Below are 288,358 nucleotides of genomic sequence, written 5' to 3' on the forward strand. Positions count from 1 at the left end.
GTTTTCATTCTTTCTTTTTAACCACTTTCTTCTCTTACCACTTGTTAGTCTTTTTTTCTAACCTGATACACAAAGGTGAATACTGTTCAATGTGGCCATTTAGAAACCATGTCAATTATCTTCCTGCCCTCTCTTCTGCCCCTGAATATGGGGAAGAAAGAGGTTCTGACGGTTTGCTGTCCTGGGTATAAATATATGGACTTTCCTTTGTGAGAAGCTGTAGCCATGAAAGACAGAAGCTGCCTTCCACCCAAGGTGGTTCCCTGGGGCCATGATTACTGGGGCCATGATTGCCTTTCTACATGGATGCTTTATACCTATGTGGAAAACAAGGCCATCTGACATTTACCCCAGTGGTGGTAAAATATATAGGTGAGGAAGACCTCTGCCCTATACAGCCTTCCCTCACCTGAACTTTCTGTGAATTCTGAAGTCTGGATGAGGTCCTGATAGAAAAAAAAAGAAAAAGGTTGAGTGCGGTAGCTCACGCCTGTAATCCCACCACTTTGGGAGGCCCAGGCAGGTGGATCACGAGGTCAAGAGATTGAGACCATCCTGGCCATCATGGTGAAACCCTGTCTCTATTAAAAATATAAAAATTAGCTGGGTGTGGTGGCGTGCGCCTATAGTCCCAGCTACTCGGGAGGCTGAGGCAGGAGAATCACTTGAACTTGGGAGGTGGACATTGCAGTGAGCCAAGATCGCGACACTGCACTCCAGCCTGGTGACAGAGCAAGACTCCATCTAAAAAAAAGAAAAAGAAAAAAAAAAAAACCAGAAAAAAAAAAACTTTCTCAAAATAAAAAGGTAACAAAGGTGCATTTGAGAAGAGGGAGAATTTGGAGATGGATCAGGATTTAAACTGTTGACTTAATGAACAGAGGGGAAAAAGTATTATGATGCTAGCGGCCTTTTCTGGAATTTCCAGACCTTTGGTAAAAATCCTAAGCCTTTTTTCTGTGTATGAGAGATAGGAGTAGCAGGGAGGTACAGGGGAGTTACAGGTGGGTGCAGCCAGGAGAGAAGAGGGAAAGGACGCATATTTACGTCAGAGAGATTCCTTGTGAAGAAACAACCCTGTGACTTCTTCCTTTCACATCCATTTTTTTGGTTTTGTTTTTTTGTTTGTTTGTTTGTTTGTTTTGAGACAGAGTTTCGCTCTTGTGGCCCAGGATGGAGTGCAATGGCGCGATCTTGGCTCACTACAGCCTCCGCCTCCTGGGTTCAAGCAGTTCTGCCTCAGCCTCCCGAGTAGCTGGGATTACAGGCATGCACCACCATGCCTGACTAATTTTGTATTTTTAGTAGAGATGGGGTTTCTCCATGTTGGTCAGGCTAGTCTCGAACTCCCGACCTCAGGTGATCTGCCCACTTTGGCCTCCCAAAGTGCTGGGATTACAGGCACGAGTCACTATGCCTGGCCTCACGCCCAGTTTTAAAATATAGTCAATCTTCTGCTTGGAGGGTGGAGGAGCTGTGATAGTACTAAGGGGCTAGTAAAACCAAATCAGGCTAAACAGGGGTACAGCATGGATTTAAAATGAACTCCCTTAGTAACAATTACAATCTACACATGGAAAGATAATAATCATTCTCAAAAGTCATTCAAAAGTATAAAAACAATACATTAATGATTGTTTAGGAATACCATACCTTACATAAATTAGTAGGAGAAAAACTAATTATTGGTTAAAAAAAACCAGTCCATTATAATTATGTTTTTTAAGCTGAGCTCTCATTTCTGGGATCAAAAAGAAACACAATAGCCCCATTGCCTGCACAGTTCCTTCCTGCACTCAACGGCAGGGTTAGAATCTACAACCGACTCTCAGGCTCCTTCCCCACGGCAGTCAGAGACAGTGTCCCCGGGGGAAGGGACATCACACATCTGATTGTCAATGCAGAGGTGGCCCCACTGTACAGTCTGGTTCAACTTTGCCAGTAACAAAATAATGAGTGGTTTCTCAGTTGCAATGGACTCCGAGGTTGCAAGTCATGTAACCTAAGCATGGCCAGATAAACCAAGTGTGCCCGATTTGTGCCCTGGAGTCAGGCAGAATGAAAAAGTCAACCACGTGCAGAATGTAGATACCAGGATGAAGAAATGGGGACCAAATTAAGAAGCAAGGGGTAACCTATTTTGTTGCAGTAGGAACTTAAAAACCAAGGACCCAACACCGTTTTGCTGCATGACCCAATCTGATCATGCCTCCTTGCATTTTCCTATCTCCCTCATAGTTACACTCTGCCTATGAAACCTGCCCCTAGAACCAGCTCGGGGAGACAGATTTGACTGAGCATTGCTTCCTGTCTCCTTGGTGGTCAAACTTGCAATAAAGCTTTTTCTTTTCTTAAAAATTGGTGCCATAGTACTTGCTTCTATGTGTATCAGGAAGCAAGCCTATTGCTCAGTAACAGTACTTTGCAGTAAGCACGGTGTGGCTAATCCACAGCTGCACTGTCCAGTTAAACGAGACAACTTCCTATGTGTTTACAGATTTTTAAGGCCAGACGTGGTGGCTCACGCCTATAATCCCAGCACTGTGGGAGACCGAGGCAGGCGGATCACTTGAGGTCAGGAGTTCAAGACCAGCCTGGCCAACATGGCAAAACCCCATCTCTACTGAAAATACAAAAATTAGTTGGGTGTGGTGGCATGTGCCTGTAATCCCAGCTACTCAGGAGGCTGAGGCATGAGAATTGCTTGAACCTGGCAGGTGGAGGTTGCAGTGAACCAAGATTATGTCACTGTACTCCAGAGTGAGACTGTCTCAAAAAAAAAAAAAAAAGGTTAAAAAAATTTTTTTACATATATATATACACTGTAGGGTGTTTTTGCCTCTATTATCGAACATGGATGTTAGAAAGATCCTAGCATAGCATTTAATATTTCATATTCTGAAATCAAATGGAAAGAGAATTCCATGTTCAAATAAATTTAAGAAATGCTTTGTTAAATTCAGGAAAACAGGATTCACTACAGGAGGGTTTCTGAGAGGCTGTGTGAATCCCAAAGAGAGGATATGGTGTGGGGCATTTCCCAGTTATATTTAGCCACACATCTATTTCCTTCTCTCTCTTTCTTTTGGTTGTTGTTGTTTTCTTTTAATCAGGTCATGTCAAAGGACTAGAATTCCAAGGAGCAAACTAAAAGCCTTCTTTAGAAGCTTAATATTTCATTAGTTCCACAAATGTTTCTGAAGCCATCTAGATAGCTTTTTTTTTTGGACGGAGTTTCACTGTTGTAGCCCAAGTTGGAATGCAATGGCACGATCTCACCACAACCTGTGCCTCCTGGGTTCAAGCGATTCTCCTGCCTCAGCCTCCTGAGTAGCTGGGATTACAGGCATGTGCCACCACGCTGGCTAATTTTTTGTATTTTTAGTATAGACAGGGTTTCTCCATGTTGGTTAGGCTGGTCTTGAACTCCCAACCTCAGGTAATCCACCTGCCTCAGGCTCCAAAAGTGCTGGGATTACAGGTATGAGACACCACGCTCAGTCAACAGCATTTCTTATTAAGCCCTATTATGCCCCAGGCACTGTTCTAGCTGTTTGGGATGCTGGGTGGAAGACACAAAGTCCTTGCCTTCAGTGAGCTTGCTTAGATTTACGCAACAAAGATAGACAACAAACAGGTAAACAAATAAGTCTCACCATGCAGTAGAAAAAAATGAAAAAGCCTAAGGTGACCCATTTGAGTCAACAGCTGAATGAGAAGGAATGAGAGCTCGTGAAGACGAGGAGGAACGTTTTGAGGAGCCAGGAATGGTGAATGCCAAATCTGTGAGATGGAAACCCATTTGGCATGCTCCTAGAAGCAAAAGATGATGGTGGCTGGAGAGGTAAGAGCAAGAGAAGAGTGAAAAGAGATGAAGGCAGGAACCAGCAGGGACAAGTGGAGTGTGCTTATCAAGCTCAATGCGGCAGTAATCCACAGGAGCCGTTTCTTTTGGGTTTACTTGTTTTTACTTTTTATTTTAAGGTACATTCCAAATTACAGAGAAGATGCAAGAAAATACAAGGTTCCCTAATTGTTCCCATGTTCACCTACAAATCCACAGGATAGCCATCTAAACTAAGAAATTAATACTGATATAACCCTGTCATCTAAGATATCCCATTTAATTTCTACAATTATCTTAATAATGTCCTGATAGGAAGTTTTTTTCTCCTTTTTGTCCAGGAGCCAATCTAGAATCATGGATTGCATTTAATTGTCATCTCTCTTTAATCTACTTCAGTCTGGAATAATTTCTCAGTCTTTCTCTGTCTTCTGCAACCTAGACTTTTTTGGGTTTTTTTTTTCCCAAGAAAGCATGCTAATTATTTCGTAGAATGTCCCTCAGTTTGGGTTTCTCTGTTTCCTTATGATTAGATTCAGGTTATGCCTTTATAATAGGAATTTGACAGAGTTATGTTGTATTCTTCTCAGTATGACATATCAGACAGTATGCGTTGTTACTTTGTCTCATTTCTAGTGATGTTACTTTGACTAATATCAGATCTGTTGTTTCTCAGATTCTTCCACTATAAAGTTATTACTTTTACCTTTGTAATGCATTATTTTGTGGGGGAAAAGCTTTGACACTATGTAAATGTCCCATTCCTCAATAAACTTTCACCTACTTGTTTTAGCATCCATTGGTGTTCTGTGTCTGAATCCATTATCATCATGAGAGTTGCCAAGTGGTGATATTTATTACTAACATTCTAGTGCAATAAAGACTTTTCCCTTTTTCCCTATTCATCATTCATTAATTCATATATATCTGTGTGGACTCATGGGTTTCTATTATATTATACTCAAGCAATCCTCCTGCCTCAGCCTCCCAACGAGCCAGGACTACAGGTATATGCCACCACACCCAGCTAATTTATTTTTTATTTTTTGTAGAGATGGGGCATCTTGCTCTGTTATCCACACTAGTCTAAAACTCCTGGCCTCAGACGATCCTCCTGCCTCATTCTTCCATCTTCATCATTTTTTAAGCTCTTCCTTATTGTCTGGCCTATGAAAATGTTGCAGGCTCCTCTTGCGCATTTTCTGCCCAGTCCTGGAACCAGCCATTTCTCCTAGTAGCCCTGTTCCTTTTAGCGACAAATGGTATTTAGAAACCAAGATCTGGGTGCTAAATATGGCCATAGCTACAAGGTTTTTATTTCCACTACACCTTCTCATTGGACTGAAGTAGGAAATGCACAGATATAAACAACATATATATAAAACATATAATGCACAAACATATGTACATGTATCTCTGTATCTACCTAGCTAGGTATATATTTTAAAGTACCATGACTTTACCCTAATATCTCCAGTTCCAATCAAAAGCACAAAATTCATTCTGGCCTTCTGCCTTCCCATATTTGCAGCTTATTTATGTACTTGCTCATAACTCCTCTCTGTAATCAATCTTCTAACCTTACTGCCGCTTCCTCAACCTTGGAAGCTGGCTCCATCCCCTCCTCAGCCACAGCCACTTGCTCAGCTCCGACTGCCCTCTTGGTCCCAGCTCTTTAGGCCCTGTCAGGCAAGGTTGTCTCAAAGGAAGAAGGCCAATTTTTTTTTTTAAAGAAAAAAATAAGGGAACAGAAGGGAACAAAAGATGAAGAGAAAGAGACACTGGAGAATTTGTTTCCCCTCTTTACCCTCTTTATTTTGTATAATTTCAAACATAAAGAAAATAGAGGCTGGGCCCATTGGCTCACACCTGTAATTCCAGCACTTTGGGATTTATAACATAATAAATAAATAATAGCAAAAGATAGAATAGAGGACTAGAGATCTGGTAGAGGAGAACTGGCCATTGAGCATGTAAGAAGTCAGATAAGTGAGATGCTCTGGAAGCTCAGAGAAGAAGGGTTTCAAAGAGGAAATAGGATCACTTTTAAAATGTACCTACTATTTGCTAGGATTTTAATATTAAAAAACAAAAAACAAAACACCACCAGACTAGGTGTGGTGGCTCATGCCTATAATCCCAGTGCTTTGGGAGGTCAAGACAGGAGGATCACTTGAGGCCAGGAGTTCAAGACCAGCCTGGGCAATATCACAAGACCCCATCTGTACAAAAAAAAAAAAAAAAAAAAAAAAAAATTAGCCAGGCATGGTGGCTCATACCTATAGTCTTAGCTACTTGGGAGGAGTTCAAGGCTACAGCAAGCTATGATTGCATCATTGCACTCTAGCCTGGGTGACAGAGTGAGACCTTGTCTCAGAAAACCAAACAAAACCAAACACTGAAAACTCTCAAATGCTTCATATATTGGGCAAGAAATTCATACAGGGTCACTTTCCTCAACAGAAAATACAGAGAATTAAAATGTAAGTAAGTAGGCATTAATGCTAAAGTGTATTAAATACTAGCATGGAAAAATACAGGATGTGCTGCAAGTATGTATTAGGGGTATTCAATATAGACTGGGGAAGAATGAGGAAAGCTTCCAGGATGTAGTAAAATTTATAAGCTGAGACCTAATGGCTAAGTGAAAGTCAGGTTCAAAGATGGAGATAAGTCGTCCACGCAGATATAAAAGCATGCTCAAAGTCTTGGAGGTGTGATAGGGGAAGAAGTTGTTAAATAGCTGAAGATGCGGAAGAACGGTTGAGAATGAAGCTTGGGATATAGACAGGGGCTCAAGTCACGAGAAGGTCTGGCCACTATCTACTGTGCAATGGAAGCTCTTGAGAGAGTTTAAAAGGAGCGATTCCATCAATTTCGTGTCAGGAGGATCATTCTGACCACAGCAGGGAGAATGTATTGGAAAAGGAAAAAAAAAACTGTTAAAGAGGTTTTAGCAGTAATCCAGGTGATAAATAACTCCAGCAATTTCAATAGTTCCACACCACCAGAATATGCAGTTTACTGGTCTTTTTCACTTGTATTCTCACTTTTCTACTTTTGGAACCCATAATACATCAGCAAAAGCATTCCCGTGCTTATGCCTTCAACTTCCTCCCACTCTTTCCCTCTGTTGAACTCTCCTGGCCAAACTCAACCTTAGTTATATACAACTGTCTACCTACTTGACAAGTGCAGAGTGTGTCTGGAAAAAAATACATGACTACACTGACAGGTTTCACTTTACATTTTTGGTACAATCCTTGGCTATTTCCCTAGTCCATTTGCTTTCACGCTGTCCTAGATAGATATTCCACATCTTTCTGCTTAAACCTTCTTCCATGTGCTCACTTCTGCTAATGACCTTATTTTCCATTCTACTGAGAAAATCAGAGATGTCTGCGTGGAGTTACTGCCCCCAATAAAACCCCAAGGCAGAGAGGTGGATGTGTCCACTATGAAGAGTCTCAAAGCTCCTAAAGATCACAGCCCAGAACTGCAGCAGCAGGTTCCAAGTAAGACCGTCATGGAGGAAAACAAGTTTGTGGAAGATACAGAGAATGGAACACATGGAAGGAAGGCTGGCCCAATACAGCACACAGAGGCAGGCAAATCAGCATCACTGACCAGAGTCTACACCAGGAAGTGAGTCGAGGAAAGGTTGACAAGATCCTCCTGAATGCACACTGCCCAGGTGGGTGAGAACAAACTTGAGGGGTGCCCAAGGCCACCAAAGAAGCAGAGACACCCAAGTATTTGGCCTATTTGCTCCCAGATATTGAGGGGCCCTACAGACACTTTGGGAAGAAAAAGTAAATGTTGACTCACATCTCCATTCTTGAGCATGATTTTGTTCACTTTCCTGATTCAACCAAAAAGGACATTTAATTCTTGTCCAAAACAATCTTCACTTTGACTTGCCTGCTAAGTCTATGAAGTCTTTGTGACTTCTTCCATGATAATCTATAGGGAAAAAAATGTGTAATTTCTGAAAATAATGAGTGAAAATCAACACATAAAGTGATTCTTTGTAAGTATTAATTTCACAGATTGTTTACGAGCTGAAACAGCTCCATCTCCAATGTATAATATATCATCTAAAAATTAAGCCAAGGGAAGGTAGAGTATAACCCAGTGGCTGGCAAACCTTTTCTGGAAAGAGTCAGATAGTAGATATATTCAGATTTGCAGGCCATACAATCTCAGTAAATAAGATATAAAAGGTGCCAAGAGGGCTTAGGTAATTCTGAGTTAAATACGGTCATGAAAACATGCTCCTTTGTCAAGTATAAAAAGTACCTAGCAATGCTCTAGAAAAGGAGATACGTGAATTAAATACTAGTGAAAATGAAGACTAGATGGCAAGTCGGTAAAGTGCCATGGGAAGTCCAGCCATGATGTGGTTTGCCCACATGTTGAAACCACTGCTCTAATCATTGCAGAGGTTATTTCTTTATTCTTTTCTTTTTTCTTTCTTTTTTTTTTTTTTTTTTGAGACAGAGTCTTGTTCTGTCACCAGGCAAGCTGGAGTGCAGTGGCATGATCTCGGCTTACTGCAATCTCCACCTCCCGGGTTCAAGCAATTCTCCTGCCTCAGCCTTCTGAGTAGCTGGGACTACAGGCGCGCGCCACTATGCCCAGCTAATATTTTTTTGTATTTTTAGTAGAGATTGGGTTTCACCATGGCCAGGATGGTCTCGATCTCTCGACCTCGTGATCCGCCTACCTCGACCTCCCAAAGTGCTGGGATTACAGGCATGAGCCACTGCGCCTAGCCTGCAGGGGTTATTTCCAATCTCTTTGTAAGTGTGAGATTCTCATGTCATATTTTCCCTGATACCTTGCTTTTTAAAGTATCACATATTTTAAAAATGGAATTAAAATCAAAATAACTTTGAGGTTGTGTTATAAATCCCCTCCCCACCTGTCCTTACCTCTCACCCCCAACCCCAGCAATGACTCAGATTCCATAATACTGAACTTAGCATGTGGATATTTTGTAGATCTGTGATGTTTTCCATCCTGTATGGCAATTGAGGACAAACTACGGGCAAAGCTGCGGCCTCTACTCAAGTTCATAAGCCCAAAGAATCAAGTTTTTTTTTTTTTTAAGAAAAGTATCCTGCCCACTAACACAGTTGCCCTCATGCTGTGGTTCTAATCTAATCCAGCAATGTGGGTAGCTCTAATCCTAATTTTTGCAATGATCCTTGTACCACAGCAAGAAGGTACACATCAGGACTCGGGAGATTGCCATAGAAAAGGGCACTTTATTCAATTTTTTTTTCCTAAAATCTTCAAGTGGATTTGTTTGCCAGTCTTCCCTAACAAAACAAAAACAAGAACACCTAACTCAGCAAATTATCTGTATTAGTTCATTTTTGAGCAGGGCTACAGGTAATCTGGCCTAATTCCCCACCTCCTTCAACAAAAGAATTCTAATTTCAAGTTTCTGCTTTCCCAACATTAGAACCCTCTCTCCTCAGAACGCAGGTTATCATAGAATCAGAGATTACAGCCCACATCAAAGCCCACTTTCCCATTTCATTTACTCATTGTTCTGTGCATAAGCAAGATGGATCTTGGGGAATGATAATGAATCAAAATAGAAACAAAAATCAGCTGCAATCTGAGTTATCTCTTTACTGGAGCAAATCAGCCCAGTCCTTGGTATTTGATACCCAGCTTTTAAGCTGATATATTTTTCTCCTTCCCAATAAATATAGAATTTTAGAAGTAGGAGTTTGCTTTCACTGGGAAAGTATAGCAAGTTCCAAAAGTCCTTTCTTAAGACCCTAAACTGACAAGACATTTTTAGGTAGTAAGAGGAACAACCAGCTTTTTGCGGTGGGGGGTAAGCTCCCGCATTTGAATTCTAGCTTTGTAGCTTGTATGTGTGCTCTTGGTTCTTGACCCCTGTGCTCTTACACAGAGAAGCAGAAGCAATATAGCAAAGTGGTTAGAGGCACAGATCCTGGAGTCAGACTGCCCAGATTGGAGTCTCAACCCAGTGGAAAGATCTGGCATTCCCCATGTAACCTAGTTATCAAGCTGAGCAACAATGATGGTGGGACAACCAGACAGTGTACACCTCTTACATAATGCAACATGAAGTACACAGCATCTTCTGTGACAGTCTCTTGCCAAAAATGTTTTACTTGAATCTAATTAAGCCTTTGCCTAATGCCCAGATTACAGGAAATACTGGACATTGCATACCACCATTAGAGGAAAAACATCATCCACAGCTATCTTGTTCTCTTGAAAAAGTCAAAGTCATTGGGAACAAAGTTCAGGAGCATAACCAACTGCAGTGTGTGAAATGTGATTGGGTGCTTGTATGAAGAACTTAGCCATACAAGACTAAGACAATTGGGGAGAATTGAATATGAATTGATATTAGTCGATTTCAGGGAAATATTGTCAAATATCCTCTGAATGAATATATTATTTATGTAGGGATGAAGTATTATGATGTCTGCAACATTGACATGGTTCAGTGAAATATCCACAGAAAGACAAACAGATAAATCTCATATAGGAAAATATTCACAATTGTTGAAGCTTAGTGATAGATCTATAGGTATCTGTTATATTATTGTTTCAACTTTTCTATATGTTTTAAAGCTTTCAAAATAAATATACCTACATCTGTATCCACATGTTCTACCTTCCCTGTGGTTCTTGTGATGCAAGTTTTGGCCTGATTTTCATAGCCCACATCTCCAGGGTGTGCTGGAACTCATCAGGTTCACTTACCCAAAGACATCAGAACAGCAACGTCTCCTTCTCTCTCCTACATTATAAATCTTTCCATCTCTTGACCCCCATTTATTTCTCTATCTACCACTGCATTTCTCCACTACTCTACAGAAAAACTCAATTCAAATATTTATTGAGTATCTACTATGTGCCAGGCACTGTTTTAGATGCTGGAGACATGGTAATGAATAACAGACAAAAGCACTGCTCTCATGGAGCTTATCTTTTAGTTGGTGAAAACAGACAAGAAACAGAATAAGGAACCAAATTCTATAGTATGTAAAAGGGAGCTACGAATTAAGGAAAAAAGAAAGCAAAGTAAGAGGGATAAGGAATACAGATTTAGAGGTGCTCAGGGTGGCTGACAACCTGTTTGCGAAATTTATACAGACAGAGCCTCATACCAAGTGACGTGGCTTGGCAAGCAGAGCCTGAGCTAGCCCTCATTTGATCCCCCTGGACCAGGCATTTTGCAGAATAAACATCTTGCACAACCAAACAGAGTGACTCTGGAGATTTTGCAATTTAAATAGGATGGCTTTGTGAAGGCTTTAGCTAGAGTGGGGAGCTGTTGGTAGTTAGAGAAGAGAGATATGATCTGCTTTATGGTTTAAAAGCATTACTTTGCCAAAAAAAACCAAAATAAAAGCATTACTTTGGCTGCTATGTCATGGGTGGACTGTAGGGGACAGAGGTGGAAGCAGGAAAACCAGATAGGAATATAATCCAAGTGACAGAGGATGATGTCACAGATGACACAATGGTAGTGAAGGATGGGCACAGTGATCTAATTCTGGATATATTTCTGATTAGACTAAAAAGGCTTTGCTGATAGAGTGGATATGGGGTATACAAGAAATAGAGGAGTTAATGCTGACTCCAGAGTTTTGGGCCTGAGCAATTAGAAGGATGGAGTTTTGATGACCTGAGATGGAGGTTATGGGTAGACTGGGGTCTGGGAGGAAAATCAGGAGATCAATTTTCAATCTGTTAAATTTTAGTTGCCTATTAGCATTCAAGTGGAGATGGAGAGAAGTCTAGCATTCATGAGTCTCAAGGAGTTTCAAGTGGCATCAAAGAGTTGTCTATAGTCACTATGACCACTTCCTCTTCTTTCATTCTCCTGTGAAGCCATTCCAGACTTTCATTCCCTACTCTGAAACTATTGTGGTCACCAATAAATTCAATGGTTGATTCTCTTCTATCTGAAATAAAACTGTTCTAGCCAGGTGTAGTGGCTCATGCCTGTAATTCCAGCTCTTTGGGAGTCCGAGGCAGGTGGATCACCTGAGGTCAGGAGTTTGAGACCAGTCTGGCCAACATGGTGAAACTCCGTCTCTACTAAAAATACAAAAGTTAGCCAGGTGTGGTGGCATGCACCTGTAATCCCAGCTACTCGGGAGGCTGAGGCACGAGAATCGCTTGAACCCGGGAGGCAGAGGTTGCAGTGAGCTGAGCCCACGCCACTGCACTCCAGCCTGGGCAACAAGAGTGAGACTCCGTATCAAAAAAAAAAAAAAAAAAAAAAAAAAAAAAAAAAAAAAAGCTAGTTTTTACAAAGCCACCCAATCAGATTCATTTGGCCCAGGAGATCATTTCCTCCTTTTGTGAAAAAAAAATTTCAACTTGGCCTCTACAACCTCACCCTTTCCTGTTGTTCCCCATTGCTGACTGACCACTCCTTTTTAGTCTCCTTTGCTGACTATTACTCATTTTCCCCATGCGTATGTTGAAGAGAAGTATCCTAGGGCTCAATCCTCAGACATCATCCCTTTGTAGAAACTCATTTTCCAAGTTATCTTATTCAGTCCTAACTTTATATCTCTAGTGCAAAGCTCTCCTCGCAATTTCAGATTCATGCCTACTGGACATCTCCACATAGATGTCTAATATTACATTCAAACTTATAGGTCCAAAAAAATACACCTACTTCCCCACCCCCTTGCTTTCCTGTAGTCTTTCACATCTCAGACACAGCAACTCCATTCTCATAATAACTTAGGTTAAAATCTGAGAATCATCCTTGACTTTCTTTTTTCCCTCATACCCAAATTCACTACATCAGAAACTCTTTTCAGATCTACCTCAAAACATATAATCCACATGCACCATTACCACCCAGTTCACTGCAATCATCTCTTCACTATATATATATTCATTCTGGATATATTTCTGAATAGACTATATATATATATATATTCACTACATATATATTCTGGATATATTTTTGTCTGTGTGTGTGTGTGTGTGTGTATATATATGTGTGTATATATATATATTTTTTTGAGACGAAGTCTTGCTCTGTTGCCCAGGCTGGCGTGCAATAGCACGATCTTGGCTCACTGCAACCTCTGCCTCCTGGGTTCAAGCCATTCTCCCATCTCATCCTCCCAAGTAGCTGGGATTACAGGCATGCGCCACCACACCCAGCTGATTTTTGTATTTTTAGCAGAGACAGGGTTTCGCCATGTTGGCCAGGCTGGTCTCGAACTCCTGACCTCAGGTGATGTGCCCACCTTGGCCTCCCAAAGTGTTGGGATTACAGGCGTGAGTCACTGTGCCCAGCCAATCTCTTCACTATATTATAGTCTATAGACTAGTCTCCCAACTGGTCTCCCTGTGACATTTGCTATTCTACAGTCCATTTTTCATAAAGCAGTCAGAAAGATCCTTTTAAAATATAAGTTAAATGCCACGCATCTATTTCAAATATGATTTCCATATGATTTAGAGTAAAAGCACAAGTCCTTCTGTTGCCCCACATGGCCCAAAGTGATTTGTAGCACTCCCTCTCTCTCACCAACCTTGACCCCATCTCCTACCACTCTCCTCCTCCACCAGTATGTACTATGGTTTGAATGTGTCCTCCAAAGTCACATGTTGAAATCTTGGTCCACAATGCAGTAGTGTCAGGACCTTGATGAGAGGTGTCTGAGTCATGGACACCACCCTCATTAATGGGTTAATGCCATTATCTTAAGAGTGAGTTTATTATAAAAAGATGAGTTTAATATCATCTCAAGCTTTAGAACCAAATCATGTCCTTTGCAGCAACATGGATGCAGCTGGAGGCCATTATCCTAAGCAGATTAATGCAGGGACAGAAAAACCAAATACTGCACGTTCCCACTTATAAGTAGGAGCTAAACATTTAATACACATGGATACAAAGATGGTAGACACTAGAGACTGCTTAGGGGGGATAGCGGGAGTGGGGTGTTTGGAAAGCTATCTACTGGGTACTATGCTCAATACCTGGCTGCCAGGATCTTCATACACCAAACCTCAGCAACATACAATTTACCTATAACAAAACTGTACGTGTACCCCCAGAACCTAAAATAAAACTAGAAGAAAAGAATTTCAGGATGGCAACCACAGAACCTTTTTTAAAAAAATTATTTTAAGTTCTGGGATACATGTGCAGGATGAGCAGGTTTGTTACATAGGTAAATGTGTGCCATGGTGGTGTGCTGCACCTATCAAACCATCACCTAGGTATTAAGCCTTACATGAATTTGCTATTTATCCTGAAGCTTTCCCTTCCCCAACCCCACTCCCCAACAGTGTGTGTTGTTCCCCTCCCTGTGTCCATGTGTTCTCATTGTTCAGCTCCTGCTTATGAGTGAGAACATGTGGTGTTTGGTTTTCTGTTCCTGCATGAGTTTGCTGAGGATAACGGTTTCCAGCCCCATCCATGTCCCTACGAAGGACATGATCTCATTCCTTTTTGTGGCTGCACAGTATTACATGGTGTATATGTACCACATTTTCTTTCTTTTTTTTTTTTTGAGACGGAGTCTCGCTCTGTCGCCCAGGCTGGAGTGCAGTGGCGCGATCTCGGCTCACTGCAAGCTCCGCCTCCCGGGTTCACGCCATTCTCCTGCCTCAGCCTCCCGAGTAGCTGGGACTACAGGCGCCCACAACCGCGCCCGGCTAATTTTTTGTATTTTTAGTAGAGACGGGGTTTCACCGTGGTCTCGATCTCCTGACCTTGTGATCCGCCCGCCTCGGCCTCCCAAAGTGCTGGGATTACAGGCGTGAGCCACCGCGCCCGGCCACCACATTTTCTTTATCTAATCTGTCATTGATGAGCATTAACCACAGAACATTTAAATCCCAAGTGTTAGGCCCATGAGGGTGTAGGGTTCTGTGTGAATAGACTGTTTGAATGCCCATGAAGCTGACCCTGCCTGGACTAGATAGTAAAGTTATAGGACTGAATGAGTTCTATGGGGAAACATGAGAAGAAAAGAGATCCGGGCCGAAGCTAGAAAAGCAACAACCTTTACAGGATGGGCAGAGAAAGAATATCCTGGTGGCCAAAAATTGTAGTTAATCAGACGAATGAATGAGAAAATAATTGTTCTGTGATCCCTGACTTGAAAAACCTTTGCAAATACAAATAACCTGGCTATATATTAAGAATATTTTATTTCACAAATTATTATTGTATGGGTGATAATTCTTCAGGGGTAAGTGCGTGGTTCTTACATAGGCCTATTATCTTATTTTTGAGGCATATATTGCTCAATTGAAAAAAAATGCACATGTGGTAGGAAATAAAATGGATTAGAGGAAAGAATGTAATTTACTAATAATAGACTCACAGCTAAGGTAAGTAAACAATTCAGTTCTCTTCTAGCAACAGCTACCTTTACATATAAGGCCAACAATGTTTCACTACAACATTTATCAAGGAAGAAAAATGTAAACTCTTAAAAATCTGTGAAGAATTCTGAATGACTAATTAAAACTTGTTGCAAAATCAACTACGATAATTTTCTAACTACAAAGTAACTTTGAGCAAAGTCTTAGTCCATAAAAATGAGAACAAGGCCGGGCGCAGTAGCTCATGCTTGTAATCCCAGCATTTTGGGAGGCAGAGGCGGGCGGATCACGAGGTCAGGAGATCCAGAGGATCCAGGCTAACACGGTGAAACCTCGCCTCTACTAAAAATACAAGAAATTAGTCGGGTTTGGTGGCGGGCGCCTGTAGTCCCAGCTACTCAGCAGGCTGAGGCAGGAGAATGGCGTGAACCCGTAAGGCGTAAGGCGGAGCTTGCAGAGAGCCGGGATCGCGCCACTGCACTCCAGCCTGGGCGACAGCGAGACTTTGTCACAAAAAAAAAAAAAAAAAAAAAAAAAAAGGCCGGTCGCAGTGGCTCAAGCCTGTAATCCCAGCACTTTGGGAGGCCGAGACGGGCGGATCACGAGGTCAGGAAATCGAGACCATCCTGGCTAATACGGTGAAATCCCGTCTCTACTAAAAAAATACAAAAAAACTAGCAGGGGAAGGTGGCGGGTGCCTGTAGTCCCAGCTACTCGGGAGGCTGAGGCAGGAGAATGGCGTAAACCCGGGAGGCGGAACTTGCAGTGGGCCGAGATCCGGCCACTGCACTCCAGCCTGGGCGACAGAGCGAGACTCCCCAAAAAAAAAAAAAAAAAAAAAAAAAAAAAAAAAAAAAAAAAAAAAGAACATTTGGTGAAAGAACTACGGCAGGGAGTTGATAAGACTTTGAATTTAGAATTGTTGGGGGGAAAAGTGATCTGAAAAAAAAAAAATGGATTGGGACATGTCTCTGGAGGTGGTTTATGAAGTGGCTTTGAGCACTGATTCTAAAACAAGCTGTTCGGGTTTTAATCCTGGCTCCGCTATTTATTTCCTGTGTGATTTTGGACAAGTTGCTCAAGTTGCCTCACACCTGAAGAAAAATGATAACAATTTCTAGGGTTGTTATGAGGGTTGAATGACTGGATGCTTATAAAACATGTAAAACTTTTCCTAGTACATAAAAATGACTACACAAAAATTTGTTAAAGGAAAATTGTAAAAATTGATCATGTAACCAAAACACTTTTGAAGTTTCTACTTTTAGTGAGTTTCATAAGCTCAGGGGAGAGGGTTCAGTGAAAGAAAACAATCTCTTCTCATCTTTCTTCTCCCATCATTTTTTTATCCTAACTTCAGAGTACTACATTGTTGTCTCTTTATACTAAAAACAATTCTCTTTATTCAAAAAAAGTACCTCAAGAAACAAGTATAGTGTTTCCCAGATATTTTCTTAAAAGTAATTTCATCATGTCTTTTCATGTATATATTCATGGCTATTTTCCCAGTGAAGATTGGTCTCAATATTTTATTTCTTTCAGAGAGAACATTAAAAATAAGTTAGGAAACTGAGGTGCAAGGATTGCTGGAGGCCAGGAGTTCAAAATCAGCCTGGGCAACATAGTGAGACACCCATTCTACAAAAAATTTAAGAATAAGCCCCACATGGTGGTGTGCTCCGCTTGTAGCACGGAGTTACTGAACTCCCACCTCAGCAACAGAGCGAGACCGTCTCAAAAAAAGCATATGGAAGAAAAAACATGCACAGCAGATTTCGTGTTATTGTGATAACCCTAGCACTTCAGTGGAAAAAAATATAAAAAAAAAATTCAATGAGGAGTAGACAATAACACATATAACCAAGATTTCAAATATACCTTCTAGCCCTTTTGAGAAGTCAAAATTGAACCACCTGAATGCACCAGCTTTTTTGAAAAAAGTTTTGTAGACACGCGATCCCCAAAACCTGCCGTTCAAACAACTCCAAGGGTCTTTAAAGTACTAAATCCCTTTGTATTTGTCGTATTGGTCCCTTTGGTTTCCAGGAAAGCACTAAAAATAAAGATAAAAACTATCTGCCTTAATTTTATTTCACTACTTTCTTTTCTCTTATTATAGCTTTCCACATGGTTTTAGAGGAGTTTACATCTAACTCTAGTGGTCTTCGGCTTCTTCTGCCTCTTTGACACAGACGACTAGTTTCCATTGTACAAATAGGCTGGACGCTTCAGCGATTACCTTCCGACCACTCCCTGTGTGCTCGTGCGGGCGGGGTAGGGGGCGCTTCTCCACTCTCCGCGACCGCTATGTATGCGGAAATCCTCCTGCCTTTGTGCACACGTTTATTTAGAAAATTCTCTCCACCGCCACTCCCTTCCGTCCCGCCCCTTCTTCTTTTGCTTATTCTCTGAGTTTTGCCTCTCCTCCCACCCCCACTCCCCCGTAATCTTACCCTACCCGTATAAGATTCCACTTTCCCACTTCGGAGTAATTTAAGATTCCCCCATTACTAGCTCCACGTCTCCTTTAAAAGCCATTCAAACGAGCTCGCCTTCCAGGGTTCTGCAGTTGTGCTGTAGCAGCATTTCCCCCCTCTCCAGTATCAGACGTTAAAACAAAGCAAGCCGCAGTGTGTGTTCACAGACGACCTTGGAACGAAAAGCTGCCCTGTTTGGGATCAATGTTTAGGGAACCCCGTCCACTCCCGCACTCACGTGTTCCCGCCTCTCACTCCAGCTAGTCCCCCAGCGCGCAGCACCGGACTACTCCCTCTCCAGTCTCGCCTCCCGACTTCCTTCTGCAAGCCTCATAAAACCGGGGAAGTTCAATCATTCCGCAGCGAGCCGCGGCGGCCGCACTGGGCATGCTCAGTCTCCGGGCTCCGCTCGGCAGGCGAGAGGCTTCCTCCGGCTCTGGGCTCCGGTCAGTGGGCGCCTCGGCTCGGCTTTCCCAGGCGCAGGTTGGGCAGACCGGCCCCTGAGCCCAAGTGACAAGGGCCCCGCGGTCCCCGATCCGGCCCCTGGGAGAGCCGCGCCGTTCCGGAACCCGGGAGCCCCCAACTTCGCGCCAAGTTCGGAGCCGCCTTCTGAAGGAGACATGAAAAAGATGAGCAGGAATGTTTTGCTACAAATGGAGGAGGAGGACGACGACGACGATGGGGATATCGGTGAGCGAGGGGTCCCCGCGTCCCCACCCGAGAGCCCTAGCCGACGCGGGAAGAAGTTCGGGGACTGCGCGGGGGCGCTGCGCTCTCGGCGGGGGAGGTTGGCCGGGACACTCGGCTGCTCCGGGCAGGGGAGGAAGCCCGCTGTCCCCGGCTTCCTGCAGACTGAGGCCCCGGTGCGGCCCCGGCGGGGCGGAGGCGCGGGGTGCGTTGGTGCCCCGAGATCAGGCTCCGGACGGGCGGGGGATGCTGCCCCTGAAAAAGGCAGGCAGCTGCGGGGACGCCTCTGCGTGCGGAAGTCTCCACTCAGAAGCAACTTTGGGGTCACTTCCCCGCCTCCCACAGTGCTAGGGATGCCGAGGAGCCTGGGCACTGGGGCGAGCCCCTGGGCGGGGTCCGGGGAGCAGGCCCGCGTTTGGAGGACAGGGTGTGACCCACCTGAATCCTCGTTAAAGTAAAAGCCGACCGACGGCTCTGGGAGGGTTGAGGCCTGGCAGGGTGGCCCAGGGAAGTGATTTGTGGCCGCTAGGCGCGCGCTGGAAATCCTTTCCCATCTGCGGAGCCTGCCGGGGCTGTGATCAGAGGAGGAATCCCCCAGGCGGGGTGGACCGCAGGGCCTTTCCCACTCGTCCTGAGGGGCCCTGGGGCTTGGGGAGCAAACCTGGGGTGACCCATTTCTTGTTAGAGTGAAAAATGCATGGGAATGACAAGCTGAACGGAGGGAAAGCTGTTTTAAGAGCAAAAAAAGAAAAAAAGGTCAAACAAAAGGAGTGAGAGGAGGCGAGGAAGGAGAAAGGAATGGGAAGACTAGAGAGAAAATCAGGTCCCTAAAGAGAACACTGTCGGGGGATGACGATATAATGGGTCCTTCCAGAAGACTCTAATTAAATTACTAAGCCAGTCTGCTGTGGCGACTCGGCTTAGACTCCTGGATGCCAAATCAATTTTAAAACAGAACATCCTGCTGATGTTCTAAAGCCCTGTTGTTCTCTAATAACTTTAAAAGTAACTTAATTTTAGGAGTTGGGTGTGGTTTTTATTTCTGTTACAGTTTGGGCACGGATCATTTAGATCAAAAAAATTTGGTAACTTGGTTTTCCAGGGACAAATCTAATGGAGGAGATTACACTCCATGATTTAGTTTCACATTTCATTCATTCATTTAAGAACAATTTACTAGGTATTCATCCTTAAGGAGGGAGCAAATAGTAGTAGTTTTTAATGGGAGAGAAAACTGAAGCACACAGGTTGATCTGCCCAGCTTCTCACACTTTCAAACCCAGGTTTTCTGACTTGTAAGACCAGTGAAGATTAATACTCTTACCACTGGGTCGCTCTGGCTGTTACTGCTGTTTAGCAAGATTACATAGTGCCTGATGATTACACAAAAATATAGGAGCGAAGTTTAAAAAGTTACAATAAAATTGGCACAGTCTGTTTCCCAGGAAAGTATTATTGTCTCTTATGGTGAGGTGCACTGTTTATAATGAGTATTGTAAGTAAATGAGGGCAGAAGCTCAAATGGAAACTGAAGTAAGCAAGAGGCTCTGAGCTTTGTTTGTTTTACTGTGCCAGCAATAGATCTCAGTTTAGAAAGTAATTTGGTCTAGTCTGTGTTTACCTATTGAGGCGTAGTATAAATTCATCATAAGTGTGTGGCAATAAGCTCTTTTTATTTTTAATGACAGATATCATTCATGTTAGTTTTGTCAAATCAAACAGTGTAGATATATTTAAGAAAAAGTTAAATATCTCTACTCCTCACCCTCTAGAAACTACTAATATTAATACTTTAGTGTTAATATTAGTAGGGCATTTCCTACTATTCCTGTGGGGCCCTGGGGCCTCTACTGTAGGGATCATCTCAACATGTTTTATGTGTAGCAACAGGTACCATTTAAAACAGGTCTTGGCAATTTTTTTTTCTTTCAGTGAATGAAAAGATATTGTTGATGTTCTAACACCCAGTATCTATAAATGTGATTTCTTTTCTTCTCTTTTCTTTTCTTTCTTTCGAGATATGGTCTCGCTCTGTCACTCAGGCTAGAGTGCAGTGATGTGATCATGGCTTACTACAGCCTCGACCTACGGTACTCAAGCGATCCTCCCACTTCAGCCTCCCAAGTAGCTGGGACTTTAGGCACCACCATGTCCACCTAGTTGGTTGTTTTTTTGGAAGTACAAATTTAATGTGGGTTGTAGTGATTTTATATCAGAAAATATTTAACTATGCCAATGTTAAGTTTATGCTTTACAAAAGAATACGCCTTTTTAAAGATTACCGGGAGTAGGCTGATAGTGGTGGAAAACCTTTTACAAAATAATTATTACTTCCAACTGTGGGAGAGGAGACTGGTGAAATGAAAATAATTTTAACCTCTGCCTTTAATTTTGCAATGCACATCTGTATTTACGCTGTTGACTAATATATTTCTCCTAGTACTTGATTGTCACTGTCAGTAGCTGTATAATAGTTTGAAACCCACTTGGGTACGGAAGATTTCTGTGAAATCCCTCTATTAATACTACCTTTATAATTCAGAGTGGGAGAATTATTTTTAGAGACAGGGTCTTGCTCCATCACTTAGGCTAGAATGCAGTGACAAGATCATAGTTCACTGCAGCCTTGAACTCCTGGCCTGTAGCCATTCTCCTGTCTCCCAAAGCTCTGCTTCCCAAAGCTCTGGGATTACAGGCATGAGTCACTGTACCCAGCCTTAGAATTATTTTGACACGAGTTCCTGGGAATACCATCGGACATTATAATGGCCTAATTTGCAAGAGACCTCCCCCCCACCCCCGCAAAGAAAAAACTTTCTAACTGAATGAAGTCCCTGATTATATCATAGAGATGCTTTATGTATATATATGGAAATGTGCCCTCTAGTAGCTGGGATTTAGAGCCTTTTAAACAGTGGGTTCCTCCTTACTTTTGAAACACTGTACTTTTATTGTACTTTCAGTTATTCATTTGGAGACAGGGTCTCCCTCTGTCTCTCAGGCTGGAGTGCAGTGGCGCAATCACGGCTCACTGCTGCGTTAACTTCCCAGGCTAAAGGAATTCTCCAACCTTAGCCTCTCGAGTAGCTGGGGCCACAGGCCTGTGACATCCCGCCTGACTAATTTTTGGTTTTTTTCTTTTAGTAGAGACAAGGTCTCACTGTTGCCCAGACTGGTTTCAAACTCCTGAGCTTAAGTGATCCTCCTACCTCGGCCTCCCAAAGTGCTGGGATTACAGGTGTGAGCCACCATGCCTGGCTGTTCAGTACTTTATGTCAGTGTTGCCTCCTAGTTTAGAATGAACTCATCTGGAGAATCAAGGATAGTGTATCTCACTATGGGTGTCTTTTCCTTGTTTGCTTAAGTTACAGCCAGCAGAAATTATTTCCAAAGGTGTGCTTGTGTGGCAACCTGTTGGCATTAGAGCATTTTTGCAATGGGCCACTTATTTCTAAAGCGGTGCCAACAACCAACCACTGAAGCCACATCCAGGCAGTAGTGGTGGGAAATTTGTGTTTGAAGCCCCTGTTGCGCTGGTGGAGATCACATATTGTTGCAAGCCCCTGGGAGGCAGGTTGTGTGGTACCCTGCCAAATGTGCAAAAGAGTGTCCTTGGCTGCTTTTCGCCCCCTCTTTCCCCCACTAATCAGCAAATTAAATTCAGTATCTCTTCCTGTTCGTGTAGAAAGCTATAGGAACAGCTTTTATAGCCAGAATGCAGAAATCAGATTAGTATGCTGCTTTATTTTGTTTCTTCAGTTCTGTTCTCTGTGGTCAAGCTTTGCTGAAGGAGGAAAAGTGGTTCCAAAAAAGACTATCAGGAACTATTCAGACTGTTCAGATAACAAGGCTTTGTTTGTGGATGGTTGGTTGGTTGCTTTGAGTTTCTAATCTGTTTATGTAGTTTACTGTCTGATCCCCATCCCTAACGGCCATGTCACAGAGGACATGGTCCATTACCTTTGAGAGACAATGGTCAAGCTATTTGCTCCCTTTTCAACTGTCACATTTTTACATAGACTTACTTTCCCACACCCACCTCTATTTCCTAATTACCTACTTTAGGTTTAATCACCTGTAAATCTGATACTAACCCCAGTCTTCCTTCATAAACATTGATTGAGCAATCATTCTGTGCTAGTTTCAGGATTAGGTGCTGGGCCACGTGTTGGGAGACCAAAAATGAGTAAGACATACCTGTGTCTTCCAGGAGAAAAGTTCCTTAGAACCAGACTGTGATATTGTGAAATATATAAGGTATTCTTCTAGTTTCTTGGCATGCAACTCCTAAAACTTTTGGAATTTTCAAAGTGATAAGTGTCTTTTTGTATGCTAATAAGTTGACAGATGGCTGGCAGCCCCATCTCCCAAACTGGAGAGAGGTAAGAGCGAGAATGAAGGTTAAGTTGATTACCAGTGGCTAATGATTTAATCAATCATGCCTATGTAATAAAGCCTCCGTAAGAACCCCAAAATTCTGTGAGCTGCCCTGGGAAACTAATGGAACCCAAAGATGGTGTTGCGAGAACCTCAATTTGTAGCTGGTGGATCAGAAACCCAGGCAAAACAACCTGGGACCTGTGATTGTTGTCGGAAGTTGGCGGGGCAGCCTTGTAGGACTAAGCCCTCAACTGAGCTCTGAGGCTTACTGCAGGTGGATAGTATCCGAATTGACTTGATTTAGAGGATACCCAGCTGGTGTTCATTGCTGAAAGACTACTTGTTTGTCATGTGGGGAGAACTCTTCCCACATCTGGTCATAAACGTATTCTGTATTGATTGTATCGAGAGTACAGAAGAACCTGAGTTTGGTTTTCTCTGCATCATCAGACAGAGATTTGCAATAAAAGGTACATATGAAACCAAAGGAGTGACTGGGAGAGAGCTTCACAGAAGAGATTTTTGGGTCAGATGCTGAAAGACTAGGCAAATGTAGTGCAGAGATGGCCTGAGGAGAGTCTGGAGTTCCAAATAGTTGCCTGCAAGGGAAGGTGGGGAGAGGCTATGCCGTGAATTGTATACACTTTAAGGATTTTGGGTTTTACTTTGTGTATGATTTGGAGCTCCTGAAGGATGTTAATGAAAAGATAGGATTGGATTGGCTTTTGGAAAGATCTCCATGGTAGCACGTTCTAAAATGGGTTGGGAAAGGAGACAGTAGAGCTAAGCCTTTCCAGTAGTTGGGGTCAGAAATGCCTGCAGTGGTCATGGAATAGAGAAGAATGGGTCTGAGAGCTTTATGAAAGAGGCGGCATCTGTGTGTTCTCAGCTGCTGATTGTTTCCAGCAAGCAGAGAGGAGCCCAGGATGATGGTGGCAGGAGAAGAGAATTTTCTATTGTTCCAAGTCTTTCAATTTTCCCCTCTGACCATTGGCTCAGACCATTTCCGCCCACCTTTTTTTTTTTTTTTTTTTTTTTTTTTTTTTTTGGAGACGAGTCTCGTTCTGTCACTCGGGCTGGAGTGCAGTGGCACTACCTTGGCTCACTACAAGCTCTGCCTCCCGGGTTCACGCCATTCTCCTGCCTCAGCCTCCTGAGCAGCTGAGACTACAGGTGCCCACCACCACGCCTGGCTAATTTTTTTGTATTTTTAATAGAGACGGGGTTTCACCATGTTAACCAGGAAGGTCTGGATCTCCTGACCTCGTGATCCACCCGTCTCGGCCTCCCAAAGTGCTGGAATTACAGGTGTGAGCCACCACACCCAGCCCCCCCCTTTTTTTTTTTGAGACAGAGTCTCACTCTGTTGCCCAGACTGGAGTGCAATGGCCCAATCTCAGCTCACTACAACCTCTGCCTCCTGGGTTCAAGTGATTCTCCTGCCTCAGCCTCCTGAGTAGCTGGGTTTACAGGCACCCACCACCATGCCCAGCTAATTTTTGTATTTTTAATAGAAATGGGGTTTTGCCATGTTGACCAGGCTGGTTTCGAACTCCTGACCTCGGGTATCTGCCCGCCTCAGCCTCCCAAAGTGCTGAGCAGGCGTGAGCTACCATGCCAGGTGAGACCATTCCCCTTCTTAGTAATTTCAGCCTCACTTCCTCTTTTTCTCAGTGGTTCCCTGTGATATTATGACACATATGTTTTTGTCCATGGTTCCTCTCTTAAAACTACCATAACTCTTGCTGTAATGTTGGGGTGCTTTAGGCCTCAGAAGCAGGCCTTAGAAAACAGTCTCCAGCTTTGACCTGCCCTCTTTTTATCTTTGTCTCTCCAATTTTAGAAACTAAAATTGTAATCTTCCCCCACCTTTCTGTGTGAGAACTGCCCATAAAGAAATTCTCCCATCTACCTTGTCTGAATGTAGGCCATAAGACCCCCCATTTCAGAAGGGATCCTGCCCCACACCCTGGAGGAAGGAATACTGCACAGAGATGCCAGAAAAATCTGATCAGATAGGCCTTGCTGGGTTTCCCCATTCAGTCTATTAGTATTAAATCATATGCTTTTTGTCCAATCACTTTTCAACATGGTTCAGTCATGACTATCCAATGAAGTTTCCATGAAGGTCCAAGCGGACTAGTTCAGGGAATTTCTGGATAGCTGAACAGTGGAGGTACCTGGAGGTGGCTTGCCCTGGGAGGGCGTGAAAACTCTGTGCTTTTTCCCCCATACCTCACTCTATGCATCTCTTCATCTTTATCTTTTATAATAAACTGGTAAATGCAAGTGTTTCCCTGAGTTCCCCAAGCCACTCCGGCAAATTAATGGAACCCAAGGAGGGTGTCGTGGGAACCCCAGTTTATAAACGGTTCATCAGAAGCACAGGTAAAATGACCTGGGGCCTGTGATTGGCATCAGAAGTAGTGAGGGGCAGTTTTGTGGGGCTGAACCCTTAACTGGGATCTGACACCATCTCCAGGTAAATAGCATCAGAATTCACTTGGAGGATACCCAGCTGGTATCCACTGCAGAACTGATTGCTTGCTTGTTGCTGGGGAGAAATCCTTGCACATTTGGTCACTGAAGTCTTCTGTGTTGATTGTTGAGTAAGAGAATGGAAAAAACACTGTGTTTTTCTGCTCACAGACTCCCTCTCCTCCCAAGTCTGTCACAAACCCAGAAAGTTGTTAATGATCCTCCTAGCCCAAAGTGCTCACAATGAATTCTCATTTTTTATTTATTTTTTTGTTCTATGCAGTTAGCACTCATCCTGTATTTTGTCTTTGTTATTCATTACCTTTGCGTTTATTATTCCCACAACTAGCGTGTACATTTCTTGGTGACTGGCCTAGGTTATTTGAGTCTTCTAGAGATCATGCAAAATATCTTAAATGTTATACATATTCCATTGCTATAATTTTTAAGAGTTGCCTCTTTTCCTCATTCTCCTCTAAAATGTAAGCTCCCTGAAGGCTGGTACCTTGTGTGCTTTGTGTTTTAAGCTGTGTTCCTCATGGCACCTTGGTAGGAGCCTAGCAAGTAATTGTGGAAAGAATGGATGATTTATTCTTCTAAGGTAATTTGATTAACATAATGCCTAGTGGTTTCGTGGCCCTAGTAGAATTTTCTTCTTCTGTGGCACTTTGAGATACCCCCAGTTATCTGTTCTGAAAATGCTGAGTGTATGTATTTTACCAGGCACTCTGCTAGGTTCCAGGTTCACTGTTCTCCAGTACCTCACTATCTAGAAAGGAAACAGATAATTTCAGTAACTTGTGATTAATACTGTAATCAAGATCTGTACCAGGTTCAGTGGTGATACCAAGGAGAAAGTATGTGACCTTGCCTAGGGGAATCCAGGGCAACTCTACTGGGGCAGCACCTGAGCCAGCCCTGTTGGGATGAGAAGACAGGTGAGGTCATGGGGCTAGGACAGCAGAGCATCCTGAGTGTTCCTAAAGGCATGATGATTTCTCAGAAATTAAACCTTGATACTACCCTGGCCTTATTCACTATGGCAAGGGGATCATGTTATATATATATCATAAATATATACACGTATAAATATATATGTATACATTATATATACGTGTGTGTGTGTGTATGCACACCCTCTACCAAGGAGATGGCAGCTAATAAAGCAAACTATCCTCAAACTCTCTTTTAGAATAGTCTTGCTTCTTTTTATAAATCTTTTATTATTTTCAATTTCAAATCCACAGACATGATTTATCTTGCACATTCTTTCAAGTCAAATAATAGCTTTCCAAAAGGTTCTCCAGTATCCTTTTAAAATATTTTATTTGGATCTGAGACAAACACAGCTCTAAAAGAATAAGAGTTACTCTTAATTTGTGTTTTAGCTATACACACTCCTTTTTTCTCAAGGGGTTGCAGCAGTCACATATGTTGATTGTTCTACATTTATTATTTTTTCTTTTAGAAACCTAGAAATTTAGACCAAATGCTCCTATGAAGATTTCCATCAGTTATATAGGATTTTAATTCTGATATTCTTTTTTTGATACAGAATCTAGCTCTCTCGCCCAGGCTGGAGTGCAGTGGCGGGATCTCAGCTCACTGCAGGCTCCGCTTCCCGGGTTCACACCATTCTCCTGCCTCAGCCTCCCAAGTAGCTGGGAGTAGCTGGGACTGTAGGCGCCCGCCACCACGCCCAGCTAATTTTTTGTGTTTTTAGTAGATACGGGGTTTCACCGTGTCAGCCAGGATGGTTTCGATCTCCTGACCTCGTGATTCGCCTGCCTCGGCCTCCCAAAGTGCTGGGATTACAGGCGTGAGCCACCACGCCCAGCCAATTCTGATATTCTTGAAGGGAAATTATAAAGGATTAAGAATACTGGAAGTAAAGGGCCGGACATGATGGCTCATGCCTGTTATCTCAGCACTTTGGGATGCCAAGGTGGGAAGATTGCTTGAGCCAAAGAGTTTGAAACCAGCTTGGGCAACATACCAAGACACAGTCTCTACAAAAACTGTAAAAATAAGTTGGGCATGGCACACGCCCGTGGTGCCAGCTGCTTGGGAGGCTGAGGTGGAAGATTCGATTGAACCCAGGAAGCCAAGGCTGCAGTGAGCTGTCATTGTGCCACTGCACTCCAGCCTGGGCAACAGAGTGAGACCCTGTCTCAAGAAAAAAAAAAAAAAAAAAACAACTCACAATTTGGCTTTAAATTAAAGGATGATATTGATCTCTCAGTGATATCTGTAACAGATGATTAAAATGATTGTATTCTAATAAGTTTTCACTTTAATCCTTTAGGGTTTCTTCTGTTATACTTTACTTGGTGTGTATTTTGTATTTTAGCTGTATGTCTTAACCAAAAACACTCGTCTTGAAGGGAGATTTCTCTTATTCATCTTTGTATCTCACAGCCTGAATATCGTAATGTTTTTCACGTAGTAGATATTCAACAAAACATATGTTTTGGGAAATTTTTAGATTTTTTTTTTTTTTTTGAGACGGAGTCTCGCTCTGTCGCCCAGGCTGGAGTGCAGTGGCGCGATCACTGCTCACTGCAGGCTCCGCCTCCGGTGTTCACGCCATTCTCCTGCCTCAGCCTCTGGAGTAGCTGGGACTACAGGAGTCCGCCACCACGCCCAGCTAATTTTTTGTGTTTTTAGTAGAGACGGGGTTTCACCGTGTTAGCCAGGATAGTCTCGATCTCCTGACTTCTTGATCCACCCGCCTCAGCCTCCCAAAGTGCTGGGATTACAAGCGTGAGACATTTTTAGATTTTAATGGAAGCTTTGCATGCCATATGATTTAAGCTGCCTGATTATAATGAATTCAGGGCTGGGTCTGCAAGAGTGGTCAATTTTAGAACAGAAAATATTTCCAATTACCTTTAGCCAATGAAATGTACTGCTTGACTGATTGGTAAATCATATGTAAAGATACAGATTGAGGGAATTTTATTCAGCCAAATGATTGCCTTATGACATTATTTTTATTTTTCTTTAGTTTTGTCTTTTGGGCATTGCAACTAAAATTAATTAGCATCCACCCAAAAAAGCAGACAGTTTGAAGAATACTAGTAGATGAGTATGTCAACAATAGAATATTTTGGACATGGACCAAAGAGCAATTCAAATACTATTCAGCCAAAACACATCAGATGGAATGCTTGCATAGAAGACAAGTTGAAGGGTTAATAGGCAACTTTCTCTGCCATGGTAATTATTATTGCCCTGGCTACATGTTTGAATACTAATTGCAAGATCTTGCTGCAGTAAGTTATTCACCAGCCAGAAATATAAATGAAAGAAAATATATTCTTTTTTGAAGTCCAGATGTTGCTTTTATATTTAATGCTTTCATAATAGAACATTGGAATTCTACTATTTCCCGCACTATTTTAAAGTACAAATACTTGAAAAAAAAGGGACATTGGCACTTAAAGTTCTCTTTTCTAATATTTATTATAACTTTGGCAGAACTTTAGCCTTAGGTCAAAGCCATGCAAATAGATGTTCTTTTATGGAGTACAATTATGCAAATTACAGGCTTGTTTATAAAGCTTGTTTTATCTAAACCAATATTTTGTTTATATAATTGAATTTTTCATGATTTCTCTAGACATTCTATCTAGATGTTTGAAAAATAATCTTTGGCTTTGCGCAGACAAAATGATGGCTAAAGTTTTGTGGCGTCACATAGACACAGTCTTATACGTGCTTTTTTTTCTGATTTGTACTAAATTTTTAAGAAAAATGTATTTCCCACTAAATTCTAAAGAAAGATAATACATTGTCTCTGCATATGAAACTCAGTAAGATCCTTAACGTTATTTAAAAATTTTTATTATAATTATGATTTGAAACAGTTGCATTGTTTCTTCCTATTAAACAAGCCATGAATGCCTAAATTGCATAAAACATAAGATATTATTTCTTTTAAAAAACTAACAAAAATGATTGTCTTTTTTTTTTCTTTTTTTCTTTTAGTTGGAGTCTTGCTCTGTTGCCCAGACTGGAGTCCTGTGGCATGATCTCGGCTCACTGAAACCTCTGCCCCCTGGGTTCAAGCTATTCTCCTGCCTCAGGCTCCTAAGTAACTGAGATTACAGGTGCATGCCACCATGCCCGGCTAATTTTTTGTATTTTTAGTAGAGACAAGGTTTCACCATGTTGGCCAGGCTGATCTTGAACTCCTGACCTCAAGTGATCCACCCGCCTTGGCCTCCCAAAGTGATACCCATAGTAAAGAAACCGTTTACTATTCTTAGATGCTGCTTAAGAAGAAAGAAAAGTAAAATTTTAAGGAGGAAAGATGAGCTTATATAGGTAATTGGGCTGCTATTGATGTAGAGTGGTAAGGAGTGAAGAGGAAAGTCTTACGGTCAGATGACCTCAGTTTATGGTCGCCTAGCACCTTGTGCCATGTCTCCTAGAATTGATTGAATGACACACGCTTCTCAGCCTCTCTGAGCCTGTTTCTTCAGTCCTGTGTGGTTGCTGGGAGGATGCAAGGTGGTATGCACAGTGCTGGGCAGGGGCCTTTTCACTTAGACACTTAGGAGTGGCAGTTACATTATCACCCTCATAATAAATTCTTTTTTTTTTTTAGATAAAGCTGTCATGGAAACTGCTACTTTTAACTTCTGATTACTTAGTCTTTTCCCCTCAAACATTGCTGTCCATTTTTGTTGCTCTCTATCATGTTATGCATGTAGGAACTGCTGAATAGTGGTATTATGCCTGTAGGAACTGCTCAACAAGTGTAAGTGTCAGATTAAGGGTAATGACGGTGGCTGTGCTGCAGACACATGCATTTCAAGATAAAGGTAGTTGAAGAATTGCATGTGGTTTCTGCAAAGAGCAAAGAGATAATTATTGTGTGTGTGTTTTCCTATCTTGCAGATCTTTGGGCAGACTGACAATATTCTCCTGATGCCGAGAAACCTATTTCAGGGGGAATCCCTTTCAGGGAATCTTAGCAAAAGATCCTAGGGGCTGACACACAGTGACTCCCAATAAATGGCTCATGAATGTAGGGATTATAGTTCCATCAGTGGTCCCTGTGGCCTATCCTATTCTCCCAGATTTTTTTTTTTTTTTTTTTTTGACAGAGTCTCTTTCTGTTGCTGGGGCTGAAGTGCAGTGGTACAATCATGGCTCACTATAGCATTGACTCCCAGACTCAAGTGATCCTCTTACCTCAACCTCCTGAGTAGCTGGGACCACAGGTGTGCACCAGGCCTCCCTTATGTATTTATTTATTTTGTTTTTATTTTATTTTATTTTATTTATTTAGTTAGTTAGTTAGTTAGTTACTTAGTTAGTTAGTTAGTTAGTTATTTTTGTTAGAGTTTGGTCTCACTATGTTCCCCAGCTGGTCCCAAACTCTTGGGCTCAAGCAGTCTTCCCGCCTCAGCCTCTCAAAGTGCTGAGATTACAGGTGTGAGCCACTGCACCTGCCCAAGCAGTTCTAATTAAAGTATGCATGCTCCTTTGTGTCATTGTATAGTTGTATGCACAAAAAGCGCGGAAGGAAACATTTAAGAAGTTACTAGCTTTTATTACAGTTTAAGTCTTTAGAATATCACAGGAGAACAGAGGAGGGAAGATTAATGGTGAGATTCTCGTGGTTAGGGTTCTACATGATTCTGTTCTTAGGACTGGAGACGTGGAAATACGGAGGAGTCTTTCAGAGCTCACTGTTCACTAGTGGGAGGGCAGTGCTTAGTGGAAGTAGGACAGTCAGGTAGCACCTGGGGGGAAGGATCTTGTTTAAAACCTGTTTGACCTCTTCATCCTTCCCACTCACATTCCACCTTGCCAGTTTTCAACTGTTGTGTATGCAGGCAGCATCAGTTTCTGCCCCTCATTTCTCTAAGACTCTTCTAAAATTGGAGATTATCTTGAGTTTCTGAGAGGACCTTCTCAGCCACCCTAATATCCCTGCACGCTCTCAGGACTGTGGTAATGCTGTGGTAATCTATAGCCACTTGGATCTGGAGGGGAGAAGGAGAGACCAGGCCATGTACTGGAGCAGATCCACCTTCCAAGGCCCCGGCCAAGTGTGGGTATTAGAGATGAGGTGAAGGTGATCTTTTCTCAGGGTCTGGGATTTGAAGCTGAAAACCTGAATTAGATTATAAGTACTTATTATGCAGATTAAAAGAAAAGGATACTCTTCTCTGTGGTGAAAGATTATTTCTGCTCTCTGCTACAGATACAGATATCCTCACCTTAATTTGGCCAAGGGTGTGGACAGGCACCCTGCTGTACTGTGGCGAGCTATGGTGAGGAAGAAATGGGCCACCATGCTGGCCTGTGATCCTTTTAATGTTCCCATGTCAGCTTCTTTCCTTATTCTTGGGCTGCCTATCCATCTCCTCAGTTTTTTTTTATTTTTGTATTTTTAAATTCTACCTCTGTTTCATTATTTTCATCAGACAGCTTTAGCCTGACTCTGCACAGAGATGGAGACCTGCCACTACTTAAGCTTTAGTTTTAGACAGATGTGAGTTCAAATTCTGGCCTAGACATTCATCAGGCATGTGACCCTGAATAATTAACACAACCTCCCCCTCCTCTGTAAGATAGAACTAATATTAGAACCTACTTCATATGAAATGGTTGTATCAAATGAAGAATGCCATTTAAAAATCTCACTTTGCAGGATGGTGGTGCCGGATACACTAAAAGCCTTCCAATAATTATAAGTAAAGTTATTAATATTATGGGTAACTGCTTTTACCTAAGTCTTAACCCAGTCTTACCTCTTTTGTTTTTTATTAGAGATTTCGCTTTTCCCCCAAGGCTGTTCCTTCCACTCATACAGCTCATTGTCACGTTTTGTCTTTTGTGTTAAACTGGGAGTACCTTGAGGAAAACTTTCACCTCAGTGAGCAGCATAGTGCCTGACGCGTAGTAGGCAATCAGTAAGTTTTTGTTGAATCAATGGGTAAATGAATGAAAGATATTGATTATTGAAGAGCTGTGTGATATGACTGAAAAGAACCTCGTCTTGAGCAGCTTCTTACAACTTTGGGGTCTTGGTTTCCATGTCAGAAAAATGTAGGGATAATACAGAAGGGGTAGTGGTACTCTACTGGACTATTATAATATTAACATATACAAAATATTTAACATATATACAAAATATAAATGACATATGCAAAATATATAATATATATAAAATATACAAGGGATGGTTCCTTGCATAGTCATTGTAAAACAACTAAATGGAGAAATATAAGTGAGGTCATTTAAATAAAATTGTATTTTCCAGTAGATGCATTTCACAACAGAATTGTATCATCACTTTGAATATATAATTTTAGCATGAAAGGTAAGGTTCATAATAGAATATCAGATGACATTTTGATAGTCTTTCTACTAAAGAAATATCTAAGAAATAAGAGTATTTCTTAATTTAGCAAATTTAAGATTTTAAAGTGTCTTGTATTAAGGTCTAAAAAGTAGTGTTCTTGATATTGATCTTGTGAATTTTTAATAAAGGAATATTTGTAGTTTTTACTTATTTCAATGGTTATTTTTAAAGGAAAAATTTGGGGCTGGGAGCGGTGGCTTACACCTGTAGTTCCCCAGGAGTTCAAGACCAGCCTGGGCAACATGACAAAACCCCATCTCTACAAAAATAAAAAAATTAGCCAAGAGTGGTGGTGCATGCCTGTAGTCCCAGCTACTTGGGAGGTTGAGGTGGGAGGACTGCTTGATCCCAGGGGCAGAGGTTGCAGTGAACCAACATCACACCACTGCACTCCAGCCCAGGCCACAAAACAAGATTCTGTCTCAATAAAAGAAGGAAAAATTCTAAAATGTTTAATTTTCCTACAAAAGTAGAATTTCTATTCATTGAGTATTGTTAAAGTTTGATATCAAATATAACTTGTTAAAAGAGATGAATATAATACCAGGGAAAATGAAGACACAAGTTATTACCCTGGTAGTTTGAGTCATTTCAGATTTACTGATAAAAAAATGAAATAATCTCTACCTAATTTGCAAAATAGGCACATGAATTAATGCTTGTCGTTTTGTATGCTTGAAAGTTGGGGGCGACTCAACCTGTAACCAAATGTTAGAACTTAAACATGGCAGGCCCCCTTCAGCGTTATCAGACCTAAGAAAAGTTTCGACATTCTGTTTCATTTGGTTAGGTGAGAGCAAAATGAAAGGAAGAAGCCTGCTTTTATCCCCCAATGAAGTAGAGTTTAAGATTTATTTGCTTTATATTTAAGCCTTTCATAGGAGTTACTTTTACTATGAAAGCCAAAATTCCATCTTTCTCTTATTGCATTTAGAATTGCAGTTCTCATTGTCCACTGGATCTCAGGCTGTACTCTATTCAGAAGGTTGCCAGACCAGCTCATATTTTCTGCCTCCATTTAAATTTAAATAGTACTTAGTGCCCACCGGGTACATGCTTCTATAACGGGCATATCACAGCCTACAAATCATAGTGGAGACATGAACATTTCCAAACAGGCCTTTTATCTGCTCTAAGAGTAAGCAAACACAGCAAAAGGCTTTTGAGCCATGGGTAATCATGGTTTTCTTGAGAGTTACAGTTGCCTTTACTGTGGCTAGTGGCCTGTTTTATACTTCAAAATACTTATTTTGAAGAGTTCAGTCACCATCTTGACTAAGTTATTTGGCAAAGAAAAAAATCCTCTGAAAGCTGACTGGAATTTGCTAGCAATGAGTCATCTTCATAAAACAAGCCCACTACTTTTGGAAAAAGTCATGTGCATAGAGATTTCATTTAGCTTAGAGCACTGGATTTATCTTGTCTCGCAGTCTTTATTCAGTAAACATGTGCGGTATATTTAAGGTGTAGAGATAAGGAAGCAGATAGAATCCCATCCTCAGTGGAGCTTATATTCTAATAAGTGATAAAATAACTAAAAATATACACAGAAATGCATTCATTTACCTATCTGTTCAGCACCTTATTGTGCTAGGTACTAGAAACTGAGCAACAAAGAGGACTGAAGTGACCCCTGTTCTCAAAGTAGGCAGGCTAGCAGGAAGACAAACATACCAACAGAATGACAGCAGATTATATTTAAAGATTGTGAAAAAAGAGACTGAACCAGGATAGCTGAGAACAGAACTTGGACGTATCCAAAACTAGTTCAAGGGGATGGGCTCTCACTGGGAGATGGCTGACAAGTGCACCTGTTATTTTTATAATTCTAAAAATAACATGACCTTAGATTATCAACTCTTTACAAAACAGGTCTATGAGAAGGCTCAAGATATACATTAGATTAATGTGTAAAACACCACAAACGCTTTCAGCTCACAAGTCCAGTCGTACTCAGGGAATTCATCATGCAGAGGTTTTGTTTATAATGATTTCTACAACTGTTAATGCACCTTGCAAAGTAATAACGTTGCTAGTGGTTCCAGTGCCCCTTTGCTTCTTGCTGAAATAATAGCCCTGGGTTGGGAGGCAACAAAACTTGGTCAGTCACCCCAGTTCTCTTCATTCTGTCTTTGCATTGCTGTGTAGCATTATTATCTTCCTTCCTTGTGCTAAAGGAGAGGCCATGGAGAGCTTGGATCGCAGCAATTCTGTATAGCTTCTCGAAGTTTTCAAAGGAGGAAGAAAGAAAGGGAGCAGGTACATCTGTTCCCTGCACTCCGCCTTTTCCTCTCAAGGAAGGGAGAGGCAGGGAGCTAGAAGAGAACGGACCTCTGGATTCTCAGCCAGAAATGGCTCTCCAGACTTCTGCTCTGCTGGCTGAGGGATGTGACTTATTCCTGTCTGGAGGAAGAGTTTAACCTGACTTCGGCTGGGAGTCACAACCAAGCACCAAAGGCATGAATCAGAATCTGTGAGGGTGGAAAATAACTACTGATGACTCTGATATGCTTCTCTCAAGATTTGTTGCCTGTGAAAAATCTTAACATTAGGGAATCACACGGGGGAATTCCTCCCCTGTGAATAGCCAAAGCACTCTAGTAATAGAGTGATACGAAACATGTACCCTACAACTTAAAGTATAATAATAATAAATAAATTTTAAAAAAAGATGCAAATTAAAGCTTGCTTTGTTTTCGGTTCATAGGGCAAACAGAAATGGATGCAAATTCTGTTTTCATTTGCTGTTAAACAGTCCTGTGACTTATTTTTCTATGTAAGGATCTTTCATACATGATTGAAATCTAGCAGGTAATATACCTGTATCATTGTTATATCTAATACCTCGAATTCCTTTCAAATTGAGAATCTTTTCTCTATAAATGCCATTGAGATCAAATATAAGAAATACTAACATTATCTTTTGCCATGCTTTTGTCTGAACCCTCTATTCCTGGTACTGCTTATTTAGTCCAGTGATCTTTTTGGTTAACATTGTAAAAGCATATTTTACATATAGTAAAATGTACTGTTAACTGTTTAAGTTCTGACAGTTGTATAGCCACCACTCAGAACAAGAGATGGAGGACACTTCCAGCACCCTTGTACCCCTTTCATGTCAACCTCCCACCCCATGGTCCCTGCAAGCACTTAAAGACTTCCTCTATAAATTGATTTTGCCCATTCTTGAGCTTCGTTCTAAAGAAATCATGTAGAATGTAGTTTTTGTGCCTGGCTTCACTTAGCACAATATTTCTGGGGATTCATCCATGTTATAGGTTTCAGTAATAATCCAGTGTGTTGGAACTATAGGAATATCTGGAAAAAGTATTTTGAATTAAATCTTGAAGTATTCCTTTCTGATAGGCAGCGGACTAACAATCCTTAACCTTCTAATTCTGTTTTTCCTTTAAAGTCAAGTAGCTTTTGGCCTTAGTTATTTTCGTAATCTCTTTAAGCAGCTCACATAATGCCTTGCCTATTACAGGAAATTAGCAAATGTATTCTTAAGTTGGAGGAGAATGTGTGAGGAAAATTCACTCCTATCTCATTTTATAGAAATTCAGATTTTAATTGCCCTGCTGTGATTGTGAAACTGAACTGCACATTCATTCTGAGAATTATTCCACTGATGAGTTTACTGATGAGTGTGACACTGGTTCTGAGGGAACTGTTTGCAGACTCTCCCTGTGTATAAGGAGTTCACGTGTAATGATTCATTTCTCCAGAAAGTCACCTTTTTTCCTACTGATGTTTTTTTACTGGTAAAAATATTGTAAACAGATACTGTTCGTCTTGTTTGGTAACTGAAAGAGCTCTGAGAATGGAAAAGTTAGAGTGACCTATCCAAATGAAGGAGCAGTTCAGTGTTGGTGTAGGATATTAGATTCCAAAGTATTTGTTCAGGCCCCTTTTCCAAGTTCCCAGGGAAGTTACTGACACTGATGTTGGTTTCTTTTAAGAATGACTCATGATTTCTCGAGCCTGGTTTCTACTCTTAGTCATCTTCCCTGCCTGAGTTAAAACAGGCTTTAGGCTGTCCCTGAATTCCAGCCTTGACAGAACCCCCCACCCCCACCCCTGGGCTCTTGATTACCACTTCCTAACTCAGCCACATTCCAGTCTCGGGAGCCAATTCTTACTCCAGGCAGGCGAGATGAAACAATTCAGCATTTACTATCAGTCCTGCAGTAACCTTTCAGTTCTAATAATTTGACTTGTCCTTTTCCTCCTCAGTTGTTCAAACTCATTTCTCAGAAACATGCCTGGGACCTCAGTCTCTTTAGTTCTTTGGATTCTGTGTTGCTCTTGTCAGTGTTTCCTAATCACCCTGTTGCCCTGGAAATAAAGTTCTCTCCAATGTGGTGCTACTTCTACTCCTTCCTGTAGCAGACTCTGGTTGTGGCCTGTCTGTGCCCGCAGATTTAGTAACAGGAGCTGTACTTTTCTGTTCTCTTCTTTAGCTATCATACTGGTGGTATCTTACATCTTAGCCCTAAATTGTGACCAAACTGTCGTATTTTCGCAAGACTTCCTTAGTCATATTGTGCTGGCTGTCCTAAGTAGGGCTGTGAGTAAGAGTAGGGTACAGTTTCCTGCAATAAGAGATGGGAGGCTTAACTTCAGCTGGCATGTAAGAAAGATCAAGTGTTTACTGCAATGTGGGAAAACCACCTCCTGGGCATAATAGAAATCCAGGCCTGGCAGTAACTACAGTTCTATTCAAAAGCAGCTTCTCAGGGCTGAGGAATGACCTAGTTGAGTGGCATGGTATCTGAGCAGAGCTAGCAAGGAGAGCTGATGGCTTGGTGGTGTGCCGCCTTTTAACTCCAGCACCTGTGGCTCTTGAGCACTCTCCTCATTCTTCCGTGTGGAAAATGGATATTTTCTCAGTCTTGTGTAAATACAGCTTCAATAAAAGTCCCCTAGTCAAAAATTCCAGTATTTGGAAAGGTACCAGGAATCCAAAAAGTTGAGAACCACTCCTGGCTTTTTCCTTCCCCCCGCACACTGATGGCACTCCTGAACTAGCATGCCTGTCTGTCTCTACGCTTCTGGGTGACTGCGTCCTCCCAGGTGGCCTTCCTTCAGCTGTGAGCTGGGTTTGTTCCCAGGTGTTTAATTCACCCCTGGGGCAGGTCCTGGGGCAGCCTCCAGTGCCTCTTCCTGGATCCTGGCTGGGTCAGGCTGACTGTCCTTGGAAGTGAAAGAAGCTACATATGAAGGGCAGAAGGGTCCTGTCTGCCTCAGGAGAGGGAAATTAGTTACAGGCACAGGCATAGGCAAAACAACCCTAATCCTGTTGTGATATGACAGAACTTAGAAGACATCTGGCTCAAATTTTAATTTTAAAAAAGTGATAAATTCTGTGAAGAGGTAACTTGTAGAGTTTATTGTCAAACTAATGGTAGAGCTACTGTGTGTGTGTGCCACTGTCAGGTTTTTTTTTTTTTTTTAAGTTCTAGGGTATATATGCACAACATGTAGGTTTGTTACATAGATATACATGTGCCATGTTGGTTTGCTGCACCCATCAACTTGTCATTTACATAAGGTATTTCTCCTGATGCTATCCCTCCCCCAGCCTCCACCCCCCATAGGCCCCGGTGTGTGCTGTTCCCTACCCTATGTCCAAGTGTTCTCATTCTTCACTTCCCAACTATGAGTGAGAACATGTGGTGTCTGGTTTTCTGTCCTTGTGATAATTTGCTCAGAATGATGGTTTCCAGCTTCATCCATGTCCCTGCAAAGGACATGAACTTATCCTTTTTTATGGCTGCATAGTATTCCATGGTGTTTATGTGCTACATTTTCTTAATCCAGTCTATCACTGAGGGACATTTGGGTTGGTTCCAAGTCTTTGCTATTGTGAATAGTGCCGCAATAAACATACGTGTGCATGTGTCTTCATAGTAGCATGATTTATAATCCTTTGGGTATATACCCAGTGATGGAATGGCTGGGTCAAATGGTATTTCTAGTTCTAGATCCTTGATGAATCGCTACACTGTCTTCCACAATGGTTGAACTAATTTTCACTCCCACAAACAGTGTAAAAGTATTCCTATTTCTCCACATCTTCTCTAGCATCTGTTCTTTCCTGACTATGTTCGCCATTCTAACTGGCATGAGATGTCTCATTGTGGTTTTTATTTGCATTTCTCTGATGACCAGTGATGATGAGCATTTTTTCATGTGTCTGTTAGCTACATAAATGTCTTCTTTTGAGAGGTGTCTGTTCATATCCTTTGCTCACTTTTTGATGGGGTTGTTTGTTTCTTTCTTGTAAATTTGAGTTCTTTGTAGATTCTGGATACTAGCCCTTTGTCAGATGGGTAGATTGCAAAAATTTTCTCCCATTCTGTAGGTTGCCTTTTCACTCTGATAGTTTCTTTTGTTGTACAGAAGCTCTTTAGTTTAATTAGATCCCATTTGTCTATTTTGGCTTTTGTTGGTATTGCTTGTGGTGTTTTAGTCATGAAGTCCTTGCCCATGCCTATGTCCTGAATGGTATTGCCTAGGTTTTCTTCTAGAGTTTTTATGATTTTAGGTCTACATTTAAGTCTTTAATCCATCTTGAATTAATTTTTGCATAAGGTGTAAGGAAGGGATCCAGTTTCAGCTTTCTACTTATGGCTAGTCAGTTTTCCCAGCACCATTTATTAAATAGGGAATCCTTTCCCCATTTCTTGTTTTTGTCAGCTTTGTCAAAGATCGGATGGTTGTAGATGTGTGTTGTCATTTCTGAGGCATCTGTTCTGTTCCATTGGTCTGTATTTCTGTTTTGGTACCAGTACCATACTGTTTTGGTTACTGTAGCCTTGTAGTATAGTTTGAAGTCAGGTAGCGTGATGCCTCCAGCTTTGTTCTTTTGGCTTAGGATTGTCTTGGCAATGTGAGCTCTTTTTTGGTTCCATATGAACTTTAAAGTAATTTTTTCCAATTCTGTGAAGAAAGTCATTGGTAGCTTGATGGTGATGGCATTGAATCCATAAATTACTTTGGGCAGTATGGCCATTTTCACAATATTGATTCTTCCTATTCGTGAGCATGGAATGTTCTTCCATTTGTTTGTGTCCTCTTTTATTTCACTGAGCAGTGATTTGTCGTTCTCCTTGAAGAGGTCCTTCACATCTCTTGTAAGTTGGATTCCTAGGCATTTTATTCTCTTTGTAGCCATTGTGAATGGGAGATCACTCATGATTTGGTTCTCTGTTTGTCTGTTATTGGTGTATAAGAATGGTTGTGATTTTTGCATATTGATTTTGTATCCTGAGACTTTGCTGAAGTTGCTTATCAGCTTAAGGAGATTTTGGACTGAGACGATGGGGTTTTCTTCTTTTTTTCTTTTTTGAGACAGAGTCTCGCTCTGTCACTCAGGCTGGAGTGCAGTGGCGTGATCTTGGCTCACTGCAAGCTCTGCGTCCTAGGTTCAAGTGATTCTCCTGCCTCAACCTCCTGAGTAGCTGGGATTACAGGTACCCGCCAGCACTCCCGGCTAATTTTTCTGTTTTTAGTGGAGACGAGGTTTCACCATATTGGCCAGGCTGGTCTCGAACTCCCAACCTTAGGTGATCCGCATGCCTTGTCCTCCCAAAGTTCTGGGATTAGAGGCGTGAGCCACTGTCCCTGGCTGACAGTGGGATTTTTTAAATATACAATCATGTCATTTACAAACAGGGACAATTTGACTTCCTCTTTTCCTAATTTAATACTCTTTATTCCTTTCTTTTGCCTTATTGCCCTGACCAGAACTTCCAACACTGTGTTGAATAGGAGTGGTGAGAGAGGGCATCTTTGTCTTGTGCCAGTTTTCAAAGGGAATGCTTCCAGTTTTTGCCCATTCAGTATGATACTGGCTGTGGGTCTGTCATAAATAGTTCATATTATTTTGAGATACGTCCCATCAATACCTAGTTTATTGAGAGTTTTAACATGAAGGGCTGTTGAATTTTGTCAAAGGCCTTTTCTGCATCTATTGAGATAATCATGTGGTTTTGTCATTGGTTTTGTTGATGTGATGGATTACGTTTATTGATTTGCATATGTTGAACCAGCCTTGCATCCTGGGGATGAAACCCACTTGATCCTTTTGGATAAGCTTTTTGATGTGCTGCTGGATTCGGTTTGCCAGTATTTTATTGAGGATTTTTGCATCGATGTTTATCAGGGATATTGATCTAAAATTCTCTTTTTGTGTTGTGTGTCTGCCAGGCTTTGGTATCAGGATGATGCTGGCCTCATCAAATGAGTTAGGGAGGATTTCTTCTTTTTTTTTTTTTTTTTTTTTTTTTTTTTTTTGAGACGGAGTCTCGCTCCGTCGCCCAGGCTGGAGTGCAGTGGCCGGATCTCAGCTCATTGCAAGCTCCGCCTCCTGGGTTCACGCCATTCTCCTGCCTCAGCCTCCCGAGTAGCTGGGACTACAGGCGCCCGCCACCTCGCCCGGCTAGTTTTTTGTATTTTTTTAGTAGAGACGGGGTTTCACCGTGTTAGCCAGGATGGTCTCGATCTGCTGAGCTCGTGATCCGCCCGTCTCGGCCTCCCAAAGTGCTGGGATTACAGGCTTGAGCCACCGCGCCCGGCCGGATTCCTTCTTTTTCTATTGATTGGAATAGTTTCAGAAAGAATGACACAAGCTCCTCTTTGCCCCTCTGGTAGAATTTGCCTGTGAATCCATCTGGTCCTGGACTTTTTTTGGTTGGTAGCTATTAATTATTGCCTCAATTTCAGAGCTTGTTATTGGTCTACTCAGAGATTCAACTTCTTCCTAGTTTAGTCTTGGGAGGGTGTATGTGTCCAGGAATTTATGCATTTCTTCTAGGTTTTCTAGTTTATTTGTGTAGATGTGTTTGTAGTATTCTCTGATGGTAGTTTGTATTCCTGTGGGATTGGTGGTGATGTCTACTTTTATCATTTTTTATTGTGTCTATTTGATTCTTCTCCCTTTTCTTCTTTATTAGTCTTGCTAGTGGTCAATTTTGTTGCTCTTTTCAAAAAACCAGCTTCTGGATTCATTTTTGTGTTTCTGTCTCCTTCAGTTCTGCTCTGATCTTAGTTATTTCTTATGCTAGCTTTTGAATTTGTTTGCTCTTGCTTCTCTAGTTCTTTTAATTGTGATGTTAGGTGTTGATTTAAGATCTTTCCTGGTTTCTCTTGTGGGCATTTAGTGCTATAAATTTCCCTCTGCACACTACTTTAAATGTGTCCCAGAGATTCTGGTATGTTGTGTCTTTGTTCTCATTGGTATCAAAGAATATCTGTATTTCTGCCTTCATTTCATTATGTACCCAGTAGTCATTCAGGAGCAGGTTGTTCAGTTTCCATGTAGTTTGCGGTTTTGAGTGAGTTTCTTAATCCTGAGTTCTAATTTGATTGCACTGTGGTCTGAGAGACGGTTTGTTGTGATTTCTGTTTTTTTACATTTGCTGAGGAGTGCTTTACTTCCAACTATGTGGTCAATTTTAGAATAAGTGCTATGTGGTGCTGAGAAGAATATATATTCTGTTGATTTAGGATGGAGAGTTCTGTAAATGTCTATTAGGTCTGCTTAGTGCAGAGCTGAGTTCAAGTACTGGATATCCTTGTTAACCTTCCGTCTCGTTGATCTGTCTAATATTGACAGTGGAGTATTAAAGCCTCCCATTATTATTGTGTGGGAGTCTGAGTCTCTTTATAGGTGTCTAAGGACTTGCTTTATAAATCTGGGGTGCTCCTGTATTGGTGAATATATATTTAGGATAGTTAGCTCTTCTTGTTGAATTGATCCCTTTACCATTATGTAATGGCCTTCTTCGTCTCTTTTGATCTCTGTTGGTTTAAAGTCTGTTTTATCAGAGACTAGGATTGCAACCCCTGCCTTTTTTTCTTTTCCATTTGCTTGGTAGATCTTCCTCTATCCCTTTATTTTGAGCCTATGTGTGTCTCTGCACGTGAGATGGGTCTCCTGAATTCAGTACACTGATGGGTCTTGACTCTATCCAGTTTGGCAGTCTTCGTCTTTTAATTGGGACATTTAGCCCATTTACATTGAAGGGTAATATTGTTATATGTGAATTTGATCCTGTCATTATGATGTTTGCTGGTTATTTTGCCCATTAATTCATGCAGTTTCTTCATAGCATTGATGGTCTTTACAATTTGGCATGTTTTTGCATTGGCTGGTACCGGTTGTTCCTCTCCATGTTTAGTGCTTCCTTCAGGAGCTCTTGTAAGGCAGGCCTGATGATGACAGAATCTCTCAGCATTTCCTTGTCTATAAAGGATCTTATTTCTCCTTCACTTCTGAAGCTTAGTTTGGCTGGGTATGAGATTCTGGGTTGAAAATTCTTTAAGAATGTTGAATATTGGCCCCCACTCTTTTCTGGCTGTAGGGTTTCTGCCGAGAGATGCGCTGTTAGTCTGATGGGCTTCGCTTTGTGGGTAACCTGACCTTTCTCTCTGGCTGCCCTTAATATTTTTTCCTTCAACATTGGTGAATCTGACAATTATGTGTCTTGAGGTTGCTCTTCTCAAGGAGTATCTTTGTGGTGTTCTCTGTATTTCCTGAATTTGAATGTCGGCTTGTCTTACTAGGTTGGGGAAGTTCTCCTGGATAATATCCTGAAGAGTCTTTTCCAACTTGTTTCAATTCTCCCTGTCACTTTCAGGTACACCAATCAAACGTAGATTTGGTCTTTTCACATAGTCCCATATTTCTTGGAGACTGTTAGTTTCTTTTTCCTCTTTTTTCTCTAATCTTGTCTTCTTGTTTTATTTCATTAATTTCATCTTCAATCACTGATGTCATTTCTTACACTTGATCGAATCGGCTATTGAAGATTCTGCATGCGTCACGAAGTTCTCATACCGTGGTTTTCAGCTCCATCAGGTCATTTAAAGTCTTCTCTACACTGTTTATTCTAGTTAGCCATTCTTCTAACCTTTTTTCAAGGTTTTTAGCTTCCTTGAGATGGGTTAGAACATAATCTTTTAGCTCAGGGAAGTTTGTTATTACCAACCTTCTGAAGCCTACTTCTGTCAACTCATCAAAGTCATTCTCTGTCCAACTTTGTTCCTTTGGTGGTGAGGAGCTGCACTCCTTTGGAGGAGAGGAGGCGCTCTGGTTTTTAGAATTTTCAGCTTTTCTGCTCTGGTTTCTTCCCATCTTTGTGATTTTATCTACCTTTGGTCTTTGATGTTGGTGACCTACAGATAGGGTTTTTGGTGTGGATGTCCTTTTCATTGATGTTAATGCTATTCCTTTCTGTTTGTCAGTTTTCCTTCTAACAGTCAGGCCCTTCAGCTGCAGGTCTGTTGGAGTTTGCTGGAGTTCCACTCCAGACCCTGTTTGCCTGGGTATCACCAGGGGAGGCTGCAGAACTGCAGATATTACAGAACAGCAAATGTTGTTGCCTGATCCTTCCTCTGGAAGCTTCGTCCCAGAGGGGTACCTGTGTGTATGAGGTGTCTTTCTGCCCCTAATGGGAGACATCTCCCAGTTAGGCTACACGGGGGTCAGTGACTCACTTGAGGAGGCAGTCTGTCCATTCTCAGTGCTCAAATGCTGTGCTGGGAGAACCACTGCTCTCTTCAGAGTTGTCAGACATTTAAGTCTGCAGAAGTTTCTGCTGCCTTTTGTTCAGCTATGCCCTGCCCACTGAGGTGGAGTCTATTGAGGTAGTAGCCTTTGCTGTGCTGTGCTGTGGTGGGTCCCGCCCAGTTTGAGACTCCCAGCTGCTTTGTTTACCTACTCAAGCCTCAGCAATGGTGGATGCCTCTTCCCCTACCAGGCTGCAGCCTCGCAGGTGGATCTCAGGCTGCTGCACTAGCAGTGAGCAAGGCTCTGTAGGCGTGGGACCCACCAAGCCAGGTACGGAAGAGAATCTCTTGGTCTGCTGGTTGCTAAGACCATGGGAAAAGCACAGTAGTTGGGCAGGTGTGTCCCTTTTTCCAGGTACAGACTGTCGTGGCTTCCCTTGACTAGGAAAGGGAAATCCCCCAACCCCTTGTGCTTCCTGGGTGAGGCAACGCCCCATCCAGCTTCGGCTTACCTTCCATGGGCTGCACCCACTGTCCAACCAGTCCCAGTGAGATGAACCAGGTACCTCAGTTGGAAATGCAGAAATCACCTGTCTTCTGTGTTGATCACACTGGGAGCTGCAGACCGGAGCTGTTCCTATTCAGCTTTCTTGGATCGGAACCTGTCGTTGTTAATTTTTATGAACTCTCACATATAAATTTCAAAATGGATTGAGAAAAGTTCCCCTCTGAGTGTTTTTTTTTAATAGAAAAGTTTACAATTTTTCACATACCTTTGGGTAGAAAAGGTGATCATGACTACTGACTTTTAATCTGCAACTGGAATAGAAAAGTATACAATAATTAATATTTTGCAATCATGTATAGAAAATCTATCTGTGATTTCTGCTGTAACCCTTTACACTTGTTACTTTATTTTCTATGAGTAATGAGAAATTATTTGGATAATAAGATAGTAATCGTGGTCACACACAGTGGCTCACACCTGTAATCCAAGCACTTTGGGATACTGAAGTGGGAGGATTGCTTGAGCCTAGCCAAGTTCAAGACCAGCCTAGGCAATGTAGTGAGACCTCATCTCTACTAAAAATATAAAGAAATTAGCCAGGTGTGGTGGTGTGCACCTGTAGTCTCAGCCACTCGGGCAGCTGAGGCAGAAGGATCGTTTGAGCCTAGGAGGTTGAGGCTGCAGTGAGCCATGATTGTGCCATGGCACTCCAGCTTGGGCTCCAGAGTGAGACCCTCTCTGAAAAAAGTAATTGTCATAAGTTGTTTAATAGCTTTTTGAAGTCCAAATGAACTTACTTAGGAGTCACCTTGGCCATGCATTCTAGACTTTTAAAAGTACCACTTTCTTAATATTGTGCACCCATGATAACCTGGAATAAAACATTTAATTTTTCTATATATCTTTCCAGATATATAAAGCAGTGATTGAATTTACCTGTTTGTCTTCTGAGAGATGTTTTATGAATTTTTTTAAAACATTTTTTGAGATGGAGTTTTGCGCTTGTCACCCAGGCTGGAGTGCAGTGGCATAATCTCAGCTCACTGCAGCCTCACTGCAGGTTTGCTCACTGCAAACCTCCCAGGTTCAAGTGATTCTCCTGCCTCAACGTCCCCAGTAGCTGGGATTACAGGCGCCTGCCACCATGCCTGGCTAATTTTTGTATTTTTAGTAGAGACGGGGTTTTGCCATGTTGGCCCGGCTGGTCTTGAACTCCTGACCTCAGGTGATCTGCCCACCTCAGCCTCCCAAAGTGCTGGAATTATAGGCGTGAGCCTCCGTTCCCAGCCTGAATAAATTTTTAGTGTAGTTAATTACTGCAAATTAACAGATTCAGCATAGTATAGATTGCCTTCTCATTTATAGCAACTTGCCTGGTACTATGCAGTTTGAGAAAATAAATTAAAACTCATTTTCTTGTGTTAACAGTGTACAAAGGGAAATTATACTAAGGGCTGTTTACCTTGTTTTATAGAAATGATTAAGAATAAATATAAATGCTATACAAAGTTTTTCCCAATAACTTGAATTGTTGAACCAGAAAATATAGTAATAATCTAAAATCATATTTGACTTCTGGTGACAGAATATGTAAGTTTCTATTCATGTTCTTGTTATTGCCGCCTTATTTTTATTGTAACCGAAAGAAGATGAATAAGAAAGTTTTCAGTTTGGGAATCAGGCTTTTTAAAGGAGGGTATCTGTTAGGTATCTCTGAGGAGACTTGTAGAAGTCTCAGGCATAGTGGATAACCTTTTTGAGAAACTGGACAAGTAGATGCTGGTTGTCCCATTAGTGTTTTTCTTACTGCCCAAGCAGTGGTTACTACATAGGGGTTCTTAATTTGGAGGTTGGTGGATCTGCATCGGTGGGCCTGGAGGAGGGGTGTTCTTGAATCCCCTCAACTGTATGGAAGATGTGTTTATTTATGTACATGCAGGTCTCTGGTGAGAGGAATCTATAGTTTTCATTAGATTCTTAAGGGGATCCTTGATCCAAAAGGGGACTGGTTTGTCAGTTCTGTAAAATCGGGATAATTATGGTACAGAACTCGTGAGTCAAGATTTGTTAACTGCATGGTGCCATAGAAATCTTGACTGACACTGCTGCCTTTTGAGACTGAAAGGCTCAGTTTTCCTGTGCTGTCATCATCGGGTCCCATATTGAGGTTTCATAAGGTTTGCCTGCTTTAAAATGGGTGCATTACAATGGCTTCCCTTGGGTACTGGCGTTAAGACAAAAGAAGGAATAGAGAATGTGTGCGTGTTTAAACATTTCTTGACTTTTGACTTCTATTAGGAATCTTTGGTCATAGCAGGGATGGAGAGCTTACATCAAATGACCGAAACAATAAAGGGAATTAATTAATACAGTAACAAAAAGGTTCAGCGGAATCTCTAGCTTCAAGAGCCAGGATTGCTCTTAGGTGCCATGGAAAGGACCCCTTAACTTCAGCTCTCTCCTTGCAGTAGAGTGGCAGTGGTAGTTTCTCAACTAAGAACTGCCTCCTCCAGCCTTCAGGAAGAAAAAGTTCTGATAGCTTCTCTTGCCTAGAAATCTCAACAAGTGGCTCTGATGAAATTATGTATGTGCCAGTTCCTGAAACCACGCTTGTGGGCTGAAGTTGCCGGGTATGCTGATCAGCACCGGCTAGTAGTGGAGTTCTGTAAGCCACATAAATGAAAATGGGAAATGGGTACATTTTTTTCTGTTTTTCTGTCTTAAAAATCAATATTAAAACTGATTTTTTTTTTTGAGACCTTCAATAGACTCTTTCCTTTCCTTGGATTAGTAGTGTCTATGGCTCTTTATAGAAAACGTATTTGCTCACCTGAATCTGCTTTTTCACTGTTTTACTGGCATTTTTTTCCATCTATGCCCAGTACAAAGCAGTAGAAAAGGCTTATTTTCTGATATTAGAATGCCTGAATTAAAATCATTACTCCACTGCTTACTGGTTGTACAACCTTAATTGTTGATGGTCTCTGAGCGTTTTTCTCATTGTAAAGTTGAAATGCAATAATGCAATTAAAGGGCTTGGTGCAGTGTGTGGTGCTAGTAGCTGTTTATAGTGGTTAATGCAAATCTTATGATTTCAAGTAAAATTATTGTAATGTGTAAAATAACTTAATTACAGGCATTCATGAATGGTCCCATGGCTAATTACTATGTCTATAGAATGAATCTGTTAATTGTAATTTTGCATAGATTCTCTTGGGGTAGGATTCCACACATTAGATTGACATTTTAGTAAAAAAAAAACAAACAAAACCCAAGATTATTAAGTTGACAGAGATAGCATGTGGTACATTAATATTACTAATAAGCATTACTTGTGTTACTGAATTAGATTCTGAAAATATCAAGAGAGAAATTAGCTTAAAGCACTGAATTGCCAAGTCTGCCTGAGTGTAAGTACACGGTATGTCTTTAATTGATTTTATTCCTCTGGTGACTTTATTCAGTTTATACTGGGACTCACTTTTCATAATATTGTAATAGGAATGAATAAAAATGAATATATTCATTTACCTTCTACGATAAATAGTTCTGATTAGAATCATTCATCAGCCACAGTTTGGAGCCAATGAGTAAAGACTGAAACTTGGTGAAAGTTTATTTTGTGGTTTTTGGTTTTCTTGCACTTCCCAGTGTAATCCTTTTTGAGTTCTTCAGGATTTTTTTAACCTGGGTCAATAAAGTGCCGGAAATATTTCTACATTTGAGAATTAAAGTCAGAGTAAACATTGCTAACTGCAAGGAAAGAGCAATGGAGCTGAAGTTGCTGGGCTTTGAAAGAGAAAGTTGACTAGCAGCCTGTGATAATATAGGGACACCAGCTGTGGAAGTGAATGTAGAGAGAATCCTGTCAGATTTAGGGAATTCATTCCTGTAACTAACCTAATGGTATAGATTGTTAAACACTTCATGTGGTCCGAATGTAGACTTGTTTCCCTGAAAATGTTTGCAAGTAAACAAGGAGTGATCAGTGTCTGATCGTTTCGATGTGTCCCTGCTTCCAATGGGGGTAGACCAGATGACTTCACATGGGCTAGTTTCTTTCTTCTTTTCTTTTTCTCTTCTCTTCTCTTCTCTTCTCTTCTCTTCTCTTCTCTTCTCTTCTCTTCTCTTTCCTTTCTTTCTTTCTTTCTTTCTTTCTTTCTTTCTTTCTTTCTTTCTTTCTTTCTTTCTTTCTTTCTTTTTCTTTCTTTCTCTCTTTCTTTCATCCTCCCCTCCCCTCCCCTCCCCTCCCCTCCCCTTTCCTTTCCTTTCCTTTCTCTGACAGTCTCACTGTGTTCCCAGGTTGGAGCGCAGTGGTCTGTCTCTGCTCACTGCAACCTCCGCCTCCTGGGTTCCAGCGATTATCGTGCCTCAGCCTCTCGAGTAGCTGGGATTACAGGTGTGTGCCACTACGCACAGCTCATTATTTTTATTTTTTTTTTGAGACAGAGTTTTGCTCTGTTGCCCAGGCTGGAGTGCAGTGATGTGATCTCGGCTCACTGCACCCTCCGCCTCCTGGGTTCAAACGATTCTCCTGCCTCACCCTCCCGAGTAGCTGGGACTACAGACATTCGGCACCACGACTGGCTAATTTTTGTATTTTTAGTAGAGATGGAATTTCACCATGTTGGGCAGGCTGGTCTTGAACTCCTGACTTCAAGTGATCTGCCCACCTGAGCCTCCCAAAGTGCCAGAATTACAGGCGTGAGCCACCACAGCTGGCAGTTCCATCCTACTTTATAATGAAATTCATCACTTCAGAATTTATTGTCTACTCTGTGCCTATTAAAAAAACTAAGAAGGTGCATAAAGAAAGCAACATATATTAAGTGCCAGGCATAATTATAAATGTATATTAACACATTTAATAGTCATAGTAATGCTATTAGGTCAGTGCTATTATATTACCCATTTTTGGATGCTAAAATTAAGGATCAGAAAAGTTAAGTAATTTGCCTAATGTTATGTAGCAAGCAGATGGTTATGCCAGGATTGGAACTTAGGCTGAATCACTGAGGTGGTTCCTGGTCAGTCTACTGTCTTAATCAGCTATGTCTGCCATAATAATGTACCACAGTCTCCATGGCTTAAACAGAAATATTCTCATGATTCTGGAGGTTGGGAGTCTGGGATTAGAGTGCCACTGTGGTCAGTTTCTGGCGAGGGCACTCTTCCTGGCTTGCAGATGACCACTGTCTCTCTCTATTTCCACATGATGAAGAGAGAGAATGTGTGCATGACTGTGTGAACTCCCCTGTCACTTATGAGGGAACTAATCCCCTCATGAGGGCCCCACCCTCATGACCTCATCTAATCTCAATGACCTTCCAAAGGCCCCATCTCTCCATACCATCGTACTGGGGATTAGAGCTTCAACATATACATTTGGGAGGACACAGTTCAGTTCATAGCATCTAGTTATACCTGGCTCTGCTCCCCCCCCCCTTGGGCGCGCCGGGCCTGGTCTGCGGCGCTCTGCGTCCCCTGGCCCCCTGCGCGCGTGCTGCCCCCCGTTGCCCGGCCCCGTCTGCGGCTCTCGTCTCCGCCGCGCGCCGGGCTCCGCCTGCTGCCCCCTGGTTTCCCCCCTCCCCCTTCCCGTGGGCGGCTGCTCCTTCTCCGCGCGGGCCCTGCTCCTCTCCCCCCGGCGGGTTATAGATAAAAGCATGAACAGATACAATATGGATAGTATAAATATTCGATTTGCTAATGTATTGGGAGATTATGAATTTTATAATCTATATTGTCTCATTTCTGTGAGTTTTGTTTCATTCACTTGAAAATTCTGCTAATATCGCCACAGATAGAAGACTGACTTGGATATGACAATGAGTTAATGGAAGGAAAAATTTCATAAATAGTACTATAAAATTAATTTCTTTTCCTGACACGCATGTGTAACAGTAATAGCTTCATTTTGTGTAGCTGTAGCACTTTACGGTTAACAAAACACTCGTGTCTCACTTGATTCTTACAAGAGTCATATAAAAACATCCATTTTATGGATGAGGAAACTGATATGCAGAGTCAGCCTGTACTTCCATTACCCTGCCCCACTACTCAGTTAAGCTTTCTGCCAAGTAGCACAGTTGAATTTTCTTCTGAGTCCATAAGGACAACAGATGAGGTAGTAAAGAAAATGTATTTTACAAAAAGTAGACTTTTTTGGCGGGGTAGGGGAGCAGTAAGATAAGAGTTGCGCCCTGTTGCCCAGGCTGGAGTGCAGTGGTGCCATCTTGGTTCACTGCAACCTCCGCCTCCCAGGTTCAAGCAGTTCTCCTGCCTCAGCCTCCTGAGTAGCTAGGATTACAGGCGCACACCACCACGCCCAGTTAATTTTTGTATTTGTAGTAGAGACGGGGTTTCACCACGTTGGTCAGACTGGTCTCATGACCCGCCCGCCTCAGCTTCCCAAAGTGCTGGGATTACAGGTGTGAGCCTCTGCACCTGGCACAAAAAGTAGACTTTTTAGAAAAACAAAACAAAAACAAGAATTTGGAGTCAACTGGCCTGAAGAAATATGGAGGAAGATCCTGGCAGAATCATTTTAACAAAGGGTTGTGCTACTAAGTAGTAGATGTGGGTCCTCATTTAGTCAGTCTTAGAATTCTCCAATTCAGAGATACCTGGTCTGGGCCCATTTGGCCAGCCTTAGTCGAAAGTAAGACTGCCATTTATATAGTACTTTATTTTTGGATGAATCTGCTGTGGAAATGGAAGCTGCTTCCTGCGTCAGGATGGTGTAGTCTGGTGGTGTAGCACGTTACCCAGTCTCTCTGGTCCTCAGGTTGTCTTAAAATCATCATAATATATATTGGCACCACATAGGACTTTTTGTGAGGATGAAATAACACAAATGTTAAGCTGCTTTGAAAGATCTTAAATTACAAGCTGACGGAAAGCATTATCCCAACTGCTGTAATATCCTGGGCCTAGAATGCCATATAAATACAGCAACTTAGTTTGAACTGAAACTGCAGCTTCCATGTTAAAGAAACAGAATTACAAAATGCATGACTAAAAAACTATTGTCTAGGAAATAGTGTGTTACACAGGAAATTTACCTAATTGTATCATGTTCATGAAATGTTTGCAAATATTTTTAAGGTTGTGATTAGCATTTCATCTTGAGTAATTCTGAGATATTTATTCTTTAGATTACTGCCTTTTAAAATTTGGTGTATTAAATATTCTGAAAGTTTATAAAGGCTTATAAATTCAAAAAATCCTTTTGGTGTAATAGAATTCTTCTGATTCTGGAAGGTGCTGTCATGCATTTGAAAATTAGTGTTTTACTGAGAACTAATTCATTTGTAGGGCAAGGTATTCCCATTTTAAGGCATCTCATGTTCAGGATAGGAGATAGAGGATACAGGTTTATTAAGGGAAGAGAGAGCCATCAGATAGTAGGCGTGGTTTTCAAAAATAATATTTCATGTAAATATAGAGAAACAACTTCTGGATGAAAATGTTAGAGACATTGATGAATCCCCCAAAATCATTCAACCATTTATGAGCCTGTGACCTCTAGTTACTTACAATGCGCTAGTCCCTGCGTATGCCAGTATCTTGTGAACTTTTCCTTTTAAAACAGCTGCCAGAACTTGTTTATCTTTGAAATGGTCTTTTCTTTATTCATTAACAGTTTAATGAACACAGTATCCTAAAGACTAACGTGCTTAATGAGAATGCTTCTTACTGAGCAGATCATTAATCTTCAATTTCAGGTTCATACGGAGCCTAAAGATCACCTGAAACGTTTCCTGTAAACTGCTCACACAAAAGGCTGACCTTGGGAAGCTCAGTATTGCCTTTTAATAAGTATGCCAGCTGATTAAAGAAATAAAACCAAGAACTATGTTACTAGAGATAATAAATGGTCATAGGTTGTCTTAACTAGTTGGAGCAAAACATTGACTGTATAAGTACTAAAAAAGTAACAGCAATGTTTACCTGAAGATGTTTCACATGAAATGGGAATGAAGAGATGAAATGTCAGGCAGGTTTTTGAGGCTAATACTAATGTCTGCATTGCTGAAACAAACTTGGATCAGAAGTTTTATTCCATGCTCTGTAAATAGTAATTCTTTCCCAATTTCATCTAAGGAAAATGTTTAAGATAAAGACAGAAGAAACTATGTCAGAATTATTCTTAACTTTATTATTTATTTATCAAGATGGGGTCTAGCTCTGTCACCCAGACTGGAGTACAGTGGCACAATTACAGCTCATTGCAGCCTCGAACTCCTGGGCACAAGCGTTCCTCTTGCCTCAGCCTCCTGAGTAGCTAGGAGTATAGGTGTATGCCACCATGCCCAGCTAATGAAATTATTTATTTATTTATTTATTTATTTATTATTATTTTTGTCGAGGGGTTGTCTTGCTATGTTGCCTAGGCTGGTCTCAAATTTCTGACCTCAAGTGACCCTCCCACTTCTGCCTCTGAAAGCACTGGGATTGCAGGCATGAGCCACTGTGCCTGCCCAGCCTTAACTTTTAAAAAGAGGGAGGAGATACGGCCTTTATGGGCATGCTCTAGTTACTTAAAAAAAAAAAAAAAAAGAAACAGAGTCTCACTGTGTTGTCCAGACTGGTGTCAAACTCCTGGGATCAAGCAATCCTTGGTCTCCTAAGTAGCTGGAACTACAGGCATGTGTCACCACACCTGGCCCTGGTACTTTTTGAGTTCACATGATAACAAAATAGACTGGGCATGATGGCTCATGCCTATAATCTCAGCACTTTGAGAGGCTGAGGTGGGAGGATCTCTTGAACCCTGAAGGTCAAGGCCACAGTGAGCCCTGATGGCACTTCAACCTGGGCAACAGAGTGAGACCTTGTCTCAAAAAAAAGGAAAAAACCCACAAAAAAAACCAAAAGAGTAAAAGTGGAAGCGGGATATGAGGAAACCAAGATGAGCTCTTTGAAAGAACGGAGCTGAGATCCTAGAGACTTGGATTCTAGATTTAACCCGATTACTAAGTAGTGTCCTTGGATACACACTTCACCGGTCTGGGTCTTAGTTTCCTTAGAAGCAAACAATGGGACTAGCAGATCTTCAAAGTCTCTTCCAAATTCTTAATTCTCTGTTGCTACGTGGCAAACTATACTAGAGCTTAGCAAATTAAGGCAACAGCCATTTTATTATATCTCATAGTTTTTGCACAGAGATTCAGCCAGGGCGCAGCTGAGTGGTGTTTAGCTGGCAGACGGTCTGATTCAAGATGGCATCAGGCATGTTTCTCTGACCTTGGTAAGAATTTGGAAGGCTGAGTTCAGATGGGGCTGTGCATCAGCGTGCCTACTTGTGATCCCTCCATCATGGCAGCTTCTGTAGGAGGACTTACTACAGACCCAGAGACTAATATTCCAGTGGACAAGACAGAAGATGCATGGTCTTTAAAGACTTAGCGTTCCAAGTCACAAGTACCTTTCTCATCATGCACCCTTGGATGAGGCAGTCAAAAGGCTGCCTAGATTCAGGGGGGAGGGTCCATAGCCTCCATCATCTAATGAGAGGAATTTTAAAGGCTATGTTTTTAAGTTGATATAGTCCCATTCACTGTGTGTGGTAGAGTTTGTTCAATTGTGGTAAAACTTACTGTTTTAAACTTAGCCTTCTTGAACCCTTGACAAGTTGAAAAGACAGCCTTCTGCCCTCTGAGAGAATATTGATGATCAAAAATAACACCCTATACTCTATTCCTTCTTACCTGTTCATTCTCCAATATAGTATTTGCAAACAGACATTTTACTTGTTCACCTAACACCTCGTGACTCTTAGGCTTTGTTATTGTTATTTAATATAAAGAATACTGTGATCTTGAAAAGTAGACTTTGAGAACATCTTCCATGAATTTAACATAGAATGAAGGGCACAGGATGTTTTTCAGCCTTTTCATTTCCAATAAATAGTTATGTGACACAAAGAAGCTCGTGACAGTGCCAGTTTCACCTGGCAGAACACTCCGTCTCACACACACACAAAAATTTAGCAGTTGGAAAATAGCAATTTATGATTAAACAACCAAACTGCCTGATTTGATGCTTTTGTGTTTCCATAAAGTGAGATACTTTGAAGCATCTCTCCTGGAGACCTGTATTTATCCTCAGTGTAACAGCTGGTGTTGTAAAGGGTTGAAAGAAATTATTAAAGCAAATATTACAGGAAAGTGGCCAGAAAACTCCAAACGCAGACATATCTGCATCCCCAAAGAAGCATAATCATTTTTTTAAAAGTCTAGGTGTTTTTGTTGTGTTTTGTTGTGTTTTTGTTGTTGTTTTCAACTACTGTTTTTATCAGCTACTGTTGTAAGAAATGATGTATCTCCGTTGTTTCTTAGGGCACATGCTGAAATTTGGCTGACAATCAGTGTTCTCATTAAATACTCATTTCACCCCTGTAAAGGAGTTTTGTTACCCGGGGTCTGTAAAGCATTGTAGTGTTGGAGCAGAGCACCCTTCTACTGAGCCAAAACAGTTCTCACATTTTTCTAAGGCTCAAAGTTAACAGTATGAAGGTATTAGGGAGAACAGCATTTATTTTAATTTTTGTATTGCATTTCTTTACATTTTGTATACAATGGTTTTGGTCATCAACATACTTTAAGTCAAAATGTAAATGTATTGGCTCCAAGGGACAAATTATGGTAAGGATATAATCTTGTATTAATGTCTTTCTCTAAGTCAGCTTTAAAGATTTGCGGAAACCTTCACACTACAGGGAATTGTCATGGTTCCCAACTTACCTGGATGTGGATATCTTTCTTTTGAAACTTCCTTGGGGAGAAAAATCATCACTGAATTTTTCTTGCTTACTCTATGTAGATACTGGTATATCATTGTTTTATTAAAAGCTTATCATGTCTACATTTTAAACCGTCCACCCTTGTTCTCCTGAGAAATTTGTTAATAGTGAGATGTATATCACGATCATTGCAGGGAGCAGGGAACATTCTGTAATTCAGGCTATTTAATATCATGTTTGTTTAATTGCATAAGCATTACATTGTCCCTGGAAGAAAATGAGAATATATGGAGAAAATGACAGCACCTAATAATGTCTGAAGTCTGTGGGAGTCCAGAGCTTGTTTTTCTCATCTCCCTCCAAGCTCCCTGCCGCTGATCCAGTTGCAAAGAACAGAAAACAGAATTCAGAATTCTTAAATGTATAAAGTTATTCCTTGTTTTAAATAGTTTATGAGAGGCACGTTGATGCCATTAATAACAATGAAATGTGAATTCAGGGTTTATAGAAGAAGTACAGGATTTGAAATTTTTAAATATTTCTAAATCTGCACATGACTGTAAATTAAAAGATACATGCAAACATTAAGAACCTGGGTTCAAATGAACAACCTCTTACAGCAAGGATTTAAGGCCTCAAAACATGAAAATGTGTAATTGAGATGTTCCACTGACGTTACATGAATGTGCAGGTTACTTTGAGTCGGTTATTATTTTGGTTGTAGGCGATCACTAGTATTATAGTTCACTATCTATAAAATGAGGAGTTTAGGCTTAGATTACATCCAAGATTCTTCCCAGCTTGCTGATGTCATGATTGTGTATTAATAATTGCTATAACAAGGCTAGAAAGTGTTTGGTTTATGCTTTAGGTTTACAAAAGCTCCTCAGAACTCTCCATGTTATGAATCACCATTGAATTCACCATTCATCAAGAAAGTTCACCGCTGAGTGTGGTGGCTCACACCCGTAATCCCAGCACTTTGGGAGGGCAAAGTGGGCGGATCACGAGGTCAAGAGATTGAGACCATCTTGGCCAACACGGTGAAACCCCGTCTCTATTAAAAATGCAAAAATTAGCTGGGTGTGGTGGCATGTGTCTGTAGTCCCAGCTACTTGGGAGGCTGAGGCAGAAGAATCACTTGAACCCGAGAGGCGGAGGTTGCAGTGAGCCAAGATTGCGCCACTGCACTCCAGCCTAGCGACAGAGCGAGACTCCGTCTCAAAAAAAAAAAAAAAAAAAAAAGTTCGCCATTCATACGAATGAGGAGGTTGGTGGATGCTGGATTGCAGAGAGAAGGCAGTAGAGAAAGAGTATGAATTGAGTTGGAGGGCCAGGGGAAGCTTACTCCAGGATTCTGAAGCCCAACTTTATAACCCAGTTGTCCATACCTCCTGAAGGTGGGCCAAGGAATAGGGGGCGAGGAGGATGGGGATGTTGTGGGTCATCGTTGCGTGGGGAGGCAGTGTCTGCCAGATCCATAACTTTGGCCCAGTGAAGGTAATTTTTCAAAACAGAAACAGAAAGTCCTGTTTTCTGTCTCCCAGAAGATAGGACTGCAGAGCACCAGACAGTTTGTTGAAGGCTTCATAGATACTAACAATTACTTGTACTTACAGGACCAACTCTTTGTCACATTCTAAGTTTGTTTGGAAAATCAGTTAAGTGCGATTTAGTTTTGGTAATTTGGTTGGATTTTTAAAAATTTAGCTAATCAAATGTTTATCACACTTTGGAGTGAACATAAAATGGTGACAGTAAACTTTTTCATTGGATGGATACTTGTGATTAAATGGATTCTGAAAATTTCCCAAATTACAAATATATAAGATTATACCTAGTTTGTTAAAAATGAAGTAGAAATATGCATTATGGCTAAGTTCCATAAACAGATTCAACATATTTGAATGAATAAAAGAGCAGTTTCCTGGCTCTATTGTTTAATTGTATACTTTCATTTTACTGTCAAGACACGAACAAAATCACATTTTTAAATAACCCTCATCAAGCTTTGATTCAAAATTTTACCTCATATTTTATGATTGAGAATAAGCTAGTTTTTAACTTAAACTTTCCATATATCTCTTACATTATAAATGCTAAAAAATTCATAATTTTTGCATGTCTAGATTATCAAACTGAACACAACTTTATTTCTGTTTACTAGAATGTTCTTAATTTTTTAGCATCTTGTTATCATTTATTCATTTATACTCTCCCCTTTTTTCCCTTTTATTATTTTGACATTTGTTAAGTGTTTAACATGTTTGAGGCCCTTAATCTTCGTCACCTTTGAATACTTAGAATAATAGATTAGCCATCATTAGAGCATTCTCCCTCTGCCTTGGAATTTTTTTCCTCAGTAAAAGCAAGAATGTCATCCTGGCCAACATGGTGAGACCCTGTCTCTACTAAAAATACAACAAAAAATTAGCTGACCACTGTGGCGCAGACCTGTAGTCCCAGCTACTTGGGAGGCTGAGGCAGGAGAATTGCTTGAACCCGGGAGGCAGAGGTTGCAGTGAGCTGAGATTGTGCCACTGCACTCCAGCCTAGTGACAGAGTGAGACTACATCTCATAAAAATAAAAAACAAGAATGTTGCTGAAGGAGATTGTAGTGGACATTACTCCTTGGATATTATTCCTAAAGGAAGCATCATGGAATCATAGGATTCTTAATTTATCGAGAATCATCCCAAAGCCATTTTTAAACAAAACTTTTTGCTCACTGAGAACCCTGGGAGTTACAACTAGTGGACTATGACAGAGTTAATGCAATAACCCTGAAATACATATATTTAGTGGCAGTGGTTGTTAAGAGGGGAAACTGTGAATCCATCAGCTCCTCCTGGATGGATTGTACATTTCCGTCTGGCCCCAGATTTCTCCCTGTGACTTTCTTTTTTTTTTTTTTTTTTTTTTTTTTGAGACTGAATCTTGCCCATTCGCACAGGCCAGAGTGCAGTGGTGGGATCTCTGTTCACGCAACCTCTGCTTCCTCGGTTCAAGCAATTCTGCCTCAGCCTCCCTCCCGAGTAGCTGGGATTACAGGCGTGTACCACCACCCCCACCCAATTTTTGTGTTTTTAGTAGAGACAGGGTTTTGCCATGGTGGCCAGTCTGGTCTCAAACTCCTGACCTCAGGTGATCCGCCCGCCTTGGCCTCCCAAGGTGCTGGGATTACAGGCATGTGATCCACCACACCCAGCCTCTCCCTATGATCTTGAAGTAACTGCATCTCTCCTTATGATCAGGATGCCACAAAATTGAACATGCACATGTGTATACACCACACATGGGTACACACTGTTGACAAAGATGACAAAAGATGAAGAATTCACAGCATTTTTTTTTTTTCCTGGCCTTGTCAAACACTGCCACAGTAATCATTTCAGATTCTGGTGCTTTCCTGGTATTCTAAACAACATCTACATATGGCAGTGCAGGTAATTTATTTTCATATCCGTCTGTTTGTCATTGCATTTGTACTTTGGAAAGGTTAGTGTTTTCCATTTATTTGATTGTTACTACTGTTAATCATTACAAAATCTTATTATTGCTGCTCATATATAAATCAGGACAAGCAAATTTGATTTCTAGCTTTCTAATGTGGTAAAAAAAATTCATAGAGGAAACTTCTTATGCAAATTTAAGTAACTGACAGAATATATATGGACACAAACTCTTGCTATTATAATCATATTATGACCTCAGCCACCCTTTGTATAGCCCAAGTAATGACTGTTTGATATTTATTATAAAGCATATTAAATTCCTTGATTAACTGAACCTTTCATTCCTCTTTTTTGTTTCATGTAGCAGTGAAAATAGATTGTTCTATTATCATCCTTGCCAGGAAATTTATAAAATGTATAAAATTATTCATAAATGTATTTTAAACTGAAGATATATTAATGTATTATTGGGTATACTGAGCAGAAAACATTTCTTTTCACATTTGAATGGCAGGCACATGATTATACATTCACTTCCTACTGAATATTAATCATCAATTCCATATGGCTGGTGGATAAAGCTCTGAGAGGCAGCCAGGAGATGCAAATTCTTGCCCTCATCATGGACTTCTTGTGTAATTTTGTTTAATGTTTAAAATCGACTGAGTGACCTTTGAATTAAAAAAAAAAAAATCATTCTTTCCAAGAAGTCCAGGGGCAGTATGGGCTCAGGATTGGGTTATTATAACTTCTGTTCTTCTCTTGGCGTGCCTGCTTCCTCTGTTCAACTTGAAACACTGTTTTAATTCAAGCTCCAACCTTGGTTGGCTTCTGTTCTCACATTGCTTGCATGTTTTCTGAGGGCAGTCTCATTCACACTTGCAGTTTCAGATCTGTTCCTAGAGCTTCAGAGCCCCATCCAGGCCATCTCCACCAGGCTGCACCCCTCTGCCCAGCCTGGTCTCCTTGCTCATTGTTAACCCCAGTGTGCCCGTCCTTGGGCCACCCCAGTCTGATGTGCCGCAGACTCTCCAGCACTCAGCAAGGCACTCAGCATAGAGTAGGCACTTGGGATGGTTTCCGTGATTTAGTTCACAGTTGAACTTGTTACTTGCTACCCCACACCACAAATTGCATCCCTTCTGTGTCCTCTCTGTGAATGGCATCCCCAGTTCATCTACTCTCCCTGACTTCCTCTCTTTCCTCTACCACTCTGCCTCCTCTTTTTACTCCATGTCCTTTAAATTCTGCCTTCCATGTTTCCTGAGGCAGTTCCCTGCCCTTCCCACCACACATCACTGCCTTGGTTCTAGGCTCTTGTGTCTCACCTGGACTGTGGCCATCTCTTAGTTTGTGTTTCAGCCTTCCAATCTCGTCTCCTCAAATCTGTCTTCCTTCATACTGTTGCCAGATTTATCTGTTCAAAGCATATATCTGAACGTGCCACCCTCCTAAACCTACAAGCCTTCAATGAAGGAAACTGCAGACTTTGCGAAGATTATAAAAAGGTTGAAATGAATGCCAGGAGTTTTATATGCTCTCTATATGGGAAAATACTGTAGTAATGGGTTCGGGTTTTTTTTCCAGGTTTATTTTTAGGTTTATCACAATGCTTATCAAATTCCCAAAGGGATTTTTCTGAGAAAATTGGAAGAAATAATTCACTTACAAGTTAAACACGTGAGAATAAAGAAAAAAACTGAAGTATTTGAAGAAAACTTGGTGTGGAATCTCTCAGTTCTGCTATTAAATACATATTAGTCATGTGGTGTTGGACACCCTTCCCCCAACTTTGTCCTCCTTAAAATGGATTACAATGAATAACTGTGAATTACTAGGAACTATTTTGAGGATGAAATGATATAATGCATGTAGTGTATTCAGTATAGTGCCTGCTACTAGTAAATACTTAATTTTAGCAAAATCGAAGTAAAATACAAACCACAGTTACATACACATGCATACATATTAACATAACACATAAGGATGACAGAATAGCAATAATGGTTGTCTTTATATGATGGAGTTACGAGTTTGTTGTCTTCTTGCCTTTTCTCCATTTTTAACAGTAATCACATTACTTTGCTAAGTAGAAAAGGGAGAAAAAAAATCCTTCAGTGATTTCTACCTCTGGGATATATCCAAGCTCCCTGTACCTCATTTGGTGCCCTCTATCCTCATACTCCTCTTCTCTCTCCTCACCTCTTACACCTGTTTTCTGTCTCCCTATTTAGTCACCATGAATCCAGAATTACTGCCTTCTCTGTACACTGTGATTCTGCTGCATGCCTTGCTGTCCCCCTGCCAATAATGTGCCCCCAAATGCACCAATTTTGTCTAGTTTATTGCCACTCCTCCCCTAAGATTTTGCTTAAAAATCACTCATCAGGTTTGAGTATTAGGACACTCATATTAAAATTAACTGATTTTGTGTTTGTTTCCCCCAAAGGAATGTTTTCCTCTAGAATAGAGACTTTATACTAGGAGCTGAAAATAAGAGATGATTAAGTTATAGTCCATGCCCTCAGGTTGCTTACAGTCTGATAGAGAAAGGGATATGACTGCATTAAAGTAATAAATATTGTAGGATCTCTGATTCACATATCTTCAGAAAATGGTGGGACAGGAAGAGGGCAGTAATTTGCCTTTCTTGGGGGAGGGGTGGATTGGGGTGATGGGTTCATAAAGTTTCTATTTTCATTTAAGAGGTGATGCTTAAACTACTGAATAGATGTTTCCTGGGCAGAGAACATGGGGACAAGTGTTCCAGGCAGAAACTTTACGTGGAACAAAGGCAGGATGTTTGAGGGCAGTCCTACATTCAGAATGGTGAAGCATTAAGTTTGAGGTGGTGTCCCTGTGGTGCTTGGCACATAGTACAAGCTCAAGGATTTTGAACTAAACAGTATGCTTTTTCCTGGTTTCTGTGTATAGGGTTTAGGGGTTTGTGTATCCCTAGAAGTTGAATGTAATATTTTGCATTTATGTGCTTTTGAAAATTTTTCAGGGGAGTGAGTCATTGGATTTCACTAGATTCTCTCAGAGGATTTCATGAGCTATAAAAGGTTAAGAACCACGATTTTAACAAATACACCCTGGAAAGGGATGAGGTGAGATGTAGAGGATAGAAACTAATGTGAAGACAAATATCTCCAGCTGCAATTGGCAGGGATGTCCCTGGGCATTCACAGGGCAGGTACTCACCTGCTGGAGCCATGGAGGGCCTGGTTGCAATGGGTACTTATGATAATGGCTCTGCACTCGCTTTTCCAGCTCCTTTCAGCAAACAGGCTTATTCCTGCCTCTTTATTTGCTCCAGCTAAGCCATTATAGTATTCCTTCTCTGATAGTCAAAGCAACTCTCCAGGGCAGGAAACATGATGGGGTTGAAAGACTGGAGAGAGAATGGAAACACCATATGTTCTATTCTGAAAGTAAAGTAAGAGGTGAATATGTGAGAACAGGAAAGCATGTACAGCAACCAAAGCAATTCAGTGGCAATGGCATTAAATAGACTGCATTAAAAGGCTGCAACAGCACTAGCCTCCCACAGGCACTGTAGGTCAGCTCATTCATTCCTCCGTGGCGAGTAAAGAAAGAGATGTGTGAATTTTCCAACTCCTCAAATCCTGCCCAGGCAGATTCAGTGTCCTTCTTTGCCCTCTGTTAAGCTGTAATAACCTTGTATATACTTTTATTCTAGAACGTATTGCACTGTGGCAGAATTGTTGATATTCTTTTCTTCCATAAGGAAAAAATGGCTGATTTTTGAATGCCAAGCACTTGGCGCAGGGCTCAGTACATGTTTACTGGAAGAAAGAGCTTGAGTTCTGTAGCCCAAAGGTAGTGAAGTCAGTTTGTGCATTTCATCCTACACAAAGGTAACCTTAAACAGCTGAAGATTTCCATTATCCTTGCTTTGTCAGCTCCTTTCCTCCTCTGCCCAGTGAGGCACTCAAGTAAGAGCTAATCAAGGAAGTAAGCAGGCAGATCTTTTGCAAAGATACGGGCTGCTCTTTTGAAGGGAGGGATTTGGTGCAGTGTTGAATCTGATGCAATCTCAGACTCGATCAGCTTACTGAACAATGTTCGCAATTGCAAGGCAAAGCAAAGGACAAAGGTTATGGGAGCAAATTGGAGGGCACTGTGGGTCACACTTGGATTTGTTTCAGGGGCATTGCACACCCTCATCAGTCAGAGTCAAGTAACCTTCCGAAGCATAATAATTTGTTGTATTTTTCAAAGCTCTCTGGGATGCATGGATTAGGTGCTAGTCTTGTGCTATGCCAAGTCCTGCTCAGAGGGATTCAGAGGCCATCCAGCTAACAATGTAGGGAGAGCTTGCAGAGAAGACTGAGAGGAACCACTGATATGTTTAAAGGAATGAAAGATTTTATCATTTGTGTTTAGTTTTTAGTTTAGTTTTGTTTTTTTTTTTTTCTGTTAGGGAGAAGGTTTCTTGCTCTGTCACCCAGGCTGGAGTGCAGTGGTGCCATCTTGGCTGACTGCAGCCTCAAACTCTTGGGCTCAAGCAGTCCACTTGCTTCAGCTTCTTGCGTAACTAGGACTGCAGGCATGTGCTACTGCAGCCGGCTGTTTTTGTTTGTTTGTTTGTTTTTTGTAGAGATGTGGGTGTCTTGCTGTGTTGCCCAGGCTGGTCTTGAAATCCTGGCCTTCAGTGATCCCCCAGCCTTGGCCTCCCAAAATGTTATGATTACAGGTGTGAGCCACCATGCCAGGTGTGAATGAAAGGTTTGAAGAAGAAACCTAAGGGTGATAATCAGGCTTCCAGGTATGCGAAGGACACAGAGAATATTTTCCTATTATTGAGGAACAAAGAATAGGAAAATTGGTTTGCATCTGATGAGGGCTTCAGAGGACTGAAACTCGAAAAGGATTCAGAACATCTTCCCATTCTCCTATGATGTTAACTTTATTAGTTCTAGGTAGAGAGCCATTTTTATTTTTATTTTTATTTATTTATTTTTTAATTATACTTTAAGTTCTAGGGTACATGTTCACAATGTGCAGGTTTGTTACATATGTGTACCTGTGCCATGTTGGTGTGCTGCACCCATTAACTCGTCATTTACATTAGGTATATCTCCTAATGCTATCCCTCCTCCCTCCCCTCTCCCCACAACAGGCCCCGGTGTGTGATGTTCCCCTTCCTGTGTCCAAGTGATCTCATTGTTCAATTCCCACCTATGAGTGAGAACATGCAGTGTTTGGTTTTCTGTTCTTGTGATAGTTTGCTCAGAATGATGATTTCCAGCTGCATCCATGTGCCTACAAAGGACACGAACTCATCCTTTTTTATGGCTGCATAGTATTCCATGGTGTATATGTGCCACATTTTCTTAATCCAGTCTGTCACTGATGGACATTTGGGTTGATTCCAAGTCTTTGCTATTGTGAATAGTGCCGCAGTAAACATACATGTGCATGTGTCTTTATAGCAGCACGGTTTATAATCCTTTGAGTATATACCCAGTAATGGGATGGCTGGGTCAAATGGTGTTTCCAGTTCTAGATTCTTGAGGAATCGCCACACTGTCTTCCATAATGGTTGAACTAGTTTACAATCCCACCAACAGTGTAAAAGTGTTCCTATTTCTCCACATCCTCTCCAGCACCTGTTATTTCCTGACTTTTTAATGATCGCCATTCTAACTGATGTGAGATGATATCTCATTGTGGTTTTGATTTGCATTTCTCTGATGGCGAGTGATGATGAGCATTTTTCATGTGTCTGTTGGCTGTATGAATGTCTTCTTTTGAGAAGTGTCTGTTCATATCCTTTGCCCACTTTTTGATGGGGTTGTTTGTTTTTTTCTTGTAAATTTGTTTGAGTTCTTTGTAGGTTCTGGATATTAGGCCTTTGTCAGATGAGTAGATTGCAAAAATGTTCTCCCATTCTGTAGGTTGCCTGTTCACTCTGATGGTAGTTTCTTTTGCTGTGCAGAAGCTCTTTAGTTTAATTAGATCCCATTTGTTAATTTTGGCTTTTGTTGCCGTTGCTTTTGGTGTTTTAGACATGAAGTCCTTGCCCATGCCTATGTCCTGAATGGTATTACCTGGGTTTTCTTCTAGGGTTTTTATGGTTTTAGGTCTAACATTTAAGTCTCTAATCCATCTTGAATTAATTTTCATATAAGGAGTAAGGAAAGGATCCAGTTTCAGCTTTCTACTTATGGCTAGCCAATTTTCCCAGCACCATTTATTAAATAGGGAATCCTTTCCCCATTTCTTATATTTGTCAGGTTTGTCAAAGATCAGATGGCTATAGATGTGTGGTATTATTTTTGAGGGCTCTGTTTTGATCCATTGGTCTATATCTCTGTTTTGGTACCAGTACCATGCTGTTTTGGTTACTGTAGCCTTGTAGTATAGTTTGAAGTCAGGTAGCGTGATGCCTCCAGCTTTGTTCTTTTGGCTTAGGATTGTCTTGGCAATGCGTGCTCTTTTTTGGTTCCATATGAACTTTAGAGCAGTTTTTTCCAATAAGCTGATAAGCACCTGCAGCACAGTCTCAGGATACAAAATCAGTGTGCAAAAATCACAAGCATTCTTATACACCAGTAACAGACAAACAGAGAGCCAAATAATGAATGAACTCCCATTCACAATAGCTTCAAAGAGAATAAAATACCTAGAGGGCCATTTTTAGCATTTCACTTGCTATCCTGGATTGGACACTTGATCTAAAGAGGGGAAAGGAAGGAAATTAATGATATGGGTTGGACAACTGGTGTTAGCACGCTCAGGGTTTCCTCCAGCTCTGATTTACAAACATCATCTTGTTTAACCAAGAGGGAAGCGTTTTTATCCCCTGTTATTTGTGGGACAACTGAGGCCAGGAACACTCACAGTGGTATGCATGGTAAGTGGCAGTCCTGGCTCTGTTACTTCAGTCCTGAGTTTGTGTAACTCCAAAGGACTTGCTTCTAATTTGTTTGTAACTGTGTCAAGTTTAGTGTTTATTGAGGCCATTTGGATGTCGGTCTCTGAGGTGTTGCAGACTGGCTCATCACAGGTTCTGAAAGTCTTTCACCTCTGAGCACAACTGTGTATTTGATCCAGCTGGTCACTTGTATGTCTAAAACAACCATCAGTTGCTGCTTCTCAGCCTGGGCAAAGCATACTTACAGTACGTCACATCTGAAAGGCATACTTTCTGGCAGAGCAAAAGCTAAATAATACATTTCAATTTTAAAAGGTACAATTTTCACTTAAATGGCATGTTTTATGGACTATACAGTGAAGGCAAGCACAAATGATATGCACTATACAAGTATAATGCATCAAGGATCACAGCAAGGTTTAACCTGCTGATAAGGAAACCTTTCTATCCCTGGCTTCTGCTGCTTGATGTCTTTTTCTGATTATACGTATTATATGTGAGCCACTGTAGAAATTTTGGGAAATACAAAAAACTGCAAATAAACCAAAAATCACCCCAACACTACCCCTCAAAGATAAACCACCATGAATATTTTAGTATGCTGCTTTCCCACCTTTTAAAAAAATGCAAATGTAGTTTTACATGGTTTAGACATATGGTATCCTGCCTTTTCACTTAACTTGCCTCATAAGCACTCTCTGTTTATCTCCTTTATTGGAGTAAAGTATACATAACATAAAATTAACCATTTTAACCATTTTTAAGTGTACAATTCAGTGGCATTAAGTATATTCAGTGTTGTGCAATCACCACCACTATCCATTTCCAGAGCTTTTCATCATCAGCACTCCCTATGTTTAAGAAGGCTTCACAAACCACATTTAATGGCTGAATAACATTCTATCACATAAAATTTACTTAAACGCGTTTTCCAGAAGATGTTCAACAGATATTTAGTTTGTGCTTACTATAAGTTACACTTTGTGGCGAAAGTAGTGAACAAACTGTGGTGTTTGTCCTTCAGGACCTGCTGGAGGAAATGGTCAATTAGTAGGCAAGTTGAGTCCCATAGAGGGGCAAGCACATGGTCTGTGGGATCATGTAGAAAGGGAACTTAACTTGAGGTATAATTTGCATAATTTTTACTTGATTGTTGCAGGTCTAGCATGCATCAGATTTTTTGGCTGTTATAAATAATATTGAGAGAGATTTGTAGGTATGAATATTTTTCTATATTTCACATTATTTTTGTGAAGTTCTTGAGAAGTGAAATTACTGGGGAACGCATTCTAACAGGGGCCAGTACAAGATGTTCTCTTTTTATTTTTATTTTGAGAGACAGGGTCTTGCTCTGTCACCCAGGCTGGAGTGCAGTGGTGTGATCACTGCAACTTTGAATTCCTGGGCTCAAGTGGTTCTCTCCCCCTCAGCCTCCTGAATAGCTGGGACTACAACCATCATGCCTGGCCTGGCCTGGCTTGGCCTGGCCTTTTTTTTTTTTTTTTTTTTTTTGGAGAGATGGGATCTCATTTTGTTGCCTGGGTTAGTCTTAAACTCCTGGCCTCAAGCATTCTTCTCACCTTGGCCTTCCAAAATGCTGGGATTACAGTTGTGAGCCACCCTACCTGGCCTAAAATGTCCTTTTAGAACACTGGTAATTGTTACATACTGTGCTATTCTCAAGGTTAGGAGCTGCACCAAGGATTTCCATTGCCTGTTTCACCTTAAACCTCTCCTAACTTTTTATAGATGTGTGTACAACTTGCCTCTGGCAGGATTACATGAAGAATGGGGGCTGAGAAGTAAGTGTATCCAACTGGGAAGAGCCAAGGAGGGTCAGAGGCAAAGGGATTGTGACTGAGGCTGAGGTTATGTGGCAGGTAACATGCACACCATCCAGGTGTTCGTACTCATTTCAGAGGCCTTGATTTGACAAATGCTTTAGGGCTGTGTTCACTGTGTGTGCTGACAGCTTGGCTTCCTTCCGTGAAATTTCATTCTTGTGAACTTGAAGTCACTGTGAAATAAAAGTAGCCTATATTTTCCCCACTTAAAAGTATCTGTTCATCATCTAAACAAACTCCCAGTCTATTATCAGAGCTGGAGGAGACCTTTGGATATCATATCATCTTCCCTGTTCAAACTACAGCTAAAGATTCTAAGACTTAAAAAAGTTAAGGAACATTAGGAAGGAAACCTAGGAAACCAGTTTGGTAGGTGTAAAGCAGGGTTACAGCTCGTGTCTTTTGATTTAGCTGCTGGTCGCCCCATTACCTGCTGCATGTTGTCTTCAGGCTTTATTCTCTCCTTAAAGGAATTTTTTCTTCTTCCCACGTCTTGATTCCTGATTTTGTGCTCTACTCTTTCCTTTTAAGATGTTATTCAAATGTTGAATACGTGTATGTCTTCGCTAATGCCTGTCAACTGGAAATTATGCTGGCAAGTTTGCATTCCTTATCCTTCTCTGTCCTTGGCCTGTTAATTGGTTTGACAGCTGACTATTCTCTTCATCTTGTCCTCTTTGATTCTTGGAAAGTTTCTGTTGACTCTGGTAAAAGTAATAAGTTATGTCTTATTTAGTCCCTTTGTATAATTTTTTTGGGGTTGGCTTTTATTAATTTTAAGAAGTAATACACCCACCAATGATATAGTAATGGCAACCTATCATGGACCAAAGAGTAAAGTTTTAAAATAGATGTTTAATATTGAGCGTAAGACTCGCACAGACGTCTGATACATTAATTTTACCAATGGTTAGTTGGTGAAACTTTATTGTGGATACATACGTATTTATGTAAATATAAAAAAAATTATTTTGTGGTACAGTAAATCTTCTAAGATCAAATCTACAAAAAAAAGTTAGCATTGTTTTGTATTAGACAAAGTGCTATTATCTTCAGTTGAACTTCATAGCTATATCATGACGCTAAATATAAGACCTTGGGTCCCTGATAATAAGAATTAGAGAAAGGAATGTACAAAGCCAGCACACCAAATTTGGTCTGAAGCTGTGAGCTCCAATGTCAAGTGGTAATTGTGCAGTTGGAAAAATCCTGTAGCTTATATTCTCAACAATTTCTGATAATCAGTTTCAGAAACAATTCAGAGTTGTCAGGCTCTTTCATTTATGTGTGAAAGGAGCAATTCCTCACTGACTGTAAGTCTTTTATGTTGGCAATTCCATTCTTAAATTAAGGCATTGGCATTTTCATTATGAAAATGATTTTCTTGGATTTATAGCTGAGTCCATTTTGTGTTTCAAAACTGATTGGCATTAGTCTGTATAGTGACTTTTATATAAAAGCAACGTAAAGTTGATTTTGTAGTCTCAATTTTGAAGATCATTTCAGACATCTGTTCCTTCCGTGTTGGATCTACTGTATTGAAATACGAAGTTATGGAGAACTAAGGAATAAATATAGCACATTCCATTTCCAAAAAGACAGCCTTACCATTCTGTGTAAGGGACTTGAGACCCTGAGGTGACCTACATCCCCTGGCTCCACACCTCACATTTGTTCTTGCTTGTTTGCTTCTATATCTTACAGTGTGGAACAATAATAAATAATGATAATAACAATAAATAATGATAGTAAATAATAATGATAGCAATTATGTCTTGAGTGCTTACTGTCAGACCTCGTGTTATGTACCTTACCATCCTTATTCCATTTAATATGCACAGCAGCCCTATGAACAGAGGTAGTATGATGCCCATTTTATAGATTAGGAAGCTGAGACTTTACCCAGCTGATCATCCAGTTAACCTTCCCGATTCTTGTCATTTCTCTACCACCTCCAGTCCATTCTGCACAACACTGCTGGCCCCATCATGTGCTTTTCTCCTTCAGAAACATCTTCGTAGACTCTACACTGTGTAGGGATAAAGCCCAAACCTCAGTGTACCTACAGGTTGGTTCCAACATTTTAAATCTTATGTCCTGCAACTTCCTTACAAAAATCCTGCAGTATAGACCTACCCTAACATGAGCATGCTGTGTGTTCACCTGTTTCCCTGCCCCAGCTGGCAGATGCCTATTACTTGCCAGGCACTGTTAGGATTTTAGGGACACAGTTCTCGCCTTTAGAACAATATACTCGGGTAAGGCAGACCTGAACATAAATCACTTCTCCTTAACTTTTATTTCTAATCCCAGATTGACTTAGACCTTATACCGTTGGTGAAACTTCCCCCGGCCATTCAGAGGAAGTGATTCCACCTTCCTCTGAATGTCTGTAGCCTGAACTGACTGTACCACATATTATTTTTTGGGTCGTGATCTTTTCAGGTGTCTGCATCTTAACCCACTTACAAATCTTTGCAAGTTAAAGACTATAGGTTTGTAGGTAAAGCCTTTATAGCCTAAAGATTCTGTAGGCAAAGTCTGTGGTTCTGTGTCACTGATCTCTAAACTCCAGTTTTTAAAAAGATTAATAAATTTGTAAAAATCTGTAAGGTTTCATGAAGAAATTTTAGCCCTGGATTACCATACTTTTAAAACTATATTGCATTGTGGTCTGGGACCATAGGTATTAAAGCATAAAAGATTAAGTTGGCCCATAAATATGGCATATCATTTGTTTTTCCATACTTGTTTTAAACACTGGTGCCAAGTCTTTTTTAAAAAAATTGAATTAATATTACTGTGACACTTTCCCTTTCATTAGTTATCAGCCTTTTGACTATAAGCCAACCTTTTAAAAGTCACTAATAAAATACGTGAGGCTTAGCCTGGTAGTATAGTGAGACCTCATCTCTACAAAAACGTTAAAAAATTAGCTGAGCATCGTAGCATGCACCTGTAGTTTGAGCTACTTGAAAGGCTAAGGCAGGAGGATTGCTTGAGCCCAGGAAGTGAAGGTTGCCGTGACTCAAGATTGTGCTGCTGCACTCCAGCCTGGGTGACAGAGCAAGATCCTGTCTCAAAAAACAAATGTGTGTGTGTGTGTATCTGAGGCTCTAGTTCTTTGAGTTATGGAGTTTGTTAAAAATGACGAGGTGGGAAACCCATTCAAGTCCCAGCTTGAACCACTTAACAGGGTAAACATGGTTTAGTCAGAAGCTCCATCAACTCCTGTGTCTTCAAAGGCAGATTAGACCGTCAGCATCATGGTAGACTTAGTGGGCTTTTCACCTGTTGAAGACTCTTATGGTTGACTGTATCCATGTTGTGCTAGTTGAATTGAATCATCCATCTGTTTATCTGTTATATTAGTTTGCTGGGGCTGCCATGACATAATACTTTAGACTGGGTTATTAAACAACAGACATTATTTTCTCACAGTTCTGGAGGCTAGGAAGCCCAACGTCAAGGTGTCAGTACATTTGGTTTCTCCTGAGGCTTGCCTACGACTACCTTTTCTGCGTCCTCACATGGTCTTTCCCCTGCATGCATGCACTCCGGTATCTTCCTGTGTCCAAATTTATTCCTCTTTTAAGGACACCAGTCTAATTGGATTAGGGCACATGCTTAGTCTCATTTTCAACTTAATCACCTCTTTGAAGACCCTGTCTTTTCCAAATCCACATTTTGAGATACTGTGTGTTAGGGCTTTGACATCTGATTTTTGGGGAGTTACGATTCCATAACATCTATTTAAAATAGCACTTACTAGCCAGGCATGGTGGCTCACACCTGTAATCCCAGCACTTTGGGAGGCCAAGGCAGGCGGATCACTTGAGGTCAGGAGTTTGAGACCAGCCTGGCCAGTGTGGTGAAACTCCATCTCTACTAAAAATGTAAAAAGTAGCCAGGTGTGGTAGCGGGCACCTGTAATCCCAGCTACTTGGGGAGGGTGAGGCAGGAGAATCGCTTGAACCAGGGAGGCAGAGGTTGCAGTGAGCCAAGATCGTGCCACTGTGTTCCAGTCTGGGCAACAGAGCAAGACTCCTGTCTCAAAAAAATAAAATAGCACTTGTTTTAAATTATGTATGAAGAGGCTAGCATAAAGAAGAAACCAGAAATAGCCCTCCGGTTACTTAGTGCCTATTTTTAAAAGGGGAAGGGTACAGGTATATGAAAAGTCAAAACTATATTGAAGGGTATAAAAGAAAAATAACACTGTCTCCCAACCCTCTCCTATTTTAGGCAACTTCTTTAAAAACATTACACAAATGTTTACTATACAAAAGCCAGGTGCATTTTTTAATGTATTAATGTGTCATAGTACAGATATCTCTATATCTGCACACAGATTGGACTTTTAAATAACTACATAGTATTCCATTGTTTATGTACTATAATTTACCTGATCATCTATTAACGGGCATGTAGATTGTTTCCAGTTCCCCCACCACTCCATTACAAACAGCAGTGCTGGATTCCTTTTAAAAACCCTGGTCTGGGCACAGTGGCTCATGCCTGTAATCCCAGCACTTTGGGAGGCCAAGGCAGACAGATCACTTGAGGTTAGGAGTCCAAGACCAGCCTGGCCAACATGGTGAAACCCTGTCTCTACAAAAATACAACAATTAGCCAGGTGTGGTGGTACATGCCTGTAATGCCAGCTACCCGAGAGGCTGAGGCAGGAGAATTGCTTGGACCTGAGAGATGGAGGCTGCACTGAGCCGAGATTGTACCACTGCACTCCAGTCTGGGTGACAGAGTGAGACCCTGTCTCAAACATTAAATAAATAAAATATGACATATATACTTAACCAGGATGAAAAGAATAATGAAGAGCTATCTAAGAAGAATAACCAAGCCTGTGATCTTGGTGAAAACCGTCTTTGTTTTTCACCTTCCTGTTTATTGGTCTTTACTAGAGTTGTGTGAAAGACATTTCATTCTTTCCTGTCCTCCAGTACCTGACCACATGCCAATACCTCTTCTTCCTGCATAATAGGAGGGGAAGGGCTTTCCTTGGCAGCATTAGGTCATAGTCCTCCCCAGGAAGAAAGGTCTGTCTGAATCATTAACGGGTATAGACTATTTTTAGTTAAGGAAAACAGTTTTTCTTGTAAGAATTGCTATTTCCGTGCTCAGGGCAGCACATGCATCCTTTCTGGCTGCTTCCACCCATTGGCGAGGGGCCAGCTCTCTAATGGAATGTGAGCAGTCTGACTGCTCATCAAGATTTATGGTGGAGACCAGGACGCCTAGCCGCTCATTGGATTTGCAGGCCCTCCAAGCTAACAGCGGCAGCCCTGAGATTAAGTGCAATGCAGAGGCTCTGGTGCTGTTCCCAGACCCTCCCTTCTTCTCTGAGGCCAACTTCATAGCCACAGGTATCATCTGGCATTATTTTATAAGCTGTGCCATAGTGCAGATGTTCTTTTCTGAAGAATTACTTTCACTTCTGACTCATTTCAGGAAATGAGACAGTCTATCAGAGGTATTCTTCATTTCCAGACCCCAGAGAGTTCATTTTCACCTGGGATTTCCAACCGCATGCGGGCAGTGCTTTATTTACCCAGATGTGAGAAATAACAGTAATGAATAGTCTTCTTCTAAAGCAACCCTTACTTCCCTGCAGAATCCAGTGTGAAGGCCTAAAGGTAGCTTATGCCCTTATTAGTGTAAATATTTCTGAGGCTTTGGTTTTGTGATGCTTGTGGACATGCTGTGTGTATGGGCTTTGGTGCAGGAAAAACATAATTTAGCAACAGATTTAAAAGGTAGTCTGGAGTGTTTCTAATTACTGTTTGTTTAGTTCACCATTGCCTAATAAGTGGATTTAAGTAACCTCGTGGGTAGGGAATGTAATGTTCATATTACAGTCAACCATGCAAATCAAATTCTAACTAAGTATTGCGGAGAACACACCATGGAGCCATTTTATAGAAGTATTCCATTGAATCTTAAATTTAGAACTGAGAGCATTTTGGATTGGGCATTTCCCACCTGTCATGCATAAACATGAATGATGCACACATCCACGTGTGGTACAGTCTCGTTTAAGATCCTTCGGTGGCCTTTGGCTTTTAGTTTTCTTTTTAATTCGATGTAGTTTTCTTTTTAATTTTCCCATCCTTCATTGACCATAATAGGGAACTGAAGTATTAGGAGGGCCTAGAACAATGGTTGTCAACCTTGGTTGTAGCTTGGCATCAGTCTGGGAACTTTAAAATTACGGATGCCTGAGGCCACCTCCAAAGATCTGGTTTAATTATCTGGAATGCAGCCTCCAGTGGGATTTCTAAAAGCTCCCAGAAGATGTTATTGTGCCCCAGGGGTTGTGAACCACAGACCTAAGATGTCAGGGCCTTGAGAGCTCATCTCATCCAGTGGTTCTCAGCCCTGGCTGCAGATTAGCATCATCTGGAGAGCTCGTGAAAGAAACACTGATGCCCCACCACCTGAAACGACCTTTCAGAGGAAGGGGCCATTCTTTTTAGAAGGCGCTCAGGTGATTTTCATGCACAGCAAGAGTTAAGGTTAACTGACATCCTGGACAACCCGTATTATAGATAAGGAAAATGAGAGCAAAAAAGTCAAATGGCTTACACAAGGTCAGGTCCTTGTTGTTACAGAGGCAGGTCTGATGCCGCCTTCTGCTCTGTCTGCAGCCTAACACCAACCCTTATATTGGCCTATTGTATTTATTGATGCCTCCTCATCCTTCAGGTGATGTTCCTGCCTCCAGGAGGCCTTTTCTGACTCCTCACACTCACCTCCCATCCAGCCTGGGTAAGATCCCCTTCCTTCGTATTTGAACAGCATCCTTCCTTCCTTTTCCCCTCCGACTGTCAGTTCCGGGAGAACAGGCCTGTGTCTTTTTTGTTATTTCTGTTAACAGTAGTGGGGTTTCAGATATTATTTGTTGAAGTTCTGTAACTTTTTATTCCTCAGTCCACATGGATTGCTGAAAATAATCCATTCCTGTATGCATGCTTCAGAAAACAACTTCAGAAAGCAAAAGTTATTTCTTTTTTTTTTGGTTGAGGCAGTCTCACTCCATCACCCATGCTGGAGTGCAGTGGTGCAATCTCAGCTCACTGCAACCTCCGCCTCCCAAGTAGCTGGAATTACAGGTGCATGCTACCATAACCTGCTAATTTTTATATTTTTAGTAGAGATGGGGTTTCACTATGTTGGCCAGGCTGGTCTCAAACTCTTGACCTCAAGTGATCCACCCGCTTCAGCCTCCCAAAGTGTGGGGATTACAGGTATAAGCCACCATGCCCGGCTGCAAAAGTTATTTCTTACCTGTCTGTGGCTCACCGTACTGTGGGCCAGGATCTTATAAGGAAGAAGAACTTCTTACGCTGCCTTCCAGGAGAAAGAGTTTTAGCAAAAAAAGTTTGGCAAGGATATTTTGATGACAAAATAATGAAAACAAGATTTCAGTGATCTTACATGTTACTCAGGGTATGTACAACATCCAGGGGCCTTCGAATAATATACAAGTGTGTATAGCATAACAAAAGGGAGTATGTGGCATTACCTAACAACAAAAAGTTTCTGAAGTAAATGATGCTATTTTATAAAAATACATTTTAAGGACTGAATTATTATTTGGTGCAAAAGTAAATGATGCTATTTTATAAATATACATTTTAAGGTTGGATTATTTGGTGCAAAAGTAAAAGTAATTGTCATTACTTTTAATAGCAAAAAGTGCAATTTTGCACCAATCTGTAATATTTTAAAGCAGCCACATTCTGTTAGTATAGCTGAATTAAATCCTTTGGCTTCTTTGGATTAATATGTTTTGTCTTTTCAAATGATTTTTTAAAACTCTATCTTCTGTCATTGCAGTTTACTTAGGATCATCCTTGGCGAGTGTTCTGTTTTTACTGGAAAAATATTTTCAGATTTATACTGTTTACATTTACCCTTATAGCTGTTCCAGAGACTTTTCTCTAAAAGCAAGCTCACAGCTAGTATCTGCTTAGCCTACAAGTGGCCAGGAATTCACTGTTGAAATGCTGGAAAGTAATAATTTTCTTGGGTGGAAAATACAGTTAAAATTTTTTGGAACTAAAACTGCAACTGGGCCACATTGTAGAGTAGACCCCAAGATGTTAAGATGGTGCAAACAGGACAGAATAATAATTGAAATATGAAGAACCTCTTTGAAATCTTAAGTCGTCATACTTTCATGCATTCTTTTTAAGAGCCTTCATATTGGAGAGCAAGTGGTAATGTGGCAGTGTGGAAGTCAAGTCACCATATATCATGGAAAAGCTTCCTAAAACAAATATTCCTGAAATTTTCAAGAGAAAGCAAAGCAATTTAGTTGGAGGTAAATATAAAACATTTTTATATTAAATAACTTTTTTTGTTTAAAGATGCAAATTTTTTGTGACAGTAAAACATGAAGATTTGAAGAACCACCTTTTTGGGTTTTTTTCTTTTCTTTTTTTTTTTTTTGCTGCTATGTAGGTGAAAAGTTTAACAAAAACTATTAATGAGTAACCAACTTCTATTACACTAACTTCAGAGGCTCAGCAGTGCATTCTGGAAGAGAAGGGGCAGGAGAGAAAAAAGGGTTTTTTAAATATGTAAGACTCCATTTTCAGTGTTTCATCTATGTCCTGTCACAGACTTTTATAACTACCCTGCAAATTAGGATTTTTTCTCACCAGATTTTTACATTTACCCATTCACTAGAGAGAGGAGCCAAAATTTAAATCCAAGTGTGTCTGATGTCCTTGAATGTGGCCTCCACTGAATGTGGCCTCTCATGTCATAAAAGTAGAGAATTCTCCAGAAGAAACATTATTAACTATGAACGTTTACCATGCTGGTGGAAGAGGACTGGCCTTAGCTTCCCTTAGAGTTCTTAATAAACACCAATAAGTCGATGAGAAAAAGTGTTGGCAATGGTATGGAAAAAAGGGAATCATTGTAAACCGTTGGGAATATAAATCGCACAGACATTATGGAAAACAGTATGACAATTCTAAAAACAAAAAATCAAAAATAGAACTACCACATAATCCTGCAGTCCCACTTCTGAGTATATACCCAAAGGGAATGATCTTAGTATCTTGAAGAGACATTCACACTTTTGTGTTCGTTGCAGCATTATTCACAATAGCCAAGATATGGAAACAGCCTAAGTATCCATTGATGGATGAATGGATAAAGAAATTTTGGTGCATATATACAGCAGAATGTTATTCAGCCATAAAAAAGAAGGAAATCCTGCCATTTGTGACAACATGGATGAACCTGGGGGACGTTATGCTAAGTGAAATAAGCCAGACATAGAAAGAAAAATACTGTTTGATCTCACTTACATGTGAAATCTAAAAAGGTCATAAAAGCAGAGAGTAGAACAGTGATTGGCCGGGCGCCGTGGCTCACGCCTGTAATCCCAGCACTTTGGGAGGCTGAGGCGGGCGGATCACTAGGTCAGGAGATCGAGACCATCCTGGCTAACACGGTGAAACCCTGTCTCTACTAAAAATACAAAAAAATTACCTGGGTGTGGTGGCGGGCACCTGTAGTCCCAGCTACTTGGGAGGCTGAAGCAGGAGAATGGTGTGAACCCGGAAGGCAGAGCTTGCAGTGAGCCAAGATCGCACCACTGCACTCCAGCCTGAGTGACAGAGCAAGACTCCGTCTCAAAAAAAAAAAAAAAAAAGAACAGTGATTGCCGGGGAGTTGTGGGAAATGGGAGATGTTGGTCAAAGGGTAGAGAGTTTAAGTTAAAGATGACTAAGTTCTGGGGATCTAATGTACAGTATAAATGGTGATGCGGTGTGTTAATTTGATTGTGGTAATTGTTACACAGTGTATATCAAATCACATTGTACACCTTGAATATATTCAATCTTTGTCAATTAAATATTTTAAAATGGAAGAAAGGATGGCCAATTTTGATCAGAAGTCATAGTGTCAGATAGAATTTTGTGATCTGACTCCCAGAAACTACACATTTGATTTGGGGAAGGCAGCCAAGCAAAATAGTTAACAATTTGCTCTTTTCCTTTGATTCCTAGGTTTGAGAATCTTGGCTTTCCTACCTACTAGCTGTGTGATTTTGGGCAAGTCACTTAACCTCTTCGTGCCTTAGTTTCCTCATCGGTAGAATGGGAGTTATAATAACTTTATTGCTGTTGATTTTCCTCTTACATGCTGTGAGTCAGAAAAATGTAGGAATTTATAGAATGGTTCTATTCTGCCCCAACAAATTGGGTTCTTTGCTGTGAGCATTGGTCTGCTTCCTATTTATGCCTCCCCATTAGAGCCATTTCTATTTCACAGGCACAGGGATCTCTTCTGTTGCTTCCTGGGAGAATCCTGAAAGAGGCTTGCCATGGGGTGAGGCTTCCTTGGAAACAGAGGCATAGTGTTCTAAATGAACTGAGGGTGACTAAGTGGTCTGAATACACTTATGGGTAAGGAATGTTATCACAGAGCATTGTTCATTCATCATGAGTCACAGAGTCTCCCAGAATTTCTCTTGGAGCTCATGCTTATCTCAGCAGCACGGGGCACAGCTGACCATCCCTGCTTCCTGAAATTCTTTTTTTATTTGGTTTCGTGATGCTACTTTATCTTGATTCTGCTCACTGCTCATTTGTTCTTTCCCAGTCTCTCCTGCTGGATCCTTCTCTTCTTGCCCCTAAACTTTGGAGCACCCAGGGCTTAGTGCTCTGACCCTCTTTCTGGTCTCCACTCCATAGGTGATCTCATTCATTTGCAAGGTCCTGAATGACATCTGTATGTGGATGACTTCCACATACTTATGTATACTCCCTACCTCTCCCTTGCTTTACAGCTGTCTGCTTTACTTCTTCACTTAGTTGTTTAGTAGATGAGTTGAACTTAACATTTCCAAAACCAAATTCTTGATTTGTTTCATGAGCCTATACTTCCTCCATTGTTGTAACCTCTGCAGTGATACCACCTAGTCACTCAGGCCCCAAAGCTGAAGTCAGCCTTGATTCCTCTCTTTCTGTGACACCTCATATTCTCAAATTCAAGCACCCATAATCCCCTGCTCCCACACCTAAATCTGAGCCCAGGCCACTACTAAGTTTCGCAAGGCCTCCTGTAGTCGCTTCCTGCCACCATTCATGCACCTCTTGGTCTGAGTTCACAGAACAGTCACAATGATCCTTCTCTTTTACACTTTTGTACTGTCTGTAGTGGCTTCTCTACAAACAGTATAAAATCCAAACTCTTGACCATGTACTGTAAAGTCTCTACTACCTCTCCATCCTCTTCTCTTCCTGCTCTGCCTGTCTCTTACTGTGCTCTAGCCACACCTGTCCCTTGACATGTCACCCCTTGCCTGGCCACTGTTCTCATCGTCCTCTCCACCCTCTCTCACCTCCTAACTCCTTTCTCATCTAGGATGCCTGCTGCTGTACTTCATTCAGTTCTCACTTGAATGTCACCTACTCAGAGCTGTCACCCCTGACTTATCTATCTAAAATGTCACTGTTACTCTGTATCCTCTTAACCTGCTTTGTCTTCAAAACATTTATCTCCACCTGAAATTAGTATATTTGTTTGTTGTCTCTATCCCAATAGATTGTAAGCTCTGTAAGGACACTGATCTGGTGCTTGTTAAGTTGTACAACTGAAGGAGTTAGTAAATTAATACTCTGGAATCCCTGTGTTAAAAGTACTAAAGAATCAAACACCTTTCTCTAGACCTTTAGATCCCTCTCCATCTCTTAGCCTGTTTCTCTGTCTCCTTTATTTTTATTTTTTTTTAATTTTTTCTTTTTTTTCTTTCTTTTTTTTTTTTTTTTTTTTTTTGTGTGTGTGGAGACAGAGTCTTGCTCTGTCACCCAGGCTGGGGTACAGTGGCGCCATCTCGGCTCACTGCAGCTTCTGACTCCTGAGTTCAAGCAGTTCCCTGCCTAGGCCTCCCAGTAGCTGGGATTACAGGCGCCCACCCCCATGACTGGCTACTTTTTGTGTTTTTAGTAGAGATGGAGTTTCACCACATTGGCCAGGCTGGTCTTGAACTCCTGACCTTGTGATCCACCCGCCTCGGCCTCCCAAAGTACTGGGATTACAGGCATGAGCCACCATTCCCAGCCTCTGTCTCCTTTTAAAGCGAAACTTCTGAAATGTTGCCTACATGTACTACAGCCTCTTCATTACTCATTTATTTTTCAATCTGTTACAGTGTGGTGTCTTTTCCCATCACTCTTCTGAAATTGATTTTGGCAGAGTCATTCAAGATCTGTGTGTTGCTGCTTCCAATAGATACATTTCTATCTTACTGGATCTCTGAGTGGCTTTAAGCAGTTTTCTATTGCCTTCTTGAAATTACCTTCTAACTTGGCCTTCCCCTTTCGCTACTGGCCATTTCTTGATCCTTTACTGGCATTTCTTTCATTACTTGGCCACCTGGGAATGTTGAGAATTCTTCATGCTGTGGTTTAAGCAATACCTCTTCTGTCTACATGCTCATCTATTCCAGGGGCTTTAAATACCATTAATTTGTTGACTCTCCAAGGTATATATCTCCAACACTGAGCTCTTCTGAGTTCTAGACACCGTACCCTCCTCCCTCCTTGACAGCACTCCTGGATGGAGTCTCATGTTCAGGGAGGAACTCTTGATTTGCTTCCATGTCCCATCTACCCCATCCTGCCTCTCCACTCTGTGTCTTCACCATCTCAGTAAATGGTACCACCATCCTTCAATTTACAAAGTCAGAAACCTGCATATCATCCTTGGTTTCTCTTCTATTGTTCTTCCTCTCCTGCCAGTACTTCTGCCTTCAAAATGATTTTGAATATCTTCTCTGTCTCTACTACTGTCATCTTAGGCCAACTTCATCACCTGGACTTCAACATTAGTCTAATGACTGGGTCTGTTGTTTCCACTCCTGCCACAGAAGTATGCTCTGTGATGCTGTGGTGCCATCCCATTGTTTACCTGTCAGTGCATGGTATGATGGCTCCTGCCTCCTGGTCAGCCTCACTTGTTCCCCAGCCTCTCCTGTCTTCACCGCCCTGCAGTCACACTGATCTTTGATCATATCTTGGCGCACACCAGGATACTTTCTGCTTCAGAACCATTGTCTTGCTTTTTCTTTTTCCTTGCATGCTCTTTTTTTAGCCCTGCATAGCCAACTCCTTCTCATACTTCGGGTCTCAAATATCACCCCTCAGGGAGGCTCCTCTGACCCACCCTACCCGAAATACTTCCATCTCTTAATCTCTGCTATATCAACTTGTTTATTTCCTTCATATCTCCAAGCAGAGTCAGTTATTTTAAAAGTACTTATATTTAGTTTTCATTGTGGAATATAAGCTTCCTAAAAAGGGACATTTTCTGTTTTTTTGTTTTGTTTTGATTTTTTGGTTTTTTTTTTGTTTTTTGTTTTTTTTTTAATCTGCATCTAGCACGTGCCTGGCATACAGTAGGTGCCAGAACAGTGATTCTTATGTTTATATGTGTTCATGCCATGAGCTCCCCGCCTTTTTTAAGGGCAAAAAAAAAAAAAAAGTTTTTATTTTTGTCAAAGTTTTGCATAGTTAGAATGTTTACATAACTTGAAAATTAAATAATGTTGCAGGTTTTGTTATGAAAACCAGCTGCATCTCCTTTTGTGTTCTCTGTTCCCCAGAGGCCAGGACTTTTAACTGTAGCTGATTCTTTTAGTAATTACCTCTATATCTCTAGTTAACATACTTAAATTATAATTTATCTGTTTTTCAGTTTTAGGCATTATATATTGGTGCAGAAGTATTTAGCTCTTTTTCACCTACTGCAGCCCCCTTCCCTTCTCTTACAAACTTTCCCAACCCCATTCCCTCAATTGTATTGTGTTATAATTTTGGTAAGATCAATATGCAGTGTTTATTATAACTATGTAATACTTTTTCACAGATGAGCTATATAATATAGTTTGATTACTTTTCCTCTGGAGACTATACAGCAGATATTGATTTTATTAGTTTTTCATATAGTTATGAATAATTCAACCTCACACTTTTACCCAATTGTAAATCTCCTCTCAATGTAATCAGTCATGCATGGAATCCTGTCAAATTCATCCTTTGGGGCAGATTCCTCCCACAGCCTTCTGATCTCCTCCACCCTGCCCAGGTTGGTCTTTAGACCTTGGCCAAGCAAGGGATTCCTTTTCACCACCATTCTGAGGATTCTTTTTGCCTCTCTTGTATTGGAGCCCTACATTTGTGTCTTATTTTTGTTGGTTTACTCTTTTATTTTGGTGGAGCACATTTTCCAGTGTCTTACGTAGAAAGGGTTAAAGGCAGGTAATTTTTTTTGAAACTTGCAGGTCTGACAATGCTTGTATTTTTCTCTGGCTTTCAGTTGATAGCTTGACTAAGTATATAATTCAAAGGTGGAAATTATCTGCTCTCAGAATTTTGAAGCCTTCTACTTTCAATAGTTGTTCTTGAAAAGTTCCTGCTATTCTGACTTATGATTCTTTGTATGAAAAACTTTTCCACTCTGAAATTTTGTGGAATTTTTTTCTTTGAACTCAGTAGTTAGAAATTCCATAATGATTAGTATAGTGGAAACTCAGTAGACCCTTTCACTATGGCAAGCCCCACCCAATTCATTGTTTTAAAATAAAAAAAAAATTATTATATGTATTTTTTAGAGATAGGGTCTCGCTCTGTTGCCCAGGTTGGAGTAGGCGGCACAATCATAGCTCATTCCATCCTCAAACTCCTGGCTCAAGCTATCCTTCCCACTCAAACCACCCTCCACCTTGTAGCTAAGACTATATGCATGCACCACACCTGGCTAATTTTTAAATTTTTTTGTAGAGAGAGGGTCTCTTTGTTGCCCAGGCCGGTCTGGAACTCTAGGCCATAAGTGATCCTCCCCACTTAGCCCCCAGAATGCTGGAATTACAGGTGTGAGCCACCGTGCCCAGCCCCCAACTCCACTTATTTAGGGAAAAAAGTGTCCTTCAGTTTGTTTTCAGTTGTGGGAGAAAGGTGTTCTTTAATTCCTAATCCTTTTCAATTTGGGGAAATTTCTTTGACAGTTATGTGCCTTCCATTTTCTCTAATCCATGAATACATCTGTTATTTGGATATTGACTACCCTGAATTGGTTCTCCAATTTTCCATGTTTCCTATTTTCACCTCTTTTTGCTTAACTTTATTGAACATTTCCTGAATTTTATCTTTCAAGCCTTCTGTTGAGTTTTCAATTTCTGCCATCATTTTAATTTCCAAAAGCTCTTTTTTTACTCTTTGACTATTTTTCTCTTTCTCCCTCTCTCTCGCTGGTAACATCTTGTCCTTATTTCATGTATGCACTTTTCTCAGATCTCTGATGATGCAGGAGGTTTTTGTTGTTTGTTTTAAGCTTCTTTTTCATGTGATTTTTCCCTCTTCACCAAGTTGCTTTGCTGTTTCTCTGTTAGATGCCCTCTTAGTGTCTGGAAAGTCTTGTCCCTTCTGATTTTTGAGTAGCTATCTAGAAAGATAGCTGGAAGTTCTGTAGTAGTGGATGGCATTTGGCAATTATGCACTTCACTTTAGGGTGACATGTCTGGCTGTTTAGGAAACTCCGTTAGTAATTTTAGGCCATCCCTCCACCCGCCCACCCACCCCCAAGTTAATCAGACCAAGAGAAAATATATAACCAGTCAGAAAGCTAAGTAGAAGTCTGGGAGTCTCAACATTCAGCAGTAATCGTTTGTGTAATCCGTCTTTTCAGTATGGGATCCCCATCCTTAACCGTGCCTGGTATCCTCCTGTCTGAAGAGCCTCTGTTCACTCTTTCCAGAGAATACATTTCAGGTCTTTTCCTGGGTAGGATGGGGTTGGGAGGCAACCACTTGTCTTCAAGCCATGAGGAAGGGAATCTTGATAAACGGACTTTTGACCATTCTCCTGCCCTACCTTCAGCCCTTAAGAAACAGACTTTTAATAAACAGACTTTTATAAACAGACTTTTAATAAACTCCTTAATAAACAGACTTTTGACCATTTTCCTGCCCTACCTTCAGTCCCACTTTCAGAGGAGCCTGTGCTGCCAGCCTCTTGAGGGCTGATAATTTAAATGAAATTGCTTTGAGGCTTTCCTATTTTAGTACTGAGCTTTCTCCAGTTGGCTAAGTCAGTTGCCGCTTGCCTAACACAATGTCTCCCAAAACTGTGTTACTGTCTCTCCTCCTCTTTTTTCTTTGTCTTTATTGGTTTATGTTCTGGTAGTACTTGAGGAGGGGACAGAGCTAAATGCATATATTCAATCTTCCATCTTTAAATAAAGTTTCACCGACATGAGTTTTTAATTGCTTACAAGGCATTTGATCACACTTGTGAAACAAATATCCGTGTGATCTGTGAGTCCCCATTTCACCGTAATTCATTTGTTACATTGTGGGGCGAGTACGTGGAAAGCCCCTGGATCAGTGGTTAGGACACTTGGGTTCCATTCCCAGATTTGCTGCAGACTCTTTAATCCTGGGCATCCTGCCTTGTCATTATTTCCGTTCTATAAGACTAGGGAATTGAAAAATGATTTTAAGATCTCTTTTTACCCATAGATTTATTTCCAAGGGGCTGAGATAATTGCGTGTAACTGCACACCAGAATAGGAAACAGAGTTGTGGCAGCCAATTGAAGAAATGTGAAGTTAAGTTTCTCCTTGTATTTTTTTAGTCAGTCTCAGTAATTCCGACATTTTCAAAGTCAAGTAAAATTGCAACCCACATTTCCTGAACAAGAGCTGTTAAAAGGTTAAAAATTGTGAATTTTTTTCCTCTGGGCTATTTTCAGCTGATAAGAGTTCAGCTCCAAAGCACACTTGGATTCATGTTCTCAATAGCCAGATAAAATGTTAGTTTTGAACAGAAGAACAGGAAAGATTAATAGAGAAAGAGGTCTATTTTTTCCCCTTTTGCCCTCTGGCAGGGAATGGCCATCCTGGGAGCACCCTTCAGGAAATGTGTCCTTTCCATCAAAGCCATGTTTGAAGAGATAATACGCCCATCTCTGTATATTTTTTTCTCTTTTCTAAGTTGCTGCTTCTCAGCTGGATGGAAAGACAAAGTAGACATGGCTTGTCACCATGACTTTGAGTGACGAGTGTGATCACTAACCCAGTGTGCTCAGCTGTGGTCAGTACAATGACTGAGGAGAAAATGTGGTTGTGAGGTCAGTGACCCTGTGGCCTACAGACCAAAGGGCAGTGCTTCACAAATTGCCGCATACATGGGACCCAACCCCTCACCAATTCCAGCACCGAATCTCCATCAGTCAAGGTGTAGGAATCATTTTGCGTAGTTCCCCCAGTTATTGTTATACATTTGATTCTTGCACTGATTCTGGGAAACCATTGCCTTAGGGACAGAAAGCCAAAAAGAAAATTGGAGTCTTGAATATTTACAGAGCTCAGAAGAAAAACCCAGCAGAATGGAAACTGAGCCTGGCACACCGAGTCAGCGGATGCTGTCCTATCAATCGTAGAAACTGTTTCAGGCTCTCACTGCCTTCCTCTACTCCACACCCTCTTGGCCTCTCAGTAGATCATTTTCTTAAATCAGAAAGGAAAGGAAACCTGCAGGGGCTACTGCCTCAACGTCTTTTATCTCCCTCCCTCCAAAAGTACATATACATTGTGTGCGTGTAAGTTGTATTATATATGTGTTTTATATATATAATATAACAAATATATGTATTATATTTTATATGTAATGCATATATAAACGCATGTTTACATTCATCTTTGCTTCTCCCATCTGTCATCTTTCTGATAAATGTTAATGCCTTCACCTATGCCTCTCTCCATCAGTGATCCTCCTGTGTTTTTCTTTCACTCTTTTCCATTAACATGTGTGTATGTGTATGTGTGAGTGAATAGGTAATATGAATACAAGTTTAATCTTATAAAACAAGGCCCAAAAGATGAACAAAAATATACCTTCCTCAACCCTACCGTATTTATTCATTCAGTAAATATGTATTAGGGTCAACTGTGTGCAAAGAGTCTGGCTAACCACTGAGGTTCTACAGCAGACTAAATAGGTACAGCTCCTGTTCTCATGATGCTTGTAGTCTCTTTTTAACCAGTCTTCTTTAAAAATCATTGGTCTTATCTTATTTTTTCCCATGTTATTCCATTTTTGTGTTGCTATAAAGGAATACCTCTGACTGGGTAATTTATAAAGAAAATAAGGTTATTTTGGCTGACAGTTCTGCAGGCTATACAGGAAGTGCACTGTTGGCATCAGCTTCTAGGAGGGCCTCAGGGATCTTACAATCATGGCGGAAGGGGAGGCAGCGTGTCACATAGCAAAAGGGAGGAGCAAGAGAGGAGAATACCACACTCTTTTAAAACAGCCAGATCTCATGTGAACTGAGCAAGAGCTCATAAGCATGGGGATGGTGCTAAGCCATTCATGAGAGATCTACCCCCATGATCCATTACCTCCCACTAGATGCTGCATCCAACATTCGGGATTACATTTCGACATGAGATTTGAAGGAGACAAACAGCCAAACCATATCATTCCCCATTACAGAAATAACATCTGTTTGTTATCTTAAATTTGAAAGTGGTTTCCTAATGGGAAGCTATTAAAGTATTTAAAGCATTAAAGTACTGGGTCAGAATTTTATTTTCAAAGGTTACTTTGGCTGCTGAAAAGGTAAGTGATTAAAAGGGGATGAAAGTTGCTGGCAGGTGGGCGGTCAGGAGGTTGGTGCAACAGTCTCAATAACAGATGAGAGGAGCTTGGCAGGATGAGATGAAGAGAGGAAGACAGTCAAGAACTCTTCAGCACCATAGGAGAGTGAATGTTTGGCTATGGGGGATGCAGAAGGGAGGCTAGTCAAGGATGAAGGGAGGCTAGTCAAGGATGGCTTGACCATCCAAATAAGAGGGAGTGCCATTTATGCAGACAGGAAATACTGAAGAACAGCTTTGATTGTGTTTGTGGTTGAGGGGGAAGCATAAGTCCTGTGTGAATACAGAGTCTAAGATGCCTGGGACATTTCCAAGAGAAGATGTTGCATAGGCAGTTGGATACATGCATCTGTGGCTCAGAAGAGATGGCTGAAATAGAGCAATGCATTTGGAACCTTTAGTCTGCATGTGTTAACAGTTGCCAGCAGACAAATTAAAGAGGAGCAGGGCTTGGATGGAACCCTGCATAGTTTCAGAAGTCAGGGCACAGTCAGGGAGGAGGCACCAATGGAGGAAATCAGAGAAATGGAAGACCCTCTAAGAGAATGAAACCAAGAGGAGAGAGTCTTTGAAAAGAAGTCATGGACAGCCATGTCAAAGCTCATTGAGATGTCAAGTAAGGCAAAAATGTAAAGCAGGCATTAGGTTTAACAGCAGCATGCAAGTCACTATGGACCTTAGAGCCGGCTGGTGACTGATGGAGGCTGAGTCCATAGTAGAGGAGTGCCAGCGTACTTTGACTCTTACCAGTAGTAGTAAGGACTATGTTATAATGCAATAGGTGCAGTGGAAAGGCTGATTAAGGTTGTTTTAACTTTTTTGATAACCTTTTATCTTTATTGTTTTATTCTGATTACAAAGCAATATATTTTACGATGAGTCGTTATAAACGTTCTAAACATTAAAAAGTACAACTGAGAATCATCTCCATATTTGCATTCTCTCATATATAGCCACTGTTAATAGTTTGAGGTGTATCCTTCAAGATTTTTCTGTACATGTGCTATCACTCGCTCTCTCATACACACTTACATTACAAAAATTGGCTTTATTGCTATGTAGTCTGCCAAAGTTTGTGTTTTTGTTCTGTACATTATAGACATGTTACTCCCTAAAGTAAACACATACTATTCTATTGTGCTGTAGTGTTGTCTGGATATTTTAGTTTTACTTAGAAATTTTGGTGTCTCTCATAATGTTACACTCAACATCTTAATGTGCTTATGCATATTTATATCTTTCCAAATGTGTACGGGAATTAAGTAGAATTTGCAAGGTCAAATTGTAGGCACATTTAACATTTTGACAGTGCTACATTTCCTAAGGAGGGGCTTTTTACTTTTTTAAGATGGAGTAAATCTGAACATGAAAAATGTTGACAAAGGTGAAAATGAAACATAAGTTGAAGTCACAGTAAAAAGTGCTGCGTAATCTATAGCAAGAAGTCTTGTGGGAATGGGAGCCATGGCTTAGGAGGAGGCTTTGGGCTATGATCAGAGGGGATACGCCACCTCTCCCATGAAGAGGAGTGGGTAGATAGGACAGAGTGGGGAAAGGCAAGGTCCTCAGTTACTGCTATATTTCCAGAGCTTGCCCATTGCTAACGTGTTTAGCAAGAGTGCCACAAACATGTATTGGTTGAAGGAATAAATATAATTTGGTTGATTCAGTTATATAATGTTTCCATGTAATAGCATCTATTTTTTCTACTCTGTCTATATAATGGGAGCTAAGATTTCCTACTGAAACTACTGAAGGAAGAGTTAGATTTAAAAGGCCCTTCTTACTTAGTGAACCCAGCTGGTAAAGTCAGACAGGACTTACAGTCTAAGCGTTTCTCATCTTCCTTTCCAATCAGCCTGCAGGGCCTGTTGATTCTAATACCTTAATGTCACTGGAATCCATCTATTTCTGTTTGTCCCCACTCCCACCATCACTGTTATTCCAGGCTGGGTTTTCCTATCACAACAACCTTTTAGATTGTCTCTTACTTCCTCTTATGCATCTGTCAGGACGTGGTTTAGGGGTGTCAAGGCCGAAGGAAAACTTCCCCTTGGCTTTCTGAAGGTTTGCTGAAAATTACTGACAAGAGGCAGATTAATAGGAGAAAAGGCATACAAATTTATTTGATCATGGTTTTAGATGATATGGAAACCTTCAGAATGAAGACCCGAAGATACAGGGGAAATTGTCCATTTTTATGCTTAGATTCAACAAAGTATAGACAGCCATGTAGAAACACAATTGGATAAAAGGGTCTGATCTAATGTGAATAGGCAGAGTGAGGAAACCCAGCAGGGCCTCAAGATGCTGCTTGACCTCTCTGAGCAGCATTCTTTCCTTCTGGGTAAGACTTTCTGGAATGTGGATTTTATGACCTACAGTCAAACAATGGAGAACAGGTAAGTACTTTGTGGCCAGATTCTTCTGGCCAGAATTTTTTTTTTTTTTTTTTTTTTTTTTTTTTTTTTTTTTTTTTTGAGACAGAGTCTCGCTCTGTCGCCCAGGCTGGAGTGCAGTGGCCGGATCTCAGCTCACTGCAAGCTCCGCCTCCCGGGTTCACGCCCAGCTAGTTTTTTGTATTTTTTTTTTAGTAGAGACGGGGTTTCACCGTTTTAGCCAGGATGATCTCGATCTCCTGACCTCGTGATCCGCCCGTCTCGGCCTCCCAAAGTGCTGGGATTACAGGCTTGAGCCACCGTGCCCGGCTCAGAATTTCTTTATCTCTACCTTTCTGTATAATTTTGTAAAAAATCCCTCAAAAGGAATTCTGGCTTCTAGACCCACCTTCTAGTTTCTGTGGCCAGCCTCAGAGGAGAATGGAATTGAGAGACAGGCGGGCAGGAGAAGGTCAGAGAAAAACTTTTGCTTCTGAGGCTGTTGCTAAGGCCTTTATTTTAAAAGGGGTGTTGTTGCTGATGTCCAACAGCGGCTACCTCCTCCACCTCCCAGCCAGGCTGCTTTAGGAGTCTCTTCTTGGGCTTCCCCAGCCCTGTGCAGGCATCTGTTCTCCCCAGATGGTCACTGGTATGTTTTATTTACCTAAAGCCTTCACACATAAATACCTTAGTGACTGTTTTCGTGTATCTAAGACCTACTGAATGTTTAGCTCATCCTGCATGCTAAGTAAATGATAGTTATTATGTGTGAATGTCTGATGCCTGTATAAATTTGGCACATGAAAGGACAAGGACAGAAGCAGGCCTCAGATGAAACCACAAAGGACCAGTAATTTAAGACATTTAATCCTGGAACAAGCCTCAGGATTATTACTCCCTAGGGAGGGGCAATCTGAGTTATATGTCCTTTCTATTATTTCTATAATTAACATGTTAAGTGCATATTTAAGAAATTTCAAGTAGTTTGAATCTCTAAGATGATTTATCTATATTCAGATAATCTGTTTATTTTGTAAGATCTCAACTAAAGAACTAAATTGTGATATTTTCTAGAGTAAAAATGCTTGAATTTCCTTAGCTACGCCTGGCCACCTGGAGAATATAATCACATGATTGAGGTCTGCATTGGGATTCTAGAAGAAATGGCCTTCACAGACCTATTAAATACAGAACTTCCCAGTTTGGAGGCAGTGTTCCTGCCTGCCATCCATCACCACACCCCACCCCATCTACTGGGGAGAGTAGTAGGAAGTAGTTACCAACTAGCAACTGAGTATAATTTCAAGTTACAGAATCAACTATCGAAGTATAATGAAAGAAGAGACATGAGGAGTTGATTATTTGTGGAGAAAGCAGCATAGATTCAAGCCCCTTATAAAAGTTGTATATTCAGAGTTGAGAAATACTGCAGTAAAAAGGCTACCAAGGCCAGGTGCGGTGGCTCACGCCTGTAATCCCAGCACTTTGGGAGGCTGAGGCAGGCGAATCACAAGGTCAGGAGATCACCAACATGGTGAAACCCCATCTCCACTAAAATACAAAAAATTTGCCAGGCATTGTATTACGCACCTGTAGTCTCAGCTACTTGGGAGGCTGAGGAGCTACTTGGGAGGCTGAGGAGCTACTTGGGAGGCTGAGGCAGGGGAATTTCTTGAACCCAGGAGGCGTAGGTTGCAGTAAGCCAGGATCACGTCACTGCACTCCAGCCTGGCAACAGAGCAAGACTCAGTCTCAAAAAAAAAAAAAAAAAAAAAAAAAAAAAAAAAAAGCCATCACAGCTGCTACCCCTTCAGCAGTAAGAGAATGGCTGGGGGCCGATCTGGATGTCCTGCTTCTGAAAAGTTACCTGAGGCTACTGGGCTGTGGAAGGCTGAACAAGAATAAGGCTTCTACTGATAGGGTTGTTCTTGACTCCTTTCATCGTTTTACCTCTGAGCAGTGGCAGCACGGTGGGCAGTGGCTGGGTATGAATTTATTTATACTTTTTTAAAGAGAGATCTCATCGTGTTGCCTAGGCTGGACTTGAACTCCTGGGCTCAAGCAATCCTCCTCTCTCAGCCTCCTGAGTAGCTGGGACTATAGGTGCGTATCACCACACCCAACTTGAATATGAATTAAAATAATCTTAACCGTAAAGGCATTCAGTTATATTTGGTCTAAAATAATACCCTGAACTAATAAAACATCCATCCAGAAGGAATTTTTATTGTTTCAGTCCATTATTTAACCGATGACTTAAAAAATATCCATACATTCAAGATTTAAGTAGGGGGTATGATTTAGAAATATAACAGAATGCATAAAAATGGAATTTAGATAGAGCTAATGTGTTTGAGTTCTCCCCACTTTCAGTATTAGACCAAATTTACATACGGTTTTCCGTATCTTCAGTGAGACGTAATATTTAATAAACTATCATCAGCAACTTTATTTCTTAACAGCTATCTTCCTAAAGCTGTATACCCCTCTTTTAAAAATGAAAAGAATGTCAGGCAGGCTTAAGCATGACATTTTTTTCCCCTCTCATTTGCAATACAAGTAGCTAATGTTTGTCAAATGTTTATTATGTGTAAGTAACCAGACTAAACACTTTATGTGTCACAACTCATTTTATCCTCAAGACAACCCTGAGGGAGAAATACGATTCCCATTTTCCAGGTGCAGACACTGAGGGGGATGGAAGGTTGAATGATCTGAGCTCCCGTGGTTAGGAAGTGGTAGGTCTGGGATTTGCATTCAGGTCTGTCTTACTGCAGCAGCCAGCCTTATATTAGTTATGCATTCATTTGGTCAGTCATTCAACAGATTAATGGTGGAGCACCTAACATGGCCCGGAACTATCCTAGGTGGTTGGGATTCAGCCGTGAACAAGGTGAGATCTCTACTCTTATGGAGCTTACATACCTAATATGTAATTACTAATGAAGTGCTAAAGGAAAGTACAGCAGGGCAAGGTAACAGAATGGTGGCTCTACTCTGGGGCTGCTTAAATTAGGATTTCAGGGACAACCTCTCTGAGATGGGGATATTGAACAGAGAGCTGAATAATGTGGGAGAGAACGCTACCTAAGACTGAGGGGGCAGTGTAATATAGCGGTTAAAAGCATAACCTGTGAGCTCCTGGGTTCAAATTTTGATTCCACTGTTCATTAGCTGTGTGATCTTATGCAAAATACCTGACTTCTCCATGCCTCTTCATCAGTGATATGAAGGTAACTGTTGTACTTTTCTTACCTTGCAGAATTGTTGTGAGAATGAAATGCGTTCGTATATGAAAAGGACTTAGCTGTAGAATAGACACTGGAATCTATTGCACACTCTTAAATGTGAGCTGTATTATCTATAGAAGCCCTATGGGAATGGTGAAAAGTAGCTGGCTTCTGGGTAGGTTTTGAAAATTTGGCGGACAGGATTTACTGAGAAATTGGATGTGGGAGAATAAAGAAAAGGAGTCACGGATGACGTCAGTAATTTTGGTCTGGTTAATTTGGTGAATTTGGGGGCATTTACTGAGTGGGAAAGGCAAGGTATAGCAAACCTCTTTTGAGGGGAAGACACAGTGGAGGGTAGATATGTTAAAACTGGGATGCTTCTTGATGTGTTTGTCTTTTGTTGTTCATTGTAGAACATTTGGAAAACATCAAGTATTAAGATAATAAAGATCACCTGACATCCCACTACTTATCCTTTTGCTTACATTTTTTCCCCCATACAAGTCTTAGATCATATAATACATAACAGTTTTTAAAATTATATACCCTTCAGTTTATTGGAAAATGGTTCATGGCAAGGGGGAGAGTTAAAGTATAGGTAAGATGATCAAAGCCCCAGTACCACAAGAGGCCCCTCCCCCTGTCAAATGGTCATTATGGACTGAAGCCTCACAAGAGCTCTCTGTAAGGACAGAGAGCATGTAGCAGATCTCATTCCTGCTCACCCATCTAAGAAAGCACCTATCGCCTGGTACAGCCTAGCCTACAACAGCTAAAAGATTATTTTTTTAAAGCTACACTTTTTTGTGTGTGGTACTAAAATACACATAATCTAAAACTTACCATTTTAACTATTAAGTGTATAGTTCAGCTCTTAAAAGCATTAAGTACATTCACGTTTTTGTGCAACCATCACCACCATCCATCTCCAGAATCATTTTCATATTGCAAAAGGTTGTTACTGAAACTACCAATTAAACAATAACTCCCCATTTCCCCTTGTCCTGGCAGCCTCCATTCTATTTTCTGTCTCTGTGAAGATGCCTATTCTAAGTACCTCATATATGTGGAATCCTACATTCTTTGTCCTTTTGTGACTGGTTTGTTACTTAACCTGATGTCCTCAAGATTAACCTATGTTGTAGCATATGTTTGAATTTTCTTCCTTTTTAAAGCTGAATAATACTCCATTATATGTTTTGTTACCCATTCATCAGTCAGTGGACACTCGAATTGCTATTATAAATGTTGCTATGAACATGGGTGTCCAAATATCTGTTTGAACTCCTACTTTTAATTCTTTTGGGTATATATTATAATGTATAACATTTTATAATCTACTTTTTCACATAGAGATATATTGCTGAAATTTTCTGTTGTGAATAGTCTTCTATAAATTATTTTAAATAATTGTATTATATATAATCATATAGCTGTATCCTAACTGATTTAAGCAATCAAGTATTTCCTAGAAGTAGAATTATAAGATCAAAGGATATGAATTATTTTATATTATTTATTTATTTATTTATTTTTTTGAGACATGGTCTCACTCTGTCTCCCAGACTAGAGTGCAGTGGTGCAATCTCAGCTCACTGCAACCTTCACCTCCCAGGTTTTCAAGCTATGCTCCTGCCTTACCTTCCTGAGTAGCTCAGATTACAGGTGCCTGCCACCACACCCAGCTAATTTTTGTATTTTTTCCGGTAGAGACAGGGTTTCACCATGTTGGTCAGGCTGGTCTCAAACTCTTGACCTCAGGTGATCCACCCGCCTCGGCCTCCCAAAGTGCTGGGATTACAGGTGTGAGCCACCACGCCCGGCTGGGTATGAATAATTTTAAAGCTTTTGCTATACTCACCAAATTGCTACCCAGAAAGCTTATACCACCCCACACTGCCAATATGTGTTTATTCCCAGCACCTTTGCTAATATTAGCTATTAATGACTATTTTCTGTTCATTTGGATAATTAAAAGTGGTATATCAATTCTGATTTTCCTTTTATCCAAATTTAGGATTTACTTTCTGGGTTAGAGTTTATTTGTAGCTGATCACTGGGGGAAATACTGATTTGGTAAATACTCAATTTGTGAGATGATTAGAGGAAATGAGACCCTGTGGGGTCTTTCCCTTTTCCAGCCAGTTAGTTTTTCCTTCGAAGGTAATTGGCCAACCTTTTGCTCTGTGTGTATATGACAAGCAGCTATACTGAGGTTTTGTGTAATCTGTTATTGGATGCTGAATATATTCTTAGTTGTTACAGGTTCACAATTCCTTAGAATTCAAACATCCATAAAGTGCTGAAAAAAATTTTCTGGCAATTCATTTGGTTATAAAATTTGACAGAGCTGAATTCATTTGATGTAGATATGTGACCTCAGCCAGCACAAGACTATGTACATTTTTAGTGCCTTCCCCCTCATATGAATATTTATATTATCTGGCTGCAAAATATGAATGTGTTTGGGTAAGATGTGCTATTCCAGACTTCACTGGGAATGCATTAGTAGTGGAGACAATATATACATGTAAAAGTTGTTTTTTTTTTTTTTAATTCTGAAAAATTCTGAATTCTGAAACACTAGGTTTTGACATCACAGATTTTGGATAAGGTCATGTGAACCTATAGCGGTTTTTTATTTTTCTTTCATTTTCATGTTCTCGTTCCTTCTGGGCAGCAAAAACTGGTTTTGAAATCAGGCCTGCTCTGATAAGTTAAGCATGAAGTTATGACTCAAATGTGCTTTGAGCTGAAAGACAATAGGAATTTAAAAGTGGTGTCTTCTTTCATCCCCAGGACATGTGCAATCACTATAATCTGGGAACTGACAGGTCAGTGACTAGAACCAAGTTTCAGCTAAGCCATAACCAGTTGCAAACCCAGGATAATGTTGAACTGCGAGCCCTGAGGGTCTTAGGAGAGCTGAACCAGTTAGACTGTGAAGCAACAGTAGTAGCGTTCCAAGATGTTATTGGAACATATTTCTACAGTTAATACTGTTTGTCCTTTATAGAATATTAGCTGTCTAAGCCAGGCTTTTAAAATACCAAATTGGCAAAAACATTACTCTTCAGCTATATATTTTTAATGGTAAATCTAAGTTTTAAAAAATCTGTTTATTAAATGCTAAAAGTTGCAGAAATGAAAAAGCAGATCCACAATTTCATATGAGATTGCAAGTGGTCCAGATAGCCAAAACAATTCTGAAAAAGAATAAAGTCAGAGGATTCATGCGTTCTGATTTCAAAACTTAATGACAAAGCTATACTAATCGAAATAGTGTGGTCTTGGGTACAGCTAGATATATAGACCAATGGAATAGAATCAAGAGTCCAGAAATAAACTCACATGTTTATGGCCCAACTGCTTTTTGGAAAGGATGCCAAATACACTCAATGAGGAAAGAAGAGTCACTTCAATAAATGATGCTGCGACAACTGGATTTCCACATGCGAAAAGAACAAAGTTCAATCCCACCTCACGTCATACACAGAAATTAACTCAAAATGGATTAACCCAAATACAAGAGCTAAATTCATGAAGAAAACATAAAAGAATAGCCGGGCATGGTGGTGCATGCCTGTAATCCCAGCTACTTAGGAGGCTGAGGCAGGAGAATCATTTGAACCTGGGAAGCGGAGGTTGTAGTGAGCCGAAGTCACACCATTGCACTCCAGCCTGGGCAACAAGAGTGAAACTCCATCTCAAAAATAAACAAACAAAAGAAAACGTAAAGGAAAATCTTTATGACCTTGGATTTGGCAGTGGATTCTTAGATATAACATCAAAAACATATACAAAAAATTAAAAATAGATAACAGGACTTGACAAAATTAAAAATTTGGGGGCATCAAGGGATTATTAAAGTGACGGCAGCTTCAGAATGGGAGAAATATTTGGGAATCAGGTATCTGATAAGTCTTTTTGTTTTTTTTCCTCAAAAACTGTTTATTATACAGGTGAATTTTGATAGTCATGATGGGCTTATCGGTAGGATTTCTGGTAGCGAGCACGGGCACCAGGGCCTCCAAAGTTTTTGGACTCGCAGCAACGGGGATCAGCTACCAGCAGGGTCCGGTCATACTGGATGAGGATGTCTTTGATCTCCTTCTTGGAAGCCTCATCCACATATTTCTGGTAATAGGCCACCAGGGCTTTGGAGATGGACTGACGGATAGCATAAATCTGGGCCACGTGACCACCACCCTTCACACGGACACGGATGTCCACACCAGCAAATCGCTCCTTGCCGAGAAGCAGAACTGGCTCCAGCAGCTTGTATTGTAGCGTGCGCGGCTCAATCATCTCCAGGGGCCGCCCGTTCACCTTGATGAGACCATTGCCGCGTTTGCAGTGCGCCACAGCTGTGGCTGTGTTCTTGCGTCCGAAGACAAGCACCGACTGCAGCGGTGATTTTTATAAGCAAAATTTGCAGCTCACATTGAACAGAATTCACTCGGCTGCGACCGAGGACGAGAGAACCTAACCGCGCGGCGCTGCAACCGGAAAAGGCCTGATAAGTCTTTAATGTCCAGAATATATAAATAACTCCTGAGCACAACAAAAAGACAGACTCAGTTGGAAAACGGGCAAAGGACTTGAGCATTTTTGACGTTTTTCCAAAGAATATGTACAGGTATCTAATAGCACATGAGGGAATGCCCAACAGCATTCACCATTAGGGAAGTGAAAATCAAAACCACAATACCACTTTACACCTACCAGGATGGCTGCTATTTTTTTAAAAAATCAAATAAGAACACACAAAATAATAAGTGTTGGTGAGTATGTAGAGAAATTAGAACCCTCATACATTGCTGATGGAACTGTAAAATGGTGCAGGCATTGTGAAAACAATTTGGCAATTCCTTAAAAAGCAAACATAATTATTGTATCATCCACAATTCCAAATCCTAGATATACACCCAAAAGAATTGAAAACAGGGACTCAGATACTTGTATAACAGTACCCGTTGCAGCATCATTCACAATAGCCAAAAGGTGGAAACAATCTCGGTGTCCATCTACAGATGAATGGGGTAAACACAGTGTAGTATATCTGTACAATGAAATACTATTCCGTCATAAAAAGGAACAAAGTTCTGATATATGCTACAACTTAGATATACCTTGAAAACATTATACTAAGTGAAATAAGCCAGAAACAAAAGGACAAATATTGTATAACTCTGTTTATATGAAATATATTAAATAGGCAAATTCATAGAGATAGAAAAAAGATTAGAGATAACTAGGGACGGGGGAAAAGGAGTAGGAGAAATGGGGAATTCATGCTTAATGGTTAGAGTTTCTGGGGTGATCAGAAATGTTTTAGAAATAGTGGTGATGGCTGTGCAACATTGTGAATGTAATTATTGCCACTAAATTATGTGTTTAAAATGGCTAAAGGGGCAAACTTTATGCTTATATGTTATGTTACTGCAATAAATATTTTTTAAGATGGTAAGAGAACTAATGAATTAACGGTGAATCTGGTAGGTTTGCAGTGTATGTCGAGTTTTTCTATAAAAGCATTAGGTTAAAGCATTAAGCAGTTGTGTGTGAGAATCAATAATGTGATAGTTGTTTCCAGCTCTTCCGAAGGACGCATGTTTAACTTCTAGATGTATTTTTAGAGCCGTACTGTTGGGGCAGAGGAGGCTTGTGGGAATAGGGGAAGAGTTCATAAGCTGAGCTGAAACAACACCAAACATGGAAATGTTACAAGGTGGAGAAATTGTGCTTACTGAAACTCTTCTCAGAAATATTGCTGTTTGTGGATGATAGAAATCTTCAGAGTTGTCACTAAAGGTAGAGGTAGGAGGGTGAGAAGCGTCAAGAACTCACTGAATTGTCCATTCCCCCTTTTGTTCTGCTGTGGAATGTTTTGTGCTGCTGGTAAGAACATGTTCCTATTTGGTGAGTTGCTGGAACAGTGAGCAGTGGGCAGAATGAAGGGGAGGCTCCTTTTTTATAAATATTGTCCAAATATTTGATGAGTATTTGGTCTTGAAAGGAAACTATGTTATTAGTCTGCTTTGTGTGTGTGTCACAGTATAGTGCAATGCAATATGGTTCTGGAAATAGAAGCACTCTCTTATTATCTAAGCAATTACATTTTGAGGAATTGAAGAGCACTAGTAACTGTACTGGAGTGACAAATTTATAATTAATTTCATCATTTGTTTATTTTCTCATTTATTGAGCATCTATTATATGCAAGGTATTGTTTCAGGTTCTCGGAATATAGAGTTGAATAAGACAATGGCTTGCCCTCTAGGAGCTCATGGACTAGTGGAGAAGAAAAACAATGACCATACAGTGTGATAAGAAGGATCAACACCTATCTTTTCCCAAGATTTTATCTTCTGTAGTGGTGGGCAATTGTCAAAAAGTAACCATGTGATAATTTTGAATTCTGTTCAATGTGAGCTGCAAATTTTGCTTATAAAAATCACTCTTTAAAAAAAAAAAACCTTTTTCCTATAACTGGATGTCCTGTAACTGGATGTCCAACTGAAAAAATACTATAGTTTAGTTTAGTTTAGTTTTTTGAGACAGCGTCTCTGTCGCCAGGCTGGAGTGCAGTGGCACGATCTCAGCTCACTGTAAGCTCCACCTCCTGGGTTCACACCATTCTCCTGCCTCAGCCTGCTGAGTAGCTGGGACTACAGGTGCCCACCACCATGCCTGGCTAATTTTTTTTTTTTTTTTTTTTTTTTGTATTTTTAGTAGAGATGGGGTTTCACCATGTTAGCCAGGATGGTCTCGATCTCCTGACCTTGTGATCCACCCATCTCGGCCTCCCAAAGTTCTGGAATTACAGGCGTGAGCTACTGCACCCGACCAGAATACTGTATTTTAATAGCCGATAATGCAATGCTTGAGTTTTTGGCTCCACCTATAATAATATGGCAGGTTTTACTAGACATCCAAATTAGTGCTACAGGAGCATGAAGTGGAGGCAAGTAACTTAACCTGGCACATAAGCAGTAACATTGAAATAAAAATTTGAAGAAAGAGTAACACGGGATATGGGAGTATGCATTCCAGATAGGTAGAAAATACTTAAGATGAGGTTGAAATTAAGAAGGTTATAATTTAGTGACTTACCAAAATACTGGTTTTGAAGGAAAGAGAAAGGTTAAGAATGGCTCCCCCTTTTGGATTGGGGAATTGAACTGATGATAATACATTATTCAAGAAGGGTAGCACAGCGAAGGGGAGCCTTTGAGGAAAAGCAGTTTTTACTGGAATGCAGAGAGAATATTTATTAATTTTCTGAATTGCCAAATGTATAGTACTGGACCCTGGCCATGAGTAAAAAAATGTTCTTACCCTGACAAAGTTTACATATTCATGAATGACTTTTTTTTCCTTCTTTTTTTAAGAAACAGTAGCCGAAGTGGGAATAATTGTAGAAATATCTTTGTTGAGAAGGGGGCTAGGTGCAGGGAGGGAGGGAAAACTTCTGCCTTGAGATAGATGGGAAAGACAGAGAACTGTAACAAAAACTATCAATTCGAATTTGGAATTTGCATTCTAGAAATGATTAGAAGAGACTGCCACTTTTTTGGTTAATGTAAATATTAAGTCATTGAGTTTACTTGCCAGTAACAAACTGGGGTAAGAGACTGATCTATCCAGATTCAGATATTTCCTGATTGACATTTCTTTTCATTAGAAACAAGTAACCAACATTGCCCAGAACGTTGTAGTTATTCAAAAATGTTTGCTGAATTAATGTTATCCCCTTCTATGCTTAAATTTATTTTAATATTTTAAAAGGGAATGAAGAACAGGGATTGTCAAGGTGGAAGTCAGAAGGAAAAATTGGTGCCTAATGAGGCAAAGGATGGTAAAACGTATTAAATATTGAAGTGAAAAATAGTGATAGCCAATATTTATATAGTACTTAAGAGTCTTCAAGTCAGTTTCATATATATGTCAGTTAGCTTATTCTCCACAGTGACCTTCTGATGTAGGCATTATAATCTGCATTTTATTGCTGAGGAAACAGACTTAGCGTTAAGTGATGTGCCTGAGCCTCAGGGCTAGACCATGTAGCACTCTTAGGATTCAAGTCCATTGTCCTGTGTAGCAATACACAGCCAGCATGCTCTTGAAAGCGACGCTTCTGTCTTTGTGTTTTATGTTTTATTACTAACATTCTTTGCATTAATAATGACTGAGTGGCTCTATTTTAAAATCTTGTTGTAATATCACAAGGCCTATACTCTACAAGCCTACAACCTCTTGCTAATATAGGAAGTAGAATTTCTCTCACCTCATTGTTTACCAAAATATAGCAAATCCTGTTAAACTGAGACCAGAGAGAGATTGGAACCCCTTAGAACAATTATGACTACCAGAGAATGATGCAGGAGGAGCAGGCGGGCAGGAATAGACTCAGCTGAAGTGATGTGGGGAGTGAGACTGGACAGGCCCAGCAATCTGGAAAGCACGAAGTGACGAGAAATGGTGGGCCCTGTATGTGGTTGCTTTTACTCTCTTTTTTTATTTGTTTATTTTGTTTTGTTTTTGAGATAGAGTCTTACTCGGTTGCCCAGGCTAGAGTGCAGGGGTGCAGGGGCCCAATTTTGGCTCACTGCAACCTCTGCTTCCTGGGTCAAGCAATTATCCTGCCTCAGCCTCCAGAGTAGCTAGCATTACAGGCATGTACCACCACGGCTGGCTAATTTTCTTATTTTTAATAGAAATGGGGTTTCACCACTTTAGCCAGGCTGGTGTCGAACTTCTTACCTCAAGTGATCCGTCCACCTGGCTTCCCAAAGTGCTGTGATTACAGGCGCTTTTTAAATTTATTTTTATTTTTATTTTTTGAAACAGAGTCTCTGTCACTCAGGAGGCTGGAGTGCAGTGGCGCGGTCTCAGCTCACTGCAACCTCCGCCTTCTGGTTCAAGTGATTCTTGTGCCTCAGCCTCCTGAGTAGCTGGGATTACAGGCATGCGCCACCATGCCCAGCTAATTTTTGCATTTTTTGTAGAGACAGGGTTTCACTACATTGCCCAGGCTGGTCTCGAACTCCTGGTTTCAGATGATCCAGCCATGTGGTTGCTTTTAGAATAATGACTGGTGAGTGCTGGCATTCAGGTCAAATATCAGATGTATGCTGAGATCCGGTTTTCAGAAGTAGCTATCAAATGGAAGAAGAGTTTCAGGTACAAGACAGTGTGGCAGATCTCTAGACATCCTGCCCAATCTGGATATGTGAACATATCCTCATTCACAAGGTGATACGGGCCATTCCTTTGACATTTCTTTAGTTGTATACATTGACTAGATCACAGAATTCCTGAGGTTAGATTCTGTACCCTCCTTATCTTCGTATCTGTACTTATATCATCTAGCTCAATCCCTGGCATACAAATGTCTTTAGCCACTTGCCAGAATATTCTATCTGTTTACCTTGTGGAGCTTTCCCATTAGTTCTAATTGTGAATGCTATATAAATAAGTTTCACTACATTGTTTTTTTCTTTTTTTTCTTTTTTCCAAATTGTATTAGTCTGTTATATCTCTATCTGGCTATATCGAAGCAGTTATTTGCTGATTTTTAAAATTTATATATACAATACTATTTTAATTTCTTATCAACTTATATCTAACATCAGGAGTTCCTTGGATTATTCACAGCAGCTCAGGAGACAAATTAATGTATTTTAAAGGATGTGCAATTTTGGAATCAGACAGCTTTAGATTCCCATTGTGTCACTTTGCGTGGTTAACTTCATTTAGCTAATAACCTTAATTATTCTTCATCCGTGAAAACAGGGACAAAAATAGGATTAAATAAAATAAGATATTTAGAAGTACCAGGCACAAAATACTAGGTACATTTCTGTTTACGTTTCTTCATATCATTGAGTCTGTTACATGAACTTAATTTGTATTTATATAGTGCTTTTTTTTTTTTTTTACGACATACTTGTGAATTGTCATTTGTATCTTTGCCCAACTTTGTGAGATAACCAGGGAAAGTAATGTTATCACTAGCTTTAGATAAATAAACTTGAGAATAAGCATTGCCAGGGATCATGCAGCTAAGAAATTACAGAATCAGAACTTGAACCCAATCAATCCCCTTAGTCTATACCCAGTGCCCTTTGTGCCAGGCCCTGGTATACTTTTACTTGCTCTCTATGTATATATTCACTATCTCTCTGATAATTTTAATGGCAACCAATCCCCATAACAGATGAGTTGTTGGACCCAGCCACCTGCCATGCTTAGTGCTAAGTTGGATAAATTGTGGATGCCTAATTCTGATTATCTTTATTCCTAGGATACTACATATTAGGTATTTGGGGTTTTAATCATGAGTTTCCTGAGATCATTTTGTGTTTTCTCATAGATAATGGATTGTCTAAGTTATAAAATTGTAGACAATGGCTCTTTTTATTGGCCAGTTTATATAAGTCTCAAACAACTTTGCTGTATAGATTTTCTCTTTATTTTGCAATTGGGACAATGGATGTTAGTTATTCCATTTCTAATTGGTAGACAAGTAATCATGTGAACTGCAACTTTCTGCTGAGGCTTCCAGTGTTGTGTATTAATATGACTGGGCCTCTAGAAATTTCTTTTGGGCCCTTCATTTTGGATTATCAAGTAAGTCAGAAGTGGTACCACCAAGGACTTTATTGCTTCAATTTCACTGTACTAATTGCATTGATAAAAATTTTTAAAGTATGCTCTTTATTTTTTCACTAAGTGTTAATGTAATTAATTCTATTGAATTTAGGAAAGGTAGCTATTTAGTGTGTTTTGTTTTTGACCCAAATCATCAATTATTCAATGTTTACCTATAGTAATCCAGTTGATAGTATTCTTACAGTACTTCATATATCTGTCTAGTGTGGCACTTAGAAATGACACTAAAATTAACATTAATTATGTCTCAGGTTTCTTTCTTCAAGAAAACGGAACCTTGTCTGGTTCTTTTTGGCTTCCCTAGGGCCTTACAACAGTGTCTGCAAAAATATAAAGTAGATTTTGATGTTTGTTGAACCTGATTTTGAACTGCACTTTCATTGTACATCCATGCAAAATCCCACTAACATATCAAGACCAAGGTTTTTGTCATATTAGAATAACTAGTTTTTAGTTTTCTAGTCAGCCTTTTGATGAACAGATAACATAGAGGTCCCGAATACTGTTGTTCCAAGTGCCGAAATTAAATGAACTAATCATGATGCCACTGAAGATAGTACTTGTGCTGTATAAGGCTGAGGCATAGTGACAGTACTAAAAATACATGTCAACATATTACGTTAAGAAAAACATGATTTATATAAGGAAAGAAATGAAATTAACATATTTGCCTTTTTAGACTTTTGTCCTGATTCTGCTCATTTTAATACAGGCCCTCAGAGTCACCTTGATTTTGACTATTTTATTTTTGCTGAGAAATGAACTTTTTCAGTTGTGTTAGATTACCATAAATGAGAATATCAAACAGTAACTAGAGCCCCTCAGTAGTGGGAGTATAATTATCATAGTGGCCTCATAAATCATTTGCTTCCCAGCACTCTATCGGGTCATGAGAGCAATAGCTGTGGCTTTGTTCTACCTAGATGATGTTTCAATAAAGCCATTTCTGTTTTTATTCACTCAGATTTACAGTTTTTTCTTTGTATTGACATTAACCAGTGAATCTATTTGTTTCCATTACCAGCAGAATAACTAAAACTATAAATAGTTCTAATTTCTTTCACAAATCCATAGATACCATTTATTGGGTAGAACATCTGGGTAATCTTGTTTCTCCTCTGTCTTTAGGCAAAGTGTATACTTTCTTAAGCTTGTCCTTTCATTTAGAAAAAAGAAAAAAAAATCAACTTTAGCAGCTCTGTATGTTGACCTTAGATAACAGATAAATTGGGCATCTAATCATCTAGGAATCTAGATAAGGTGCCAAGTCACTCCATCAGATTTATAATACTGGTGTAAAAAAAAAAAAAAAAACCCAACCCACAGTATTATGTTTCCTTGTTTGCTGGTTCTGCCAAAAACCAAAATATCATAAATACCATGGATATAATTTCTTTAACATCTGTCTTAATACTATAAAAAGATTAGGTCTTTTCTTCCAAATGTAAAGCAAGCTGCCCAACACCAACTTAAGAACACACTTATCATAGCCTAGCATATAAGCACATTTTAGCAAGTTTTAAAGATGGTCTGTAGGAGTGTAATTATCTTGGACAACTGTTACACTAGAATAACCAGTTTAGTATGTTACAACTCTCTTGGTGTAACAGACTATGCAGTGATTACTATAACCCTCCAGGAGTTCTCAGAGGCAAGCACCTTAATTTTGGCAATGGTTGCAGCTCTTCAAGCCTTTGCTCATCTCATCTGTTTTCTGTTTCTGCTTTGGTTCACACATAGGGTGTCCTCTAATGAACTCAGTTTTTCAGAAGAGTTAGAATCACTTGATTGTACTGTCATTTCTACTGACATTTCTTTTCAGTTCTTAAGTATACAAAGATGTGAGGTATTTTTTCCCCCAGATTCTGTGTGAACCTAAAATTGAATCCAGGCCAGGAACAGTGACTCTCATCTGTAATCCCAGCACTTTGGGAGGCCGAGGCAGGCAGATAATGAGGTCAGGAGTTCAAGACCAGCCTGGCCAATATGGTGAAACCCCTTCTCTACTAAAAATACAAAAAAAAACTAGCCAGGTGTGGTGGCACACACCTGTAGTCCCAGCTACTTGGGAGGCTAAGGCAGGAGAATTGCTTAAACCCGGGAGGTGGAGGTTGCAGTGAGCTCAGATTGTGCCACTGCACTCCAGCCTGGGCAATAGAGGAAGACTCCATCTCAAAAAAAAAAAAAAAAAAAAAAAAAAAGAATCCAAATATTAGATTTCTTAGTGAGGTGCCAAACTTAAGTGTTTGGTAACTGAATTGGCTGAATTATTGACTGATACTTTGGTTTTGTAAACAATCACGTAGAGATCTCTTTTGATTCTGCCCTATATGTATGTTGAGATTTCTTCTTTTGGGTCACTGAATTTTTCTAGATCAGTAGGAACCCAGCCTTCTCTTCTGTAAAAGCTTTTAATGGATTAAGGGAAAATATAGTATGCATTTTTAAAAGTCACTACAAAGCCAAGATAAATCACACACAATAAAATTAAAAGCATTATGTATTTTTTCTCTTTGAGACAGAATCTTACTCTGTCACCAAGGCTAGAATGCAGCAGCATGATCACAGCTCACTGCAGCCTCAACCTCCCAGGCTCAAGCAATCTTCCCACCTCAGCCTCCTGAGTAGCTGGGACTACAGGTGCAAACCAGCACGCCCGGCTAATAAAGAAGGTTTTTGTGAAGATGTCTCACCACATTGCCCAGGCTGGTCTCAAACTCCTGGGCTTAAGCACTCCTCCTGCCTTGGCATCCAAAGTGCTAGGTTTACAAGTGTGAGTCATCATGCCCAGCCAAAAGTAATTTTTTATAGTTTTATACTTATTCCATACTCAAACTCTCCAGTTTTGAAAAATAAGTCCTTTATAGCTGGTTTGTCCAAGTTAGGATCCAATTGAGGACCCTGTATTGCTAGTGGTTATGTCCTTTAGAGCTCTTTAAATTTGATCTCCCTTGTTAATGTCATTGACTTGTTAAAGAGGCTGAACCTATTGATAAATGAGAATATTTATTTAAACTTAAACATTAAATCTTTTAGTTTACTTAAATATTTAAGAATATCTCTTTACATTTATTCAGAACATTGTTACATAGCAAAAATTCTATTCAAATTTTTCCACGTTAAAAAAAAAAAAAGTTATTTACATCTTGTTGGTTTAAACCAGGATCCAGTCCTGAACCACATGCTGCAAATGATTGCTATCCTGGAACAATTTGTTTTATTCATGTCAGTAACTTGTTGACAAGATGGAACTATAGCATCTTGCAGAATGACCTCCCTTCTGGATTTGGTTCTCTATCCCTCTAACACTGCACTTGTCCAATATGGTAGCCACTAATCACAAATGGCTATTGGGCTTTTGAAATGTGCCTAGTCTGAACTGAGATGTGCTGTGAGTATAAAATAGACACCGGATTTCTAGACTTAATACAAAAAAGGTAAAATATTTTATGAATAGTTTTTTACATTAATTACATGTTCAAATGATAATTAGGATAGTATGGGTGAAATTATGTTATTAAAGTTAATTTCACCTGTTTCTTTTTTTTTTTTTTTAAATGTATCTCCAAGTAAATTCTATCTGGCTCCCATTATATTTCTATCAGATTTAAAATAGCCAGGCATGGTAGCTCATGCCTGTCATCTCAGCACTTTGAGAGGCTGAGACAGGAGGATCGCTTGAGGCCAGGAGTTCGAGACTGATTAGCCTGGGTAACATAGGGATACCCCAACTCTACCAAAAAAAAAAAAGTTTTTTAATGTTTTTAAATTAGCCAGGCATGGTAATACACACCTGTGGTCTCAGCTACTTGGGAGACTGAGGTGGGAGGATCACTTGAGCCCAGGAGGTCGAGGCTGCAGTGAGCTGTGATTGTGCCACATACTCCAGCCTGGGTGACAGAGTGAGACCTTGTCTCAAAAAAATAAGAAAGAAAAATTGCTACCCACCAAGGGACTCCACAGCAGTACCCTGACGTGTAATAGCACAAAGAACATCAGTATACTAAAGGGTTCCTTAGCTAGACTTTTGTAACATTTGGTTGCTGTGTACCAGCTAAATAATTTTCAGTGGTAGACCTTGCCTAGAGAATTTTAAGACCTAGTGTTCTACAATCCTGGCATCGTCTGGTAGATCCAATAGATGAAACAGCTGCTACAGATTTTTAAATATCTTGATAGCTGAAAGGGTTAAATAATATAAACCTGTCAATGCGCTACAAATGCTAATAACCCGGTGCTGCTGATTTAAAAGTAAAGGACTATGTGAGCCAGTGCAAGTTCGTGCTTCATTTGTTTATGTATTCATTCATTTGTTTTTAGTGTTGGAAAACCTTGGACAGACAATTATCCCCGATTTGGGATCACTGGAAAGTCAGCATGATTTTCGAACCCCGGAGTTTGTGAGTACTACTCCTTTATCTTAAATTTGTATTTGCTAGCTAAGAGATTTTTCACAAAAAATTTTACGAAAAACTTTTGCATAAAAGTTTTTTTATGAATGCATTCCTTCAGTGGCTATAGATCCTGCATAGATCTTATGGCAGGGACTGTGCGTTCAGAGCTCTGGTGTCTCTCGGGAATAGGTTGCTAAACTTGATTGTCTCAGCATCATGCTCTATAGGTTTGTTCTTCATATTGTTCATGTAATTTTAAATGGGAATTCATTTTGTAATAAAATAGCATCTTGTTTCTGAAACTCCTGTTCCATTCATTGATACCATTGCTATCAGTATCTGTTGTTAGTAACTCTGGAAAGCAGTCTCTAAGCATATACAGGTACATTGACCAGGGCCAGTCACTGGTAGCGAACATAGTCTACTTTCCCTTTCATCCTGGAGCTTTCAGTGATACAACCTACATGTATCTCGTAGGGCTAGGAATATTCTGTTGGTTGTTTCTACCAGGAAGGGAGCTAAATGCTCCCACTAAATTGGACTGATTAAAGATTAGCCATGGTTCCTACCCTTAAGGAATTAAAAATCTTATTAGATGCTACTGTGATTTTATTAATGCCTTGTTTAAAGAAAATTAAGCACATAGGATGCCTTGTGCAAAATATCCTTACTACTGAATAGATTTTTACATTAGGCTCATTTGGAGGAGGGGATGGGAACAAGTGTTTCTGTGACTCATGTACCATATTATTGCACCAGATGTGTAGGAGAAACATGCCAGGATCCACTTACATTTCCTGATTTTGTCCCTGTTGCAAATGGCCTACCACTTCGGGAATGCATAAATCTTTTTTTATTTATCTTCAAAGTGTGATATACAATCACCACTCCAGTAATTGGCAGAGCATGATTGTATTATTGATAAAGACCCGAAAAAACCTCATTATGTGCTTTTTCTGTTTTTGCTCACTCTTTATGGATTGCCTAGTCAATTCAACCAAGAGTAAAGAAACCAGAGTGCTCTGGACTGAAAAGGGATGGCACATAAAACTGTATCCACAATGCCATTTTATTTCAAAGTGTGGGACTCCTGTGGTGTACTAGCAGATTGCCTACTGTGAAAATCACCTGGATATAATAGAAAGACATAGTATTCAACAACTTTCCTATTATATTCAATAAGATTTCTGGTAAAGGGAAACTGTGAATGCCCACCAATATTCCTGCATCTTAAAGTAGCAGAGCAATTTTGTGGTTTTTCTGACTTTTGCAGTTAGAGACCGAAAGCAGAATTGACACAGACATTTCACATTTGAGTATAATACTGGTAGACACTCATGAAGCTGCCTTTTTTTGTTGTTTTGTTTTTGTCTCCTTTTGTTGATACTCTTAAAGCAACATTTCTAATCTAAAAAAAAATGTGTGCAACAAGGTGTTGGTGCGCCTGGTAAACCTATACATAGCTCACACCAATTTCCTATGTGAAAATAAAAGTATTTTCCTCAGGAACAACCTTGAGTGTATTGCAGTGTTGCAGAGCGGCAAGTCTCTGCTGTGTTGTTGCCACAGATGAGGCAGATACACCGATAATCTTCCTCCACCTTCAACATTAACTTCTTGAGTACCACATTTTCCTTTTCAAAGTGGAAGAAGACAGCTAGTCTAAGCTAGAACGACCAGGGGTGGAACTCCAGGCTCACAGAATACATTTACCTTATTGAAAGACTTGTTTTCACAGTGAATCTGAGAACACCCAAGCTGGAAGGAGATTCTTAGGCTAAATCCCCACTATTTTATTTTTCACTCTCATGCTTACAGAATTACCGTTGAGTCATATTGTTAGATTGCAGTGATGGCATTGGAAACTGTTAATCACATAGTCCTGTATGTGTGGTTGATACCAGATTTCTATATCCTGGCTATTATCTTTCTCTAGTTATGGGTTCATAACATGTTCAGGAGAGAATCTGGGATTTTCTTGTGCTTCATAGATTTTCACACATCTGATGCTCATTAAGGCCACTTCTTTGCGTAACTGCTTGTGTTTTCTCCTTAGCATCAGCTTAACCAGCATACTCCCAGTTCCACAGTAAACATAAACTGCTGTCTCCATGGTAAACAAACAGAAGGTGTAGAAGTGGTGCCTTGAGAATAGGGTGCCCAGGGGAATCAAGCATTATATTTAAGGTCAGCTCTTTTTGTAGACAGAAGCTTACAGCGTCAATGAAAATGGGTGGCTCCCATTGTATAGGCAGGCAAATGCCAGGACAAAATCAGGTAAGTTGATTCAAGCCACATTTTAAAATCAGAAATGGGCGTCACAATACACACCTTGGAGCAGAAAGAATCCAAAGGCAAAGCAAAATTGAAAAAAGACTGAAAAGAGGAATAAAGGGAGCTGAAAACTCAATATTCTATTTTTCTCCATCTGGCATTTTGGAAGGTCCAACTGCAGTTTGCGGAGTTGAACCGAAAGAAAGCAAAGCCTAGTTCATGTTTACTCGGGCCTTATCCTCAAATAGTTCAGATTTTAGAAGGATCAAGAGCCTAGTGTTTTTATACAATGGGGTGTATTTATAGAGTTTGGCTGACAGGGAGACTAAAATGCTTATCATTATTAGTTCATTTCCTTCAGAATTTATGTTTTTCTTTCCTTTGAAATGAGGCCTGAGAGAACATTGCCAGTTGAATAGTCTAGGTTGCTGGCATCATAAGCACATTCAAGTTTTCCTTCACAGCTCAGGTGTCTCTAATGTGACTATTTGGGTAAAGCCAGCACTGCTGTATATATAGTGTGCGTAAATCACAGTGAAATAAATGCTGCTGTGAACCTCCCACATGGCCTGGAGGCCACAGCCTACCTTGCTCTTGGCAGCATCTTCACTGGCTTCTTCTCTCGCTTGCTGCAGAGTTTGTCCATTGATTACCTGTCACCTGCATATTTGTGTTGTCTTCTCCAGCTCCTGCTCCACTTTGCAGACTGAGGCAAATAAGTTTAGCCAAACTATGCAAAAATGGTGAGTGGTAAACAGAGATGTGAACATAAGGTGCGTGTGTTATTGCTACCCCAAAGCTTATGAGGAGCTGGGAATGTGTTGAAACTAGAAACTGACATAGACACACTCCAAGGTAAGGTGGGTGTGTGGGTGAGAGTCCAGGTAAAAGGGACCCGGCAAATACTAGCATTAGAAAGTAACTTGATGATCTTGCTGTGGTGGGAAACTGTCTCAATCCTGGTTCAGTTTTTTGTTTAAGCACAATGAAATCTGTTTGATAACTTGTTTCATTAACATTTTATCATGAACATTTTCCCACACTGTTTTGTTTTTTCCAACATTGTTACTGTCTCTGACATTATTTGTTCAATATATTGATAAGCATAACTCATCCATTGTTACCTTGAAAGCAGTTAGTTCAAGGAGGATGTAGTCAGGAAAATGGTGGCATAGCCAGATGTTCTGGAACTATGTGAATGGTGACTATCATTTGGGTACATGGAAGAAAATAGATTAGGTACGTGATTACTCTGGGGAAGGGAATCGGTTAAAGTGAGGCTGGTAACTGAGTACCAGAGACTCAGATAACCTTGTAGAGTTCAGTCTTAAAAGTAGAGAGTGCAGAAATAGGCCATGTGATTCAAACTGAGGATGGGGAGGTGTCCACATGGTGATGGAGCAGATAAATGTTGTTCTGCAACGTAGTTGCATGCAGGATATCCCACACTTCCCCCCAGTTTGCCCAATCCCAGGTCTGGTTAAGAGCAAAGGAGATCTAAGGGGCAGTCATGGCGGGCCCGTTAGACCCCAGGTTGATTCCAAGCCCCAAGGAGTTGAAAAAAAAGAACTGGAGATGTAGGGGGAGGAGTAATGGTCAAGGCTATTTCTAGAAACCCTGACTCAGCTGACACTGACCCAGGAACTCAGATGGGCCAGTTGCCTGAGTACACATGGGCTGAGGGATGGGATGTGGGAAAAGATTCTGATCTAGCAGTGGTGAATCTGCTTGCAGCAAGCAAAGATACTGCCATGGATAGAAATCAGGTTGTGGTCAACATGAAAACACAAGGAAGAAAAGAGAAAGCCAAGGAATTATGTTTTATGATCTGAGACTGACTAGTAATACCCCCATTTTCCAGCCTTTCTAGAACTCAAGGTTTATATATAACCCTACTGACTTTTGAGAAGCTGGAAGATTCCCACTGCCTCTGATCTCTTGCCAACCGAGGATGTTTTTCATTGCTTAGTCTCTACGAAATTTGGAATAAGTAATAAGAATTTGGGATGGCAAAAGAGTATTAGGTTTATAATAGGATAAATTAGGGATGATGATGAGCAACCACAGGATTTAGAAAGGCTAAATAGAAAAATAGACTCAGGAAGATGAAGATTAAAGGAGAACAAATATATGTCCCATTAATTAAGCATCATAGATACACAGAGAGAAGGAAGTCTGAAGAGTAATTATCCCCCTTTGAGATTTTGTGTAACTGACTCCTTGAGGGAAGATACTACTTTATAGAAAAATATTTTTGATTCCCTGAAATTCAGTTTGATTATCTTCAACCATATGAAAACACATGTGATCCCAAGGAAGAGTTAAAATATTAGTTTACTAAAATATTCATTCGATATCTACTATTTTAGGTGAAGAAACAGAAAAAAAAATCCCTGCACTTGTGGAGCTAACATTTTGATGGGGGAGACATAAAACACAAAATAAACATGAGATAATCCTTTAGAGAAAAAGTAGGGATTATGTGTGTGTATGTGGAGTGGGGGGTGACAGTTTTAAGTAGGGTGTTTAGGGAATATCTCACTGAGAAGTTGCCAAGTGAAAAAACCTCAAGGTGCTGCTGGAGCAAGCGCTTTGGAAATCTGTAGGAAGAGCTTTCCCAGCAGGAGTAGCATAAGCAGAGGCCTCAAGGTAGGAGAGTTGGTTAGATACATTTAAGGAAATGGAAGAACACTGGCTGGAGTAGAAAGATCGAGAGAATAATAGATATGAGGACTTCATAGCCCATTGTAAAGACTTTGGTTTTACTCTGAGTTGGGAAGTCATTTGAGGGTGAGCCTTTGGAGAGTAAACTAGCAGATTTTGAGCAGAGGAGCAACCTGAACTGACCTGTTTTCATAGGATCCCTTGGACTGTCCTGAGAATAGATTATGGAGGAGCACAGCAGGGGCAGAGAGACCTATTAGACTATCTCAGGTATCCAAGGGAGAGATGGTGGTGGGTTGGTCCTGAGTGTTATTATGGTGGTAGAGAGACATACTCAAATTCTGAATACATTCTGAGGGTAGAAGCAATAGAATTTGTTGATAGATCAAATGTGAGAAAGAGCAATCAAGGAATGACTCCAAGGTTTTGATCCAGAAGACTGTGGAAGGAGCAGTTTAAGGATAGGATATACAGGAGAAAAATCAAAATTCTGTTTTGGATATGTAAAGTTTGAGACATTCAGGTGGAGATGTCAGTTTACAGTGGGATATATGAACCTGGAGTAAGAGTTAAAGAGGGGGACCCAACTCCCGATCTGAGAGTTGTCAGCACACAGGTGATGTTTAAAGCCATGGGACTGAATGAGAGCAGCGAGGAAAGCAGTGAGATAGAATAGAGAGGAGATACTGGACTGAGCCCGGGGGCACCAGTGTTTACAGGTCACGGAGATGAGGAAAAATCAGCAGGACAGGCTGAGCCAGGAGGAGCCAGTGAGGTGGGAGGAAAGTGAAGTGCTTTGGAAGCCAGGTGAAGAAAGTATAAAGTAGAAAGGAATGACCAAATTCTGATGGTGATGCATAATTGACCATTGTATTTAACAACAGGGAAAAGACCATGACAGGAAGGGTTTGGGTTGAGTGGTAGAATCCAAACCTTATTAGAAAGGATTCAAAACAGAATGGAAGAAGAGGAACTGGATACAGAGAATTTAGGTAACACTTTTTTGTGTGTGTGTGTGTGTGTGTGTAAATATATATATATATATATATATATATATATATATATATATATTTTTTTTTTTTTTTTTTTTTTTTTTTTTTTTGCCAAGCAAGAATACAGAGAAAGGGGGTAGTACTTGGAAGGGTGATTACTGTGAAGAGAGTTTTAAGATGGCAGGAATTACTGTTTGTCAGGTAGTGGGAGCAGTTCAGTAGGGAGAGAAAATCTGATGACACAAGAGTGAGAGGGAAGAATTACTGGAATAATGTCCCTGAGAGGGTGAGAAGGGAATCCCATCTGCAAGTGGAGGGATTGGCCATAACTGTAGGGTCTGTTCCTTCTTAGAAGGAAGAGGGAAGCCAGCATATTGAAATTAGTTCAATAGATTTGATAGTGGAAGATTGCTGAATCTTTTTCTTGATTGGTTTTCATTTACCAGTGAAATGGAAAGCAAGGCATTAGCTAAGATTGAGGGAAAGGGGATCTGAAGAGAGAAGAAAGGGATGAGACACTCATCTGGAAGAGTGGGAAAGTGAATGCACTGGGGAAATGGAATGTCATTGCTTCCAGTGATGAAAGCCTACTCAAGGGTAGTGATCATGGTCAAGGTTGGGTGGTTGTGTGTTTTTCCCATTCAAGTCCAGCTTCAGGGAGCAAGTGTAGAATAGATACAGTTTGATTTAACTAATGTGGAGAGAGAGAGAGAGCAGGCTAACTGGAGAAACCTGGAAAAAGTTCTAGGCTTTCTGAGCTGGGGCCAGGGCCTGTGTGGGGCTGACGATCCTGAATTTATAGTCCTACCGCACTGCCCTGCTGTGTGGCTTTCTCCAACATCATTCAGACAACGAGAATGCAGATAGCAGCCTTCAGCCAGAGTTGGGGCTTTGTAGATGGGCATTATGGAGAGTACAGTATTGGCAAGATGTCACTGAAACAGTGAGCTCTGGAATGTGGCCCTAAAGATGGAAGGAAGGGAAGAAAGACGAGGGTTGGCAGATTGATTAGAAGAAGTCAAGGGGCCCCTGGGGTGTTGTGAAATGAATAGGTGATAGAGTTGTGGTTAGAAAGAGGGATTCTTAAATAAGTGCTTTTTGAATATTTCTTAAATAAATGCTTCTTGAATTTTTCAGGATGGCAAGGGCCAGGGTAGGACTATGGCATTACTGCATGAAAGGGAGAAGGTGATTGGCAGTAAGAAGTGAGGCTACTGAGGGACCAGAGTGCATTGGTCATGTCGTGTCTCTGGATGCATAGGTCCTGGTCTGATGAAGGACACACAGTGAAGAAGAACATGTGAGCCCGGAATCAGAATTTCAGCGAACCAGGAGCAGCAGCTGGGAATTTGGAAATGATAGACTTGAGGAAGCTTTGGGGTTGTATTCTATTCACATGGACCTGAAATGAATTTTCTTCCAAGAACATTGAGGAGTAATGGTCTGGAAGTGGCTCTTGGTTGAAAAGAACATTAATCTTCTTTGCCCTGAGGTGTGAAAGGTATGAGAGAATCAGAGCCAGCTGCCCACAGGTCTACAAATTTTTGCTTGCAGGTTTTGTCTCAAAGTGGGTTCAAAGATCTATTTTCACCTTTTTTTTTTTTCCCCCTGAGTAGTCCAGACTTAGTTTTGGTTATTTCTGAAGCAACTGAATTGGTGTTGGGGCTACTGAGAAATATTTTGGTCTATTTTATGCTCAATCCAAGACCTGTCTGGCTAATTCCAGAAACCCAACTAAAGTCCCAAGGTCTGCCCACAGACTTCCAGATCTTCAGGATCAGAAAGTCTGGGAATAAGGCATTTTAATAAGTCAAGCATTTTTTCACTTGAACTTACACTCTTTTGCCTTCTATAAACAAAGAAATATGATGACTTTGCCTTGTGTCTTTGGCCCTAAGCTTGCCAAACTAAAAAAGAAAAGAAACTCAACCAAAAAATAAAACCAAACAAAGGAACATTAATTTGGCAAAAGGACTCTGAAAAGGGGGAAATGAGATCAGAGATAAACTGACTAGTAAGAATTGCTAAATTGGCCCATTTGCTGTGGTAGGAATTCACATGGCATTTCAAGGTTGAAAGCTTTTTGTGCATTCAAGAACAGAAGGTGATGGAATGTGCATTTTTGTCTGAATATGGAGGAATATTTATTTGCTCTATGTGGCTGATTCAAAAGCTAAATTCATGGATTTGTTAGGATTGGGGAGTATGAGCAAAAGTGAAGCAGTTCAACATGCAAAGATGTCATTTAGAAATTTTTTCAGAGTCACTTCTTTGGAATATAGAATGTTATTTTCTCAGAGAAACAGTCATAAATGGTGATTAAGTTGCTGGGCCCGGTCAGACAAGACCTGCTAAAGCCAATTTAACTCAGAAGGCTAACAAATGATCATTCTGTACTAATAATCCTCTTGAACACTCTAATCTTTTATTTTTTCCATTCTTAGCATAAAAATGTGAGTGTAAAATGAAAGTCCTCAGTGAGTCCAGACTTGTGAAAAAATGCTTAGCATGATCAGAGAGATTGATTGATTTTTGAGTTTTGTGAGATGATGAAGAAGCAGTGGTTGGCCCACAGTTTAAGGAAGTCAATTTAACTGTATGAGATGAATGAGAGCTTCTATATTACTTTTGTCTTTTCTGAAAGTGAACTTTAGATTGATAATGGTTAAAAGGTCTGGTGAAGTCTACAGAAGCTCATGCTGCCCAAGAATATTTTAGAAAGGAGTATAATTGTTCCAAATGAGTTAACCAGGGCATTAAAAGCACTTGTCGATTTGCTTTGGGAAGTGCAGCGGTCGTCTCGAGGTGATACAGGGACTGGGACAGCTGCCAGAACCTAGTGGGGCAAATGTGACAGTTCTCAAAAAGGGGTGACGTTAGGGTAGAAGTTGGGCATAGGCTAAATTCTCATAAATGGAGACACTGGAGCTGGAGCACTAATCTCCATATTCCAGAATGAGATGTTTAAGATGAATATTAGAAAAAAGGTCATTAGGAGCCAACATGATGAGTTCAATAAAATAAGTCATCCCAAAATGAATACATTACTTTTTTTTAATGGAGGTTATTAGACTGACAGAATAGGAGAGCACCACAGATATTTTTGTGTGTTTTGATTTTAGCAAGATGTGTGGAAAAAAATGTATTTAAGTACAAAATGAAGAAATGTGTGCCTGGTGACAGCATGCTTATCTGGGCAATTGTTCTTAAAACTGTGGAATAATGGATGAAAATCAATTTCTAGAGGAGACAAAAATCAATATGAATTAAAGTAAATGCCTGCCCCTAATTAATAAATATCAGCTGTTTAAGTAATCAGCTTTTTAAGTAAAGAGCATAAGAGCAGAGAATAATGATGGATCACATGAAATGACTGGGTATTTGGTTAATGAAGCTCCATGTGAATTGAGCATGTGATAACAATGTCAAAAGGTTAATGAAAATCTAGGTTGCGTTTGTACCTGTGTCCAGAATAAAGGAAATACTCGGCTTTTCCTGCTCAGTATTGGTAAAGGTACCTCCCGTTCTGAGTGCTGACTTTAAAGGGGAGCATGTTGAGAGGGAATGATCAGCATGGTGGAAGATCCTGATATTTAGGCAAGAACATGACAGCAACATTTCAATATTTATCAAGTAATTGGTGGATAGCATTGCAAAATGTAGCATTAAGACCCATGAGGTATATATGAGCAACTAGATTTCATTTCAGTAGAAGGACGTTCTCATAATTAAAATACCTCACACCTTGGAGGAGATGAAAACAGATGAAATGGATAACAATCTAGCATGGAGATGATGAATGCCTGAACCAGGCCATGTCAGTGGGACATGGCAATTGGCAATTTCTAATTGATTGACTTGGTAACTGATAGAAAGTGGGGAATGAGGGAAAAGGAGGTTTCTGTGACGTCTGACCCCACTGAGTTTTATGCAGTTCGTTCATGTATCTGCATTGCTCCTTTTTTGTTTTTTTCCTCATGTAACATATTATCAGCAGCCAAATGATGTAATTCCTTTCTCCATATAACAGTATTTATCCTACCTGGTTTTATTCCAGTATTTCCAGAAATCCTTAGCTGTAAAATGTCTTGTGAATTCCCACCCCACAAAGTATCACATTTGAAATTCAGCAAGCTATCTGTTATCTGGGGAATGTCAAAATTAATTTGACAAAAACATGGGTGAGGAAAGCAGGGAGGTCTGGGCATTCTGAACAAAGATGTAATATCAGTATTTACCATGGAACTCATTTGATTATAAGTCATCTAGAAGCATAATCACAATAATGGCCAGGAAAGCCACAGAAGCAAAATAATTGAGTTAAAGTTGAGAGTTTGCTGGCAAATAACCTCATTGTCTCATGACCTAAAAAGCAGCATGGATGTAAAATGTTGTAATAAAAATTTAAAGAGAAAGACAGAACTTGGTGGGAATGTACACACGATGTGAATTCACAAGAATCCCAGAATATTGAAAAGGAGAGACCAGTGGGATTTCAGCCTCTGCCATCCCTCCCGTATTTTGAACTCTTGATTAATTTGGAAGACTGAAGGGCTTTGGAAAGATGATTTGAAATCTTTTTATTTCTGAGGTCTCATTAGTTAACTGTAGCTTTCCTTATTTTAATAAATAATAATAAAGTGCATTTTTACTATGAGTCTCAAATGTATTCCTCAAGTCTGTCTCTGGTAAGAAACTATAAATATGCTTTTACCCAGAAAACTCTTAGTGGCTCCTTGAAAAGGAAAAAGCATTTACAGCTCCTTCTTCCGAGTCACTCTTCGAAATGTGGAATAATATGACCGGACGGATTATAATAACTCCCGAACAGCATCTTCATTAATTATAATGGGCAAACCAATAATATGGATCTTTAGGATATTAGCATGTATTATAATATATCAAGTCAAGACCATACTTGTAGCTGGAATAAAATTTGATTGCAGATTTGTGTGTTTTGATTTTAGCAGGATGTGTGGAAAAAAATTGTAGATTTTTTCCCTGACTTCCTTAAAATAAAAACAAATAATGAAAATTTTGACAGATCATTCAGTGATGCTAATGGTGTCACTACCATTTCATGTACTTTCGTCTGCCTTAAGTTTTTTTAAAAAGCAAATATACTATCTGTGAAATATGAAGGAAGAAGGTTAAAAAGAGGTGAATTAGATGAGGGACTTCTGAGACTTTGGAAGTGTTTTTACTTATTTTGAATTTTCCTTTTTTGTAGGTGAAAGCCATTGTAAAGGTTCCCCTCCTAGGAAGTTGAACATAAGATGGACTTCAGGGAATTAGAAGCCCTATCTTTCCATGCAACCCTGCTCTCAGGCACCTGTGGACAAGTCACTTTTCCTTTTAGAACCTGTTTCCTCATATATAAAAAGCAGAAAGATCAGCAGTAGATGTCCTCACTGGGGTGTTGTTCAGCGACTGCATGGTGACTGAGAAACATTTTAGCTATCTTAAAATGATGTTCATAATAATATACTGAATAGTCTTATCTAACACTTATGGATGCTTGTAGTTGGCTAAGCACATTACAGGGAAAGGGCTAGCTAGGATTGAAAAGGCCACAGCCCTACGTTACTCAGCCCTGCCATACCCTGTGTCATTGCCTTTCAAATGAAATCAGAGTGTTTTGGCATCAGGAATTAGTTCTATTCTTCTTAGAAGATCAGGCAAGAGCCTTGATGACTTGTGCCCCTGAGAAAGTACAGTTACAGACACTTCAGTACCTACCAAATTATCAACAGGTTGAGAATTAATCATACCCAGCAATATTATAAAATACCGACAGCACAACCTATCAATAAATATGTTGAGCACTTACACATGTTATATAATTTTCAGTGAACTAGAAATAGACTATTTAAGTTATGTACTATTCTGAATAAGCCACTATTAGCTTCACTAAATTTTGGAGTAAAATTTTCATTCAGTATATATTAATCAATACGCTTAGAGAAATACAAAGCAGTCTATCTCAGCATTTACCCACAGGGCCAAGAGTGGGCATACTGTTCACCTCAGTCTCCTGCATTGTCTTATTGTCTGACAAATGTTAGTTGTGCAGTTGATGCTGGTTGGTTGATTGAATGAAAGACTATAAGGCAGTGTGTAGTGTTTGATGAGCTCTGTTAGGCACTTAGGAAGTGCTAGAGGAATTCAGTTAGGGCTGTAGTTCTCAACCCTGGCTGTGCATCAGAATTACCTAGATCGTGCTTTTGAGATATGAAGGCCCAAGCTCCACTTTCATGTGCTTATCTTGGTCTTAGTAGAACCTGACTGTATTTATATAACATTTAAAAGATGATTATAATGTACACCCGGGTTTAAGAATCATTGCCTTAGAAAAATCAGGTCTGGGCTGGATGCCTATAATCCTAGCATTTTGGGAGGGCTAGATAAGAGAATTGCTTGAGCTCAGGAGTTCAAAACCAGCCTGGGCAACATAATGAGACCTTATCTCTACCAAAAAAAAAAAATTATAAATACATGTATACACACACACACCACACACATATATACATATACACACACATATACGTGTACATATATTTATCTACAAAAAAATACATATGTGTGTACATATACATATATGTGTGTGTGTGTATATATATAAAATCAGGTTTGTATTTTTGAAGGAAATGGTATGTAGCTCAACCTTGAAGACTACATTTTGGTAGATACTGAAATCTGTGCCAGAATCTAGATCAATCGGGATTTTACCAGTTCTTTTGACTGACCTCTGGATAACGCCCACACAGATAATGGAGAATAATCTCCTTTACTTGAAAGTCACCTGATTCTGGATGTTAACCACATCTACAAAATACCTTTACAGCAACACCTCGATTAGTGTTTCACTGAATAATAAATGAGTACGATAGCCTAGCCAAGCTGATACATAACTATCACAGTGGATGTATTACAGGAGGGTGTCCAAATAGCATTACATGAACATATCAATGAAGATGGAAATGAGTGGGGTGTACCCAGTTTGCATTGAGCCTAGAGCTGATCTTGGGAAGTGAGAGGAGAGGATGTTGGAAAGATAATGTGGAATGTAGAGATGTTGGACTAAAGAGTTTGGGCTTTTGAGCTGAAGAGAGAAAGCAGCGCTGTAGCAGTGCTGTCCAACAGAACTTTATCTCACGGTGGAAATGTTCTGTCTCTGTGCTAACACGATAGCCACTGACCACCCTTGGGTATGGAGACAACTTGTGATGCAGCTATTGAGGCCAAAGAACTGAATTCTATTAATTCTTATTCATATAATTTCAGTAGCCATGTGTGGCTCATGACTACTGTGTTGGAAAGCACCACTGCAGAGAGAGTATTCTGGTGGGAGGACGTATGATGAACTGGGGGAGAAGCAACGTGCAGGCAGTCCAGTTAGGAGATGACCATAATAGTCCCAGTGGGGACTGGGCAGAAGCAGGGAATATGGAAAGGAGAGTTGGAGGTGAGGGAGAAGCGAATCAAAGATAATCTTACATTGCCCGTGTCTCTTTCTGGCCACTTCTCTGCTGTTTCACTTCCTGCCCTATGTCACCCAAGCACTTCCTATCCCTTAGATTCCTCAGAGCTGAGTCCCACTCATCTTTTCTCACTCACTCTCTCTCCTTCTCACACTCACTTCCTCAGCTTCCATGACGAGCTCTATGTTGACAACTCCCAAGTTTATCCTTTTCTTAAATCTTTCCTCTCAGCCCTGCATGCTGATACTGCCACATAGAAACCTCGGGGACTTAGTCTTTCCCTCCTAGTCTTTTTTCTCTTTCAGTTCTCTGAATGTTGATAAATGTAATCATCATCCTTTCAGCTGCTCAAGCCAGAAACCTGAGGCTCTTTGACACCCTGTTGATAACTGAGGCTCTCTCAGCCCCATCCAGTTAATTAACAGGGTCTGCTGATTCTAAGTATAAATTATAGCTTCAATCTGTTGCTTACTTCTCATCTCCATTGCTAACCTCCTCAGGTAGGCTCCACCTTTCTTCCCTGGACCCATAGTCTTCCCATTACCACTTTTGCCACCCACTGAGCTGTTCTCTAAATAATTCCTTTAAAAATAAAAATCAGATTTATTTCTTCTGTGATGTGTAATGGAATTTTCTTCCCCTGTTAATTTATCTGCCACGTTACAGAATGTCACAGGATAAAGGGTTAATTAATTTCAGTTTATTTAATAATATTTATCCATTTAATGTTCCCATAGCCCTGTTGAGCAGATACTGTTGGGAAATATCACTAAAAGGATGGCACAGTCTATATCCCTTTGAGGCATATATTCCAGTGAGAAAGACAGACATTAATCAAATAATTACACAAATAACTCGACAATTAAGGTTGTGAGAAGTGACATTTAAGGAGAAGTACAAGGTGTGCTGTGAGCATATAAGGAGTAAACCTAAGCTAGCTGCGAGGGAAAATCTCTATGAAGAAGAAAGGGAGCAAAGGAGATTCTAGGAAGAGGGAACTGCATGTACAAAGATAGGAGGGAAATACTTTTCTTCAATAGAATAAAATGTTAATAGAATATAGAAACTGACAACTGCATTTGGATGGAATGGAGTCGTGAATTTTCTGAAACAGACTTAGTCTGTTACCACCTAATTATAAAACTTGAATAAAATGGTTTTTTTAAATACTTTTACATGTTACCTCAAGTCAATTCAATAATCTGTTGGCTCACTTTCTTAGGTGTTGTAGATTAAATGTAAGTATTTTTTCCTTCAGTGTTATATTCCCATTAAGATGATGCTATATGTACGTAAAAATACATGACATATATGTATTATACGATTATAACATGATGTAAAATTAAGAGTCAAAGTGGTATAAAAAACCAGTTCTAAATTTTTAATATTCTTACACTTCACACTCTAAATAGAAAAGTATCAATCTCAGAGTTTTCTTTTTAATGTGGATTTATCTGTTGATATCTACTAATTAGAACTTAAAACTGAGAAATTTAAAAAATATGTATTCATGTAAATACAACCAATACACATTAATATAAATATGCAGAATAACTCTTACAAAATAGAAGGGTGTCATTTTTTGTACATTTTGCAGATCTCTTTAAGAAAAGACAGCTGGATTCTTATATCTGCTTCTGCACTTAAAAGTTGCAATATATTGTTTTGGTTGAAGTACACGAAGATGATTCAGTCTTACATAGACAAGTAGTCAGAAAAAGGAAGCGTATTTTAAAGCCTTTTCAGATAATTGAGGATGTTCTTGGATTCCACAATAAAACTCAACAAGTGGTAGTTTATAAAGGTTGGTTGCAATGTGGAATGTTGAAACTGTATTAATGAATTTTCCCTACATGAAAAACTTGCCTTGCGTTTTGAAAGGACCTTCACCCAAGCATGATTTTTGCCACCATGCTTAGGTCAGTTGGGAGGTATCGATTCACTAAGTTAAGTAGATTTTACAAATGTTTACTCATTTCATTATAGGATACGAAAAAATCACATTTGTTAACATTACCTTCAGTCTCAACAGAAAAGTCATTGACTATTAGGAAGCTGTCAAATTCACAGTGGTGAATTTAATTGTCCTAAATTCTAATATTTGGTTGAAAACTTGTATTTTGTCACTAAGAGTAAATGTTGTCAGTTGTTTTCCTTGAAATGACAGTTGCATGTTGTTCATTTTTGGGAAAGTATCTGCTAAATATTCGTCTGTGCAACCAAATTTTGTGTCAGTCATCTGTCAAGTAAAAATGGTATTCTGTGAGAAAAAAAAAAAGGCAGTTTTAACGCACATACTTAAAAATCCTGCAATCCCTTTCCCTTGAGACAATCATCATACTTCTGTGTGCAACGGAAGTGCTGAATGGGTACTTCCATTTCTTCCCACAGAATATTAAAAAGACGTTTACTCAACACTCAAGATTTAGTAAAGTTAGTACTTACTACTGCTCCATCAAGAACATTCTTAAGGGAAGTGACAACTTGTTTTTTTCACTGTGAGCATGTGGTGGTGAAGAATGCCTGCTCGTCCAGTCTGGTGCCAATGTGGAATTGTGCTAAGGTGCTGGCAGTTTTACCCACCATGACTTTTGCACCATCACTGCATATGATAATGCAGTTAGAAAGGCAAATAGCATCTTAGTATTATAAAAATGGTTTTGACCCTGCAGGTCCCCCAAAAGGGTCAGGAACCCTCAGAGGTCTATGGAACACACATCCATTGGCACAGAGGGTGGTACAAGAAAAGAGAGAGAAACATGAACCCAAGTTGGTAGGAAGGCTTCCAAGGAAGAACTGAGCTGGACCTTAAAGGAGAGTTAAGATTTGGATAGGTGGTAAGGAGTTGGTGGTTAGGAGAGGGGGAGGGGATTTCAGGACAGAGAAACCATGGGAGCAAAGGAGTAGAAAGAGGAAGGACCGTGACGTCGTCAAGAGACTGATGAGAAAGATAGTTGGGTTGGAAGGTTAGGAATGGGGAGTAATTGTTTATAAAATGTGGCATATAATCAGATTATAAGGCATCTGAAAAGTTTGGACTTCCTCTAGAGGTTGCTCGGAGTAGCTAATGGTTTTTGAACTCTTCTGTGATTTGCTGAGCATATTGGTTTAGGAACATCCTTCTGGTGGCAATGTAAAAGGTAAATTGGTGAACAGAAGAAACAGATGCAAGGAGACCAATGGGGTGTTAATTGTAACCTCATTAGTAGGGGTCAAGAGCACGGACTAGAACGATGGCAATAGATGGAACAGATTGAAAGCTAAACTAACTGCCTCAGAGGTGGAGGCAATATGAGAACTAAAGATGAAAAAGTCAAAGGTCACCTATATTTTATATTGCATAACCCCAATTGCTTGCCAAGGACATTGTCTATTAGGGAAATGCAAAAAAATTGGGTGCTTTTATATATGGTCCCACATAAAGCTTTATCCTTCCAAAAAATCAGAGTGCTTCCTTTTTTTCCGATAGCAGGACTATATCATTGAACATATTTTCCTTTTGCCTTGCTGCCAAGAGGCTTTGTGCCAGTTTGCATGTTAAGATCACAACAACTACAATTGTCTCAGTGGTTAGTACATTATCTTCCTCCTACCTTCTCTGGCTCTGATTCTGTTTATCATTCTTTAATGGTATTGCATTTGTTCTTCTTGATGCCAGATGTTTTACCTCTTCTTTTGAAAGAGGCTAGGAGAAGAGGTAGAATACAATTTAACAGCCCTTAACATATTTTATTCTTTTGTGGAATAAGGCCCTCCTCTTTATCACACTTTACTCGGAACCTGAAGAAAGACTAAAAGCCTCTTATGTCCAAAACCAAAGCACTACTCCGTAATTTGAGAGAATTTCAACAGATTCAGTTAATCTGGTTGCCCAATCCAAAGCATGTTAGAAGCAGCAGGTAACAGGGTAATACAACACCTATTAAAGACAGGTCAACTGATAGCTAAAAGAAGTCATCCCTGATCATCTGAGTAACAATAGAGAGAAGAAGCAAGATGCGGGTGGAAGTTTCTGATGATTATAAGCTGTGTGAATGCACCCAACACAGGTAGTAATCAATAAAAAACTGCTACCTGTTAAGGTAGAGAATACCATTGTGAAAGCTCACATTTATTGAGCTTTGACTATATTCCAGGTTTTGTGCCATTGCCTTGCATGTATCATCTCACTTAATCTTCACAATAACCCTGCCTTTCTATGATTTTCCCGTTTTACAAATGAGTCAATTTAGTTTTAAAGAGATACAATATACACACAAAGGCACGTGGCTAGTTGTACGTGGGCACAGTTAAGATTCGAAGCTAGTAGCTGTGCCAGATACCAAAGTCTGTGTTCTTTATTCTCATTTTGGACTCTTTTCATTTACCTGCTAAATAATAATAGCTTATATTCAATATCCTCTTTTAAGAGAGTTTTGTAAGGTTTTATTTATTTACTATCTATAGTCAGCTGAAAACATTTTTGCCCCACTGTGTTTTTGTTTTTGTTTTTTTTGAGACGGAGTTTCGCTCCTGTTGCCCAGGCTGGAGTGCAACGGTGTGATCTCAGCTTACCACAACCTCTGCCTCCCAGGTTCAAGCAATTCTCCTGCGTCAGCCTCCCAAGTACCTGTGATTACAGGCATGCGCCAGCACGCCCGGCTAATTTTGTACTTATAGTAGAGATGGGGTTTCTCCATGTTGAGGCTGGTCTCGAACTCCTGACCTCAGGTGATCCACCCGCCTCGGCCTCCCAAAGTGCTGGGATTACAAGCGTAAGCCACCGTGCCCAGCCTGCACCACTGTTTTAAATGAGACATTTATTTTTTAAAATTGTGTTTTGGAAACATCTGTGCATGCCTGTTTCCACACCACAAAGAACAGCCATTCTTGTAAACTGCTTTTTGAGTTAAAGGAAGAAAAGTAATAGCTACATAAAACATGAATCAACTGGTAGGAATTGTTACAATCCTTTGCTTTGCTGGGCACTAGGTACTCTGATTTGTTTTTCTTCCTCTAGCTTTGAATGAAGTTGCAAACATTGATTTCCAGAGCAGTCATCTGAGATCATGGCCCAGGGGTACATGTGACATAACCGGTTGATGAGGGAGTTACAGATGATGACAGCACTCTTGTGTAGCTGAAAAGCTAAAAATAGCCCAGGGCAGTTCCAAGACTGGAAATGGAAACCTACTGTAAAAGATGAGTTCACCAAAGAAATTGTACCAGGAGAAACCCTTAGATGACTTTCAAACACGTCACTATGTGAGTGACAGATTGTAACATTAAGGGAAGCTGCAGAAGAATTATCTGAGAACCTAGTAAAGAACCCAAGACTTCCTACTTTGGTTGTGCCCCCAGTTACACCTTATTTATCTTCTTCATCTCAGCTTCAGTCTGGGTAGCTATAACTTAAAATTTGAGGGACTGCTAACCTGACACAGCTGTCTACTAACTTGACACAAGTCACTTGTGACACAGGTGACTTAGATAAGGGGGACAATTCACAACTATCGATTTTGTGACTGGGAACCACCAGTATTTGTGAGTTGCGACCAGTTTTGTGGTCTAAGAACAAAACATAGATAAGCTAAAGATAGTTGAAGTACAGTTAATTAAGAAGACTCAGAGGATGGGTGGAAGGGAACATACAGTTACAAAGTCAAGCTACATTTGTTGTTCCATAAAACTAAGGATCTTCAAGTTTGTGGACAGAACATTGTGAAAGTTGATTAAATCATAAAGAATCTGGTTGTAGCAATATTATTTTGGTTCCAACTGATTCCAGAATATAAGATTGGAGATATTTCTTTAAAAGTTCAGAAATGTAATTCAGGACAACTCTCTTGTCTACGTGGAAAACCTACAGATCATTCTTCCTTAGGAGATGGTACAAACTGAAAATGTTCACAGGGTCAAAAAAGCTTGAAGTAAGCATGGCTGGATATTAAATCCACAGTGGATATTAAAGCAAGATGCCTTGAGGATATTGGAACCTTAAGAGGTTAACCTCTTGGAGGATAATCATTCACTCTCACAAATGTCCTCTTTTACCACCTGTCTTATTGTATCTATCTGTTGAAATGCTTTATTGGGAATATCTTAAAGTTTGATCTCTCTTAAGAGACCTCTCCTAAGAAAAATCTTTCTTTTACCAGCATTACCACTTCCAGATGAGAACAGGGCAAATGGATGATGGTTTCTTCTAGAAAAGGGGAGTGTAAAAACAACCACTATAGGCATTTTCACATTTTTTTGTTTCTGTTTATTGACTATTTATTGTTCTCCTTTTCTGCAGATCACCTTTAAGGAAGGCTAAATTGAGATTTTTTAAATGGTCAAAAGTCTGGGAAAACAGGAAAGTGAAATATATGTATAGTCATGCTAATGAAAATTACAATTATAACTCTGGGTTTAAGAAAAAGATTCAGTAAGAGTACTCTACCCCATAAGAAGGCTGCTAACTCAGCATCTTCTACCCTTGTTAATTAATGATGTTTAAGGAAGTTTTATTTTAAATGTCATTTCAAAGTTGTTTTCGTATTTCCTCTACCCTTTTTCAGAAATTTTAACAATACTGAAAATCCTATGAGAACTCTATTTGATAAAAGTACTGCTTCCTTGGCATGAACTAGAGGGAAATATTTAATACTCATTATGCTCAAGGCATTGCGCCTTCATCCTCACCAGGGTCTAAAATGTTCTATTCTAATGAAAGAACTCTAGAGTTTAACACAGGCAAACGGAAACAGAGGTAAAATCAGGAAGCCATTGATATGTGAACATTCCCTTGCATACAAAGCATTTCATGGCACAATCTAATGGTGTTTATAAGTGAACTATGTCTATCCTTGATGAGAAATGACTGAAAATAACAAGTTCAGCTGTTTCGGAACTAGTTATAGCCATTTACTTATATAAAACACAAGACTATTTTTTAAGAATTTCTACATCAGTTTTTTTGGTTTTTTTGTTTGTTTGTTTGTTTGTTTTTTGAGACGGAGTCTCGCTCTGTCGCCCAGGCTGGAGTGCAGTGGCCTGATCTCAGCTCACTGCAAGCTCCACCTCCCGGGTTTTACACCATTCTCCTGCCTCAGCCTCCCGAGTAGCTGGGACTACAGGCGCCCGCCACGTCGCCCGGCTAGTTTTTTGTATTTTTTGGTAGAGACGGGGTTTCACCGGGTTAGCCAGGATGGTCTTGATCTCCTGACCTCATGATCTGCCCGTCTCGGCCTCCCAAAGTGCTGGGATTACAGGCTTGAGCCACCGCGCCCGGCCTCTACATCAGTTTTAACTTGCAACAGAAATTATTTGTATACCAAATAAGTAGTATGTTTTGAATCTAAAGAAATGTATGAGTCAAAATACACAATTGATAACTTGGTAGTTATTCAGGCGGCATGTAAATTATAATGGAAAGTCAGTCGGCGGGTTGGTGCCCTTCTCAAATTAGCATGCCACATTCCAGTTGAGTGTCCACATTACAGAAAACATGTTCACCTTGCTAAACCCAGGGCTGCCTGACAGTGCCCTGAAATATTTCTCCCTCTTCCTTTCAGGACTAATTTAGTAAAAATGAACTCTTTTAAGGTCACTATATACATCATTCCCTATTTTCTTTTTCATGACCACAACCCCAGATTGTGCTGGGACACCATCCACTCCTAGCAGCTGCTGCCCCTTCTGAAGCTGTCTTATTCAGCCACCTGTTCAAAGGGATACCAGGGTTCAGAGTGGCTATAAGTCACACCATTTCTGTGTTTGGATTGCTTGGTGCAAGCACCATCCAGGGATACATAGGAACCCCTCATAACCAGTCTCTCCATAACTCATGTTGAGTGCTTACATTTGAAGAGATATTTGGTGCCCTCCCCCACTTAGCGGTCTTCTCTTAGCAGACAGGAGTCCCAGACTGAGCCACATGGAATCATATAGGCCTAGTCTGTATTGCCCTTTACCCCGACCTGTTCAGTTACCTGTGTGTTTTTTAGGATTTCATCAGTAAGAAGACCCAAGACAATCTACTGAAAAGTATTTAATAAGATTGTTCAATTAAGTGAAAGATAGTAATAAGCACTCCACAAAAAAAAAGAGCATTTCATTTGGGCAGTATCCATAACAAAGTTAGAGCTCTCTAGTTAAAAGGTGTACAAGAAAAAAAATACATATTTTGACTATCATAATGGGAAAAGTAGAAAACACTGAAGTCAAATGAGGGAGGAGCAAAGCACTCATACCCTCTGGTGGATATGTTGATTTTATAAATATTTTGGATGACAGTTTAGCAACCTATGTATCAAAAGCTTTTAAAAAGACTGTGCCACTTAAAATCTGCTTCTGGAATTTAGTAATTGAACATGTGCACAGATACATATGTACAAAGATGCTCATTGCAGCAGTGTTTATAAAGGCAGAAAATTGGAAACTACTGCGCTCATCAGTGGAGGAACTGTTTTACTAAATTATATTGCAGCTATTACACATGTTGTAGAGCTTTCTATAAAGCTAGCAAGTGTCTATAATAGATGTTTATAAAACAGTATGTATAATATGGTATCATTTTGGTTAGTGTATTTGTGTGCTCTTGCATGCATGTATGTCCATCTAAGAGTGAAAGGATGTAATCCAAAATTTTAAGAAACTTAGCTCATGTCTAGGAGATGGGATTACAGATGACTTTTTTTTTTTTCTGTATTTTTTTGTATCTTCAGAATTTTTTTGTGTTGAGGATATATTTTATCAGAAAAAAAAAATTTTATTCTAAGAAAAAAATAAACCTGAGCCCCTGAGTTCTCAGCAGAGAACTCAAGGTGAACAAGCAAGACCTGGCCACTAACCTTCAGAAGCTAATAGTGTGGTTAACAGGGCAGGAAGCAGACCGTGTGATTTGTACAAAAATCATTCTGGGCCATTCCTGAGTACACCTTCATCATCAGAGAGTCACAACCAAAGGATGTTCTTGGAACATCCTGACACATTTGACTCTAAAACAGACTTGGAGTCCAAGCTTCAGGATGTATTTTCCTCCTTGAATAGGCTCCTTTTCCACTGTGCTGCTTTGCTGTCAACACATTCCTGAATGCCTGGTCTGGTCAAAAACAAGCTCACTTACTCCCTACAGTACATACCATTTACTGAGCTGACTTCCTGTGTGGCTCCCCTGTGTGTCCAGAGTTACTAATATGTTACTTCCTTTCCTTCCCACCCCGGCTTCCGCAGTACTTGTCTTTCCACCTTCGGAAGTCAGCCTTCCATACCTGCAGTTCTTGGCACTTTTTTGGCTCAATTATTACTGTGTTTTTCTTGAACTTTGCAGTTTGCATTTTGATCAAAATGAAGAAAATTTGACCTAGTGTCTTCTATCTCTGCAATATTTTTGTACCATTTTGTTGGTGGGGGGAAGAACGTTCTACTTATTACTCATGCCTTGACTCTGATGCCTGAACTCTGCTACAGTTAGGAAAAACACTTAGGATATGTATCATTCATAACTGCATGGCATGTAAATAAAATTTTTTATGTTTCATATTTTGTGAAATCTAAATTTACATAAAGGCTTCTGCTTCTAATATTTTGTTTCCCTAGAACTTACCATGTACCTGGATTCACAATTTACTGAAAAATAGAAGATCCCATATTTTTACTTTAGTAGTTGTCTATTATTATAGTTTTTTCCCTTTGTGTTCTTCTTGGAATTAACTACTTTTTCTTCTCTTAAAAATTGTAGAGAGCCACGTGTTTTTTCCATATTTGCACATCAGTTACACTTCAAATTATGTGAATGTTTTGATATTTATTTTTTGTAGCGTAACCCTTCAACTTTATTGTTAGACAGTAAACCTTTCTTGCATCCTGCTGGGCATAAAGTTTGAGAGACTGTTAACCCAAATGAACCTGGAATACTCTCCAATCTCATAGTAAATGACAACCATATCATAGGCTATTTGGAAATTCCGATACAGTAAGACAATCTCACTTGCTGTCCAAGGCAAGTTTCAAACACCCTTACACATAAACAAGAATTCGAGCAAAGATCCTAATCTGACTGCTTTTATTCAGATCTTAGACAAATAAATTAACTTCAGCATTTTTAACTATCTTTATTTTTATCTTTATCTTTATTCAGATCTTGGACAAATAATTTAACTTCAGCATTTTAACTATCTGTTTTTATTTAGGCCAGTTCCCTTATTTGTTACATATTCTTTCCATGCTAGTGATTAGTTTCTCCCTTTTCTCCGTTGTGTAGTAGAATGTCTTCTGCCAAGAGATAGGAAACCTGGATTTCACAGCAGTAGAGACTGGCACTCTTTTCTCTGGTATTGCATTCTAATAGTACCATATTGGAGTTTGACATATTTATTTCACACAGGCAAATGTTGCCTAGTTAGTGGGGTTTTCCTCCAAATAAAGGGCCATGGTCTTGCATCACACATGGGAGGTTTGCATATGCAAACCAGATTATCTGCATGCTAACTGCCAGCCTGTTCCACTGTGCAAGGAAGGAGTGCCTGGAGCCATGTACAGATGTGGTTCTCATTCCAGGCCTAATTCTTCAGAACTTCAGTGAGCTCATGCTGGACTCCCAGAGGCAACAGAATGTGGGCTACAGAGAACAAGTTGCTTTTTGTATACTTTTCAGATGTTGCAATGATGACCAGGTTTTCCTGACTATATTCCACTGGACCCCACTTCCCCTTTGTTCTTCTGAGAATTATAGATAGATAGATATTTTTTCTCCATGCACAACGTTCCTCTAGCAATAGCCTTGGTTGTCACCCATAGTACAGTCCTCATTGAAAGTAAGAGAAATTGGGCTGGGCGCGGTGGCTCAAGCCTGTAATCCCAGCACTTTGGGAGGCCGAGACGGGCGGATCACGAGGTCAGGAGATCAAGACCATCCTGGCTAACACGGTGAAACCCCGTCTCTACTAAAAAATACAAAAAACTAGTCGGGCGAGGTGGCGGGCGCCTGTCGTCCCAGCTAATGTAGTCCCAGCTACTCGGGAGGCTGAGGCAGGAGAATGGCGCAAACCCGGGAGGCGGAGCTTGCAGTGAGCTGAGATCCGGCCCCTGCACTCCAGCCTGGGCGACAGAGCGAGACTCCGTCTCAAAAAAAAAAAAAAAAAGTAAGAGAAATTGAATGGACCTAAAGGACTCTGTGGCTGAAATGAAAAAGACAGGGCTCAGCATTTTCATATGGTTTTAAATACTCTTGAAGTTTATTGGTTTGAAATAACTGAAATTGCAAATATAAGAATTGGATAGTGGTATCAGCCTAAGACATCGATGTGTCTTTGTTTTCCTAGCCCTTTGTTGCCCTGGATAGGAAAGGTCTCATGGCAGAGTCACACTGTTTGTGCTTAGAATTCCAGGTTATATGCACTGGATGAAGGTGCATTGAGATGGGTTACATCAGCAGCATTGAGTCTGCTGGTGAAATACCTGCTAATTAGGAACTTCAAATACTGGTAATAAACCTTCATATGTACAACAGTGGAAAAGGGGAAAGGAATGATAAATATCACATTTCATGTAAGTATCAAAAAGTATATGTTCTCAAAAGTGTGAAGAAAAGGAGAAAGTGATGTGTGGTAAAATTGCGTAGCTTCTGTGCTAATTGATACTGAATGCAGAGGAGAATTAATCACATTTAATGAACATAATGTACAAGTTATACACCAAATGATTGCAAAATGAAGTCGTCTTATTAGTTTTTAATGAATCATAGAAAACTTTTCAGTATCACTTAGTTAAAAAGCAGTCGATTCTTAACAAAATTAACATGAGCATTCTGACAAGCTGTGTGAGAACACAAATTCAAATCATTTCTTGTAGTAAATTGGAACAATTCTATCCAACTCCATATGCTAATAGGTATTTTTGTGTTTGGTTTCTGTTCTGCCATCATTTCTTTTTAAACCATAAGGATTTTAAGCTCTAAACTAAAGGCATCTGTGTTTTGTTGTTGCTGGTTCTTTTGGTTTTTAAAAATTTGTTTGCTAGGAATGAGGGACATCATTTGTAGATTAGGGGACAAACACCAATGACTAGTGCAGCTTTTGTTTATATGGAAGTATCTTTTGGCATTTGTTTGAAGTTATCCCATGATATCTTCTATAAAGCGGTGAGGTAGGTCCAAAAAGAAATCATGAAAAATGGTAAAAGTTTAGAAAATAAGACCTAAGAAGGATGAGATTTTCATCAACAGTTTTTTTATCTTAGATTTTTCGTCTTGTTAAATAAACTTCACTCCCTTGGATAGGCAGTTTTGTTTACTATGTTCGTTTTTGACCTTGATATGCCTTTGCTGCTTAATGTGGAAATAATTCTGGGATGACTGTGTTACATACGTAATATTGATATGCTCTCATGAGTTTATAGAATAATATTGTACTGTTCAATTCAAAGACTTCGTTCACCAAGAATACACCATGTTTGCCATGTCATAGTCATAGTGGCCATGACTGCTTGGTAAGCTGACTAGTAGTGGATGTATTTCTCTTTCACAATAAACCTATTAAAGCCTGAAAATTAACACTTACAAATCAGCACTTTTTCAAAAAAGTATATATTACAATTTGTTTTTCTGTTTTACACAGGAAGAATTTAATGGAAAATCTGACTCCCTCTTTTTTAATGATGGTCAGCGAAGAATTGACTTTGTTCTAGTGTATGAGGATGAAAGTAGAAAAGAGACCAGTAAAAAGGGTACAAATGAAAAACAAAGGGTAAGTTTTAATGCTATTTTCCTTTCTTTTTATTTCTTATATTGTAAAATGAAAAAACTGCTATTTTGTATAATAAAGTGAAACTGGTGTTGAAATATCATACACAAAACATAGTTTCATATTTTCTCTGCTCATGTTCTCTCAAAGCATATTAACGAAATGTTTTTTAAATTTGAATCAGACTTTCTCAGGCTTTTAACCTCATTTGGTTTCACAGCTGAAAGCAGACTTTCTTTCGAGGAATTGGACATTCTATTGTACAGAAGAGATTTACCTTAAGCATGCCTGGCTGTTCAACTAGGTGGGATAGGAAGCTAATGATTAATAATGACTAGTGTAATAACAACTAGCTTTCAATGTGTGCTTACTCAGGTATTGTACATGCATTTTGCATACATGTTCTCCTTTCATACAGTATGAAGTGGGTTCTATAATCACACCATTTTATGGATGATAGAGATGACCCTTAGGTTAGATGAGTATACAAGGTCATGGACTCTGGTCTGGCAAGTGTTGTAGCCATGGTTCAAACTGTCTTGAATGTGGAAACTGTGCTCTTGACCCCGCATTTTTTTCTGTTACCTCCCTACCCTCCCTTTCATTCATTGCATTGCCAGTCAAGCTGCTCTCTTCTTCCTTTCCTTTGCACCAAGCTTTTTAAGGTAAAGGGCCTCTTTATCTCAGGATGTTAAACAGTAGGGCAGGGTGATAAACAACTCCCTGGAACTTTTTTACTTGTACCCAAACTGCTTTAAACTAAAACAGACCGAAAAGGAGTGCATATGTATATTACTTTCACCGACTTGAGAAATCATTCCTCATCCTTTTTTTCCTCCCCTGTTCTTCACATACATGCTATCACTGACACACACACACACACACAAATTTAATTGTCCCTGTCTAGACTGTCTCCTTGAAATATGCCAACTTTAAATCTATTGATTTTTGCCCAGTCTTTCAAATCAAGTGATAAAACCTTTTAAAAAATGAAGTAATCAGTACTGTTTAATTCATCTGTTTGTTTCAGAGGGGGTTATGTTTGGCATTTTATATTTGCATGGTGGAATAGAATGAGCCCAGACTTTGGAACCTGACCTTCAAGTTATAATTCTGCCACTCTATGGGAGTAATTCTAGTTGTAACAAACAAGCCCCCAGATGACAGGGGATTAACACAAAAACAGAGTGTTTATTGTTCACATCAAAGTCAAATGTAGCATCCCTGTTTGGCACATAGTTTGGGGTTGGTCCTCTGTCCTTTGCAGTTGTCAAGAAACCCAAGCCTGACAGAAGCTCTGCCATATTCCATAGGTAGACTCCTGGGTCATCCTGAGCATCAACTTAGATAAATGGTAGATAAGATGAAGAAAGTACTCATGCTTCTTTACCACTTTGGCCTCAAAGTAACTACATCAGTTGCGCTCACATGCTACTGGTCAGAACTCAGAGAGTGGAAAGTGTCGTTTCTGGCTGGGTAGCTATGTGACTTAGGCAAATTCTCAAATAAACTTTTTTTTTTCTTTTTTACATTTGCCATCTCTAAAATCAGTTGGATCTTACAAATGCTGTGTCATAATTTCATTGTTGAATTTTTTCTTATTAATACATAAAATATTGGCTCACCATACAGTCAATGGCATCTTAGATTCAGGAAAATATGATCCTAATACTTAGTTTATATAATTATGGTTAAGATTAAATAAAATAACATATATAGATGTTACATAATTTTTTAGCATTGTTAGATCATAAATTTTAATTCTTGTATCTTCCCTTTTTATTTGGGATTTTCTTAAAATAATGCCCTGATATGAGAAGGCATGACTTTTCTGTTATTATACAATTTTATCACTAAAGTAAAGCAGCTTAGGGTACTTTCATTTTCCTGTGGACACTAAGATATTTTCTATGCAGTCATAGTCACCATCATCAAATATTCATTAAGCATCCATATGCCAATGGATCTGGATTGAGCACTATATAAAGTAAGTTAAACAGATCTAATCCATTAAAGTATAAAAGAAACAGTTCTCGTTTTAGACAGGAGCTTTACTGCCATGGTGAAGGGCCCTAGAGCTGCTTACATTATTAATCAGTTCTGCATTTGCTTGAGACAGAAACATAGGTCCCAAGGTAACTCTCGTAAATCAGGAGGAAAAAAATCATCATTAATTTTGGCAATCCTTGAACTCATGGATTGATACACCTTGATGTTCATTTTTATAAGCTGTGCTTTGAAGTGTTTTCAGACTGTATTTGCACATACTACTTAGTTTATATATACTTCACCGAAATTCAAAGCTTAACTTTGGAATCACGTTTTTCTTCATTGGAAAAATGTTTGTGAGTTCCATTGTACTCCTTGTCAGGCCTTATTGAGGATTTAGGACAATACCAAGGAAAGGCCATTCAAAATCCTGTTTTCTTTGAAAGAAAAAAACGTATATGTAAACCATATTGATTTCCTAAAGCAACCTCAAGGTTGACTCCACCAGAGTTTATCTAAAGGATATTGTTAAACACTTTGTAGGGCTGGAGAAAGATAGAAGTGATGGGGCTACAAACACCAAAAACATAGAGTATTTAAAAGGATATATCATCCTTTGAACAAAAAGAAAATAGTTTTCTAGCCAAACCTTCAAATATCATGTAACCTGGGCCACTCTTATTACCAAAAACACTTAAACGCAACACCTTCCTTTAAAAAGCATAAACCATTTACATTTAGATTTTACCTGAGGATGATTATAAGTTGCTTCAGCAACAAACAGTCATTTACCCTGTACTGGGCTTGACACAGAATGTTTGAATGTTTTAAATCACAAATAACAGGAAAACCAAACTCAAAATGGCTTAAATGCTAAAAGGAAATAATTATTTTCTCTTTTAAGTAGTCTGGAGATACAGCCATTTCTGGATTCGTTTATTGGCTTAATGAAGTTATTCCGTCCTCCTGCTCTGCCATCCTCAATATGTTGGCTCTTAAATTGTCTTCCCTTGATTTCAAGATGGCTGCTGCAACTCCAGGTAGCCAGAGGCAGAGAGAAGGAATGCCCTTTCTCAGGGCTGTTTTTTAAGAGGGAAGAAAGCTCCTCTAGAAGGGCCCTTTGCAGATTTCCTTTCACAATTCATTGTCTGTTACAAGTCTCTTCCTAAATCAACTACTGGCAACATGAATGGAATTATCGTCATTAGCATAGACTAAACAAGATTGGTATTTCGTCTCTTGAGTCACCTGATCACAGAATACCTAAAGAACAAGCAGGCTTTTCTTAGTAATAAAGAGGGAAGAATGGCTGTTCCATAGGCAGCCAGCAGTATCTGGCACAGTAGATGATTAAATATATCTAAATATGTTTGATCCATATTGTAAAGAGCAAAGAAGTTTTACATAAAACAAATTCCCATATATTTCTCCAACTCCTCTTGCTCAGTTTTGTTAGTAATTGCTGCGTTCTTCCAGAACGGCTAACAATTGGCAGAACTGATCTTTTGAATTTTGTTTTGTCTGATGCTTGCCTTCAAACTGATGTGTTAGTGACCAAGTAATGGTACAATTCAGATGAGGGTGAAGATGGGGAAGAGGTCTAGGTAGCACAAAAACAGTGGGAGCAATCCTGAATTTGATTTTTTTATTTACTTTTTAAATAATTAGTTATCCATTCCTAAAAGTTAATGGAAAATTTATGTCCTTGAAGTTGAAAAGTTTATATATGGAAGTATATATTTGTATTTCATATCTGACCTTAAGAATTCTTTAGTGTGTGGCAAAAGGATCTGGCCAATAGAGACTGTAGGATAAAGAACTTTTTAAAAATGAGTGAACAAAGTTACAGTTATATAATTATAATTCAATTCAAACTTTCAAATACTGTGAGACAACTGACTAATTGGTTATAGAGCCTGTGAGCTTCTAAAAACTGTTATCCATTATTTTGGATGAATCATCATGAGACCAAAACAGTTTTCCTAGAGTCTGGACGAGATCTCTTGGGAAATGTTTAAAAGCTTACCAAAAAGTTTTACTATGGTGAACATGATATATCACTCCTTTTATTGAGATCTACTATTCTTTAAATAAAGCTTTATAATACAGGTTGAGCATCCTAAATCCAAAATGCACCAAAATGCAAAGCTTTTTGAGTGCTGACTTGACGTTCAAAGAAATGCTTAGTGGATCATTTTGGATTTTCAGATGTGGGATGCTCAGGTGGTAAGTATAATGCAAATATTCTAATTTCTTAAAAAGTCCAAACTTAGAAATGCTTCTAGTTCCAAACATTTCAGATAAGAGATATTCAACCTGTAATGTCCATGAAGATCTTGTACATTTTTATTAACTTTTCCCAATTATTTAAAAATTTTGTTACTATTGTCAGAGGCATTTTAAATGCAGTTATGATTTACTGTGTGTTAAAGAAGTCTATTGATTTTTATAAGTGCCAAGAACCTTGATAAGCTCTTTTTAGTTTAGTAGTTTCTAATACTATTTTCTCAAATGAAGACCATATTGTCTACAAATGATGACAGTTTTGGTCTTTCTTTGCCATATTTATTCTTTTTCTTGTCTGAGTGCAGTGGCTATTGCCTCTTGAACAAAACCAATACACATAGTAGTCACGATTGTATTGTTCCTGATTTTAATGGGAATGTTTCTAAAATTTCACTATTAAATATTACACTTGCCATACATTTTTGATAGACTTCTTTTAAAAAGTTAAAGGAGTTCCCCTTTAGTCCTAGATTGCTAAGCATTTTTATAATAACTGGGTTCTAAAGTTTATCAAATGCTTTTTCTTGTATCTATTGAGGTGATCATATGACTTGATTCCTCATTAAGTCTTATGCATATTAAGTATTTGGTTACTTATGCCTAATAAGATAGTATTCTAACTGATAGTATAACTCAAAGCATTCATTTATTAGCTTTAATATGCAATGTGTACTTTTTATAGTTATTAGCACCCTACTTATTTATGTTAATACTACATTAAAATTTTCTGTCTATGGTCACAAGTTGCTTAATGGTGTTTCAGTCAACAATATACCACATATACCATAATGTCCCTTAAGATTATAACACAGCTGAAAAATTCCTGTTGCCTAGTGACATCATAGCTGTCTTAATAGTGTAGTGCAATGCATTACTCCCATGTCTGTGGTGATGCTGGTACAAACAAACCTATTGGGCTGGGCTGCTAGTCATATAAAAACATAGCACATACAATCATGTATAGTACAGAATACTTGTTAATGGTAATAAATGACTATGTTACTGGTTTATGTGTTTACTATATAGTATATTTTAAAAGTATACTTTTTATAATTATTTTAGAGTATATTCCTACTTATAAAAAATAAATAAAAAAAGAAAGTTAACTATAAAACAGCCTCAGGCAGGTACTTCAGGAGGTATTCCAAAAGAAGGCACTGTTATCACAGGAGATGACAGCTCTATTTCTGCTACTGCCCCTGAAGACCTTCCATTGAGACGAGATGTGGAGGTGGAAGACAGTGATACTGATGATCCTGACCCTGTGTAGGCCTGGCTAATGTGTGTATTGATGTCTTAGTGTTCAACAAAAAAGTTTAAAAAGTTAAAAATTAAAGATAGAAAAATATTTGAGATAGAATAAGGATATAAAGAAAATTTGTGTACAGCTATAGTGTGTTTGTGTTTTAAGCTAAATGAGCAGTGTTATAAGGTCTACAGTGGTGCACATAATGTCTTAGGCCTTCAGGTTCAGTCACCACTCACTCGCTAACTCACCCACAGCAACTTCCAGGCCTGCAAGCTCCATTCCTGATAAGTGCCCTAAACTGGTATACCATCTTTAAAATGTTTTATACAGTAGTTTTACTGTAGCTTTTCTATATTTAAATACACAAATACTTACCATGGTGTTACAGCTGCCTACGGTATTCAGCTTAGTCGCATGCAGTGCAGGTTTGTAGCCTAAGAGCGGCAGGCCATTCCATATACCCTAGGTGTATGGTAGGCTACACCTTCTAGGTTTGTGTATGTTCATATGTACACTCTATGGTGTTCATACAAAGACGAAATCACATTCTCAGAACGTATCCTGTTGTTAAGCAATGCATGAATGAATTTATAATTTATTAAATAGTATTCGATGCTTACATATTGAGTGTAAAAAAAAGTTGAATTCATGAAGTAGATAGTAGAATAGTGATTATCAGGGGCTGGAGGTGAGAGGATGTTGGGGAGATGTTGGTCAAAGGATACAAAATTTTAGTTAGATACGAGGGATAAGATTAGGAGAACTATTGTACAGCTGATTCTAGTTGATAATATATTCTTGAAAATTGCTAAGGAGTAGATTTTAAGTGTTTTTACCACAAAAGTTTGTGACGTGTAAATGCATATGTTAATCAGCTTGATATTGGCTTCATTATATATTCATATTTTAAAACAACATGTTGTACATGATACACAATTTTTATTTATCAATTAAAATAAATATAAATGTTAGGAGGGAAGTGAAAAAAAGTATTTAAGGTCACCTTTGGAAATATATCAAGAATGAAAGTAATTAAAGACTAAATCAGGGTAAAAGAGAGATAAAAGCCAGAAAAATAAAATGAAGCCATGTGTCAGAGTAATAAAATGATTTATTATCAACCATAAGTTCTTGTTCAAAAGTTAGAGATCAGCTGCAAATTTGCCTCTCAACTTCCTAGTTGCCAAAGAATACAAGAGGATTTTATTAATAACATAAAGTTTCAACACAATAAAAACAAAACTGGTTGTTCCAAAGTAACATAGTATTCTGGTAGGAAAGATCCTCCTGAGAAAAATTTGTCTCATGGATCCTCATAAAGAAGAAAGCATGATGGCATAGACTAAAAATTGGCTTACCTTCTTCAAATTGAAGAAATAAAGGGATAGCAGAATGTGGGGGGCACTATGAGGAATCAGAACAGCATGGAAAGTTTGCCTGGGAATGACATTTGCAACAGGTAGTTGATGAATTGGAAACATGAGCCTCATGTTAGGATAGGCTCAGTAAGAGATAGGCAGCCAGTGCTGGGTGGTTTTACTTCCCAGCTAACTTTTGGCAGGTGTTCTGTCTTTTGTTTTAGGGAGTGAAGTCACATCTGTCTTTAGCTCCTAAATATTTTAGACTAAAGTGGGGAGGTCTTTATATTTTTATCTTTTCCCTTGCTTTACAGCCTATTTGTTTATACTAAGATTGTAGGTAAGAAGGGATAAATTAAATTAGAATCAGCAGTTTCAAATTACATCTACGAAATGTGTTGCTGGTATAAGCACATTTGGTTTTATTTTTGAGTATCATCACCAAGAGCAATGAATTCAATTCTTGCTTCTCATTTCCAAAATGGGAAGTATCTCTGGGCTGAAACCTTAAAAACAGAGAGGACAATGAAATTCTAAAAGTAAGACCTGATTATTCTATTTTATCCTACCGAGGAGTTAACACATTCACAAAGACATAGAGAGGAGAAAACCCATTTTCTGATTGCCCCTCCTGAGGTCTGGCTGTAAGCTGAATGAAGAGGCTGTCATTTACCTGGTACCAGCAGGGCAAATGTGTCACCTTTTTAAAAGATCATCTATAAAGGAGTACAGCAGGATTGGCAAAAATCAGCTATACCAAATTCTCTCATAAAACAGGCTTGACAGGGATAAATAAAAGAATAGCTGTGTGCACCTGTGCATGCATATATGCACAGAAAAGGTGTGTCCTAGAAAACAGGGTTTCCTAAACCTGTCCTGTGAGAAGTCACCTGGGTTGCTTGTTAAAAATAGATTGTCCAGGCCCTATCCCATACATGCTGAGTCAGAACCTACCTCCAGGAGAGGGGCTCAAGAATCTGCGTTTTAAATAAGCTCTCCAAAGTTGTTCCTGTAAGCAGGTAAGTTTGGAAAACACTTTACTGAAAAACTGTATTGTACACTTAACTAATACAATAGTTATCTTGGCAGTGAATTATGGGTGTTTATTTTTTCTTCTCTGAAAATTTGTTTTCTGTGTTACTCAGAATGAGCATTTCTTTCTTTTGTGATATTGATTTAAAAGTCATATTTGGAAGTGAACTTCAGCTAAATATTCACTCCATCCTATGTTTATCATTTAAAATGCTCGTCTGTTTTTTGTCCCCTAGTGAACATACATTACTCAGTTGAGTAAATTCTTCATCAGATCAGTCCACTAACATTAAATGTTTTTATCGCCAACACGTGAATTTAAATTAAGTTCCAATTAAATAATGTATTCTGCTTACCAAACCTTCTGGAGAACATGACATATAACTAATAACTGGCACTTACAGTAATCAGACTAATTTTTTTTTTCACAAATTAAGTACCTATGACTTATTTCTCTTGCATCTTTGTAGGTTAAAAAAAGATTGGCAAGTTGAAAATACAATGACAGCACCATCAATACTTTGCCTGACAAAGCTCTAAGAATATTTGAAATCAATCTATTCATATACTTCATTAATCCCAACTGATTTCTACTTTATCATCACAGTATATTCATTAATTTTACTACTTAGACATTGCAATCTCTGCTTTTTACACTGAAAATGGTGGGTAATAGAAAGAAAACGGTAGATATTTGTGTTTACACTCAGTACTATTACTGTGTAATTCACAAGTAAGTCCTTCACAACAGTGACTTTACTAAGCCAAATGAGATGTGTAATGTGTAATCCAGGGTGCGTAGGGATAGAAAGCTTCCTTAATTATTCCAGTCTGTCCTTTGTGATTTTGATTGCTTTATTCTTTAATTCCCTGACAGCTTTATTAACCTCTCAAAAGAGGTATGAATAAGATACCCATTTCTGGAGTGTGGCAGGTGCTTTTGTCCTTTTTCACGTTGAACCGCCAGTACCATTCTCCACCATCAGTAATAGAATCACATGCATCTTTTTGTGATGTACATAGGTCCTCAGTGATTGCAGTCACTTTGGCTTTACTAGAATTCTAGTAGGTTAAAAAATAAAATTTGGTTCCAATGCAAATGAATTTGCTCCCCTAGAGATATAGACATTTACAACACAGTTTAATTTATGACTAGCCTTTTTTTTTTTAAAGTCATGAGCCTAGTTTTAACATTTTGTACTGCCAAATAGAGATCATAGACTATCAGTTTAGGTTCTTATATATAAGGTTTCCAGTAAGAGACACAGATAATTTTTACTTTAAAATTGTGTGGCCTCAGATATTCATTTATTCAGCAAATGTTTATTGAGCAATGGCTATGTCAGCCAATATGCAATATTAATTATCTTTCATTTTTAACATGGAAGACAGCTCTACCCTAATTTTTTAAATGTCAAGAACACTGTTACTTATCCAAGTGTAAATTCTACAGTGAAGTAAAGATGATTTCATATTAAAGAGACTTAAGCAGTCTCTTCTTAAGTAAGCAGTCCTTTCCTGATATGTGCCTGTTTGACAAATATAGCACATATGCTAATTTACTTTAGCTACCCAACAAACCAAGAAAACTCGTTTGATCAATTTTTTAAATATTCCACTAGTTATTTGTGAATTGCCATGCCAAAGGAAAATAACAAGAACTGTCTTCTTAAAGTAACACGAAGGTGATATAGTAATGTGTTTAAGCAAATAAAAATGTCCTATCCTTGATTCAACTGTTTAAGTATTTATAGTTGGTGGTAAAAAGAGGGCATTATAAACCAACTCCAAGGTCTACCAATTATCCTGAGAGAAATCAGGTAAATATCTCCGGAGTTTTTTAGAAAGAGCTAAAATAGAATGCAACCTTTCTGGAGGGCAGTACAGCAATATATATTAAAGAATTTAAAATTGAATACACTCTTTAACAATTTTACTTTTAGGACCTTATCCTGAGGAAATAATAATGGATGCACAAAGATTTTTCACAATAGCAAAAAGGTAGAAACCACCTAAATATCCAGCCATTTGAAATTAAATAAATAATGGTACACCTCTCTGAGAGAATATTATCAAGCTCTTAAAATGAGATTGAAGGGAAGTATTTCTAATGTTTTCTGCATCTATGATATTATATGTGCTATGCATTCTCACCAGCAACCTTATATATAGAAATGAGGCAGAAGAGATAAAAAGATATGTTCACATCCTTCAGAGAATGAAAAGATAGATATCCATCAGATATCAAAGAAGGTAGCCTGAAGATCAGGATAGCCAAGTGGTGTAGAAGAGTCAAGAAGGGGGAGTCTAGGTGACTCTCATAAAATGGTGTACTGGTGTCCCACTGCAGGGTTCCCATATTCATTAATTTTATGAGTTCCCATAAAATGAGTTCCCATATGAGTTCCCATAAAATGGTGTACTGGTGTCCCACTGCAGGGATGAAGGGTCACTGGGTGCATGGTGTAGAGGCAGAGTGAGTGGGGTTGCCTGTTTTGTTAGATATTTGATATTTAAAACAGAGATGAGCCTCTAAGCCCTGTGGAATAGAAAGAATTTTTTTTTTTTTTTTTTTTTTTTTTTTTTTTTTTAAGGAATAAGGGAAGTCGAGCAAGTTGAAAGGCAGAGAGAAGGTAATGGTGATGGCTGACATATCTACAGTGCTTATCGTATGCCAAGCATCATGCTGGGTGCTTTATGCCCATGATCACTCTTAATCCTTAAAACAATCCCAAAATGAAGCTATTTCTTCCCTTCTGTTTTTTAGATGAAACTGCTGATGCTTATAGAGCTGATTATTTGCCCAGACATCACAGAGCTAGTAAATGGCAGAGCCAGGATTTCAATTTTGACTCAGAATCTAACCACTATGCCCAGGAGTAACAGGAAAACCAAAACTGCAAGAACTACAGGGGCTATTAGAACAAAATCCGAGAAGAGAGAGTCCCTTGAAGGTGATGAGTTGTAGCCTCAGTTTAGAAACTCCACCAAGAAGGTACATGTCTGACTTGCACTATTAAGCATGTTGCATTCATAGCTGATACAGCTGATACAACCCAGAAATATTTTGTGTTTGGTATGTCTGACATAACTGCCCTCATGTGGGGCTGGCTCATTCTGGGCTCTCTAAGCCTCATTTCTTTTGTCATCTGGTAATTCAAATTCTGAAGCATCCAGGAATCACTTCATGCTGTGGATGTCCCTGTGCTATCTATCTGGTGTTGGTGTACTTCAGAATTAAGCTGCATCTCTCTTTCTACACCATGTCCTGTAATACCCATAAGTAAAAGAACATGGAAAATATGGGGGGCTCAGAACAAAGGAGCCCAGTTGCTGCACTGCAGCAATTTATACTCCCTAGTTCATTCTGGCGTTAACAGGCAGTCATCGATCCACCATTCACTCAGTTTATTCATTCATTAGACATTTATTGCATGCTTACTCTGTTATAGGCTTGTTTTAAGTCTTAATGATATCAAGATTAAAAGACATCTCTAAGTGAGGGCAGTAATTGAACAGCAGGCAGGGCCATGGGAGGATTTAATATTCTTAAGACTGGGAAACATTTAAGGTGTTTTTTGGCAGAGGAGTAAAAGCAATGAAGAGAAAAATGGGAGGTATTGCCAAAGTAAGCTCAAGAAGAGAGATGAAAGGATGGACTTCTAACACCAAGAAGAGAGGTGGTGCCCAGCTGTTGATAGGTAGAAAGAAAGAGACTGGCAGGAGTTTCCAGTGGGTGGCTGCCCTTTTCTGTGTAAGAAAGGAGGTGAGGTCACCTGCAGAGCATGCTGGGCTGGAAGTTAGGTAATGAGTGCAAGGAGCACCTTAAATGTTTGGAACAGCTCCCTAGTGGATAGCTAGGGGCCAGGAAGGAGACAGGCCAACTGCGATGGGAATCATGAATTTATAATAAGGCCATTGAACAGAGTTACATGGTTTTTCTTCCTACCAGCACTTAATTGTTAAAGCACCCATCAAGCCACTGGAGAAGACCCTCTTCTGACTGATTCTCCTACTCTTCTAATGAAGACATTTGTCTCCAAGAGCTAAAATTCTTGGGCCTGAGCTTTCACATGCTAACTGAAATTCATGACTGAATTTTAGATACCAAAGACACAGGCATGGATCCTGCTATGACCTGCTAGTGAGACCATCTGGGTTGCCCTTTGTACAGCCTCAGAGTGAGTCATCTCCCCTGAAGGAAAGAATGTCACGGTGCCGGTCCTTTTCCCTCCCTCTACTGTACCATGTTTTAGGTTTTGGGCTAACATGTTTTCCCTAGTTTGTGGCCTCTCTGTTAGTCAGGATTCTTGCTTACCGGTATCAGAAATGAACTGTAATTTAAGCATATCAAGAGTTTATCAGAAAAATGTTAGAGAACTCAGAGATTCTCCTGAAGGGTTAGATAAATAAGCTTAGAGATACGCAGCCAGAAGCAGTACCTTAAATTCTGCTGCAGGAGAAAAAGCACAGTTGCCGTCCTGAGCACAGGGCTGCTGCCAGCACCGCTGGTACCACTGACTAGCAGTGGCTATGGGAAGCTCCTGCCATAACCTCTACCATTTCTGGAACTGGCATTTGCTCTCTTAGCCACCCCAGAATGTATTCTGCTGGGCCTGGCTGCTTTGCATCACTAGCATTCAGTTTGGAGCCTGGAGCCAGGTAGTCTAGTTGGCAGGGCCTAGCTCAAGTGCCAGGAGCTGAATTTCATGGGAGACCAGGAAAAGGAGTGTCTGTGTTTTTATCTGCTATAGTGGATGTGGGCTCTGGTAGGAGTTTAAAATGAGTGGCCATAAAGAATGACAGATGTCCATTACAGTGCCAGGAAGCACATGAATAAATGTTTCAGTCATTCTGTATTGGGAGAAAGTCTTAGGTCACTGGACACTAAGTTTCTCTATAATTCCTTTGTAACAGACTAATTTAAATTCTTCTTTCAGTCTCCAGCACTTTGCAGGATGCTTGCAAAATAGAATGCACTCAAATGTTTGTAAATGAACTAATGCTTGTTGAGTATATTCTTTCAACAAATATGTGTTAGGTATTGTATTAGTTCTTACATTGCTATAAGGAACTACCCGAGACTGGGTAATTTATAAAGAAAAGAGGTTTCATTGGCTCACTTCTGCAGGCTGTACAGGAAGCATGGCTGGGGAGGCCTCAGGAAACTTCCAATCATGGCAGAGGAGGAAGGCACATCTTATATGTCTGGAGCGGAAGGATAAGAGCAAAGGGGAGATGCTACACACTTTTAAATAGCCAGATCTCGTGAGAACTCACTATCACGAGAACAGCAAGGGGGGAAATCCGCCCCCATGGTCCAGTCACCCCCCATCAGGCCCCTCTCCTAACATTGGGGATTACAGTTCGACATGACATTTGGACAAAGACACAAATCGAAACCATGTCAGGCATATACTGATGAACACTATCTGTGGGATCAAAATGCTTTACCCAGTAATAAAGAGGTAATCAATCAGAAATAAGGACTGGGCTCCTATATAAGAATCACAGTGTGAGTATTAGGATTTAGAGGGAAGAAGTACTGCTTAGATAAGAAGTAGAATGAATCTGAGTCAACTTTCAAGTTCAAGTTGGGAATATGGTGGGTCAGAGGTAGAAAGTGCTGAAGAACTTCTCAGGATGAATTGCAGAGATGGCGGGGATGGGGACACCCAGAGGGAACAGTCATTTGCGGGGAGCAGAGTAGGAGAGCTGTACCTGAAACTCTCCTGAACCACTATCTGAGTGGGGCATTTCTAGGCCATTTGCTTGTTTTTAGGGAAGTTATACCACTTGCTGGTTTCCTCTGCTACTCTATTGTACATTCAAATTGCAGCAAACAGTTAAATGTACTATATCTGTACAACTCTTAGAACAGTGTCTGGCATGTTTTAAGTACTGTACAACCATTTATTAATGATATAAAAACAAAGCAATATCCTTTTTCTGATACTTCTACACAATACATCAGGGATTCCACTTGGACTCAAATTTAGCCAAATACCAAGTATATTCTTTTAATTTTTGACCTTTGATCTTTTTCCTGCAGCTTTACCTACTTCTAGTTAATGGGATGTTTATTATGTTCTAGGCCCTGTGCATAGCACAGCAGCTCATCCCCACTTTGTCCCTTTAGAGTGGGCAGATCATGAGTACTGCTGCCTGGGTAAAATGCCTGACTGCCAGATCCACTAGATGATCTCGACCTGGACCTAGCAGTTCCTCTCTATCTTGGTAACTGCTGTGCTAAATACTCCACCCAGCTTTTTCAGCTGTCTTCAGTGTAAGGCTTGCTCCAAGTTACCTTTCGTCACTATTGTAAATGAAAATTCTACTTCATGTGCTTTACGTAGTTTAAATCATATCTTCACAAGACCCTAAAAAGGAAACAAGTGGGTTTTCTTAATTCTACAGATGAAGAAAATGAAGCATGAAGAGTTTAATTTTCTTGTCATGGGTCATGGAGCTGACAAATAATAAATTCAGATTTCGAACCCAGGAAGTGTGGTTACAGAGCTCATCTTAGTCCATTTTGTGCTGCTGCAACAGAATTCCACAGACTAATTTATAAAGAACAGAAATTGATTGGCTCACAGTTCTGTAGGCTGAGAAGTCTGAGATCAAGGGGGCTGGCATCTGGTGAGGACTTTCTTGCAGTGTCACCCCCACAGTGGTGGGGGAGAGAGAGGTGGTGGGGAGAAACAAAAATGGGGCAGGGGGTTAGAAACAAAAAGGGGCCAAACTTTTATAAGGGGCCCATTCCATGCTAATGAAACCCCTCCTGTGATAATGTCATTAATTTGTTAAGTCTGCCCTTGTGACCTGATCACCCCTCAGTGGGCCCTACCTCTCAACACTGTCGCATGGGGGATTCAGTTTCTAACATGATTTTGAGGGGACATATTTAAACCATAGCAAAGCTTGTGTTAACCTCTGTGTCTACTCATTTTCTTCATTTCACAAAGCAGTATAAACTATTTTGTCATGAAAAACATTCTTTTTAAAAGGTCAAACAAGTCTCCATCTTTGCATGCTTCCCTTACAACTTTGGGCGCAGCATGGCAAAAGCCTAGGCATCTAAAATTTAATATCGATAAGTGTAGTAAATTCTGTATCTTTTGAAATGGCTACGTAATATAGATTTAGTTCACTATTTTTATAGATTTAGACATTTATAGCTTCACAAACATCTCAGTCTTGCAGACAGAAAAAAATTCTCTGAATTTTGCCAAAATTGCCTGTGTTGTTTTATTTAATTTGGTCAAGATATGCAGGGATGACGCATACACATCCAGTAAGTGAACCATTTGAATGGTATGGAAATCAGATTTTTAAAATCTGGGATCTTCAACTCTGAAAACTCGTATCAGTGAATAGGACTCAGAAAGCTCAATTTGTATGCTTTTGTGAGCCAAAAAGTACATGGGATTGTGTCAAAGCAGGATACTGTTATTTACCTCAGATGATTGAAACCCCACCAGGACAGCCCAGAGCCTGCGAGGGTGCCAGGGCATCGAACTACCCTCCACAGCATTCTCTTGGGGATCCAACACTCACACGTCACCAGCAGCAAGAGCTGCTTCATTGCTTCTGTTCCATTGGAGCTGATGAATTTCTTTTTCAGGTCCACGCTAGTTTGGTTTTGTTATTAATATCGTTTTAAAAAATGCCTTTTTCTGCCTTTGGTAAACTAAAGGTCTAACATATTCCAATTTCTTTTGACAGAGGAAAAGACAAGCATACGAATCTAACCTTATCTGTCATGGCCTGCAGTTAGAAGCAACAAGATCAGTAAGTATTGGTCCCTTTTCAGCCCTTGGCTGACCACTGTTCTTGGGCAGCTTCGTGCCACTTGGAATACTGGGGTGACATTGGAAACACGCAGCCCTGGCCACATCTTAGTCATAGACTGGGAGAGGAGTCAATCAAAATCTGCATTGTATAGAATGTATTCTTTTTTTCTGATCAAAACCAGCAGATCTTTTTTAATAGCCAACGAATTTTACAATGAATGCATGTATGAATGATTATTTCTGCCTTTAAGAAACTTTTAAAAGCTTTTCTGTTATACAAAAAATAGTTTATGGTAAATATTAGGAAACATAAGAATAAGGAAAATAATCTGTATCTTAATGATCCATAAATAATTTTGCAGTCCTTCTGAGCTGTTTTCCTCAAAAATATATATATATACACATTTTTTATCTTTCAAAAAGGAGAAAATTACCACTTTACAGTTTTATAATTTGCTTTTTCCCTTTAATATGTAGCAAATGGATTTATGGCAATAAACATAATTCTTTGACATTTTTAATAGCCACATAATATGATATTGAACAGATAGACAATAGACAGTTCAAAGTTTAGAAAATTAAAAATTTTCATTATGATAGCACTACAATGAATATTCTAGTGTTTTTACTTTGTCAATTATTTGGGTAGAGTGATAGACAAATAAGTTTGGTTTTCTTCATTTTATAAATTATTTTCATAGTTTTATAAACTGATTATTTGAATTTCTTAATGATTCAAACCAAGAAATTGTCTTTAAAGCAAAAATTTTTGATGGTTTGCAAATCTATTTTTATTGTTATCTTCACTTTTAGTGGTGTTCTCTGTATTTTTTTTTTTTTTTAAGCTACCAACAACATAAGAAAAATCTGTGTGTTTTAAAATTGTGAAAATAGTTGGTTTGGTTTCTTGTTCTGTGTTTTTATTTTTTCAATATAGGTTTTGGATGACAAGCTTGTATTTGTAAAAGTACATGCACCGTGGGAGGTGTTATGTACTTATGCTGAGATAATGCATATCAAATTGCCTCTGAAACCCAATGATCTGAAAAACCGGTCCTCGGCCTTTGGTACACTCAACTGGTTTACCAAAGTCCTCAGTGTAGATGAAAGCATCATCAAGCCAGAGCAAGAGTTTTTCACTGCCCCATTTGAGAAGAACCGGATGAATGATTTTTACATTGTTGATAGAGATGCTTTCTTCAATCCAGCCACCAGAAGCCGCATTGTAAGTCTAAACCACATTTAGTTGCTGTCTTGGGGTAATTTGGAATCTGCTGTTTTGTGGTTTGGTTGGTTTGGTTTTATTTTTAAAAACTGCACAAAAAGAAAAGAAATATGCCAGCAGATTCATGTTACAGTAGTAAACAATGATTGGATTGGCTAGTTACACTGTATAAACCACATACTCTATTTTGGAATCTTTTTAGGTTTACTTCATCCTCTCTCGGGTCAAGTATCAACTGATAAACAATGTTAGTAAGTTTGGGATCAACAGACTTGTAAACTCTGGGATCTACAAGGCAGCTTTCCCACTCCATGATGTAAGTTAAAAGGCAAAAATGAACTAAAAGACCTTCTGTATACTCTGGTGTTGACAATAGCAAAGGGCTAACTTTCCTGACTGTAAGTTTCTTCCTCAATAAAATGAAGGGAACATACTGCAAGATTACAAGCTCATTTAGGGTAAGAACCAGGTCTTTTGTTCACAGATGGATCCCAGTCATAAAGATACTCAGTTTTAAAGGAGCAAATGAATGAATGGACAGTACCTCTGTCACAGTTAATGTGTAAAGCAGTATAGATTAGCAGTTAATCCGTGTTAGCATTTCTGGGACCAAAATGCCTGCCCTGCCACTTTCTAGCTAGATGACCTTGTGAAAGTCATTTAGCCTTTCTTCTCCATTTCTTCATCAATAAGCTGGGAATAAATTATAACCTACCTCCTAGAGTTGTTAAGAGCTTTAAATTAATCCATTAAATTAATCCAAATGTTAGTCCCTAGCATATAATAAATACTATTATAAGTGTTAGCTATTTTCATAATTACTAACAGATGTTATTATCAACCAAAAAAAATTAGTTCTTTGTCAGCAAAATACATGTTAGACCTTCTTATTTATCATTTTCTGTAACATAGACTTTACTTCCTCATTTGGAATATGATTTTCAAACTGTCCCCTGGAATATCCCTGGGCTTTTAAAAAGGCATCTGTCAGGGTGGTTGTTACAATGGCAGTACCCCAGATTGTTGACATTTTTTTAAGGACTATATTCTGAGATTACGGCAACCCCTCAAATTCAAGAGTACTTCTCTAGCCGAGAACATCTCTCGTGAAATGAAATTTTTAAAATGTGACCACTGTAAATGCAGGGACATTTACAACTCCATCATTGAAATAAATACTATATTATATTGCATTATTACTTTGTTATATTCACTATCAATTCATCTGACTCTGTAAGACCAAAGAAAGCAAAGACTGATACTGGTAATTGCTACTGTGTAGTACATGTATTTGTGGATAGACAATATTGAAATGTACTAAATAACATAATAAAACTAGGACACTAAACAGCAGCTTGACACACATGGAAAAGTAGAGAACAGGGAGCTGGGTGAAGTAAATACTGATCCTAAGAGACCCAATGTAGCCATCCAGCCTGAGAGTCCATGTGTTTTACTTTTGTACCCCACTGAATTTAGCTAATAGCGAATAGCAGGACATGAATTTTGAGGCTGCTTGCAAATAGCTGTCACGAATATTAATTTGGGGTGCCAAGGTTCTATAGCAGTTGACATTTGCTTTTGGTCAGGTCTTTTCCACTAAAGCCTCTTCTAATTGCAGTGGTCCTATATTCAGGCTAACAGATGGTCCCATGTGGTATTTGAGAGGGAGATGTGTGAAGGTCAGGGCCTATGCCCTGATTTGGCTGGGTGGTAATCTGGTTCTAGTGCCAGAAGAAGAAAAATGAGTTAGGAAAAAAGACAACTGGATTTAAGCAGGAAGTTTTGTTTCTTGAATAAGCTAAGTGTATAACATGATATCAAGCTTTGTTATTTTTTTTTTCTATCTGTTATCACAGAATAACTGCTGAACTGGGGGCAAAGAAGCCTAGGTTTTAGAATTGACCCTGCTGTTAACCAGCCAAGGCCCTGGTTTCCCCATTGTCCGTGGAGAGGGGTGGGCTATCCCGTGTTCCTCTGGTGCAGTGATTTGGCCACTTGGGTGGCCCAATTTTTCATTGTGTAGGACTGCCCCCACTGAAAGCATTTTAAGCATCTCTGGGGCCCTCACAGAGTCCCTGCAGTGCTCCCCAGGATTGTAACACCGAGTCATTCATCCTGCCCACATTCACAAATGACCCCCAAGGAGGCTAGTACCATGCCTGGTTAAAAATCACTAAAAATTAGATGGTATTTCCACCCCTTCCAGCAGGTGAGGACCCCTTATTCACAACTGACTATCAAATATTTGTATCACATTTAAGAAACAGATTTGTGAAAACATGATGATTATGGTGCTCACCTGTTCCCTTCTGCGTCACAGTGCAAATTCCGCCGTCAGTCAGAGGATCCCAGCTGCCCTAATGAACGGTACCTTCTGTACAGAGAATGGGCTCATCCTCGAAGCATATACAAAAAGCAGCCCTTGGATCTTATCAGGTGAGGGGTTGTAGGGAGTACTCCAGGGGGAGGCACTCAGTGTGTTACCCCACAGCATCTGAATGTGACAGTACTCATCAAGACTCTTGCCAGCTAAGGGAGCTGACCCAGAGTGCTGGGCTGCGTTGGCCAGGGTTTTTACTGAGGCTTAATTGTGTGGGCGTGATTAATTGAATCATTACCCATGTGGCTCAATCTCCAGTACCATCCTCTCCCTGGAAGATGGCCAGTAATATGTGGCTCAAAGCTCCAGTTCTCCAATTGTATGGTTGATCTTTCTAGCATGGCCAGCCTCCACCCTGAGTCATCTCATTAGCACAAACTCTCTAGAGGCCCACCATGAGCCACTTCACTGGCATAAACTATCAGGCATAGTCCTAGGGTCCCACCGTGAATAAAAAGGCACTCCTGTCTCTCAGGAAGTTCCAAGGGTTTAGAGGTTACCTCCTACCCAGGAACTGGGATGCAGACCCACCAAATTCCATATTGCACAGAAGTAAATGTTAGATGTAGCCTCTATTGTATGGTAAGACATATGCATTTTTACTCTTTTCTTGTGTCTGCTGCTAGGTTCTATTTCATTGTATCCCACAAGATACAATGACTAGCTCAAGAGTTTTTCTTCCCAAAGTACGCTGTTGGTTTTCCTCCAGAAGCTTACATTGTTTGGGCAGTGCTGAGGATACTGGCTTGTGGGAGATAGACCAAGAACACCAATAAAATATGAAAATAAATAAACAGAATTTCTAATTGAAGTGAAGAAAATAGAGCAATAGGATGGGAGGGCAGAGTGGGAAGTGAGTTTAGGGAGTCATCTTTGAGGAGGTGACATTTAAGCTGAGACCGGATTGTGAAGAGAAGTCAGTACTTTGAGGACTTGGGAGAAGTCCTTCTAGGAATAGGAGCAGCTTGTACAGTGGCTCTGAGATGCACACACATTTGGCAAGTTTGAGGAAACATCAAAGACCAATGCTAGTGAGAAAGAGAATGATAAGACATGAAGTTAGAGGGGTGGCAGGAGTGCCGAAAAGAGTTTAGACTTTAATTGCAGTGAGAAGCAGTTGTAATATTTTAAATGTTTAAGTCATTGTATCCTATTCACAGTTTGCAAAGATAATGTGGAGCATGGATTATAAGGGGTACAGGAAGCAGGGAGACCACTAGGTAGGAGGCTGTTTGAGTGAGCCAGGCAAGAGACTGTGGGAGCAGATTTGGGATGTGTTTGGGGAGTCGAGTCAACAGGACTTGTTTATGGATTGCATGTGGAGAGTGAAGAGGAGAGGAGAATTAACTTCATGACTGCCTGGGTCACGTACCTGTTTTTTTATGGTGTCTCAGTGCCCCGTGCACTTGCCACCTACTTGAGAAAACTACTAGACCTTAAAAGTGAAAGTTTTAAACAAATGAATATTTGTTTTGTTTTACATTTTCCATGGGAAATTTCAAATATATACAGAAATAGAGTATCATAGCGAGCCTGCATTCATCTGTCACCCAGCTCCAAAAAGTATAAACTCATAGCTAATCTTGTTTCACTTTTACTCCCACTTCTTTCCCTCCCTACTCCACTGGATCATTTTGAAGCAGACTCCAAATGTCATATCATTTCATTAGCATCTATTTCTAAATAAGGTGTCTTTTAAACATAACCAGAATACCCCCTTTTGAAAAGGAAGGCTGGGTGAGGTGACTCATTCCTCTAATCCCAGCACTTTAGGAAGCTATGGCAGGAGGATCGCTTGAGGCCAGACTGAGCAACATAGTGAGATCTAGTCTTAAAAAAAAAAAAAAGGCCAGGCATGATGGCTTACACCTGTAGTCCCAGCTACTCAGGAGACTGAGATGGGAGAATTGCTCGAGCCCAGGAGTTTGAGGCTGCAGTAAGCTATGATTGTGTCACTGCATTCTAGGGCAACAGAGTAAGACCCTGTCTCCAAAAAAAAAAAAAAAAAAATTAATATCATCAGATAATCAGGATTCAGATTTCCCTTATTGTCCCGAAAACAACTTAATCGTTTTTTAGTTCAAAGCAGGATCCAAACATGGTCCAGAGGTTGCAGTTAATACAATCTCTCAAATTTCTTCTGGTCTCAGTTTCACTGTTTATTTCTTGTTTTCCTTGCTGTTGTTGAAAGAATGCCTTGCATTCCCTGTTTTGCTGATTTCATTCTCTCCTGTGGTGTTGTTGAACATGTTCCTCTGTATTTGCTATGACTACATAATTTGTGTATTTGCATTAGCTAAGTAATTGGATCCTCATCTAGAAGCTTAATCTGATTGAGGTTAGATTTTATACAAGAATACGTTATACGTGGAGTTAGGTACTTATATCAGAAGGTATATAATGTCCATTTGTCTCTCTTTTTTGTGATGATAGCATCTATCAACAATCATTGCTTAGATTCATTGTTTCATAAGAGATTTCTTTATTTTATGTGATCACACTTGGATTCCCTTGTCATTCAATCACCGAGATTACAGTCATGAAGAGGCACTTTCATTAACTCTGTTTACCCTGTAAAATAAGATTTTAAAAGATGTTTGTACATATGTAAATATTTGAGGTTGACATTCATGTGAAGTTTCCATTTTATTAATTTCCTTTTATGTTAAGCCAATAGCATCTGATGGCAGAGTGATGGGTTCTTAATCATTTTTTATGTGCTCGATTTTTTATTTATTTATTTATTTTTGCTTCAGTAAAGAAAATTTCGCGACTATTTTAAATATATTTTGCTAGGGGAAATGCATTTAACTGTCCCCTGTCCCTGGTGCACATGTTCTTTCCCTTCATTGCTTCTCAACTAGTAACGCCTTGAACATTCAGGCTATTAAACCTCATCTGTGGTTCCCGGGGATTACTGAAGGGAAAATGGGCTCTTTCCATTTGGTTTCCCAAAAAGCAAACCAAACTGGAAACAGCAACCTATGGGAAACAGCAACCTATGGGAACCAGACTTTGCACAGGTGAAAAAGAAAAGTTTCCCTCCAAACTCCCATTTTTTACCCCCAGAGTAATAAAAGAAAATAGGGTATTCACCAGACAAGGGCAGGATCCTATAAGAAAGGATTGTTGTGAGAATAAAATCTAGCTCTTGGAAACTGAAAATGTGATTAGACAGAAAAACACCAATAGAAGCCATTAGAAAATGAAGTTGAAGAAATTATGCAGAGCATAGAGCAAAATTTATAAAGGGATAGAAAAGGGGGAAAGGATAAAAAATTAGATCAGTCCAGGAGGTACAATGTATAAATAATAGGAGTGTGAGAAACCAGAGGATAAAAAATGTAGGGAAGAAATCTGAGAAGTACTTCCAGAGAAGTATCTGAAGAACTGAACATCATGAGTCTCTAGGTGGAAAGAGCCTGCTGAGTACCCAGCCTAGAGGATGAAAATAGAGCCACTGAGTCACTCCAACACGATGGCTCAGAACACTGGGGACAAAGAAGATCCTGCTAGCCTTTAGAAAGCAAAATGAAAAGAAAGTCATACAAAGGATCAAGACTCAAAAGCATTGTGCTTCTCAATGACACTACACACTAAAAGACAGCAGTGACTTCACATGTCTAAGGAAAGTTTGACCATATCTGTGTAACTCTATGTATGCTCAAACTGTTAAGTATGAGGAATTTTCACAGTTTAGATGTGCAAGGTAATGGAGGAGGTGCTCCACCAAGAAAGAAGACCTAAGAGTTAGTTAACAGGAAATGCCAGCACAAGAGAGAGGGACAGAGAGATCCCAGGTGACACAGTTCTGTGGCGGGGCTTGGAGAGTCATTAGTCAAGGTTGGAGGAGGTCTGAGGGCATTTATTCAAGGAGTTGAAACTGATAGATGATCTCATGTGTTTGAAACTATTGAGAAAGTGACACATTAGGGGAGAGTCTGGGGTTGAATTGTTGATAAGTACACAAAACTAAGCAATGAGCCATCAAGACAATTATTAACTCTAGGGAGAACAAGATACTGAGCAGGGAGGAAAAAGTAATTATAGCAATGACTTGATTCAGCTGTGAATAGTGTTTATAGAATCATAATAATGTAAAGCAAGAATATTAATCTAACCAAAAGTTATATTGTAACTATGTGAGGATGGCAGGAATAGAGATGTGGATATTTAGATGAGGCGAGGGGTTGCAAGAGAGCTTAATCCACATCGTCCAGAATAGAAAGTCAATAGGTGATGCACCAAACTGAAAAATCAATAAGCAGCACTTCTTGCATGTTATTTAGAGATAGGGAAGTAAATATTCTAAGCATCAACTATAGGAGTTTAAAGTGACTGCTTCTGGGCAGCAGGAAATAGGTGAGGGGGTAAGGGGCTGCTCCTTTTTATAACCAGCCTTCTAGAGCTATTAGACTATTTAATGACTATATACTTGTAATTTTGATTTTAAAAATCAAAGCTGAATTTTGTTAAATGGATTTTAAGAGTTGGGACTTATTTGGCAGAGAGGGACAATGATCAGAAAATATTACATTTGAAGGAATCCTCATTATTTCCAGCTTTTCAGCAAGAACTAAGAGACAGATTTCCTTTTAAGATGTGAAAAATCTTTCTGGCCTTGCTTACAATGTAACAGGCATGCCTTAGAAAGTATTGAACTCCTTGTCACAGTAAATAACCAAGCAGAGACTGCCTGACCAGCTCTTTAAACACAGCAGGGTATTTTTTATTATTGGGAGGTTGGACCAGGCAACTTCTAAGATTCTTTCCAATTTAAATATGGCATTTCCAGGATGGATGGCTGATGAAAACTTATTACAGAGAGCATAACCAAAAAGAGGCCAAGGCATCTCGAATCCACGGCCAGACTTCTCTTCCGGCCTCTATCCTGAGCCTGCCATTTGCCTGCCTTCCGTGAGCTAGACAGCAAAGCTCCGGTCATGTGAAAATCACCACACTGTGTTCCTCCCATCTCCCGATTCCACCCTCAGGTCTGTCTCAGCTCTTCCTTTTTCCCTGTGAATGTGACCTACACCCAGGCCTGTGACCCATGGAGCTGGTCTCAGACCTTCCCTGTGAGTGCTGGTCCAGCCCAGGGATGTTCCTGTCTGAAGTCTCCCAGGACTCCAGGTTTTGCTCAGAGCTGAGTCCCCACAAGGCTAAGACCAAGGAGTTCAGCCCAGCTCCATACTGAGCCTGAAGTCTCACGCAGGCCTCAGAGTGAAGTAAATCTCCTTGTTCTACAGATCAAGATGAAGGCAGAAATGAGTCAGTCTTGGGGAATATCAGCAACAGCAGCAGTCACCTGAACCGTCTCTTCATTCCTAAACTCTGCCTGACTGTACTTGACATTCCTTTCAGGAACAATTCTGGCACTGCTTCTTGGTCAGCCTGCACTCTTTAATCTTGCCTACCTGGCCTCCCTTTACCCCAGAGTATACCATTAACCAGTTTTTAAAAATTAGGAAAAAATAGAAGAGCTAGATATAAGGAATACAGGGTGATGGGTTTCTCAGTCATATGCATCCTGCCTTCTTTCATTCATACATCAGTTTTGCAAAAATTTTGGTCAGAGAGACTTCCACTACAGATTAGTATTATTATTTTTCCTATTATTATTGCAGTTGCCCCTTGAACAACGCAGGGGTAGGGCACTGGCACCCCCACACACATACAGTCGAAAACCTGCATATAAATTTTGACTCCCCTTAAACTTTTAATGGTCTGCTGTTGACTGGAAGTCTTACCAATAACATGAACGATCAGTTAACACATATTTTGAATGTTACATGTATCATATACTATATTCTTGCAATAAAGCTAGAGAAAAGAATGTTGTTAAGAAATCATAAGAGTATATTTACCATTCACTAAATGGAAATAGATCATCATAAAGGTCTTCATCCTTGTCTTCACATTGAGTACACTGAGGAGGAGGAAAAAGAGGAGGGTTATTCTTGCTGTCTCAGGGGTGACAGAGTGGGAAGAGGTGGAGGAAGTGGAAGGGGAGGCAGGAGAGGCAGGCACACTAGCTTTATCTTTTATTGAAAAAAAAAAAAAATCCACATCTAAGTGGACCCATGCAGTTCAAACCTGTGTTGTTTAAGGCTCAACTGTATTTGTGATTTATGTTACATTTCCTCCAAGGAACTTCCCTAGTTAAGTAAAAGCAAATAACTGAGCAGATTGTTCATGTTCATTTGTCTCATGCATATGAAGAACAGTCTTTTGCAGAATGTGTAAAATAGTGCTGATCTTTACAAAGAATGATAGTAATACTCTGTATGTATTCCATAATCAGCATTTTTCTCTTCCTTGCTGTATTTTAATATACTTTCACCAGGCAAACCAGCGATAGTGATCAGTTCTTCTATAATGTGTAATACACTTTTTGTTTCATAGAATTCAGGGTCTGTTATGAAAATGAATGTTTTAAGGGTGAATCGAGTCAGGTTTAAGCTTAAAGCCTCCTTTATTTAAAATCAGAAATTAATATTAGGATGAAGCTGCAGAGTAATTATTTGTATCTTCTAAAAATAATTTCTGTCTTTCTTCAGGAAATATTATGGAGAGAAGATTGGAATCTACTTTGCTTGGCTGGGCTATTACACTCAGATGCTTCTCCTGGCCGCAGTCGTAGGAGTGGCTTGCTTTCTCTATGGATATCTTAATCAAGATAACTGTACATGGAGGTAACCTCTGTTTATTCCTTGTTGCCATGCTGAAAAGTTTGTTAGACATAAAATTATTTTCATGATCTTAAACTATTTTGGTAAGACAAGACTGACTGGAGAACACTCATTGCTTGGATGATATATCCCTTTTGTTCTGAGCATAATAACTAAGTGAAATGGAAAAATTTTTTTCTTAGATAATCCAACCCAGTTTCTGACAGGAATGTTACTCCTAGGAAACACTCCAATATTTTAAGACAATATTTTGTTTGAAAAAGGAAGGAGGACTGGAGGCTGGAGGATTGCCCTTGAACTTTTGGCCCCCAGAGGAATGTACACTCAGCCCTGCAGATGTGAGCCAAAAGCAGCTCTGATTTCTTCAGGGTTCCACTGGGAAAATTAGTGGGGTTTTTGTTTTTTGTTTTGTTTTACTTTTAGAAATGACTTCTTAATATATACTAAAAAGTGCTTGCTTAAAAACTCAGTAGTTGTTTCGGTTTTTACGTTAAAAAAATAGTTCATACAATGTTTTAAAAAATGTAATCAAAAATTAATTTGTGCTGAGGTTGAAATTCAGACACCAGTTGCACTGTCTAAAGGGATATATGTGGGTGCCAGAGCACTCTGAATTTCACCATCACTGTTCTGAATGGTATTATTAGACCTCTGCTTTTGGTGGTCTCAACTTCCAGCAGGGATGTAGCAGGGAACCAGGCATTTTCTCTTGATCATCTGGCCGCTATCCAGGTGTGCCAGCCAGATCAAAATTTCTGGGCACCAGCAATGAGCTGATAACCAAATTTCACAAGCCCCAAGCATGTCAGCGTGCTCCTGAGGTAGGTTGCTTACGTGGCAGCCCTGATGAATAGACATAATTGCCCTTCGATTTAACAGAGGATTCTGAGCGTGTTGTACCCATTATGGCTTTGTAGCTCGAAAGCTGCAGATGGCTTTAAAGTACTCTTCCCTCCTCACTGAAAAAGCGTTTTGGGCCAAAGGCCGAATGTTGTTACCTTTTCTCTAAATTCGTCTTCAACTTCTCTGTTGGTTTGTACATTGTTCTAGTTTAAAAAAAAAAAAATCTCAAAAATACATTTCAAAGTGCAAAAGTTGCATTTTTATAAGGTCCTCATGGGTTGTTCTTGTTAAAACTCGTTTTACGAAATCACCGTGATAGTTACACCACATATTTCCTAGCATTTCACACAGATTAATTTGCAGAAAATGGAGGGAAGTTCTTGGGGATATACTGCCTGTGCTCAAAACTATTTGACTTTAATTATTTATGAGATATCTGTAAAATATATACATTATAAATATTTTCAGTTACTTTTATAGTTTCTATCAAATGCCCATTTGAAGCTGATGCCCCTCTTTTTTTTTTTTTTCTTTTTTTTTTGAGGCAGAGTCTTGCTGTGTCACCCAGGCTGGCGTGCAGTGGCATGATCTCAGCTCACTGCAACCTCCACCTCCCGGGTTCAAGCGATGCTCCTGCCTCAGCCTCCTAAGTAGCTGGGATTACAGGCGCCTGCCACCAAACCCAGCTAATTTTTGTATTTTTAGTAGAGACAGGGTTTCACCATGTTGGCCAGGCTGGTCTCAAACTCCTGACCTCAGGTGATCCGCCTGCCTCGACCTCCCAAAGTGCTGAGATTACAGGTGTGAGCCACTGTGCCCAGCCCTTATGCCCCTTTTAAAAATAACAGCTATATACAGATATTATTTATATACCATAAAATGCCCTTTTTAAAGTGCACAATTCAGGTGTGCCCCTTTCCCTTAGCCCCTGGCAACCACTAATCTATTTGTTTTCTGTTTCTAGGGATTTACATATTCTGGACATTCCATAAAAGCATTTAAATATTTTAAATGTTTTCTATTCTTGTGAATCTACTCAGTATGTAATAAAATTGAAAATATTAAAAATTTGTAAACAATTCAGGTATTTTAAGTGCATTCACCAAGTTGTGATCACCACTATCTAATTCTAGAACATTTTTATTGCCCTCAAAAGAAACCAGTGCCCATTAGCACTCACTCCCTAAACCCTTTCCCTTGGCCCCTGGCAACCACCAATCTACTTCCTGTTTCTATGGATTTGCCTGTTCTGAACATTTCATAAAAGTGGAACTATACAGTATAAGGCCTTTTGTGACTGTCTTCTTTCATTTCACCTACTCTTTGAGGTTCATCCATGTTGTAGCATGTATCAGTACTTCATTCCTTTTTTGTGGCCAAATAACATCCCATTATATGTATAAACTGCATTGTTTATTCATTGATAGACATTTTGGTTGTTTCTACTCATTGGCTATTATGAATAATTCTGCTATGAACATTCATGGACAAGTGTTGGTGGGGACACATGGTTTCATATCTCTTGAGAATATAATGAAGAATGGAATTATTGGAATATACAGTAACTGTAGGTTTAACATTTTGAGGAGCTGCCATAGTATTTTCCAAAGTGACTGCAGTGTGTGAGGATACTAATGTCTTCACATCCTCATCAGCACTTAAAAAAAAAAAAAAGCCATTCTAGTTGTTATGAAGTGGTATGTCATTGCAGTTTTGACTTTGTTTTCTCTAATGCCTACTGATGGTGAGCATCTTCTCATGTGTTTGTCATTTGTATAGCTTCTTTGGAGAAATGTTTGTTCAAATCCTTTGCCTATTTTAATTGTGTTGTCTTTCTATTGTTGAGTTGTAAGCATTTTTTATATATTTGGGATAGAAGTCCCTTATTGTATATTGTCTTAGTCTGTTTGTGCCGCTGTAACGCAGGACCACAGACCAGGTAATTTGTAAAGAATAGAAATTTATTTTTCATAGTTACAGAGACTGGAAATTCCAAAATCAAGTTGCCAGCATGTGGTGTCTGGTGAGGGCTGCATCCTCTGGAGGAGAGGAATGCTGCGTCTTCACATAGCAGAAGGCATAAGGGCAAGTGGGGAGAACTTCTTTCATCAACTCCTTTTATAAGGGCACCTAATACCATTCATGAGGTACAAGCCCTCATGGCCTAATCGCTTGTTAAAGTCTCCACTAGTTAATACTACCACACTGGCAATACCTAAATTGGAAGAGACATATTCAAACCACAGCAGATACATTGAAAATATTTTCTCCTATTCTGTGGATTGTGTTTTCACTTTCTTCATAGTATTCTTTGAAACAAAATTATGTTTAATTTTGATGACCTCTAGTTTACCTTTTATTCTGTTAGTTGTGCTCTTGGTGTCATGTCTTAGAAACCATTCGGAATCCAAAGTCATGAAGTTTTTTTTAACATTTGTCTTCTAAGAGTTTTATGGATGTAGGTCTATGATTTATTTTAATTTTTGTACCTGGTATGAGATAGAGTCCTACTCTGTCATTTTCTATGTGTATATCTGGTATACCAGCACCATTTTTGAAAAGACTGTTCTCTGTTGAATTATCTTGGCACCCTTGTTGAAAAGCAGTTGGCCAAAAATTTAAGAGTTTGTTTATAGACTCTCAGTTGTTTTCCGTTGATCTACATGTCTGCATTTGATGCAAGTACTACACTTTATTGATCACTGTAACTTTGTAGTCAGTTTTGAAATTGGAAACTTCACATTTTCATTTTTCTTTTTCAAGATTGTTTTGGCTATTCTGGGTCTTTTGCATTTCCATGTGAATTTTAGGATCAGCTTCTCTATTTCTGCAAAAAAAAAAAAAAAAAATCCACCTGGAATTTTGATAAGAATAATGTTGATTCCATAGGTCAGTTTGGAGAGTATTGCCGTCTTAATAATATTAAGTCTTTTAATCCATGAACACAGGATGTCTTTTCATTTATTTAGGTCTTTCATTTCTATCAACAATATTTTATAGTTTCAGTGTATAAGTCTCATACTTCTTTTTTCTCTTAAATTTATTCTAAGTACATTGTTCTTTTGATGGTATTATAAATTGTTTCCTTAATTTTTGGATTACCTATTGTAGTGTATAGAAATGTAATTGCTTTTTTTAATATACTGATTTTTATGTGTGTCCTGCAACCTTGCTAAACTGGCTTATTTGCTCTAATAGTATTTTGGGTGGATTCCTTAGGATTTTTATATACAATGTTATGCTGTCTGTGAACAGAGGTAGTTTTACTTCTTCCTTTCCGATTTGGAGGCCTTTATTTTTTCTTACTTAGTTGTCCTGACTAGATCCTCCTATATAATGATCTTAAGAGGAAAGCATTCAGTCTGACCATTAAGTATGATATTAGCTGTGAGTTTTTTTGTTGATACTCTTTATCAGGTTAGGAAAATTCTATTCCTAGTTTTTGAGTGTTTTTAATCATGGAAGGGTGTTGGATTTTGCCAGATGCTCTTTCTGTGTCTATTGACATTATCTTGTGTGTAGTTTTTGTTCATTATTCTATTAATATGGTATGTTACAAGAATTGATGATTTTTGTACTTTGAATCCTCCTTGCATTCCTGGATAGATCCCACCTGGTCATAGTATGTGGTACTTATTATATGTTGCAGGATTTGGTTTTTTAGTATTTTATTGGAGATTTTTCCATCTATATTTGCAAGAGATATTAGGTCTCTAGTTTTCTTATGTTGTCTTTGGTTTTGGTATCATCACAATACTAGTCACATAGCATGAGTTGAGAAGTGTTCCCTCTTTGCTTTTAAAAGAGATTATGAAACATTGGTGTTAATTCTTCTCATCAGTGAAGCCATCTGAGACTGGGCTTTTCTTTGCAGGAATTTTTTTTTTTCTGCTAGTCCATTCTCTTTATTTGTTGAAAATAGGTCTATTCAAGTTTTCTATTGTTGCTTGAGCTAGCTTAAGTAGTTCATATTTTTCTAGGAATTCATCCATTTTATCTAGGTTGTCTAATTTGTTGGCTTATAATTATGCATAGTATCCCCTTATAATCCTTTTTGTTTTTGTAGGAGTAACAGTAATGTTTCCCCTTTCATTTCTGATTTTAACCATTTGAGTCTTCTCTTTTATCTTTATCGGCCTAGCTAAGTTTGCCAATTTTGTTATCTTTTCAAGGAACCAACTTTGTTTTGTTGTTTTTTTTAACTTTTCTGTCCTCTGTTTCATTTATTTCCATTTGTTGGCTTTTGATTTTAATATTTAGTTCATGTATATTTAATGTAATTACTCATGAAGTAGGAGTTACATCTGCGATTTTGCTATTTGTTTTTCATGTGTCTTTTGTCCCTTGTTTTTCTATTCCTTCATTACTACTTTTTTGTGTGTTAAATATTTCTAGTATGTCATTCTAATTCCATTGTTGTTTCTTTATTGTTTTTTAGTGGCTTCTCTGGGGATTATAATTAACAACTTAATTTAAAATAATATAGTTAAATATTATTTGAAATTTTAATTTCAAATAGTATACAAAAACTTTACTTTGGTATAGATCTGTTCCTTCTCTACTCCTTTGTGGTATTATCATCATGCAAATTACAACTCAATGCATTATAAGCTCACCAACAGTTTCATAATTGTTGCTTTGTGTCTTTTAAATAAGATAGAAGAAAATAGTGACATACAAAAATATGCTTACACTGCTTTTTATATTTATATATGTAGTTAGCTCTATTACTGCTTTTTATTTCTTGAGGTGGATTTGAGTTACTGTCAAGTGTCTATTTAAGCCTGAAGGACTCTCCTAGTATATGTTAAGTGTTTCTTGTCCGTAATGCTTAGGACCAGAAGCGTTTCAGATTTCAGATTTTTTTTCAGATTTTGGAAAATTTGCATTATACTTACCATTTGAGCATCCCAAATCCAAAATGCTCCAGTGAAGATTTTCCTTGAGTATTATGTCAGCACTTGAAAAGTTTTAGATTTTGGAGCATTTCAAATTCAGGTTTTGGGCTTAAAGGTGTTTAACCTGGGCTGGGCACAGTGGCTCATGCCTGTAATCCCAGCACTTTGGGAGGCTGAGGCCAGTGGATCATGAGGTCAGGAGTTCAAGACCATCCTAGCTAACACAGTAAAACCCCATCTCTACTAAAAATACAAAAAATTAGCCAGGTGTGGTGGCACATGCCTGTGGTCCCAACTACTCAGGAGGCTGAGGCAGGGGAATTGCTTGAACCCAGGAGGCAGAGGTTGCAATGAGCTGAAGTCACGCCACTGCACTCTAGCCTGGGTGACAGAGCATGAGACTGTGTCTTAAAAATAAATAAAATAAATAAGGTGTAATCTGTCTAGGGCAGGTGATATGGTTTGGCTGTGTCCTCACTCAAATCTCATCTCAAGTTGTAGCTCCTGTAATTCCCACATATTGTAGGAGTGACCTGGTGGGAGATAATTGAATCATGGGTGTGGTTTTCCCCATATTGTTCTCATGGTAGTGAATAAGTTTCACAAGATCTGATGGTTTTATAATGGGAAACCCATTTCACTTGGCTCTCATTCTTTCTTGCCTGCCTCCATATAAGACATGCCTTTTGCCTTCTGCCATGATTGTGAGGCCTTCCCGGCCATGTGGAACTGTGAGTCTGTTAAACCTCTTTTTATTTTTAGATGAACCAGTCTCAGGTATGTCTTTATCAGCAGTGTGAAAATGGACTAATACAGCAAGTCTGTGCCAACAACAGATTCTTTCAGATTTTATCTGGGAATGTCTTAATTTCTCCATTTTTGAAGGATGGGTTTGCTGGAGATAGAATACTCGGTTGACAGTCATTCTTTCAGCACTTTGAATGTATCATCCCACTGCCTCTGGCCTCCATGGTTTCTGTGAAAAGTTAGCTGTTAATCTTACTGAGGACCGTTTATATGTGATGAATCACTTTTCTCTTTCTGCTGTCACCATTCTTTGCCATGTTTTCTTTGTCTTTGTCTTTAGACACTTTGAATATGATACTCCCCGGTTTAGATCTCTTTGAGTTTATCCTACATGGAATTTGTTGAGTTTGCTGGATGTGCAAAATAGTGTTTTCATTAAATGTGGGAAGTTTTCAGCCACTGATTATTATTTCTGTTTCTCTCCTTTTTTCTCTGGGACTTCTATAATGTATGTGTTGGTATATTTGATGGTGTCCCACTAATTTCTGAGACTGTGTTCCTTTGTCCTCTTTCCTTTTTTGTTCCATTTCTCAGACTGGATAATCTTAATAGACCTAGCTTTCAGTTTGCTGATTCTTCTGCTATTTCATATCTGCCGAGGAGCCCTTCTAATGAGTTTTTTATTTTAGTTATTGTACTTTGCTAATTGTTTTTTTTTTTTTTTTTTTTTTTTTTTTTGAGACGGAGTCTCGCTCTATCGCTCAGGCTGGAGTGCAGTGGCCGGATCTTAGCTCACTGCAAGCTCCGCCTCCCGGGTTCACGCCATTCTCCTGCCTCAGCCTCCTGAGTAGCTGGGACTACAGGCGCCCGCCACCTCACCCGGCTAGTTTTTTGTATTTTTTTTTTAGTAGAGACGGGGTTTCACCGTGTTAGCCCGGATGGTCTCGATCTCCTGACCTCGTGATCCGCCCGTCTCAGCCTCCTGAAGTGCTGGGATTACAGGCTTGAGCCACTAATTGGTAATTTTTAGTAATTCCTATCTCTATTGATATTCTTTTTGTCATGCTTCCTTTAATTATTTAGGCAAGATTTCCTTTAGTTCTCCAAATACGTATAATTGCTAAATATAAAAAGTCTTCATGTAATAAATGCAATATCTGGGTGTCCTCAGGGACAGTTTTACCTACTGCTTTTTCCTGTGTTAGGACCATACTTTTCAGTTTCTTGGTGTGTCTTGTAATTTTACGTTGAGAACTGGGCATTTTAAGTATTATAATGTAGCAAATCTGGAAATCAGATATTTTCCCTCTTCAGAGTTTGTTGTTGCTTCTGTTTATTATTATCACTGCTACTGCTGCTTCCCTTTGTTTAGTTACTTTCCTGAACTACTTGTCTTTGTCATGTGTGACCATTGCAGTCTGTGTTCAATAAGATTTGTTGTTAGCTAATGATTGGATTAGCTAGTAATTGCATTAAATGCCTACTACCAGTAATTTTCGTTTCTCTGCCTTTGCCTCATGGCTCTGTGTGCATGTGTATTAAGGAATGTGTTTAATGCTCTAGCAGGTAGTTTTCAGTTCTTCCTTAGCTTTTCCTTCTTGCCAATGCAGAACCTCAAAGTCAGTCAGAGGTGAGGGATTAAGGTTTTCTCAGGTCTTTCTTGGCCATGTGCACTATCCTACACATTTGCATGGCCTTCTGCAATCTCAGAAATATGTTGGAACTTTCTAGAGCCCGCTGTGCACATCTCATTTCCTAATTTTTCCTTTTAAGTTCTTTCGTTGACCACTTGTTAACCTCTACTGGTATCACTGCCTCAGGCAGCTACAATGTGAAATAATTCTTGCCAATCGCTTTCAACAGACACTTTGGTGATAGTGCTGTTCACAATATGAGCTCTGAGTATGAGGTTTGAAAAGAATGACAAAACATTCATATACCCCAATAACAGAGAGCCAAATCATGAGTGAAATCCCATTCACAATTGCTTCAAAGAGAATAAAATACCTAGGAATCCAACTTACAAGGCATGTGAAGGACCTCTTCAAGGAGAACTACAAACCACTGCTCAATGAAATAAACGAGGACACAAACAAATGGAAGAGCGTTCCATGCTTATGGATAGGAATAATCAATATCGTGAAAATGGCCATACTGCCCAAGATAATTTATAGATTCAATGCCATCCCCATTAAGCTACCAATGACTTTCTTCACAGAATTGGAAAAAACTGCTTTAAAGTTCATATGGAACCAAAAAAGAGCCTGCATTGCCAAAACAGTCCTAAGCCAAAAGAACAAAGCTGGAAGCATCACGCTACCTGACTTCAAACTATACTACAAGGCTACAGTAACCAAAACAGCATGGTACTGGTACCAAAACAGAGATATAGACCAATGGAACAGAACAGATCTTTGACAAACCTGACAAAAACAAGAAATGGAAACCTGACAAAAACAAGAAATGGGGAAAGGATTCCCTATTTAATAAATGGTGCTGGGAAAACTGGCTAGCCATAAGTAGAAAGCTGCAACTGGATCCCTTCCTTACACCTTATACAAAAATTAATTCAAGATGGATTAGAGACTTAAATGTTAGACCTAAAACCATAAAAACCCTAGAAGAAAACCTAGGCAATACCATTCAGTACATAGGCGTGGGCAAGGACTTTATGTCTAAAACACCAAAAGCAATGGCAACAAAAGCCGAAATTGACAAATGGGATCTAATTAAACTAAAGAGTTTCTGCACAGCAAAAGAAACTACCATCAGAGTGAACAGGCAACCTACAGAATGGGAGAAAATTTTTGCAATCTACTCATCTGACAAAGGGCTAATATCCAGAACCTACAAAGAACTCAAACAAATTTACAAGAAAAAAATAACCCCATCAAAAAGTGGGCAAAGGATATGAACACACACTTCTCAAAAGAAGACATTTATGCAGCCAGCAGACACATGAAAAAATGCTCATCATCACTAGCCATCAGAGAAATGCAGATCAAAACCACCATGAGATATCATCTCACACCAGTTAGAATGGCAATCATTAAAAAGTCAGGAAACAACAGGTGCTGGAGAGGATGTGGAGAAATAGGAACACTTTTACACTGTTGGTGGGACTGTAAACTAGTTCAACCATTGTGGAAGACAGTGTGGCGATTCCTCAAGGATCTAGAACTGGAAATACCATTTGACCCAGCCATCCCATTACTGGGTATATACCCAAAGGATTATAAACCATGCTGCTATAAAGACACATGCACACGTATGTTTATTGCGGCACTATTCACAATAGCAAAGACTTGGAACCAACCCAAATGTCCATCAGCGACAGACTGGATTAAGAAAATGTGGCCCATATACACCATGGAATACTATGCAGCCATAAAAAAGGATGAGTTCACGTCCTTTGTAGAACAGAAAACGAAACACCTCATGTTCTCACTCATAGGTGGGAACTGAACAGTGAGAACACTTGGACACAGGAAGGGGAACATCACACACCGGGGCCTGTTGTGGGGTCAGGGGAGCGGGGAGGGATAGCATTACGAGAAATACCTAATGTCAATGATGAGTTAGTGGGTGCAGCACACCAACATGGCTCATGTATACATATGTAATAAACCTGTACGTTGTGCACATGTACCCCAGAACTTAAAGTATAATAAAAAAGAAAAAAAAAAAGAATGAGAAATCCTGAGCATGGAGCTTCTCAGGGGAGCTGCTAGACAGGTCAGATAGTAAGACTTCTCTGAGGATGGGTTTTTTGGGGTAGCTTTAGACTACTTCTTCCCCCTTCAGTGGCTGCTAGGCTGCTGTTTTTCACAGTCTGTAGTTACAAACCTGTTGGTTTTTAAGGCTACCATGAAGCTAGGGAGATGGGGATGGGAATCAGTCAGGTTAAAATGCCACAGGCCTCATCCTTATAGAGATTTAGCCAGTTTTCCTCAAATAAATGCTCCTCAGATGACATCAGCAGTTGATTAATTTCCAGAGTTCAGCAAAGGCTGATTTTGACAATTTTTGCCTGTGTTCTCATTGCTTTTATGGAGGGAGAGGGTTTTCCAAGATCTTTACTCAGCTATTCTAGGAAAACTTCCCATTCCTATTTGTTTTTCCTTAGTTATTTGCAAGACCACCTAACTGCACAACCCCAGTCCTCGTCACATACAAGTCTAGCCTATCTGAATGGCTTCTCCTAGAGGGAGCAGCACGCATTGTCACTTGGGTTGTTTTTTTGTTTTTGTTTTTGTTTTGTTTTGTTTTTGTATTAATTTATAGGAGTTCTTTAAATACTCTGACAAATAATCGTTTGTCATTTTTATATCTGCAAAACTTTTACCAATTTGTGGCTTATATTTTTCTCCCTTTAATGTTATTTTTTTAATTACATTCTTTGAAAATATCTTGAATGTATCAATATTTTTCTTTGTGGTTTATGCTTTTTGGTTTCTTGTTTGTGAGATTCTCCTTACTCTGAGGTTATCTAGATTTTTTTTTTTTCCTAGTAAGTTGGTACGTTGGCATTCTCATTTTCTACCTGGATTGATGTATATAAAATACCATTAGGGGTTCAATTTTATGTTTATTCATATGGATATCCTGTTGTACCAGACCCGTTTTATTGAAATGTCAGTTCTCACTTTACTAATTTGCTTGGCCAGCTCTGGTATATATCAGTTTTTATATAGGCAAGAGGTCTGTTTCTGACCTCTTTATTTTCTTCTGTTGGTCAGTTTTTCTTAACCTCTCCCATAATGCCTTTGTCTTCAGAAGTATTTTGACTGTTCTGAGTCTCTGCTCTTCCAGTGAATTTATAGCTTAAATGGGAGATAACTAATATCTTTAAATATTGATTATTACAAATTACAAACATTGATTATTACAAATTACAAATTGATTATTACAAATTGATTATTCAAATTGTGAATATGATAGTGTAGGCCTTCTTTAATGCATTTCAGAAAAATTCTATTTTCTCCCTATAAATCTTAACATATTTTGAATTAGATTTATTCCTGAACACTTTATATTTTTTACACTATTAAAATGGTATTTTTAAAGAATTATTTCCTAATAATTACAGGTGTATGGGGACATAATTCCTTTTTGTGTCCCTGTATTTTGTATATTGATTTTGCATCCAGCAAATTTTACTCAACTTATTTTTGCTTTGTTTTCTGAGACAGAATCTCACTCTGTCACCCAGGCTGGAGTGCAGTGGCATGATCTCAGCTCACCTCCTGGGTTCAAGCCATTCTCCTGCCTCAGCCTCTCTAGTAGCTGGGATTACAGGCATGCACCACCATGCTGTGCTGATTTTTATATTTTTAGTAGAGACAGGGTTTCACCATGTTGGCCAGGCTGGTCTTGAACTCCTGACCTCAGGTGATCCACCCGCCTCAGCCTCCCAAAGTGCTGGGATTACAGGCATGAGCCACTGCACCCGGCCTTTACTCAACTTATTCTAATAATTTATCTTTAGGGTCTATTGAGTCATCCATATAGATAGTCATGTAATCTGTTAGTAATAACAGTTCCCTTTCTTCCTGGCTTATCCTTGTGGCCTTATTTTACTTGACATACGATGCTGGCAGAGACCTCCAACTGAAAAGAAACAGTGATAGAAGAATCTTTTGCTTTATTCCTGATCTAAAGGAAATACTTTCAGCATTTTACCACTTAGTATAATTTTTAATGAGTTTTATGTAACAAGCCTTTATCGGGTTAATGAAGTTCACTTCTGTTTCTAGTTTTACTTGGTTTAGTTTTGTTTCTTATTGTGAATGGATATTGGATTTTACCATGCTCCCTTAAATTGATTAAATTTTTTAAAATTAAGTTTTATTTCTCTCTTTTTAGCAAAGAAGTTTGTCATCCTGATATTGGCGGCAAGATCATAATGTGTCCTCAGTGTGATAGGCTTTGTCCATTCTGGAAACTCAATATTACTTGCGAGTCCTCAAAGGTAATTTTGCTATTCCCAATATTTACACCTAATGAAAGATTTTTTTTTTCTAATGATAATTTAGATAAAATTTAGATATTATATCTTTTTTCCTCTTAGGAATTCAGACAGATATTTTTCAACTAACCTTTCAAACATTTTGTACATTAATATACAATGCTTTATTCCTCTTTTACAAATAATAAAATTGTGATTTAAGACCTTAGATAAAATCTCATAGAGTGTCAGTGAGATAATGATGGAATCTAAACTATTTGAGTATTTCAAGTAATCAAAGCAGAAATCTCAAACCCATTTTATCTTATAAATACTTTTTAATAGATTTACTACAGGTTGAGTATTTGTTATCTGAAATGCTTGGGATCCAAAGTGTTTTGGATTTTGGAATATTTGCCTTAGACTTACTGGTTGAGCATCCCTAATCCAAAAATCCAAAATCTGAAATGCTGCCTTGAACATTTCCTTTGAACATTGTGTCAGTACTCAAAAAGCTTTGGATTTGGGATACTCAACCTTTATAAGTATTTTCCTTAATTCAAGTAAGTGGAAACCTGAAATCTGTACTTCTGTTTTCCCCCTTTCAACATATGCCAAAACTGTGCTTAGATTGTAAACACCCTGATGGTCAGACTTAGACTATAACTATGCATGAGAAAGGTTTTATATGTGATAAAAGGTATTTGTCTTAAAACATTGCCAGAAAACACATCTGGCTCTCCTTATACATGCAGATGGTCCTGAGGTTTAGGACGAGCATCAAGAGTGGAGGGAGCTTACTGAAAGCAGGCTGGAAATCTGGACAGAAAGAAAGATGGTCAGCTTACTTCAGAGCATTTTCCTTACAATTCTGACCTACGCTTTCCTCTGATGATCTTCTCTTTATCCCCTTGTTCTGCCATGAGAGTTTAGGAATCATTAGTGGCCCTAGAACATTGTGGCCTACTCCGTGTAAGTCAGATTTTAGCAGAATGTATTACTGTTATACTGATGCCACTTTCTATATCATACTTTGCATAGTTTTTATACTTACCACTTTTAACATACACAACAACCCTGTGAGATAGGTGGAACAGGCATTATCTCCATTTTACAGTGTAAAATACTGGGGATGTGGGAGATCAAATAATCTACCCAAAGTCACCCACCTAGTAACTGCAGAGTCAGAAATTTATAACAAATCTGCATTTCTCATCATTACCATATTCTTTGCCAGCTGACATTGCAGGCACTTTACTCAGATCCAGCTCTATGTTTGAAAAATTGTTTCACTACTTAGTTAAGCTGATTGCAGGGTGTTGTCAACAGATGGATTTTTATACTTAATTTAGAAATTAAGCCCCCTCTTCCAAACCAACACAAACTCTAGACTATAAATATGTGTTGTAGATCACATAGAGTAAAAGACTTGAAGCTAGTAAGAAGGAAGCTGCTTCCAGTGATGCTGACTCATAGGCTCAAGGGCACTAGTTAACTGCATCCCGAAGTACTGGCTTTAAGGCAGATGCCAATGATAATACCAGAGGCAGATTGTCATCTACAAAGATGCAAGTGGAAGTTTCATTTTCCTTAAGAAGTTCTCTCCTTCACACTCCCCACACCCACCTCTTCTTCTTTCTTCTGCTCCAACTACCCATCCTTAAGCACATGACTTTCAAATATGCCCCGTGTGCATTTTTTTATTGTTTTGAAAAAAAGAAATGAATCTTTAATTCTATTCCAGTTTCCTCAAGGATCCCTTGAGTCTTGTCAGAATGATTTACAAAGGGAAGGAAACATAATACAAGTAAGAGGACGAAATGGAAAAAAAAAGAGTTTGAAAAAGAAAAAGAGCACTTTTTCTGGCTTCTCTGTTTGTGAATTGTTTTTTCCTTCATATATTTATGTATTTATATGTCTTTCTTTTGGAAAGAGAGTACTAATTTACAGATATGCTTACCTTTTAGCAAATTAAAAATAGAAATATAAAATCAGGACCAAAGAAATCAGGAAACAATTATGCAGATAATAAGGATTCATACTGTTTTTTTTTATTATTATTAAATAAGATTCTTAGCTTTCTAGCTGGTAGGATAAAGGGAAAACATGGTAAGTTCTAATATTTTGTTCATAAAAACACATTTAGTTATAAAATTTTGACTTTGCTTCTTTCCAGGAAGAAAGCATAACAAATTGTCATTCTTCCCCCCAAGATTCTAATTGGTTTCTCTGCTTAAAATCATCATGCCTACATATGCAGCTCTTTCTTTTCTTTCCTGCTCTATGTGAGTAAAGCAGTATGCTGATTCAGACTGCTCTCAGCACAGCTGTCTTGCCCTCTCTGTGCCATCCTGCCTAGCAAGCTAAGCTAGGCTTCTTACCAAATAAGCTCCTTGCTTCCTTTTTCTCTTACTTCCTGCTTCCACATAGTTCATGGAAGACAGAGCAAAGAAGTCAGCTATCTTATTCTTTCTCAAGGGTCCAGGATTCTCACACATGTGGCAAAAATACTAACTTCATTCAGGCCTAATTCCCGCATAGGAGTGCTAGGCATGTCCCTCACCTTCAGCAAGGCAGCTGGAATGATCTTGACATTGGCAGTACACTTCCTCTTTCGTAATGCTCCCATTTTTCCCTCTAGTACTGACAAGTGTTTCCATTGACGTTTTCTCAAAAGAGTAGAGCTAAGAATTCACAGATGGGATTTTCTTTTTGGAGTAGGTGAGCAGAAGTGTCAAGGCAAGTAGAGTGTTGTCAAATACTTAGAAGATTGCCTTGATTCCTAAAATGGAAGTAGCATTGGACAGAATCTTCAATAATAGCATTACAACATGCAGAACTGTTTTTTATGGGACCTTTCTTACAGTTTTACAATAAAGGATAAGGCATAGCATTAAAAATTAACTTGGAGAAGATGGTTCCATGAGAGTCAAAGGTAAAAGATTTGAAATATGTGGTCTGTGGAATACCTGGACTAGAGGAGTAAGTGGAAAGCATTGTTCCCCAGAGCAGGCATGCATTTATTCTGTCTTCCTTGAGGTTTTGTAGAAGAATAATTGGATGACAGACAATTAAGGATTATGCTTGCTTTTTCTCATCACAATCAGTGTGGATGATTGAGGGGGCCTTGAAAATCAGATGGATGAGAATGTAGCTGTTCTTTTATGAAAATAACAAAAGTAATGTTTTTACGTAGATGAAGTTTTATCCACTTTATTCGAGTATAAAGAGCAACCAAAAAAAATCACCTAAAACAAAGTAGACTTTCTACTTCAAAGCAGCTTTGAGTCTTCTTTAACATTTGAAAAGGCTTTTTTTTTTTTTTTTTACCTATAGCTTCTTTTTCTACCCAGTCCCTGTCCTTTTATATGATCTGTCATAAAGTAAATATAATATGCTTGTCACTTTGTCCATTATCTTTATAGTATTTTTTTAGGAAATGTAAAATTGCTCATTAATGAAAAATTAGTAACTAATTAAAATATTTTCCAGGAACTCATAGAGGGAGATAGGCTACTTATATACTAGCAAAGAGATAAAACTTAGCAGAACTAGTGAATAAAGCCTTCTTTGGCCAGATATGTTATGATCATTCATGATCATTGTATTCACTGTAATGTTAGCAAAAGCACCTGTGCATCCTTTATTCCAGTAGAAGCATCTGTCAATGATGGTAGAAAAGCTATCATTGGGTTTAAGAAAACAGAGCTCTCCTGGAGGAGAGCCACCTCGAGATAAACCTCAGCTTTGTATGTCTCTTAACAGGAAAAACAGGAATTCTGAAACTTACCCTCTGACCAGGTTGGGATGATGATAAGATAAAAATCATAAATCTAAAAGTTGCTTAGGGGTCATTGTATTCGTACAGCCATACTACTTCCTCAAATCCATTATGACAGCTCATAAGAGGCTGTTATTCAAGCCCAATAGAGGCTTTCAACTCAGTGGAATTCTAGGAACTATATCTATTTCCTTTTTGGGATATGCAAAGTTTCATTGGAAAAGACACTGGTTAATACAGCAAAGATTGTTTGCTTTTAAAAGAATCAAATTTCACTATAAGTATGTAGTAGATACATTGAATGAGTATGATCATAGATGATTGTTAAACTAGGCATCAACTTTGAAAAGAACTTAAAGACTGTAGAATAGACAAAGCATTTCATATTTACTGAATCTAATAAGTGGAGGATATGACTCATTTCTATGTCATTTATATTTTCCAGAAATTGTGCATCTTTGACAGTTTTGGAACCCTGGTCTTTGCAGTATTTATGGGAGTATGGGGTAAGTTATATTTTTTTTCATGCACTCAATTTGATAGTATTATACAGTTTTATGTAGGCTATCAAAGTAACCCAATTTTAGGACCTTGTATTGCCCAGGCTTCAACTCCCCTAGAATTCCATTTATAACTGAGGACATTGTATCAGTTAGCTTTTACTATATTAAAATCTGCATGAAAATATATCAGCTTAAAACAACAAACCTTATTTCCCATGTTTATTATTTCTCATCATTCTCTGGGTCAGCTGAGAAGTTCTTTAGGCATGGGCTGGCTCGGCTGACTCTAGTAAGCTGGCAGCTCCACTGGGATAGACAATCTTGCAACTAGAAACCTCGTTTGGTCTGTGGGGCTCAGCTGGGAAGGTTTCTCTACTCTACGTGGTGTCTCATCTTCAAATAGGCTAGCCCAGGATTCTTGGTGTCAGGGTTCCAAAGAGAAGAGAGGACAAGCTTCAGTGCGTATGCATTTTTAAGCCTATTGTTGCACCAAGTTAGCTAATGTCCCATCAGCCAAAGTAAGTCGTATGGCCAAACCAGCATCAATGTGGAGCGGTGGGAGTACTACTCAGTGGCTTGGATGTAGGAGGCATGATTTGTTGGAAGCCATTATTGCAACAGCCCTCACAGTGTGATACAACCTAACTTTTATGGGAGTGGAGGTCAGGAGGAGGCAGCAACACAGTGATTATGGGTGAGCTTTCTTCCTCATACACTTCTGTGTGAGCAGATATTTAATGAGTATCTGCTACTTGTATAATAATAAGAAACTCTACTTACTAACTAGAACAGATATAATTCTACAGGATCTAATTCCCATATGGTAATTTTAACACTATATTATTTACTTTGGGATAGCATCATTAATACAATGAGGCAGTTATCATTTTCTTTAAATGCAAACTTTAAATGTTTAATTGATCTAAATGTTCTAACATAGAAGAAAAATATCCATTTTCAAAATTAGATGCATTTCCAATTTCATTGTGTAAGTATGAGAAACAGCAGAATTCAGGTTATAGGAAGGCGGAGGAAAAAACTGAACCAAGTTTCTTATTCTTTAAAGGACGACACATCAACGTATGTATCTCACAGAATCAGTTATTTACAGTGTCCTCAGCAGTATTTCTCTTTGGTAGTGATTGTACCTATGAAGAATTACCAAATGGGTCACAGAACGGACAATACGATTATTTTGCTCACTTTTTAGAGACACTCGTTGCCACTCAACAGATAAAGTGCACTGTAAGGTGACCAGACGTCCCAATCAGTTACACTGGCATTTGGCCATTTAGCATGTTTTGGCTGGAGACCAAACTCTGGCTAATATTTGACACATAGAAGAATAAAGATTGAATTTATGTATTAAGATCCTCTGTGCTCCTGCAATGTAATACGCCCCCTGCCTACCCTCCGCCCCTCCCCAGTAAAAGCTTTAGGTACTGAACACGTGGGTCAGCACTTTTAACTATTAACTGTACTCTCAGCGTTGAATCATAATGTATAACATACTAACACATCTACTGAACTCCATATACTAATGGATGCTGATAGCCCCAGTTAAAGAAGACATTTGAAATAAAACAAAAAAATGTTAACTTTGACACTAGAAAGACAAACCTCAAATTTCCTAGCTAACTTTCCCTTCTCTGATCATTAACTACACCATGGTTATAGAACTGACGTACACATTAGCTGCTGATTTTATTTTATCTGATTTTAGAACGCAGAAAGTATTTCAGCACTGCCTGTAGCATCATATGTGTATCTTTAAGGATATATATGATAAACTTTTTAAGTGCTTTGTGTGGCTTTCCTTGTTACTTCTGCTTTGAGAACTACTGCTGTGAACCACTTTACAGAAATTCTGAAATTGCAGAACCAAACAGGCTATAGCCTCATATGAAGTTATTCATATCACCACCATTATGTTCCTGCAGCATCTCTTTTGTGCCCAGATGCATATGGCACTTAGAGTATTTTTCTGCTCCCTAGAAATTATAAAAGTTGAGAGTAGAAAACCTTTTGTAATCAATATAATATAAATCATATACTTACCTTAAAAATGTCCATCCTTTTAGGACAAGGCAGCCCACCTGTTCATACTGATTCATAGAGTCCTAAACACCAACCCATGGTTGAAGTTAAAAGTTCTAAACGCATCCTGCCCACTCCCTTCCTTGTTGCATCTTGCCTACTTATACCTGATTCTCCCTGGATCAGACTCTTGGCTGCATGACTGCAATGTTTAATTTTCACCTTTGAGGGGTGAGTTCTAAACTAGGCCTAGTTATTTCCAGAAAACCACCAGTCATCTGGCTCACTAAGGACCTGGGGAATCAGGAAGCCTAACTAGCTGCACTTGGGGATCAGAAAACAGCTGCTGTGACTGTTACTTTCAGACCTGTGCTGCTTCTGCTGGGTCCACACCAGCAAAATAATGCAGCTCCTGCTACCACCACCCTGACTCCATTCAGCCCAGTTTCTGACTTAAGTGACATGCAGATGCTTCTGACAGGCATTTTTAAAAATCAGATCTGGAACCCTAGCTGCAAGAGAGTTTCTAGCCTTTGAATTAGGAAGTTGGAATAAACGACTGGGTGTGGTGGCTCACGCCTGCAATCTCAGCACTTTGGGAAGCTGAGGCAGGTGGATCACTGAGGTCAGGAGTTTGAGACCAGCCTGGCCAACATGGTGAAACCCCGCCTCTACTAAAAATACAAAAATTAGACAGGTGTGATGGTGCACACCTGTAATCCCAGCTGGAGGCTGAGGCACGAGAATTTCTTGAATCCGGGAGACAGAAGTTACAGTGAGCCAAGATCACTACTGCACTGCAGCCTGGGCGACAGAGTGAGACTCCATCTAAAAGAAAAAAAGTTGCAATAAAAGCTGAGCGAGTTAATCTAACTCCTGTGCCTCTGTGGGTTATGAGGCCTAAATAGTTTCGAGGCCTGTTAAAACATCCTAGACCTTCAGCAGCAAACCCTTACAGCAACCAGAACATTTCCATCTACCAGAATGTGTCTTGTCCTTAGACAATGCAGGATATAACACCACTAACACTTTACTGCTCTGAAATCTTTTTGGGTATATGGACATCTTCTTCATCTGATGCATATTTTGTTTAGATATAATAATATCCCGATTAAGAGGAAGAGCTGTTACTGATCTCCAAGTTCCAGACAACCTTTCTCTTTTCTCATTATATATTGATGTAAGAGTTTTAACTGTGTCTAATCAGCACCTCTGGTTTGCCAGAGAACAGAAGTGCAGTGCTCCCTGCTGGAGTTCTGTCAGATGTCTTATTGCAGGGGGAGAGAGCAAAAGATACAGAACAGAAATTTCTGTCTGTGATCATGCACGGTCACCCCAGGACCTGGTGCCCTCAATCTGGGACACACAGCATTGTGAGTCAGCACTGATGTGGCCCAGGAGTACTCCAGAACACTGGGTGACTATTAGGTTAGCAGTGCCTTCCATAGACCCTGCAGAATCTGAGGCTGAGTGAAATAAGGAACTAAAACACTCTCCCATTGCTGCAACTCCCCGGGGTTTTCCTTCAAGGCTGAGGATTTGCTAACAGCTCATTATTTCTCACCAGGCTATGTCTTGCTTGCATTGCAATCCTATCACTTCCCAGGCAGAACTGCTTCCTATAGTTCAGAATTTGGTAAACAGAAGCATATGTTCAAGTTCAGGGAGGAGAGAAGAGGGCATCCACTGTTCTTCCCTTATAGCACCGACTAGAATTGCTTACGTTGCTCTTTGTGAGAAAAGTTAAGAATGTGTTCATGAATTATCTCCTAGTTGATATTGGATAGATGTGAGATAGATGCTAGATAGGTACTGAGTAAATGAGTGGCTATCACACTCCAGTTTTAAAGATGAAGAAGATGACACTCAGGGAGTGAGCTATCTAAAGATGACACTCAGGGGCCAATTATCTAAAGCCCCATAGACAGAAAGTGACAACAATAGAATAAGAGTTCTGCCAATAATTTGGCTATTAGTCTTTAGATTGATGACAAAATACAGTGTATATTAATGAAGTTGCAGCAAGCTTTTAGAAAGATGCAGAAATTTGGTTTTTACTGATATAATTGCATTATTTTGTTTGATGCTGTGAAAAAAAAAATGAGAATGGGTTAGAAACTGTCAGTTTAGTCTCATTGGTTCTACCTCATGTGACACAGGTGCAGACCCTTCTTTCTAGCACAGAAATAAGAAACCACCAGTCTTCCAGCCTAATTTTAACAGGCTTATAAGTACCAGTTTTTCATTTATGCCTGTAAGTGTCAAAGTGCAACAAGATTTTAATGTGCTTAGTCACAGCATCCTTAAAAAATGGTTCTGCTGGAAGAGTATGTTTGCAGTCTGTAAGGTAGAAGAGTACACATGATAATTCCTTCAGCTGTTGACCCTGCACCCCTCCCCACAGTCAGGGTGCTCAAGCTTGATCTCACCAGTAAACTGTCAATGCTTCATGGTATATTCTCCATCTGGGGTTATCCTGGCCTCTTGCTGGGTACAGGAATACCTCAGAGATACTGTGGGTTAGGTTCCAGACCACCACAAGAAGGTGAATATCACAGTAAAGGGAGCCACACAAATTTTTTGTTTCTCAGTGCATATCAAAGTTACGGTTTTACCATACTGTAGTCTAGTGAGTGTGCATAGCATTGTCAAAAAATGTACATACTTTAAAAATACTTTGTTACTAAAATGCTGACAATCATCTGAGCCTTTAGAGAATGTTCATCTTTTTGCTGGGGGAGGGTCTTGTCTCGGTGTTGATGGCTGCTCACTGATTAGCAGGGTGGTTGCTGAAGGTTTAGGTGGCTATGCCAATTTCTTAAAATAAGACAACAATAAAGTTTGCCACATTAGTGCACTCTTTTTTCACAAAAGAGTTATCTAGCATGTGATGCTGTACGGTAGTATTTTACCCATAGTAGAACTTCTTTGAAAATTGGAGTCAGTCCTCTCAAACCCTGCTGCAGCTTTATCAGCTAAGTTTGTATAATATTCTAAATCCTTTGTTGTCATTTCAGTAATGACAACATCTTCCCAGGAGTAGATTCCATCTCAGGAAACCACTTTCTTTGCAGATCCATAAAAAGCAACTTCTTATTCCTTCAAGTCTGATCATGAGACTACAGCAGTTCAGTCACATCTTCAGACTCCATTTCTAGTTCCTCTTGCTCTTTCTACCACATCTGCAATGACTTCCTCCACTGAAGTTTTGAACTTCTCAAAGTCATCCATGAGGGTTAGAATCAACTTCTCCTAAACTCCTGTTAATGTTGACATCTTGACCTCCTCCCATGAATTATGAATGCTCTTAAATGGCATCTAGAATGGTGAATCTTTTCCAGAAGATTTCTGTTTATTTTGCCAATGTCTAGCCAAATAATTACTATCTATGGCAGCTGTAGCCTTACTAAATGTATTTCTTAAATAATAAAATATGAAAGTTGAAATGACTCCTTGATCTATGGGCTGCAGAATGGGTGCTGTGTTCATAGCCATGAAAACAATATTAATCTCTGTACATCTCCATCAGAGTTCTTGGGTGAGTGGATACATTGCCAATGAGCAGTAATTTTTTTAAAGGTAATTTTTTGTGAACAACGGGCTTGAAATAATTCAGCACACCATGTTATAAACAGATGTGCTGTCATCTAGGCTCTATTGTTCCATTTAGAGTACAGGCAGAGTAGATTTCACATAATTCTTAGAGGCCCTAGGGTTTTTGGAATGATCTATGAGCATTGGCTTCAACATGAAGTCACCAACTGCATTAGCCCCTAACGAGAGAGTGAGCCTGTCCTTGGAAGTTCTGAAGCCAGGCATTGACTTCTCCGCTCTAGCTGTGAAAGTCCCAGATGACATCTTCTTCAGTGGGAGGCTATTTCATCTACCTTGAAAGTCTGTTGTGTAGCCACCTTCATCAAGGATCTTAGCTAGATCTTCTGGATAACTTGTTCTGCTTGCATATTAGCACTTGCTACTTCACCTTGCACTTCTATGCTATGGAGATGATTTCTTTCCTTAAACCTCATGAGCCAACCTCTGCTAGCTTCAAACTTTTCTTCTGCAGCTTCCTCACCTCTCTCAGCCTTCACAGAATGGAAGAGAGTTCCGGCCTTGCTCTGAATTAGGCTGTGGTTGAAGGGAATAGTGTGGCTGGTTTGGTCTTCTATCCAGATCATTAAAACTCTCTCCTTATCAGCAATAAGGTTGTTTCACTTTTTTATCATTTGTGTGTTCACTGGAGTAGCACTTTTCATATCCCTCAAGAACTTTTCCTTTGCACTCACAGCTTGGCAAACTGGCACAAGAGGCCTAGCTTTCGATACGCCTTCCTCACTAAACTTAATAATTTCTAGTTTTTACTTAAAGTGAGAGATGTGTGAGTCTTGTTTCACTTGAACACCTTGAAGCCGTTGTAGGGGTATTAATGGGCCTAATTTCACTGTGGCATCAGATGGAACTATTGTTGGGTTAGCAGTTAGATGCAACTATTGTTGCATGTCAAGGAATAGAGAGGCCAGAAGAGAGGCAGAGAGATGGGGGAGCAGCCAATCAGTGGAACAGTCAGAACACACACATTTGTTAATTTTGCTATCTTATATAGGTGCACTTCATGTTGCCCCAAAACAATTACAATAGTAACATCAAAGATCACTTATCACAGACCACTATAAAAGATACAGTAATCATGAAAAATTTGAAATGTGAGAATTACTAAACTGTGACACAAAGTGGGTACATGTTGTTGGAAAAATGGCATTGATACAGGCTCAATGTGGGGTTGCCACAAACCATCAATTCGTAAGAAGATAAAAACACTATCCGTAAAGCATGATAAATCAAGGTACATCTGTGCAGGAGGTACTGAAGGCCCAAGTAGACTAGCGTAGCAGGAAATAAGGAGAGTGGATGGTTATGTGTAGAGGTGAGCAGTTGGAGTCAGCTGGGACCTCTGAGTGGATGATTCCCCAGGTCGGGGGGTCCTCCAGTTTCTCGCTGGTTTCCTTCAGTTTGTCCATTCAGTGCATTCATTCATTACATGCCTACTATGTCCCAGCGCTTCTGCTATGAAGAAAACTAAATCCCTGCACATGTGAAGGTGACATTCCAGTGGGTATGATAGACAGTAGACCTTGAAGCAGATACAGGTCGGGATGCATGAGTGCTATGTATTAATATTTTCAAGGGCAGAAGAAGGGTTGACATAGGGAATAAAGTGTGCTCTTTCTGAGAGAATGCACATGACCACTGGAATGATTTCAAAGTTACAGAAAGGGAGACAGAGTGGAGGGAGCTTCAGGGGTGGGGGCATATGCAATACTGGCAGTAGGATTCTTGGTAGATTAAAAAGTAGGGTCCTCTGTTGATTGAGGTGTATGGGAGTTTTATCAAGGAGATGCAGAACCTTGGGGGGCTTTAGTAAGTGGGTGGTGTATGTTATACTGCTTCATATGCAGCCTAAGGAGGGTTGGTTCATGGGTGGCTCATTCCTCCCAACAGGGTCTCTTTGGGGAGAATCTGCCACCTGAGACCAGCATGGCTCAGTTGGGCAGCAAGACCACCCAGTCACAGCTCAGTCCACAAAAGAACATGGTGCCCTCTAGAGTTCCATCCCATTGACAAAGAAGCCAATACTCACTTCATTTCCCCTTGGGCAGGTACAGAAGCACAAATGTCTGGGTTGTTTCTCAGTAGCCATCACCCTCTGTATAAAACACTCAACAGTTTGATCCTGATTCCAACATCCAGGTTATTTCTACTCTAACTTACTGGAAAAGTAGTAGTCAAAACAAACACTGCTGGGAAGTGAGTGCTTTTAAACATGTTCAGTTGTCTTTGCCATTGGGGGGTGTTGGATTCTTGCTCCTTACAGGTGCATCCCAAGACTGCCTCCTGCATTTCAGGCTGCCCGCTGCAGGGTCTGCAGGATTTCATTCTGGCTCTCTTCACTCTCTACTTCAGTGAGTCTCCACCCTGACTGCGTATTAAACCTTAAAAACAAAACAAAACAAACAAAAAGCAAAGCAACTGTGTTCAGGCCCCATTCCAGACCAAAAATCATAATTTACAGGGTGGCACCTGAGCTCGGTATTCTGTAAAAGCTCGCTGGTCCTTCTTACATGCAGCCAGGGTGTGATTACCCTGCACCTCATTTAATAATCTGCTTCTCTCATGGCCCCAGTTGCCACTTAAAACAGTGAAAGTCCAGCTCAACCCAGATCTTCCTCCTACGTTGCAGACTTTTACCTGTCTACTGGACATTTCTTCTTGAGTAGTCCACACGCATTGCATCTGATCATAACCAAACCACACACTTGACCTTCTTAACACACTTCCTATTTCCAAGGAATGCCACTAGAATTTAGGATATTGTCTGAGCCAGAAACCTGGATAGCATCCTTCTGTCATACCAGCATTCATCTGTCTACCTGCTCAACATCCCTCAGGGATCCTGCCACATCAGGTACCTGCCAGTAGGTCTCTCTGCCCCTAGTCTCACTCTAGACTACCTTCAAAGGCTCCTCCACCTGTACGTTAAACTCTCTAAATTCCTTTCAAAGCACAGCAAACCCTTTGTGATGTGCCCCTGCAGAGCTCTTACCTGGCTGCCCCACCTCCATCACACCTTTCGCTTACTACCAGATTATTTGCAGTTTTGGGAAAGTACCTGGCTCTCTGGCCACCTTGCCTTTGCATGTGCAGCTCGCAGGTGGCCTTAGTGTTCCACCCACCACCGCTTTCACCTAATCAGCTCTGAGGCATCTCAGGACTCATCACAGTGGTCCCCTCCTCTGGGATGTCTTTCCCGGAAACACCCAGTTAAATGTTCTGGCTCTATGTGCCCAGAGCAACCCGTGCTTACCTTTATCATATCCCTCTTAATAAGCAACTATACCTGTCACTTCAGGACAGTATAATTCCCAAACGCCTAGGAGCTCCTTGAAGCAGGGACTGTGTCTTGTTTTCTCTTTATTCCCAGCTGATAGTAGACACTCAACGAATGTTTGTAAATAGAAGAGTGGTAATTACAGAATTTCTTTATAGGAAGGACTTAGGGTTAGCAGTCTGATTAAAAGAAGGGCATAGGGTATTTACCCTGAAACTGCATTTTTCAATTAACATTTAATGTTTTATTTAGTATTTAAAGTTAAAAATTCTGATTCCTAAAAAAATTATTTTAGTCATACTTTACATAAGATTGAGAAAAACATCAGTTTTCCGTATGAGTGAATATTAATTTATTTGGGACATCCCATATAAATCCTCTTCTCCTTTAGGCCCTTAGGAAGGAAAGGAGAGTACAAGAAGGAGGGTGTGGGGAAAAGCAGATTAAGGATGGACCATGAGCTCCTTTGGAACTGTGACCATTTTTTGTGTTTTAGTTGGCAATAAGTTGCTGGAACATATGCTTCAGTGTCAGACATACTCACATGTCTTCTGACCATCACATTGCCTTTCCCGGAATCTATAGTCTATTTCATAATGTTGTAAATTACCAACATTTTCTTTAAAATCATGTTTTTCCCTTTTAAATAGTAGTATCTCCTATGATTTAGATTTGATTTGCCATATACAGAAGTATTATGGATGATATGGTTTGGCTCTGCGTCCCCACCCAAATCTCATGTCAAATTGTAATCCCCACGTGTCACGGGAGGGGCCTGGTAGGAGGTGATTGGATCATGGGGGTGGATTTCCCGCATCCTGTTCTCATGATAGTGAGTGAGTTCTCATGATATCTGATGGTTTAAAGCTGTGGCACTTTCCGCCTTGCTCTCTCTCTCCTATTGCCATGTAAGATGTGTTTTGCTTCCCCTTTGCCTTACACCATGATTGTACGTTTCCTGAGGCCTCCCCAGCCATGCAAAACTGTAAGTCAATTAAACTGCTTTCCTTTATATATTACCCAGTCCAGGTAGTTCTTTATAGCAGTGTGAAAACAGGCCAGTACAATAGATAATTAATATTATTCAGTACAGATTTCTGAAACATCAATCATCATCGAAAATCCACACGAGCTGTTCTGTCTCTCTGTTAGTTACCTTGTTTTTGGAGTTTTGGAAGCGACGCCAGGCAGAACTTGAGTATGAATGGGATACTGTTGAGTTACAGCAGGAAGAACAAGCCCGACCAGAATATGAAGCACGATGTACTCACGTAGTGATAAATGAGATTACTCAGGTAAGGAGGGTCGTATTTAGGTGCAGTTTAATCTACTTAGTGCTGTGGTTCTCCTCCTTGGCCGCACATTAGAATCACTTGGGGGAGCTTAAAAACTATTGATGCCTGAGTTCCATCACTACATACTCTGGTACTTGGTAACCTGGGGGTATTCTGAGCACAGGGATTTTTCTAAAGCTCTTTTGGTGATTCTGATGTGCAGCCAAGGTGAGGAAGCACTGCTTAGAACAGTAGCCACAGGAGATAAATGGGGCCCATTCTTTCATAAAAACAGTAAAAATACAAAAAAATAATTTTTACTGTGACATAAGGAAAGAGGCATTGGTTTTTATAGTTGATTCTCAATTTTTTACATATACTTTCATTATTCCAGCCCCTTATTCATCCTAGACCAGCTGCCCCTTTATCTTGCAGTGAGCCTCAGTCACTGCTCCACCTTCTGGTTGGGATGTGCAGAAAGTAGTGTGGCCTTTATCCTAAAGTTGGAGAAAGGATGGAGGAAGAAGGAAAGTATTTTGTGAGGTCCAACTCTGTTCAGGTACTGTGCTAGGTATTTTATGTCAATGGAAAGGTAGATTTGCTGCTGCTATCACTGCTCCAAAAATAAAATACTGTATCTGTCCGTATAAATATTCCAAAGTCCCTGAAAGATGATTTTTAAATCATCTGCATTCTTGCTCTTTTCCATCAATGCAGAAAACTTTGAGCTGATTGTACTTGCAGTCATCAGCATAAGAACAGTAGGTTCTGAATACGAATAGCTCTTGGAAAGAAAATGCTTTTACCAAGAATGTCTGAAAATGTTCCCAACTATAGGTTTTATAAATTGAATCACAGATTTACAAAATGTTGGCACTAAAAGGAACCAGAGGGAACAGTTCAATCTCTTCCTTTTGCAAATGGGAAAAAAACGAGGTTCAATTACCAGTAGAAAGTGACATTTGTCTTTCACAGTGTAACAAGCTCCAAAGAATCCCCATTATGAATAGTTCCTGCTGTTTACTAGAGAGGACGGGGTCAAAGCATATGTTGTTGAAAGATTGTATATTCAGAAATGAAAGCCAAAACTTAAACAAAATTAGATGTTTATGAAGTCATTTGAGCACTAAAAAATCTTATAATACCAGCAACATGGGAAAAATACTGAAGAAAAGATAATTTGGTCATTTAAACCTGCCAGTTTTATAGTTAAAATTGCCAGCTTATAAGTTAAATTTCCCTTGAAATATTGCTTGCTAAAACGTTGCAAGTGAAGGTCCCTTTTTCTTTATGGTTGTTCCTCATTTCACTTTTGTTGCCCACATACCCTCCCTTTGTTTAGAGACGCCTGTAGGGTGATGGTGAAGTCTCTGATGCCAGAGTTCATGTCTGAACATAGCAACTTACTAGTTGGGTGATGTTGGACAAATTAGTTAACTTCTCTGTGCCTCAGTGACCTCATCTATAAAATGGGAATAATACAGTTGTTTCCTCATGATTGCAGCTAAGGATTGAGTTAATGTATGGAAGCTACTTAGAATAGTGCGTGGCACAGAGTTAAATACTCTGTAAGTATTTGCAGCTATTATTAGGCTGCTCTTACAATACAGGTAAATCATGTAGAGGGTTGATTTCTACTCTTAAGAGCTTAAATATATTTTTATGAACTATAAAATGGAAATCCTCTAAAAATTTATCATTCAAAATTAATATATAAAGCCCAACCAAGAAACACATAGTGGATACCTAGTATTACAGACATCTAGTAAACTTTTTGTCCTGCCTGGGCTCTGCGCTATCATCAGCGATTTCTAAAACCTAAGACAAGCCCAGAATTTAGCTTTGCAGCGTGGCACCATCAGACACCCAGATTCCTGAGCTCGGGTCATGGCCAATAAACAGTTTATTCATGCTTGCATGTTCCAAAAACTTATTAAAATGAACACTGCACGTGTTTTGTGATGTATGACTTTGAAATTATTAACAAAAAAGTGCAATTATGAGTAAGGAGACTATGCTTGCAAACTAATTTTTTAAAATTAAGTCTAAGATTTATTGGCCAGTCAGGAGAAAAATAATTTTATTACCGTAATCCCTTGATTGACTAAACTTTTTTGTTTTTGTAATTAGGAAGAAGAACGTATTCCCTTTACTGCCTGGGGAAAATGTATACGGATAACCCTCTGTGCAAGTGCTGTCTTTTTCTGGGTAATTCTATCACAAAAATGTTTTGAATGATTAAAAATGTTTTCATTATGTAACAGATTTTTTAATATCTAATTTTAAATGTTGAGGAAACTAAGTGCTGAACCTAGAAACTGTATGGTCTCAGAGAGAGAGACAGATAGACAGATGTTTCCAGAGAACTATTTTAGCCGCCACATGGAGCAACTCCCAAGGTTCAAGATACCTTATCTGTTCACAGTGGTTCTTCTAGTTCTTTTCACCTCATCTGTTTAAATCAGTGATTCCGGATTTTCCAGTTTCTGGTAAAGACCAAATGGAAAGCATTAAGAATTCTAAAATTTTCCAACAGCAACAATCAAAATGTTGGCCGAGGGGGGTGGCTCACGCCTCTAATCCCAGCACTTTGGGAGGCCGAGGCGGGCAGATCACCTGAGGTCAGGAGTCAAAACCAGCCTGGCCAACATGATGAAACTTTGTCACTACTAAAAATACAAAAATTAGCCAGGTGTGGTGGCACACACCTGTAGTCCCAGCTACTCGGGAGGCTGAGGCATGAGAATCACTTGAACCCAGAAGACGGAGGTTGCAATGAGCAAAAATCATGCCACTGCACTCGACTGGGTGACAGAGCAAGACTCCATCGCAAAAAAAATAAAATGTCTAGGAATACCCTTAACAAAAAGATAATAGGAACTATCAAAGAAAACATAAAAACTATTGAAAGTTGTAAAGAATCTGAATGAATGATTAAATGAATGATTCTAGATAGAAACACATTTTTGGTAAAATATCAGTACTTATTAAGTTACTTTTGGGCTTATTGATGGAATCATATTAGTGAAGTAATAATTTAGTGTGAGTTTTAATTGGCTCAAGAACAGCCAGATTCAAGAATAGCACATGAAGCCTAGAAATAGCCCTTGATAGCAATAAAAATGTAATATGTCAGAAAAGAGGCATTATAAATCCATCAGACTAGTGGAGATTATGCAATAAATGGTAATGGAATACTTGTTAGCAATTTGGGGAGACAGTAAACATTAAAGTCTTACTTTAAAACATACACTATAATAAATTTCAAAAACATTTAAAAAAATTAAAGGCCAGGAGCGGTGGCTCATGCCTGTAATCCCAGCACTTTGGGAGGCCAAGGCAGCAGATCACCTGAGCTCAGGAGTTCGAGATCAGCCTGGCCAACATGGCAAAACCTCATCTTTACTAAAAATGCAAAAATTAGCCAGGCGTGCACCTATAATCTCAGCTTCTTGGGAGACTGAAGCCAGGCAAATTGCTTGAGTCCAGGAGGTGGAGGTTGCAGGGAGCCGAGATTGCACCACTGTGCTCCAGCCTGGGTGACAGAGCAAGACTCATCTCAAAAAAAAAGTTAAAAAGGGAGTTGCCAAGATGGCTGAATAGGAACAGCTTGGGTCTGCAGCTCCCAGCTTGATCGACGCAGAAGACCGGTGATATCTGCATTTCCAACTGAGGTACCTTGTTCATCTCATTGGAATTGGTTGGACAGTGGGTGCAGCCCACAGAGGGGGAGCTGAAGCAGGGCAGGGCATCACCTCACCTGGGAAGTGCAAGGGGTCAGGGGATTTCCCTTTCCTAACCAAGGGAAGCTGTGACAGATTACCTGGACGAACAGGACACCCCCCACCCAAATACTGCACTTTTCCCAAGGTCTTAGCAACCTGCAGACAAAGTGATTCTCTCCCCTGCCTGGCTTGGTGGGTCCCACGCCCACGGAACCTTGCCTACTGCTAGCACAGCAGTCTGAGATCCATCTGCAAGGTGGCAGCCTGGCTAGGGGAGGGGCATCCGCCATTGCTGAGGCTTTAGTAGGTAAACAAAGTGGCCAGGAAGCTCAAACTGGGCGGAGCCAACTGCAGCTCAACAAGACCTAATGCCTCTAGGCTCCACCTCTGTGGACAGGGCATAGCTGAACAAAAGGCAGCAGACAACTTCTGCAGACTTAAACATCCCTGTCTGACAGCTCTGAAGAGAGCAGTGATTCTCCCAGCACGGTGTTTGAGCTCTGAGAATGGACAGACTGCCTCCTCAAGTGGGTCCCTGACCTCCGTGGAGCCTAACTGGGAGACAGCTACCAGTTGGGGCGACAGACACCTCACATAGGCAGTTGCCCCTCTGGGACGAAGCTTCCAGAGGAAGGATCAGGCAGCAGTATTTGCTGTTCTGCGGCCTCTGCTGGTGATACCCAGGCAAACGGGGTCTGGAGTGGAACTCCAGCAAACTCCAACAGACCTGCAGCTGAGGGACCTTACTGTTAGAAGGAAAACTAACAAACAGAAAGGAACAGCATCAACATCAACAAAAACGTCATCTACACCAAAATCTCATCTGTAGGTCACCAACATCAAAGACCAAAGGTAGATAAAACCACAAAGATGGGGAGAAACCAGAGCAGAAAAGCTGAAAATTCTAAAAACCAGAACGCCTCTTCTCCTCCAAAGGATTGCAGCTCCTCGCCAGCAACAGAACAAAGCTGGAAGGAGAATGACTTTGACGAGTTGACGGAAGTAGGCTTCAGAAGGTCAGTAATAACAAACTTCTGTGAGCTAAAAGATAATGTTCTAACCCATCGCAAGGAAGCTAAAAACCTTGAAAAAAAGTGAGACAAATGGCTAACTAGAATAAACTGTGTAGAGAAAACCTTAAATGACCTGATGGAGCTGAAAACCATGGCATGAGAACTTTGTGACGCATGCACAAGCTTCAATAGCTGATTCGATAAGGTGGAAGAAAGGGTATCAGTGATTGAAGATCAAATTAATGAAATAAAACAAGAAAACAAGGTTAGAGGAAAAAGAGTTTTAGAAACAAAGCCTCCAAGAAAGATGGGTCTATGTGAAAAGACCAAATCTACGTTTGACAGGTGTACCTGAAAGTGATGGAGAGAATGGAACCAAGTTGGAAAATACTCTTCAGGATGTTATCCAGGAGAAATTCCCCAACTAGCAAGGCAGGCCAACTTTCAAATTCAGGAAATACAGAGAACGCCACAAAGATACTCCTCGAGAAGAGCAACCTCAAGACACATAATTTTCAGATTCACCAAGGTTGAAATGAAGGAAAAAGTGTTAAGGGCAGCCAGAGAGAAAGGTTGAGTTACCCACAAAGGGAAGCCCATCAAACTAACAGCACATCTCTTGGCAGAAACCCTACAGCCAGAAAAGAGTGGGGGCCAATATTCAACATTCTTAAAGAAAAGAATTTTCAACTCAGAATTTCCTATCCAGCCAAACTAAGCTTCATAAGTGAAGGAGAAATAAAATCCTTTACAGACAAGCAAATGCTGAGAGATTTTGTCACCACCAGACCTGCCTTACAAGAGCTCCTGAAGGAAGCACTAAATATGAACGACCAGTACTAGCCACTGCAAAAACATGCCAAATTGTAAAGACCATCGATGCTATGAAGAAACTTCATTAATTAATGGGCAAAATAACCAGGGAACGTCATAATGACAGTATCAAATTCACACATAACAATATTAACCTTAAATGTAAATGGGCTAAATGCTCCAATTAAAAGACACAGACTGGCAAATTTGATAAACAGTCAAGACCCATCAATGTGCTGAATTCAGGAGACCCATCTCACTTGCAAAGGTGCACGTAGGCCCAAAATAAGGGATGGAGGAAGATCTATCAAGCAAATGGAAAGCAAAAAAAAGCAGAGATTGCAATCCTAGTCTCTGATAAAACAGACTTTAAACCAACAACGATGAAAAGAAAGACAAAATAGGCCATTACATAATGGTAAAGGGATCAATTCAGCAAGAAGAGCTAACTATCCTAAATATATATGCACCCAACACAGGAGCACCCAGGTTCATAAAGCCAGTCCTTACAGACCTATAAAGCGACTTAGACTCCCACACAATAATAATGGGAGACTTTAACACCCCACTGTCAATATTAGATCAATGAGACAGAAGGTTAACAAGGATATCCAGGATCTGAACTCAGCTCTGCAACAAGCAGACCTAATAGACATCTACAGAACTCTCCACCCCAAATCAACAGAATATACATTCTTCTTAGCACCACATCGCACTTATTTTAAAATTGACCACTTAATTGGAAGTAAGCATTCCTCAGCAAATGTAAAAGAACAGAAATCACGACAAACAGTCTCTCAGAGCACAGTGCAATCAAATTAGAACTCAGGATTAAGAAACTTACTCAAAACTGCTCAACTACATGGAAACTGACCAACTTGCTCCTGAATGACTACTGGGTAAATAACAAATGAAGGCAGAAATAAAGATGTTCTTTGAAACCAGTGAGAACAAAGACACAATATACCAGAATCTCTGGGACACATTTAAAGCAGTGTGTAGAGGGAAATTTATAGCACTAAATGCCCACAAGAGAAAGCAGGAAAGATCTAAAATCGACATCCTAACATCACAAAAGAACTAGAGAAGCAAGAGCAAACAAATTCAAAAGCTAGCAGAAGGCAAGAAATAACTAAGATCAGAGCAGAACTGAAAGAGATAGAGACACAAAAAACCCTTCAAAAAATCAGTGAATCCAGGAGCTGATTTTTTGAAAAGATCAACAAAATTGATAGACCTCTAGCAAGACTAATAAGAAAAGAGAGAAGAATCAAATAGATGCAATAAAAAAATGATAAAGGGGATATCACCACCAATCCCACAGAAATACAAACTACCATCCGAGAATACTATAAAAACCTCTGTGTAAATAAACTAGAAAATCTAGAAGAAATGAATAAATTCCTGGACACAAACACTCTCCCAAGACTAAACCAGGAAGAAATTGAATCTCTGAATAGACCAATCACAGGCTCTGAAATTGAGACAATAATTAATAGCCTAACAACCAAAAAAAGTCCAGGACCAGACGGATTCACAGCCGAATTCTACCAGAGGAACAAAGAGGAACTGGTACCATTCCTTCTGAAACTATTCCAATCAATAGAAGAAAAGGGAATCCTCCCTAACTCATTTTATGAGGCCAACATCAGTCTGATACCAAAGCCTGGCAGAGACACAACCAAAAAAGAATTTTAGACCAATATCCCTGATGAACATCAATGCAAAAATCCTCAATCAAATACTGGCAAACCGAATCCAGCAGCACATCAAAAAGCTTATCCACCATAATCAAGTTGGCTTCATCCCTGGGATGCAAGGCTTGTTCAACATATGCAAATCAATAAACGTAATCCATCACATAAACAGAACCAATGACAAAAACCACATGATTATCTCAATAGATACAGAAAACACCTTCAACAAAATTCAACAGCCCTTCGTGCTAAAAATTCTCAATAAACTAGGTATTTATGGAACATTTCCCAATAAGAGCTATTTATGACAAACACACAGCCAATGTCATACTGAATGGGCAAAAACTGGAAGCATTCCCTTTGAAAACCAGCACAAGACAAGGATACCCTGTCTCACCACTCCCATTCAACATAGTGTTGGAAGTTCTCTTACTGGTAGTCCAGTAAGAGAAAGAAATACAGGTTATTCAGTTAGGAAAAGAGGAAGCCAAATTGTCCCTGTTTGCAGATGACATGATTATATATTTTTAGAAAACCCCATTATCTCAGCCCAAAATCTCCTTAAGCTGATAAGCAACGTCAGCAAAGTCTCAGGACACAAAATCAATGTGCAAAAATCACAAGCATTCCTATACACCATTAACAGACAAAACAGCTAAATAATGAGTGAATTCCCATTCACAATTGCTACAAAGAGAATAAAATACCTAGGAATTCAATTTACAAGGGATGTAAAGGACCACTTCAAGGAGAACTACAAACCACTGCCCAAAATAAAAGAGAACACAAACAAATGGAAGAATATTCTATGCTCACGGATAGGAAGAATCAATATCCTGAAAATGGCCATACTGCCCAAGATAATTTATAGATTCAATGCCATCCCCATTAAGCTACCAATGACTTTCTTCACAGAATTGGAAAAAACTTTAAAGTTCATATGGAACCAAAAAAGAGCCCGCATTGCCAAGACAATCCTAAGCCAAAAGAACAAAGCTGGAGGCATCATGCTACCTGACTTCAAACTATACTACAAGGCTACAGTAACCAAAATAGCATGGTACTGTTACCAAAATAGATATATAGACCAATGGAACAAAACAGAGGCCTCAGAAGTAATGCAACACATCTACAACCATCTGATCTTTGACAAACCTGACAAAAACAAGAAATGGAGAAAGGATTCCCTATTTAATAACTGGTGCTGGGAAAATTGGCTAGCCATATGTAGAAAGCTGAAACTGGATCCCTTCCTTACACCTTATACAAAAATTAATTCAAGATGGATTAAAGACTTAAATGTTAGACCTAAAACCATAAAAACCCTAGAAGAAAACCTAGGCAATACCACTCAGAACATAGGCATGGCCAAGGACTTCATGACTAAAACACCAAAAACAATGGCAACAAAAGCCAAAATAGACAAATGGGATTTAATTAAACTAACAGACTTCTGCACAGCAAAATAAACTACCATCAGAGTGAACAGGAAGCCTACAGAATTGAAGAAAATTTTTGCAATCTACCCATCTGACAAAGGGCTAATATCCAGAATCTACAAAGAACTCAAACAAATTTACAAGAAAAAACCCCATCAAAAAGTGGGCAAAGCACACGAACAGACACTTTTCAAAAGAAAACATCTATGCAGCCAACAGACACATGAAAAAATGTTCATCATCATTGGTCATCAGAGAAATGCAAATCAAAACCACAATGAGATACCAGTTACAATGGCAATCATTGAAAAGTCAGGAAACAACAGATGCTGGAGAGGATGTGGAGAAATAGGAACGCTTTTACACTGTTGGTGGGAGTGTAAATTGGTTCAACCATTGTGGAAGACAGTGTGGTGATTCCTCAAGGATCTAGAACTAGAATTACCATTTGACCCAGCAGTCCTGTTACTGGATATATACCCAAAGGATTATAAATCATACGACTATAAAAAAAATATGCACACGTTTATTGTGGCACTATTCACAATAGCAAAGACTTGGAACCAACCCAAATGTCCATCAATGATAGACTGGATTAAGAAAATGGGGCACATAAACACCATGGAATAGTAGGCAGCCATAAAAAAGGATGAGTTCACGTCATTTGCAGGGACGTGGATGAAGCCGGAAACCATCATTCTGAGCAAACTATCACAAGGACAGAAAATGAAACACCACATGTTCGCACTCATAGGTGGGAATTGAACAATGAGATCACTTGGACACAGGGTGGGGAACATCACACACTGGGGCCTGTCAGGCGGTTGGGGGCTAGGGGAGGCATAGCATTAGGAGAAATACCTAATGTGAATGATGAGTTGATGGGTGCAGCACACCAACACGGCACATGTATACATATGTAACAAACCTGCACGTTGTGCACATGTACCCTAGAAATTAAAGTACTTAAAAAAAAAAGTTTAAAACTACAAATAAATTTGATGAATATATGAGCTTTAGATGTAAAAAGATTTTCTAAACTTACTAGCAATAGAAAAAGTTTCAGAGGAAAACATTTAAATATTTCCATACATCAAAAGTATCCTAAATGTAAACAAAATACCAGAAGATATATTTGTTAACAATAGGGCAAACAAGAGGTCACTACCTTTTAATACATAGAGGCCAGATCACCTAGAACATAACCCCAAAGATCTCAGCGGCTAAAGAGACAGAACATAAATATGCATTTACAAAAGAAAAAAAATATAATGACCAGTGAGCATTACAAAATGCCAAATCTTAATAGTGATTAAATCCATTCACATTAAAATGAGATATGATTTTTCACCTCTTGAATGATAGGGCCCTCAGTGTGACGATGAAGTGCAACAGTCAGCTACTCCGATACAAGACTATTGTAATTCTGTACTGCTCCAGCTTCCTAGAAGGCAGCTTAGCAGTTGTGTTTCAAGTCTCGAGAATATTCATATGCTTTAATCCACTAATTTAGCTCTTAGGACTTTCAATCAGGAAATGTTTGAAAATGGTCAGTAAAGGTCAGTAAGGTTTTTTCACATACTTATAATATTTTATGTATGTATTTATATACACATAAACATATATATCAACCAAAATGTTCTACTTCTCACCCTTCAAACAGTGGAATGTTGTGCGGCCATGAGAAAGTACGGTCATGAAAATATTTTAAGGCATATAAAAATGCTTATGGTTTATGATACATTTAAGGGAAGGATAAATATGTAAAGTGGTTTTAAATATGCATACAATGCATACATAATCCTGAAGGAACTGTGCCCACATGTAGATAGTAGATAAATTTTTTCCTATTTAATGTCATTTTTGTTAGGAATCTTTCAGTTACGGTTGGCAGAAAATCGGTCTTCAGTTGGTTTAAACAACAGCAAAAGAGGGGAAAGTGGGATTTTTTTCTTTCCAGCTATTTATTTTCTGAAACTGAAAATTCCAAGCCTGAGGTATGGCTCCAGTCAAATCCAGATACTGCAGACCAGATATTATCAAGGGCTGTGTTTTGTTCCCTTCATCCTGTGTCAACTGGCCTCCTGGGCTTGGTGGGTCTGGACACTTCCTTGTGGTAGCAGAATGGCTGCAGCATTTCAAATGTCACATCTTCCAAGCAAAGAGAGGTTCTTTCTTTGTTTGAGACGGATTCTCGCTCTGTCGCCCAGGTTGGAGTGCAATGCCGCCGTCTCAGCTCACCACAACCTCCGCCTCCCGTGTTCAAGCGGTTCTCCTGCCTCAGCCTCCCGAGTAGCTGGGATTACAGGCACCTGCCACCACGCCCAGCTAATTTTTGTGTTTTTAGTAGAGACGGAGTTTCACCATGTTGGCCAAACTGACCTGGAACTCCTGACATCATGATTGGCCCGCCTCAGCCCCCCGAAGTGCTGTGATTACAGGCGTGAGCCACTGCGCCCAGCCGAGAGGTCTTTTTTTTAGTGGCTTTCTCTATTGATAGGTGAAGCTTCTCTTTCCCATGGGCACTAACAGATGTCTCCTCACGTCTCAGTGGCTGTTACTGAGTTATGTGTCAATCCCTGGATCAACTGCTGAGGCCAGTGGGATGTTACCTGTTTGTCTCAAGCAATCAGGTTGTACCTCTGGAGCACATTAGGGCAATCCCACCAAAACCCCAGGGCTAAAAACAGAGGAGTTATTTCCCCTGAAGCAAAATCTGGGTTCTCTTCTAGGATGGGGAACAGACCCAGGCTAGCAAAAGCAATCAGTGTCCACTACAAGAGACTTTCAGATTGTCCACAGTGACCATATATACTAAAGTTATGGTCAGAAAAGTATTAATGTTAGAATCAGAAGTAAGTTATAAACTTGAGGAAAAAGAGTAAAAAGCTTCCTGCCCCTATGAAGAAACACTGAAGTATGGGAAGCACCCCAAAGAAATATGGGAACTTAACAAGTTTGTAAAAGCTCTGGGATGAATTAGAATTCATTTCATAAACTGTGTGGGAGGCAGTGCCATGGAGAGGTGAGTGTCTTTGGAATCTTAGGAGACCCCAGTTCTTTTACTTACTAGTTATCTAATCTTGGACAAATTGCTTAATGTCTTTGAGCCTCTGTTTTCTCATCAGTAACAGAGAGAGAATATACTACCTTCCTCACAAGCCTGTTATGAGATTAAACAAATATACATGTGCTAAGGTGAACAGAAAGCACTTAAAGAATGTTATCTTTATCATTACTTAATAATAAAAATTATGGAGGTAATTTTTAAAAATACATAATATTTAAACACCCTGTATATATTGTGCTAAGAGAGGATGACTTGATTCATCTTTTTAATTTTTTCTCAGCCTTAACTAATCTTTAGATATACACACACACAAATCTTATTCATCTCACAAGTGTTGTGAAAGGAAATAGATCACAGGAGAAATGTAATGCCTTCTCTACAAGCAGATTTCTTAAAGAGCAAGAAAAACATCTTTTTAAACACTTAATTTTGGTTGCCATAATCATAGCTAATACTTATATAGTGCTTTTCATGTACCTGAGCTTAATACTCTGTTTTTACCTGAAGTAACTCATTGAATCCTCAACAATTCCATAAGTTAGGTGCCACAGTATTCTTAATACACAGGAGAGGATATTGAAGCCCCAGTAGAGCTAGTATTCAAATAGAGGAGTCTAGCCCCAGGACCATCCTGTAATCACTCCCTTTACTGCTCTCCACAGGTGACAGCTGGCCTCTGTTACTGTCAACAAGATATGGTTTGCTTGGTCCTCAGTTTCCCTTCTCTGAAACTTTTCTGTCATCATGAGCAGTCATACACCTTGAGTGCATGGTTCTGGAGAAAGTAGATGTAGGGAAAACGGTTTAAAGATGCCTCTCCAATAGTGTCTAGTACCGTGTATCAAGTAAGGAAAATTCATGGGACCTTCAATGTGCATCGTTCAGTGGTGGGAAATCTGCTTACTGAGAAAGTGAAAATCTCTCTTACTGGGGATTATGCAAAAATACAGTGGTCTAGTGGCGTGAATCTTGTGGAAATGCAAGTACAAATGACTGCCAGTTTAAGGTCATGAGATCTGAGAGTGAAAAGTGTGTGAAGCTTTTATCAGCAGAGACCTGCTGCCAGTAGCAACAGTTAGCTCAGGGCACCTCTGTGCCAGCTTCACTGGCTGTGCTCAGACTCTCCCCTGCTACAGTGATTAAGACAAACGCTAGCACCTGCTGACACTTCAATTGGTGATAGCTTCTCTGTTGCAAGGAAATGTATCTCCTTAATGGAGTATGAGTGACCAAAAAACGTTAACTTACAACCGGGCGCGGTGGCTCAAGCCTGTAATCCCAGCACTTTGGGAGGCCGAGATGGGCGGATCAGGAGGTCAGGAGATCGAGACCATCCTGGCTAACACGGTGAAACCCCATCTCTACTAAAAAATACAAAAAACTAGCTGGGCGAGGTGGCGGGCGCCTGTAGTCCCAGCTACTCGGGAGGCTGAGCCAGGAGAATGGCGGGAACCCGGGAGGCGGAGCTTGCAGTGAGCTGAGATCCGGCCACTGCACTCCAGCCTGGGCGACAGAGCGAGACTCCGTCTCAAAAAAAAAAAAAAAAAAAAAAAAAAGGGATGTTTTCTTTGGTTCTACACTCAGACATTTTTTTCTTCTACCAGATTATGCTACTAGTTGTTCCATTTGTATGCTGTGTGAAGATACTCTTTTTAAAATAGACTTTTTTTGGAGTGATTTTAGGTTTACAAAAAAATTGCACAGAAAATAGTTTCCAGTTCCCTGTCACCACCCCCTGCACCCAGTTTCTCCTCTTGTTAACGTTTTACATATGTGTATGCGCCTTCTTTTCACTTCCATCATTCTTTTTTCTTTTTTAAAAATTTAACATGCCAGACTTTCTACCCCCTTGGTATCACTTATTTGAGGTTTACATCACTTGGTATCACTTATTTGAGATTTACATCACTTTACACACGCAAAGTGTGAGGTCAGTTTTTAACAGTACAAGTGCAGTTATTGGTGAGTCTCATGCTACTGTGTTTATTGTGCTTTCAGATCCTATTGATCATCGCTTCAGTTATTGGGATAATTGTCTATAGGCTCTCAGTGTTCATTGTATTTTCTGCAAAACTTCCCAAGAACATTAATGGAACAGACCCAATCCAGAAGTACCTGACTCCACAGACAGCCACGTCCATCACGGCCTCCATCATCAGCTTTATAATTATCATGATTCTGAACACTATATATGAAAAAGTGGCAATTATGATTACTAACTTCGGTAAGGTCCTACTATAGCTTAGGTAACTTCTGACATATTTTTAGAACCTGCCAAAAATAGAGACTGTTATGTTTTAGGCTTTTCAATTCCAGTAGGTTACAATTTTTAGAAATTTTCGAGTGTAAACATATTTTCTCTAGCATGTATGGAAATAAATTAGCTACAGCTTTCCATTAGTAAAAGGGACAAAGCAAAGACAATCATTATAATGTCCAAACTCTGTGTAAACAGATCAGTGCTGAATAATATTTTCAATTACATTAGATCATGTACTCTATTGTTGAAAGTAAATAGTCTCTTTATTGCAAATAAGTGGAATAGGGTCATGGTTGCAGTGGCAAATATGTTCCTCTGTTGCTGAGAGGACAAGCTATCACACTGCTACGTGTCTTCCCCCGTGCTGTTCATATTAATATAATTCTCATCAGGCCTTGATTTTTTAATGTGTTTCTTCTCTCTGGCTTGTATCCCAGGCAGCTGCTTAGTGGCCAAGTTAAGTGCTTGCCATACTGCATACGTCTGAGTCGTTCTCTGAATGGCCTGCTCGGTGGTCATCTAAAATGATCGAACTGATTCAAACTCCACACTAGGAGGATGACCTATTTTGTCTTTCCCAAATGCCTCTAGCAAGTTGTACCTTGGTTTGCTTGTTTTCTTCAACAGACACACCTTATTGCAATTCAGGAAAACAAGAGAATATCATTTAGCAGGCAGTTCAAAACTAATTTTCTGTCAATTATACCTATGGCAGTTCTTAGTTGATAACACTGTACTTGTAAATTTTAAGGAGCAGTTGATTTTTTTGTGGGGGAGGGGAACATGTGGGCTATTGTATTCCTACTGTGAGGGAGAACTCATAACACTGTGCAAACTTGGAATTAACGCAGTGGCTGTATTAAGGTATTCAAAACAGCTTAAATGGAAACAGTGTGCATTGTATTTTTTTAACGTGTTAACTCATGTATCAGTATTTTTTATTAGAGTCTCAAAGCTCTTCACAGTTTTAAAATCTTATTTTTCTTTCTTTTAACTACAGAACTCCCAAGGACCCAGACTGATTATGAGAACAGCCTCACCATGAAGATGTTCTTATTCCAGTTTGTCAACTACTACTCTTCATGCTTCTACATAGCATTCTTTAAGGGCAAATTTGTAGGCTATCCAGGAGACCCAGTTTATTGGTTGGGAAAATACAGAAATGAAGAGGTATGAATATAGAATTGTATTATCTTGCCAATTTAAGCTGAGTTTTCTCTCAGTTCCCCAAATGAATAGTTCTTTGTTGTAAATTCCTAGATTTATTTTTTAGCCTAAGCAGAACAAATATCAGAAAAATAGGATGCCTATATTTCAAGTTAGATCTATTGAATATTTAAATGGTATTTTCTTTTTAACCTTCCAGTGTGACCCAGGTGGCTGTCTTCTTGAACTGACAACTCAGCTGACAATAATCATGGGAGGAAAAGCAATCTGGAATAACATACAAGAAGTATTATTGCCGTGAGTGTTAACTTGTATAGCCATGGGTAAAAGGACGAGGAATAGAACAGCCCAGCCACACAAATCATTTGCCTCCATAGCCACATAGCTGCATGTCCACCTCTAAATGGATCAGAAGCTACTGTCGTTAAGGGTCTCCAGACAACATAGTCCAACCAACAGTGTAAATGTATCCAGGATCTAATAATTGTATTTTAAAACCTTCTTTATATTTAATGTAAATCCCCATCTGCTGCAGTTTATACCTACTGGGCTATTGTTGGTTACTGACTAATAGCAGCCCTTTGAGCGACAGCACTGGCTAGAGCTGTGACCTGTGTATTTCCACAATTTCTCACATCCTTCTCTCTTTCCTATATATTATGCATTTAAAAGTCAGTGTGAATTCCAGTCACTATATTAAGTGCTACATATATATTAAAAAAATGATATATATATATATATCATTTCATCTACCAAACTATTCTTATTTTTTTCTCCTTTCTGCTAATGAAGATCTGTGGTTTAAAGAGGTTAAATGATTTACCCAGTTTCACATTAGCATTAAGAGGCTACTGTGGGATTCAAATCCAGGATCCCATGAGTCCAGACTTTTAAGAACAGAGGTTCTCTCATGATCCTAAGGCACTGGGATACATAATGTTTTAAGAAATAATTGTCTAGAATAATAACCACAAAGGTTTTGACTTACTGTTTTCCTAAAAATGAGCACAACAGAATAGTTTTACTTAAGATGTTAACTAAGATTTCATTGCCGTTTACAACTTTCACTTAGGCCCCCTCCGCTATCAAAGTGTAAAGTCCAACACCATCTGCAATTTCTGCAAATTTCAGGGAGCTTTTTGTTTTGGTCTTCTATTGCTGCAATAACAAATTACCCCAAGATTAATGGGGTAAAAACAACATGTAATATCTTATGGTCCTGGGGGTCAGAAGTCTCACTGGACTAAAATCAAGGTGTTGGTGGGGTTGTGTTCCTTTCCAAGGACTCTGAGGTGAATCTCTTTGCCTTTCCTAGCTTCTGGAGGCCACCATCTATGCTCCCTGCCTTGTGACCTCCTTGTGACCTCTTCTCCATCTCAAAGCCAGCAAAGTTTCATGTTTGTGACTGTCTTCTGTAGTCACCTCTCCCACCTCCTGTCTTCTACCCCCTGTCCCCCTCCTCTCCTCATCTCCCCTACCACCTCTTCCCTTCTTTTGTTTAGAAACAAAAAGCCTCCACCTTTATAAGAAGTCGTTTATCCCACTATATACCTGGGAATTTTTTAAAATTTATCACCCTCTTTATAGGCTCTCACCTCCTGCCGTGTTGCCCTCTCCCCTCCATCACATACAACTTCTCTCTCTTTCTTCTCCTACTCCTGGCGTTTTTCTCCCCAGTCACCAAGTTTCTGTTCATTCTCTTTGTTGAGCAGTTAACTCACTCTGGGTTTCAGTGCATCCTTCCAGATTTCTTTACCAGGTCTTATTCTCTATCTTCAATGGAAACTTTCAGGGTCTTTCTCTAAACAAAGATCTCTCTCCTTCCTCTTCCTCCACCCAGAAAGGGATTCTGGTTTTAGCTGTGAAATTCTTTTTTTTTTTTTTTTATCCTTCTCTACAGAAAACAACCCTCACTTTCATTGAGCTCATATTCAGATTTTTCCAGATAAGTAAAAGTAGGTCATGCATAAATAGTACTGTGTTTCTAAATGAAAACAAATTATAAAATTGAGGAAAGTCTTCATTCTGAGATTAAAAAGTGTTTTCTGAAAAAAGTAGGTTAATTATTTAACACTGTGTTTCGGTAACATTGGTTTTTAGCAGCTATTTCCTAAGCTGGTATTGAGAAATTCATATGAAATGAAATTTGTTCACATGAAATATTTTAAAGGATCAATTATACTATCCGTGGTTTATACTTTCACTTCAAGTAAGCTCATTGTTGAAAATTAGTGATATGAACTTTGCCTCAAATTTCTCCTCCTATGTTTTCTTGTTTGGAAACTGGGAATGCTGAGTGTTAGCCAAATTAGAGAGTGACTGTGCTGCTTCTCTTTGTATAGGTGCCAGTTTTATTACCTTTGTTATACAAAATCCTAATTTATCAAAGATATATCAGCCAGGCGCCATGGTTCAGACCTGTAATCCCAGCACTTTGGGAGGCCAAGGTGGGCAGATCACCCGAGGTCGGGAGTTCGAGACCAGCCTGACCAACATGGAGAAACCCTGTCTCTGCTAAAAATACAAAATTAGCCAGGCATGTTGGTGCATGCCTATAATCCCAGTTACTCGGGAGACTGAGGCAGGAGAATCGCTTGAACCTGGAGGCAGAGGTTGTGGTGAGCCGAGGTTGCACCATTGCACTCCAGCCTAGGCAACAAGAGCGAAACTCCATCTCAAAAAAAAAAAAAAAAAAAAGATACCGGTTATCTTTTCTATCCAAAACTATACCAAAAATAGAGAAAAGCCTTATAAGTCAGCAGTTGTTTTCACATCATGTAAGTAGTCAAGAGAAACCTGGAGTAATGTATTTTACCACACATGTACCCTCTTCCTTCCTCCCCCGCCCGCCTTTGGGCCCATACCCCTTGACTAGGATTCTTGGAACAAGGAAAGGAGCGTATCTGGCTTAGGGATCTAGGTTCCTTTTGGGGCCTCCCCGGTACCTGGCATGTGACAGGGACCCAGTGAAGCAGCTGAGTGAATGAATGAGTGCCTTATATGCTTCAGATATATCACATCAGTAAATTACAGAGTTGTCAGTGAGACCCAGAGAGCAGGCTCAGAGCCCTTTGGCCTTCCCAGCTCCACTTAGTGTTTTGATATTTAAGGCATTCTTGGGGATTTTATTCTGTTCTTAATAAAAGACTAGTATAATTCCTGTGTTAAATAGCTCACTCTGGAGAAATGTTTATAATAAAATGTCAGAGATAATAGAATTAAGGATGCAAAATGCCCAGAGCATCATTTTTTGGTATTTAAATAGTAGATGGCTATAATTTTCCTTTATATACATTTATACATGTATATTGTAACATAAATACCTTTTTTTATTTTAATAAGTATACTTATTTGTATAATAAGAAAAAAGAACTGTTTTAGGAGAAAATGTCCCTTCTGAAGATAGGATTTGGAGAGAAGATGAGCTATAGGCAATCAGAGTCCTAAATATAGGTGTCCCTCACTATCTACACTTACTCTCTAAGTTCAGAAACAGTAAACTCACACATAAAATAGATTCAGATAGTAAAGGATGCTTGTATTTCAAAATTAGCAAGTGGGAATACTGTAGAATGTCTGAAACAGAAATGATTATCTCCAGCATGTAGATTAAATGTGATAATGGAGGTGAAGAGGAAGTGAGATGTAAAATGCTTCTCACCATGTTTTGCACAAAATAAGGACCTAGTAAAGCACAACTGATGATGTGGCTATGACAATACACATGGTAAATTCCTATGGAAATTATTTTGTAACACCTGCTTCTAGCCTTCGCCAGGGAAAAAATATGTGGTGTGTATATTTTTCTAAAAGTTCTGTGGGTGATTCTCATGTGAAGTCAAGATTGAGGTCCCTGCACTAGAAACACAGACCTATAGAAAACCCAAACATGAGTGGTTAAACTCAGGGAAACCAAACAAGAGGCTCAGCGTCTGTAAGTCAGAAATGAAAGCTAGTAAGAAAGACTTCTAAGATGACCTGATATGAGAAGGAAGTGCCAGATGACACAAGTAGTTGCCAGGACAGAAGTTTCATCCTGAATCTGAATTTTGATGTGATTTAGAGCCCAGATAGAAAAAGACCTGCTTCTTTGAGGGCATGGAAAGGATTCAGCAAAAGGCTGAGACTAGAAGTGTGGGAGGCAGAGCAAAGGATAAACCAATAGAAACCACACCCAGTGACCTTAGAGTTAGGTGTCATGAAGGGTGATGGACATGTGTGGTCCTTGGTGCTACCTGAGTCACACCCCCCTTGGAATGACTATAAAACTGCAGATTCTGGAGCTTATCTCAGACCTTTTGGTTGGGAGCATAGGAAGCTGCACTACTCATAAGCATTCCACGCCGTGCTTGTATGTGCTGAAGGGGGAACCACTGATCCAGGTGGCCTGGATAACTGAGCCAAGAGTCTATGTAACATAGTCCTTATTTACACTTGGCCTCAGCCAGTGCAGCCTGTATTGCTCAACAGAAAATCCCATACAGCAGGTTTTGATGTGTTAGGAAACATGCTACATCCATTACCTATTTTGAATCATTTAATCCTGACAGCAGCCCTGGGCAGTGTAGGTTTTATCACCCCATTTTATTTATTTATTTATTTTTTACCAAAGTTAACCAGCTAAGAAATAGAGTTTGGATTCAGATTCAGGGGTGTCTGAACTCATATCTCCTCCACTTTCCACAGCCTCCTGCTGCCTGTCTAACATCATCGAAGAGAAAGAAGTGGGGAAAGATTGTGAGGTCAGAGATGTCTCCTGTAGTAGAGATAATTTGCCCTGAGTAAAGCTTCAGTAGCAGTCAGTGAGAAGTGAGCCCTGAGATCAGTAGCAGTGGGAAACCCAGCAGAGTGAGCCATTTGTACTGTCTGTCTTATGCTGGCTGGGTGTGCGCGTGTGCACACATGATGGAGAGGATGAGGGTCTGCCTGGTTTTCTTGAAGTAACTGTCCTTAACCATCATGGGATGCCTTCCCATTATCAGAGTTCGAAGGCCACACCCACATGTTTAATGACCCAGTGTATCCAGATGTTAGATCTGTATTTGGAGTTGTTGTCATGCTTCTTCTGATGACTCCACAGGTAAACCACAAGCTGGCAGTTGCTTGAGGGGACAGCAGTTCTTTATGCCACAGGTGCACACCTCATTTTACTGCCAACTCAGATTTCTTTTCCAGACAAATTGCCATAAAAGGGGGGAAGCACTTATCTCAGCCACAAGGCTTTTGAGAGAGGGAAAACACATGACATAAAAAAGAGACAGCGGGCAGCTCAGCGGGCAGAATCCAGGGGTGGACAGAGCGCTGGGACGCAGTCCAGGCTGTTTTCTCCTAGCTCTGCACTATGACCTGAAGGACGCATTTCACTCCTCTGGTCCTTAAATGATTCAGCTTAAAATAGGAATTGGACCTATTTTATCTAAAGTCAGATTATGTCACTTTCCTACTTGGTGCCCTCCAGTGGCTCCTCACTTCCCTCGGAGGAAAAAAAATGCCCAGATCCTGACAGTGGTCTCTTATCCCTACCCTGTGTGCTGTCTGTGAATCATGGAGGCCTGCTCCTGCCTCAGGATCTCTGTCATCACCATTCCCTCTGCCTGGGACTTCTTCCCCCAGGTTTCCCCCTCCTTTGTCTCCTTCACATCCTTAATCACACATCATTCTGAAGGAGGCCTTCACCGGCCACCTCCCTAGACACAAATGCAAGCATTCCCTGCCCTACTTAGTTTTCTCCACAGCACTTACCACCAGCTCGCATACTATATCTTGTTTTCTCTGGTGATTTTCATACTGGCAAGGCCATTTTGAATGATAAGGGGGAAATGCAAAAACAAACAACTGAAGTTAATCAAATGTAGGAACCTGCCTTTTAAAAATTAAGCCACCCATAGGAAAAAGGTAGGAGAAAAAAATAGTAGCAGCAGCAGCTTTGATAAACCTAGGTATGTAGTCCTATTTTTCAAAATATTTTGGAATAAGGAGGCAGAAATAGAAACAAATTTAGCATGCAAACAAAAAATAGTTTATTGGGAAGATTACTGGTGCAGCTTTAAGATAGCAGCAAAATATTTTTATGACCTTGGCCTGATAATATTCATTCTAATTTATAAATTTTTTTTTTTTTGGCAGCTGGATCATGAATCTAATTGGGCGATTTCACAGAGTTTCTGGATCAGAAAAGATAACCCCACGATGGGAACAGGACTACCATCTGCAGCCTATGGGCAAACTGGGATTATTTTATGAATATCTTGAAATGAGTAAGTTCTTAGTGAAGTTTTTAGTGATATAAAATATGTTGGAGTATGTTGTGGATCCCAAAAGCATCTGTTATGGAGCCATATTAACATTTAGCATATTGAAGAGTATGTTTTTCTCCACTAGACAAAATTATACAATCAGGCTTTCAGATAGGGTGGTCATGTGTGTCTTTGTCAATATTTATGTTGTACAAAGCTAGAAATTTATTAGCGGGCAGTGGAATGCAATATTCATTGAGGTACATCTTTACCATTAATTCTTTTTTTTTGGTTTTTTTTTGTTGTTTTTTTTTTTGAGACAGAGTCTCGCTCTGTAGCCCAGGCTGGAGTGCAGTGGTACAATCGTGGCTCACTGCAACCTCCGCCTCCCAGGTTCAAGCGATTCTCCTGCCTCAGCCTCCCGAGTAACCGGGATTACAGTCCGCCACACCCAGCTAATTTTTGGACTTTTAGTACTGACAGGGTTTCACCATGTTGGCCAGGCTGGTCTCAAACTCCTGGGCTCAAATGATCCACCCACCTCAGCCTCCCAAAGTGCTGGGATTACACACATGAGCCACTGGGCCCAGCCATCTTTACCATGAATTCTTAAAGCATTCTAATCATGTTGTCTGAGAATGAACTCAGCAACTATAATTAGGTGTGATTCAGTCCATGCAGGCACAGCTGTTGGCCAGTACACTTCTGAACTGAGTCATTTAAGCCTGCAGGAGCATGCAGCTTCATGGCAGGAATGGTCCCAGGATGCCCACTTTCACATCTCATGCCTGCCTTTGACAGCCTATCTATTTCTTCTGGCCAGTGGTTTCTACCTGGTTCCTTGAGTGACTTCATGACTCATAACTGGCCTGAATTTGAAACCATTGTGCTGGTCTGGAATTAAGATTTAGTACAGGTCCTCTCTTTCCTAAATGCCTTGGTCCATTTTTATATTATTTGCTTGGGCTCTTAATTCTTTTCAGTGGAACTTGATTTTGACCTCTCGGTTGCCTTTAAACGGAAGCATCTCAAAATAGATTTCCATAGGAAACATCACCTTTTGTATTATGCATGACACGCTTATATCTAATAGATGGCTAACAATTTACATGTTTTGTATCTGTGCCCTTTCAGCTAACCATTACACTGAATTACAATTTTTTTAAGCTTAGGAGAATAGAAAAAGAAACGCATCATTTTTGTTGACAGGCTTTGCATTTATGCATAGGGCTTTGCATATTGGCAAAGACACGCCTTCGTGGTTCCTGTTTACAAGTCTGCAGTTAGAAGGTGGTTTTTATTAAATCACATTCTCTATATAAAATAATTGCTTTTAAAAATACACATTATACATGGAAACACATCTGCTTCCTTCAATGAGCAAAAGGTTCATCTTGTGGCTTCTTTAGTCAGCAGTACTTTGCAGCAGCCCAGAGCCTGATTTGAATTTCATTTTTGCTTTGTTATGTTTTCGGACCAGGTTTTATTAAGGGTGTAGCTGCAGTACATATGTGGAAGCTGTCCTTAGTTATTATTCTGCTTATTTTCAGAAGGACTGTAAGACCTGTTATTCAAAAATGAGTCGTAATTGTAAATGTTTCTTATTGGAACTATTAACAGCATTAAAAAGAATCCTGGGGTAGAATGTCATTTGTTATTTTTAAAAAGTGTTTTTTCTTTAGTTGATAGTCAAATAAATGACATCAGAAGAGAAAGTTATATGGTCATGTGCTTTGGGGAGAAGTTGATAGGACTTTTAAAGTTTCATAGGCTCTTTAAAATAGTTATCAACTAAATAATTCTGCCTCATCCTGCCCTACAAGAAAGTATAGAATAACAGCTATTATGGACAGATTTTTAAGTTTATTAGGTTGTTTTCCTGTTATCTAAATAGCACCTAATGACTTAGAAAACTTGATTTCTGAATTTCTGGGAGTAGGCAGTCTGTTACTGTGTGGGCAACAGGAGAGTGAAATCTGTGTTTTGTCCTTCTAGTCTGTGAGAGACAGAATTTCCAAGTGCCTTTTGAATTGTTTTCATTTCTCTAAAAATAAACATTGAGCGCCTTTGGTATTGGTCTCACCACTACACAATCCCCTCCTTCTCATTTCCCCATATTCCTTAATGACACCACCATCTACCTTTTAAATTGTGGCTCTTACTGCTTAAGGGAAACATATTCCAGAAAGCCAGCCTGGAGCCTCCACCCTTGCTTGGCCTTGCACCCAGCCTCAACTCTCTTTCCTTCTTTCCTACCTGACAAGTCCTGCTGAGCCTCAGCCGGGCCCCTGAACTTTTCAGGCAGCTTTGCTGCTCTTTACTTCTAGGCGTTACCAGCGCCTGCTACCTGCTGTGGCGGTATGCACTCTGTGCCTGCCTCTGTCCCCGTTGCACTGAGCCTGATGGAGGCAGCTGCCACGTCCTCTGCTAGAGCGCCAGTGCCTGGAACCTTGTACTTATAAACATTTAAGCAACTTGAACTTGGAGCTCCGACACTCATATCTAACTTTTAGTTGATTTCACATTAACATTCCTCACTCACTTCTCACCAAGTTCTGTATGACCTGTTTGAGTGAAACGTTTTTTATTTAGTGAATTTCCCACCATCCTTTGAGATTATTGGAGTAACTCTGAGCTGTTAACCCAAATTGCTTCTCTAAGAGTGTTGCTGACTCCGAGTACACACAACATAAACGTAGTCGTCTGTATTCAAACCTGGAAGCCATAAATACTGTTTTGTACTCAGTAATGTACTGCAGACACAGGTGTCCTGAGAACTTGATAAGGCCTTCCTGGTAGGCAGGTGCCATAAACGGAGTGCAGTGAAGTGATGAGTGGGCCCTGTTTGTCTCTGGCACTGTCTCTTCCACCCTTGCCATGGTGCCTTGATCTCACTTTCATCTGTCTCCAAGTTAATGTTTTAAAATCTGCTAAAACAATGACCTTCATATATTATTTTCTCCATGTAATTGTACTGTAATGAATATCAGCTATTCTTCAGCAGCTCCTTGTGCCCCTTTCTTTTTCTCCCTCCTGTGCTGAACCCACCGATGCCTCCGCTGCACTCTCCAGGACTCAGGCCTTCTTCCCTTCATGCTCTCATCTCTGCTTGGTTCGAGCCCATCACCTGCCATGAAGTCTCCTAACCTTTGCAGGATGAGCTTTCCAAAAGGGCAACTAGGTAATTGGGAGGATTTGCAGGCCTCCAGCTCTTCATTTGTTCATTCATTCATTCACTCATTCATTCATTAAACATTGAGCACCTGCTGTGCCAAACACTCTCAGCCGCTGGGCTTTCCAGGGCACCTGGTCCCTCCCCTCATGGAGCTCAGCACTTGGCACATGGTTAGGAAGGAGAATGCTAATCAGACTTCCTTGAGCAGGTGATATTTGAACTGGATTTTGAAGGGTGAATGGAAGTTAGTTATCTGAAGTATGGTGAAGAGAATGGACATTTTGTGTGGAAAGGTGGACATATTTAAAAGTACAACAGCTTGGTCAAAGAATGGCAAGTGAACAAAGGATTCACAAGTGGGAATATCAGGTAGGCAGGGGCCATATCATGATGGGTCTGGTGTGCTTAGCCAGGGGACTTGAACTTTATTCTTAAAGAAATTGGGATCCGCTGGAATATTTGTAAACAAGAGAACTGCATAACATTTATGTGGAATATGATGAATCAGGCAGCAGAATGGAAGATAATATTTTGGATGAGACTTGTGGTGGGAGGGAGATGATTTAGGAGGCTACAGCAGGTAACCCGGACAACAAGTGACAGGTGCCTAAATAGTGGGCATAGGAGTAGAGAGAGGGAGATGGAGTTAGGTAAGTGTTAAAGAGGTGAATTGCATAGCAGATGAGGAATTAAATTAAGATAACTTCCAGGAGACCATATATGCAGGGCAGAACATAAGGAGAGGAGCTGTTCTCTAGGAAATGGCTCAGTGTTGGATATTTTTAGCGTGAAAACATCTGAAAGGCAATGTCTATTAGAAAGTTGGACACCACAGTCAGGAGCTCAGATGAGCCATGGGTGAGGCCATGAGGGTGAATCAGGCATGCCTAGCAGGAATATAAAGAGAGATGGACAGAGAATTGATGAAGAGGCCCTGGGGGAAAGGGACATTTGAAGAGTGAAGAGGGAGGGAGGCCCACAGAGGAAAAGAAGAGCAGAGCAGTGGGAAGAAATCCAGCAGGGTTGTGTCAACCCAGAGAAGGCTTGGGAGATAATGTTGCTTCAGAGGAATTTGGTCATGAAGGAAAAGGGGCATAATGGAAAATCCAGAGGGGGAAGAAAGGAAGAGAGCCAGCACCCACACACTCCTAATTGCTAGACCTGGGGCAGGAAGTGGAAGCAGTGCTATAGCTAGGCAGGGTTTTTTTAGTTTTTTTGTTTTTCAATATATATTTTGACTTTTTAAAATTAAGTAAAAAGGAAATGAAGGGGAAATAAATATTCCACAGCAGGGTGACTGTTTGGCCATGTCACATAAATCTTGGCCATAAATTTCTTATGACCATGTCACAAGAAATCACAAAAATCAGGACCAAAAAGGAGCATCAGCTTATGAACGTGCAGCCACCGGCAAAGTTAGCAAGAGTAGGTCCAGTGCAGTGGTGAGGGCCTCAGCAGGGTGCGGGCCTTCAGGGACTAGTTACTCTGCCACTTGTTGTGAAGATGGATACTTCCTTCAGAAAACTCAACTGTAACATGTAGAAGCAAGCAGAGAAAGCATTAGAGAGCAGTATAGGATTATGAAAAAGTTGCAGGCAGGGTTGTTTTGTTTTCATAGTGGGTGTTTTGCATTGACTTTTTGTTGTTGTTATTCTTGGTTTCAAAAGTTGCTTATGAAATTTTTCTCACTTGAATATCAGAACAAATTACATGGGCTTTTTCTGGTGTTTTGTTTTTAATCCATGTGGAATTTATTTTGGTGTCAAAAGTGATGGCCCCATACCAATTTTTCCCATGACTTAGCTAGCTGTGCCAATACTTGCATCCACTGCTTCAAAGCATCACTTTATAATATATTAAAACCCATGAATATTTGCATCTCCTCTTAAAATTCACCCTATTTAATTCATACTATCTACTCATGTACTAGTTCTAAACTGTTTCAATTACCACAGCATTATAATATACTTTAATATCTCCCAGAGCTATCCCATTTTATTTTTTCAGAATGTTCCTGTCTATGCAAACATCCCTGTTCATTATTTTACCTGTTTATATTTCTTGAAGAACTTCAGTATCACTTTTCAGCTTTTTTTCTTATCTTTCTTTGAAAGACAGAGTCTCGCCCTGTTGCCCAGGCTGGAGTGCAGTGGCACAATCTGGGCTCACTGCAACCTCCGCCCCCTCAACTAAAGCAATCTTCCCACCTCAGCCTCCTGGGTAGCTGAGACTACAGGCTTGTACCACCATGCCCAGCTAATTTTTGTATTTCTTGTAGAGACAGGGTCTTGCTATGTTGTCTAGGCTGGTCTCAAACTCCTGGGCTCAAATAATCCTCCCTCCTCAGCCTCCCAAAGTGCTAGGATTACAGGGATTAGCTGCCACACCCGGCTGACCTGTCAGCTTTTTTTGTTAAATCCATTTGGGATTATTAACAGAATTTATATTAGAATTCTAAATTATTTTGTGGAAAATTTTTGATACATCCCTGCATTCAAGTTTGCCCAATCAAGAGTATGGCACATCCTACCATTCATTCATTCATCATTATTTGTTTTTTCTTCAGTCAATTATCATAGTAGTCTTACTTTCTAAATAGTCTATGCTTTTGTTGTCATTATAAGTGGTATCTTTTCTCTTTTGGATTTTTAACTAGGTTTACTGATAACATAATCCTAATCTCTGGCTTCTCTTGAACAATCAGGAGATCTGGCAACATGGAGCCCTCATTCCAACATGGCAGCTATGAGCTGTCCCTTTCCGTAGGACACACACTTGCTAGTTTACCACAGTTGACTGGCTGACTCCACACATGGCTATTACTTGCATGCCCTGGGGGCTGATGAGTTATTTAGGATTGGGTGAGTCATAGACAGAGATGTTGATATCATTGCTTATTGCTGCTGCTCATGACTCTGTAGCATCACTAACTCTGGTCCTTGCCTGGCTCACTTCTCTGCATGAGAGTGCTCCTGCCTGGCCTGTGGGACTTACTGGATCCTTCTAGCCCTGTCTGCTCTTCTGCAACATGCCCTTTGCCTGTCAGACCAGAAGCAAATGCCAGTTCTGCTTGCCTCGCCACACCCTCCACATCCTCGCCCTTCCTGACCAGAGTCGTCCCTGCCCCCTGTCTGAGCACGAGGCCTAATGGGGCTCTACGTTTTCCTCCCATCCACAGTCTTAGTTACATTTCTGTATATGTTTCCTCTGAAGGTCTGCCAGTTAGGAGGGCAGGGTCTAAAACTGAGTTTCCTTTTTTGGATATTTTCTTCTTCCCCTCCATGGTATCACCCCAAAAATCTCTGCTGCCCCATTTATAATAAGGCCGTGTCAATTACAAACAAGGAGAAAAGAACTTCTAAGCCACCACTCAAATTTTGACTTATTATGACCACAAGGACCACAACTAACTTCAAGATCAAGAATCTTGAGGATATTATAACTTAAGACACTTTTATCACATATATTTCTAATACTATCAAATTCTCTGAATGCACTGCACTTGCATTTGCGACTCAGGGGAGCTCACTCATTTGCTTGTTCTCAGCATATTTCTTCCAACATTCTCTAAGCATAGCCTTCCCATGGGTCCATTTCTTTTTCTCTTTAACTTGTTAGATAATGCCACAATATTTCTTTTTTCTTAAAAAAAAAAAAAAAAATCCTAAACCACAAATCATCTTCCAACATTCTATTTCAACACTGAGAATGAATAATATGCTTATGATGTCTCAAATTTATTACCAGCAAATAATTCTGGTTGACTAAAGATGTCTAAATATATTGGTCCTATTAAGTGTATACATGTGAAAGAAACAGGCTATAATTAGTCTTCTTTCCAGAGATTTTATATTTGTGTTTTGTTTGAATTCTTTCACTGTTGAACACTAAATTATTATTTACCACAGATGTGTTTTCTCTCTGGGATTTAGTTCGTTTGCCTTTCTCTTTCAAGAGTAAAGAAAAATATGTTGTCCTTCCATCCACCACCACTCCATGATGTGTGTCCATTCCATTGACAGTTATTCAGTTTGGGTTCGTCACCTTATTTGTGGCCTCTTTTCCACTGGCCCCTCTGTTGGCTCTCGTGAACAATATATTGGAAATAAGAGTGGACGCATGGAAACTGACCACCCAGTTTAGACGCCTGGTACCAGAGAAAGCCCAGGACATTGGAGCATGGCAGCCCATCATGCAAGGAATAGCAATTCTGGCTGTGGTGACCAATGTGAGTAGACCTAAGCTTTACAGGGTAAAGACCTTGAAGATGCATTAGATTTGCTACCTAAGGAATCAAATGTTTAGTGTTTTTTAAAATGGGAGGAAGATGCTAAGTCTGTCATCCACATAAACGATATAGTTGCTCTATATAACCACTTGTTAAATGTATTTTCATTTTGTATATAATTATTTTTAACTGTCAAGACCGCCTACACAGGTACTGTTATTGCTCATTTGCTAAACTTTTTATTCAATATGAAATATGGTAATGATAAGTACTAACACTTTTAATCCTCACATAACTATAAAAAGAGTTATCAGAAAATGCTTTTTTATAATGTGGATAGAAATCTGTTCATTTAGAGTTTGAGGACCCTAAAATAAGATCATTCTACCTTGTTTTACTACATATTCCAAAGCATCAACCTAAAATATTAACTCTGATGGTGAAGTATAAACAGTGTGTGCACTCCTGATTACCTTCCTTGACTCCAGAGCAGCAATTCTTAAAGGAGGGAGGTGGGTAGGTTTCATCACCTTTCCCACCCCACCCTTAGGTCTTTGCTCACCATGCTCTGATCATTGGCTGAAGCAGCCTCATGCCCTGTATATATCACAGCTGTGAGGGGACAGAACTCAGTTGTTTACAGCCTGTATTCATTGATTATGGGCCATCTGAACATGTCATTTTTATGTACAGCCACAAGGGAGTTCAGGCAATGCAATTTTCATGCCATCCCATTAGCGGAACACCTTCCCAAGAAGTGTCCCAAAACTAGGGCCATTTCCTCCCATATTTCACTGACAGTCTCACTCCCAGGTGAACCTCCCTAACAAAGTGATTCCCCAGTTTTGTTTTCTTAAGCCACATCTTCCCTGAGTCCCCAGCCAAAACAACAGAAGTTGGCAGTGCCTGTAGGAGACGTTGGCAGTGCCTGTAGGTTAGGCTCTGGATGAGGGAAGTTACTGAGCATTGTGGGCTCTAGAGTCAGGTAGACTCGAGCTCCAGTTCCCAGTACTGTAGCTGCATGATCTTGAGCCAGGCCTTACCACTCCAGAGCCCCATTTTATTATTTGTAAAATTATTACTTCCCTACCGCATATCATAAGAATAGTACATACCAACCACAATATTAGGGAATTCGTTGAGTTAATGCATGAAGCCTCATTTCTATTGAATGTTAGCTGCTGTTATTTTATCATCTTCATTACTCATCATTGTTATTAACAGTGACTCTGAGGACTCTGACAGGTACCCCAATTGGAGGCAAAAGAATTCCAAAAGTAGTCACTGTCTGGATATGGTTACAGTTTTATACAATAAAACAAGTTATCTGGAACCTAGCTGTCATCCCTACCGCAGAACCTTAAATATATCTGAATTGCATGCTATCTGTACTATTTGGAGAAAGTTGCAAATCGCACACAAAAACCAACTACCAGAGTATGTCAGTTTCCTTTCACCCAGGTACCCCACACCTTCAACATCTACGGTGCTGCAAAATAAAGACTGATGTTTAGAAAAATGGCCGTGATGCCTTTCAAGTTCCTCGGTCATAAAACAATGAATCTGTCATGTTCAGTATGCTCTAGTACACTGAGCTGGGCAAGAACGTGGACTTGTGTGCTTTAAGAAAATTTTCAGCAACAAAGTTTGAAACTAAAAGGGTTTTTATTTGACCTTCAACCAACCAGAAAATTCAGTTGACTCAAACTCTCCCTATTCCTCAAGCATTCTGGATTGATTGTATTAGGTACCTTTTCCCAGCATCCATGCCATGGCTCCACTCCATGAGCACAGATGGAGGATTGGCTGTTTCCAAGGCGACTCAGTTTGTGTGTGTGTATAGACACTCATGCCGGCTAATTGGTGCTATTGGTTCTTATCCAATAATGGCTTTTTCTTATCACTTAACCTAGGAAAACTGCTTATGAGATTTGTGACATTGATTAAACTATGGGCAATCCCTTTTTTCCATATTAGGATTTGTTATATTTCCAAGATAGCAGTTATACATCCACATACATAGGCATCTGTTTATGTGTGTGCAAGCATTAAATGTGTGTCTTATTCCCTCAAACACCCAGTGTGTATCTCACAACCTACTGTCTACCAAAAGAGAATAACCACCAGGATGAGAATGGGCATCAAGCAGGAATTTGGTATAAAATCATTCATTTTAAAGCTGCTGGTTCAATAAATAAGCTGAATTGACATTGTTGTATCATGCCAGAGCATCTGTTATTGAAGACCAATTTTAATTTATTTTTATATAAATGGAAAACTGTGTGCAGAACAGCATGGGAAATGAAGCACACTGCATTTATTTGTACTCTTGCAGCATGTGTCTCAGAGCAGCTCAATTCAGGAAGAAAAGTATCTTGTCAGAAGACAATAAAATTATCTTCTGTGTTGGAATTTTTTGTAGCTTCCTGATGCACATCTGCCAGTGATTCTATAAAAAGATATAGTTGAGTTAAATGATAATAGCAAAATTTAATCTATTGAAATCTGAGGGAAAAAAGGTAAAATATTCTTGTGGCTCCCCAGTACTGACAGGCAGAAGCACACTCATATATATACATTTTTCACATCAGAGGAAATGACAAAGCTGGTTCTAGTGAGGGAAATTTTACAATAGAAAAGCCCCTTAATTGTTTTTTCTTGCTTTGCCTGAGATTTGGTTTGTGGTCTCACTGTGTCTAAACCATACGTTCAAATGAATACTATTAAAAATCATGTTAAGCCAAAAACACGTCTGCTTTTCTGCCTCATCAATGACAATCATTTAGCTATTTTATTCACATAGAATTTGGTTTAAAGTCAAATCCTTTCTCCTTCGTTCAAACCAGTTTTACATACTGGAGAGTTTAAAGCCCAAATTAAAGAATTTTAGAGAAAATTCATGTAATTCATAATAGCTTTACCTCCTAATACATGTCTCTCTGACACACAGGTTTATGATTGGCCCATATTTACTCCTTTTATCTAGGAACATACTAAATTTTCTGTATGTTGTTGTTTAATTTATAATTTTCATAACTTCATCCACTTAATCTTTTTGAAGTTGAGAGACTTAGATACTAGATCAAACTAAACAGACATTATTATTTGACTATGAATGGGACAACCCCAGTATAATTCTTTCTGCTACCCAAATTTTGCTAAAATTAATAAATGCTCGCACTCTAATGAAGCAACGAACATAACCATGTACTGAGGGTTTAAAGCAAATCAGGTCATGGTTTGACTTATCTAAACAAGTCAAAATACTATACAGGAAAAAAGTGAACTTTAGAGGTCATTATTTAAATTTAGATCCAGGAAAACATGCAGTTTACATTGTGTTTATGAAAAGCAAGTGCTAAAATCAATTATATAAAGCTGGATTATTTTCATAACATTGACTCTGATTACATGTGCAAGTCTTCTAGGCTGAGGTCAGTGGCTCATGCCTATAATGCCAGCACTCAGAGAGGCTGAGAGAATTGCTTGAGGCCAGGAGTTCCAGACTAGGCTAGACAACATAGTAAGAACCCATCTCTACAAAAAATGTTTAAAGATTAGCCAGGCAGAGTGGAGTGCACCTGTAATTCTAACTACTCAGGAGGATCACTTGAGCCAAGGAGTTTGAGGTTACAGTGAGCTATGATCATGCCAGTGCACTCCAGCCTGGACAACAGAGCAAGATCCTATCTCACTATCTGCATATATTTTGCAGTCAAGAAAGAATTAAGATTTCTGAATCTTTAAAAAAAAAAATCAACATGATGAAAATAGTAAATCTGCCATATTTGTTAACCTGACCTATAAAAACTATAACTTCGGCCGGAGGGGGTGGCTCATGCCTGTAATCCCAGCACTTTGGGAGGCTGAGGCGAGCGGATCACCTGAGGCCAGGAGTTCAAGACTGGCCTGGCCAACATGACAAAACTCTGTCTCTACTAAAAGTATAAAACTTAGCTGGGCTTGTTGGCACGTGCCTGTAATCCCAGCTACTCAGAAGGCTGAGGCAGGAGAATTGCTTGAACCCAGGAGGCGGAGGTTGCAGTGAGCCAAGATCGTGCCGTTGCAGTGAGCCAAGATCGTGCCATTGCACTCCAGCCTGGGCAACAAGAGCAAGACTCCATCTCAAAAGCAAAAAACAAAAAACCATAACTTCATTTTCACTTTTTGTTGTTTTTCTCCCAAAATAGGCCATGATCATTGCTTTCACATCGGACATGATCCCCCGCCTAGTGTACTACTGGTCCTTCTCCGTCCCTCCCTATGGGGACCACACTTCCTACACCATGGAAGGGTACATCAACAACACTCTCTCCATCTTCAAAGTTGCAGACTTCAAAAACAAAAGCAAGGGAAACCCATACTCTGAGCTGGGTAACCATACCACATGCAGGCAAGTTCTGCTTTACTTGTTTAAAAACGCACTTCATCTTTAAAAGGGGTTTTCTTGTGACTTAATTCTGTTTGGTGTCATTTTTTAATTATTTAATTTTTATTTCTTTATAACTTCAGGATCAACTGGGTGCTTTGGTGTCATTTAAATCAAGCTGCTAGAGACATTTTTTCCCCATAGGTTTCTCTTGAGTGAAACTCAGAAAATGTATATGTATGTATATTTATTAAAAAGTTAATGAAGACTAGGGGTAGAACTTTCAGACCAAACCATAAAGATTTAAAGATGAGAGTTTCAAAGGATTACAAGGAGATTGATTCCAAAGAAAAGTCATAGAAATAGAGAAACTTCAAGAGGTCCCAGAACAAAGATAATTCAGTTGTTAATACTGTTGTGTTATTCAAGCACAATCTGAAGATATTGAATGATGGCAAACTAGCACCTCACATAACAGGGGCATACAGAGAGAAGAGATGTAAATACTCAGCTGAACAGTATTATCTAAAAATATTCCAAAACTCTCTCCATCGATTTTAATGGCTGGTGAGTTCAACAGTGGACAGTATGTACCAGGTAAATTACCAATTGATAGTTTGTGAACCGTAGGTCATTGACCTTTTTTCCTGGATCATAGAGTTTCACCTAAAACAAGAGGCTTTAAAGTTTATTTAGTCCAACTCCTCAAAGCCTTCACTAACTCAAATTCTCAATAATGCAACCAGGAAACCAGAAATAAGCCCAAAATAAATGTTTGTGTTACACCTAGTGGAGCCTCTTTACAATTCTGTATTGAATCTCCTTATTCTTACTTTCCACAATTCTAATCAGAAATTAAACTCTTCTAGGTTTAATAGCTTACAGGCATAAAATTAGATATGTACTACCTGAGGAAGATACACCAACAGCAGTTAACAGTTGATATCTGACAAGAATTTGGTAAAAAATTATAGCAAGCAGATAGTACTCTGTATGAGGAGAGAGAGTCCCATAGCTGAATGAACCCTGATGATACCATTATATAAATAAATTTATAAACATGATCCCTTAAACAGGAATTGTTTTGAGAAAACAGGGATAAATGTTGGGAGAAAAAATTTAAAACTTTAGTTCTTTTATAAAGATGGGTTACTTTCTACAAAGATGGACCCTGTTATTACCATCATTCTCTGATTAAATATTAAATGAGATATAACTGTAGTTATTTTGGGGCTTTGTTACCAAATTGAGCTTTAAGAGAAAATGTATGTGATGTCCAGTTTAAAACAGCATTGAATCAAATATGACCTCTACTTTTTTTTTTTAAATTTTTTGAGACAGAGTCCTGCCCTGTTGCCCAGACAGGAGTGCAGTGATGCCATATCAGCTCCCTGCAACCTCCACCTCCCGGGTTCAAGCAATTCTCATGCCTCAGCCACCGGAATAGCTGGGATTACAAGCGCGTGCCACCACGCCTGGCTAATTTTTGTATTTTTAGTAGAGATGGGGTTTCGCCACATTGGCCAGGCTGGTCTCGCACTTCTGGCCTCAAGTGATCCACATGCCTCGGCCTCCCAAAGTGCTAGGATTACAGGCATGAGCCACTGCACCTGGCCATGACTTCTTTTTAAATGGGGCCTTTGTTTACAGTATTCAGTCAAAAAGATTTGTCTCCCAATATGTCTCCATTTCGTTTTCAGGTATCGTGATTTCCGATACCCACCTGGACACCCCCAGGAGTATAAACACAACATCTACTATTGGCATGTGATTGCAGCCAAGCTGGCTTTCATCATTGTCATGGAGGTAGGAAAAGTATGCTTTCAAACAGTTTATAAGGATGTGTATTTGCAGACCTTCCATTAAATGTTGCCAACTCCATACTTAACATGTATGATACCTTCTTATCACTTGCTAATATTTTAGGAAATATGTTAATCGGTTTTGACCTGAAAATATTCAAACAACTTCATTAACGAGAGCATTATCTGCTTTTAAACTTTAAAAGCATGTTATATGCAAAAGGGATTCAATATCATTCTTTACTAACTTTTTAAAATTTAGGGCACTGGGCAGCATGTTGGGCTGTGAAAGGGCTTATTCAAGATGAGTAAGATGATGTGATCTCTGCCTGTGAGAAACTTTTACTGCTGGGAGAGTTTGAAATTGACCAGCTCTGAAAAATGACTAAGGCAACTATAAATTTGTAATTGATATAGCCAACTATGCTTCCTATGCAGAGTGAATTAACTACTGCCAAATTATAAAGTATCAGAGGTTACTTAATTGGTATGGTCGATAGGATTGTATTTAAGCTGCAAGAAACAGAAAACGCAGTCTATGGTGGCTTAAATAAGGTTGATTCCCCTCCCTCCAACCCACATAACAGAGTTCACGAAAGTATGTGGTTGCTCCTGAATCAGTCAATACCAGTTCACTGATGGAAGCAGTATATCCAGTTCTTGGATTTGCTCTCATATATGTGTCCCCTTATGGCTGCTGAAATTCCAGATAACAAATTACATGCAAAGCAGGAAGAAGGGCAATGCTAACCATATCCAGTCCTTTTTGTCAGGAAAGAATGCTTTGCCAGAAGCCCCTACCGTGGACTTCCACCTACATCTCATTGATCAGAACTATAGCATGTGGTTTTCTTAGCAGCAAGAGGGGCTGAGGCAGGTGGATTTCATTTGCTCTGAATAAAACCACTCAGCAGAGAAGAAGTGGGGTAGACTCCCTGGCTTTTTGGTACTTATACTAGTTTTTTTTTTTTTTTTTTTTTTTTTCAAGTAGCTACCAAACATTAAACAGGGAAGACAAGTAACTCATGGTTAGTTCACCATCGTAAGTGGCTTTCTCAAGTACAGTATGTGATATATCAGCAGGAGTCACAAGTTTCTATTCAAACATGTAGTTGATGAAGTGATTGGCCCTCTGCTTTTGATATTGTGGTAGATCATTTAATTGTCTTTACATATGCAGTGGACCATCCCCACTGCAAAACTTCTAGAGCCAGCTTGATAATTCCTTTGCATTTCTGAGCTCACTGGAAGGGAAGAGAATCTACAGAGAGAGGGAAATTTAGGTGATGGGCTTTTCTTTTTTTTTTAAGAGACGGAGTCTCACTCTGTCACACAGGCTGGAGTGCGGTGCCATGATCTTAGCTCACTGCAACTTCTGCCACCCGGGTTTAGCCGATTCTCCTGCCTCAGCCTCCCAAGTACCTGGGACTACAGGTGCATGCTGCCATGCCTGGCTAATTGTATAATTTTAGTAGAGACGGGGTTTCACCATATTGGCCAGGCTGGTCTTGAACTCCTGACCTCAAGTGGTCTGCCCTCCTCGGCCTCCCAAAGTGCTGGGATTACAGGCATGAGCCACTGCACCCAGCCTAAGTGATGGGCTGTAATAGGGCAGTGAGCAGGGTTATGTTACACAAGGGTGATATAACAGAAATTCCCTGTAGTGCTGGAGGGCTCAGAGAGCAAGCTGGTACACATCAGTGCCTCCATCTGAAGCTCAAGGAGATCATGCTTTGGTTCAGAAGGGAAGTGGAAAAACTGAGCTTGAGATTCCTGGATAAGCCAGAGACCCAAAACAGGGCTGCATTTGTCTCAGTAGAGAGAAGTGTGTTTCTTTTCTGGAGAAAAGTGTCCTCAGTTTAGACCCCAGGTTTTTCTCAGATCAAGCTAATCAAATATGAGCACACAAACAAAGATGGTCAATAACAAGAGGTGATTTTAAAAAAAAAAAAAAAAAGTGTGAGAAACAACTGATTTGGACTCTCAGTAACCTCAAGGGTTTGTTTGAACTGTCAGATAAGGAATATAAATTAACTGTATGTGAAAATATTTAAATAATTTTGGGTAGAATTTTAAAAGAGCAAGAAACTAAAAAAAAAATTATAAGGCAATTTTGAAAAAACTAAATGGAACTTCTAGAAATTAAATCATTGGTGAAATGAAAAAAAGAAATAACATGGATGAAACAGAAGTTTAGGCAACTCTGAAGAGAGAATTTGTGAATTGGAAGATAGGTCTGAAAAAATTACTCCTGATACATCGCAGGGAGATAAGAAAATAGAAAATATGAAAAAAAAATGTTAAGTGATATGGAAGAATGAGAAATACTAACTTAAAAAAATGAAAGAAGCAGAAAATGGATTAAAGAGATGAAAGAGTTCACAGATCAGAAAGCATGACATGTATCAAGCAGAATAAAGAAATCCACTTACACATATTACAAGGAAAATGCAGCACACCAAAAATACAACCTTGGAAGTAACCAGAGGAAAAAAACTGATGACTAACAGAGAAAACTAAAGCGAGAATGGGAGTAGACTTTTTAACAGTAACAACGGAAGCCAAGAGAGTAGTCTATCTCCAGAATGCTAAAGAAGGTAGCTATAAACCTTAAATTACAGCAGAAGTTTGAAATCTTTCTGCAATGAAAACACCAGACCATGTGGTTTTTATTGGAGAGTGATACGAAACTTTTTAAAACAGATCATTTCAATCCTATACAAATGCCTTCAGTATCAGAAAGAGGAAATACTCTCCAACTCATTTGGTGAGGCTAAGAGTAGCCTAAATCCTAAAATCAGACAAGAAGAGAGAAAGGAAAATAAAGCCAACCCTGTTCATTACATAGATGCAAAGATCTAAGATGTGTAAAGTGAGATGATGGACATGTTAATTTGTTCCACTATAGAGTAAGTCCTCACTTAACATCCTCATTAGGCTCTTGGAAACCATGACTTTAAGATAACAACATCTACCAAAACCAGTGTTTTTTCTCATCAATGCTGTAATGAAACAACATTGAAGGAAATGATGTTGTTCGAGGACCTGGAGTTGCAGTTTCCAAGAACCTGTCGATGATGTTGAGGACTCACTACGTACATGTGTCTTACAACATCATGTTGTATACCTTTACGCAAAATTTTTTAAAAATGTACAAATCTGAATCTAGAGATATATTTTAAAAAGATAACATCACACCACCAGGCTTTAACCTGGAAATGCAAGGGTGACATAACAGAGAAATTCCACATATCTATAAATATTCCCTACCTCAGAAACAGATGAAAGAACTCTTTCCTACAGCATCAACCTTTGTCCCTTTGCTATATAATTTCCATTATCACTAAACACACTAATATCTCTCACATCTCAAAATTCTCTCCGTCCTTACCTCGCCAGTCCTGCTTCACTTCTCTTCTCCTCTTTGTGGCCAGCGCCGTTGAATGAGTTGCCAATACTCATGCTGTCCTTGATTCCTCTGTCTTTCTGTCATGCTTTCACCCCTTCCACTTCACTGAAGCTGCTCTTGCCAGTTACCAGCAGCCACCACTTCTCCACCCTCCCCTCACCTGACTTAGCAACTTTTGACTCAGCAAAAATCTGAGTCAAAATTTCACAGAAAATCTGACTTCAGATTTTCCTCATCACTTACCCCTGGAAACTCCTCCTCACTGGGCTCCTAGGAAAATACGCTTTCCTCCTGCGTCCCTGGCCATTCCACCTCAGGTTCTATGCCAGTACTTTATTCTTTAGTGATCCTGGGACTCATCCCTTGGTTGTCTTCTTTTCTCTCTCCTTGGCCTCTTGATGATCTCCTGGAGTCTGTTGGCTCTAAATACCATCTGTATGCTAAAAGGACCTTAAAATGGTTGTTTCCAGAGCACACCTCTCCTGAACTCCACCCATGAATCCAATGGCCTACCTGGATTCTTTCTTTCTGTCTGCTTGAATGCCTAACAGAGATGTCTCACATCTACTGCCCCACATGCCTATATTTTCCTCCATTCACTCCAAATGTTCTCCCAACCCAGCCCAAAATCTCTCCCATCCACAGTATTTCCCTCTTGATTATGGCAACTCCATCTCAATACTGCTCAGGTTAGAGCCCTTGGAACCCTTATGCTATATCCAATCTGGTTGGCTTTTCCTTTGAAAATATATCAGTGAGCACTTCAGACCAACTATGCTGCTACCACCAGGTCAGAGCCACTGTCATTTTTTTGCCTGGATTAGGACCAGAGTCTCCTAGCTGGGCTTGCTCTTGTCTTCCTCTCTTACTCAGAGTCAGAGCCAGAGTCCTCACAGTGGCACACAAGGCCTCATGGATCCAGCCATGCCCCAGTGCCCCTCAGACATCATTTCTCTCCTCCTCACCTACTCCGCACCATCTTTGCCTTTTCTTGAATGCACTCTGGAGGTTTCCTCCAAACCAGCTCTGCATTAGCTATTCCCTTTGCCTAGAATGTCTTTCCTTCTGGTATCTGCAGGGCTTGTTCCCTCACCTCAAAGTGTTTGCTCACTTAGGCATATCCAGACTAATCTGCAGAAGAATCTCTTCATAGTACTCATCACTTTTTAACACCATGAATAATTTGTTTTTAATTATGCTTATATTATCTCTCTCCCCTTGCTAGGTCAGAGATTTTTTATTGATAAATTAAAAAATGAAAAGGTATTTAGCCTCATTGGTAATCAGGGAAATGCAGAGTAAGACCAAAGGGAAAGTCCATTTCATAATCACTAAGTTGGTTTTAAAAAAAAAAAAAAGTCTGATCCAGCCTGAGCAACATGGCAAAACCCAAAATTAGCTAATTAGCTGGGCGTGGTGGCAGGTACCTGTAATCCCAGCTACTCAGGTGGCTGGGCAGGAGAATCGCTTGAACCCGGGAGATGGAGGCTGCAGTGGGCCAAGATCGCACCACTGCATTCAAGCCTGGATGACAGTGAGACTCTGTCTCAAAAAAAGAAAAAAAAAAAAAGTTTGATGATACCAAGTGCTGGCAAGGATGTAGAGCAACTGAAACTGTCACTGCTGTGGGAGTGTAAGTTGGTATACCTGCTTTGGAAAATGTTTTGATATCCTCTTATAAAATGGAACATTCACATGACAGAGTCTCAGCAGTCCCACTCTTAGGTCCACACTCTTGAGAAATTTGCAGATAATGCTCTAGGATTCTAGCACAGTAATGTTCACAGCAGCCTTGTTCCTAAAACGAAAACTGGAAACAATCTCAATGCCTGTTCATAGGGGAACAAATAAATTATAGTGTATTCACACAGAAGAATATTACACAGCAGTGAAAATTAATGGACTAGTTTTATAAGTTTTATAGAATAACATTGATAAATCTTTTTTTTTTTTTTTTTTTTTTTTTTTTTTTTTTGAGACGGAGTTTCACTCTTTTTGCCCAGGCTGGAGTGCAATGGCACGATCTCAGCTCACTGCAACCTCCACCTCCCAGGTTCAAGCGATTCTCCTGCCTCAGCCTCTCGAGTAGCTGGGATTACAGGCATGCGCCACCATGCCTGGCTAATTTTTGTATTTTTAGTAGAGACGGGGTTTCTCCATGTTGGTCAGGCTGGTCTTGAACTCCCGACCTCAGGTGATCCACCCTCCTCAGCCTCCCAAAGTGCTGGGATTACAGGCGTGAGCCACCGCGCCCGGCCAACATTGATGAATTTTAGGCAATACTTTTGAACAAAAAGCAGCCTGGTGTGGTGGCCCAAGCCTGTAATCCTAGTGCTTTGGAAGGCCAAGTTGGGAGGATTGCTTGAGGACAGGAGTTTGAGACCAGCCTGGGCAACATAGCGGGACCCTGTCTCTACAAAGAAATTTTAAAAGTAGCCAGGCATGGTGGCATGCACATGGATCACTTGAACCCAGGAGTAGGAGGCTTCAGTGAGCTATGATCACGCCACTGCACTCCAGCCTGGGTGACAGAGTGAGAACCTGATCCAAAACAAAAGAAAATAATTTCCAAAAGACTGCATGCAGATCATAAAGGTGAAGTCAAGCAAGACTATATTTTGGGGGTCTATATACATATTTTGTCAAACTTTTTAAAAAATAAATGAGAATGATACACATACACTTGTACAGATATGATAGCATTGACTTTAGCAGAAGTGCAGGGCCATTAGAAAAAGAGACACAAAATACAACAGCATTATCAACATTCTAGTTTTTAAGTTTAATGGTGGTTTTTTGGGGTATTTATTTTTTCTTTATCCTTTATAACCATTATATGTGTGTGTATATACTTTTCTACATATCACATAGTATTATTTATCTGTAGAAAGTAACAGTAACTGCTAGACAGAGCCACACTATTGATTAGACACGATGGCATTAGTGGTTGGATGTGTGTGTAAAATGTCCACTGCCTTGTCCAGTTAAACTGCCATAATGAGAAGCAAGAATGAAAGGAACTCGGTGTTCTCCTCCATTTCTTTGTGAGTGATATTTTTCTTCTTCTCTCCCCCAGCACATCATCTACTCTGTGAAATTTTTCATTTCATATGCAATTCCCGATGTATCAAAACGCACGAAGAGCAAGATCCAGAGAGAAAAATACCTAACCCAAAAGCTTCTTCATGAGAATCACCTCAAAGATATGACGAAAAATATGGGGGTGATAGCTGAACGGATGATAGAAGCAGTAGATAACAATTTACGACCAAAATTAGAATAAGAGCTTTATGTTCTGAGAAGCACTTTAAGGAATTTAGCTCTGTCAAAATATATTAGGAATCACTAATGAGAATGTTTAAGTTAAATCACTTTGGCAAATACGAGTCTTAACTATTGCCATTTCCACCTGTATTATTTTTCAGTTTCAGCTAGCGATGCAGAAACTGGAAAATGTAAAACTTAGATCATGAAGGGCATAAAACGTATCACCTGGAAAACCTAAATGTTACCTTTTTCTGATAAATTGGAATTTTACAGAAAAAGTCCCTTAGTGTGCTTAAAAACCACCCCTTCTAAAGTGGAATGGATTCTTTTTTTTCTATTTGATTACTTTGATTTCTGTCTATTCTCAGGCGCATGATCTCCTTTATTTTCAGGCCATGTTTTATTTCTTCCCTTTGCTAGAACTGTTCCAGGGTCATCTTTTCCTTGCAGTACCATCATTATAGATTTAATAGCTTTCCTGTGATTAAAAATAGCTAACTAGACTCAAGGATTCACAATAGTTAGGTGTATTATCAATACCTCCAGAAAGGAAACCTCAGTTAATCAGAGGAAATAGTTTCAGTCTTCATTTGAACATGTCTTTCCATCTCAAAAAAATACTTGTAGTACGTTGGAATGAAGATAGCAAGGTTTTGAAGCGTATTTGTCCTAATCCACAGTGACACTTTTTATCTTCCAGGAGCCCTTCTAGGAGGTCCCGTGCCTAATCAATGTTGACTGCTTTGCAGATCTCAAGGGAATAAAATGACAAAAGTAGGGAAAGTTACAGATTCAAACAGCATTTTAACTCATGTTGATCTGCATAATTAATTTATCTTTTCTAAAGATGTGTAGTTTCTTGGAAAACAGTGATATCACATGATTAAAATTACATTTTTATCAACGTAATTGTCTGGAAAAGATAAGCCCATCAATTTTCTACTAGTTGACTTTTATTCATTAGATACAGAAGGTGCAGTATTACACATCACCAGCTGCCTTTGCGAATGGCTCACTACACAGCCATTGGGGCATGACTGTGTGCATGGGCAGAAACAGCAAGTGCCCCCATTGTGGTCACTGGGTGGGGAGTGCCTTTTGTCAAGGAGTCTGTAGGACTTGGCTTATTTCTATATGCCAAAGTGATCAACACACCAAAGTCTCTGCCATAAAGAATGTGGCTTCCTTGCATCCTCCATCCTGTTATTCTGGGCCCAGTAATTTGATGTAACTGTCCGATTGTACTAGAGACAGGACTATACCAAGATTATTCATCATCAAGTAAAGAGACTCTAGATTAGATCTGATTTTTTGGCCTCCTCTAGAGTCAATCAGGCAGTTAAGAGTAATAAAGGAAAATGGTTTGGTCACAAACCCTACCATTATCTGGAGATTACTTCCTGCTGCACTCCTGTCCTGCCATGCACGTCTTGCCCCCTCACTTTTGTTCAGCCTAGCAGTCTACTTCACGTTATTGCCTTGTAAGTGTCGGGCCTCCTGGGCACTCTGGAAAAGACAGGGAGCCAGGCCCTCTCACCCCTACTGGTAACAGGTCAGTGCTGGGTGCAGGAGAGGGAGGTGATTTGCATCATGGTCTTGCTGCATGGGCCTCACTGGGATGCTGTTAAATGCCAGAGGAGCCAACCTATCAGAATCCTAGCAGCAACAGGAAACTCAGATTTTAGAGGCTTTTTACAAAAAAGCAGCTTAACTCTAGGTCCTGATTTCAAATACCTGCCATGAATGATTTTTAAGTATTTATGTAGGATCCATCAAAGCAGTATTCTCGGCTTTTGAATTGTCTTAATGGATCAGGGACACCATTTCACTGTCTCTCTTGATCATGTTAATGATGTAGTCAGAGTTCAAAACAGGCCACATGAGGTCTGACTGCACAGAGATGGAGAAATGAATTTCTTCCCACTGAAGGAACCTCTTTCTCATTCGCAGCCAAGATGGGAGTGCCACTGTTCCTCTCTTCACTTCTGAGATACTGCTTCTAGAAGCGGGTGTCACTTCCTCTCTATTACCTCTTCTCTGAAGTGTGTGGCTATCTCCTTGTGTTTCAATTTGGCAGTTACTCGCCCGTATGTCAGCATAGAAAAGGAAATGTTTTTACCTTATCTCCTGTATGTATGATAGAACTTAAAAGAAATGTGCATTTGTTTTCATAGCCCCAGCAGAGAAAATCCTCTTCATAGATTACATGCGCTGCTGTGGACAGGAGGGAACAAAACCCTCTACATATTTAAAAGCACCAAATGTAATATCTGACACTGTTAAGATGCCCAAAAGAGCAAAGTTGTAGTGGAGATGCAGGGTCGTTTCCCCATGCCATCCACAGTGTTAGTGAGTCCAGGGCTGACTTGCAGTGATGAAGAAAAGCAGGGAGCTGTGTCTGCCGACAATGGTGGCTGCATCTGTAAGTGGCTTCAGAGGCAGCAGCCCTGGGGAGATTGATGGGTGTGGCAGTGGACCTGTGAAGAGGGAGAATCTGGCCCTCAGCCTGTCCGGTGTTAACCACTAGAGAAACTGAGCTTTATATCCTTTTGTATTGCCTGTGAATTTTAGCATATTGAAACATTAGGCCAAATACTCAGGGGATTTTTCATTAAACATCCCTCAGATAATTTAGCTGTATGTCGTTAGAAAGGGAAAGCTATCATTTTTATTTTAAAAATAAACAAGGCCATCTTGTAAACTGTCACCAAAGTCTTCCCTTTTTTATTGCATGTGTGTCTTGAATTTCATAAAACATTAATTCACAATAGGGGGTCAGAATGTACTCTTGTTGAAACACTTCTTGTACCATTTTATGTTCATAATTATGTTTGAGGAGGTAAAAATGTATGAGCAGCTTAAGTGAAGTAGAACTATTCATGATGCTTTTCATACATTGTGGCATAAGATGTAAAGTTTGTAATTAATGTTCATTTCTGTGCATTTTAATATTCTTTTATAATTATGAGCATTTTAATAAATTCATTTTTACAAACAATAGTATGGTCTATTCTATATTGTCTTAATGTTTTTAAGGAAGAGAACAAATATATATCTGCTATTTACTAGTGGCCAGTTGTGTATCCCTTAGATAAATGTATGCTTTTATGTCGGTTTTTCACAGGCTTCACTTCAGAGATTTGCTTTGGATTTTTTAAAATTATATTCAGTGTATTAAGGTTACAGGTTAGAAAAGGTAGTTATTAAACTCAGCCAAATCCTATTCTTTTTGTCAATCTAGCAAATTTTACCACTTTTTACCAGACTTTTGAATAATGTTCGGTTTCACCTACTAGGTTAATGAAATGTGTTAAAATATCTGCCATAGCATTTATAAATGTAGCATATTCCATTCATTTCCTTTCTAAAATAGTTGTTATATGACCAATAGTGACCCAGAGCACGTAACTGGCAAAACTAGAAACCTCTTTCTCTTGCTGCCTTCTCTCTGTAGGACACCTTTCCCAGGACCGTTTAGGTTGTGTTCCCTGTCACCCCTTCATTACTGAGACAATATGTAAATGGACGATGGCCAGACCATATGTAGAAGCAGAACTCTACCTACACCCTGCCCCTGCTATCTGCAATAGTCACCCCAGGGAGCCAGCCTGCAGTAGGTTATACTAACAGAAAGTCAGAGTGCTCTCTCCAGTTACAATCCAGGAAACTAAAGAATAACTTCTGTAACAATTGGCCCAATATTACCAGGACCTGATGAATAACTGACAGCTTCCCTAATTTTGGTCCCTGCTCATACCTTAGGACCAACCAGAGAAAGCCAAATATGCCCTGCTAATCATCACATAGGATATCCGCTTCTAGTTAGCTACCTACAGCTTCCCACATCAGCGGCCTCCAATCAGGCGTAGCAGAAGCCTTCCCACTCTTTCTGCCTGCCTTTGAGTCTTTGTCAAAACATGAGTGACAGTGGATGACTCCCTTTGCTATAGCATACTCTGAATAAATAGCCTTTCCTTCTAATGTGGATGGTCTTTGCTTATTTCCACATTATGATCAATACAATGGCAGTGGATGTTTGCTGGGCAGTCGGACAAATACTCGAGTGCGTTACTTTGGCAAACTCCTGCCCTTGGATCATACTGGGGTTGGTCAGGAGGGAGGTTGGTCATGACGACAGATAAATCCTGGAGAAATGTAGATTGGATCACTGGGAATTAAGCTGTGAACCCAACACGATGAGTTTTGCCATTGATAAGCAATGGGGAACCTGTGGAGAACTTCAGAACGGAATGCTGTAGGCAAGAATGTGATCTTTGTCCCTGGTGAGGACTCATCTGCCTTCTCTCCTAAGCTCTCTTTTCTGATGTGCTCTTTGAGCCTCCTCACCTTAAGATTCAAGGAGTTTGGCGGCAGTTCTCACAATAGGGAGGCTGCCTTGCAGCATTCCTGAGGGGAGAAGAAGAATGGACCCCACCCTGAGCCTTCGGATTCCATGGAGCATTCAAGCATAAATGAAGGGGAAATCCTAGAAAAACCTGCTGTGGCTGTGACAGTTTCATTTCACTTGGGGAGATGTTTTCCTTTGGTTATGAAACAGATTTTACAAATGCTCTTAACAGCATTTCCATTTCCCAGCAGAAAACACACATAAGGCAGGTGGCCCTTTAAACCCCTTGCCTCATTCCCGAAAACAGTTCAGCACGTGGGATCCTTTGCAATGCTGGAATGATTTTTGTCACTTTACCTACTGGAAGATACCCCTGAGATCGGTCCTACCCTTCATTTCTCATCATTTCACCTGTTTTTGGCCATAATCAAACCTAGTTCTTCTAATTAGAACCACTTCACACCCCAACTCAAGCAAGTAGACCATGATTCCTAATATTGTTCAGGGTGGATACGCACATTTATGTTACAAAATACCCTGCCATTACTTTCTTGTCATTGTCGCTTGAGGTGAGTCAGAGTGATAAATCGCTGTCAGTCACCTAAGAGGAAGCTGCAGGTAAGAGGCCCTGCTCTGTGGTACAGAACAAGCTACAGCCCTGGGAACAAGCGATAGCACTGGCCGCAACAAAATTCCCGGACTGACCCCACCGCTGGGCCTTTTCTCCCCTACTTTGTCTTTAAATCAAATCAAATTTTACCTTCACATATTTTGGTTCCTTTGGGACAATCAATATTCACTATTGCAGGGCTCTAGCTTCAAGATCACAATCTTACAGCAACCCTTTCCCCAGGACTGGAATAGAAGAGGAAGGAGGGAGGCAGTGCAAAGAATCCAGGGAAATAAAAGTCAATTAAACAAAGGGGGAAATCTCTCTGGAGACTCCAACAATTAACAGAAGGCTCCTTGGCCCTCACTTCTGGCTCTGTGGAAAACCTCTGGGTATAACTAAGAAAAAACATTGCATTTCGATTGCTCCCCAAAAGACTGAAAAGCAAACATATGTAAGGAGCAGCTCCCAGGAAATTGTTTAAATTGCTCTTTTCTATTGGTGATGGTGGGGCAAATACAACCCCAGGAGCTCTCATGGAACCCCAGAGACAACTATCACATTCACACTCACCCTTCATTAATAATGAGGCAGGTTAATGCGTTCTTGAAACCTCTTCTTCAGTCTCCTTCATAAGGTTAAATCATTGCATTACCTTCCTCGTTTTGATTTGGAAAATGCACTGAAAGCCTAGAATAGAACTTTTTTTCCCAGACAATATTCTTCCATATCATCTCTTAAAGCTCTATTACCTGTTCAATGTGAACAGTGTAATTCCTAATACGTGATTATGGCACTCCCTGTTATAAAAGGAATGGATCCCTGGATGTCTCTTCAGAGCTTTTTCCCTAGGTTTTCCTATTGTATTCAGGGCTCCAACCCTTGGCAGTTTGTCAGCCTGGATAATTCCACAATATTATATTACTGTCTTCCAAAGCTTGTCTTTCTTAACATATCCAGTCATGGGCAACTAATTGCTTACTATGAATTCCCCCACTTTAGCTGCTGCACCTAATAGTAAAAAAGAGGGCATACCAGTGTCCTGCTCATAAACCACCCCTCAGTGCAGCCCAGTTTCTGCCTGGATGACCAGTCTGTTACAAACATATATCTTGGTGTCAGTCCTCCAAACAGTTTCTTAGGAACTCTTTGACCAGGCCATGCTACCCAAACTAAACCACATCTTTGTCATCTGCAGAGCCTGGGGCAAATGTACTCCCCTTCTTTCCCACCTACCCTGCATATTGTAAATGATGAGGAGGAAAGGAAACTTTGGGGTAAAAACTGAAGGTTTTAATCTTCTAAGAATCTTAAGAATATAGTTAGCATCACCAAAAATATGCCATGTTTTAAATAGGGTGGACAAGTACATTTAGAGTACAACACAAACTCACTGAAAAGAAAAAAAATGGTGAAGGCAAGGTCTGGGGCAAAGACAGCATTGATGGTTGTTTTACCTGGTTCAAAGTTCAAGGCAGCCTGCCTGTGATACAGGAAAGGACATAAGATTTAGAAATAGAGGACCTTGATTCAAGTCCTGGATCTGCCACTTGCCAGCTTCATAAATTTTAGCAAGTTAAGAAACTGAATATATAAATGGACAATGGCCAGAGCATATATAAAAACAGAACACCGATCCTCAGCCTGCAGCAACCTGCCCAGAAAACTAACCCCTTTATCTACAATCAGCCCAGAAAGCCAGCCTACTGCAAGTCAGACTTGTAGGAGGTCAGAATGCTATGTCTAGTGACCATCCAGGAAGCTAAACACCTCTGTAACAACTGGTGCAATATGACCAGGAATTGATGAATAACAGCTTCCCTAATTCCGGTTCCTGCTTGCACCCTAGGACCAACCAGAGAAAGCCAAATATGCTCCCCTAACCATAACATAGAATGCCCACTTCTGCTTAGCTGCCTATAGCTTCCCCATGCCAGCAGCCACCAATCGGGGCATAGCTGAAGCCTTCCTACTCCCCTGCCTGCCTTTGAGTCTCTGTCAAAACACAAGTGACAGTAGCTGACTCCCTTGCGATAGCAAGCTCTGAATAGCCTTTGCTTGTTCTCATTTGGCTGATCTTTATTTCCACAAAGGTATTTAACCTCTCTAGCCTCTAACTTCCTAATCCATAACAATGGGGCTAGTTTCCACTACTTGGCGTCATTATGAAGTCCCTAATGTCTATGCTTCTCACGCTGGATTCAGGATGTATAAGAAACCACAGGATCAACATGAGCAATCCTCTTGGAGGTGAGTGTTTCAATGATTAAAGGAGAAATGGTCATATTAAAACAAACACAGATATATTTTGAAATTGCATGCAAAATCCAGATGAATGTTTAATATAAAATAACAACCTTTAAATAAATTCTGGCTGGGCATCGTGGCTCACATCTGTAATCCCAGGACTTTGGGAGGCTGAGGCTGGTGGATCATCTGAGGTCAGGAGCTAATGACCAGCCTGGCCAAAATGATGAAACCCTGTCTCTACTAAAATTACAAAAAATTAGCCACGTGTAGTGGCGGGCACCTGTAATCTCGGCTACTAGGGCGGCTGAGGCAGGAGAATCGCTTGAACCTGGGAGGCAGAGGTTGCTGTGAGCTGAGATTGCGCCACAAGAGTGAAACTCTGTCCAAAAAAAAAAAAGAAAAGAAAAGAAATTCCACACTTAGAGTAAGCTGCTTCATCTAGGCCCCAGGGTTATACCTTTACCTTCCTCTGTCTTCAGTGAAACCTGTGTGGAAAAGACTGACAAGGTTGACATATGTTGAAAGCACCTTGTCAGCCATGAGATTCTAGAACAGTGTTCTCAAAGTGTGGTCTAGATTCCCCTGGGAGGGTCTAAGGCCTTTTCAAGAGGTCCACAAAGGCAAAACTATTTTCCTAATAACACAAAGACAAGATTTGCCTTTTTCACTGTCATTCTCTCAACAGCATAGAGTGGAGTTTCCAGACGCTCCATGACGTGGAACATGGGCAAAGACTGAATGCAGGAGCAGGTGTGAGCATCTAACTGCTTGCTATTAAGCCAGACATTAAAAATATAAAACAATGCCACTCTTCTCACTAGATTATTTTGAAAAGTATATTCTTTTTCATTACATTTTATGTTTTACATGCAATGGACTTATTCTTATTTTAAAATTAATTTTTAACGTTCTGTTTTCATTTCTAATACAGTAAATATTCATAAGTATGATTCACACAAACAAAGGTTTTTGTGGGCTCTCAAAACTTTTTTTTTTCTTAAGAGACGGAGTCTCGCTCTGTCGCCCAGACTGGAGTGCAGTGGCGTAATCTCGGCTCACTGCAACCTCTGCCTCCCGGGTTCTAGCAATTCTCCTGCCTCAGCCTCCCTAGTAGCTGGGATTACAGGTGCACACCGCCACACCTAGCTAATGTTTTATATTTTTGGTAGAGACGGGGTTTACCATGTTGCCCAGGCTGGTCTCAAACTTCTGAGCTCAGGCAATCCACCCGCCTTGGCCTCCCAAAGTATTAGAATTACAGGTGTGAGCCACAGCACCCAACCTCAAAACTTTTTAAGAGTGTAAAATAGTTCTGAGAACTACTGCTTTATAAAAATTTGGGCCAGAGCCAATCATGGCATTTACATTTAAGTTGGCTAGTAAAACTTCCAGCATGAGGGTAGCAAAAAAGACCAATGCAGTCTTTCCACTCTCTATGCACGTGAAATCCATTTTCTGGTCAATGCCAAACTCTAGTAAAGCTCTGTCTCTGATGTAAGATCTGTGCTGGTGCTTCTGCTCAGGCAAGCTGCCTCATCCTGCCCAATGCCCACTGAGCTCTCGGTCTTCCTCATTTCCCAGTTGTCCGTCCTGGGCTACATAGTGTGATAAGGCCTGCTGTGGTTTCTTTTGTGTATCCTACCACATTCAGCACGTGTGTGTGTGTGTGTGTGTGTGTAAAATATATACACACATGTATATATTTCATTCCAAGCTGTTTCTCCTGGAAATCCTGGAGTCCCCGAAAAGGAAATGTGATCAGCAATACAGATTGAGCATCCCTAATCCAAAAATCTGAAATCCAAAATGCTCCAAAATCAGAAACTTTTTGAGCACCAATGTGATGCCATGAATGGAAAATTCCACATCTGACTTGATGTGGCAGGTCACAGACAAAATGCAGACACCATATACACACTTTGTTCAGCATCCCCAAAAGAAAATAAAATTACCTTCAGGCTATGTGTATCAATTGTATGTGAAATACAAATTTTGTGTTTAGACCTGGACCCCATCCCCAAGATATCCCATTATGTATACGTAAATATTTCAAAATTCAAAAAAATCTGTAATTTTTAACACTTCTGGTCCCAAGGATATCAAATAAGGGATATTCAACTTGTAGTAGTGTGACTAGTGTGCAAAAAGTGATTACAACTATAAATCCTGGTGTCATCTAGAGGCCCATTGCAAAAACATGACCCATATTGATCCTGTAAGCCATATGCAGGGAGTAATTCTATTAAAGATATTTCTTTCGAACAGGGAACATTGTGTATTTATTCAGTATTTATAGCACACCTGGAAGAGAGATGTTCAATAAATACTTGTTGAATTAATGAATAAATGCCTCATCTACCCTGATAATAGATTTTCTAGCCAAAAGATTTAGGAAGCATATCCAGGAAAGTAGCATAATGTTAAAATAAGAATGACAGTTGATTGCTCAAGACACCAAATCAAGATGGGTAAACTTGGTTTGGAACAATGGCTGAGTAGTCAGAAGTCCTGATGGTGAGCTGTGAGGACTGTGAGGAAGCATCACCAGTGTGTCTTGAGTATAGATGCTGCTACTTCTCCAGCCGCCAGCCCACCACTGAAGTGAGTCACAGTCCAGGATGCAGTTAAATAGCCTACTAGAGTGGGCTGATGCCAGTGCTTAATCACAGGTCACACAGAGGCCAATGCAAAAGGCCAATGAAATGGATCTGGGACTCTGAATTTCTCAATCCCCATATCAAAACACTACATTGAACAAACTCCCAAACTCATCTGCGGTGTGGTTCTCATGGACTAATTCCCATCTGGTCTGTCCAATTGGAGACAAACCTAAGCAGGAGGCAATTCAAACAAGGCTATCATATTGATGCCCTGTTACTCCTTGTCCATGGGAGAATGGTAAAAGGGAGTCTATCTGGACATGAGGGCATTTGAATTTGGTCCTTTAAACAAATTCTCAAAAGATAAATACTGACTCTCATTTTCATTCAGCTTACCTGAAGACAATAATTACCAGAGTATTCAAGATATGATTTAATTGCTTTTTTTTTTTTTTTTTTTTTTTTTTGTGACAGTATCTTGTTCTGTTGCCCAGGCTGGGGCACAGTGGCATGATCTTGGCTCACTGCAATCTCTGCCTCCCAGTTGACTGCTATATGTGTTATAAGTTTATCTATGAAATTAGATTTTTGGAACAACTAACTTCTGACTTTACTGACTCCATTATATATTTTATATTTCAATAATATCTTTTTTATTTTCTGTTACTTTCTTTTTCCTTCTACTTTCTTTGGGGCCAACTCCATGTTTTCCTTTATCGAATTTCTTAAGTTAGATTTATTCAATAATTCATTCAACAAATATTTGTGTGTCTATTATGTGGCCAGCATTGTTTTATGTGCTCTAGATAGGTAGTATTGTTTGGCTAATTAATTTTCCAATGTTGGCATTTAAGACCATTAATTTTCCTCTAAATCCTATTTTAGCTGCAACCTACAAGCTTTTATATGTAGAGTTTTTTGTTGTTGCTATTATTAAAAGTATTTTAGAATTTTCCTTCTTTTGCTTTTCAATATGCAATGTCTTCATGCCATTTTAATTTTTTAAAGGTAATTTAATTGAGCCTAATTTCTTTTTTACCTAATAGTTGCTTTGTTGTGTGATTTGAATTTTGTAGGACAGTCCTTATATTATCAAGTCTAACCTTAAATGCATTAAAGCAAGAAAAGTTTCTGTATACTGTAACACTGATTTTTTGACATTTATTGAGGCTTGAGTTTTGAACTGCCATATAATCTGTTTTTGTAAAGATTTCGTGTGTGCTTAAGAATATGTTTCCTGAGGACATCGGCAAGATGATAGGATAGGAAGTCCCAGGCATTTATTTATTTATTTACTTACTTACTTACTTACTTTTTGAGACAGAGTCTTACTCTGTCACCCAGGCTGAAGTGCAATGGCACGATCTCAGCTCACTGAACCTCCACCTCCCAGGTTCAAGCAATTCTCCTCCCTCAGCCTCCTGAGTAGCTGGGATTACAGGCATGTGCCACCATGCCGGGCTATTTTTTTTTTTTTTTTTTTTTTTTTGTATTTTTAGTAGAGACAGGGTTTCACCATGTTGGCCAGGCTGGTCTCAAACTCCTGACCTCAGATGATCTGCCTGGCTTGGCCTCGCAAAGTGCTAGTATTGCAGGCGTGAGCCACTGCACATGGCCAGACTCTCATTCTTCCAAGGAAATATATAATAAACAACTAATGACTAAAATAGCTTTATAGGAGCCCTGGAGACCGAAGATCTGCAGCAAACAAGTAAATGCCCAATCAAAAAAAAAAAAAGAAAAAAGAAAAAAAAAGCCATACTCAAAATGGCAGTAATATTGTGGCATTTTAGCTCAACGTGGCCCTACCCTCTCTCTGGCATGGCATTGTTGGGAAGAAGTGGCCCATTTTCTGGTTCCCTCTTGCAGGATGAAAGGAAAATTGTGAAACTTGTTTGAAATATTCTGACCTCTCTGTGGGCTGACCATGGAAATGATTTCTGTATAATCTAACCCAGAGTTCAGACAGAAATTTCAGCATCATTTGGATACCAGGTTGGAAGACATTGATGGCAGTGGTGGGTACCATGGCATGTGAAGACTGCAGGGAGACTTGTGACTCATGAAACATCTGGAGATAAGAGATTGCAGAAAGAATAATGCAAGAGTTCCCGGCCCTGAGAAGAAGCAGGGATGAGATTTTTAAGGAAATTAAGACAGTTAAAAGCAGCTGTATATACAGGAGAATGAAGTTGGGGTGGGAGGCAAGCATGCAAACAGACCCAGAGAATATGCTCGCTGACGAAAGATCTGAGAACTTAGGCCTTCACACTGGCCTTATGAGAAGGTATACCATCTCCCTCACAGAGGCAGTCAGCAAAGACTAGGAAAGATGGCCGTTTTTCAAATGTCTAATTTTCAACAAAAGCAAAAGCACAAGTCATACAGAGAAACAGAAATATGACTCATTCAAAGGAAAAGAAATTTCCAAAACCAACCCTAAAGAAATACAGGCTTTGGACTTGCTAGACAACGACTTTAAAACAACTGTCACAAATAAATTCAAATAGAAATTTTTTAAATAACCAAACAAATTCTGGAGCTGCAAGACAAACACTGAATTGAGAAAATATATTAGAAGGGTTCATCAGCAAATAAAAACAGGAAGAAGAAAGAATCAGCAAACCTGAAGACAGGTTATTTGAAATTATGAAGCCTGAGTAGCAAAAGAAAAAAGAAGAAAGTGAATGGAGCCTAAGGGACTATGGGCTACCATCAAGCCAACCAAAATATACATTAAAGGAATCTCAGGAGAATAGAAAGAATGAGGTAGGGAGTTTATTTGAAGAAATAATGGCCAAAAACTTCCCAAATTTGAGGAAATACATAGATATACAAGAAGCTGAACAAGCTCCAAGTAGAATAAAACCAAAGAAAACAACACTGAGACACATTATAATCAAGCTATCAAAAGACAAAGACAGATTCTTGAAGAATGACTACCAGAAGCTGGGAAAGGAGGTAGGGAGGGGGGAGAAGTGGGGATGGTTAATGAGTACAAAAAGTACTTAGAAAGAATGAATAAGACCTAGCATTTGATAGCACAATCGGTTGGCTATAGTCAATAATTGTACATTTAAAAATAACTAAGAGTATAATTTGATTGTTTGTAATACAAAGGATAAATGCTTGAAGTGACAGATCCCCCTTTTGCCCTGATGTGATTATCACACGCTGTATACCTGTATCAAAATATCCCCAAATGCCCAAATATCCCATATATCACGCACACACACACACACACACATATATATATATATATATCTACTATGTACTCACAAAAATTTTAAAAGAAAATGTTTAAAAGAGATTCTTGAAAGAAGCAAGAAAAAAGCAAATTGTCATATACAAGGGATCCTCAATAAGATTATCAGATTTCTCAGCAGAAACCATGCAAGCCAAAAGGCAGTAGGATGGTATATTTAAAGTGTTGAAAGAGAAAAAAACTTCACCAATAATTCTATATCTGACAAAACTATTCTTCAAAAAATGTGAGAGAAATTAAGAAATTTCCAGAAAAGCAAATAAGGAAATTTATTTCCACCAGACCTGCCCCACAAGAAATGCTACAGTGATTTCTTCAAGTTTAAATGAAAGCATACTAGACAGTAATTCAAAACCACATAAAAATATAAATTTCCTTGGTAAACACATGAACAAATACCAAAACCAGTATTGTAATTTTGGTTTATAATTTTACTTTTTCTTCCTTTACAGGATATAAAAGCAAAAGCATAAAAAATAAATCTACATTAATGCTACACAATAGGTCTGGGCACGGTGGCTCACACCTGTAATCCCAGCACTTTGGGAAGCCAAGGCAGATGAATCACTTGAGTCCAGGAGTTTGAGACCAGCCTGGACAACACAGTGAAACTCTGTCTCTAAATACAAAAATAATAATAATAATCATCATCATCATCAGCTAGATGTGGAGACTGAGGAGGGGGGATTGCTTGAGCCTGGGAGGTGGAGGTTACACTGAGCCAAGATCTAACCGCTTCACTCCAGCCTGGGCAGCAGAGAGAGACTATCTCAAAAAAAAAAAATTAAAATGTAATGTGTTATGTTAATAACATAAAGGAGGTATAGCTCTAAAAGAGTAACATTTTTATATGCAACTTAAGTTGGTATCAGTTTTAAACTTAGTACAATTTTAGAATATTTTAGGGAATCCCCATGGTTACCAGAAAGAAAATATCTATAGAATATACACAAAGTGAAATGAGAAGGTAATCAAAAATATGTCACTACAAAGATAATTAAACATAAATTAAGGCAAGAAGGAAGGAAATGAGGGACAAAGAAAAACTATAAGACTCACAGAAAGAAAACAAAATACCAATAGTGAGTCTTGCCCTATCAGCAATAACTTTAAATGTAAATAGGTTAAACTTCCCAATCGAAAGATACAGATTGGCCAATTAAATTTTTAAAAACATGATTCTACTATATACTGTCCACAAGAGACTCACTTTAGATCTAAGGACATGCTTAGGTTGAAAGATGGAAAAAGATACACTATAAAAATAATAACCAAAGAAAGGATGGCTAAACTAATATCAGACAAAATAGGCTTTAAGCCAAAAACTGTTACAAAACACAAAGGTTGATATTATGTAATGATAAAAGGGTTGATTCATCTAGAAGATATAACAATTATAAACATATATATAGCAAACTTCAGAGGTCCTAAATATATTAAGTAAACATTGACAGAATTAAAAGGAGAAATAGCTCTATAATTATAGTATGACACTTTAATATCCCACTTTTTATTAATGATAGAAGAGCTAGACAGCATGTATGACAGAATATAAGGACACAGAGGTATTGAACAACATGAAAGACCAACTGGACCTAACAAACATACATAGAATATTTTATCCAGCAAAGCAAAAAACCACATTTTTTTCTCAAGCATATTTGGAACATTATCCAGAATAAATGACATGTTAGGGCATGAAATAAGCCTTAATAAATTTAAAAAGACAGCAATCATACAGGTTATCTCTTCCAACCACTCTGGAATGAAACTAGAAATCAATAGCAGAAAAAAAAAGGGGGAAATTTACAAATATGCAGAAATTAAACAATACTTTCTTATACAACTATTGGGTCAAAAAATAAAGGTGAAATTAGAAAATATCTTGAGACAAATGAAAATGAAAACACAACATACCAAAATCTATGGGAGGCAGCAAAAGCAGTGTTACTAGGGAAATTTGTAGATTCAAAAATATATACTCAAAATGAAGAAAGAGAAAATGGCAACCTCCAGCTAGGTGCCTAGAAATGGTCCTGATTCATGCCTCTGGCCTGCTGCTGCTGCTGCAGCTACCTGGGACTTGTGCAGCCAAGGGCCCAGTCAGGACACCCAGTAAGGCTATCTCACTTCCTCAAAAGGAGGAGGATATTCATAATTACTGTGATATAGACATGGCATGTTTTCTGGTAGAGTGGGAGAAGGATGATAACATAAAAGAATATCTTCGAGAGCACAAGAGACCCTAAAACCTGTCAACTTCTTATATATAGACCTGGGCAAACCTGAAAGCACATTGAAAATGATGAAAAAAAGGGAAGATTCTTATATGTTTGTCACTGTATCAGGAAGCCCCACTGAGAAAGAGAGAGGAAATCATGAGCCTCGGTCAGGGCAGTCTTCTCAATGCTAATGAAATGTCCAGAGGTTCACTGTGGGATCAGACCATACTATCTTCATAATTCATGATGGAAAATATGCGTGCGAGATCGAGAACTCTTTTGTCAGTGAAGACAAGTGTGCTGATGCAACTCTGGAGGGACAGGTGTTCCCTGGCAAAGGAGAAGGAAGCAAAGATTAAAAATAAAGCAAGACAACACTGAAAAGAAGAAAAGAGATCCAAAATCTTGGGCTTTCAATGAAAACAAGCTGGAAACAGCAGAGAAGACCTGTAACAGGGCAGCCACAGGGGTCTGCAGAAAAGCAGATGGACACAGAGAGCTCCTACCTGGGCTCATGTGGTTTGGGCTGGTGCAGGAAACTGCACACAGGATGACATTCTAGTTTCTTCTAGAAAGAGTCTGCCACATGACAAGTTTTGTGGTCAGTGTAAGAATTACTGTTTAAAAGGCTTCAAATAGGCCCTTTGAAAAAAGTGGCATGCCACTGTAAACTCCATGAGACAGCTGAAAAACTGTGAGTTCTCAAAGCATGAGAGGGGATAAGTCTGCCTTCAAACACACGTCCCCTACTGGGGAACCAGAAAATCCAGATCAAGGGAGAAGGATTTAACCTCACCTAGAGCTGAAATAGATTTAGGGAACCGAGTGAAATTTAAAGGTAGAAGAAGCAGTGAGAAGAGCTCTGTAGGCACTCCCAGTCCCTAGCTTGAGCCTAAGGAAGCCATCCCTGACTTTATCTCACAGGGATCCTTGGGGAAGGTGGCCAGAAAATTAGGGAGAGGCCACAGGGTGAAAGAAGCTTCTTGCTGAACTTTGTAATAATTTCAACTGAGCACTAGTTTTCCTGAGCAGAATCCAGGGGATGAATCCAGTGCAGGTACAAGCACAGAAGCTGCAACTGATGGTGGAGGTAGGCAGGTAGGGTCATGGTCTGAAAGGCCTGCTTGCTTTCTCAGTTAGGAGGCTTGTAGCCTGGGGCAAGATCTCAGCCCTATCCACCAGCTACCTGGATATAAACTCAGCACTGTTGGCAGGGCATGGTGGGAGTAAGACTGGCCTTGCTGGCTGTGTGGGAGCTGGGTCAGGCCTGTCACTGCCAGCTTCCCTCACTTCCCTCGCAACCTGTATGATGCAGGAAGGGCAGCTATAATCCCCCTTGGAACATAACTCCATTGGCCTGAGAACCACCCCTCCATCCCACACAATGGCTGCAGCAACCCTGGCCCAAGGAGAGTCTGAGCTCGGAACCACCTAACCTTGCCTCCACCTGATGGTTTTTCTCTACCTGCCCTGGTAGCCAAAGACAAAAGACAAACTCTTGGAAGCTCTATGGCCCCTCCCATTGCCTGGCAAACCTGAATACTTATCCTGGACAACTTAGGGCAAACTTACATCCCCCTTCTACTACTGCAGCTGATACTCTCTTGAAAGCACCACCTCCTGACTGGAGGCCAACCAACTCAAGACATTACAGCAACTCTTAACAGAACAATGGGGATGCTCCAAAGAAGGAGAAAACAACAGCTAATTCCACTGCCTGCAACATCCTGGCTAACCAGAGGTTCTGAGTCTGTCCATGTAATTATGTCACTGCCAGCATAACCAGCATGTAAGAAAACCAATGCATGAAACAAAACTATAAACAAGGACTCACAGAATCCATTTCACACTTCACTCCCCTGCCACCTCCACCAGAGCACGTGCTAGTATCCATGGCTGGTAGACCTGAAGACAGATGACATCACAAGATTCTTTGCAGATATTCCCCAGCCTCAGCCCAGAGCCCAGTAGCCCCACTGTGTGGCTAGACTCAGAAGAGCAATAACAATCACTGCAGTCTTGCTCTCAGGAAGCCCATCCCTAGGGGAAAGGGGAGAGCACCACATCAAGGGACCACCCCATGGGACAAAAGAATCTGAACAGCAGTCCTTGAGTTCTAGATATTTCCACTGAAACAGTCTACCCAAATGACAAGGAACCATAAAAGTAATTCTGGTAATATGACAAAACAAGTTTCTGTAACACCCCCCAAAAGATCACACTAGCTCTCCAGCAATGAATCCAAACCAAGAAGAAATCTTAATTGCCAGATAAAGAATTCAAAAGGTTGATTATTAAACTACTCAAGGAGGTACCAGAGAATTGTGAAAAACAACTTAAACAATTTTTTTTAAAAATACAGGCTTTGAATAAAACACTCCCCAGACAAATAGATATCATAAAGAAAAAACAATCACAATTTCTGGAAATGAAAGACACACTTAGAGAAATACAAAATACACTGGAAAATTTCAACAATAGACTAGAACAAGTAAAAGAACTCCAGAACTTGAAGACAAGGCTTTTGAATTGACCCAATCTGACAAAAACAAAGAAAAAAATTGTTTTAGATGAACAAAGCCTCCAAGAAATTTGCCATTATGTTAAGCAACCAAACATAAGATTAATTGCTGTTTCTGAGAAGGAAGAGAAATCTAAAAGTCTGGAAAACTTATTTGAGGTAATAATCGAGGAAAACTTCTCTGACCTTGCTAGAGATCTAGACATCTAAATACAAGAAGCTCAATGAACACCTGGGAAATTTATTGCAAAAAGATCATCACCTAGGCACATAGTCATCAGATTATCTAAAATCAATAAAAAGGGAAAGATCTTAAGAGCTGTGAGGCAAAAGCATCCAGGTAACATAAAGGAAAACCTATCAGATAAACAGAAGTTTTCTCAGCAGAAAGCCTACAAGCTCAAAGGGTCCTATCTTTAGCCTCTTTAAACAAAATAATTATCAACCCCAAAATTTTGTATCCAGCAAAACTAAGCTTCATAAATGAAGGGGAGATAAAATCTTTTTCAGACGAACAAATGCTGAGAGAATTCACTGCTATCAAGTGAGCACTACAAGAAATGCTAAAAGGAGATCTAAATCTTGAAACAAAACCTTGAAATACACCAATATACAACCTCTTTAAAGCATATATCTCACAGGGCCTATAAAACAACAACACAATGAAAAAACACAAGGTATTCAGGCAACAATTAGCATGATGTAAGTGGCCTAAATGCTCCACTTAAAAAATACAGAATGGCAGAATGGGTAAAAATCCACCAACCAAGTATCTGCTATCTTCAAGAGACTCACCTAACATGTAAGGACACACATAAACTTAAAGTAAAGGGGTAGAAAAAGATATTCCATGCAGATGGAAACCAAAAGTATGCAGGAGTTGTTATTCTTATATCACAAAACAAATCTCAATAAATTTAAGAAAATAAAAATTATATCAAGTACTTTCTCAGACCACAATGAAATAAAATTTCAAATTAACTCCAAAGGTACCCTCAAAACTACACAAATACATGGAAATTAAATAATGTGCTCCTCAATGATCTTTGTGTCAACAATACAGTCAAGATGAAAATTAAAAGATTCTTTGAACTGAACAATAATAGTAACACAACCTATCAAAACCTCTGAGATACTGCAAAAGTGGTGCTAAGAGGAAAGTTCATAGCCTTAAATGCCTACATCAAAAAGTCTGAAAGAGCAAGCACAGACAATCTAAGGTCACACCTCAAGGAACTAGAGAAACAAGAACAAATGAAACCCAAACCAAGAGAAGAAAAGAAATAACCAAGATCAGAGCAGAATTAAATGAAATTGAAACAAAAAAAAAAAAATACAAAAGATAGATGAAACAAAAAGCTGGTTCTTTGAAAAGATAAACAAAATTGATAAGCCACTAGTGAGATTAACCAAGAAACTAAGAGAGAAGAACCAAATAAGTTCAATTAGAAATGAAATGGGAAGCACCAAAACAGTATGGTACTGGTATAAAAATAGGCACATAAACCAATGGAACAGAATAGAGAACCCAGAAACAAAGTCAAATACTTACAGTCAGCTGATCTTCACCAAACCAAACAAAAACATGAAGCAGGAAAAGGACACACTGTTCAACAAATGGTGCTGGGAAAATTAGCAAGCCACATATAGAAAAATGAAACTGGATCCCATCTCTCACCTTATACAAAAATCAACTCAAGATGGATCAAAGACTTAAATCTAAGACCTGAAATCATAAAAATTCTAGAAGTTAACGTCAGAAAAAACTCTTCTAGACACTGGCTTAGACAAAGACTTCATGACCAAGAACCCAGAAGCAAATGGGACAAAAGCAAAGACAAATAGATAGGACATAGTTAAACTAAAAAGGTTCTGCACAGCAAAAGAAATAATCAGCAAACAGACAACCTGCTGAGTAGGAGAAAATATTCACAAACCGTGCATCCAACGAAGGACTAATATCCAGAATCTACAAGGAACTCAAACAAATCATAAAAAAAAAGAAATCCCATCAAAAAGTGGGATAAGGACATGAATAGACAATTCTCAAAAGAAGATATAAAAGTGACCAACAAACATAAGAAAAAATGCTCAACATCACTAATGATCAGGGAAATGCAAATCTAAACCACAATGCAGTACCACCTTACTCCTGCAAGAATCGCCATAATATAAAAATTAATAGATTTTGGCAGGGATTTGGTGAAAAGGGAACACTTTTAAACTGCTGGTGGAAACATAAACTAGTACAACCACTATAGAACATAGCGTAGAGACTCCTTAAAGAACTAAAGGTAGAACTACCATTTGATCTGGCAATCCCACTACTGTGTATACCCTCAGAGGAAAAGGAGTCATTATATGAAAAAGACACTTGCACATGCATGTTTATAGCAATACTATTTGCAATTTCCAAAATATGGAACTAGCCTAAATGCCATCAATCAGTGAGTGGATAAAGAAAACACAGTATATATACACCATAGAATAATACTCATCCATAAAATGACAAAATAATGGCATTCACAGCAACCTGCATGGAGTTGGAGACCATTATTCTAAGTTGAATAACTCAAGAATGAAAAACCAGATATTGAATATTCTCACTTATAAGCAGGAGCTAAGCTCTGAGGATGCAAAGGCATAAGAATGATATAATGGACTCTGGGGACTCAAGGGGAAGGGTGGAAGCTGGGGGTGAGGGATAAAAGACTACACATTGGGTACAATGTACACTGTTTGGGTGTCTGGTGCACCAAAACCTCATAAATCAACACTAAAGAATTTATCCCTGTATCCAAATACTACCTGTTCCCCCAAAACTATTGAAATAACTTTTTTAAAATAAGAGTTAAAAAAAGATGAGAATTGACCAAATTCCAACCAAAAAAGACAATAGAAACAGACTTAGAGGAGATCTAAATAATGAAATTAACAGATATAGACCCTGAAACAACTGCAATTAATGTTTTAAAAAATAACAAGGTAGAGAATTGTGACAGAGAATTAGAAAGTATAAAACAGTAAACATAAATGTTTGAAGTAATGGATATGCTAATTACCCTGATTTGATGATTACACACGGTATACATGTATCAAAATATCACTTTGTATCTCATAAATTGTACAATTATTGTGTCAACTAAAAATTTTTAAAATAAAAAAGCCTTCAAATAAGACAAAGATTTTCTAATTATATTGAACTCTGACAAATTCATGTTTACTTTAAAATCATCTTACATAGAAAAAAAAGATTTAAATGAAAAACCTAAATTTATGCCTTAATGAGGAACCAGAAAAAAGACCAAACTAAACCCAAAACTAGCAGAAGAAATAATAAAGACTCAAATAAGTAAAATCAGAAATGAAAAAGGGGACATTCCTACCAATTTTTACAGACAGAATAAAAAGATAATGAGAATACTATGAACAATTATATGCCAACAGATTGAATATCATAGATGAAATGGACAAATTTTAGAAACACACAACCTAACAAGACAGAATTGTGAGGAAATAGAAAATATTAACATATCTATAACTAGTAAGGAGATTGACTCAGTAATGAAAAACCTCTCATCTAAGAAAAGCCCAGGACCAGGAAATTTTACCGGTTCATTCTACAATACATTTGAAGAAAAACTAATGCCAATCTTCCTCAAACTCTTCCAAAAATTAAAGAGGAGGGAATACTTCCAAACTCATTCTATGAGCCCAACATCAACCTGATACAAAATCCAAAGGCACTACAAGAAAAGAACTACAGACCAATATCTTTAATTAATAATGATGCAAAAATCCTCAAAATACTAGCAAACAGAATTCAGCAGCACATTAAAAAGACTGTACATCATGATCAAGTGGGATTTATTCCTGGAATGCAAAGGATATCTTACCATATGAAAATCAGTCAATGTAATGCAACACATTAAGAGAACAAAGATGAAAAAAACAAACCAACCATATGATCATCTCAATTGATATAGAAAAAGCATTTGACAAAATTCATTACTGCTTCATGATGTAAATACTCAACAAACTAGGAATAGAAGGAAGCTACCTCAGCATAATGAAGGTCATATATTGAAAGCCTATGGCTGCATCATAGTCTATAGTAAAAGATTAAAAGCTTTTCCTCTAAGTTCGGGAACAAGAGAAGGATGCTCACATTGCAGAAGTCCTAGATAGAGCAATTAGGAAAAAAAAAGAGAGAGAAATAAAAGGCATCCAAGTTGGAAAGGAGGAAGCCAAATTATCTCTCTTCACAGACAATATGATCTTATATGTAAAAATTCCTAAGGATTCCACACACCCCAAAATGTTAGAACCAATAAATGAATTCAGCAAAGTTGCAGATACACAAATCAAAACACAAAAATCAGTTGTGTTTCTACACACAAAGAAAAATCTAAAGCAGAATTAAGAAAACAATTCCACTTACAATAACATTAAAAAGAATAAAATACCTAGGAATAAATGTAACCAAATAGGCAAAATATTATACACTGAAAAACTATAAAATGTTACTGAACTAAAAAAGACACCAATAAGTGGAAAGACATCTCATGCTCATGGAGTGGAAGGCTTAAGTTTGTAAAGATGTCACTATAACCTAAAGAAACCTATAAATTCAATGCAACTTCTATTAAAATCCCAACAATTTTTGCAGACATAGAAAAATCCATCCTAAAATTCATATAAAACTTCAGTGGACCCACAAATAACCAAGACAGCCTTGAAAAAGAACAAAGTTGGAGGTCTCACACTTCCTGATTTCAAAATACCACAAGCTTACAGTAATTAATCAAAATAGACATATAGACCAATGGAATAGAAAGAGCCAGAAATAAACCTTCTTATGAATGGTCAAATGATTTTCAACAAGGGTATCAATTCCTGATTAAATGGGGGGAAAAGACAGGCTTTTCAACAAAGAGTAATTGTGAAAACTGAGTATCTACAAGAAAATAATGAAGTTGGATCCTTAAATAACACCCTACACAAAGATTAACTCACGACGGATCAAAGACTTAAGTGTAAGAGCTAAAACTATAAACTCTTAGAAGAAAACATAGGAAAAAAGTCTCATGACATTGAGTCTGACAATGATTTATTACATATGACACCAAAAGGCACAGACAACAAAAGAAAAAAGACTAAATGGATTACATCAAAATTTAAAACTTTTGTACACCAAAGGACAGTATTAACAGCATAAAAAGGCAACCCACATGATGGAGAAAATATTTGCAAATCATATGCCTGATAAGAGAGTAATATCCAGAATATATAAATAACTCCTACAAGTTTACAACAGAAAAATAACCCACGAAACAATTTTAAATAGACAAAAGACTTGACTAGCTATTTCTCTTAAAAATATATAAAATGTCCAATAAATACATTTTTTAAATGCTCATCATCACTAATCATTGGAGAAATGCAAATCAAAACCACAATGGGATACTACCCAACACCCATTAGGATAGCTACCATTAAAAAAACAAATAACAAAAATAATAAATATTGTTAAGGATGCGAAGAAATAGGAACCCTTGTGTATTGCTGGTGGGAATGTAAGATGGCGCAGCCACTGTAGAAAACAGTACGGCCATTCCTCAAAAAATTAAAAATAGAATGAACATATGATCCACCAATTTCACTTCTAGGTATATACCCAAAAGAACTGACAGTAGGGACTCAAATACATGTTGTACACCCGTGTTCATAGCAACATTATTCATAACAGTCAAATGTGGAAGCAACACAACTGTCCATCAATGGTAAATGGATAAAAAAATGTGGTAAATATACATAATGGAATATTCAGCCTTAGAAAGGAAGGAAATTCTGACACATGCTACCACATGGATGAACCTAAGTGAAATAAGCCAGTCATAAAAGTACAAATCACACAGGGATATGATTCCACTCAAATGAGGCTCCAAGAGTCGTCAAAATCATAGAGACAGAAAGAAGTGTGTTAACAGAAGCTCGGGGAAGCGGGAATGGGAGATTGTTTTGGTGGGTTTTTTTTAAATTATACTTTAAGTTCTAGGATACATGTGCACAATGTGCAGGTTTGTTACATATGTATACATGTGCCATGTTGGTGTGCTGCACCCATTAACTCATCATTTACATTAGGTATATCTCCTAACGCTATCCCTTCCCCACCCCTCCCCACAATAGGACCCGGTGTGTGATGATCCCCTTCCTGTGTGCAAGTGATCTCATTGTTCAGTTCCCACCTATGAGTGAGAACATGCGATCTTTGGTTTTCTGTTCTTGCAATCGTTTGCTGAGAATGATGGTTTCCAGCTGCATCCATGTCCCTACAAAGGACAAAAACTCATCCTTTTTTACGGCTGCATGGTATTCCACGGTGTATATATGCCACATTTTCTTAATCCAATCTGTCACTGATGGACATTTGGGTTGATTCCAAGTCTTTGCTATTGTGAATAGTGCCACAATAAACATACATGTGCATGTGTCTTTATAGCACCATGACTTATAATCCTTTGAGTATATACCCAGTAATGGGATGGCTGGGTCAAATGCTATTTCTAGTTCTAGATCCTTGAGGAATCGCCACACTGTTTTCCACAATGGTTGAACTAGTTTACAGTCCCACCAACAGTGTAATAGTGTTCCTATTTCTCCACATCCTCTCCAGCACCTGTTGTTTCCTGACTTTTTAATGATTGCCATTCTAACTGGTGTGAGATGGTATCTCATTGTGGTTTTGATCTGCATTTCTCTGATGGCCAGTGATGATGAGCATTTTTTCATGTGTCTGTTGGCTATATGAATGTCTTCTTTTGAGAAGTGTCTTTCATATCTTTTGCCCACTTTTTGATGGGGTTGTTTGCTTTTTTCTTGTAAATTTGATTGAGTTCTTTATAGGTTCTAGATATTAGCCCTTTGTCAGATGAGTAGATTGCAAAAATTTTCTCCCATTCTGTAGGTTGCCTGTTCACTCTGATGGTAGTTTCTTTTGCTGTGCAGAAGCTCTTTAGTTTAATTAGATCCCATTTGTCAATTTTGGCTTTTGTTGCCATTGCATTTGGTGTTTTAGACATGAAATCCTTGCCCATGCCTATGTCCTGAATAGTATTACCTAGGTTTTCTTGTATGGTTTTTATGGTATTAGGTCTAACATTTAAGTCTCTAATCCATCTTGAATTAATTTTCATATAAGGAGTAAGGAAAGGATCCAGTTTCAGCTTTCTACTTATGGCTAGCCAATTTTCCCAGCACCATTTATTAAATAGGGAATCCTTTCCCCATTTCTTGTTTTTCTGAGGTTTGTCAAAGATCAGATGGCTGTAGATGTGTGGTATTATTTCTGAGGGCTCTGTTCTGTTCCATCAGTCTATATCTCTCTTTTGGTACCAGTACCATGCTGTTTTGGTTACTGTAGCCTTGTAGTATAGTTTGAAGTCAGGTGGTGTGATGCCTCCAGCTTTGTTCTTTTGACTTAATATTGTCTTGGCAATGCAGGCTCTTTTTTGGTTCCATATGAACTTTAAAGCAGTTTTTTTCCAATTCTGTGAAGAAAGTCATTGGTAGCTTGATGGGGATGGCATTGAATCTATAAATTACCTTGGGCAGTATGGCCGTTTTCACGACATTGATTCCTTCTATCCATGAGCATGGTATGTTCTTCCATTTGTTTGTTTCCTCTTTTATTTCACTGAGCAGTGGTTTGTAGTTCTCCTTGAAGAGGTCCTTTACATCCCTTGTAAGTTGGATTCCTAGGTATTTTATTCTCCTTGAAGTTATTGTGAATGGGAGTTCATTCATGATTTGGCTCTCTGTTTGTCTGTTACTGGTGTATAAGAATGCTTGTGATTTTTACACATTGATTTTGTATCCTGAGACTTTGTTGAAATTGCTTATCAGCTTAAGGAGATTTTGGGCTGAGACTATACGGTTTTCTAAATATACAATCATGTCATCTGCAAAGATGGACAATTTGACTTCTTCTTTTCCTAACTGAATACTCTTGATTTCTTTCTCTTGCCTGATTGCCCTAGCCAGAACTTCCAACACTATGTTGAATAGGAGTGGTGAGAGAGGGCATCCCTGTCTTGTGCCAGTTTTCAAAGGGAACGCTTCCAGTTTTTGCCCATTCAGGATGATATTGGCTGTGGGTTTTTCATAAATACCTCTTACTCTTTTGAGATACGTTCCATCAATACCCAATTTATTGAGACTTTTTAGCATGAAGGGCTGTTGAATTTTGTCAAAGGCCTTTTCTGCATCTATTGAGATAATCATGTGGTTTTTGTCTTTGGTTCTGTTTATATGCTGGATTATGTTTATTGATTTGTGTATGTTGAACCAGCTTTGCATCCCAGGGATGAAGCCCACTTGATCATGGTGCATAAGCTTTTGGATGTGCTGCTGTATTCGGTTTGCCAGTATTTTACTGAGGATTTTTGCATCAATGTTCATCAGGGATATTGGTCTAAAATTCTCTTTTTTTGTTGTATCTCTGTCAGGCTTTGGTATCAGAATGATGTTGGCCTCGTAAAATGAGTTGGGGAGGATTCCCTCTTTTTCTATTGATTGGAATAGTTTCAGAAGGAATGGTACCAACTCCTCCTTATACCTCTGGCAGAATTCGGCTGTGAATCCGTCTGGTCCTGGACTTTTTTTGGTTGGTAGGCTATTAATTATTGCCTCCATTTCAGAGCCTGCTATTGGTCTATTCAGGGATTGAACTTCTTCCTGGTTTAGTCTTGGGAGAGTGTAAGTGTCCAGGAAATTATCCATTTCTTCTAGGTTTCTAGTTTATTTGTGTAGAGGTGTTTATAGTATTCTATGATGGTAGTTTGTATTTCTGTGGGGTCAGTGGTGATATCCCCTTTATCAATTTTTTATTGCATCTATTTGATTTTTCTCTCTTCTCTTCTTTATTAGTCTTGCTAGCGGTCTATCAATTTTGTTGATCTTTTCAAAAAACCAGCTCCTGGATTCATTGATTTTTTGGAGGGTGTTTTGTGTCTCTGTCTCCTTCAGTTCTGCTCTGACCTTAGTTATTTCTTGCCTTCTGCTAGCTTTTGAATGTGTTTGCTCTTGCTTCTCTAGTTCTTTTAATTGTGATGTTAGGGTGTCAATTTTAGATCTTTCCAGCTTTCTCTTGTGGGCATTTAGTGCTATAAATTTCCCTCTACACACTGCTTTAAATGTGTCCCGGCGATTCTGGTATGTTGTATCTTTGTTCTCATTAGTTTCAAAGAACATCTTTATTTCTGCCTTCATTTCGTTATGTACCCAGTAGTCATTCAGGAGCAGGTTGTTCAGTTTCCATGTAGTTGAGTGGTTTTGATTGAGTTTCTTAGTCCTGAGTTCTAGTTTGATTGCACTCTGGTCTGAGAGACAGTTTGTTTTAATTTCTGTTCTTTTACATTTGCTGAGGAGTGCTTTACTTCCAACTATGTGGTCAATTTTGAAATAAGTGTGATGTGGTGCTGAGAAGAATGTATATTCTGTTGATTTGGGGTGGAGAGTTCTGTAGATGTCTATTAGGTCCACTTGGTGCAGAGTTGAGTTCAATTCCTGGATATCCTTGTTAACTTTCTGTCTCGTTGATCTGTCTAATGTTGACAGTGGGGTGTTAAAGTCTCCCATTATTATTGTGTGGGAGTCTAAGTCTCTCTGTAAGTCTCTAAGGACTTGCTTTATGAATCTGGGTGCTCCTGTATTGGGTGCATATATATTTAGGATAGTTAGCTCTTCCTGATGAATTGATCCCTTTACTATTATGTAATGGCCTTCTTTGTCTCTTTTGATCTTTGATGGTTTAAAGTCTGTTTTATAGAGAGTAGGATTGCAACCCCTGCTTTGTTTTGGTTTCCATTTACTTGGTAGATCTTCCTCCATCCCTTCGTTTTGAGCCTATGTGTGTCTCTGCATGTGAGATCGGTCTCCTGAATATAGCAAACTGATGAGTCTTGACTCTTTATCCAATTTGCCAGTCTGTGTCTTTTAATTGGACCATTTAGTCCATTTACATTTAAGGTTAATATTGTTGTGTGTGAACTTGATCCTGTCATGATGATATTAGCTAGTTATTTTGCTTGTTAGTTGATGCAGTTTCTTCCTAGCCTCGATGGTCTTTACATTTTGGCATGTTTTTGCAATGGCTGGTACCGGCTGTTCCTTTCCATGTTTAGTGCTTCCTTCAGGATCTCTTGTAGGGCAGGCCTGGTGGTGACAAAATCTCTAAGCATTTGCTTGTCTGTAAAGGATTTTATTTCTCCTTCACTTATGAAACTTAGTTTGGCTGGATATGAAATTCTGGGTTGAAAATTCTTTTTCTTTAAGAATGTTGAATACTGGCCCCTAGTCTCTTCTGGCTTGGAGGGTTTCTGCTGAGAGATCTGCTGTTAGTCTGATGGGCTCCCCTTTGTGGGTAACCCAACCTTTCTCTCTAGCTGCCCTTAACATTTTTTCCTTCATTTCAACTTTGGTGAATCTGACAATTATGTGTCTTGGAGTTGCTCTTCTCAAGGAGAATTTTTGTAGCATTATCTGTATTTCCTAAATTTGGATGTTGGCCTGCCTTACTAGGTTGGGGAAGTTCTCTTGGATGATATCCTGCAGAGTGTTTTCCAACTTGGTTCCGTTTTCCTCGTCACTTTCAGACACACCAATCAGACATAGATTTGGTCTTTTCACATAATCCCGTATTTCTTAGAGGCTTTGTTCATTTCTTTTTACTCTTTTTTGTCTACACTTCTCGCTTCATTTCATGCATTTGATCTTCAATCGCTGATACTCTTCCATTTGATCGGGTTGGTTACTGAAGCTTGTGCATTTGTCACGTAGTTCTCGTGTTATGGTTTTCATCTCTATCAGTTCTTTTAAGGTCTTCTCTGTGTTGATTATTCTAGTTATCCATTCATCCATTCTTTCTTCAAGGTTTTTAGTTTCTTTGCACTGGTTACATAGTTCCTCCTTTAGCTCTGAGAAGTTTGATCGACTGAAGCCTTCTTCTCTCAGCTCGTCAAAGTCATTCTCCATCCAACTTTGTTCCATTGCTGGTGATGAGCTGCATTCCTTTGGAGGGAGAGATGCACTCTGATTTTCTGAATTTCCATCTTTTCTGCACTGCTTTTTCCCCATCTTTGTGGTTTTATCTGCCTTTGGTCTTTGATGATGGTGACATACTGATGGGGTTTTGGTGTGGGTGTCCTTCTGTTTGTTAGTTTTCCTTCTAACAGTCAGGACCCTCAGCTGTAGGTCTGTTGGAGTTTGCTTGAGGCCCACTGCAGACCCTGTTTGCCTGGGTATCAGCAGTGGAGTCTGCAGAAGATAGAATATTGCTAAACAGCAAGTGTTGCTGTCTGATTCTTGTTCTGGAAGCTTCGTCTCAGGGATGTACCCAGCCGTGTGAGATGTAAGCTGTCGGTCTGCACCTAGTGGGGGATGTCTCCCAGTTATGCTACTCAGGGGTCAGGGACCCACTTGAGCAGGCACTCTGTCCGTTCTCAGATTTCAACCTCCGTGCTGGGAGAGACACTGCTCTCTTCAAAACCATCAGACAGGGGCATTTACCTCTGCCGAGGTTTCTGCTGCTTTTTGTTTAGCTATGCCCTGTCCCCAGAGGAGGAGTCTACAGAGGCAGGCCAGCCTCCTTGAGCTGTGGTGGGCTCCACCCAATTCGAGCTTCTTGGGGGCTTTGTTTACCTACTGAAGCCTCAGCAATGGCGGGCACCCCTCCCCCAGCCTCGCTGCCATTTTGCAGTTAGATCTTAGACCACTGTGCTAGCAATGAGGGAGGCTCCATGGGCATGGGACCCTCCAGGCCAGGTGTGGGATATAATCTTCTAGTGTGCCGTTTGCTAAGACCCTTAGTAAAGCGCAGTATTAGGGTGGGAGTTTTCCGATTTTCCAGGTGTTGTGTGTCTCGATTTCCTTTGGCTAGAAAAAAGAATTCCCTTCCCCCTTGCATTTCCCAGGTGAGGCGCTGCCTCGCCCTGCTTCAACTCTCGCTGGTTGGGCTGCACCCACGGACCAGCGCCAACTGTCTGACACACCCCAGTGAGATGAACCCGGTACCTCAGTTGAAAATGCAGAAATCACCTGTCTTCTGTGTTACTCACGCTGGGAGCTGGAGCTGTTCCTATTCGTCCATCTTGGGTGTGCCCCTCGGTTTTTTTTTTAGGGATGAGTCTATGTCATCCAGGCTGACCTCAAACTTTGGACTCAAAGCTGCAACAATAGGCATGCATCACTGAGCCCAGCATGGAGTTATTTTCTTAATGGGTATAAGAGTTTACATTTTGCAAGATGAGAAGAGTTCTGGAGACTGGCTGTACAACAATGTGAATGTACTTTACACAACTGAAACAGTACATTTAAAAATAATTAAGATAGGCCAGGCACGGTGGCTCATGCCTATAATACCAGCACTTAGGGAAGCCTAGGCAGGTGGATCACCTGAGGTCAGGAGTTCGAGACTAGCCTGGCCGACATGGTGAAACCCTATTTCTATTAAAAATCCAAAAAAATTAACTGAGCATGGTGGTGTGCCTGTAATCCCAGCTACTTGGGAAGGTAAAGCATGAGAACGGCTTGAACCCGGGAGGCAGAGGTTGCAGTGAGCTGTGAACATGTCACTGTACTCCAACCTGGGTGACAGAATGAGACTCTGTCTAAAATAATGATGATAATAATAATAATAATAATATAGATGGTAAATTTTATGTGTCTGTGTGTGTGTGTATATATATATATTTTTTTCTTTTTTTTTTTTGAGACAGAGTCTTGCTCTGTTGCCCAGGCTGGAGTGCAGTGGCACGATCTCGGCTCACTGCAAGCTCCGCCTCCCAGGTTACGTCATTCTCCTGCCTCAGCCTCCTGAGTAGCTAGGACTACAGGTGCCTGCCACCACACCCGGCTAATTTTTTTTTGTATTTTTAGTCGAGATCGGGTTTCACTGTGTTAGCCAGGATGGTCTCGATCTCCTGACCTCATGATCCGCCTGCCTTGGCCTCCCAAAGTGCTGGGATTACAGGCGTAAGCCACCGCGCCTGGCCTTATGTGTATATTTTACCAAAATAAAAAGTAATGTATTTCCCTAATTGCTGGGTACAGGCTTCCACATATGTGCAACAGCTCGATCTTACTTATTTTGCAGTTTAACTCATGATCTTACTAAATTTGGGTGTATGTGATCTAACAAGAGATTTGTGTGAAAGTCTTCTTTCACTTTGGTGGTGGGTTTACACTTTCTACCTGAGTTTTATAAAATTTTGCTTTATGCTTTTGACCTAGTATATTAGGTTCATGAGTTTAGAATTACACCTTCCTAATTAACAGAACCTTCCATCATATGTATGAATAACAACACACTATACCACTAATGATGGTTATATTCTGTATCTAATAACTCCAATATCAAGTATTGGGGATCTACTTTTGCTTTTGCTTGTTTCTGCTAACATTTTTACACAAAATTGTTCATGTCCTCTGTGTTTTGAAATTTTGGACTCAGAAGTCACATTAGGGATTTAACCTATAAGAATGCTGCAGAGACTGAGTGTGGGAACAAGCCTGCATGGAGGATGTGTATTTGCTTTTGCCTGGTACCCTGGGGTCCCCCAAACAAGAACCACTTTGATTCCCCAACTAGGATTTCCTAGACATTCAGGTAGTGTAAATCCAACCCCAAACCCACATATGGGAAGGCCCTGATTACATCAGAGAAGACATTTTTCCCCCCAACCTAGAGCAAATAACAAGTGTCTTTGTTATTTCCCTTTGCAGACTGCTGCATTTTTTTTCTACTCCACACTTTTATTTCAGATGTATCCCTTGAGGTCCTGGCTTTAGAGAACCAACCTTCTACCCTCAGTGCATCTAAAGCCCACCTCTTTCCTACTGTTCAGCAATTGTAAGGGAGCCCACTTGGTTATTAAAAATGACAAACGTCCCTCAGAAGCCAGTGCTTCAGGATGAAATTGCTACACAGGTTTCCAGTTCCTTCTTTGTTTTGGTCTCCTGGAGATTTCTCTTATAGTCCTACAATTTCAGCTATGTATTGAAAGGATGTTTGTTGTATTTTACCTAGCATTCCTAGGAGTTCTGTATTAGGTGGCTTTTCAGGATAGCTAGTCTACCAAAGTACCAAAAACAGAGGTTCATTTCTTACTCTTGTAATTAAAAAAAATGTTTTCGTACTGAGAAAATGAAGACACAGAGGAGTATCAAACCAGTTTCCACTATGATAAAAATCTTTATCAGTCATATAACTCCCATGTTCACTTCTGTTATCCCTTCTTTGTTCACAGATTGCTCTGGTAGTAAACTACTTAAGATGAGTTGAATGTGGGCTCATAAGGACATGCCTAAGGGGTAGAGGGTGGGGCTGATGGGAAACTCCATCTCATTCTGAGTCCAGACTTGAAGAAAGAAGAATCCCCAGACTACGGTGGGGCAAGAAGATACTGAGAAGGGAAAAAAAAATCAGAATGAGTCCTTAAGGTCTGTAATCAGGAGGAAATACAAGAAACTCATCAAAGGCTGATAAAAGCAAAGGGACTCACAAATTGAAAATATAAATGTTTAGGCAACAAGAGTGAATTGTTTAGCACCCCTAAATTAGGCCACTTTTTCCTGGTTTACTTAGCAAGTATTTTTATCTAGATTACCTATAAGGTGAATTATGTCTTTAAATAAAATATGTTTTTCTACATCATCAGGAAGAAAACAAGTCACAGAGAATTGGAATAGCTGGCACCAAAGCCACATGTTTGTCCATCCCTGAGCCAGGAAAGAAACTCAGGATTGACAGGTTGTGCACTCCTGTCCCATTGATCTCTCTTCTACCCCTGCAGCTCTTCTCCCTTGTCACTGAAGAAATGAGCTCCTGCTTTAACACTAGGTGACAAAGCAGAATTTCCCAGAGGACAGAACATTCTGGAGGACATATGTGGATGTCCTAACCATCTCTATTAGTCTTTGAGTTTAGCACATCCTTATCCAAAACAGGGAAGCAAATGCTGCCAATCAAAAAGACAGCAGGTCAGCATGACTTTTCTAAATCAACAAAATCAATTTACTTTTAGGAAAATGAAAGGAAAGAATATCAAAGTGAAAATGTCCATAGGACTTTTCAGGCTTCAGAAAACTACATCCCATAAGCCAAATCCAGCTAACCACCAACTTTTGGAAATACAGGGACACACTTTATTGTGCCTCGCTTTATTGCACTTTACAGATATTGCATTTTTAACAAATTTATGGCAAGCCTGCATTGAGCAAGTCTTGTTGGAGCCATTTTTCCATTTTTCCAAAAGCATGTGTTCACTTTGTGTGTCTGTGTCACATTTTGATAATCTTCATAATATTTCAAACTTTTTTATTCAGTGATCAAAGATCAGTGATTGTTGATGCTACTATTTAATAATTTGATGTTATTATTTTGGGGTCACTACAAGCCACACCCATAGAAGATGGCAATCTTCATCGTAAGTGTGTGTGTCTTATGATTGCTCCAGTGGCTGGCTGTTCTCTCATCTCTCTCCCTCTTTTGGGGCCTATTTCCTGAATTACAAAAATATTAAAGTTAGGCCAATTAACCCTACAGTGGCCTCTAGATGTTCAAATGAATGACAGTCACATATCTCACACTTAAAATCAAAAGTTAGAAATGAGCTTAGTGAAGAAGGCATATCAAGAGCCAAGATACAACAAAAACTAGGCCTCTTGTGCCAAACGGCCAAGTTGTAGATGCAAAGGAAAAGTTCTGGAAGGAGACTGAAAGTGCTACTCCAGCAAACACATGAATAATAAGAAAGCTAAACAGTCTTATTGCTGATATGGAGAAAGTCTTAATGGTCTCAAAAGAAGACCAAACTAGTCACAACATTTCCTTAAGACAAAGCCTAACCCAGAGCAAGGCCCTAAATCTCTTCAATTCTGTGAAGAGTGAGAGAAGTAAAGAAGTTTGGAAAAAGTTGATTCCAACTCTTATTGATGACTTTACGGGATTCAGGATCTCAGTGGAGTAGGTAATTGCAGACATGGTAGAAATAGCAAAGGAACTAGAATTCAAATTGGAGCCTAAAGATGTGACTGAATTGCTCTAGTCTCATGATCAAACTTGAAGGAATGAGTTGCTTTGCTTTTATTAGCCTTTGATGAGTTTCTTGTATTTCCTCCTGATTACAGACCTTAAGGACTCATTCTGATTTTTTTCCCCCCATTCTCACTATCTTCTTGCCCCACCATAGTCTGGGATTCTTCTTTCTTCAGGTCTGGACTCCGAATGAGATGGAGCTTCCCATCAGCCACATCCTCTTCCCCTTAGGCACTGTCCTTATGAGCCCACATTCAACTCATCTTAAGTTGCTTCTTATGGACCTGCAAAGAAAGTGTTTCTTGGAATGGAATCTACTCCTGATGAAGATACTGTCGGCATTGTTGAAATGACCACAAAGAATTTAGAATATTACACAAGTTAGTTAATAAAGCAGCAGCAGTGTTTGAGAGGATTGACCCCAATTTTCAAAGAAGTTCTACTATGGGTAAAATGCTGTGAAACAGCATCGCATGCTACAGAGAAATCATTCGTGAAAGAAAGAATCCATTGATGGCAACAAAGTTCATTGTTGTCTCGTTCTAAGAACTTGCCACAACTACCCCAACCTTCAGCAACTACTGCCCTGGTCACTCAGCAGCCCTCTATACTGAGGTGAGAACTTCCGCAGCAAAAAGATTATGACTTTCTGAAGACACAGATGATTGTTAGCAATATTTAAGCAATAAAGTATTTTTAATTTAAGGTTTTTACAATGTTTAGACATAATGCTATTGCACAATTAGTAGATTACAGTATAGAATAAACAGAACTTTATATGCACTGGGAACCCAAAAGTGTGTGTAACTTGCTTGTTTGCAATATTTGTTTATTGTGGTGGTCTAAAACCAAACCTGCAACATATCTGAGGTATGGCTTTAAGTTTTATTGGAACACAGCCACAGTCATTATTATCTATGGCTGCTGCCACACTACAGTGGCAGAGTTGAGTAGCCATGGCAGACCACATGACTTGGATGCCTAAAATATGTACCATCTGGCCCTTTACAGAAAAGAGTTTGCCAACCCCTGTCAAAACTCTCTATTTTAGTCTTCCTGTCTAGTCATGATTCAGTATGACCAAAGATAATGAAGATGTCTCAAAGGACATTTTCATCACCATTTTGCTGCAGACATCCCACCTTTATGATCTTTCCGCCTGCAGTATGCTACCTTCCTGCTCTCTCTATACACTACTCACTATTATCTCTGGTTAAGATTTCATTAGTAAAAGGAAATACAGTACCTACTTCATTAGGTCATTGTGAGAATTAAAGGAGATAGGATAAAGCACTTCATGTAGTGCTTTGCACTCTGTGAACACTCAGTAAATGGTGGCTATTATTAAAATCCATTCATTCATTCAGCACATATTTACTGTGTTTTTTATGGGTTGAATTGTACCCTCCCCCTAAATTCACTTTTGGAAATGCTAACCACAGTACCTCAGATTGTGACGTTATTTGGATGTAGGGTCTTCACAGAGGACATCGAGTTAAAATGAAGTCATTTGGTGGAGTCTAGTAAGACTGGTATTATTATAAGAGGAAGGAATTTGGACACAGAAACTCAACAAAGGGAAGATAAACTTACAGAATGAGGAAACAGCTATCTATAAGCCAAAGAGAGAGGCCTGGAACAGACCTTTCCTCCACAGCCCTCATAAGGTACCAACCCTGCCAACATCTTGATCTCAGACTTCTAGGCTCCAGAACTGTGAAACGATAAATTTCAATTGTTTCAGCCACTCAGCCTGTGATACTTTGTTACAACTGCCCTAGCAAACTAATATACAGATTTCTATAAGAAAAACAACCAAAAACGAAAAACAGATAGTGACATGGAACAAGGAGGTGCTACTTTGGATTAGTAACTCATTTATTTGAGATGACATTTGTGCCATGACCTAAATAGTTACAAGAAGAAAATCATGGGAAAATCTGGGGAAAACACATTCCAGCTTAAAGAAATGATAAATGAAAAAGGCCTGGAACAGAAATGAGTTTGCTGGTACAGCACTTATCTCCTCCACCTTTTTCTTATCTTAAACATGGATGATGTAGATGTGATGTCTGGAGCTGTAAAAACTGTCTTGGGACCATGAGGCAACAAACATAAGGTGAAATGCGAACATGCTGGGAGAAAAAAGAAACCATCTGAGTACTTCATGGAATCATTACACAGCTGCACCAATACCACTAATTGCTTACTCAGGATTTCTTGTTCTGTGAGAAAAATAAATCCCTTTTTGTTCAAGGCATTATTAGTCAGTTTTTCCATTACTTGGAGCCAAAAAACTTTAACAGACATTACATTGTACAATGTGGTAAGGATTACTAGACTTTGGCAGTTTTTAATCTGAGGAACAACAAAATCTGATTTAAGTTTTTAAAAGAACATTCTATGAGATTAGGAATTATAGAAATGTGGTCATAGAAATTAGGAATAGGTTTTTTAAGGCTTTGTAGGTCATAATTTTGAATTTTATTCTAAATGTAATAGGAATTTCCTTCAGGAAGTATCAAATCTGATTTGTATTCTTAGAGAACACCTTAGGTTGCTGAGTTAGGAGATCAGTTAAGAGACAACTGTAGTAGCCAGAAAAAATATGATGGTAGATTGACAAGGGTGATGTTAGTAAAGATAGAGAAAATTGGGGGAAAAGAACATTCTGGCTACTGAGATGCAGAGAAGCCTGTTATCAAACTAATCAAGGAGAGGAATAGTGGTGGTTGGTACCTGATAGATTTGGGAAACATTTTGGACATAGCAGTCTTCAGTGGACTTGCCAGTGAATTGGATGCAGGGTAAATCAAGAAAAAGATGGGGAGTGAGAATAACTTACTTTTTTTTTGTTTGCCTGAGCAACCAGGGAGATGGAGATGATATTAAGTAGAAGAGGTCAGTGTTAAAAAAAATTAAGAATGCAGAGTTCTGTTTTCACCATGTTATATTTCAGATCTCTCTTCAGAGAAATGCAAATCAAAACTGCAATGAGACATCATCTAACCCTAGTTAAAATGGCTTATATTCAAAAGGCAGGCAATAACAAATGCTGGAGAGGATGTGAAGAAAAGGGAACTTTTTACACTGCTGGTGAGAATGTAAATTAGTAGAAACACTACAGAGAACAGTTTGGAGTTTCTTCAAAAAAATAAAACTTGAGCTACCATATGATCCAGCAATCCCACTGCTGGGTGTATACTCAAAAGAAAGGAAATCAGCACATGGAAGAGATATCTGCACTCCTGTGTTTGTTGCAGTACTGTTCACAATAGCTAAGATTTGGAAGCAACCTGTGTCCATCAACAGATGAATGGATAAAGAAAATGTGGTACATAGAGTACTCTTCAGCCATAAAAATAAATGAGATCCAGTCTTTTGCAACAACATGGATGGAACTGAAGATTATTAGGTTAAGTGAAATAAGCCAGGTACAGGAAGACAAACATTGCATGTTCTCATTTATCTGTGGGATCTAAAAATAAAGACAACTGAATTCATGGACATAAAGAGTAGAAGGATGGTTACTAGGGCAAGGGTAGTGGGGGATTAGAGAAGAGGGAAGATGGGGATGGTTAATGGACACACAAAAAACAAGACTTACTATTTGATAGCACAACAGAGTTACATTGTAGTAAATAACTGCACATTTTAAAATAACATAAAGAGTGTAATTGGATTCTTTTTAACTCAAAAAATAATGCTTGAGAGGATGGATACCCCATTCTCCATGATGTGCTTATTTCACATTGAATGCCAGTATCAAAACATCTCATGTACACCATAAATATATACAACTACTATGTACCCACAAAAATTAAAAACAAAAAACATTTAAGTTTCAGATGTTTGTAAGACTCCCAGATGAGGACATCAAGTAAGCATTAAATATATAAATGTGGAGTTTAGGGCTGCTTTTAGACCCAGACATATACATTTTGATTCATCTGTATGCATGTGTAAGCCTAGACATGATCACTGAAAGAGAGAAAAGCAGCCCATCCAAAACCAAGCTCTCACATTTGCCAGTCATTAGATATTGATCAGGGGAGGAGCGGGAGGAGGGGACTCAGAAGGAATGGTTATGAGAAAAGGAGGAGGAAAGCTAGAAGAGTGTGTTATCTTGGAAGCCAAGAGAAGAAGGCGTTTCAGGAAGGAGTGGGGAGGTCAACCACTTCAAATGCTGACAGGTCAACAAAGACAGGACATTTGGATTTAGCAAGATGATTAAACTGTGAAAACAGTTTTAGTGGATTCAGCAATCAGAGCCCACACAAGTGGCTTAAACATTGGCCATAAAATTTTTTTTAAAAGGAGCAGAGAGTGACTATAGGCAATCATAACGGGAGAACTGGGGGAAATGTAAGCACTTCCCTGAGGACTATATTCTCTCCTTTCACTTGCCTTTTTAATTGCTTTTCTCTCCTCTTTCCCTTTATGCTACATGATCCCTTGACTAGCACCCAAAGCCCAGTGTGAAACAAGTGGTCTGGGGGTCTCAGGCATGGTGATCCAAGGCAGGGAGTAGATACAGTCCTTCCTTTTGCTGCTTTTCTAATTACACACCAGGGCTGAAAGTTATCTGATCGCGGTCAGACATAATTCTGAATTTTCTGATTCTTTTGTATGTCAAATCTTGCAGCCTAGCATCACCTTCATTTCATTTAATTTACTTAGTTTCTCAAAAGCAGCAGAGAACGAGTTGTGTTTGTGTTAGTTTATTTTAATGTATAATGAGCGATTCAAATGATTGCACATCACACATTCAAATTTGGTTGAATGTGTAATCATTTAAATGAACACAGGTGCCACGCGCCTGTGTGTGCCTGGAAAACCACCCTCTGTGCTTCATGTGGAAAGATGATGATGTACGGGCTGTACAAACCTCATATCTTAATTTTCTTTTCTTTTCTATCTCTTTTTTTTTTTTTTTTGAGATGGAGTCTGAAGTGAAGTGGCGCAATCTTGGCTCACTGCAACCTCTGCCTTCTGTGTTCAAGAGATTGTTGTGCCTCAGCCCCCTGAGTAGCTGGGATTACAGGCATGTGCCACCGTGCCTGGCCAAATTTTTGTATTGTTAATAGAGACAGGGTTTCACCATGTTGGCCAGGCTGGTCTCGAACTCCTGACCTCACGTGATTCGCCCACCTCAGCCTCCCAAAGGGCTGGGATTACAGGCATAAGCCATGGTGCCCTGCCTTCAATTTCTTTTTAATTTCATTCTTCCTCAGCTGCTTTGTTTTTCCCACCGAATAAAACATGCTGAACCCTGAGCTCTGTGAAGTAGATATTTGCCCCAACAGCAAACCTGAAACTTTGCTGGTTTGCTGGTTTCTGAAACACACGTGAAACAGCAAGCTTGCAAATGTGAAGTGTATTTTTAACTTTGGGGATGAAAAACTACAAATCTGTGCTCTTTAAAATTAGCATTTCCAGCAAGGTATGAAACCCTGGAAACAAAGATGAAAGAAATTAAATTATCTTCTGTAATAATGCTCCTGTGAGGTGGGACTAATAGCACAGAAACTTCTTTCATGTCACTCCTGACAGTTTAGTATCAATCCTCCCAGGCAAGCTAATGTAATCAATTCTGGCATGTTTCACTGTAATGCTGACTGCTATGGCATTATTAGTACGACCGTGTTATTTCATAATTAACTTACCTTTTATTTTTCAGACAGAAACTAGATCTAGTGAAACGAAAACACTTGGGGGTTCTCTGAATAGGCTCCTGAACTGTTTATACATGCATATTACTAAATCCCAGTTGAAGCTTAGATGTAGGAAGCAGTTCATTGTTGCTCCCTAACCTGTTCCAGTGCTATGGGGGAGTCAGAAGTCCTTGTTGGCTACCATAAGTATCATCAAAGAAATTCTTCACCACTGATCACTTATTATACCTGAATGCATGTTAAGAATAGCTGAGAAACCTGTGCTTCTCAAAAGGCGGTAGGTAGATCATTTTCATCAGATTCACCTGAAGGGCTTATTAAGCAGTACAGATTCCTGCATGCCATACTACTCAATCAGGATCTCTGACGGGAGCCCTGGCATCTGCATTTGTAATAGGCTTTCCAAGGATATTTATATCTTCTAATGCTTAAGAACAATTGAATTAAACTATTTTATATCAGCCATCTTTCACAAATGATAATGCTTGTCAATAAGCCATTTCCATGTATATAAACACATATATACACATACATATGTATATATGTAAAGCCTTGGGTCCTACTGCATCACAGTTGGGACGGGTGCCTTGGTGCCCAGCCAACACTCTCTTCTTTGGCAATGCCACTCTCATAGACTCTGCAAAAATGAGTAATGTATCTAGTGGTCCTGGTGCTACCACAGCCATCAAAACTGATTTGACTTGGGCTGGAAATCTGACCCAAGTGAGTCAATTAAGAGTCTCTGTTATTAATTCAAACTGAGACCATAAAACTGCAGTAGTTGGTAGTGGTCACTGGAACTGAGTAGCCATCTAGACTGTCAAGGCTGGGATTGTTTGGAGACTGTGTGGATGAATGGGCGGGCAGAGAGGACCAGGCCACAGTGAGAAGCAGAGGGTAAAGCAGATGCCCTAAATGATGTAGAAATGAAATCCACTGTGGAGAGACAGAGACGAAGCCTAGTGTGGATGAGAGATGAAAAGAACAGGAATCTTGGTTCCTGAAGACTTCTCAGTTTACAATCACAAACTCACATTATGTACCAGCTCTTAGGTTCCATTTACTTAAGGAGGTGTGTGTTGGTTTCCTGAATTCAACAGGGCTATTTTCAAAGCAATTCTTTTGGTTAGTTTCATATAGACTAAGGTTTTCTTTCAATATTCTTTGCTTTTTAATGTTCAGAATAAGACAAAAGAATTCCTAGTCTATTACCAAGTCCTTCCTAGTAAAATTAAAATTAAAATTAAAAAGGTAAATTCTCTTGTTTTTTTTTCTTTGGAAAACTGCTCTTTCATGCTCCTGGGCAGAGTTCAATAAAAACTCACAAAGCAGAAATGTCACCTACCTGAGTTGTCAGGCCACTAGCCAGAGTAGCTGTCAATTAATGTTCCTTGCCTTCCCTTTGGAAAGCTGAGCGGACAAGCTGGCAGGAAAAGTCCAGTTACCTTCAAGGGTCATCCGTCTACTTCTAAGTCAACAAATACCTCCATATCTTGAAACTCCACAGCTGAGATCAACTAAAAACAAACCAAATGCTAAAAATCTTTGCTTTAAAAACTTAAAAAAAAAAACAAAACAAAAGAAAAAGGATGCCAGTTTTGATAGCAGCCAGTACCTGGCTGGCTTGCTAATGGAGTGCTGGGAACCAAGCCTCTGTCCACTCACTGTATTCATTAGGCAGAGAGAAATTTTCAGATAGATTCCAATGATTGGTGGACAGGCTCTGAGAAAAGAATGGCATTCCACTCTCCCCCATCCATCCTCCTTTTACTTACCTCCTTTTACTGACTTCCACTCCTCACTCCACTCTCCTGGCAACTGTTCCAGAAAAAGGAGCCGGGAGCCACAGTGGGGGACCCAGGCTGGTCTGTGTAAGAACAGGCTGCGCCAGGTTTTCAGATGCAATTAAATTTCAAGATAAGCTCTAAGCCTCTGAAATGTATTTGCAATTGAAATGCTAATACAGTCGTCATCCACTGCAGTACATAACTATAAATCTTGAGCACAGATAGTTTTTGTTGGTAATAATGAAGTACAATATACATTTAATTAGTGTGAGATTTAGAAAATGCGCAGTGTAATAAAACATTATTTCAATTAGGGTTGGGGAAACATTTAAATACTATCTGTGCAGTACCGTTCAAAGAAACTCTTACAAACTACACTGAAATCTGCTGTTTCTAAGCAAAAAAAAAAAAAAAAAAAAAAAAAAAAAAAAAAATCAAAACAAGCGACAAATTCTTTATGTCCTTGAAAATTAGTCCCAGGGACAGCACTAGATTAAAAACAAATGCTTGGTGGTCATCTGGAGTAGGCAGCTCAGGGGGAAAAGGGAATCCCAGTGCTAAAGTGCTGGCTAGATTGTGGGTAACAGCCCAGGCTGTCCTCACACCTTCATTTATTGTCCTATTAATTTATGCTTTAACCTCCCCAACATCCTGCTCAAAACCCTTCATCTGTTACCTGGGAATGCCACCTGTGCCCACGTCCAGGGATGCTGTGATTATTAATGACGCATTTCCTAAGAGTCCCCAAGTCCTTCAAAAGAATGGGTAATCTAAACTGACACCATGAAAGAAAAACAGCCTAATGAAAGAAAGGCATGGAAGTCAGGAAGCCTAGAGTCTAATCCTGGCCTTAATTGTAATTTTCTGTGTGTCCTTGAGAACGTTAATTAACACTTCTGTACTTCATTCTCCTGATCTGAAAACTGAGAATAGCAAGGTTTCATCTGGGCAATGTTGTACAGGTCTGAGAGAATTCCTGTATTATAATGAATGTGAGTAAAAAGTGATGGGAGAAAAGATGATGTGCCTTTTCTACTCACTCCCACATATACTCAAGTGCAGGTAGAGTAGTAATGGAGAAAACACAAGGGGTGCAGCTTCCCAACTTACTGGTCTTTGTTTATCTTTTAAAGGGAGGATTTAAATACTTTTTAAAGTCAGGGCACTTAGTGTTTAAAGCCAGGGCACTTAGTGTTTAGCTACGGCTCATTTTAATTGTAAATCAAAAAAATTCTCCTGAATGTCATAATCCATGTGAAAAGGGTAAAAATAATTTCAATAAGTCCTTACACTAAATAAATACATTTACACTAAATAGATGTATGATTTGGGGAAAGTGAATTAACCCTCCTGTGGCTATGTTCCATCATCCCAAACGCACTCTCTTACAGAGGAAGTGGTGAGCAATAACTCAGCCAAACTCACCTTATTTTTTCCCCTTTATCTGAAGATGTTTTTATATGAATGTAAAAAAAAATTACAGAATTTCTGATCTGGTAAAATGCTGAAAAACCACCTAATCTAAATCCTTCCTTTCACTGATAAACTGAGGCCCAGAAACATTAAATAAATTGTTCAAGGTCACACAGGTGGCCACAGACAAAGCCAGGACTGGGCCCTGTGCAGTGTGCTTTCTGCCACACCACAGCTGCCTCCTGGGTTTGAGCGAGTGAATGCCCCTCCACACAATAAACAGGACAACCTATTCATGGCCAGCTGGTATAATTTGTCTCCATTTTGCAGTACTGCATATTTGTGAAGATGTTGCCAATCTTTTTTTAACATTGAAAATATATCAGTGATATTACCACTATTTTAACAGCTAGAAACCCCAGAAAAAGGAATTAACAACTTATTACTTTCGAACATCTCCTAACACTATTTGGAGAAATGTTTTTGACATTTTTATGTAATTAGGTGGAATCTGCTGTAAACATTACATTTGCTTAGCTAAAATCTATTTCTCCATCTTTGATTTCTGCAGAGAAATTTCACCGACTTAAGATGTAGTTCACAACAAAAACTGATAGGAAAATATGGTCCTAATGTATAGGACCTAATTAGTATGGATTTCCTTTCAGGCATATTTCGTTTATGCTACCAGACACTAGGAAGGATCCTTACATGCAAGTTAGTTTAATCATCAGCTAATCTTTTTCTATGTTTGATTGATCCACACTGAATGAAGTTAATAGATTGTAAAGGTGGTTCCCTAGTTTTGGGTTCTTGTACTATAAAAATTCTGCACTTACTCCTACATCCCACCAAAATTGGACACAGACATAAGATTTCCAACTTTTAATTTTCCCAAGTTAAAAAAAGTAGCTAACCCACTATCACCACCATTCCATGAAAGAAACAACAATTCAAACAACAAAAAAGCAAAAGAAAATATTACATTCTCAAAATAAAAAAAAAGCTTTCAATGGAATACTGTGACTTTATGAAAAACTAACCACAATGTCATTCCACAATTAAATGGTGTCGACTCCATCATAGCAATTATCAGATAAGATGATGTATTCGAGATGTTTAGTTGATTAAGAGAATGTAAACGTATTGGACAAAATGCATCTATGTTATCTGTTTTACTTTCTAGTCCTTTAAACCAAGCAGTCAGCGAATTACCTATGTTAAATATTTAACAAGTGCAGATACCTGAGCTGCACCCCAGAACTTCTGAATCAGAACCTCTGCTACCCTGGGTATAATTTTATTGTAAAATGGCAACAGTACTAGAAGCCAAACAAAACCACTCGAGAACATTTAAAGTCTCTCCTTGCATTATGATATTCCATTGGCTCAGCCCAACATCAATCAGATAAGGAAATCTACTCTCCCCACGTTGTGGGAGGCACTGCAAAGTCACTTTGCCAGGACATGGTTGTCCTGCAATTCTATAACACAGGAGAGAATAAAAAATTGGAACAATAATCCAATCAACTATGGCTTAATTTTGGAAAATGTGCCGTTACTACAGGAATAAAGATGGCCAACCTAATCATCCAGGTAACTAGGCACAAGTTTCTACTCTCCTTCCAAGTAACAACTTACTTAGACACACGAGTGTTTCTAGAGAAAGGTGCATTCAGAGCAACCCTACTCTTTGATTTCATCTTGAGAAGGTAGCTCTTCATATTTTATATCAAAATCAAGATTTGCTTATTTCCTTTTAATCATTTTAATTTTAAGTCCTTCTTCATATGCATTTTATCATTGTATCATTTAGATTATAAATTTCACCCTTGTCATAGATCTGCTGTGTAGAATGTAACAGCGATTTCTGCACCTGTTTTACTTTATTGCCTACAGCAGTAGTTCATTAAACCCAACTTTCAGAGAGCCGAGCCCAGGCAAGTGCTGTTTCTTTAGAGCACGTACAGATGATTCAGATGTGCGCCCAGGACTGAGAACTATTGTCTAGGACCTCCGATCCATGCACGAATACAAATACAACAAAGAAGTTTACCACACACTAACTCTCCCTGTGCCAGAAGAAGCTGCAACATTAGTTCGCAAGAAGATAGGTCATTTATAAAATGTCTTCAGGGCCCAATCAGACCTCCCAGTACCTGGGAGCTTGTGAGAAATGCAGACTCTCAGGCCCCTTCACAAGCCCTGCTGGGCCAGGAAACGACATTTTAAACAGATCCCCAGGTGATTTATATCTACATGAAAGTCCAAAAAGCACTGTCATAAATCCGAAGTCCAACAGGGCAAGCAGTTCCACAATTCAGTCTCTGCCAGTACACATCTTCTCAGGTTCTTGAGATTCGAGTCCAGGATTCATCATCGATCATGTTGCAGATGAGTTACTGTTGATGTATATCATATTATATCTCTTCCTTTCCAAAGAAATAAAAGAAATTAACTGGAGAGGAGGGAACGTTAAATTACGTTAGAAAGGGTGGCATCAGCCACCCAGCACACACTAGTGTGTCACTTTATTGCGCTGTGGTCAAAACAAAACAGATTAAGATCTGGCTCTTGCCTTCAGGCTACTTACATTCTAAATAAAAGATACTGACAAAAACAAATACCTAGTTATGGCAGTGGCTGCTGCGATCACGCTGGCTACAGCAGGGAGGCACAGCTCCGGAGGCACACTCCACGGAGCCTGTGGGAGCCCCGCCCCTTCTGAGTTGGAGTGGGAGCTCATTGGGTGCCACTGCAGCTGCCCAAACTGAGGCTGCAGACCCGGGCCTCCTGCTCTATGGAGGAGGCAGGAGCCTCGCCTTCCTCAGCAGGGCTACAGCCGCCCAAACTGCAGCTGTGGATCTGAGCCTCCCTGTGCTCTTGGGGTAGGACCGGGAGCAGGCAGGATCTGCTTTCCCGGGTGCAGCTGCGGCTGCCCTTCTAGGCACAGGACCCAGGCGTCTATGCAGTCTGCACCCCTGGGGGCCCCAGGAAGGACCCCCCCATCCATGCATGCTCGGGGGTGTCTGCTCCCACTGCCTGGCCTCTCTCTGCTCCTGACACCTGCTCCAACCTCTGAGTAGGTGTTGGGACCGAACCCAGGGGCCATGTATGGCAATGGGAGGCAGATTGATTCCTGGGCGGAAGACGGAAGGTCCCCAGTAAGGCCCCACCTCTGGGCTAGGGGGGCCTGAAGGTATGGGGCTGGGCTGCCAATCCTGCAGACCAGAGTGAGCACTCATGATGACTCTTCCTTCCCGCCCATGGCTGCCCATGGACCAATTGGCACACACTTCCTCCCCTCTGAGGTCCACAAAAACCCTGGGCTCAAGCAGAGCAGAACAGAGGATGGTCAGAGAGGATGAAGAGAGCAAAGGACAGAAAGACAAGGAGACAATCAGCTGCAGAGAGGAGTACCGTCTCCACTGTAAGCAGCGGAGAGCTTCAGAGACCTGCAGAGATATCCAAATAACTTTCCTGCAGACAGGAGCCACCCTCTGCAGGGTCTCCTCTCCGCTGAGAGCAGAACACTCAAGGGAATGACCTGCCTATAGAGAGGAGCGACCCACTCCTCTGAGCTGCTCTAACACTAAACAAAACAACTCTTCCTCCTCCTTCTCCTCCTCCTCCTCTTCCTCTTCCTCTTCTTCTTCTTCTCTCTTCATTTGTCTGTACCTCATTCTTCCTGGACACAAGACAAGAACTTGGGGAAAGGCGCCGCAGCCACAGAGGTTTCTGGCCAGAAAAATCGACACCCTAGAGATCCTGTAACACTAGTACTTAATGTGGTCTAAAATCCTAAACAAAAAATACAACAATAAGGTATGGCAGTGACTTTCAAACTTTAGTGTGGACTGGAACCACCTACAAGGCTTGTTCAACCACAGATCACCCCAGCCCTGGAGTTTTTGAGCAAGTCTGTGGGGCTGAGAATCCCCACATCTAACAAGTTTTCTCTCACACTTTGAGAACCACAGGGTGATGGAAACAGAATAAAGAGCAGAATTCTGGGACTCAGATGGGGGACACAGAATGAGCCAGAAGTTGACAAGCAGAGAAGAGCAAGAAGTGCATTATCAGTTGGCACAATAACCAGAGTGGGGTACATTTGAAGATCTATGGGAAGTCTACTATGACTGGAGCTCAGGATATGTGAAATGAGGAGCAGATGAGGCTAGAAAGATAGGCCAGGTCCAATTGATGGTGGGGAAGAAGTCTGGGCTTGGCAGCAGAGGAATTTGTATTTTATTCTATGGGCACTGAAGAGCAATGATATTTGAGGATACAGAGATTTTTTAAAAAGATATAATTCTAAGTTTACTTTAAGATAGTAGTTCAGGCAGCGGGGAGGAGGATGAACTGAGAGACAGGAGAATGGAAAGTCAGGAGAGTAGTGGGGAGGCTATGGCAATGACTGAGGAGAATAATCCATGAGGAAGGCCTCTGCTGCGGAGCACAAGAAGAGTCCATCCTTGGACAGAAAAGAAGGTTCATTCATTAATTTAACATGTATTTACTGAGTTCCCATTATATTCCAGGCACCATGCTAGCCACAGAGGAAATAGAGAGGAAGGGGACAGACACGTTCTTACTCTCATGGAGCTCTTGGACTAGCAGGGAAAACAGACAAGGCAATAAGGCCAGCAAAGGAGGAGAGACAATGGAACAATATGTGTGTGATGGCAGAACTGGGGATGGGCCTGGTTGCCTCTTCTAGTTAGGACAGTGAAGGGAGGCTTCCTGGAGGAAGGGATACTTAAGCCTAAATTCTTAAGGGCCAAAATGTTTAACAGGGCATGTGATCTGGGCCCTCCTTTGGTCTTCAACTTATTATAAACCATTATCTCTCTCACTCTTCATATTCTAGAGCTGGGCTTCCTTCCATTTTTTCCAGCCTCAGGACCTTTGTGCATGGTTTACCCTTGGCTTGGAATTCTAGTAGTTCAGCTTAAACAGCTTCCACAGAGGTTTCCCTATGCCCCCAAGATTAGGTCATAACCCTGTTTCACTCTCTGAAATCTCCCTGTATTTCAGCTTCCTAGTACTTATCACAATGCTTATTAATTCCTTAGTTGAGGATTATTTGTTTAATGCCTGTATCCCCTATTAGATCATAAGGTTCATGGGAAGGACTATGTCTCTCTTCTCCGTATCTGTATTCTGAGCTCTTAATGCAGTATCTGGAACACAATATGTACTCAGTATTTCATTTCATAAATGGAAACCAAGACCCAAAGAATAAAAAGGCAAGTAGGGTATGAAGGGAAGGAATAGCATGCATAAAGTCCCTGAGGTAGAACTGAAAGGAGCCCAGCATGGTTGGGTATGGCAGAGACAGACATAAGAGATGGGCCTGAAGAGACAGTCATTGGGAAGATACTAAGAGTTTGGAACCAGGGAATCTCACAGCAGACCTTTTTAAAAGGCCTACTCTGGTTGCTTTACAAACAGTGTTTCAGGAGGATCAAGAGTGACTAATGATATCATTGAAAGGCTTTTCCAAGAGTTCAGGTGCTAGGAACATTGAGCAGGGAGGTGGCCATGGGAAGAGAAAGATATGGACACTTAGGTGGGATACTTAGGAGACAGAACTAATGGAACTTGGTGGTGAATTGAATGTGAGAATAAAGGAGAAGAATAGTTGTCAAGATTGACCTGGATATTATTGGTTTGTGGGGATAATCAGTGCCATTTATGGAGGTGGGAACGATGCCTGCTGGACCCTGTAGTGCTCCTCCTTGCAATGACAGAGTGCTTCTAAGAACATAGACTGTAAGGGGCTGAGACTGCAGAGACAATCCCACAGCCACAGGACTTTAGAGACCCCCAGAGGGACCCTAGAAACCAGTCCAGAATATGTGTGTACATATATTTTACATATACATACAATTCATACTGGATGGATAAAATAGTAAAATTCTTTGAAAAACGGCTCCCACTGCTAAAAATGTTTGATCACCACTGTGCTGTGTGATGGTGTCAATTCCCCCATACATTAGTAGATGGACAGGTGATATGCAATCCCAATTTTGTTGCTGCAGAATATTAGTGCAGTTATAGATTTATTTATTTTTTTATTTTTTTGAGACAGAGTCTCACTCTGTCGCCCAGGCTGGAGTGCAGTGGCATGATCTCGGCTCACTGCAAGCTCCACCTCCCGGGTTCACACCATTCTCCTGCCTCCTGCCTCAGCCTCCCGAGTAGCTGGGACTACAGGTGCCTGCCGCCATGCCTGGCTATTTTTTTTTTTTTTTTTTTTTTTTTTTTGTATTTTTAATAGAGACGGGGTTTCACTTTGTTAGGCAGGATGGTCTCGATCTCCTGACCTCATGATCCACCCACCTTGGCCTCCCAAAGTGCTGGGATTACAGGCATGAGCCACCGTGCCCAGCCTAGATTTTTTTTCTATATCTAGAGGTGGTAACTTTTCTTCTAAATCAGAAGATGGCAAAATTTTTCTGTAAAGGGCCAGATAGTAAATATTTTAGGCTTTGTAGATGCTACAGCCTCTGTTGCAGCTACTCAACTCTCAGCCATAGACGGTATGTAAATCAATGAACATGGCTATGTAATATAGTTTGGATATTTGTCCCCACCCAAATCTCATGTTGAAATGTAATCTCCAGTGTTGGAGGTGGGGCCTGGTGGGAGGTGTTTGGATCATGGGAGTGGATCCCTCAGGAAATGGCTTGGGTCATTCTCTTGGTGATAGGCGAGCTCTCACTCTGAATACACATGAGATTTGGGTTGTTTGAAAGTGTGTGGCACCTCCCCCCACCCACTTTCTCTCTCTTTTTCTCTGTTCTTCCTATGTGATGTGCCTACTCCCCCTTAGCTTTCTGCCATGATTGAAAGTTTTCTGAGCCCTGCCCCACCCCGCCCCCAGAAGCAGATGCTGCTGCTTCCTGTAGAGCCTGCAGAACCATGAGTCGATTAAACCTCTTTTCTTACAAATTACCCAGTCTCAGATATTTCCTTATGGGAATGCAAGAATGGACTAATACAGAAAATTGGTACCAAGGAGTGGGACACTGCTATAAAGATACCTGAAAATGTGGAAGCAACTTTGGAACTGGATAATAGAGGTTGGAAGAGTTTGTAGGGCTCAGAAGACAGGAAGAGGAGGGAAAGTTTGAAGCTTCTTTGAGACTAGCCAAATGGTTGTGACCAAATTGCTGATAGTGATGTGGACAGTGAAATCTAGGCTGCTGAAGTCTCAGATGGAAATTAGGAATTTATTGGGAACTGGAGCAAAGATCACACATGTTATGCCTTAACAAAAAACTTGGTTGCATTCTGTTCATGCCCTAGGGATCCACGGAAGTTTAAACTTCATAATGATGATTTAGGATATCTGGTGGAAGAAATTTATAAACAGCAAAGCCTTCAAGAGGTGGCCTGGCTGCTTCTGACAACCTACTCTCTGATGTGGGAACAAAAGAATGACTTCAAGTTAGAACTTATATTTAAACAGGAAGAAGAACATAAATGTTTGGGAAAATTGCTGCCTAACCATGTGATAAAGAAAGAAAAAGCTTTTTCTGGAGAGAATTTCAAGCAGGCTGTGAAGCAATTACTTGCTGGAGAAATTTGCACAACTGAAAAGGAACCACATGTTAACAGCCAAGACAATGGGAAAAAAGGCTTCAAAGGCATTTCGAAGATCTTTGAGGCAGCCCCTCCCATCTCAGGCCCTGAGGCTTAGGAGAACTGAATGGCTTCAGGGTCCAGGCCAAGGGCCTTACAGCCCTGCGCAGCCTTGGGACATTGTTCACTGCATCCTGGATGCTCCAGCTCCAGCCTTGGCTCAAAGGGCCCCAGATGCAGATCAGCTGCTCCAGAGGGTAAAACCATAAGCCTTGGGGGCTTCCATGTGGTGTTAAGCCAGTGGGTGCACAGAGTACAAGAGTTGAGGCTTGGGAGCCTCTGCCCAGATTTCAGAGGATAAATGGAAAAGCTTCGGTGTCCATGCAGAAGCCTGCTACAGGGGCAGAACCTTCACAGAGAACTCTACTAGGGCAATGCCAAGGGGAAACGTGGATTGGAGGCCCCACGCAGAATCCCCACTGGGGCATTTCTAGTGGAGCTGTGAGAAGGGGTCCACCATCCTCCAGACCTGAGAACGGTAGATCCACCAGCTGCACCCTGAGCCTGGAAAAGGTACGGGCATTGTATTCAACCCCAGCCCATGAGCGCAGCCTTGGAGGCTAAACTCTGCAAAGTCACAGGGGCAGAGCTGCCAGAGGACTTGGGAGCCCACCCCTTGCATCAGTGCGTCCTGGATGTGGGACATGGGGTCAAAGGAGATTTTGGAGCTTTAAGATTTAGTGACTGCCCTGCTGGGTTTCGAACTTTGACGGGCCTGTAGCCCCTTTCTTTTGGCCAATTTCTCCCTTTTGGAATGGGAATGTTTATGCAATGCCTATCCCCCCATTGTATCTTGGGAGTAACTAACTTGTTTTTGATCTTACAGACTCATAGGTAGAAGGGATTTGCCTTGTCTCAGATGGGACGCTGGACTTTTGAGTTAATGCTGAAATAAGACTTTGTGGGGACTGTTAAGAAGGCATGATTTATTTTGCAATGTGAGAAAGACATGAGCTTTGGGAGGGCCCAGGGACAAAATGATGCAGTTTGGATATTTGTCCCTGCCCAGATCTCATGTTGAAATGTAATCCTCAGTGTTAGAGGTGAGGCATGGTGGAAGGTGTTTGGATCATAGGAGTGGATCCCTCAGGAAATGGCTTGGGCCATCCTCTTGGTGATAAGTGACCACCCACTTGGTGGTAAGTGACCTCCCACTGAGTTCACATGAGATTCTGGTCATTTAAAAGTGATTCTCATGATTCTAGGCAGTTTTGTAAGCTGCTGAAAGCAGAAAAGTGAAGAGTGGCACCTCCCCACTCTACCCCTACTTTCTCTCTTTCTTTCTTCTCACCATGTGATATGCCTGCTTCCCTTTGCCTTCTGCCACTATTGGGAGCTTCCTGAGGCCTCCCCACAAGCAGATGCTACCATGCTCCCTGTGCACCCTGCAGAACTGGGAGCTCATTAAGTCTCTTTTCTTATAAATCACACAGTCTGAGATAGTTCTTGATAGTGATACAAGAACAACCTCGCATACTATACCTCGATAAATGTTTAGTTACAGACACTGAAATCTGAATTTCATAACATTTTCACAGGTCAAAAAATAATATCCTCCTTTTGTTCTTTTCAACCAGTGAAAAATGTAAAACACCATTCTTCGCTCACAGACCGTACAACTACATGTGTTTGAATGTGTGGACTTCAGTCCTAAATGAGGGAGCTTTCCTCAGAGACATGGGGTCACAACATATAGGTAAAGAAAAGCAAGCTTTAGTGCCATGTCCTGGTTTGTGTAATCCAATGGAGAAAATAGGAGAAGATTCCTAGCTAAGAAGAGGAATTAAAGATTCTCATGATTCCAGACAGTTTTGAACCTGCTGAAAGCAGAAAAGTGAAGAGGAAATCACTCTATGTCATCTGGTTGGGAACAGCTCATCTCAGTGGCCTTAAAATAGGGTACCTCTTACTGCTTTCTTTATTATGGAAGCCAGGTGCATTCTGATTCTTATTCTTACTCAGAGCTCAGGCATGTCAAGTGAACCAGGTGCAGAAACTCACCAATCCCTTTAAGATGTAAAGCTAAATGCTGATCACATTCTTAGCTTTCAAGAATAATACCCATGCCTAAACTCAAACTGCTGTATTATTTTCAAGCTGAGTAAGCTAACCATATATTAACCATATATTAACCATATACAGGCCTGAGGCAGGAGAATGGCTTGAACCCGGGAGGCGGAGCTTGCAGTGAGCCGAGATCGCGCCACTGCACTCCAGCCTGGGCAACAGAGCGAGACTGTGTCTCAAAAACAAAAAAAAACAAAAACAAAACAAAAAAAACTACAGGCTTCAACTACTGCAGGGACAATATAGAGGTCAAATAAAGGTAGTGTCATTACAAAGTGACATTTGCTTAAGAAGCTTTGAATTATCTCTAAACGGATCTTCCTGGATCTCCTATCAAGATCCACAATCTCGAATGATTGTCCCCAGACTAAGGATATGTATAGAGAGCTGAAGATACATATCACTATATATGCTCTTCAGTGCTCTTTTGATAAATTATAATTATATGTATATAACTATTTATATCAAAGTATTTCACTCTTGGGCTATGAACTACTTGAAGCTAGGGATCTTTTTCATCTCTGAAATCTCAGTATCAACTATGATTACTATCATAGAGATAAAGTCTAATAAATATTGGTTGAATGAGTTAATGACAAGGCCATAAACTTATTAAAACTATAATATGGTAGAGGTTATATTTGCTTCTGTTGCAAAATACAAAACATTATCTTAAAATATACACCAAGGAGCACACTTTGTATATGTGCCTATCTCTCAGAATACTCTGGAGACTAAGGAAGTCTGTGATAAGGTTAAAGCATAGAATTTCTTGCTTACTTACCTGAGAACCAAGTGGGATTTTAGTCATTAAATACCCCTGTGGCAAACACTATTGGATCTGCTTAGCTGAAGCAATTCCCACCCTCTTCTCTTGCCACCTTCCACAGAACAAGCTGAAAAATATAAAAACTCACTTTCTCAGTCTCCCTTGTAGATAGAGAAGCCCATGTGACCACACTATGGCCAATGGACTGTAACCAGAAGTCTCCTGGGGATTCCTGGGAAATCCACGCTTTTCTGATAAAGGCTCATAACTGCTGCCAAATCCCTCTTCTTCCTGCTTTGACTGGGGACAGCAGGAACCAATTTGCAACCATGAGGATAAGGCCAGAAGAATGCCAACACGCTGGCCCTGGCATCACTGAACTGCTGAACCAATACCCGAATCTTTCTATCTCCAGATTTCTTGTATGAGAAAAGGTAACCATTTTTATTTAAGCCACTGTTAGATGATATTCTTTTTCTTGCAAATGAGCATACTTCTAATGGCTGAAAAGCCTATTTTGCAAAATAAAAACTCCTAAGTGCCAATTAATTTTTTTTTTTTTTTTGAGACGGAGTCTTGCTCTGTCGCCCAGGCTGGAGTGCAGTGGCCGGATCTCAGCTCACTGCAAGCTCCGCCTCCCGGGTTTACGCCATTCTCCTGCCTCAGCCTCCCGAGTAGCTGGGACTACAGGCGTCCGCCACCTCGCCCGGCTAGTTTTTTGTATTTTTAGTAGAGACGGGGTTTCACCATGTTAGCCAGGATGGTCTCGATCTCCTGACCTTGTGATCCGCCCGTCTCGGCCTCCCAAAGTGCTGGGATTACAGGCTTGAACCACCGCGCCCGGCCGCCAATTAATTATTTTAATCTCCAAATGTTACAACACAGTCACTAAATATTATCTTACTATTTTCTGTTTAAAGGTTATTTGGGGGTCCTTTTAAAACGTTTATTCCCCCAGGTATCTAGCTACTTAAACCACTACCATTCACCGTTTCTTTAGCACCTCTTTGCACTTACTCTGAGCACTGTCTTCAAGAAAATCTTAATTTCTTTCATTCAACTCTTTGAAGGATAAATACATCATTTTCCATAATCTATCTACTTTCCTTTTAAGTTATATGAATTTATTTATTCAATTTTTGTGGCATATTTCCAGAAAAGATATTTGGTGGGCACTATCAATCTGAAGCTATATGTCTTAGGTGGAATTTTACCTAGATCAAAAGACAGGAGAGCTATACAGGAGATCCACAAGATAGTGGACTAGTAAGCTCTAGGTCCTTGTTCCTCCCTGGAGACATCAAATAACATATAGACAAAAATAGCTTTGGGAAACTAGTTAAGAAGTTGTAGAAAACAAGGAAATACTAAGCCAAGAAAAAGCCACACTCAAAAGGGTAAGAAATTTCATGGCATTTTTGCTCACCCTTTCCCTATGCTCTCCCTCTCCCTATGCTCTCCCTCATGCAATGTAGCTTGCTTAGGAGGAAACCACTCAACTCCTGGTTCTTCCTCCCTTGGGACCAAAGAAAATGGGTGGAACTTGATTACAACATTCTGGCTTGTCTGAGGGATGCATGGGTGACTGGTTTATGTCTTGTGTGACTTGGAGAGTGAATGAAAATGGTGTCATAGTTTAGATATCAGCTTGGAGGATCCTGGAAGCAGGAATGGGCACTTTGGCATGTGATAACTGCAGGAGGACTACAGACCTACAGGTACCTGGGGCAAGAGATGATGGGCAAGGAAATACAACAGAACGTCTAAGGCCCTGAGAAGCAGGGTTGAGACTCAGAGAAATTAAGACATTTAAAAGCAGCCAGCCAAGCACAGTGGCTCACACCTGTAATCCCAGCACTTTGGAAGGGCGAGGTGGGTGGATCACCTGAGGTCAGGAGTTTGAGACCAGTCTGACCAACATGGTGAAACCCCGTCTCTACTAAAATACAAAAAAATAGCCAGGCATGATGGCACACATCTGTAGTCCCAGCTACTCGGAAGGCTGAGGCAGGAGAATCGCTTGAACCTGGGAGGCGGAGGCTGCAGTGAGCCGACATCTCGCCACTGCACTCCAGTCTGGTGACAGAGCAAGACTCCGTCTCAAAAAATAAATAAATAAATAAATAAATAAAATAAAATAAAAGCAGCCATGCAGATGGGGGAATTGGAGGAGAAAGCACACATGGAAGACCAGGGAAGGAATTCCCAGAAAAGATTCAGAGCCTTCATACTGGACCAATTAATGAAGGGCTTCCCCTTGCCTGGAGCCAATCTGCAAAGACTGGGAGAGGTGCTGTCTTCTCAAATCCCCAATTTTCAATAGAAGATTACAATGCATACAAAGAAACAGGTGAATATGGCCAATTCAAAAGAAAAATAATAAATCTCCAAAAACAGTCCCTGAAGAATCATAGGCCTCAGACTTACTTGACGAAAATTTTAAAACAACCTACATGTGGCCAATGAACATAAATAGAAAACTAAACAAAATCAGGAAAATGACACAGGAACAAAGTAAGAATTTCAACATAAAGATAAAAATTATTTTAAAAGAACAAAACAGAAATCACAATACCTGATAAACACAATACCTGAATTTAAAAATTCACAAAAAGGCTTCAATGGAAGACTCAGGCAGAAGAAAAAAAAATCAGTGAACTCAAAGACAAGTCATTTGAAATTATCAGGTCTGAGAAGCAAAAAGAAAAAAAAAAAAAAGAAGAAGAAAAGTGAACAGAGCCTAAACGATTATGAACCATCAAGCCAACCAAAATATACACTATGAGAATCTCAGAAGGTGAAGAGACAGAAAGAGACAGAAAGCTTATTTGAAGAAATAATGGCCAAAAGTTCTCCACATTTGAAGAAATAAATAGATATACAAATACAAGAAGCTGAACAAACTCCAAGTAGTGTAAGCTCACCAAGACACATTATAATCAAGCTGTCAAAAGACAAAGACAGAGAGATTCTTGAAAGCATCAAGAAAAAAGCAACTTGTCACACACAAGGTATCCACAATAAGATTATCAGTAGATTTCTTGGCAGAAACCATGCAACCCAAAGAGCAACAGGATGATGTATTCAAAGTACTGAGAGGAAAAAAAACTGTCAACCAATAATTTTACATCTTGCAAAACTATTCTTCAAAAATGTGGGAGAAATTGAGACATTTCCAGATAAACAAATGAGGAAGCTCATTTCCACCAGAACTGCCCTAAAAGAAATACTAAAGTGATTCCTTCAAGTTGAAATAAAAGCATGCTAGACAGTTACAAAAAAACCATAAAAAAATATACAGTTCTTTGGTAAAGGTGAATACATCAAAAAATACAAAAACCAGTATTATCACAATTTGGTTCACAACTCCATTTTTATTCTTCTACAAGACTTAAAAGCATAAAAAACAACTATAAATCTATACTAATGGTACACAATATATAAAGTAGTAGCCAAAAAAAGGAGAACAAGGAACCTCAAGCCCAAAGATATACACACAACTAAGAATCACTAAACATTTAAGAAAAGCAACACCTTCAAAGAGGCACATCAAATAAACTCCAAAGTCAACACCTATAAAAATAGAGTTAATAGGTCACAAAGAGTCTTTCAAAATGTCAGATTAATATCTTCTGAGGGACAAGATAAGACATTATGTTCACAAAATGAGAAGACTTTGATATAAAAAATAACCACTTGGGCATCTTACAAATATAAACATAAATATAAAAATTGAACCATCAAGGTAAATAGATAAATAACATCTAAATTGTTCACAGAAAAATGAGATAACTAAAGACCCAATTAAAAAGTGGGAATATTGAAAATTATTAAGAAATTTTTCAGCTTATAAAGCAAAAGGAAGACAGTAAAGAGATGTGGCAAAAAAAACTCAAGAAACTCCAATATAAGTATGGTAGACATTGCAGAAAAGCAGGAGTGGAAAAATAGGAGAACGGAAAGAATCAAGAAGAGGAAATAATCAAAAGAATAATAGAAGAAAATTCCCCCTGAATCATATAGTTTCAGATTGATAGTGTCTACCAGAGCCTGGGTAAATGAAAAAAGACCCAAACTAGATACATCATAGTAAAAATTTGTGTATCAAAGATAAGCAGAAAAATCCTAAAAGTTTTCAGTGAACAGTACAACAAACAATATTAAACAAACAAAATAACTGATGCCACCTACAAGGGAATGAGTAATAAGGACTTCATGCTGAGGAAAAGCATACCTCTTGCAAATAACTACATTCTTTTCCCCTTCTAGTAAGACGGTTATGAAACCTATCATATTTCCTTTTTTGCCCTGGATGACAGGAAGCTATGATGTTTAAGCACTGGAGCCATGTTAACTAACATGCTAAAATATACGAATTTTATTTCCCATTCCTAGTTGTCAATTATTTTGTATATTTAACTAGCATATAAGTATTTCTTTAAAATTTTTAAATTGTGGCAAAATACATATAGCATAGTATTTACTATCTTAATTTTTAAATGTACCTTTCAAAATAGTGTTAAATACTTTCACATCCTTGAGCAACCAATCTCCAGAACTATTTTCTTGTAAAATTGAAAATCATACCCACAAAAAAAGACCCCATTTTCCCTCCTCCCAGCCCCTGCAACAAACATGATAGTTTCTGTCTCTCTGATTTTGACTACTCTAGGTACTTTGCATAAAAGAAATCATATAGTATTTATATTTTTGTAAATGGCTTATTTCATTTAGCATAATGTCCAGTAACACACCTACTGACCTTCATAGCTTAGCCTAGTCTACCTGAAATGTTCTCAGAATACTTACATTAGTCTACAGTTGGGCAAAATCATTTAACACAAAGCCTATTTTATAAGTAAACTCGTGTTATGGGGGTTTGTTGTACAGATTATTTTATCACCCAGGTACTAAGTACGCAATTGTTATTTTTTTCTGATCCTCTCCTTCCTCCCACCCTCCACCCTCAAGTGGGCCCCAGTGTCTGTTGTTCCTGTCTTTGTGTCCATGAGTTCTCATCATTTAGCTCCCACTTATAAGTGAGAACATGCTGTATTTGGTTTTCTGTTCCTGCCTTAGTTTGCTAAGGATAATGGCCTCCACAAAACCTATTTTATAATAAAGTATGACACTTTACATATCTCATGTAATTTATTGAATACTATACTGAAAGTGAAAACAGAATTATTGTTAGGATACTCACCATTAATGTGTATAGATGAAAGCACACTGAGCCTGAAGAATGCTCGAAGCATTAAACTAAAATTAATTGCTGATAATGGGGATGCTATAGCTACAGAGTCATCAATTTCTCTCTTCTGGTGAGTCTTGAGAATAGCTGGCAGAAGGCACTGGGACACTGACACCTGTTTATGGTTTAGAAGGCAAAGTGTTCTTCAGGCAGATACCAAGTTTTGACAATACGTTTTCTCTTTTCATTATGTATTTCTTCATTGCAAGCCAGAGCATCCTTTTTACTCCCATGGGGCTCCTGGATTAATAGGGAAAACAGACAAGGTAATAAAGTTGGCAAAGAACAGGAGAGACGATGGAACAATATGTGTGTGATAGCAATTGTAATTGTCGCCCATTTGTCCTAACATTCACACACCACTGCTGATAGTAGAAAACACCTCTGCCAATTTCTTTGCTGTGAACTTTCTTGGTGCCTCAGGTACAATTTCTTCTATCTCTGCCTCAACTTTTTTACTTCTTTCTTTCTCCAGCTTCTCATTGGAAAGTTCTTCAGCCTCAGTGCCAACAAGCTTCTGAATACAGCAGGATCTCTGTTAACACTTTGAATGTGTTCACATATGTCTTCAAAACTTTCTTCCAAATGCTGTTCATGCATTGCTGTGTGACTTCTTCCCATGCTGCATCGATGTTCCAGATAGCATTTAGACTGTTAAAAATCCCTCCAGAATGCTCAGAATGTTTGGCCAGATTCAGTCACTTCAACAGCCTGTGCAAACATTTGACATAAATAGTATGCATTGAATATACAGTCCATAGAAACCATATTGCTTTTGCAGTAAAAAAAATCATTAAGTTGAACAGTTGCAGGCCAGGAGGGGTGGCTCACACCTATAATGTCAGCAATTTGGGAGGCTGAAGTGGGAGGATCCCTTGAGCCCAGGAGTTCAAGATCAGCCTGGGCAACATAGTGAAACCCTGTTTTATATATGTATATATATAAAACTCAAAAGTATATATATATATATATATATATGCACACACATATATAGCAAATAAACTCAAAAGTCATCACTTATGCAAATATAGCTAATAGGGCATAAAGAGCCTTTTAAATTTTCATATTAATATCTTCAGAGGGACAAGAGAACATATATTGATGCTGCTTATATAGCCTTCAGAACCATAATCCAAATAAACCTTTTTTCTTTATAAATTCAGGCTTGACAAATTATTTCAAAAGGAGGTTTATTTGTCTTATGGTTTCGAAGGCTATGTAAGAAGCAAGGTGCCAGCATCTGCTCAGCTTCTGGTGGGCGTCTCATGCTGCTTTCACTCATGGTGGAAGGCGAAGGGGAGCCAGCATGCAGAGGTCACATGGAGAAAGTAGAAATGAGAAGGTGCAGGCTCTTTTTAAGAACCAGTGCTTGTGGAAAATAAGAATGAGAACTCACTCACTCCTGTGAGAATGGCACCAAGCCATTCATGAGGAATCTTCTCCCATGATCCAAACACCTCCCACTGGGCCCACCTCCAGTATTGGGGATGAAATTTCAACATGAGACTTGGCAGGACCAAACAAACCATATCCAAATCATAGCAAGTCCTTTGCCTATTTTTTAAAAAGTTGTTTGGGTATTTTTGTTGTTGAATTGTAGGAATTCTTTATACATTTTAGATGTTAACCCTTGTTCAGATATATGATTTGCAAATATTTTCTCCCATTCCATGGATTATCTTTTCACTCTGTTGATGCATGGAAATTTTTAATTTTCCTGAAGTCCAGTTTATCTTTTTAAAATTTCATGAGCTGTGCAGCTGGTGTCATATACAAGAAATCTTTGTCAAATAAATGCCATATCATGAAGACTTTTTCCTATTTTTCCTAAGAGTTTCTAATGGTTTTATAGTTTTATCTCTTATATTTAGGTCTTTGATTCATTTTGACTTAATCTTTGAAATGGTGCAAAGTAAAGTCCAACTTATTTTTTTGCATGTAGATAACCTGTAAAAAAATACAATACAGTATTTTGCATGTTGATCTTGTATCCTAAAACCTTGCTGAACTCATTTATTAGTTCTAAGATGTTGTATTGAGATTTCTTGAGAGTAGACAGGTTGAGGATTCCTAATCTGAAAATCTGAAATCAGAAATGCTCCAAATCCAAAACTTTTTGAGCACCGATATGATGCCA

The 288,358-nt window shown here is 39.7% G+C and overlaps 2 protein-coding genes across 6 annotated transcripts; one reads left to right on the top strand and one right to left on the bottom strand.

Moving 5' to 3' along the window:
* Nucleotides 1-17,639: 17,639 nt before the first annotated feature.
* ANO6 (anoctamin 6) lies at nucleotides 17,640-230,449 on the top strand. 5 transcript variants are annotated; one of them, XM_050746870.1, is made up of 21 exons: nucleotides 17,640-18,384; nucleotides 74,320-74,382; nucleotides 106,907-106,986; nucleotides 132,973-133,101; nucleotides 148,741-148,806; nucleotides 149,746-150,033; nucleotides 150,236-150,349; nucleotides 152,357-152,472; nucleotides 158,977-159,111; nucleotides 171,462-171,567; nucleotides 175,770-175,830; nucleotides 185,903-186,045; nucleotides 188,155-188,232; nucleotides 199,780-200,005; nucleotides 201,042-201,211; nucleotides 201,408-201,505; nucleotides 207,335-207,465; nucleotides 214,642-214,847; nucleotides 219,038-219,240; nucleotides 220,917-221,022; nucleotides 227,504-230,449. In XM_050746870.1, exons 1-21 carry the CDS (start codon nucleotides 18,315-18,317, stop codon nucleotides 227,708-227,710), a joined length of 2,796 nt encoding a protein of 931 aa, XP_050602827.1. In that variant the 5' UTR covers nucleotides 17,640-18,314; the 3' UTR covers nucleotides 227,711-230,449. The 5 variants fall into 5 exon arrangements, with proteins under 5 accessions (XP_050602827.1, XP_050602829.1, XP_050602830.1 ...); XM_050746872.1 differs by lacking the exon at nucleotides 74,320-74,382; XM_050746873.1 differs by lacking the exons at nucleotides 17,640-18,384; nucleotides 74,320-74,382 and adding an exon at nucleotides 75,197-75,940.
* Nucleotides 95,892-96,316, bottom strand: LOC126930202 (40S ribosomal protein S16-like). The gene has a single exon (XM_050746979.1). It carries the CDS (start codon nucleotides 96,215-96,217, stop codon nucleotides 95,897-95,899), a length of 321 nt encoding a protein of 106 aa, XP_050602936.1. The 5' UTR covers nucleotides 96,218-96,316; the 3' UTR covers nucleotides 95,892-95,896.
* Nucleotides 230,450-288,358: the final 57,909 nt, after the last annotated feature.

Source organism: Macaca thibetana, chromosome 11, assembly GCF_024542745.1.
Source record: "Macaca thibetana thibetana isolate TM-01 chromosome 11, ASM2454274v1, whole genome shotgun sequence".
Classification (NCBI taxonomy): Eukaryota; Metazoa; Chordata; class Mammalia; order Primates; family Cercopithecidae; genus Macaca; species Macaca thibetana.

Bases quoted from the DNA above. Each gene is read 5' to 3' on its own strand.
- LOC126930202 (XM_050746979.1), bottom strand. From the start codon at position 96,217: ATGATTGAGCCGCGCACGCTACAATACAAGCTGCTGGAGCCAGTTCTG.
- ANO6 (XM_050746869.1), top strand. From the start codon at position 97,693: ATGATAGAAATCTTCAGAGTTGTCACTAAAGGTAGAGGTAGGAGGGTG. The intron at 171,568-175,769 runs GTAATTTTGCTA...TATATTTTCCAG, and splicing joins TTACTTGCGAGTCCTCAAAG to AAATTGTGCATCTTTGACAG. The intron at 214,848-219,037 runs GTGAGTAGACCT...CTCCCAAAATAG, and splicing joins TTCTGGCTGTGGTGACCAAT to GCCATGATCATTGCTTTCAC.